The sequence below is a fragment of the Hypomesus transpacificus genome, chromosome 9 (genome assembly GCF_021917145.1).
Source record: "Hypomesus transpacificus isolate Combined female chromosome 9, fHypTra1, whole genome shotgun sequence".
Classification (NCBI taxonomy): Eukaryota; Metazoa; Chordata; class Actinopteri; order Osmeriformes; family Osmeridae; genus Hypomesus; species Hypomesus transpacificus.
The window spans coordinates 3,120,861-3,407,825 of record NC_061068.1 but is presented as its reverse complement, the minus strand read 5'-3'; the positions used below and the strand labels follow the sequence as shown (position 1 = coordinate 3,407,825).

Genomic DNA, 286,965 nt, shown 5'->3' with positions numbered 1-286,965 from the left:
CTACAGAGACAAGATCACGTCTTTTCACTGTCTTCATTGACATTTGGTTTGTGAACTAATTCAATTTAGTATGTTTCTTTAAATTGTGTGCATTGATGATGGCATCCCACTTTTTCTTGAGCATTTTTCTGAAGTCCGCTGTTTCGTTTTGGGTTTCTGGAGGAAAAACAAAGATGCTAGTTCTTAATTTGGCTGACTCTAACAGAGGTTCAAATGCACATATGGCGAAAGGCAGATAAAGCCTCCATTCTGTCGAGACAGTTTTCTTATTTGCTCACCAACCTTTTTGCTTGTTTTTCTTGAAACCAACTGAAAAAGAAGAACACATTTTGTTGGTTGTGGGTGATTTATGTGGTGGCTGTTGGCTACGGCAACATTTCTGCCAGAGACTCACCCACATCTAGGCAACACACGTCTGTAAACTAGGATTCTCATAATTTTCAACAATCTGCTTCTCTCACCTTCAATAATATTCAAAGTGGCAGTGCTAACTGCCTGTCCATATTCATTTGTTGCAAAACATTTGTAGGTGTCAGCTTGTTCTGCTGTGACATTAGGCATCTGAGACGAGAGAGAAGAGACGTGAAAGCATGGAGGATTTTGACAGTATGACAAGTTTTTATTGTTAGTTTCATTGACAATGCTGCATAAATTGCTTACCTCAAGAAAGTACTCTTTATTCCTGTCATCGTATCTGCAAATGTACTTTTCTGTGTCTGTGAGATCTCCTTTGTTTCTTGTCCAGGTGACTGTAGGGGCAGGTTGTCCTTTCACCATGGCCTTGAAGAAGGCTAGTTTACCTGGGAGGAACCACACAGTGGCTGGTGAAAGGGGAATGGATGGACACCCAGTCTCTCCAGACTGTCTCACACAATGTGTCTGGTGGAGATGTTCTCAGCAGTACCTTCCTGGATGGTCAGAGCGATGGGCTTGCGTGTGAAGTCCGGGGTGGACATCCCAGCTGGAACTTCCTCCACATACTGGGAGATCATCACCCCAGGAACCCTGGACCTCCTCTTGATCAACACTAAGTCGAAGAAAATGTCTTAGAATCATGAAAACACTTGTGAGGGTTGCTAAAGGTGCGAGTTAACCAGGGGTCACAAATAAAAACAACTCCAAAACATCATGAGGATGTTTTGTGCATGTCAGTACAGTCTCTGTCTCACACCACTTAGCAAAATGTAAAAACATCTATATTATACAGAAGGGGGGACATTTGAAAATGCATTTTAGCCAACCTTCCATAAGAGGGCAGTATTTCCTTTCTGCAGAACAAAATGCACCCATGAACAATCTTTTAGATTCAACCAAATTAAGTCCCCATACCTAGTGCATAATATTGGATTATGATGTGTGTGAGGCAAACATTTTCCGTTATTAACCATTATCCTGGGTAGGAACATCAGTAAACAATATTTTGAATGCAAGTTATGGAAAACAATCATAATTATTGGCTCTTCAGGTCCCATTCGTTATCACCACAGAATTGAGGGGTATGCAGGACTAATTATGAGCACAAACTGTTCAACATTATTGGGACACACTGTTTTGATTAAACCCCTCTCCTGTGGTGATTCTCAACTCGAAATAATTCTTGTTAAATGTAGCCACGGTAGATCACTCTAATCATGCTTGTGGGGTTCAAAGTGCACTTCAAACCGTGTCCCTGCAGTGACCTCCCTACCTCCTCCAGGGGGCGCCATGTCATCTTCTGCTCTCACAGACACACAGGAAGCACACAAATCAAGACACCACAGATACCGACAGAGTACACTCTGTTTGGTAGCAGAGAAGGAAGGCTAGCCACATGTTATAAAACGCTGCATTTCATAGTGGGTTACATATAGGGAGGCAAACTGTACATCGAAATTGTGTTAGAGACTGCAACAGCAAAAGCAGACACCACAAATTCCAGAGTCTGATTTGATTCCACGCCTTTGGTGGAGGTGGGAATTTCTACCACAAGGGAAAGAGTCATTACATTCTGTGTGTAATATGAGCACGCACTATGCATTTGTTGGCTATAAATCAATGCTGCCAGATAGAGCCAAGATATGTTTGGTCTGAGGCGTCTGCAGGACAGGTTTAATGGATTGTGTTCACCCTGCGAAGCCCTCAGAGAGTTGGAGCTCAGAGTGACCAGAGCTGGAAGACAAATCCAGAAAAAAAAATCTCTTTCTTAGCACTTAATTCTGGGGTTTGTAGCTTTACATCATTGTGACATATGGCGAGAGCTTTCTGCAAGTGATTATTCTGGTCGTTATGATTTTACAAATGATTTTTTTTTTTCTTTATTTGACACTTAATGGTTTTCCTGTATAGGTAGAAAAGAGAAAAGGTAGAAAAGAGAAAAGGTAGAAAAGAGAAAAGGAAGATAAAAACGGAAGCTTCCGGCATGTCTATACTGTAGCAGAATGGACGTTTTGTTGCTGGAGTTGGGATGTGGAAATGGTTTTAGTCTTTAATAGTTTTTTTGAAAAGGCAGCTCAAGTCTGTTGAGGAGAAGATTAGTCACAGTCGGTTCACTGTTTGGTCAAGATTGCAGAGGCTGTGTATTCATCCACGTCACATTCACTGAAACGCTAAAAATATGGCTTATCATTCAATCCTGAAAAGCTATTCACTTCTACTCAAGGACAGACTCTATTGTCTGTGTTCTCCTAAGTAATAATGTGTGTGTAATTATATACAAGGGCAATCACAAGCATGTGTTTTCTTTCAGTTTAGTTTGAGTATGTCTGAGCGTAAAAAAAACTCTATTGAAATGGGAGGAACAGTGATCCAGGGCAGCGTGATCAGTATAGTGAGGTTACCTGGATCATTGCTACTGATGAAAGAACCTGTGTGGAGGGTTCTGATGGAAGGATGTGTGTGGAGGGTTCTGACAGAGGATGTGTGTGGAGGGTTCTGACAGAGGATGTGTGTGGAGGGTTCTGACAGAGGATGTGTGTGGAGGGTTCTGACAGAGGATGTGTGTGGAGGGTTTGCTGACTCACCCTGCCCAGGAGGGGCCTGGCCTGGGGGGGCCTGGCCTGGGGGGGCCTGGCTGGCAGCTGCCTTCTTCATCACACTGACGTCTTCGGTTAATGACCCGATGAAACTGTCTGCGTCTGAAACACCAGCGTTAGTATTAGTATCATCTTAAATGAGTGTGGATTAGTCAACTGTTTGAAGGTTGTTGCTTCGACAACTACAGGTTTGTGTTTTTTTGCACTCTGAGGCCATATTTGGAGCCAGATCTAGAGTTATCACACATCCCCACACCAGCCATAGGCCCAGGTCGGCCATGGTTACCAGGTGGCTCAGTGGTGACTGTGATGTCAACATGTTTGGGTCCGGGGGGGTTGCTGGGAGTGGCTGGGCTTGTGTGACAGGCTGGCGAGGCAGCTAGCGAGGAGATGCTAGCCTGGCATCGTAAAGAGCAACATGAGCCCCTGGTACAGCAGCACGCTGTAACTAGCTCTGGAGCCTGCCGGCTGTGCCAGACTTTAATGGCGTCAGACCGCCACTTGGGTGTGAGAAAGGCTTAGTACTTGATGTTTGGATATTTCTGCTAATCCTACGCAATCTACTGTAGCAATGAAAGTGTTTTGAGTCAAGCAATAGGATATAACCAATAAAAAGGTATTTTCATCTAAAAGCTTTAACTATAAAGTAGAAACCATGCCATGTTTACAATCCCACCCCCCCAACTAACAGAATGCATATTTATTGCTGGATATAAACAGAATAAGTGAAGATTTATAATAATAAATGTTTATTGTTCAGCAACAGTGTGTTACGTTCAGCTGTGAAGCATTAAGGAGCCGGTAGCCAGGCCTGGCGAGACAAGAAGCTGTCGTGTCACTTCAACACTCCTTCCCTCTCTGTTCCCCCTTCTATTTGACCTTAACAATCTGGACCCTAACCATTAAAGTTATATTAAGATTCAGATTTGATATGGATCACATCTGTCGTAATGCTAGACCGATAGTAAACCAATTTATGGGATTGTGTTAGGGTTTCATAGGGTCCCCCTCCATCCAGGAGGTAACCATGGGAGGCAGGGCCCTCTCTGCGTCTGATAGGACATGCTAACCATGGGAGGTAGGCCCTCTCTGCGTCTGATAGGTCACATGTCTCGTAAAACTATAGGTTGTCCGTAGCAACCCCTCTATTCATTTCAATCACTTAAGCAGGATCTTAAATAGGTATGATTTACGAAGGATGTTTAGAGTCCTTCGTGTGTGAGATGAATGTTTTCACGCCAAATTTAAAGGGGGACTATTTTGCCTACTTTAACTAGATGCTACAGTTGATTGAATAAGTAATTGTATACAGTACATATTAGTGTTTTATTACAAATCATCTTTTAGGTATAATTTCCTTAGTTTGCAATAAGTAACTAGCTGAAACTTTGAATTTACCAGCTATAGTTTTATTCATATCATGATTGTTTAAATAGGAAACATCTTCACAATCTTTACTGATGACAATCCCTCCAAAAGTCTTAGACACACAATATTTTTTACAGGAATATAATTTTAAACATTGATTTTTTCGGATTTTGCATTTGTCCTGCTGTATATATTTTTTTGTTTAGTCTTTTAATTTCTTTATCCTAAAGCATTTTTGCTTTACCTTCTTTATTTTTAAATGTTACATTTTTTGTGCCTAAGACTTTTGGACAGTACTTTCACATTTTCAGCCTGGTTTGTATCAGCACTAAACAGCACTCAGAGTGTGGACTGCATCTAACGAGGCCGCAAACACGAGCTACAGCACATGAACATCACTTCGTTCCAGTTGTAACATTTGTAGAAAGGTGTGCAAGTCCACATAAACGGAACATCTTTTCAGTTTCCTCCGTGTAAATCTTCTCAAACATGATTCTGTGCATATCTACATTTTATCTAAGTGTGAAAAAGAGGGTGAAAAAAGGTCAAACCAGTCCAGTCTAGCAGACACAAGTCCCAGATTGGCCCGTTCAGACTCACCTCCCAGTAGTCTTCTATCGTGGTCTCCTCTCCTTCAGATTCGACTCGTCTCTCTCCAACACCCCAGCGCTGACACTCCTTTTTGTTCGGTGATAAAACATTAGGAGAACACGCACAAACGCTTTATCCACTGACTGTAGGCCCCTGAGCAGTCACATGGATGATACGCGTTTGGTAAAAACCTTTATTGCCCCAGATGAGATGGAGGGCTGGGGGGTGGGGTGGTTTCCTGGTGTCTCTTACCCTCAGGCTCCATGAATATGTTAACATTGTGTTTACAGGACGATACGATGCGATCCTATCGGGCAAATGTTGTGTCGAGTGAACTAACGATATAATGGATGTTTTCCAATGGATCACTCTCACAGGACTCACGCAACACTGGAGCTGGGAGACTTGCTATGGCATTCCATCTGGATGATGCAAACAGAGATCTTCCATCAGTCTATGACAGATAATACGCCGTTTACTCACTGCTAAGTTCCCTTATAATTTATGCTTCCACAATAGGCATTTTATGACAAGCTGCATGCAGGGCCTAAGGATCTCCCGAGCGCAGGCTTTAGACTGGCTGTCTCACAGGATCTCCAGTAACTCAACCTCCCCAGTACACATATTATTGGTCTGTAAAAATGAACATGAGCCTTTTTATTTTAGAGGAAAAAAACACTTGCTCATTAGTCATACTAGAACTAGAACTGAGGCAGGGTTTCCCCTCCGACGACAATCGTCGCCTTGGATACTGCGAGGATTTCCAGGTGGTAGTAAACAGGTGTCGCCTCCCTTCAGGAACTCTTCCTGGTCCTTGTCTGGGCCTCGTTAACCACGCCTGGGTCTCGGTGCCCGGGTGCCCGGGTGCCTCCAGCTTGCCTGAGAGGGTTTGGTTTCACCCAGACAGGGTTTTACCAGGCGTGATGCTGCGGACAGCTTGCATAGCAACCATGGCTGCTCGGGCCTCGTAAATGGCTGGGCTGTGACCCGCCAGGGGGAAACACCAACAGCACTAGAGGAGCACAAACACGACTGTTACCTCCTGACCTGGTGAAGATACAGCCGGCTGGCTGGCTGGCCGCACCAACACCAACCTGACGACGATGTTATGCAATAAACTGAGGACTGAGGTGCAATAAACCGTGCAACGCCCAGTAGCACCGTATGGCAGTTTACTTTACTGTTATTTATGTTTTTGCTGTTATGTGTTTATTGCCATCCTTAGGAGTTGCTAAACTGTTTTTCATTGTTTCTTTTAAATAATGTCAGTAAATAAACATTCTGAGCCTCCCTTCCCAAACGGCATGGTGCCATCGTCAATACACTTCACATAGCACTTAGTGCCATCTCTAACATTGTAGATTCAATGTTTTCATATCACAGCTGTGTGAGCCGTAATGTAAACTCTGATACAAACAAACATCAATGTTTCCTTTCAGACTGGAGGTTGGACAAAATAAACATGTAGGCAAAGTAAATGTGAAAACCCTAATCACCTGCCAGTACTAAAATTAGTTGTCTTGATGTTTCTGTTGCATGTTAAAAGTAAATCAATAGTATTTATATAGTATACTGTATTTATTTATGGAAATTGCTAGGTTACCACACGTTGTTGAGCTGACTGTTGGCTTCTGTTAAGAGGCAGAATTTTCTCTGCATGAGGGTGTGAGTGTGTAACAATATTTTACACAACTCAAGATTTGAAGTGTTTTGCAGGTGGGTTAGCGAGCTTACAGATGTCGGTTCAGGTTAACTTGAATGGGGTTTGGGGGAACTTAAATCGAAAATAAAACCTAGATTTAGCAACCTAGTACCTGTGCAGTTTTCCTAATATGGTCATTCAACTGGAGAAGCAATATCGACTCATTCAATCCATGCTCAATTAGGGTGCTCTCTAGAACAATTTATTGGTAGGCTTAAGGGGGTATATTTGGAAATGCAATGAAAATGTACACTTGACACATAACGGTTGAACTTTGAGCTGTGGCATTCTGGGTGACATGGGCTGAGATGTCTGGTGTCACTGGACTCTGGCATAACTGGACCCACGCTGGGATAGGGCTATTCATATTGCAATATGAAACAATGCCACAGTGATCAGTAATAACGTCAATATCTCAAATAACACGATCTGGGGACCTTCCTGTCAGTTGGTGGAAGTATGTTCCTGTCACTCATGACAGTACAGCATGTACACTGTAAAAAAATATTTTTTACAGATATTTTCTCTTTTTCAATAAAACAATGATATGAGTGCGGAGTTACCGATATTTGCGGTAAAATAAATGTTACACCCTTAAAATAGTTTAACACCCTTTATTTAAGATGACATAGATATGATGTTTATTGAATAACAATTCATTATAATTGTACAGATTCAAATGTAATTCTACATGAAATGAAAGGTAATATTTTACAGATTTTTTCAGGTTAATAATAGGCTAATGAAGAAATGCATGTGAAATTTAAGAAATCAGTGGTCATTGTGTGTTGTTTTTTTATAGTGATTTTATGTTTTTAAAAGTAATTTATAGTATGTGTACAAACACAAAAGTAATTTTTGGTAAATTACTACAGAAAGATAATAGAAAAATATGATGATGATCAAGTTTACTATCGATGTCATGTATGTTGACGCAGAGCAATGCTGGGAATAAAGCAGCAAAAGGATGCACTCTTGCTTCCCCTGGCAGGACAGAAATATATATTTGGTCCATGTCTGTACAATTTTTTCGAACTGGGGGTTCAACAAGAAAGATGTCAGTGTGTGGCCCATTGTGTGACCAAAATGATTATGTTGGGGGATGGGATGGCTAGTGCCTCAGGGTTGTCAAGGAATTATTAAGTTCTCAAATGTATTTCCTAGGAGATTAGAAACAATAAGACTATTGTTATTAATGCTAGTAAACTATTGAGAACTCTGTAAAATCAACAATGAAAAGCATTATAATAATTGGACACAAAATATTTATCTGGGAGGCAACATTGAATGTTGATTTTTGAATGAGAGAGTTCACACACGTTGCTTCTCCCCAACTGTCACTGCGGCACCTGGCGCGAAAACGGAGAAGAATGGACTTTTCAATTGAGCTGCTCCTCCAGAGGTTAAAGGATTCAGGAATTATACTGACTGAAGAAGAGACACAGAGATTCAGAGGTAACGTTAATTGTTAAGCTGATATAGTACGTTATATGTTCTCAACAACATTTTTTTTGTCAAAACTAAATGGAATTTTACCAAACTGAAAGGCAAATTGCTAGCTGACGTTAACATTATTTAGAAAATTAGCTAGCAGCCAGGGGTTTAAGCTAGCTATCTAATGTCAGTTAATTAAATCAACCATTTGCCATCCCAAAATTTGGTTAACGTTATGGCCTGCATGACCATAATGGCTACTATAACGCTATGTTTATTCAAAAAAAAAAAAAATTCTCTTACCTCAGTATAAGGTTAGCTGCTAGCTACTTTAGGTCAGAAGGAAATATCTGCCAAACACCAAGGCGCTTGTCCAATAAATATAGCTATATATATTAATTCAAGTTTAGTGTTGTACATCGTTGGTAAAAGCATGTTAATTCATTAGATAATTTATTGTGGAGCTGGCAAAGTGCCGTTGTATAGAGAACTTTTTAAATATGAGTGTTTTGTTGAGTAATGTTGATTTAGGGGAATTCTATATAACCGTTTTGTTTGTAGGCTAACTTTAGTTTGGTTAAGTGAAGCCCTCGTGTGTGTTTTTCTGTTGCTGCAGATTTACATGTTCTCACACTCTACATTGTCACCTAGATTCAGCTCTGTAACGGTGGGCTCAAATTTTTGAGGTGAGTATTACATGAAGTTGCAATTGCCATTATTGTTGTGTGGACTGTTTAAGTCTAGACGGTTGATGGAGGTTCTTTCTGTCACAGACATTCACTTGCATGTATTTCAAAACACGACTTGCAAAATGTTTTTTCTTCAATGCATTCTGCTGAGAAGGGAGACTGGCGTTGGTCATGGTTTGGAATGGAAGGGAGTTTATTTTAATATATACATTTTATTTTTACGACGTAGTTAAGGCGGCAGGCGTGTGTTGCTTAGGCGGCCGCCTTAACTGAAAAGTGCTGCAGGAAAGCCTAATGTATTTCAGAACACGAAATTTACGGCAATGAAAAACAATCTAATCTAGGTATTCATGAGTTCGTAATTACGATGGTGTATTGTGTCTGTTGTTTTGACCATTTCGGCTCTTGAAGTGGTATTTTTATAGTAAAGTTATGTTATGTTACTGTTGCACAGTAAACCTGTACTAAAAAGAGACACTCACATAGCTTCAGTGTTCCTGTGCATACATGGGAGACTCTGACAGAACGCCATCTCTGTAGCACTCCATCCAGTCCAGAACCCGGGGTCCTGAAGTCTCGACTTTTAGGATACTCAAACGATGCGATGTTAATATACCTCTCTGATCTAACGAGTCTGACTAGTTGTCGTGACCTCTCAGGTGGGATTTGGCTACGATGGAGAGCTGGAGAGATGGTTGTTCTGCTAGGTTCTCCTGTCTCTGCACAGGAACTGCAGCTCTTTTGCACTGATCGTTAAGGAGCCTAATGAAGAATCATGGTCAGAATTAGGTTGATCCATGCTACACCCCTTCACCAAGTTTCATACAAATCCAGTTCACACACATACAGACCGACTTTCAAACACATTACCTTCTGCCCTGCTGCGGCTTTGCCTGGGTCGGAGGTCATAAACAGTTGGGCATCTGATATGGTTTGTCGGATATGGTTTGTCCTTACTGAAGGTAGAAATTATTAAACAATATAGAACAGTAATAAACTGCAATTTAATTCATTTTGACGGTAGACCGTGCTCTGTATTTTTACAGCTTATTACAAGTAATTTTGTGGTACGGTTATTTACTGTAATTTTACAGAATAGGTCTGGAAACTTTGCTGCTTTCTCCGTTTTTTTACCAGATTTGTTTTACAGTGTAGAAAATGGATTAAATCATAAAGGTTGAAAATGAGGAGTTACACCAAAATCCCAGTTAGATTTGAAGGTTTTATTGCAGTTCTGAATACAATACATACTTACTGAAAGAAACAGACATGCATGGAACACTGATTCAAGATGAATAACCCAGTGTTTCCCACAGATTAGAGAGCAATTTGTGGTGGTGGGGGGGGTTCGTTACAAAGAACGTTACACATAACATTTTTTTATATTAAATATATATGTATTATGTTGTATGATATCGTCCTCTCCTACTCTTTCTTCAGTGCCTAACAAATCTATCTCTTTCTCTCCCTGACCCTGTCTTTCTGCTTGAGCAGCACTGGTTGAAGCCTGAAAATATTGTAAACAATTTTTGCATATAACGCTAGTGCTAAATAACTAGGTGGTTGGCTCCATGACCCCGGGTAAATAGGGCTTGTGAGACAGCTCACCAAAAGAACAATAGGGAACCCACTTGTCTAGCAGATTAAGACATGTTCGTAAGTACCTAGCGAAAAGTAACCTCGACTTTCCAAGACTTTTAGCTACGGTACTGAAGGTGCTGAAGGCTCGCTGATATCGCATAGTGTCGTTGCTAACGTGTGCTGACGTTGTGACTGTATGTGAGAGACGCGTGAGTGACAGAGAGACGGAGGGAGAGCATGGAAAGGAAATGCTGCTGAACGAATATCGTTAACGTATATCGTTAAAAAAGTAATAACGAAATGCAATATGTGGCGGCCGGTGTTGATTCTGTGGCGCACCGGCACAAATTAGTCAATGTGTGGGAAACACTGTAACCAAATGCGAAAACAAAACCAATGCAGTGTAAAAGCAGAGAATGTGTCTCCTACACTGAACAGCACATTGGACTAAAAACAGTCAACTCTTAATTCATTTCAAACCAAGGAGATCTATCCCTTAAATACATCTAAAGAAAGTTTGTGCACGAAACAAACCTTCAAGCTGCTTCAGGAGGTTTACTATATTTTTGCTTATCATAGATATAATCTATGTTCTGTGTAATTATATGTTATGTTATGCCAGGTTGCTTTGCGTGGTCTTGTCCTAAGAATTTCAGTGCCCAGTCTGACCCTGTGTTGTTCTGTGCATCTGACAAGAAAAAAACTTGAACTTGAACTTCAGTCTGTAAGAAAAAAAAGAGAGTATTTCAGTGTCACCGCCAGTAGCGTGAAAAACAACAGTCGGCATCGATCCAACGCGTTGTGTTGGATCTGCAGAGCCTCACCTTTAACCAGGAGTTTGGACGAGCACTCGGCCCGGCCGAAGGAGTTGACTGCCACCACCCTGTACTCGCCGCTGTCCTTGGTCCGGACGCGGAGGATGGACATGGAGCACACGCCGTAGGAGTTGGTGATGTAGTAGTTGTTGTCGTGGTTGATGCAGATGTCGTTGAGGTACCAGGTGACGCTGGGGGTGGGGCAGCCCCGGATGGCACAGGTCATGTAGAGCTGGTAGCCCTTCGGAGGGGTGTGGACCTTCAGGGGCACCAGGATGGATGGAGGCCTCTCAAAGCTGATCTCCGTAGGCATGCTGGTCGTCACAGCAACTAGGTTGACACAAATGGAAAAAAGGTTGAAAGGTGTATATGTGTATATATATGCAATCATAATTTTTTTTTTTTTTTACAATCAGACAATTGGGGGGAGGGGGGGGGGCAAACCCCCTTGTGGCTACACCCCTGGTAGCCATGGTTTCTCACTTCTGTTGCTGTTGATGCCCCAGGTGGGCGACTGGGAGGGCTCTGAGGGGCCCATGTCGTTCTTGGCAAACACGCGGAAGTGGTACTCTCGCCCGGGCTGGATGTTGTTGGCCGTGTACGTGTTACAGAACAGCCGGTCGACCACCGTGTGCCACATCCGGGTGTTGGAGTCGTGCTCCGCCACCATGTAGTGCAGGCGGTCATCCACTTCCTGGTCCGGGGATGGGGCCCAGGTCACCAACAACCTGCCGTGGACGGTCTGCTCCAGAGCCACCGGCCCCGGACACTTCGGTTCATCTGGAAGCACAGTAGGGGGTAGTACAGGGCCGTACAACTGAAAGGCTCTACTGATAGATTGGATTTGAGTTGGGACACTGAGGCAGACGTACTGTACTCTGCAAAAGTCTCGGGCACAAATGTTTTTTTTAAGTAAAGTTTAAACACTTTTAAGTCATAATGATGAGAAGAGATAAGACTAAACAAGAATTTTCTCAACATTGTAGTAAAAATACATGTATTTAAACGATGCTCATGTTTAGCCTTTGATAGACTATGTTATGGTTGATGGAGTCCTAATTTTACCTGTAAAAAATAAATACAAAATGGCCACAACTAGAGTGCAGACAATAGCTGGAAATCAAAACGTTTCCTCACCTGTGACTCTGACCTCGATGTCAAACGAAGCCTCGCCACTCGAGTTCTTGGCCTTGATGGTGAAGATCCCTGAGTCGGAGCGCTTGGAAGAGGGTATGACCAGCTGGGACATCCCGTCTGTGTTGATGACGTTGATCCAGGGAGAGATCGGCTCGTCGTCCTTCAGCCAGGAGATGCTCGGTGGGGGCTCGGCCTGAAGATACACCCACAGAGATGGTCAACGACGACCCCAAATTATCCCCTTTACACATACAAAAGAGCTGGTCTCATTCTGCTTTTTCTGGTACGACCGCTCTGACAAAACACAAACTGGTTAAATCATTGAGCACAAATCCTGAACTGTACTGTATGCCATCACATGTTATCATACCTCATACAGGATTTTGATCCTCACTGAATTTCCTGCCCTGATCACAATGAAGTCCTCCGGGTCTTTGAAATGTGGCCGCACTAAACACCAGAACACAGAACAGTCACGGTGAGGCTGGGGCTGAATGATCACTTCTACTGAGTCTACACGGTATGTTCTGACGGATGTGAAGGTGGATCGTTCTGAAGACTTACTGTTGGGATTCTTTGCACACACCATGGCAGAGGGAGGACTAGGCTCTCCTGCTCCAGACTCATTAATGGCCGACACCCTGAATTCATACTCACACCCTTCCGTCACATCTTTCACTGCATACTTATCTCCTGAAGGCAGAGCAGAGGACAGCTAACAGCCAGAGCAGGTTAACAGTAGGAGACCCCTTTCGTTATTAAAGGCTGAGCCTGCAGTCAAATGGAGTCAGCCCAAAACCACAAAATAATATAGATATTTTCACATTGAATTGTATTTTTAATACGAGGATGTTCCACTACGCTACACTGTGTCTTTATTCTAAAAGCATCATGTCCATTTATATTATCAGGAGCAAACCTTCGATGGGCTCGCTGACAGGGTTCAAGGCGATCCACTGAACTGTGTCTTTCTTCCTCTTCTCCAGCTGGTAGCCGACCATCGTCCCAAACGTCTCCACCGGAGGGGTCCACGTCAGGTGGATGCAAGTCTTGGATGCACTCACCACCTTGGGCGCACCAGGCGGACCAGGGAACACTGAGGGACAGAAGGCACTATAAACACGAGGTCATGGATTATTATTTAGTGTAGTATAAAGTGTCCTAAAGGCTGGATTTCCCCCGCAGGAGAGGGGAAGCAGCTTACCCAAAGTGCCCGCCATGATGTCTTCTGTCTGGAGAGGGTCACTGAGGCCCTCAGAGTTCTCGGCGTATATCCGGTAGATGTACTTCTTGCCCAGGACCACGTTCCGGTCCCGGTAGACCGTCTTGTCGGCGGTGACGTCGCCCAGCTTCTTCCAGAGGTTCTGGCCCAGCTGCTGGCGCTCCAGGATGTAGTGTGTGACGGGGGAGCCTCCATCGTCCTGAGGAGGGTTCCACTTCAGCTCTACCACCGAGGCACTGCTGTCCAGGACCTCCACTGGGCCCTCCGGGGGGCCGGACTTGTCTACAGCACAGGAGAGTTAAGATATACATTATATAATGCTATATGTTTTATATTCTTTTTTAATTATAAAAATACATTTGAAATGATTATATATTTGTTATATATATATTAGTGCTGTCAAACGATTAAAATATTTAATCGCGATTAATCGCATTAATGTCATAGTTAACTCGCGATTAATCACAATTAATCGCACATTTCTATTTCTATCTATTCTAAATGTCCCTTGATTTCTTTTTGTCCCATTCTTTTTTCAAATTTTAATGCTCTTATCAACATGGAAAAGTGGTTCGGATTGCTTCGTGCAAATATTTTTTGTTATTGAAAACAACATTGCAATCGCCTGGCTTTGACGAGGGGGCGGAGAATTTGCATCATCTGTGTGCTTGGCCATCAAGTGGTATTTCAGACTGGACGTGCTGCAATGATAGCTCATTTTACAAAGACAAAACACACAGATCACTTTGGTCTTGTCAATGGAACCATTTGGCAACTTTTTAAAAGTAAACTTTCCATTCAGAATCTTATTGGCATCCATTTCGGCGTCTCGCGCTCGCCATCCACTCAAAACGTAAAGTTAACCTACCACCAGAGAATGTCTCATATCCGTAAACGGGCTCTGCTACTACGCTTTAGCCGGATCGCAAGCCAAACAAGTGTGTGGCGTGCCTGTTGTTTTGTGTCCGGTCTAGCTAGATCCGGTGTGGTGTTGTAGTTTTTCTAACTTCGGTAGTTGTTGCAACAGCATGTGAAAAAAAACTACAAAGTTTGCTAGGCCAAAAAGAGCGTTAATCGCGCGATAAAAAAATTGACGCCGTTAATTTGGGTTTGCGTTAACGCCGTTAATAACGCGTTAAACTGACAGCACTAATATATATATATATTTTTTTAACATAAATCAAGTTTTTTGGGAGGTGGGGGAATGGAATAACACATATTTAATAATGGAATAGGATGCCTACAGCTTTCGCGTGGTCGTCTTACCAAGGACGATGAGCCGAGATTTGGCCTCCACAGAGCCGTACGGACTCTTCAGCTGGATGGTGATGTCTCCAGTGTCAGAGCGCAGGCAGTCCCTGAACATCAACCGGCTGTGGTTCGCCTCCTTAACCATCTTCACGCCCCCACCGTCCTTCAGCTCCACGCCGTCCTTGAACCAGCGCACCTCCAGGGACTCCTGTGGAGTGAATGGCATCTTGAAGCTGCCGTTCTGACCCACCTTTACGATCACCGGCTTGGAGAACTTGTGGAGGTCGTCGGGGTCAAACTCGGGTACGTCTGAGAGGCAGAGGAGCAGATAGTTTACAGGGATACTCTGTTGGTCGTTCCCAGATGGGTTTTATGAACTATTATTTTAATGCTAAAAGTTCATTAACTAAACATACCTGATGCCCACCTCATCGTAAAGTGTTACCCAAAAGGATGAATCTGTCCATGCAAATAATCCATTCATGGTTATTTAGGTTGAGTTTTACTGTACCTCCAACACAGAGATTTGCCTCAGTTTTGCAATCGTCTGCTTCAAAGCGATACAGTCCAACATCTTCCTCCTTGCTGGTCTTAATGGTCAGTTTGTGGCTGTTTCCATCCTTGGTTAAAGCTAAACCAGCTTTGGAGGACAGCTAAAAATAATAATATATGATATCATATTATAAAGACATAATGTGAGATCCATTTCTATGAAAAAGTTGTCATAGTCCCATCAATTCAGAATGTAACCATATCAATTAATATAGTTAGTGATTAGAGGATTTCCATAACAAATCCATACCTTCATATATAAGTAGTAATAACAGTATTTCACATGCGTACCTTCTCTCCAGCTTTCAGCCAGGCTCCATCACAGTCGCTGCTCATCTTCACCACCAGTTCGGCAGGTTTACCACGAACAGCATACACGTCAGATAATCCACTCACGATGTGCAGAGCTGCCCACCACAACAACCACAATTACCTTCTGATTACACAGCTGCCACAGACGCACATACAACTGGGGTAACGTTAGGTTGTTTTAGATGTTAGACATGGGCTCTGTCACAGGACGGCATGCATGCTGCATGTGCGTGGCCACATGGATGCTTTCATGATGAACTGCAGGACAGGAAACCCCAAACTGATCTGTCATGCCTTAGACAACAGAATGTTACACTGAGATTAATTTTACCTGAAGAGAACCATTTTGGGATATTGTCTAAAGTCAAAATTGCTTGAAGGTACACTATCACACTGTAAATATCAAATATTTACAATAGTTGTTGTCAGTGCATGTTTCAAATCTTCTCTGAGGCCAGTGTGATCTGGATCTGAGGTGTTCTATGATGATTCTAGCAGCAAACAAGCACACTGAATGACACGCACATAAAATGCAATGAACTAGAGAGGTGTGCTCGCTTGGGTCGGTTGCAGGTGGGTCGTCTCCTTAAGTTTTTCCCATCTAGTGATATTTTCAAGCATTTAGCCTACTCAAGAACCCCCTTTGAAACAAGCAAACCCCCTTTGAAACAAGCTACTGTAACAACGTTGTCGCCGGCAGTATTTTAGATGGAATCGCGATTTAAACAGTACCGTCTGCTAACTGAAAATATGCCCCCAAAAACTAGGGGGAAATGGCTAATTCAAATGAAGTTTGCTACGAGCAAGCTAGCTGCTGTTGCTAGCCAAACGTCACTGAGGGGATTGTTTGAAAGAGCCAGAAATGAGAATGTTTCTTTTGACATAAAGTTTAGGCTGTGGCATTGAAGACAGCGACTCAGCACACAAGCTTGAGTTGAAATACATTATTTAATGTGACATTACTTACTGTACATGCAAGTCTTGATTTGCTTAAATGTACATGTGCTGCTAGTACACCACGGCACGATACTCGCTGTGCAACAGCACATTAATCCATGCGTCGTTGTTAACGTGTGCTGACGTGGTGACGTAGCTAGCACTGAGTACCCTTTGTTGATTAAAGGCACTTTTTGCCACAAAAACGTTGTAACCTCCTAAAACGTGCAACGGAACGTAAATAAAAATACAAGCAACGCAATTGAGACCAAGACAAACATTTTGTCACAGGCGTTGTCTATGTAGTACGAATATTGACTGATCCTTAGGGGGCGAAAATAAACAATAATAATAATATATGTGAGAGAACAATGGTTTTGCTCGCCGAAGGCGTGAGCACACCCAATTACCCAAATGAATGTATGCTGTTTTATTCTCATTAGCTTCCACTTACTGGTTATGGACATAACACAAGTTTTGTTATAAGAGATTGATATGATTTAATAAGGTTTTATAAGAATTTCTTAGAAACCATTAAACAAATCTTGTCTTGCAGTGGGCAATTAACTTATTGGATAGATCATAAATGAGTAAAATCTCAGAAACACTTAGTAATATTACTGCACTCATTTGATGATCAGAGATGGCTAAAGTACACTTTTTCACTCAAGTTAAAGTAAAGAGGTGTGGGCTCTGACATATACTTAAGTAAAAAGTTGCCATTGTTGAACTTTTTGTTGAATGGATTTTTTCAACCCTTCAACTTTGTATAAAAAAAAAAACTTTCAACCTGCCAAAAAAACAGGCAAAATATTATTTTTTTGACTTTTGTTTACGTTTTTGTTGAAATAATTTTTTCAACCTGCCAAAAAATAAGTTTGCGATTTTTCCCCCCACAGGCGCAGTGACAATAAATAATATTGATCATGCCACTAAAAACAGTAACAAGTAACAAGCCTGGCTTGAAAACACAATTCAAAAAACACAATCAAGTAGAAATGTACAGATATATTGTGTAAACATTTTAAGGAGTGAAAGTAAAAAGTAAAGTAAAGGAATGATACCAGAAAAATATACTTAAGTATAGTTGATGTACTGTTGATACTTAAAATAACGTCTTACCAGCATCTGCAGTCTGAGGAGTGGTTCCTGTTCCATCACTGTTAGACTGGACTGACGGCCACATGAACAGTGCACAGGATTGTCAAAACCTTATTTGTTAATGTTACGAATGTATTGATCTATGCAAACATAATTCTTAGGTATATTTATTAGTTAAATAAATTAATTTAATATATTCACTAGTTATGAACATATTATGTATACATTAAGTTAATATTATAACTAATACAACTTTTAACAAAAGCTGTTAATTGTTCGAAAAGTTGATTAGAGGAAGAAAATACGTCTGGATTTGTCATTGGCAGTGTTACAAACATAATGTATGTAAGTATAGTTACTTGAAATGAATGTTTAGTCACAGATATATGAATTGTTATGATGCACACAAAACTATTAAACATATTCAGTATTATTTTATTGATTTTGGTGACCTAAAGGTCATTGGTGATGCTATGACAAACATGTACAGCTAAATCATGATAAAATAACGCACCACACAGTAGTATAAGAATTATGCAAATGTGACTGTTCATGTTTTACGGCACAGTGATAATGCACATATTCAGTTTTTTTCTCGCAAGAGATTGATACGTTTTAATAAGATTTAATGGAAAACATCACACAAGTCCTTGCAGTGTGCCGTGTTACTTTTAGACACATTCAAGATGAGTTTAAGAAAGTCTAGTAGTTTAACTGCAGTCGTTTGATGCTGCAGATCTGTCTTACCAGCGTCTTCAGCTTGGGGGATGCCTGCTCCATCGTTTACACCCTGTCCTGGGACCCACCACATAACACTCACTACTCACTCTTTCACCAATACACTGACTTTATTGACTTAAGTGAATTAAGGATTATTTGATCAATATTCAAATAACACACTGCAGTCATGACACTGTGTTTTACTAGTCAAATTTACGTCTTGTTAGACTTTTATTGTAGATGCAGCAAATTAATAAGATAAAACCACTCCACTATACAAATAATTTCCTGAACTAAATGTATTGATGCAGGGATGTTTAGCTGCACTAAAGTTATAGGGTTAGATGCAGACAAAGTAAGAAATCTCCTTTATTCTGGTGACACAGCTTTACCGTATTGTATGTCACACTTGGTGAACAAATAGATACCGAAACAAATAATTAAAATGTTGTCTTAGTACTGTTATTGAGGAAGCAGTACTTTGTCTTTCTCTTACCACTTCCTGAATCCCCAGTGTTCAATCCTGCTCCTTCATTAGCTCCTCCTTAATTAATCACAATTAATTAATTACTTTTCTGAATAACAAGTCTGGCGTCCCTGCTATTACTAGAAAGTCTTGATGATTATATAAGATTCCTCACTGGTGCTTGTCACCATCAAAGACAGATATCTTCTACATGACTTGAAACCGTATTTTAATGAGAAGTATTTTTGCTTCCTGCAATGGCTTACAGATGCTGGCATCTTATTTCACAGTCCCTTCACGTGTGCTCGGGGTATTGCTTTTTAAGCAGACTGAAGCTAGAAGTTAGAATACGACATTCTACATCCTAAATCCCTAACACCCAAAATGTTAGTTTGGTACTGTACATGTAATGGGATTAAATCATTATTAAATAAACATGATTATTATAACACGAGAAGCAGGAAGCACAAGACACATTGACGTGTTATGTAAGTATACTGTATGCTGCTGTTGGGAGTTCCTGACCCAGCCAGCCCCTGGCCATGCTGAGGAGACGGCTAACATCACAGAAGACTGGAGAGAGCTGATAAGCCGGCAACACAAAACGTTAGCGCAAAAGAAAAAAACACGAGACAAGCAATCACACTGAAGGAATCACACTATAATGTATAGTGTAAATAAAGAGACAGCTCTCAACGGACATCAACAAAAGTAGTTCAGTAGATGATCATTCATTATAACGTTATATAACGTTATAACGTCTAGCCTATCAACCACGGTTAACTTCTCAGTGGAGAGAAAAGTATTATAGATAAACACACAGACCGTCAAAGCCATTGTTTTTCAAATGGCTTCCGTATTCAACATGGCGTCCATGCATAGGTAAACACACCCCTTGTTGTCTCTTACCAACAACATTATTCTCCATGGCAACAGCCTGGGTCTGTGGACCTATACTCACTGCTGCTGCTTCCTGATCTGACCGTCCTATCGATCATCACAACCAATCAGTGACTGCCACTTAAACTATGGACAGTAACAGGATCATTTCATACCAAATATAATATGTGGTAGTATAGATATGTTTACAATAATAAAAAAAAAGATTGGTAAAACTAAATGTGAAAGACAATAACCGTATAATACTGTTCATGGACTGTATTACACACATCCAGTGGTGAAAGAAAAGATCGAGGACATTTGCATCCCAATAAATGTTTAACCGGCAGAAGTTAACCCTAGTTTGAAAATTTAAAATATTAACATGAAACGGGATAATCACAAGCTACATGAAAGGTAGGTTGATTATTAAAACATCAGTAACGTCCATTCACCCAGAGTGGAATGACTTTCTAAACACATCAGTTCAGTAGTCAATCTCTCCAGAGTGGAATGACAACCACTGTATCAAAACATCAGTAAGTAAAATACATACATTTACACGTTGTTTACATACGTTGTAAACATGCCGGTTGTGTGTGCCGGTCAGGGCCCTTGTTCTACCTGGTTTGGTGGGAGGACCCTCGGCAGGTTTGACCTCCTGGCTGGGAGGTGTGGTGGTGGGCCCTGCCTCAGGCGCCGCAGCCATCTCAGCCTTGGCTGTCTTCACCTGCTCCAGACGCTCCTCACGATCCTTCACAAGCTTCTGCTGCTGCTCCTGGGCGATCTTCTCCAGGTCCAGCCCCGCCCCTCCAGCCCTGGTTGTCTTCCTGGCTGCCTTCTTCCCTCCTTGGCTGCTCTTGTCGGCTGGACGGAGAGAAGGTGTGTTCAGAGAGGCTTGAGCATGAGGCCTGGGGCCTGATTGTGACGACTGAGGGGTTTAGGTCTGTTTAGGTGCAGTTCCATGGATGTATGTGAAGCTCTCTGTGACACTGCTTGTAAAAAGGGCTGTACGAATACATTTGTTTTTATTTTAATGTGGTGACTCTAACACAGTAGTTTCAGACAGGAGAAGCTACGTAAGCCATTATGAAAGATTAGCTTGTTTAGGAAGGTTGATCCTGGGTAATTGTTTGTGAATGTGTTATTTACAAAAACAAATTGTGACAATTTAATGCTTTGAGTAATTAATCGTGTAGACATCAGCCCTATGTGACCATGCTCAGACCCATTTCTGGAGCTCCCCTCTCTATGATGCTTTTAAAGGTTTTGCTTTCAACCTGAACATTTGGACCCAAACACAATTTATCATCTGCAGCCTTGAAGCCATCTCTCCCTCTATTCATAAAAATCTGACCTTCCCGTCTTTTTGATCGAAGAGATTTCAACAACTCACGCTCAACAACAAGCCAGGCGTTGCAGGACTTGATCCCTGCGATGGCAGCGTAGATGCCCTTGTCCACCACCATGCAGTCCTTGACCACCAGCCGGTGGATGAGCTTGTCCTCTGAGGCTTCAATGTCGTACTTGTCGCCCTGCTCCAGGGGCAGGTTCTTTCCCACCCACATGATCTTGGAGAATGGGTTGGACAGCACGCACTCGAACACAGCGTCTTCTCTCTCCGTCGCCTTCACTTCCTGGATCTTGACGAGGAAGTCGATTACGGGAACTGCGAAAAAATGATGTGAGGAAGGAAAATAAGGGCGGAACATGTTGTATTAATGTTGTACTATAATGATGTTGTATGCTTACTTTTGAAGTCAGTGGAAAACATGTTGACACCCTCCACATCCAGCTGATACAAGCCAGCATCGTCAGGAAGCAGATCCTTAATGCTGAAGACGTATTTTCTCCCAATTTGTTTGAGGCTGTGTTTGTCTCCCAGCTCCTTGGTGTAAGGAACCATCTCTCCATCCTGAGAGGAAATATGCAAAAACTCCTCACCTTGAGGGAATCACTGTGCTGATTGTCAAGAGAAATTAAACTCCAGCGTTATTAGTGTCGTCATGCATTTTACAGTGGCAAATTGTACAATGACTTTCCTGAAACACTGGGCATTCAATCTAACCTTGTAGATGAAGATCCTACTGCTAGGGTCGATCATATCCATGTCGATCTCAAAGGACGCAGAGCAATCAGGGTTCACTTCGATTGGCTTCAGATTTGAGATGCTTTTGATGAACTGGATGAAAGTAAAATTGAGTTTGTGTGAAATGGAGTTGACAGTGAGAGGAACATTTGTTAAGAATGTGAATTAAAGTCTGTAAAGGAAACCTTAAGATATTAACAGCCGTAATTTATTTCCATTGATAATTTTTTTGTAGATAACAGCTCAGTAGTGAAGTATAGATCCCGAGAGGTCCCCTCAGTATCGTAGTCAATATTGGTTTGATGCGGCCAGATTCATAATGGAATTTTCAGTTGTCTTACTACAAATGGAAATTCTGATGTCTTCAGATTTGTTTATGAATCACACCTTAGAACACTGTTTCACACCGTCTTGCGATGTGTTTGTGGACAAACCTGGGCCTGTTCCTCCTCTCTCTCCTTCTTCATCTCATTCAGTTTTTTCAGCATCCAACGGAAGTCTGTAATTCCAAACTCAGTACAGATGCGCTCGTAGTCTTTCTTATCAGCGCTCAACAACAGCTCCCAGAACTTTGGGTCTACCTCTCCATCTTTCCTTTCAGTTTGCTCAGATTTGGGACGGATTTTACTGGAACGGACAAAGAACAATTCAGCATTCTCTAAACACAAAAAACACAGTTCCACAATTTTTTTGTTGTTGTTGTCAATATACCTCTTTCTCTTCAATACAGTCTTAAAATCTCCTACTTCATTTGCCGCTGGTTTGGGGTCCTTTTTAAATCCAACTGAAAAATGAGAAGAGGTAGAAAAAGACCAGTGAGAAAAAAATCTTCCTATAGGGTCGTTCAACAAACAAATATTCCGTTGCCTAGTAGCAGATAAATAAAAACTAATCTTGATTACCACCAGAACCACCACCTCACCTTGAATGACATTCAGGACCACAGTGACTACGGCTTTCCCATATTCATTTGTGGCAAAGCATTTGTAAGTGTCAGCCTGGTCAGGTTTGACATTGGCCATCTGGTAATGAAACAGCATGTTGGTTACTGGTTTACAGGGCATGCAGATGAAAATGTGCCGGTCTGGATAAATCTGACACATTTATATGAGGGACCTGAGTGCTCATGGCACATGTATTTTACATGAATTTCTTCCTTAACCCTTGTAATATCTTCAGGGTCATTGTGAACCTCCCCACACGTGTTGTGACAACTTTACCTCATACATAAATAAAGAGAAGCATTTTCTTTTAACTCATACCCCCCACAGTGCGAAGGTTAAAGGAAAATGCTTTTTATTTGTTTTTGTATAAGGCAAAGTTTTCACAGCACAACAATGGGTCATTGTGACCCGAAGGCAGCACAAGGGTTCAAGTAAAATAAACATAAAACAAGAACAGTTTCAGCAGGAATATTACATGTTTAATAACATGCTTTGCAAAAAGGGTTTGAATGTAGAAAGGTACAGTGCCTGTCAAAAGTTTGGAAACACCTAGGGCCCTATCTTGCACCCAGCACAATTGACTTTGTCAACGACGCAAGTATAATTCCTAGTTTGCACTCAACGCAAAGTGGACTTTTCCCTCCACAGACGCACGTCGGTAAATTAGGGAATGACTTTGAGCGGGCAATTTAGTGCACTGAGAAAACTGCTCTGCCTTTCCCACTCAACATTATTTCTCTATCTGTTACGGCCCTAACTTGAAAGTCGGTCTCCTCGGCTGTGAACCGCTCCTGGCGTGCGCCTGGCAAATCCGCCGTTATAATAGCAATCCGCCATGGAACAAGCGCTGCTCTTAAAGGGAATGTCAGATGAGGCTCTGATTGGTTTATTGCACGTTATGCCCAAACCACACCCATTAGTAATGTAGCTACTTCGGACCAACCCATTTTAAATTTGCGCCAGGTGCAAAGTCATTTATCCCGCCGGCAAAATGGCAACTGCGCCGGAGCTCCGCCCACAAAGTTACTTGCGCTTTGCGTTTTGATACTTGCGTTTCAGATAGTTAAAATAGGGCCCCTAACCTTTTATCATTGTTGCATACTGCAACATACAGTCATCGTTTTAAGTCGGAACACGCAAATTGTATACAGTTAATAATCGTAACAAGGGAAAAAAAAGGGGGGGAGTGTCATGACTTGCCTCGAAGATGTGCTCGTTAGCAACTGGGTCATACTTGGTTTGGTATCTGGACGTGTCAGACACGTCTCCGTTATTCCTGGCCCAGGTGACGGTGGGCTGCGGTTCTCCAATAACGATGGCCTTGAAGAACGCAAACTTCCCTGCGGGGTCAGAGGGTCAGTGTTGAGGGTCAAAATGATTCTAAAATCATGCTTTGGGCACTTGAGTGGACTGGGACATCTTGGAGGTCACCAGCAGATACGAGAACATACTGCTAGCAGGTTGTGTTTGTGTGTGTGTGTGTGTTTGCATGTGTGGTACAGTGTGCAAATGATTATCATTAAGTCATGAACTATCATGCACAACACTTATTCATTGATGACAGCTACTTCAGTGTGTGAGTAGTGATGAGTTCCGTAGTTGCTCACCCTCCTGGATGGTGAGAGCGATGGGCTTGCGGGTGAAGTCAGGGTGGCTCTTCCCTTCTGGGATCTCCTCCACAAACTGGGTGATCATCACCCCGGGGACTTTAGACTTCTTCTTTATTCCCACTGGTGACAGTGGATCAGACAATGTTAAGGTAGCTTGTAGGGAATTCATAGAGCAGCAACCATTATAATCTTGATCAGTCTTTAATAACCTGGTATGTGGTTGTAATATTGTATGAGAATAGATGTTTATAAACCAGACCCAGCATGCCAAACACAATATATTCATTCTAATATATAGTATTAGAATGTTTCATGTTATTAATGCATTGTCCTTATAAAACCTTATACTTTTTCACATTCTTAACTTTCATCCTAACAGGCATTAGAAGTCTGCACCTCGTGCATCCATGCCCTGAACTTTTCGCAGCCAGAACTGTGTGAACAGATATGTTGCAAGACATATCCTCGCACATGAAAATGTACGTTGCTGTATCGATCAAGACCCAGTTATCAATATCAGTCCTTCATGCCTCAGAAGCGGGGTGAGACGTGAAGACAAGGAGGTGAATCACGTGTAACGGTTCCTCCAGCCTACCTTCAGCACTATCCAACCTTCCAGCATCAGGACCTGCTCATGGACAGTTTCAAGGGAACATTCAGACACATATAGCAGACATGGGCGGGAGTGGGGGGGAAGCTTGTGGAGCGAAAGGAGTGGGTGGGGATCATTGTTAGGATGAAACAGGAAGTAACTAACGTAAACACACATGGTGAACGTGAGGTAGGAACCGAAGCCGTAGAAACAAGCAGGAGCTAGATCCCCAAAGGAAATCTTGGCGATACTAAACAAACTGAAGAGAGATGTCGTGACTAGCTCTGAGGTGGAGATGATGTGGTGTCTGGTGCTGTCGCTGCACCTGCACAATGATGTAGCTCTCTCCTGAAGTGTGTGACCCAGTTATGTTCAGTACTGTTTATGCTGATGTAGCAAGGAAGCCCGGCCAATTGTGGATCCTTAATGCGTGGTTCTGTTCTTTATTCCACAACTGACACATCATATCTGCCCGTAAACAGATTATTTTGTTTGGGATTAATTGTAATTCTACCATGAGACTGTTTTACTGTTCTATAGGACCTCACACTGTGAGCCCTCTGCTGTTAACACGTGTACCTAGTGAAATTGCAGACACACATGATAGAATACTTGGCTGACTGATTTGGACAAGCTCATTTGCATAAAGCCCATTTTTGTCCCCTGCTGTACAGACGGATGAACATGAAGGTGTGACGCTCTCACCTTGCCCAGCTGCCGTCTGATCCCCCACTTTAGATTTTTTCCACATTTTGGCAGTTTTGGTTTCTGGATGAGCACTGTTTCTGGAGCTGTAACCAATAAAAGAATCACACAGATTGGTGTTTATTTAGAGGGTTGACGTACCAAGAAATTGAACAGCACACCATCATCACACATCACAATGCCTGAATGTTCTGCCAAGCGAATCTATAATCCAGTATAAACCCTGCCAGCCTCTACCAGAACCCTGCTGAGATCTGACGTTGATTAATGCTCAAATCTTACTTTTTGGAATACGTGTAGGAATACGTGTATGTTGCGTCCTGTCTTTGACTGGAATTTAGCTGGAGGTTTTGTGTGTGGTGAGGACATGAAACAGGATCGTTTCAAACGGCATGTCATCCTGCAGCCATGAATCATCGCTGTTTGCTGTTCATCTTCTGGTGTTTTAACGGTTGAATTTCCACGGTGGAGAAAACCTGTCAACTGTCGCAGAACTGAACCTTGTGTTGTGCTTCAACAACTAGAGGAAGACGCAGCATCAGATGGACTCATTAAGACCATCGGTTTGGCACCCTGCATAAATTTCTTTCTATCACAGTTTTTATGGATACATTTAAAGAGAAAATGTTAATGGAGGTTAACACGTTTCCAGCCCTAAACTGGAAACGTGTTCCAGTTTAGGGCTGCGTGTTTAAAATAAAGTTGATTCCCTTTGGGAAAAATGTGCTCAAACTGTTGAGAAACATTTAAACACATTATGTAAGTTACACACCAAGTTGCAATACACACTGCACAGCAGATGTCACTAATAGCACACTCCCAAATGGTTTTCTAACTTGAGACTAAAGACTTCACTAAAATAAATGCTGTACAGAGGATATGTGAAGACATCAGCATCATCATACTCCTAGAGGCCTACATGAGATAAAGTAAACAGCTGGAAGCCCACTGTGTGTTATTGACTAAAGGAATATATTAAAATGTTATAATAAGTCTTCTGAAAACAGTCTGACTACAGCCAGAATGTGGCGGTGCGTGTGAGACAGTGAAGGACTGTGGCGTGAAAGCGACAACACGTCAACATTTGGCCCCTCAGTTTAGAACCAGCTGGCTTTCTGTGTGAAAACTTATCTTACGGTCCTCGACTCAGAAAAGCTTTGCACGAGCCGTGCGTCTTTTGGCTGCAACATCTGATTGCGAGCAGTACGTCTGGGCTGGGAATGTGATGTTGACACGGTTTGAGTTGTGTCCGATACTTGTTGAGGTCGCCACTAAATCTTGGGTTTGAATAGATGGAAGCGCTTAAGAGTGACTGGGGCAGGGCCTTCTTGTTGAGGATTAAAAGGAAAGGATTGACAGCCAGAGACATTCTCTGTGTTCAAACGTTAAATAATCGGACATGACTTGAAAGCCCACCAGTGCACCAGCTGTTTACCAAGGTTGTTGGCCCGCATTGGTGCATTTGATTTGATTCATAAAATTACCTGGTTCTGTCAGTAGCCTACGGTTAAGAAAGATTTGGGCAATTGAAATCATTTTCAATTGTGAAAGCTGTCGTTTTATATTCATTTAAATTCAATGATTATCTACTACTTTGATTGTAGATCATCAAGATAAAAAATCCACATTCATATTGTAGTAAATCCTTTCTGAGGAAGAAAGCCTAACCCTTGTGTTAGCTGTACCAGAACTGTTAACATATTTGGAAATGACCGGGGAGGGATGTCTGCCATGTTAAATAAAGATATATAAAGATTTTGATTTAATTACCCTTGCATCTCACGGAATCCAACACCACTCCTTATACATGTATGACATTCTAGGGTTCCCTATCAGGGCCAGTGGAACAGGAGAACACAGTGTCGTCATGCAATAGGTCACATGGTAGCCTACATAAAAGTGATCATCCAATCACAAATGGTCATGATATGCAAGTAAATCACTGCAAGGATGACGGGCAAGCCTCACCGCAGGGAGACCAAAATAGCCACCTCGTCCAATTTCAATAAAATAAATTATAAATACAAATTCGAGGCAACTTCATTCCGATATTAGATAGGGTTTGGAAATGAGAAAGAATGAAATGTGAATTTAACTTTGAATGGTGTGTTTGTTAATTGCAAATCAACTTTTCGTCGCTGTCCCACCATTGAAATGCGTTCTACAAGTTATAAACGGATTCAAGTTAACTGAATACGTCTCCCATTCCAAGGCTATAACTGTCAAACTAAGGGACTTTGAGTTGGCCTACAGTTCTACGTTAAGGCCGCATCGCATGAATGAAGTGTTAATCTGTTAACTGTTAAAGCACGGCATTGTGCAAGCCTTGTTAATATGAGGTTTGATTTCCCAAATGTCTTTCTGTCCCAGCCACTCTTGGCTCAGATGAAGCTGAAGATGATCACAAGCCACTTGGCTCCTGACAGGACACTTAGTAAAGTGCTCCCGAGCCCAGCAAGGGGTCGAGTTTTATGACACCATGTGGTTTCGCACCACACGCTAGCGTCAAAGCAACCCCCCTGCCCACGTGACCCAGGATGCAGAAGTGAGAACCTGGTTCGCTCACCGCTGGGTGACCCAGCCATCATTAAGAGGCTATCAAATGCACTGTGTATGCCCTGGGAAGGGTTTAAAAAGCCCTTGAAGACACAATGACGACAAGAGTCTTAAATTAAACTCTGTGTGTAAGAGTCAGAGCCCCTGTCATGAAACTGAGAGCCCAGAATCCCACAATACATCAATTAAATCTGAAATTATTTCAGTTTTGTGAGATACTAGTTTGTGACTGACTAGCATTAAACTGTAGAATTGTGTTATTAGTCCTGGTTAAGATTTCCCAGAACTAGAATATCCTCATGCTGTAGAGGAACAGAATACATTATACGTAGTTGTACACGTCCCTTACAAGGATACACAAGACACTTCTTTCTGGTATAATGTGGCTTTTGATCTTCTGGTGACACATTGCACATGATATCACACTGCCGTTTAACTACTGCACATCTAACTACCTACTGCTACTCCTGCTGTACCTAACGATACAGGTCTTTTATGACTCTAATCCTAGAGCCACAGCCCAGGCGGCTGTTGTGAAACAAAGACCCATATCTGACACCTCAGACAAAGCCTGGGGTTGTCAGGGATGGAAACTGGACTTACCTCAGGAGCAATCGTCTCTGTCTGCTGCCGCTGCTGCTGACTCTAATACTGGACTGCCTCTCCTCAGGTCTGCTGCTGCTGGCTCTAATACTGGACTGCCTCTCCTCAGGTCTGCCTGCTAATAAATCCCTCTAGGAATGGCAGAGATACTACGACAAGCTCCCTGGTTCAGGCTGCCTGTAGGGAGAGAGGATTGCTTATTAGTTTTTGGCTTAACAGGCAACTCGGGAAGGGGGGGGGGGGGGGGGCATGGTGTGTTGGTTCGGCCGTTGACCTGAGGAGGAATTCATAACTTTTCAGAGGGGATGATCTCAGCCAGGGGCAACAGCAGGATGGCAGAGAAGCACTTCATGCGATCGAGTGGCGTTTCCTATCTACAGCCGTGTGCTGTGTGAGTCTCCATGGTTGTTAAATCTGTCTGGGAACCTATATCTGAACAGGTCAGCCTACCTGAGACAAGGAATCACTTGTAAGACACAGACTGTACAAGACGCAAGAAGAGCTAAAAGGTGATTCACATAAACATCTAACCGCATTTTACTCAAAGTACACATATTCCGTTGAAATACACGTACTCTCACACAGTCACACACACACCGACAGACAAAATGCATTCAGAGACAGTAGAAGACAGACAGAAAAGAAATACCTTGTAAACGTGATTTACTGTTCAGTACCAAGCAGTCTCCCCAGCCAAAGCCCTGGTCTGCTCCTCACCCAGTAATCCTGAACAAAACCAGACCTTCCAAGAGGACGTTCCACGACAGTGGAGAGTGTCTCGCACCATCTGCAGCTGCGAGGTGTGTGTCGACAGGTGCCAGAGAGGTTAGCGCTGTAAAACTCAAGGTTGCACGGCAATTTAACTACCACATTGCTTTGAATTGTGTTATTTATCACCACATCACACCGCTTAAGCTATGCTCTTAATTGTCTCCCAGTGAACAGTATGTGATAAGAGGCCGCAAATGAAGGAAATGTGATGTCAGTTCATATGATAGTTGTAGTGTTTCAAAACAAGACACAGGCAGGGCATCTGTATCGACACGCTGAAACAAACGATAGCTCTCCTAAGGAGTGCTGTGAGGCTGAAACCTAGATGGTCATTTGATCACAGAGTAGTGCACCTGGTTCTTCTCATGTATTTTCTTGTCCGAAGGTCCTATAGCCTCTCCAAGGATCAAATAAAAAGGTTTGATAAGCTTGAAGGTAAGCCGTATTATGCAGGTGCAGTGTTGTACAGTTTATGAGATGACAAGAAAGCAAGAGGCGAGGAAACGTGTTGAACTGGAACACTCGATTTCAACACAGTGGCAGGTTTCATCCTCTCAAATCAACTGAAGCTGAACATGATTGCAACCGTATGGGTGATCCAGGTTTCTTGTCAGTTTCCTTGTGTGTTTTTGTTCTTGTTTTGATGTGAAGACTGAGCCACAAGCATCTGCTTGGTGACATGTGGAAATTAGAGGAAACATCCTCACAGGAGAACGTTAGAATCCTAGAGCTGCCAAGGGGCTGCATGCTGGAATGAAGAATTGCCTGGAAAACATCACACTTTAGGGATCGATGAATCAGAAGTTTGTGATGTGCTTCTTTGGTCAAGGACAAGGTTAGTCAATTATCTATGCCATTTATTTTATTGATTGAAAATGAGAATAATTGTGGATGAATAGTACTATAATGATTTATACAGTATGATAACAGTTACTATTGGTATTGTTTTTATCAGTAAGCCCAAGAGTAGAAAATATTAGTAGTAGAAGTAGTAAAACAAATAACATCATTATTACAAATGTTACTTATTGACTGAGCTGCTTGCAAGGAGAATAAACTACACATTAGGTTAGTGCTTCAGAATGTTATGTCTGTGTGGTGAGAAGCCAGGAACACACAGAAGGCCGCAGCTTGCTGGGCGGGCCCTTAAATGGCTGCTGCTCTCACAGCTCCCAGCCCTCTGGATCGTTAAACCAGGGGTCAGGCTCATTGTATTCCTTTAAACGCACAGTCATGCTAGGTCTGAGCACGATTGATTGTGCGTTGTGGGTATTTCGGGAAATGCAATAAAAGTTAACGCCTGCCTTCCGGAATGCTGAGGGAACACAGGCATGGGAGCTTGAGAGTGAGACTCTTGATGTTCTTGAAGGTATTTATTACATGGGTCACCAAGTTCAAGAGCTATGAATATGACTGTGCATCACAATGCTCAACAACCGACATACACAACGTATTTCACACAAGCCCCGATTCACTCTTTCCAATTGTTAACAGGTTGTTATCGGACTAGTACCACAAGTGATGTCATTTCCTTTTGATATCTATGTAAATGCACGCCCAAAATAGTAACCGAGTAACCAAGCACATGACCAATATCTGAGTACAAAATTGGCATATTTACACTGCTTTATCCAGAACTTAGATATAGTGTCTTATAGTTGAAGTTATTCGGATCGTTGCTGCTTCACTGTGGCACTAACTATTTTTACAGAGGACTTTCCTCTGCGTGTGACAGAGAAAGTGAAGATGGGTCTTCTCAGACAGTTATTGGCTTTTAAACGTCAGTGTGTCGTGCACAGATGCCCTAATAAACACTTGTTGTTTCCTGTGTCAATAACCAGAAGGAAACCCTGCACTCTTACTCACAATGTTAGCATTTCTCCAGACGTAGAACTTGGAGAAATAACTGTATGTTTACAAGGTCACGCATGTGAATTTCAAATCATTTATGACTTTCCATGTATTTATGACGTTTCCAATTTTAACTCACAATATCCCCTGAAAGAACATAACTGCATGCTCGCAGTAAAAAGAGAAATGTGAAGCCTTGTGACAGTTGGCAAAACAAAAGCAAAGCTAGTGTGACAACAGCACACGACAAGTTTCTGAGGCTGGTTAGCGTCCTCGAGGGCTTTAGTTTGCCTGTCTTACTATAGCAGCCTTAGACCAAGCAAATTCATGTATGTTTATATTGGTTTTGGGGATGTAACTTTGCAACCATTTGGCCCTTTGATTTTATATATTGTGTCCAATTGAGAGGATTAGTTAAGGAAGTCATATATTGTGTTACTAACTACAACAAACCAAAAAAACTATGTTTGGCATATATGGTAACTTGACATTTGATTTTCCTTAAAATATGTTTATTTGACTTACAATACTTGTACTGTATATACAAGTATATACACCTATGTTTGACAGAGATTGCTGATTTGCTGAAAAGTCACAAAGGATATTCACAGCTTCTGGTCATGAACCCAAGTTGTCACACCATCTACTGAAATAATATTTAACAGATAATCAACAAAACATTTATCTTAACTACAACATGATGTCAACTACAGTTTATTGCACATTTTTTTAAACACTTCAGGAAACAAGCACCAGATATGGGTCCAACACAGAAAGCAACACATCACCTAACCTCGAATCTCTCACAGAAGCTACTGTGTTGTATCTTGCCTATAACTCTCATGTAGACGTCTTGATCAGGTTAGCAGGACAGATGTCAGGATGGAAGACTATCTACCTACATCAGTCTGAAATACAAAAGAAGATAAAATTCAAATTCAAGTACAACTGTCAAAACGCAAAAGGATTTATGCTCTAGTAGATTAGCTGAGAGGTTTTATTGGACATGGCCTGTTACCTTTCACTGTGAGTTTAGTGGCGCACTCTGCCCTTCCCAGGGAGTTCTCAGCGATGATCTTGTACTCTCCGGTGTCTTTGGGTCCGACCCTCAGGATGGTCATAGAACAAACCCCACAGGTGTTGGAGATGTAGTAGTTGGTGTTGGTGTTGAGGCTGATGTTGTTCCTGTACCATGTGACGTGGGGCGTGGGGTCCCCTCTCACAGCACAGCTCATGAAGCACTCGTAACTCTCAGGACTGTTGTGCATTTTCAAAGGAACCAGGAAGGATGGTGCGACTTCCAAGGTCACAGTTTTGGACGTGGGTAAACTCAGAGTGAACTTCTCTGCAGGAAGCAGGAGATAATAGGGAAGTAACCGATTAGCCATCATCAGTCATTATGTCAAGCAGGTGAAGTGGCTAATGAGACTTGGATGAAAAATGTGTTCAATCAATGGGGTCATCTGTCCTCTTATTCACTTCAATCATGTCATGTAGCCTATTTGACATTTCCCCTATGTAAACAATCTGTCTGTACACGGTACACACGACTTTATGCTGGATTGCTATTGTGACTGTACACTGACTTTGTTGGAGTTCAAGCAAGCAATTGAAGGACTGATAAATTCTTTATGTACTGTTCTCTCTACGTGTTGTGCTTCCTAGCGTCAACGTAGATTCAACAGCGAGCCAAACTCCTATGGGCAGAACACTTTACAATACAAATTATAAAAAATAAATGTTACAAAAAGTGCCAAGCGTTCCAAAAAAGTGCCAAGCGAAAAAAGTCTGGTACCTTTGCCCAATTTAGTATCAATCCGCGTTTGTTAGCCTAAAAAACTACGACAGTAAGCTGGCTCTAGCTAGCTAGCGGGCTTACACACAAAGTTTGCTAACTAATTTATTTGAAAGACTTTAGGTAAACTTTGACCTACGATTATTAACTATCTAACAAACAAAGTTAGCTATGTAACTAAGTGCCAAATAATGAAGTCAATAACGCCAGCCTGTAGTGGTGCTACTAGCAGTAGTGTGTGCGTTGCGTTGCGTTGGAACGGCTTCACACTAATGTCATTATGTGTGCAGCCAGGACTCGGGCCTGTTTTATTCTAAACATGAGCCCGTAGGTCTATTATTTAAAACTTTAAATTGGAGTGTCTATTGGATTGAACAACGTCCCTCATTAACTGTGATAATGATTTTTGTATAAACCCGAGACAAATTGCTCTGATAATAAGCCTATAACACGCCATTTCGTGAGCTGTTGCTTTAATATTTTAGTTCAATCGTAGTTGTTCTGCTGCCGATTCAAATGACAAACACGGCTGTCTTGAATACTTACCTTTTATTTTCATCTCCCCCCATGTTGATGAATTAGATGGAGCGGAGAGGCCCATGTCGTTTTTGGCATAGACCCGGAAGCTATACTCCCTCCCGGCCATGATGTTGATGGCCGTGAAGTTGTTGTTGAAGAGGCGGTCGGCCACAGTCTGCCAGGTGCGCTTGATGGAGTCTCTCCTGGATACCATGTAGTGCAGTCGGTCGTCTCTCTTCTCGTCTGGGGAAGGAGTCCAGGACACGGTCACGGTTCCAGGGACGTTCTGCTCCAACTCCACCGGGCCTGGAGGCTTGGGGTCGTCTGGAAGAAGGTCAGAGACATCACCACTCGTTGGGTTACAACGTACTACCAATCAGTCGCGATTTTAGACTCTTTTTAGGGGTGCTCAAGCACACCTAAATTTCATCTCAACACCCCTAAAAATGATCATAAAACATTGAATTATTATGAATTATTATTATTTTAAATAAGTTTTAGTGCTCTAACCAAAGAGTTTGCAAACGTGTCTGTTAGTGGCAGATGACAAACAATTACAATTAAATTACAGGTTCAAAGGGCTTTTTAATATCCAGTGTCGCCATACACCTTTAGTGCTGGTAGTCTGCCAGTAAAACCAAAGGAGAAGAAGTAGGTAATTTCATGGCGCAGATTAAGAACACAAGTCACATTCTCATTGGGGGCCGAGCACCCCTGAAGGTCTGATCGTAGAATCGCCCATGCTACAAATATAAACAACGATTAGCTTCGTAAGTGCAGACCACTTCACCTCCTAAAAAAACACTTGTGTATGACTCTTATGGGGGCGGGTTTGTTTCTTACAGCCTAGGCCTAAATGCATAGTGTCGTTATAGTTGTTTGTAGTTAATTAATTTTTTTGCAACTGCGCACCTACTTTTTGTGGTTATTTAAAAGTGCAAAAAAATTACTTTTCAAAATCGGTCTCACCCACATTTTAAAACAAACCTACGCCCGTTTGTGATCAGGTGGCTTGTTTCAGTGTACCTGTGACTCGAATCTCAACACTGAAGGTGTCCTGTCCAACGATGTTCTTGACCACGATGGTGTAGATGCCTGTGTCAGAGCGCTCGGACGAGGGGATGAGCATCTGGGATGTGGTGTCTGCGTTGCTGACGGTGACGCGCTTCGACACGGGAACGCCATCCTTCAGCCAAGTGATGTTTGGCATCGGAGAGGCCTGCAATAAAACACACGGGGCAGCGCTAGGGTCAGTCTCTGTTTCTCTTGATGAAAATCACAACATGCACACCCCTTATACACACTTTTTAGTGTGGATTTGGTCTTATTCTTGCTATTTCACACATAAGCAATGGGACTACTAGCATCCAGCATATGTGACTTTGATGAAAAGGCCGACAGACATGACATGTTTGCCAGACTGTGGCCTCTGCTGTGCATCAGCACTGGAAAGATGTATTTAAATGTTTTCCATGCTTGAGATTTTGCATGATTGATTTCACAGAACCTCAAAGTTGATGTTGACTCTTGCAGAGTTCCCAGCTCTCACTACCATGAAGCTCTTCAACTTAGCGTCAGTGAACTGTGGTCTCACTGGGAGAAAGCACAAGTTAGCATGTTAGCATGGGGCTTAGTTAGCATGGGGCTTGGTGATTGGTTTAGCATTAGGATTAATGATAATGATATGACACAACACAGGGTTTTTTGTAACTTGAACTCTGGACATGTTTTACACACAGTAGCATAGCCATATTTACTTTGTGAGGTCTGTTGCTATCACTCACCAGGAGGAGGCATGGCCAGGATGTAGTTGTCCAGTTCCTGGGGTTGTCCTTCCCCTCCATCGTTGGTGGCGATCACCCTCACCCAGTACATGGCCATGGACTTCAGACCCTTCACCGTGAAGGACGTCATGGTGATGGCGTTGGAGTTACAGCGATCCCATTCAGGGTTCTCTGCTGGTCTGATCTCCACAAAGTAGCCCTTGGCCTCGTCCTCCACCCCTTCGATGTCCTTGGGCTTCGTCCAGGAGAGACACAAAGTGGTGTAGGTGGAGTCTGTCACCTTCAGGTCGATCACTTTACCGGGGGGCTCTGAACAATAACAGAACAGTATGTGATCTGAACCGTGGCACCGACGTTTTTATTCACAGAAAGTGAAAGGGCTTGTGTGCTACGGGATCACACACAGTAAATATGTGCTGTGTCTTCAAACATTTATTTATTTATTACATTTATTTGGTTGTCACCGTAACTTACTCTTTGGGTCTCTCGCGATTACAAATTCAGACGGTGTACTTGGCTCTCCTGCTCCTGAAATGTTAATGGCTGAGACACGAAACTCATACTCCATTCCCTCAACAACGTCTTTTACTGCGCACTTCTTCTCTGTGGGCATGACAACACGATAGGGAAGGCTCAAAACACACTCATTTCTCTGGGTGTTCAGCATGCCTAGAGTATGGCTGAAAAACATAATTAGAGGGGCAACAACAAACCTTCAAACGGTTTCTGATTATGCCGCCGGATTGAACGCATTCACATAAATACGCTTCACATTTCACGCTCGGGAACATGCTAATTAGGCGTAACATTGAAACGGACACACCTTTGATAGGCTCGTCTGGTGGGTTAACAGCCCCCCACAGATTGCTGCCCTTCTTGCGTTTCTCCAAGTTGTACCCCAGGATGTTGGTGCCTCCAGTGTTGGAGGGAGGAGACCAGGCCAGGTTGATGCAGTCCTTGAAGGCGCTGACCACTTTAGGAGCAGAGGGGGATCCGGGATACGCTACACGACAATAACACAACTACATCTGACACCCAGCCAAATCTACAGAAATAAATTCAGCAGATATGGAAGTTGACCTCGGGTCACTTACACCAAGGAATCCAATATAGCCTTGATTTATACCTCTGAAGCACCCGGACACAACACAGACAGAGTAGCGAAGCATTTCATGTGGAATGAGACGAGAAACGAGTGACCCACCTTTAGTTCCGGCCTGGAGATCGTCCGTCTCCATCATCTCACTGATGCCCTCCTCCGTCACGGCTCGGATGTGGTAACAGTACTTCCTGCCGTGGTCCACGTCCGTGTCCCTGTACTTGGGCTCTCCCAGGATCTGCCCCAGCTTCTTCCAGCTGTTTCTCCCCAGCTGCTGCCGCTCCAGGAGGTAGTTGGTGATCGGGGAGCCGCCGTCGTCCTTGGGGGGCCTCCACTTGAACTCCACAGCAGACGAGGAGCTCTCGATGATGTCCACAGGGGCCAGGGGAGGGGTGGGTCTGTCTGGGGGCCAAAACATTGTGGGAAAACAATAGTAACCGAAGCATGTTCTTATTTATTGATCTTGTTATTGGAGGTCTTTATATATGAGATATTAAATAAGATGTTTATTTTATTAAAGATGTATCTTTATCTATCATCTTTCTCTTGTCAGGAATGGCATGTGGTGTTAGGTTTTATTTTGGTATTGATTAAATGTGCGCTGCTTACCCAGTACAATAAGCCTGGATAAGGCCTCGATAGTTCCACTCTCGTTCTTGATCTTGATCTTGATTTCCCCGCTGCTTTTGCGTGGGCACTTGCTGAGCAGAAGGCGACTCTGATAAGACGACTTCTCGATCTTGATGTTGGAGTCTTCCAGAAGCTCCTCGCCCTCGTTGTACCACTGGATCTTCATGGGCTCGCGGCCCGTGAAGGGCAGCTTGAAGGTGGCGTTCTGGCCCATCCTGATGATGACGGGCTCCGAGAACTTTGCCAGGTCATCGAGGTTGATCCTGGGAGGGTCTGAAACAGGCAAGTGCCATATGTGAAATATTAGAGACATAGATATTATAGAGACTCATGTGTCTGTACACTAAATACAGTACATATAAATAGATAGACAAAGAGACTCTTACCTTCCACAGTCAACATGGCCTCTGTTTTGCGCCCGTCTGCCTCAAAGCGGTATTTCCCTGTGTCATCTTCCTGGCAGCTCTTAACTATGAGTTTGTGATAGGCCCCATCTTTAACCAGGGAGATTTCATCTGATGCTGTAATCTGGAATGGGACACAAAATAAATAATTACAACCTTAAAGAGATTACTGCACCGTTTCAGTTTCATTAAGGTACATTTGTCTCTCTCTCCCTCTCATGGATTTATCAAGCTATACAGTAGCTACGGCGTTCAGCGTATTTTCACTCCATCTTCCTCCTCACCTCTTCTCCATCCTTGTACCAGACGCCATCGCAGTCCTCGCTGCTCAGCTTGCACACCAGCTCTGCAGACGTGCCGATGACAGCGGTGATGTCCGACAGCCCTGTGGTGAAGTGGACTCCTGGATCTGGAGAACAGGGGGGTCAGGACCAGGGAGGAACAATCCCTGTGTCAATATCGGGTATCATGGTAGTTCACAGGGTGTCCCACTATACTGGGATGGATTGATTGATAGATTGATATAAAATTAGACAGATGGATAGATGGACACTTAGACACAGACAGACATAGAGAGACAAACAGACAGATCAGTCTACTCTCACCTATGACCGTGTCTGGGATCAAGGGTCCAGTTCTCACTCTCTTCTTCTTCTCCGTGGGCGGTTCTTCCTCCTCCGGAGGTTCCTCCACCTTTGGCTCTCCCACAGCCTCAGGTTTAGGTTCTGCTGGTTCTGCTGCTGGTTCTGGTTCTGCTGCTGGTTCTGGTTCAGGTTGTTCTTCAGCTGCGGCCGCCTTCTCCGCCTGGGCCTGCTTCACCACCTCTATCATCTCCTCTCTCTCCTTCTGCAGCTTGCCCTGCTGCTCCTGGGCGACCTTGGCCAGGTCTGCTCCCCCGCCCGCCTGGGTCGTCTTACGGACGGCCTTTTTTCCCCGATTGTTAGGGTCCTTATCAGCTGTTTAAGGACCATAACATGAGCAGCTTTAGTATGTTATGATAATACACAGTGTGGTATTTAGGGTAGGACATCCGCAGAACTTACTGAGTAGTATTTTAGTTAAGTACAATATAGTATAGTTTAGTATTGTTGCATGCATGCATGGTGGCATTAAGCATTTTTGAATGTAATCTTACCTTCAACAACAAGCCAAGCATTGCAAGACTTTATCCCTGCCACTGCAGCGTAGATGCCCTTGTCCAGCTGCAGGCAGTCTTTGATGACCAGTCTGTGAATGAGCATATCCTCTGACACTGTGATGTCATATTTCTCTCCTTGCTCCAAGGGAACAGTCTTCCCCATCCATTGGATCCTGGCCATGGGATGATCGAGCACACACTCAAACACGGCGTCCTCTCTCTCCGTGGCCTTCACTTCCTGGATCTTGACCAGGAAGTCGACGGTAGGAACTGGATGATACACAGACACATGGACAGGTGTGGAATGTGCAGTGCACAAACACCATGCATCATATTCAGGGACATATGTTTTTGAATGTAAGTAGGATTTTATATTTTTATATAACTAAGGATGCAGCCGATAAATATAATTTTCTTGATGAAAATGGGAGGGGGGGGGTCTTATTTTCAATATTCAATAAGCGGATGGGACATGTCTAATAAATACCCTTGTCAGAATCAGAGAATCAGAATCAGTTTAATGTGGCCGGAAGGTGCAAACAATAAACATACGGATCAATAAACATGTATGGATCAATGTATGATCGAACATACGCCCCTGATCATGTTAACGAGGGGACAGACTCGTCAGAGAGTTATCTTACTTTTGAAGTCAGTTGAGAAGATGTTCACCCCCTCTACCATGACTTGGTACAAGCCAGCATCCTCAGGGTTCAGGTTGTTGATGTTGAACATGTATTTCTTGCCAACTTTCTTTAAATTATGCTTTACTTCCGTGTCGCAATCAAACGCAACCATCACTCCATCCTGTACGACGGCATTTGATTAGGCTTTACATTTGACAGAATAATATCATAAATCCATATGATAGACTGTATATACTGTATATATAAATACCACATACATTATTCAAGCTTACCTTGAACAAGAAGAGTTTGCTGTTTGGGTCTTTGAGCGTCATTTCAAATTCAAACTGCGCACCCCCTCCAGGTTTAATTTCAATGGGCTTCAAGTTACTGAGTTGTTCAATGAACTGTTGGAGAACATTACTCATTTTCAGAGTACACAGAGCACGTTGTAGTCTATCTTACGTTCTTGTCGCTGTTGTCTGAGGCGTAAACATTTATCTTGAAAATGATTACTGACTGTCAGTACGGGGTCTTGATAATATAAGGAGATCCAACACCAACCTTAGCCTGCTCCTCTTCTCTCTCCTTCTTCTTCTCGTTCAGTTTCTTCAACATCCAGCGGAAGTCAGTGACTCCGTACTCAGAGCAGATACTTTCAAAATCTTTCTTATCGGCGCTCAACAGAAGATCCCAGAAACTGTCATCAATCACTTTCTTTTTCTCTACTGGTCCATCGGTCCTGGAACACATATAAGCAAGCCAGGTGTTAACTTAAAGGCTCTTAACAAGATAGTCATATTTCATGACATCTACCTGCCTTGTTCTTACCTTGCCTTTAAGGTCTTTTTGAAATCTTCAGGCACTTCTCTAACAGCTGGGTTGGGATTCATTCATCTTGTTAGACTGCACTTAAAGATGCACTTACAATGCATGCACTAGTTGTATGTCACTTTGGTGAAAGCGTCAGCTGAATGAATAAAAAGTCTGTTTTAATGGAATGGCCATGTAAAAAATAAAAACAAACCTGTTCTTGTTTCTTGCATAGCCCGACTTTTCTTATAACCAACTTGAAGGAAAATCATTAGATTAAAGACACATCGATAAAGAATCATTGAAACATGCTTGGATATAACAATATAATACAGTACAGAATATATAGTTTAGCATTTAGCATGCTCTTTTGAGACCTTTTTTTAAGGTATAATTACTGTTAAAAACAAAAATAATGATAGTAATCTTACCTTCAATCACATTGAGGGCAGCAGTGACCACAGCTCGTCCGTAATCGTTAGTGGCAAAGCATTTATACGTGTCTGCTTGATCGGGAGCCACATCTGGCATCTGAGAGGGCATGAGAGATGGTTTTCACACAGTGCTAGGTTAGAGTTAGGTCTCTGGGTCGTGTACCCCCCCCACACACACACACACACACACAATTATACTTTTTAATTTTTTTTATACGTTTTGCCCTCTGCCCAAGACCTCTTGTCAGTACTGTACATCGTTTAGCAGACGTTTGTTTTGGTGTTTGTTTCCACACCTGCAGCGTGTGCTCCCCGGAGGCTTCGTCGTGAACAGACTGGTACCGGTCAGGGTCCGTCACCTCGCCGTTGTTCCTTGCCCAAGTCACAGAGGGAGTAGGGTCTCCAGTCACAATTGCCTTGAAAATCGCTAGTTTACCTTAAGTAGCGGAAGAAATGCGGTGATCTAAATGTGCTGCTTGAGTATCAGTATCAACATCTGTTCTTTGTGCGTCTGTATGTAACATATGACTTAGAGTGGATGAACTGTACCCTCCTGGATGGTGAGAGCGATGGGCTTGCGGGTAAAGTCAGGGTGGCTCTTCCCCTCTGGGATCTCCTCCACATACTGGGTGATCATCACCCCGGGCACCCTGGACCTCTTTTTGATGGCCACTGGAACAGAGAGAGAGAGAACCCTGGTTTAACAATCCAGCACTGTCCTCCACAATACACCAACAAGGAGATGTACAGGGCTTGATATTAGGTTATGACACACCTATACGAGGATATATTAATGTGTTGATTTGATGATGATATTGCTTGTTTTGAGGAAGGTGAGTGTGGCTCACCCTGCCCAGGAGCCGTGGGCTCAGGATCCTTCGTCTTCCTAAACCTGGACATCTTCGACATCTTGTTTTCACGTCAAACACAACAGCTTTTCTGACTGGGCTTTCTCTTTCTGGAGGAATAGCACGGTTCAGATTAGATGCAGACAGCGAGAGAGAGGCAGGTGAGGGAGCAGAGCCGTCACCATAATGTCTCCCTGCTCAGACAGGAGCTGGGGTTCGGTAAGATAGATGGGGGAGATTCATTTGCTGTGAGCTAACATGAACACTAATTGCTGCAACACAATTCATAGTGTGGTTCCGTGGCACAATTAAGTATTCATTCCACCGGTTCAACTGCACTCCATCATCAGGGATCCTGCTGTATTTGGGCGATCCCAGGAAGTCTGCCTTGTTTATGGAGAAGGAAACACGGACAGGGAGTGAGCCCGGAGCAGAAGGTGCTGGTGGACAGCTATAAGTAACAGTTAGAAACCTCATCTCTCTGACGCACAGTTAATCATCTTCAGATGGTCCTAGTCAGCAACAGGTGTCGTTTCCCTCAGCTTCAACCACTGGATTCTGGCAATATGTCTGCCACAGGAATCTAATGTTGACACATTTTGTGTAAACCCCACTCTTGTTGAAGACTATATTAGAATGTTAGATAATGTGAGTTATTACTTATGACTTCACTGTCCTATCTATCCTAGGTTAGAACTCTTGCTGGGAGGTTTTGTTGACTTTTAAAATACTTGCATTGTTTCTACAGTGCTATGAACGTGTCGGTGTCTCAAAATGATGTATGTGGTTGTACAGAGGAAGTCTTTGGTATTATAACAATTTAATTTCACCTTGAAGATGGTTAGAATCACCACAGTTCCGAATCATCTGAATAGCATTGAATTTAGCTTGAATTTAGGAGACTTGACTTTTGCACATGCAACTTTTTCTATTAAGTAGTGTGTATGTTTCTTTTGGTAAGATCACTATATTAGTCATGAAGTGGTTCTCTAATTCTAGAGAAGTTGTGAATGCAAGAATTCCTGTGACCACAGAATGCTTAGCATGCCCTTACTAGGCAGTAGTGCATCACCTGCCTAATTCTGCTTGCAGTAGGTCACGTAGCTCATAAAACTATCTATCAAACACCAAAATGTGACATGAGTCGCATGCTGTAAAGGATAGCTGCAAGCTAGGTTAACTCCCTCATATCCACAGGAGTTAACCACATCCAAGCAAAATCACAAAAAAAGAAGTAATCATTCGGAGGGTTTTTGCAACTGTAATGTAAGAATCCTGTTAATCGATCTACTTATTTGTTTACAAATCAGAGTTTACAGTTTATTCCCCACAGACTACTAAGTAGGCGTAATGAATGTATAGAATATCTGTAGATTTGTTGTGAAGTGTTGCATTTACTGCACACATGCTAACAACATTTTGAAATTGTCACTGTCCGTTCAACAATGACCCCTTCTTCCTTTCAGTCCTGTGGATTTAATTGGTTCAAATGTACCATGTATATATTTCCCATGGATAAATAGTGGAAAGGTGTTGTAGTGGCTCTCTGAGCATTCTGTGTAACGCACAGTACCGCACACCCTGAGATCCTGTGTAACGCACAGTACCGCACACCCTGAGATCCTGTGTAACGCACAGTACCGCACACCCTGAGATCCTGTGTAACAAACAGTACATTTCACATTCATATGTAGTCATTTAGCAGACGCTCTTATCCAGAGCGACTTACAGTAAGTACAGGGACATTCCCCCGAGTCAAGTAGGGTGAAGTGCCTTGCCCAAGGACACAACGTCACCTGGCACGGCTGGGAATCGAACTGGCAACCTTCTGATTACAAGCCCGCTTCCCTAACCGCTCAGCCACCTGACTCCCTACAGTACCGCAGACCCTGAGATGAAGTGAGTTATACAAGAGCTGCCATCTGGGTGCGCTGAGTTGAATGTCTTTGCCTAGTCAGGCATCAGGACTTCCATATTAGTATGGCATGAAAAACAGCCATGCCCAGCAACTGTGTGGGGGGATTGATTTATAAATAAAGGGTATGAGACAGGTCAGTGTCCCAGGCCACTGGTCTCCGTCTAGTGGTGGTCGGGTCTCCTCTTACAGGCCTGGCATGCTCACTGTGATGGCCTGGCATGCTCACTGTGATGGGTTTATGTGGGTGTCGTGCTGTCGAGCATCACTTGAAATGCTAGGGTTGGTCTGATACTTGCACATGACGTTTTGGGTGATATGATGTTGCATTTCTGTCGGAGCTTGGATTCTACTTTAGTCCAGTGGTACTGTCATGTGCTTGCTTGAAACTGGACAATTACTGAATGTAAAGCAGTTGGAATAAAATGTAAAGAGTTTACTTAAGTTTTTAATGTTTTCTCAGTTACAGTTAGTTTTGAACATCTTCATTGAGCCACTTGGGATGGTCATTTCAGATGGACACTATCTCCTTATTCCTGTTCAGCAGCATAGCTTCTGTTGCTGAGTTAGAGCAGATCTCCGCTGGCACTGAACATTCATGACATGCTTCTCATCCTCCAGGAGCAGATGTTGTAGCCTGCCCTGTTCGGCCCCTCTGATCCACACGTTACCATCCACACAACAAACGCTAGGTGTTCACACCTTCCATCACATACTGTTTCCACCGCATCTCCGTGCTGTATCACCTCAGCTTTAGTTTGACTATTAAACACTGTGGGAAGCCTATGATGATATACCACAGAATCTATCAGAAGTACACCAATACAATCTAAGAAATGTCAGTAGTTATTCAAGTTTTTTAACACTCACATTTTTGTACGCGTTCGGTCTTCTCGTCACAGCTCCCTGGAACTTCCTACAGATACTGGAGTCTTGGGTGTGTGTGAGGAGATCAAGCCTACATGAGATGCAGAGTTCACGCTGTGCTTGGCCCTGTCACAGTGACTGGCAGGGATAGGCTTACTGTCATGTATTTGGGACAAGTGTTGCAGTTCTTGAAAAGGAGGCACAGCAGCCTGGAAGGCAGCATCCTGGCTCCTCCCTCTCAATTCATGTTCAGCTTCAATATGTGGCTGAGGGCTCTTATAGATCCCATTTTTAACACAAAGTCAGTGAAGAGCTGGGGTGAGGTGCTGTGCCACGCGCTGAACATAACATGGCAGTTGTTCTTTTTTACATCTGGCTGGTAAGATTCAATTTTGTGTATTATATTATGTACGCATGTAGGACTACTTGTGATGTAATTGTTTTAATAGATTTGTGCATATTACGTTATTCTTTGATTATGGTTGTAAATAAGTAATGATTTGCTACACTTTTATTTGTCAAACTGGAAAACATTTAATGCACAAAAATATATACAAAAAATCCACAGGTTGATAGGGTTATTGTGATTCAAATTGTGTGTTTTGCGTCATTACAAAGTATTATGTTGTTTAGTGAAACTGAAAACTTTAATTTTCCTGACCCTGTGAAGCTCCTTCTGCTCTTAAGTGGCTCTAATCTTGGACTAACGTCTGACCCGAAGAAATATGTCCTGAGAGGTAACACAAGGAGAGAGGACATAAATCACCTGAATACAGCTCACATAAAGGTTTATGTCACAAAATAGTTCACAAGTTGTACGAGGAGTCAAATTTTGAACGTAAATGACCTTGATGAAATGTAATTACAGTATATATTACCTATTAAATATACATCAAAGCAATTATTTAGGTCATATTATACTACCATTTCACTCCAAGTGTTGTATGTAGTTCAACTCAAGATTGTTCATTTGTGCTTAATGTATGTTTATGAACTGACTTGGGGATTCAAATATGAGCTTGAAATATTTATTTACAACAAGCTCCCTCAAAGTAGTCAGCATCATATAAATATATCTACATTACAGCGCATTCACATTCTCATATGTTTTAGTTCAATTTTTTTTGTTTGAGTTCATAACTGATGTTGCAACATTGTAAATTCTAAATTGAAGAACAAAAGCTAAATAAATCAAAACAAACAATAATAGAAACCCTATACAACAAAACTACATTCTTAAAAGAAGAATAAACTCCATACAAAACCCATTCTATCATCTATCAATCTTATCATTTAATGATATAGCATCTTTGCAGCTAGTGAATCACTACCACACATCTGCCAATTTATCCTGTGAGCAATCATCCCCATCTGACCACTCAGTTTAGTTTAAATGTAACTGTTTTTCAAATTGCTTAAGGGCCACTAAAAACAAGAAGCAGTGAACATGCATAATTCAAAATGCCAACAATGCAGCTTTCCTATGTTGATACAGCACTTAAAATGCAATCCCTGCTATCAGCCAAAACAAACAAGACAGGAGTAAAGGAATTCTTCAAAGCTGCTGATGCTAATAGAACCCTAAGAGGCTGTTCCCATCCCTGTTGTTGATTCAGTCTGAAAAACAAGAACAGAAAGAAAAAATACAATATATCAGTGACACTTGTTAATTCCTTAGCACTAGCCGATCTAAACATTGCAGTTTGATTTAGAAAACGTTGAGTTTTAACATGTACCTCTGACTGTGAGTTTAGTAGCGCACTCTGCCCTTCCCAGAGGGTTCTCAGCGATGATCTTGTACTCTCCGGTGTCTTTGGGTCCGACCCTCAGGATGAGCATGGAACAAACCCCACAGGTGTTGGAGATGTAGTAGTTGGTGTTGGTGTTGAGGCTGATGTTGTTCCTGTACCATGTGACGTGGGGCGTGGGGTCCCCTCTCACAGCACAGCTCATGTAGCACTCGTACCCTTCAGGAGCCGTGTGCTTTTTCAGTGGGACAAGAAACTTTGGAGGTCGCTCCAGATTGCAAGTCTTGGACTCCGGCATGTTCAGCAAAAACTTTTCTGGAAACAATAAATTAAAAAGCAGGTTTAAATCAATGAGTGAGTACTTTAATGTGACGTTTAACTTTATATAGATATACAGTACCAGTCAAAAGTTTGGACACATTTTCCCATTAAATTTCACTGGTACTGTACATACATAGTATAATCACTACAAACATGAGCGTTACAGGTGAGGGGATATTCAGATTTACAGGAATTTAGGAATAAAAGAGATCTGTACTTTAATCTACTAGAATACTTTCAACATACCTTTTTTGCCGGTGATTGACCACTTAGGTGACTCTGAGGGTTTGGAAGAACCCATGTCGTTCTTGGCGTAAACACGGAACTGGTAGTCTCTGCCTGGCATGATGTTGCAGGCAGTGAACTTGTTGTTGAAGATGTGGTCTGCCACCGTGTTCCACTGCCTCTTGTTGGAGTCTCTCTTGGACACCATGTAGTGAAGTCTGTCGTCTCTCTTCTCGTCTGGGGAGGGAGTCCAGGACACGGTCACGGTTCCAGGGACGTTCTCCTCAACCTCCACCGGGCCTGGAGGCTTCGGCTCATCTGCAAACCGTCACAAACACGTTCAAACCAACTGTCAGGATGTTCGAATAATTGTTACTTTGTTTACTGAATGACCAGAATAATTGTTACTTTGTTTACTGAATGACCGGCTATAAAAAATAACAAATTCAAAGCAACTTCCCGAAATGTGCATGCAGGAAGTACAGCTCCTAACATTCCGTTGATCCAACCTGTGACTCTGATCTCAATGCTGAAGGTCTCTTGGCCGACGATGTTCTTGACCATGATGGTGTAGATTCCTGTGTCGCAGCGCTCAGCGGAGGGGATTAGCAGCTGAGAAGCACCTTCAGCGTTGCTGATAGTCACCCGCTTGGAGACTGGACCACTGTCCTTCAGCCAGGTGACCTCAGGCCAAGGAGAAGCCTGTGGAGAATATTTCATTTATCTATTTAGCTAACATTTTTATCCAAAGTTATCCAAAGGTGTTTGAACCTGCAGCCTCTTTATCTGCATTCAAACGCTCTAACCACTGAGCTATACTAATCTCTGAAGAATCTGCGCAAGGTGCTGAAATGAAAACGGCACCCGCAGTCAAGACGTTTATTTCAGCATGTGTGGTAAATGAACGGGAAAAGAGTGAATCTTATTTCCATGTGTTTTAACACCTACGCGGCTCTGACAGACTGGCTCGAAAGCACGAAGCCGTCAAACCTTACCTCAAAGTTTATGTTGAAGCGAGCTGAATTCCCAGCTCTCACCACCATGAAGCTCTTGATTTTGGCGTCAGTAAACCTTGGCCTGACTGGATTTGTAAAATGAAAAAAAATAACATGATTTTGGGACAGAGCACACAGTATTCATGTTTCCTTATCTTAAGAGTGATCAGATGAGTGATCAGATGAGACACAACAGGGCGTGATGACTCACCAGGAGGAGGCATGGCCAGGATGTAGTTGTCCAGTTCTTGGGGTTGTCCTTCCCCTCCATCGTTGGTGGCGATCAACCTCACCCAGTACATGGCCATGGACTTCAGACCCTTCACTGTGAAGGACGTCATGGTGATGGCGTTGGAGTTACAGCGATCCCATTCAGGGTTCTCTGCTGGTCTGATCTCCACAAAGTAGCCCTTGGCCTCGTCCTCCACCTTTTCGATGTCCTTGGGCTTCGTCCAGGAGAGACACAAGGTGGTGTAGGTGGAGTCTGTCACCTTCAGGTCGATCACTTTACCAGGGGGCTCTGTAAAGATGCATATCACAGGCATTGGTAGTTGGCATCTTTGTTTTGAAGACACTCCTTACAGAGAGTTGTACGAAGTCAGTTGATTTGATAACAGTAAGATGAGAAAACTGTAAAACAAAATAGTTTGGTATACCAATGACTGCAACCTACTTTTGGGGTCCCTGGCGAAAACAAACTCTGATGGGGTGCTGAATTCACCCGCTCCTGAGTTGTTGATGGCTGACACACGGAACTCATACTCCATGCCCTCAATCACGTCTTTCACACCAAAGGTCTTTCCTGTTAACAGACAGGGGGAAAGGACCAACTTGCAACAATTGTAAAAAAAAAAATATATAACAGTGCCACTAGTGTGTATGCAAGTATATATAGTTGCAGAGTAGATACAGGAGTATTGATATTGTTAATAACCTTTGATAGGCTCGTCTGGTGGGTTAACAGGCCCCCACAGATTGCTGCCCTTCTTGCGTTTCTCCATGTTGTACCCCAGGATGTTGGTGCCTCCAGTGTTGGAGGGAGGAGACCAGGCCAGGTTGATGCAGTCCTTGAAGGCGCTGACCACTTTGGGAACCGAAGGGGCTCCGGGGTAGGCTGACAACACAGAGTTGAGAGGTTTTTTAACATTAGTTTGACTTCTATTTCCCTTTTCCCCTTAAACCAGCGTTACAGAGGGCCTCTCTACGAGAATGGCACCAAAACCAACCTGAACCCTTCAAGTCTTTGCGTTTTACCTTTCGTGCCCGCCTGAACGTCCTCTGTCTCCATTAACTCGCTGGTGCCAATCTCGGTTTCGACTCGGATGCGATAGCAGTACCTCCGGCCGTGGTCCACGTCGCTGTCCTTGTAGTGGGCCTCTGCCCCTATCAGCCCCAGCTTCTTCCAGGTGTTGCGTCCGACTTGTTGGCGCTCCATAATGTAGTTGTCAATCTTACAGCCACCGGAGTCCTTCGGTCCTCTCCACTTGATGTCGATGCAGTTCTGAGAAGCCTCGATGATCTCCAGAGGCCCCATGGGAGGCGTGGGCTTGTCTTGAGGAAATACATTTTTATCACTATATACAGCTATATATATATATATAACTATATACTATATACTGTGCAAAGGTCCAAGTCTTAGGTTGACAATGGACATTGGAAACGGATCAGTACAATAAACCAACATAAAAGAAAAGGGCTTCTCTTTTCCCTGCGAATAATAGTACATTTTTCTTGGGAATAATACTAACCTTTCCCTGAGAATAACACTATAATTTTCCTGTGAATAACACTCACCAAGTACAATGAGCTGGGTGACAGCTTCTGTGGTGCCAAATTCATTCTTGATTTTGATCTTGACTTCTCCGCTGTCTTTGCGCTGCAGCTTGTTGAGGAGCAGACGGCTATGGCCTTCGGTGTGCTCAATCCTGATGTTCGACTCATCCGAAAGCTCCTCGCCCTCCAGGTACCACTGGATCTTTACTGGGTCGCGGCCCCCAAAAGGCATCTTAAAGGTAGCTTTGTGACCCTTTTTCACAGTGATTGGAACTACAAATTCCTTCAGTCCTTCAGAGTCAAATCTAGGTGGGTCTATGAAGAGAAACAGAACTTAACTAAGTTACTACATGTTTTACCATGAGACAACTGAAACCACAGCAGTGGAAAGTGAGAAATTGGTAACATTACACTGAAGGATGAAAATGTACATTACAGAACATTTTTGATACGTCCAGCTGGTTTTATATCATATATGTGGATTGTATGCAAATTTAAACAGAGGTTGTGACCTTCAACAACAATTGTTGATTCAGTCTTCCTTCCGTCTGCCTCAAAACGGTATGTCCCTGCATATTCCCCTGTCACGTTATGAATTTTCAGCTTATGGTAGGTTCCATCTTTGGAAATGGTAATTCCATCCGACGATTTGATCTACGACATAAACAGCATACATAACAACATGACACAAGCACATTCAAGTCTGGTATTTTAACATGCATCAAGACAGTGTAAACAGAACTGGGAAGTTGGTAGAAGTAAACATGTTGTAAGTAACTCTATTTTGAGTTACCTGTAGACCATTTGACGCTCACACCGTCAAGAAGCAATACAATTTCTACGACCACTCTGCTGCTATTTAACAACTTTTTAAGGATAGGATTTGCTGAAAGTACCTCTGATTTGATGTACTGTTTGTTCATAGTTTATCAAGTATGTATCATATACCGATGGAATCTGCCAGTGTTACCCAGTGAGGTAGTCATCCTCACCTCTTCTCCGTCTTTGTACCAGACCCCCTCGCAGTCCTCACTGCTCAGCTTGCACACCAGCTCTGCTGGCTCACCCACGTTGGCGCTGCAGTCCTCCAGACCACTGTGGAAGTGGACTCCAGGGTCTAGGAGGTTCACAAGACACACATTATAAGGTCCACTTCGTTCGGACGTCAGTGATGAACGCAGCATTTAAGGTATTCAAATATTTGCTGAAGACTTGAGTTGTAAATAAACATAAAAATATATATTTTCCACCCAGTCCATGCATGCATGTATGCGAGGCATACGATGCATGCTTGTAAATGTTTACGCCAACTTACCTTCGTTTTGGCCACTCAGACATTTGGTTGATGGCATGTATTTAGGAAAAAAAACGTTAAATACATGCTCAAATGTGAAGAGTGTTAGAAACGCATTGTGTGAGTAATAGGCTGAAGCAAAAAATAATAATCGGCAGAAGACTTCGGTGTTGACAAATAATCTTCCTCTTTGTCAGTCCATGTTTTGGTTTGGCAATAAATAGTTATTCCGTTTTTTTGTTGTCTATAAGCTTTTCTGGTGGTAACCGTTTCTGTCACTTGGACAATGTCTTTGGATGACAATAATAGCCGTACAGAACACATCTTCAGGAACTGAAAGTCCTGATGATGTTGGTGTTGTCACCAGGTGGTCTAAAAGCCGGCAAATGTGACATATCCCACATTTACAATGACCAGTAGGTTACATCTTCAAAGTTTACCTGTCCAAATGTTTCTATTTCCATCCTGCAAACGTTGATGCTCCGTTAGTTATTTGTAACCTTCACTTCTTTGAAGAATGTGACTTCTTTATTTAGTATTCTATTTTTACCATTTTCACTACCAAACTGTCATTATCCAGTGTTTCTCAAGATTCTGTAAGGAAATTGATGTTGAAAGGTTGTGTGTGAGTCCAAAGGTTTGCCAGGTGTTGCACACTGTCAACAGAGTGAAAGGGTCACTTTTCATCACAGCCTAATGTCTTCCTCAGAGATTTGGTCTGTAAAAAGACTTGCCTGGGAAAAAAAACATATCTGATTTGACTAAAGTAGCAAAAGGCTTAACTTTGACTTGACTTGTTCAGAGAAAATAACATTTTTGTGTCAAAGTAACTTGAAGACTTGAAAAACTTGACTTGATTTCTTCGTTCCTGTGGACTGGGACTGGAGGCATGTGACTTGTAAGACTCTGACTTGGTCTTTCCTTCAAATTGCGTCAAGATGTCACCATGATTCAGCTTTTATTTATTTAATTTTTATTAAATAAATAAAAGCTTTTTTTTTGACAAAGCATGATGTTTTGCCTCTTCGTGTGTCTTCCAAATAGTTCCACAAGCACTGGCAGTGGTTCCTTACATTGAATACGATAGATTTCGGAACTTGTTTGCTAATATTTTGGTATGATTTTGACTTTAACAGGTAAGCAGGTTGACAAGACAAACAAGAGCACAAATGCACACAAACACATGTTTAACAAACAACAAGGAGCAACAAAAGACACTTCTAACTGTCATTTGATCCTCAACCTGCTGTAGCTGTACAGTGACTTACAGGATATACAGTACTGTGCAAAAGTCTTGGGCACAAAAAATATATATATATATACTAAAAGGTTAAGCAAATATATTTTAAGACATAATGAAATTAAAGGCCTAAACCAAAAAATGATCAACATTGCACTTTCATACTGCAGCACACAAAGAACATTTTTTTATTTATTATTCTTAGGTGCCTAAGACTTTTGCACAGTACTGTACAAGTTCTGGAGCTTCCTACGAAGTTTCATCCAAAGTTTAAACACCTAATATTCTCAATCTTTCACCCTTTAAAAGTGAATATCTAACATTTGGGCTCTACCATTATGATTAATGTTATTAAAAGATATGGCTCTTGTTAGTTAGTATACAGTTAAGATAACGTACCTACCTAGTCAAGATACCTAAAAGATTAACAAAAAGGTGAGCTACTTTGGGCTTAAATTAAACATTCTGTAAAGTGATCACATGATCACAAGCCCTTCCCCCCCACTCTCTCTCCCCCTCAAACCACTGGAAAAAGCCATTTCTTTCATCAAATGACTTTTCTCCTTGGCCGTGCATCCCATGCAGCAGTCGATGCAGTATCCATTATCTTACCAACAAGCTTGTCCGGGAGCAAAGGGCCTTGCCTTGTTCGGCCTGAACGCTTGCCAGCTCCCGCTGCCTCAGCTGGGGGCTCTGCTGACATAACGCTGCCTGCTGGTCCAGCCAAACCAACACCCTGTTCCCTTTTTCTGATACACGCGCTTGAATTTGTGGGGTTTTCTTCTGTATTTGTTTTTCCTAGTGATGGTTTTCATAAGAACCATCGGTTATCAAACATCAAAACCTTATTGGTGAATGTTGGATAAGCCTTTCAAAGGACAGTCATTGAAACGCTAAACAATGTTGGTGACAGTACCAACACCTGCGATGGCAACAGGAACAAGAGAAATCAAGGATTTCACAAACAACAGTTTGAACACAAAAGGGGTGGTCAAGGGATTGTCAAGCTGTAACCAACTCAAGTATTGTGAAGATTTACAGTTGATAGCTTACATGTAATTAAAAACTAAACAATACGTGGTGAGCTAAAGTCTGTGAAAGTAAAGTACACACTAATTACCACCACAAGCCCTTTTCATCAAGGTTCTTCCAGCACAAAGCTTTCACATACTTGAATAAGTTTGCTAGCCAATACCTATAACCATGGTTGTGGCAACTCCCCTCTTTCAACAAACATTCACACGTGTGAAAACACAAGGCATGAGCACGTGAAGTCTGTTGACACACATGAAGGCACACACGTGTGAAAACAAGGCAAGATCACGTGAAGTCTGTTGACACACATGAAGGCACACACGTGTGAAAACAAGGCAAGATCACGTGAAGTCTGTTGACACACATGAAAGCACACACACGCTCCATACAAAACACAAATACAAAACCATATTTGTATTTCAAAGAGTGGCTGTCATGTTATGTACATGCTACGTACTGTACTTTACGTTAAGATTTTCTCAAATGGCTATAACTATGTACACATTATTTTGTTATTGTATATTAATATGTCAAGTTCTACTATTCTTTTAGTCCAACTGACAGTTAATCTAATCACAAACAAAAAACGATATGTAGGCCTGCATACTACATGTATGAATGTAAACGGGAGTGGTTAACTTTTTAAGGGGCTGGGATGACATAATGTAAATATTTCAAGTATTTTAAGTGCAGTTTTAGTTCGTCTGAATAAGGAGGACACTGCTTCCAAAAAGTGCACAAAATATTACTTTGATCAGTATCTTTTGGGTTTTTGCCCAAAGTCATTTCTTGTCAAATGACTTTAAAAAAAACAAACCTTTTTTCTCTCTTTTTTTCACCATGCACGTTCATCCAAGGAAACATTTGCGATCTCTTACCAACTGTCTCTTCCTTTAGCAGTGGACCCTCCTTTTTACGACGTGAAGATTTCCCCTTTTTCTCATTTACATCTTCGGATGTTTCGTCATCATCATAATTAGATTCTCCTATTGGTGATATTCATATCATATTGATATCAGACAAAAAGCAGTCGTTTTCACCTTCTGTATTCTCATTCACTTGAATGAGGGCACAGATAAATGTGAGTTTTTAGAGTGTCCAAAGGGTGTCAAAGGCTGTGATTTATGTATATGGAGGAATTTTGTGGACTTATTTGTCTTAGTGCAACGCCCAATCTGGAATTGCTGAACATGACCAGTAGCATTGCATCCCGCCTCAGTGGGGTGTCTGACTAAATAACCGACACACAAGTGGTTAGCTACTGGGAAAGATTCATCAACTTCAGGTTGGGCTACAGAGGAGCATGTGTTTGGAACATTGAGTTTTAAGGGAACAAAAAAAGACATTGGCAATGATGTAGGAAACAACATTGACAAAAGTTGCAGACTGTTAAAAGCAAGAAAACAGAAATGATCGTTTTGGCGGCTGCACACCGAGAGACTGTACGCAGAGCGGTATAATGGACACACATTAAGGACTTAATCAGCTAGTATTAAGTGTAATTACTAGATGACATTATATCACAACATTTAGAACAATATCAGTGAACCAACAGTAACATATGTGTTTGACAGTAGATTAAATGCGGTATTCACTGACCCAGATGAGTAATGAATATTGCAGATAAAGTACTGTATTTTCTGTTTTGTTCCAAGTCTTGTGTGAATTGAAAAATCAACAGTTTGGGTACTTATTAGTCTACAAATTAAACTAGTTTCCCACTATTTTAGGTTGTGTTACAAATGTTAACTTAGATTGCCAAAAATGGAAAAAGGGATTTAAAACCTCAATATTTTAACTCCTACTAGATAAATGATCATGTAAACAACGTCTTTACTAAACACATTTCTTACCTACGACGGTGTCAGGGATGAGAGGACCGTCCCTCACTCGCTTCTTTTTCCCCACAACCACTTCCTCTTCTTCGTCATCTTCCTCTACCTCCACCTCCACCTCTACTTCCACCATCCCATCAGCTCCAGCCTGCCCTGCAGCTCCGCCCTCAGCTGCTCCATCTGCACCTGCACTTCCATCTGCGGCTGGGGCAACCATCTTCTTCACCACCTTCTTGGTCGTTTTCTTTTTCTTTGGTGCCGCGTCAGCAGAGGCATCCCCGGCCCCAGCCCCGGCCCTAGCTGCATCTTTAGCAGCTTTAGCAGCAGCTCTGGCTGCCTCTGCCTCCGCGTCTGCGGCTGCCTCAGCTGCCTCCCTGTCGGCCTGGGCCTTCTTAGCTGCCAGCATGGCTGCCTCCATGTCCTTCTTGTACTTTTCCTGTTGCTCCTGGGCGATCTTCTCCAGATCCAGGTCACTCGCTCCCGCCATTGTCGTTTTGCGTTCCTTTTTTTTGCCTTTCGTTTCAGGGTTTTTGTCGGCTGAGGAGTGGGAGGAGAATTGTGAAATTGAAGCAGTTTCACACTAATGGGCTTTGGTATTTTGAATAGAAAACATAAATATTTGACTTAGGCCACATTCAAAGGACCAGAGTGCTCCATCATCTTATTTTCCCCCTCACTCACCTTCAACAATAAGCCAGGCATTGCACGACTTGATGCCTGCCACAGCTGCATAGATACCAGAGTCCAAAGGCAAGCAATCCTTCACCAGCAGTTTGTGAATCAGCTTGTCCTCAGAAACAGTGATTTCAAACTTGTCATCGTTCTGCAGAGGGCAGTTTTTCCCCATCCACGTAATTTCGTTCAACGGTACGGTCAGAACGCACTGGAAGAGAGCGTCTTGCCTCTCCTCCGCCTTCACTTCCTGTATTTTGACAGCAAACTCAACAGGGGGAACTGAAAAGTGGATGAGAATGTGGGAAAATACAGATTTATTAGCTCAACTCTAGTTATCTCATTGTCATTAAAAGTACCATCTTCCTTAAACGTTACTCCACACACACACATGCACACAATTCAGTATTGTTGACTTTGACTAGATCTAGCCCTCGATGGTCCTCACTTTTGAAGTCAGTAGAGAAGACAGGGACTCCCTCCACGTCCACCTGGTAAAGACCTGCATCCTTTGGGTCCAGATTCTTGATTGTAAAGATGAATTTCTTGCCAACTTGTTTCAAGTTGTGTTTCTGCTCCAGATCCAGTTCTTTGGTGTAAGGAACCATGACACCGTCCTAAAGGGACATTTACATTTAGTCATTTTAGCAGACGCTCTTATCCAGAGCGACTTACAGTAAGTACAGGGACATTCCCCCCGAAGCAAGTAGGGTGAAGTGCCATGCCCAAGGACACAACGTCATTGGTCATTTGGAATCGAACTGGCAACCTTCAGATTACTAGCCTGATTCCCTAACCGCTCAGCCATCTGTTTCAGTCTGTGGGACAGAGACTAACATGATCAGATACGTTTTGTTGTGCTTGGTCATGACACATTTAGCTGTCAAAATGAACCTGTACAAAGATAATACTGAAGACAGCATATGATCAGTGTTTTGTGAGTAGGGGGGTTGAGATCAGGGTTACAGGAATGGTTTGACGGGGTCAGTTTGTGTCTCCTCACTTTGTAAAGAAAGATCCTGCTGCTTGGATCTTTCAGGTCCATGTCGATCTCAAAGGATGCAGAATCTTCAGCCGAGACTGTAATGGGTTTCAGCTTACCGATCTTTTCAACAAACTAAAATATAAAATAAAGTACACATACATAAATGCAATAAAACACCTGCGTAACGTTTCAAAAAGTAAGAAGATTTAGATTGGGCTGTACACTAGTCACGTATCCAGGTGTGATTTTGTATTGTGAAAACCAAACACTCTAATTACACTATACAACTATAGAAAGAGTTCTGAATGCATTTTTAATTGACTACATCAGAACTTTCCACGCACTAAACTCCAGGCAAATTCGATACCCTAAAAAGGTTTGTCTGCATCATGTACCTGCGCTATCTCCTCCTCTCTCTCTTTTTTCATCTGCTTCAGTCTCTTCAACATGCCACGGAAGTCAGTGATGCCGTATTCAGCACAGATGCTCTCGTAGTCTTTCTTGTCTGCGCTGAGCAGAATCTCCCAGACCTTCTCTTCTGACTCCATCGGTTTCTCCTCACGAGTTCCATCCCTGCAGGTTGCAAACACACCTGATGACAATGTGCCCGCCTTGCCAGTGATTGTAATGGCACCACTGGAATATATTTTCCATTTTGTGGCTGAGAAAGCACTTTGTGGTGCAGCCTTCTGTGGAGTACTTTGTGTCACAGTGACAGATAAATGACTTCTATGTTATTCACTTCTGAATGACTAGTGGTTCCTACCGTTTCTTCAAAATTTTCCTGAACTCTACAGGCTCCGCAGAACCTGGTGGAAAGTAACATCAAGCTGAAGAAACGTTGGTTTCTCTTTAAAGTTATTACTACACAGGTTCATTAAGAACATATTTATATTGATATTAACGTCCTGGCAGGATACATTTTTTTTCTTGATTTGGACAAACACAATACCTTCTTCTGTCTTTTTCATTTCCTTCTTTTTTTTGAATCCAACTGCAAAAAAAGGTATGTATCAGTTTCAGTGTAAAACAATTTGATTCATTTCTTCATCTCGCTTGGTTTAAAAGTGCTGCATCATTCATTCGGACCCACCTTCAATAATATTCAAGACGACGGTACAAACAGCTTTTCCATATTCATTCGTAGCAAAGCATTTATATGTATCTGCTTCGTCTGAAGTGACATTAGGGATCTACACACAACAAGTAGCAGAATACACATCCATTAGTCCCGCCCTGAACAGTGCATATTGATTAAAATCTTCCTCCCTAGTCCGTCCAATCAGGGTCCCTCATCCTTTTGACTTCCTGTTATCTGTGTTTACCTCAAGCGTGTGTTCATGGGACACATCATCATATTTGTTCTGGAACTTCTCCTTGTCTGTAATTTCTCCGTTAGCTCTGCTCCATGTCACCTCTGGTTGAGGGTCCCCGATCACGATAGCTTTGAAGATAGCTAATTTACCTGGGGTGGGAGGAGAGATCGTGCTTGTATGCAATGCGTGGAGAACAAGACGTTGTGTATATTAGTTGACGTGTTAGATTTAATAATATATAGTACATTAGAACATTAGAACCAGGGCAAGACTGTGGTGTTTATTTATAATACAACTTCATGATTGAATAGAGTCTCATCCTTTATATATTCCTCAGCATGTCATTGTGCTCCAAAACTGTCATAAAGAAAGCCTACCTGTGGCATACTTTTTGACAAGACTGTGACTTTCATGATGGCATCAAAGTTGGCCTGCTTTAATTCGGCAGCGCAGGAGCTAGCGCACGTGAAAAGAACACTTAATCTAATCTAAGAACTAGTTTCTTCCCATTTCAGGAAGTTATTTTTTTCCTTGGTTCATATAAGGACTTGGAAGGCACATGGGCGTGGTGTGGTCGGTCTTCATAATCGTAAATTATGTAGTCCTGCTCTTAACATCCATGACATGTGGAAGGCGATATGAACCATCTGGAAGGTTTACATTTCCCATCCTTCAGGCCAGCTGTCACGTGTACAGCTCAGGGGCCAGAGCCGTGAACTTGAAAAGGCATCAATCACCTGGCAGGGGCGTGAAGCCAGCCTGTCTGTCTGCCTTTTCCTCCACAGCCTGTCTGTCTGCCTTTTCCTTCACAGCATGTCTGTCTGCCTTTTCCTTCACAGCCTGTCTGTCTGCCTTTTCCTCCATTGTCTATAACCTCTGCCCTCAGCAGGTGTGCTACCCCGGTGTGGGACTGGGTGTCGTGTCGCACCAATGGGGCCCACGCTCTGTCATTTTAAGCAACTTAAAACTCACACAATTACTGTGCAAAAGTCTTAGGCACTCAAGAGTTTTTCATTAATTTGTTTCAGATATATATATTTTTGTCCCCTGTATTTGTGTAAAAGCTGAGTGTTTAGAATTTTGGTCTCTTAAGTCTTTGTCTTGTAATTTAACTGAATTTGTTTCTACCGCATTTTTTGCAGATTTTTTCCGTGTTTCTATGTGACCTTTGCACAGTACTGTAACGCCTCTCTGAGTTGCGGTAGGACACTCGCGCAGAGAGAGCTAACAAAAAACTAAACAAAAAGTGGAGTCTCTGGAAGATAGGAACTGTATAGGAACTGTGCTGCGTATGTGTTTAATTTCTTTGTTTATTAGTTGATTTATTGATGTGGAGATGGGGTGGTGATAAGACTGTGGTCGCGGTGCTGCTCTCACCCTCCTGGATGGTGAGAGCGATGGGCTTGCGGGTGAAGTCAGGGTGGCTCTTCCCCTCTGGGATCTCCTCCACAAACTGGGTGATCATCACCCCGGGGACTTTGGACCTCTTTTTGATTCCTGGTTTGACAAAAAAACTAAATGAAACAGTACAGAGTACAGTGATGTTTGTTCATGCATAATTATGTTTTTTTATGATATTTGATTTATTTATTGGTTTTGAGGTTATACTATTCTAACCTGATATTGGTAAAATATATATTTTTACTAAAATACTAGTTAAATTCCAATGGTTTAAAATACAGCACCACTTAGAATGCAGTCAGAAAAGCTCATAGTTTTACCTGTTCATCTTCAGATTGGAATGAAACCACACAATCATAAATATAGCATGACTTAATTTAACAATAACTCTTACTTTTTAAATTGTATTTAAAAAGTATATTGTATCTTCTCGGTTTTATGCGATTCTAAATTAACACTTCAGGACTCATACTGGTAGAAATCCTACTGCTGTCCCAAAAGTCTAATCACTATTTCTAATTTGTGTTTCTGTTGCTTAGTCGACCAACTGAACACGTAAGAAAATAAGGTGTCAGGTTGTACGTTGAACAGTAACACCCTGCTCATAGAGGGCCTGGTCTCTCATCTCTTTAACATCTGGAAGAAATGGACTCACGCAACGAAACAATGGTAAAACAAACAATTAACACAAACATATTTAACGATGAGCACTTCCTAGTTTTATAGTCAGGGCCCTCCAGAAACGGGTGTACTTCGTTTGGAAAAAAAAGCACTTCCAACGTCACAACCCTGCGCATTCGTTGTGGCGTCGCAAGTGTATCCGTCCAACTGTACAACCTGACCGGACCGAAGACAGACACATGCAAGGAGGGAAACCATGAAGCATGCTTGGGTTCAACCACCGTACCGACGAGGACATGGACAGTAACAATGACAGTTAAGTTGCTGATGTTGCTTCTCTTTCTTCTGAAATACTGTACCTTTCTCTTCGGTCAGCCCCCCCTCTGCACCTCCTACTATGTAAGCAGCATGACAGTGGGAAAGGGAACAGCACAGGAGAAGGTTAATCCTGACAGAAGTACCACAGGGTCTGAGGAACTTTGAGGGGATTGTGGACTAAACACATCTAACACACAGACAGGGGAGATAACACACAACCTGGGTAGAGCCAACATTCAAAGAGGTTTCAGAAGATTACTTCAATGGGATTACTTGGAGAAATGCAATGATTTGTGACGTTTTTACACCAGACTGGAGTCTGCACTTAGTCTTGATCTTGATCTTGATGTTGTCTTCATGTTCCCACAGCGTAGACAGACCAAGTGTTTAGGGTTCTTCGTTTTAAAGTGTTCACCAGAAGCAGATCTAAAGAGACAATTTTTCCTTTTCCTTCACTGTTGAAAATCACCAGTTACTCTTTATGTTCTTGACGTTCCTGGATGATTTGTGTTCTTCTGCTTATTGACCTTGGTTTATAGACTTGTGATTCTCTTAAATCCTCGCATGTGATCATTCTGTCCTTCAGTCTTCGGCCTCTTGTGTTGATCCGTTTCTTTTGCACAAACACATTCTGTTGACGTACTGCTCATTGTAAAGTTGATTGGATGATCTCGAGTGCGTGCATTTCCGATTCAGTCTCAATCGATGGTGGTGTTTCGAGATTCCTTCTATCGTGGGCGGCTGCAATGTGACCTGAGGAGAAAATGCGTCACACTGTTTGCTACAGGACTTACCCCCCTGCCCAGAGGCAGTCTGATCGGTGACCTTCGACTTCTTCCACATCCTGGATGGGTCTCAAGCTCTCTAGATTCAGATCTGCAACGGCAGAAACAGACATCAGTAAGCTACCGAGAGAATAACTTATTAACGACTTTTGAATTTTAAGGACACTAAAGAATTACTCACTGACCTTGTTTTATTTTGTTATCATGATCAAATATTGCTCAACCATATATTGCTTATATATGCTTATATATTAACTTATAGACTCCTTAAGAGATGCTGGTTCATATACTGAAGGACATGTAAACAGTTAATGTCACTAGACAGTCACCTTAACCTTAATTTCTTTATTTATGTCATATTATATTGAATTATAATGAAGATTTCTTCATCACATCGCCAGGAGTTGCTCACCTCAGTGCTTCAGCTGCTACTAAGCTTAATGATGCTGTGAATTACAACCCAACTGTCTGGTGTTGGTACCCACACAACCTAATTAGTGTCCTTGTGTCCAGTAGCTTAATGTCTACCCAGTAATGGGGGTTCTGAATGTGTTGCTTTAGTCAGATACATGTTGAGGTCCGTTCCGGACTGAGTTGCGTGTTATCGAGTGGTGGTGAGTGTAGACACACCATCCATAATCACGCAGTTCCCTCTCATCCAGAGGTTTTGCCTGTTACTGAAGGTACATTAACTCAAGGTACGTTTGGATTCAGATATTTTTTCACATAACAGCAATAAGCTAAAGGTAAATTTAGTTTCCCTTTGGACTGATTTGGATGTATCACATGGATGTAATGATCTGAATGTATATTTGGATTTATTTTCACATGAGGGTAATGTACACTGTGATTGTAAAGTTAGGATTCCCAGGGGTCATAAGATACTTGCTGTGCTCCTACATGTGTGCTGGCTCCCAGACCCATGTGATAGGTCACGCCCTCCTGCTAATGTGTTTTATATTTTCTTTGTGTCGTAAAATGTGACCTCTTGGCTGATCTGCAGTTTCTGATTGGTCGGAGGAACGCTAAGGGCGGAGACGGGGCAGATTCTTATCCACTACTTTACAAAGTGAGTTTCAGAAACTTCAGACTCGGTGTAAAGAAAAGACTTGAGGTGAGTTCTGTTGGCGCTTTTCCCTGTGTCTGGTCGAGTTTTTTTTCGCTTGTCCTTGTATCTTGTCGCGGTGTTGGCTTGGTGCATGTTTGTGTTGTATCGCTTTAAGACACACCAGATATTCAGTTGCTAGCGACTGGACAATGCACACGGTTTTCATGACTGCAGAATGGGAAGGGTGTAGTTAAGGGTGTAGTTAATCATCCTTTCACCCACCACCGTTGTGTTGTCTTTAGAACATGTTGCAGTCATGTTGCCTCTCACACCAATCTGCACATTGAATATCATGTGGACCTCATTTGCTCATCCCATCACCTGAAGACTGTAGTTGTTGCTTGCAGTATTTATTTTCTTATATCCTAGTGAATACAGATGATGGAATTGTTATGATACTGTAGTGTTTTTATTGATTGAGTAATACGAACTCCAAGACCAACAACTTTTTCACTTCAAGGGAGTTTACTACATTAAGGTTTGGGACCTTAAGAAACTTCAGAGTTTGACTGAATATACTTGAGATCGTCTTGACTAGTTCAGGTTTGATGGCCTAGTTTGTCCTTGGAGTCGGCCCACCCGCAGCTAAACCCACAACCAACAACCATCACTTCTGGGATTGAGCTCTTTATTTGTAGTCCTGTGCAGACCTGCTGTAGCCCTCACCACCAGACTGGGAAGGAGCCGGGACGTGGACCGCACTCTTGACTCTTAATTTAGAGAGCAGCTTCTGTGTCCGGATCACTGTGTGTTGCCTGGGGTTGGGTGCAAACTGACTGTTGATGGAAGCCTGTATGTATGCCGTGTGCTGTCCTAATGGCTGGTCCTCACCTGTTTCTCTGATAAGTGTTGCAGAAAACGAACCGTTCTCTGTCGCGGTGGGGCATGCAAGCCATGCGTGAAGTTTCACAACGTTGTGACATGCTGGCAGCAGTTGGCAAACATACCAGCACCTCAACTGACACTCTTTACACCTGCATGCTGGCAGGACTACCATGGTACACATCCTCATCAAGATATCATTATTAATACTGTTATGAATGTTCTGCTTTTGTTATTTTGTTATGTTGTATTGTGATGTTCATTTTATATATAAAAAGATATGAAAGCCCTTTGAGGATAGGCTGGCTCTACAGTGTCGTCCACAGTTTCCTGAGTGTGAGAGGCTTGAGAAAGCTGAGTGTTAACAAAGACCTCCAGGGTCCAGTTACAGTGTCCCAGAAACCCAGCGAAGGACCATCCGTTTGAGGTGCGGAGATCAGCTCCATGATCAATCAGCCAGCTTGACAGTGTGCTGAATTCACTCTGAGAGTTCTCTCACAGGGCCAAACAGCCCACACACACACTCACAATAGTCAAAGACAGGTCGGAGAGATTGAACCATCTACCACTATGGACGAATGTGCCAATGACTGTGTAATCTTAAAATGGCATCTGGTGGCTTCTCAGATGTCTGTCACTGAGATTTGTCATACCTACCCTGGTCACAGCTGTGAACTGGGTGGAACACTGGCTGCAACTTCAGATGTATAACTCACACAAAGCTGTCCATGATGACAAGGGCTTTTGGTGTCAAACGAGCGCTAAGACCTCTGGTTGAAATGCCTCGTGGATTTGTCCATTCTTCTCAATTAAGATGCTGACATGTCGATGCCTCCACAAAAAATGGGGAACATGCTTTACCTACCACATGAACTGTAATGTTAAGGGGCATCAGTTTTCTTTATTATTTACACAGTGGGTATTTATTTGTCTTTGACCTTACCCGTGTTAGGGTAGTATGTCTGTACTGCTTCTAAGTCATAACTTCAAACCTTAGCATTCTTGTTGTCTTCTATGTTATTTTGGACACACACAGCCCACACATGCATACTATACATACACAAAAAATGAAACGATTTCACCCAAACAACAATAGCAACAACCACAATGCCCACACAACCTGAAGTACGTGTAATGGACTCGTTTTCTGGGAAAGCAGTCCACACCCGCTGTGTTCTCCCCTAAATCTTGGGCTGCATATTGATCTGACACCTTCATCTATAGTTAGCTTTCACCCTGCAACCTCTCAACTCAGACCCCAGGACTGTGTCCTGCTACACAGATTCCAAACGGTGAAATTCTAACTGAGAACACGCATGCTTACCAAAATGATTATACACACCACCACCACCACCAAATCAGCTATGCTTCCATGTAACATAAACCCGTTAAAAACTTACTGAATGCAAGCCACGCATGCAAGTCCAGAGCAAACTTAATATGGTATTCTGAAACCCGAGTGGATGAAATAGCAGGACATGTAAAAGTTTAGGATCAGAAAAAGAAAAGCGATTTTTAGGATCCCTGGCTTCTGTTGACAAACCAGGAAAAACAAATCAAATGTTTCCCCTGTGTCTTTGTATTTCAATAACCACACTAAACCCAGTGGCCTCTCAAGCAGCTGATAGGAATCGTTCACAGCAACATAATTACAACGCTTCCAAGACCCAATAATGGGATCCTGGAATGTCCACAATGTTATGACCTTGCCTCAGTCACACAACAGAATATCAATACTGACACAATAGAACAGCATATGTGGTTTATGGTTTCTTCACCGTCACTGTATCTTGTGTGGGTCCCCTGTGAGAGAAGAGAGAACCTACCTGGTCTGTCAGTCCTCCTGGTTCTCAGCCCTGATCCTTCCAAGGACGTCTGGGGATACGTGCAGATATTTGAGTGGGCGCTCCACAGTGTGCTGGGTAATAAATCCCCTTAGCGAAGCGCTCGTCTTTCTGCTCCACTGCTGCCCAGACGCTGAGACTGCCAAAAGCACTCTAGACTCTCTTTGTATTTGGGTTGAGGAGCAAGTCCAAAGACCCCTTGGTTGGTTGGTTGGGGAGAGGGGGGGGACACACACACGCTGTGTCAGGAAAGGGGTCTTAACTATTTATTTTTCCCCTCTTGATATGTGTTCTTATGATCCCTCAGGTTGACATGAATGTGTTTGATGGGAAAGGGGGCTTATTTATATTTTATCTTGCACCATGAAAATGTAAAATGGCAGCACTGTGGGATGATTTGTCACATCCTCAAAGCTTTCCTCGGTTTATTATGAGAATGTGTTGCTTCTGATGATTCATCTGGATAGTTGGTGTGCCATCAATAACAAGCTACTTGGAAACACCCTTTGAAATCCTTTCAAGAAAGATGTTCATTTCAGTAAAACACAATGAATGAAAAACAGAAGTGTTTGACTTTTTTTTATCACATCAAAGTCTGATGTTTGAAAAGATCACAGCATGTTCAGACAAGATACATTACAGAAAGTAAATTGCACTTCACTATGTACTCGGTCTAACACAACACTCAAATTTGTACACATCCATTTGACTTTGAACACATTACATTTCACACACAGTAATGTCTTATGTGCTAGTTTTTATGGGTAACATAAGTTGTACATAAGTTTTGATGGAAAAGGGGTCATAAATCGGACTCGTAAGTCTGACCTATGCCAATAAAATTTAGTGCAGACTGTAACTTGTGTCTTTAAACGCTGACAGGTGTGAGGGTTAGAAGAATGTTGGTTTTATTCTCGTTTACAGATCATTCAAATCACAAATCATTTCAGAGGTAATTAAAAAAAATATAGGAAACTGTTTCCAGTGTTATCTGAAGAAGTTGCCCTGGATGTGCCTGTATGGGTAGAGTTGTTAGAGGGATAAAAATTACCTGTAGATTGTCATGCCATTATAATGTTATCATATTGCTATCTGCTAGTGATGAGCTATTACTTACTTACTTACTTACTGTGAGTCGCTCTGGATAAGAGTGTCTGCTAAATGACCAGATGTAACCATTAAACAGCTGTACATAACCTGGACATTTTGATATAGATGAGTATGAAATAGATAAGTGGATTGTTCAAAGAAAAAAATCTGCAGGCCGTGACACAACACACACATAAACACACACATTCTGGAAGTATCTTCACATTACTGCCTCGCTCAGGGCACATTACTGCCTCGCTCAGGGCACATTACTGCCTCGCTCAGGGCACATTACTGCCTCGCTCAAGGCACATTACTGCCTCGCTCAAGGCACATTACTGCCTCGCTCAGGGCACATTACTGCCTCGCTCAGGGCACATTACTGCCTCGTTCAAGGCACATTACTGCCTCGCTCACGGCACATTACTGCCTCGCTCAAGGCACATTACTGCCTCGCTCACGGCACATTACTGCCTCGCTCAAGGCACATTACTGCCTCGCTCAAGGCAACAGTTGACACCTTGAGGAGTCTCAGTGATGTCATCTCACAAGCTGGCAGAACAAAACTCCCCCCACACCCTAGGAAATAAAACCACCAATCAGCTCCCAGAACCCAGACCACCAATCAGCTTCCTGAACCCGGACCACCAATCAGCTCCCTGCAACTAGAAAACATTTGTAAGAAATTCTCCAAAGAGCTCAGTGTGCAGCACAGGAGGTGAATTGAATTAACAAATGACATTAATATCTATCTATTTTATTTTGGTTGTTCACAATATGTGCTTCTTGTTTTGGCTACTCGCAATGTTTTGGGGCTATCTTGTTATTTTCAGTGACCTATGCACTTTATAAAGCTCTCTCCTGGAAGACGCTTTGGATTAAAGCATCTGCTAAATGAGTAAATGTCAATGTAATATCGGTGTACTTCAAATGATAACAGCAAGTATTGCGTAGCACTGTAGCTTTCACGTTCCACAAGACTGGAAGAGGTGACAACAGCAGACAAACTCTTCGAGAATGTCTGACTTTGTCCCGCCGACCGCTAAGCGGCAGTGGGAGTTACTAGGTTACAGTAGATATTTTAAGTTGGGTATTCCAATAAATGTGTAACGCCTGCCTGTCGGACCCTGACTCAGAAGTGTGAAGCCTTCCTTCCCACAGTCCTCTGAAGCAGACCACATGGTCCAACACCTTTGTTGTCCATACAAACGTGTAACTTGACTAAAAGGATTAAGACGTGTTCACGACTCCCCCCCCCTCTCCCCCCCCTACAAACATGCACACACTAACACACATATACATGCACATACTAACACACACACACACACATGTACATGCACACACTAACACACACACATATGTACATGCACACACTAACACACACACACACACATATGCATGCACATACTAACACACACATATACAAGCACATACTAACACACACACACACATATACATGCACACACTAACACACACACTAACAAACACACTGACACCTGCGCACAACATCTATTTCCAAGTGCACAGTTGACTATATCAGTTAGTGTCTATGATAGTGGCCTTGGTGTGATGGTATTACAGTATTGTCACATCCACAGCAGCCTCACTGACATCAACCTTCCTACCAGATACGACACATATGGGACAGTAGCGAAATAATTAAAAACACTAAGATCAACTGTAATCAAACGGGCACCAAACTAGGAATGAGGTCTCTCTATGCATGCAGTTACTGTAAATATTTGCATCATATTATACACGAGACACATGTACATCTGTTCATGTGTGTTAGTAACCGTTGGTAAGCGCTCCTTTAGCCTCAGCTAGGTAAGTGGGGACAGCTCGTAGATAGTACAGAACTGGGTAAGATCAACTCTTTAAGCTCGGGAGTATACTGCATTGTTACAGACGTGGAAGTAACACCAGCCAGAGGCCATTATGATACACACTCCTAACTGGAGAGACTTTCAGAAGACAGGCTGATCTGAGGGGGGGTTTGGACTGGGGGTCGCTGGTGTACGATGCAGGAGAATGTTATTTACCTTGCATATCAGACAAACACTTTACATTTGTGATTTTCCACACACGTATATTATAACGATTATAACGACAGCGCTGAGATCTGTGATGGGGTAAGCAGGTGTCTTACCTCGTGACAAACTGGAGCACGTCTGTATGCCACATCCAAAACCTAGAGATCATTGAGCATCAGCAAATCTCCTGCCAGGTCGATTTCATCTCCATTGATGGATGTTCTCATCACAGTTCCAGTAGGACATCGAATATCTGACCCTACGTTTAGAATAAACAAGTTATTCTCAAGATGAGAAGTGCCTGAAATTTGCCGATATTATGCTGATTGATCTCTCATGGCATTTTCCCTTCTTCATCATCCGTTGCCTTCGCCCACACCTGTGTGAGATTCTCATCAAGTCTCAGCTGAAGGACTCACTCCTGAGCAACGACTGTTGTTCTCTGAACATGAGGAGCCCTGCAGGTTTCCTACAATAGTCTCAGTTTTCCCCTAAATTCCTAGTCCCAAGTGTCTACAACTTGGCCTCTTGTAACTGCCTGCATCTGTTTCTGATGCCGTGCCTCATAATTTCCTCTCTGCCTCCCTGTCGTCACCCTGTCGTCAGCACTGCTCATCTGTCCATTATTTGATAGCCCTCCCTTTCTTCTTCATGCTGGTAGCTACATCACAGGTTGTATCTATGACTCATCGGGAATGCTGGGAGGACAACTATAGCTGCAGCTTCCAGAAAGGCAACAGCCAACTGCCGTTCAAAGATCCGTTTAAAATGCTGTACACTGATTAAATGCAAATCTACGCACATTTTCAAGAATTAAAAAATATCTACATCTGTCCTGCCACTTTTTTTCTCTGAGAACTGCCTTTTTTCATGTTTTTATTTGTAGAAAGTTAAAACATTTAGAACATACATCTTGATACTGGGGATCCTACATTCAGTGACCAGATAACACGATGTTCATGTAATGTAGGGTACGGTCAAATATCACTGAATCAAACACAAAATAACAGCACACATCATCGTAGGCCAGCCCTTCTATCTAGGTTGACTGTCGAGCAAATTCCTGTCAGGATCAGAGAGTCGTTTCAGAAACAATTCTCTGAGGAATGTTCGAATCAACATGACGTAAACAAGTATCCAAGTGATTTAACCGGACTGGCAGGATAGTATTTGAGCACATTTCATGTTCTGGAAAGCTAATGCCCCAAGTCCACATACAAATCATGTGTTCCATGAAGTCAGGGTGCTATCTAACTTTGATTTACTACTCTGTCAGACTTGCTATGCTCAAAGAGCCTACACAGAACACAATCCATGACAGCATGTAAATCAAGTGATATTTTTGAGTCTGTGATCGTTAAAGAACTGGTCAAAGTGAGGCCATTGAAAGGTTGAAAGAGTTTATGACTTTGTCACCATTGAATGTATAACTTCGTCAGTAATAGACCATCAAAAGGCGCTTTCTTGAGCTGAATTTTCACATCAAAGAGGTTTCATCAAACTTCCCAGTAGTCTTCTTTCATGTTGGTTTGTTGTAGTTATTTGAATATGCGATATATTAAGCCTTCTCTACTTCCAATTGTCAGTTTATCATTTGATCACAAGTTGATAACCCTGAACTTGGCTCCATCTCCTATTCAGCCTATCAGAGCCCGAAGGAGCCTGGAGTCCCTGTGTCCCAGCCTGAATCAGGTGACAGCAGGAGAAGTGACGCATTCATGAAGCCACGTGTCCAGGAGAGGGGTTGTAAAAGCCAGCATTTGTTCTGTCTGATTATGGCCTTTAAAGCATTGCTTCACTGTCTGTTTTCATCGTATGAAAAGTGTTAATATCACAAAATTATAGATTTATGAATAACTGAAGCAGATCGAGCTGTTTTTTCAACATGCTGATTATAAAGTGAGTTTGTAGGTGATGATCTCACAGACTGAGGTACGGGGAAGTAGGAGGAAAGTGTGCAAAATCTAAAAGGATAGATTTATTCAAATATAAATCTGTTATTACTAATGTGACATTATGTAGATGTGATTATCCCAGGTGATTTAAGTGTTAAGGACCATACAGCGTTTATTAATGTGTGAAATAATGGAAAAATATGACATAGTTGCACATAGCTAAACATTCATTCAGTAATATTCTGTTTCCTGGACGTGCATAAGATCATGAATTAAACCTCATGTCTGTATAACTGGATTGATGTAAGCACAGGGTATTAAAGATGGATTTCATGAGGATAGTCATATGGTTTCTTAGAATAAACACGTCATAATTCCAGTCAAGTTACATGTGGCAAACATATCTCTGGATTCAAATAAAACTTTACTCATTTAGGGGGACACATTTTTCAAAGCGACTCACAAATAGTGCACATAGTGAATGCTGCAGTCGAGGACAACATAAAGTTCCACACCAGTGAGACAAGAGTTTGTGACTTTCAAGACCAATCAAACCACATGACGACTGACTCAAATGACATGACAAACTCACATGATATCGTCGGTTTTTCAGATGCTAATACGAGCACGCAGTGGGGGGGTGTAGCTCTATAAATACTCGGGCAGGCTCTGGCTGTGGTATGTAGCAGGTTAGCAGATGATCCCCAAGTGTGTGGTGGAAGGCTAAAAAAGACGATCCCAACTGCAAACATGTTCATTAAGAATTTAGCAGAAATGTGAAATGTTCCCTGACTGCCAGTCTGTCATGACTATGTGTAGGAAGGGAGGTCCAGTTCTGTCGGGGGTCCAGTCGGCTGAACAAAGTTTCTCATGCACTTTCCAAATCCAGTTTTAGATATTTGTTACATGTTATTTATTCATTAGCAAGATCCGAAGTTCTTCCGTCAATAGTTTTTGCTAGACATAAACAAATCAGGTCAAAACACCAGTGAAAACCTCCAATGAGTGCAGTTTATTGATTAAGTGCTGAGATGATGACTTTATACTTTATGGAGGATATGAACATTGTGGATGCTGAGCTGCAGAAGGCAGCATAACTGTGATCAGGAGCGCTCCTCGTATGCTTGTGTGGGGACGGCAGCGGGGACCTTTCAAGGCCTGGAGGGCTGTGCCCCCCCTACCTCTTTCTCCCCCCCTCTCATGGGGGGGAGGGGGGGGGGGCTGGGAACACGAGTAGACTGCCAGGGTTCAGGAGCAACACTGTTTTAGTCCCATATGGGTTTATAGAAACTCCACGTGCTTATGGGTGGAGATCTGGTCTGGATTGCTTTAGGTGGTCCTCCTAGCAGGAGGTGTGATCACAGGAGCGACTCCTAGGTCACACGCCCCCCCCCCTCCCCCCCCAGACATGTCCTGCTCGTCACATGGTCATCCCCCCCCCCCCCCCTCCCGACTTGTCACATGGTCACAGAGAGAGAACATCTCTATTTCTAGCCATGAAGACGATCTGGGTCTTTTTTTGCAGCTCCATGCCTGATATCCACACTCCCGTCTGGCTGACATGGTGCTTCCTGCTCATGTGTCACTCCCCTCACCTAAGTTCCCTTCAGATGGGACTCCACAGGCAGTCCGCAGTGTCTCACGCTCTGCCCTCCAATCCCCGCACGCACACACACACACACGCACACACACACAGACTCTTTCTGGCACTCCTTGACCACAGAGGACGGCTGTGTGTCTGAATCACACTGGAGGCCTCACACTTGGGACCACCTGTTGGCGTTTGAATGCCGGAGTGCTGTCGTCGTGGATACTGCGAACATGGCACTCCTCAGTTGACTTGACCTCCCAGAAATCCATTTACCGGTGACATGTGTCCAATTAATGCCAGTCCATCCCGTGCTAATACAGGAGAGATAAAAACAGGAAAAGGTGAAGGAGGGAACGCTGGGGGCTTGGCTGCTAGTCAGACAGGGATCAGCACCTTATCTCTTTTGCAGACTAGGAGCAGAGCTGCTGCCGTCCTGAAGCGTCTCTGACACATCCTCTCAGTCCCCCGGCTTCCTCCACCAGATCCACAAGCTCACAGTGGAGCAGTAGCGCTGTAGGCATGGGCGAACCGGGCATTCGCCTGGGGCGCCATGAAGAGGGGGGCGGCAATTTCCCAAGTTCATCAAATGATATAAACCCTCCCGCTACACTTGAGTTTCAAACGCACTACCAGTAGACAGCGCCAACCACAACAAGCCATGTAACAACAGTTCATCAACAGTGTAATAATAACATAACAGTGTAGAAAAAACATTATAACGTGTACTAACAGTGTAATAACAGTGTAACAACATTGTATTAATAACATTACAACAGTGTAATAACAGTGAAAGTAGAAAGTACAGATATTTAAAAGATTTAAGGAGTGCAAGTAAAACGTTGTCATCAAATTCTACTTAAGTACAGTACCAAAGTATTTGTACTTATTTACTTCCCATCTCTGTTGTAGACTCAAATCCATTTCTGGGTGTGGCTTTGGATAAAAGTGTAAAAGAGTACAGATGCTGAAATTCTGTTTCTGCTGCATCATCCCTTTTGTTTGCGGTGAGGAACTTAAATTCCACCTTGAATTCTGCCTAATAACTGTGAAATATCCACAGCCTGGACATCATTACAGCTCAGAGAGGCTTACTTTTACATCCTGAGAATCTGCTGACACATAGAAGACAGATGTTAAACTGAAGCAGACACGGAACTGACAGCTCTTTATTAATGTGCAGCAGTCCTCTGGCAAACAGCCAGCTGCAGCTGTGGTTCCAACATCAGATATGGGAACCCTGCTCCTTGCCTGCTGTCTGTAAACACGTCAGCCATTCCTGCATTCAGTAATCAGCAGTGTTAAATACGGAACGTTTCGTCCATATAAATCATCATGACGATAAAGCCACCATGAAACATTCCCTCCAGCTTCATTATCCAGTCATGAGTCATTCTGGGACCTTGGGGGGGGGCAGCCCCCAGTGACACACTGATGAATGTCCGGGACCCGAACATGTTACGCTGGAAATGACGAATGACTCAACTGCTCCGATCATGTAGTGATGCTGTGCTTTGTAAATATGCCATCCATCATGTGTATTCAGCTCATCTAGGTGCACCGGTTGTGGGGAACTATTAGTTCTGTTGACTGTTGGATTAAGACTCCAAGCAAACTGAGCTCGATATGTGACCATCATATCTGCAGTCGTGCCTTACGTATTGGCAGTGGCACATTTTGTGTTTTGCGAAGCCTGCTGGTTCAGTATTTGTAGATTATTTTTTTCCACGTTTCTATGGTATACTGGAAAACAACAATACGCATTGAATACGTTTTAAAGGCTTTTGTGGGCAAAAACATAAGTATATGCAAAGAGTCCCTCCTTTTATAGCAATCAGTCTGCACAATCAGAATGATGGAGTGATTTCACCTGACTAGAACGTGTTCACACTTTCCCACGGCGGACGAATTGAAGCTTTTATTTCAAATGCGTCTGATCACTCTTCACAATCATCGAGAAACCACATGAATCAACACCACAACGACTGAAGCAGAACACTTGGTACAAAATGCTACACAAAATCGATAACTGCAAATACTTTTGGCCATGATCGTACCACAGTAGTCGAGTGCTGGCCTTCATAACACCACATTAGTGTGGTTCACAGCTGCACTAACAAGGGTGGAGGGATGTTCTATTGATCTGAAATATTGAATGTTTTGATGAAACAACCTTCAGCTGCCAATTTGCCATCTCTGCTTACTGCATCTCTACTTACTGCATCTCTACATACTGCATCTCTACCTACTGCATCTCTACATACTGCATCTCTACTTACTGCATCTCTACTTACTGCATTCTACCTACTGCATCTCTACTTACTGCATCTCTACTTACTGCATCTCTACTTACTGCATCTCTACCTACTGCATCTCTACATACTGCATCTCTACGAACTGCATCTCTACGAACTGCATCTCTACTTACTGCATCTCTACGTACTGCATCTCTACTTACTGCATCTCTACTTACTGCATCTCTACGTACTGCATCTCTACGAACTGCATCTCTACTTACTGCATCTCTACTTACTGCATCTCTACCTACTGCATCTCTACTTACTGCATCTCTACGAACTGCATCTCTACTTACTGCATCTCTACGTACTGCATCTCTACTTACTGCATCTCTACCTACTGCATCTCTACTTACTGCATCTCTACATACTGCATCTCTACTTACTGTATCTCTACTTACTGCATTCTACCTACTGCATCTCTACTTACTGCATTCTACCTACTGCATCTCTACTTACTGCATCTCTACTTACTGCATTCTACCTACTGCATCTCTACTTACTGCATTCTACCTACTGCATCTCTACTTACTGCATCTCTACTTACTGCATCTCTACAGACTGCATCTCTACGAACTGCATCTCTACTTACTGCATCTCTACGTACTGCATCTCTACTTACTGCATCTCTACGAACTGCATCTCTACTTACTGCACCTCTACGTACTGCATCTCTACTTACTGCATCTCTACGTACTGCATCTCTACGAACTGCATCTCTACTTACTGCACCTCTACGTGCTGCATCTCTACTTACTGCATCTCTACGTACTGCATCTCTACTTACTGCATCTCTACTTACTGCATCTCTACCTACTGCATCTCTACTTACTGCATCTCTACGAACTGCATCTCTACTTACTGCATCTCTACGTACTGCATCTCTACTTACTGCATCTCTACGTACTGCATCTCTACGTACTGAATCTCTACTTACTGCATCTCTACCTACTGCATCTCTACTTACTGCATCTCTACGTACTGCATCTTTACTTACTGCATCTCTACGTACTGCATCTCTACTTACTGCATCTCTACTTACTGCATCTCTACGAACTGCATCTCTACTTACTGAATCTCTACGTACTGCATCTCTACTTACTGCATCTCTACCTACTGCATCTCTACTTACTGCATCTCTACCTCTGCATCTCTACTTACTGCATCTCTACCTACTGCATCTCTACTTACTGCATCTCTACTTACTGCATCTCTACTTACTGCATTCTACCTACTGCATCTCTACTTACTGCATTCTACCTACTGCATCTCTACTTACTGCATCTCTACTTACTGCATCTCTACAGACTGCATCTCTACGAACTGCATCTCTACTTACTGCATCTCTACTTACTGCACCTCTACGTACTGCATCTCTATTTACTGCATCTCTACGTACTGCATCTCTACGAACTGCATCTCTACTTACTGCACCTCTACGTACTGCATCTCTACTTACTGCATCTCTACGTACTGCATCTCTACTTACTGCATCTCTACTTACTGCATCTCTACCTACTGCATCTCTACTTACTGCATCTCTACGAACTGCATCTCTACTTACTGCATCTCTACGTACTGCATCTCTACTTACTGCATCTCTACGTACTGCATCTCTACGTACTGAATCTCTACGTACTGCATCTCTACTTACTGCATCTCTACCTACTGCATCTCTACTTACTGCATCTCTACCTCTGCATCTCTACTTACTGCATCTCTACCTACTGCATCTCTACTTACTGCATCTCTACTTACTGCATCTCTACTTACTGCATTCTACCTACTGCATCTCTACTTACTGCATTCTACCTACTGCATCTCTACTTACTGCATCTCTACTTACTGCATCTCTACAGACTGCATCTCTACGAACTGCATCTCTACTTACTGCATCTCTACGTACTGCATCTCTACTTACTGCATCTCTACGAACTGCATCTCTACTTACTGCACCTCTACGTACTGCATCTCTACTTACTGCATCTCTACGTACTGCATCTCTACGAACTGCATCTCTACTTACTGCACCTCTACGTACTGCATCTCTACTTACTGCATCTCTACGTACTGCATCTCTACTTACTGCATCTCTACTTACTGCATCTCTACCTACTGCATCTCTACTTACTGCATCTCTACGAACTGCATCTCTACTTACTGCATCTCTACGTACTGCATCTCTACTTACTGCATCTCTACGTACTGCATCTCTACGTACTGAATCTCTACTTACTGCATCTCTACCTACTGCATCTCTACTTACTGCATCTCTACGTATTGCATCTTTACTTACTGCATCTCTACGTACTGCATCTCTACTTACTGCATCTCTACTTACTGCATCTCTACGAACTGCATCTCTACTTACTGAATCTCTACGTACTGCATCTCTACTTACTGCATCTCTACCTACTGCATCTCTACTTACTGCATCTCTACCTCTGCATCTCTACTTACTGCATCTCTACCTACTGCATCTCTACTTACTGCATCTCTACTTACTGCATCTCTACGTACTGCATCTCTACTTACTGCATCTCTACTTACTGCATCTCTACGTACTGCATCTCTACTTACTGCATCTCTACGAACTGCATCTCTACTTACTGAATCTCTACGTACTGCATCTCTACTTACTGCATCTCTACCTACTGCATCTCTACTTACTGCATCTCTACGTACTGCATCTCTACGTACTGCATCTCTACGTACTGATTGAGAAGCCCCTTATTCTCCTCCATATGTTTAATACGTTAGATTCCTATATAGAACAGGCTTGAACTGACATCCTTAAAATAATTGGGTTGCTTATTGTGCAAACTAGTTCCCGATGCTGTGTGGAGGACCAAAATGAAATTGACTGTGAAGTTACAATTACATTTATAGTGACTTTTACTGTGAAGTTGCAGTGACATTTATAGTGACTTTTACTGTGAAGCCTACAAAAATGATTACCCTGACGTTTACATGAAAGTCGGGTGAAGACTGTCTGGACATACAGAAAAGAGCAAAGCCCAGTTCAGGCATGGTACTCGGGCAGCGCACGTCATTACACTCATTAACTAAACCTGTGTTAGCCTGCTTCAAGCCCATTGGTCCACGTCCGATAAGGCGGCAATATAATGCAGCACGGATACTCATACTCTCATTCCTGGTTTGGTTATCTGTGCTGCCTCCCCCCCTCTAGCTGCTCCCTGCCTCATATTCTATTAATGTAGCTCAGAGGCTGGGAGTGCTTCTTCTAGATACATCCTCTCTGCCAAAGTCAAACCTATTTACATGTCTATGGTTATCCATAAATGCTCAAATCACGTCTTGACTGAACTACATGCATCTGTGGAGCTAGGGTTGCGGCTGCCATTTAGTTTTCCTTTTCACAAACACTGACAATGTAAAAAAGTAAAAAAAGGGTTTTATTTAAATCAAAGTTCAGAAATGTAGTGTGGCTGTATGATGCCGTGGATACCCAGCCGGTGTGTAGCCCACTGACTGAGGAGTCTGGAGTGGTGTGAGAAGATCTCTCCTCTGATGGTGTCCCCCCCCCCCCCCCTCACACGCTTTCAGTAAAACTACAGTGATTAAAATGTTTTCTCTGTCCTGGTCCTGGACCGTGCGTCTGTCAGCAGACTCTCCGGGGGAGCGGCGTGATGGATGGAGGGGGCAGCGTTTCGGAGCGGGCTACAACCCGACCCCACGCTGATGAGAGACGGAGGCTCCAGGCACTGCCTCCTCCTTCCTCTGCCTCTATTCCTCCTGCTGTAGCTGGAGACACTCTCACACACGGCCTCCTCCTTCCTCTGCCTCTAATCCTCCTGCTGTAGCTGGAGACACTCTCACACACTGCCTCCTCCTTCCTCTGCCTATAATCCTCCTGCTGTAGCTGGAGACACTCTGACACACTGCCTCCTCCTTCCTCTGCCTCTAATCCTCCTGCTGTAGCTGGAGACACTCTCACACACTGCCTCCTCCTTCCTCTGCCTCTAATCCTCCTGCTGTGCCTGGAGACACTCTGACACACTGCCTCCTCCTTCCTCTGCCTCTAATCCTCCTGCTGTAGCTGGAGACACTCTCACACACTGCCTCCTCCTTCCTCTGCCTCTAATCCTCCTGCTGTAGCTGGAGACACTCACACACTGCCTCCTCCTTCCTCTGCCTCTAATCCTCCTGCTCTAGTGGGGAAATGCACCCCAGGGATCAATAAAGTGTTACTCTACTCTACTTTCTGTCAGCCATTTTGTTTCGGATGCCAGCAGCGTTAAGTTACTCCAAGTAGGTTTTCTCCCTCGTGTTTAAATCGTACTTCTTTTCTTTTTCCCTCCATCTTATAATGATCTTCATAGAGCAGAGCTGAGATCTCACCTAAGGTGTGAGCTGTGTGTGTGTGTGTGAGTGAGTGTGTGTGTGTGTGTGTGTGAGTGTGTCAGTGAGTGAGGGAGGGAGTGAGTGTGTGTGTGAGCTGTGTGTGTGTGTGTGTGAGCTGTGTGTGTGTGTGAGTGAGTGAGTGAGTGTGTGTGTGTGTGACAGTGTGTGTGTGAGAGTTAACACATTCCATTGTGTAAAAATCTTTATCAGAACCCAGGTGCTTTTACAGGTTTTGCTGCTTAATTATACAAGACACAATTATACCAGAAGAAGTGTATAACCAAAACCATACAGTGTGTGTTGGTGTTGTGTCTGTGTTGGGAGTGGATATGTGATGTGTGTATGTGTGTGGAAGGCCTATGTCTGTGTGTGTGTCTGTGTGTGTGTGCGCGTCTGTCTGTCTGTCTGTCTGTCTGTCTGTCTGTCTGTGCGTGTAAACATGATGATATTCATATTATTCCCTCAGTTTTTTATTTTATAGATCCTCATCCATCACTTAGGAAACCCTTTTAATAATACTGTCCTCCCTCAACGAAGTCCTGCCCTTCTCAATAGGACCTCGGAACCCTCCGAAGCGGTTTCCATGGCTACGTGACCCAGAGAGACATGCGGGTATGAGAGAAGCTTTCTCTTTCAGACCTATGCCTGTAAGGGTCTTCTAACGATTAAGACATTATTTTTGTTCACTCATTATATACATGATGTAGCGCTGCGTGAGAATCTGTGCCGATGTGAAGCATCCTTATTTGTTTCAAATCTTTTTTCAGCATCTGAAAATTTATTTATACTTGTTATTTATTCAGAGTGTACACTTCTGTCAAATTAATTATTCACAGATGGTTGTGTTTTAATAGTGTCATTTGTTTTCTGCAACACCAAAACATATGGTCTTGAAGCTGATACTTCAAGTACAGTTGTTTTGTTTAGTTAAATAATGATAAACGGCACACATTTAAACTGGATTTTAATTATACATCTGAATTCAATTAATCAACGTGACGACGAGATCAGAGACTGCAGAGTTAAGTCCCTTCCCAGGGACGTCAGGACTGGAGAAGGGAAACACAACCGCCAAACACAACCACCAAACACGACCGCCAAACACGACCGCCAAACACGACTGCCAAACACGACCGCCAAACACGACCGCCAAACACGACCGCCAAACACGACCGCCAAACACGACCGCCAAACACGACCGCCAAACACGACCGCCAAACACGACCGCCAAACACGACCGCCAAACACAACCGCCAAACACAACCGCCAAACACAACCGCCAAACACAACCGCCAAACACAACCGCCAAACACAACCGCCAAACACAACCGCCAAACACAACCGCGACCACCAAACACGACCACCAAACACAACCGCCAAACACAACCGCCAAACACAACCGCCAAACACAACCGCCAAACACAACCACCAAACACAACCGCCAAACACAACCGCCAAACACAACCGCCAAACACAACCACCAAACACAACCACCAAACACAACCGCCAAACACAACCACCAAACACAACCAACAAACGTTGTGTGTCAATGTTCTGTGTTGAAAAACCGAGGCACGAGTTTGAGCTTACTCTGACTGTTGCAAAGGAGAGAGAACTTTGGCCAGCCATTTCCTTGTGTGTTTATGTGTGTGTATGAATGTGTGTGAGTGCATGCACGTGTGTGAGTATCTGTGTGAGTGTGTGTATATGTATGTGTGAGTGTGTATATGTATGTGTGTGTGTGTATATGTATGTGAGTGTGTGTATATGTATGTGAGTGTGTGTATGTATGTATGTGTGTGTGTGTATATGTATGTGAGTGTGTGTATGTATGTGTGTGTGTGTATATGTATGTGAGTGTGTGTATGTGTGTGTGTGTATATGTATGTGTGTGTGTGTATATGTATGTGAGTGTGTGTATGTATGTGTGTGTGAGTATCTGTGTGAGTGTGTGTATATGTATGTGTGAGTGTGTATATGTATGTGTGTGTGTGTATATGTATGTGAGTGTGTGTATATGTATGTGAGTGTGTGTATGTATGTGTGTGTGTGTATATGTATGTGTGTGTGTGTACATGTATGTGAGTGTGTGTATGTATGTATGTGTGTGTGTGTATATGTATGTGAGTGTGTGTATGTATGTGTGTGTGTGTATATGTATGTGAGTGTGTGTATGTGTGTGTGTGTATATGTATGTGTGTGTGTGTATATGTATGTGAGTGTGTGTATGTATGTGTGTGTGAGTATCTGTGTGAGTGTGTGTATATGTATGTGTGAGTGTGTATATGTATGTGAGTGTGTGTATGTATGTATGTGTGTGTGTGTATATGTATGTGAGTGTGTGTATGTATGTGTGTGTGTGTATATGTATGTGTGTGTGTATATGTATGTGAGTGTGTGTATATGTATGTGAGTGTGTGTATGTATGTGTGTGTGTGTATATGTATGTGAGTGTGTGTATATGTATGTGAGTGTGTGTATGTATGTGTGTGTGTGTATATGTATGTGTCCTGTAGACTGCAGATGTCTGCAGGGGGTTTAAAATAGGTCCAGTGAAACTGATCAGCATTGCTGAGCATCTGTGAAAAGCAAGCAGGTCAAGTTCCAGCTCGTTACTAGAATGGAGCCAACATGCGCATGCAGAATGTGGACAATGTTATAGAAAGCATGTGTCCGGTGTGGAGGTGGTTCCACATGAGTAGATCACCAGGAACACACTACAGGAAACAGACCACATAACCACATGGACTGAGTTTTTAGTCCTAGTGAAATATTGCTCGCTCGCCACAGGGTGACACTGTTATGCCTTTTGGGAGTCAAACGCTACGTGTCTCTTCTCTGGGGTAGTGGTAAGCATACATGGTGACAGCAGAGCGATCTTATTCAGCTTATTAAAAGCTGCTTCTACTGTAATTGTGTCTGGAGTTGTTTACTGACTTGACTGGATAGAGTCCCTGAAGGAATGCATGCAAAAGTGAACAAAAAAGCACTTTGAAAACTGTTAAATAATTTCAATCATGCTTCTGTCTTCCCAACAGAGAGCAGAATAATTTGTCATGGTTATAATATGGGCCTATTTTCTTAAGGCAGGGGTGGCCTGCTAAAGTATGGATTGATTTGAAGTTGCTTTTGATGAAAATGGCCAAAGATCATTTGAGCGACCATGCAGTTCCTCGCCTCTGACATGATTGATCCAGCGTGCTTACCCAGTAATCACATCCAAAATAGCTTTCCTCATTAAAAATACAGATTAATAACTATAATATGCATCTGGCTCGAAATGTACTTAAAAGTTCAATTTTTCCGACCAGTACAGTTATGTAAATGCATCAATAACAAAGGTCTCAGATCCATTAGTGAGAACAGTTTCAGATCCATTAGTGAGAACAGTACAAAAGTAACCTATTGGGGCTGTGAGATTTCAAACTGCTGCATGTGGAAACAAATTTTCCTGAGCAAACGTCACATTTGCAGTATCAGATAACTCGACCAATCCACCTTCTTATATCTACCAAAATAAAGGAAATCTATGTAATTTACAAGGACACTAATCATATTGACTCTGACATCAATACAAGTCAACATGTAGTGAATCATCCCAAGATCCTATGATTCTGAATCTTCGACGGACCTAAACATGGTCTGCTCACCAGTACACCAGTACACCTGCACACCAGTAACCTAACCCTAACTCGGTGACATGGTCAAACCGCCTTAATCATCCTCAGCTCTCCCCTCCTCGATGTCCATCCTGCTTGTCTAGGACGTCTACTGACCAACTGACTCAGAACATTCTCAAACTAGACCGCTGTTGTACGGCGTATCTAGGCTATCTATCCCTGAGTACCTGTAAACAAACCCAGGTGAAGCAACGCCTCATCAGGTGACGTCTGGCTGTGTGTCTGTATCTGGGACGCTGGCTTCTGCATGCTGTCTAAGCGCTGCTGAGGGAGTCGGGAGCCAGAAGTACAGGAGGAGGCCGTGCATGATGGACGGCCTGCTCTGGTAGGAACAGGCTCTTAATGAAACAGCCAGGCCCCGTCTCCCTGGAGGCAGGGGGGCAGGGAGAATCAGGGACTAGAGCACGTTGGACGGGTTCAGTTGAGAAAAACACACGCTGTTCAATTTGCTGCGTGGAGTCACCCAGGCGATGTAATCTATCCATCGTGTTTGGGCTTGCCTCTGCCTGGAGGAACACAGAATACTGCTACTGTAGTCTACAACTATGGTACTGTAGTCTACAACTATGCTACTGTAGTCTACAACTATGGTACTGTAGTCTACAACCATGGTACTGTAGTCTACAACTATGGTACTGTAGTCTACAACTATGCTACTGTAGTCTACAACTATGGTACTGTAGTCTACAACCATGCTAATGTAGTCTACAACTATGGTACTGTAGTCTACAACTATGCTACTGTAGTCTACAACTATGGTACTGTAGTCTACAACTATGCTACTGTAGTCTACAACTATGGTACTGTAGTCTACAACTATGCTACTGTAGTCTACAACTATGGTACTGTAGTCTACAACCATGGTACTGTAGTCTACAACTATGGTACTGTAGTCTACAACTATGCTACTGTAGTCTACAACTATGGTACTGTAGTCTACAACCATGCTACTGTAGTCTACAACTATGGTACTGTAGTCTACAACTATGGTACTGTAGTCTACAACCATGCTACTGTAGTCTACAACTATGGTACTGTAGTCTATAACTATGCTACTGTAGTCTACAACTATGGTACTGTAGTCTACAACTATGCTACTGTAGTCTACAACTATGGTACTGTAGTCTACAACTATGCTACTGTAGTCTACAACTATGCTACTGTAGTCTATAACTATGGTACTGTAGTCTACAACTATGCTACTGTAGTCTACAACTATTGTACTGTAGTCTACAACTATGCTACTGTAGTCTACAACTATGGTACTGTAGTCTACAACCATGGTACTGTAGTCTACAACTATGGTACTGTAGTCTACAACTATGCTACTGTAGTCTACAACTATGCTACTGTAGTCTATAACTATGGTACTGTAGTCTACAACTATGCTACTGTAGTCTACAACTATGGTACTGTAGTCTATAAGGAACCATGGACAGTAGTTCTAGTGAAAGGCTGGTGGAGGAACTTGAATCCTCCTTCCAGACCTGGAACCCTCAGTGAATGAAGACAGATGTTAAGTGCCCCATCTAGTCTATGCAGAGAGGGTCACTTGTTAACGCTTTGGTCATCATGTCACCCAGAAAATCCTCCTGTTCTTCCTAACTGTCCTTCTAGCCTTCAGAGTCTTACTACCATCCACTTATAATGCGTGATCGAGGTGTTCTAGAAATGTGAGCCCTCTCATCTCAGTAAATCATGATCTTTTCCTAATGTATCCAAGACCATCACTCCCTCACTTAGCACAAGTCATGGTGAACGACCTTCTCTGCTTGTGGAAATGATGGTCATCATTTAGGCTAACATCTTTAAGTGGCCATCTTTGGCTTCGCTTGAGCTGAACTGAATCCCATTCATCCTGGGCTGGTCTGATGAGCTGTCTGGTATGGGTGGTGGTAATGGTCTTCTAAGGCACTTCTGCTCTCCGCTCCCAGCTAGAGGGACCCTGGAGGAAAGGCCAACTGAATCTGGATGAAGAATTGAACAAACATTTGAAGCTTGAACTGTGTCCTCCATAAGTCACAGGCTGTGTGGTGTTGTTGGGATATATACAATGTCTCTGGACTTGTGTAGAAGCTCTACAGTAGCCTGGTTTAAGAGAAATAAATCTGTTTCTATAGCGATGACCCTCACATTTGGTGTGTGATTGTGTTTACATGCAAATATGCAGATCATCTATTATCATTTGGGTGATTGTCCTTTCCCTCTCATGTTACACGAAAGAAGCATCCCATTTCTGCGGGAGAACAGCCAGTGTAGGGGGGAGGTGATTGTGTGACAGAGTTCTGAAACACCTTCATTCAGGGTCACTGGGTGCACCTTCCTGGGGCAGTCACAACTTCCTAAAACATGATGGATTGCCAGTTTTGGAGATAAATGATCATTCTGGGAGCAATAAAGAAGGGAAAAAATTGGCTTGTGCAATCTAAGGCTTGTTTGGAATGAGATTGTGCACTCATTTAACGTTTCGCTTCCAACCAGGTTGTGGCCGGCCTTCGACAAGGTAGTGTGGAGTAGAAAGCCCATATGTTTGTGCCATCCATCACCTCCCATCATAACAACCATCCATCGTAGGGACCAAACGCTGCTCTCCTGTCCTGCCAGACGTCTCGGCGGAGCGAAAGAAAAGTCACGACGCGGCAATACAAGGAAGAAAAGAAATGATCTTCCATTACATGTTTCTGTGATTTGCTCACAGAAATAAATACCAAAACGCCTGACAATCTTATTCGCACCGTGCTGTGTGAGCATGTTCACAGTGAACATGAGAGTGACGAGCGTGTGAAGTGTGAATGTGTTTGTATTCTACAGCAGTAAGATGCTGAACTCTTCAGGGGTGTTTCAGCTGGAATGATCTCCAGCTTCGTACGCCTTCCAAGCTCTTCCTGCGGAATCCAACTTGATCCCCTTCAAAGCGTGACTACAATAAAGAAAATATCGGGGATTAATCCGTGCTTTCAACTCGGATTTTACACGTTTGATGTCTTGCTGCAGGGCCACTTTCCCTCCTGAATGGATGTGATGGATGTGTTTTCTGATGAATGACTTAACAATTGGTGCTAATGCTAGAAGTGTTTCTCAGCATACAGAATGGCCACAACCAAACACTCCACTAAATGCTCTCACCTCAGGAGTGGAAGCTTACGTTGGCTTCTCATAAAACGGGGAGCCATTTATTTGTGCTAAAGAGCAATTTGAGGCAATGTTTCCAAGTTGTTTTAGCTGGCCTGCTCTTTCGTGTCATCCTGTAGTTAGGGACCAGCCAAACTACTGCTGATCTCAGCACACAGCAATTTACAACACAGAATATATAATCTTTCATCCTTTAGTGCGACTAACTTCACATTAGATGCCTTTTCAACGAGCCTTTGAGTTCCCCTTTCTCAGCACTTGACCCCCTCCTGCCAAAACACAAACCTCGGTGCAGCAAGGTTTGCGCGCTGTTAGGGATCGTAGTCGTTTGAAAAACACACCCAGCAGGTTGGCTCCTTGAATAGCTGAAAGGCATCTAATTAGCCAGCCACCTGCAGTCTACTCAGAGGAGGAGGGGCTCTAAACTCTGATGCGCTTCACTGGGGAAGCATCTTCCACTGAAGGACATCAGATTTTGCAGTCATGGAAATGACACACCGTCCAGTGACCGTCCTGTACGATACTCACTCTGCTTCCTTTTTTTGTTGGTACATTTTAGGGGCATTTCTGCCTTTATTATTGTTTGTAGAGACAGTGTAGATGAGACAGGAAATGCAGGGAAAGAATAAAAGGAATGACATGCAGCAAAAGGGCCCAGCCCGGATTTGAACCCAGGCCGCTGCAGTGAGGCCTCAGCCTCCATGGCACGGTGAGGCCTCAGCCTACATGGCACGCAGTGAGGCCTCAGCTTACATGGCACGCAGTGAGGCCTCAGCCTACATGGCACGCAGTGAGGCCTCAGCCTACATGACACGCAGTGAGGCTTCAGCCTACATGGCACGCAGTGAGGCCTCAGCCTACATGGCACGCAGTGAGGCCTCAGCCTACATGGCACGCAGTGAGGCCTCAGCCTACATGGCACGCACACTTATCTGGTGAGCTTCCAGGGCGCCCCAGACTCTCTCTGCTTTTAATCAGAGGAGGAAGCCATGTTGAACATATCATATCCAAATGTAAGGAAGACTATGGTTGCTTGTAGACTTCCTGTTTAGATTATTACAGAGTTTACTATGGTCAGAAACCTTGAACACTTCCTGTTTGAAATATTATACTGTTTAGTGATATAGGAAAACTGTTCACAGTCATATAGTTTGCAATTGTGAAAGGTGCTGGTATTTTAGAGCGCATGATCATGGTCATTTTTCAGTTTCATATAGATTATTGAAGTAAGCTTTCAAATGATCATAAAGTGACTATAGCAGAGAAAATCCCCTTGAAACATTTACTGTAGTGTGGTCTAGTATCAGTTTACCCAGCCCCTCTCCTCCCCTTGTGTCACTGCTCAGGTTATAACGGGCGTCTGGGAAGATCTGTTGGGCATTCAGTACAGCGTCTTCTTGAGGGAGTCAGCATCTCCCTGCCCCAGCCCTGAGTACGGCCACTCAGTGACTGGGACCTGGTATGGTCAAAATCTCCCTGCCCCAGCCCTGAGTACGGCCACTCAGTGACTGGGACCTGGTATGGTCAGCATCTCCCTGCTCCAGCCCTGAGTACGGCCACTCAGTGACTGGGACCTGGCTTGGTCAGCATCTCACTCAGTCATAGTTAAATGAATACACTCTTAACCCAGATGGGGGTCAACACTGTGGAAATAAATTCCATCAAACTATTTTGGCAATTTAATCTCTTATAAAAAATTGCTTTAAAATAAAGTATGAATTGAATCACTTAATGAATTGTGTAAATTATTGTTTCCTTTAAAGAAATAGCTTAGATTACTTAAATGGATTGATGTAATCGGTTTTACAAATGTTATGAGTGTTGTTAATTTACAGTGCAGGGTCTGCAGAGTTTTACATTTCTAGATGATCAGAAACTGTTGGAGCAAGAATGAAGAAGCTTCTCACATCCCACTCTTCCTCAGGTAGGGCTGACTCTAAATAAACAAACACAGGAAACCACTTAGTCATTAATCTGTGTGAAGTTGTAGTTAGCAAGTTGTGAAACACACAGACTGACAGGGCCATTTGTTGGCAATCACTTCACCCCCCTCAACGGCCTCATGTCCCTGCTCCCACACACACACGCACACACATACACACACACACACTCCACCCCCCCTGTTCAGTAGCAGTTGTCTCTGATGTATCCAGTTGACCCCCGGCCAGTGTGGAGGTGTTGGGGCTGAGAGGTGCGGTATATCACCGGCATGCTGGCCAGGTATCAGTCATCATGGAGGAATAAGTGTTCTTTAATGGATGGCTCTCTCCCTGGCATCTGTCCCAAGGCCTGAACAAGCTGAAGGAGACAGGAACACCATCTGCTGTCTCCGTGTCCGACCCCAGACCAAAGATCAGCACCATTTCTTAAAAAATCTATCTGTTCCCTGTCGCGAGGCGACCGAGCTGAAACCCTTTGACCTGAAAATGCTCCATTTGAGGAAGACTTTGTTCATGCACGGTGTTGGCAGCGTCGTAGCTCGTCACAGTCCAAACAGCCAGATGGAAGAGCAGATGAGCAATTATTTAAGCATGCATTAAACATCCACAAAAATGAACCCGAAGCCTCTGTTAGGTCTGGGTTAACATGGATATATTAGCACCCCTCGCAACACTGCAAAAATAAATCAGCCTTCGTTTACTGATCCACAGTAACTCTTTGGCATTTTCTCTTCCTAGTGTTTCTTGGTGAATTGAACAAACAGCCTAAATAGAGCAGTGAAGGCACAGCAAGAATAAGATGTTTTTGAGAGCAGACTGTGAGGAGTGCTGGCAGGCAGTGAAACCCTGGCAGTGCTGCACTCTGTGCATCTCCTCCACGCTCTCTGTCACGCTGGCCTACTTTCATGGCTAAACTCGAACCCACCTCCACAATCCTCTCTCTGGCTTCATGTCTCCCTGAGGGCCCCAAGATAGCAGTGTCCTTACCTAGCGATCTCTCCCTCTCTCTTCCTCCATGTCTTTCACCCTTCTTTGCTCTTCCTCTCTCTGTCCCTCTCCATCTCTCTCTCCATCTCTCTCTCCCTCTCCATCTCCCTCTCTCTCTCCCTCTCCATCTCTCTCTCCCTCTCTCTCTCCTTCTATTTCTTATCTCCTCTCTTTTCCTTTTCCCTTGGGTTCAATTAGGCATGGTGTTCAGTAGACTTTACTGTAGGGATGTGAGTCTTGTTTGACTTGTGTATTACAGTCTGTGTATAAACTGTAGTGTTTTTAGAGCACTCTATCTGTAATACTGCTACTGTACACTGAGGTGAGGAGGCCAATCATTTGGAGGCCAATAAGTCCCCCCCCAGTGGTCTTAAATGTTCTCTATAATAAGTACAACATACTTCCCAATTGTACGACACAAAACAAGACGTGGTACAATAGGGCCGGAATGAATTGAATTCCCCGTTTTTCAGACATGCCTTGTAATTATCTCTGCATGGGTTCTGTGTTATTATATCTGGTCATGTTTCTCAGAGTGTGGTATAAAATTAAGTCAACTCTTTTAGCAATCACTGAACAGTTCGGTTGAAGTCCAGCAAGCAGTCGTATTATGCTCTGTTACCAAGCAACAGACTGGGAAACTGCCTTGTATGTGTAAAATACGTATGTATGTGTGACTCGTACATACACAGTTCCTTGACTATGCACACTTCTGATCTCTTGCTGTACCTGCTCTCTAAGTCTCTTTGGATAGAATAATGAATCAAACGTAACACGTACTGTATTTCATACATCCCAACCAGAGAGCTCCTCAGTCTTCTCTTGGTTAGAGGATGAATTCAATATTAGTAGGATGAAACCTTATTGGAACCAGAGTCAGAGATCCTGTCAGTGTAGCTCTGGTCAGAAGAACCCAGCATGTGTGACAGCTATATCCATGTCACACCTCAAACCGTCCTGACAACAACTAAAACACTGAAACAAAAGTACCTGTTTCCTAGGCAAAGCCTTGTGGTACTTTTAACCTTTTACAAGTAATACATATGCAGTTGTTCATTATACATTAAAATACAGTCAAATTATTATTTCCACTTACATATTAATCAACTATAAAATAAATCATAGTTAAACATATTAAGTCACCAAATGCAGACAGCAGGGATAGTGAGCTGGGTGTATTTGGGTACATTATGGGATGTATCAAAACACAGAGTTGTGTTGGCTCAGTGCTGGGAAGACCTCAAAGGCTGACATCATGTGTAGTCCCTGTGTGTTACTGGTGAGTCCCTGTGTGTTACTGGTGAGTCCCTGTGTGTTACTGGTGAGTCCCTGTGTGTGTTACTGGTGTGTCCCTGTGTGTTACTGGTGAGTCCCTGTGTGTTACTAGTGAGTTCCTGTGTGTTCCTGGTGAGTCCCTGTGTGTTACTGGTGAGTACCTGTGTGTGTTACTGGTGAGTCCCTGTGTGTTACTGGTGAGTCCCTGTGTGTGTTACTGGTGCGTCCCTGTGTGTTACTGGTGAGTCCCTGTGTGTTACTGGTGAGTCCCTGTGTGTTACTGGTGAGTACCTGTGTGTGTTACTGGTGAGTCCCTGTGTGTTACTGGTGAGTCCCTGTGTGTGTTACTGGTGAGTACCTGTGTGTGTTACTGGTGAGTCCCTGTGTGTTACTGGTGAGTCCCTGTGTGTGTTACTGGTGAGTCCCTGTGTGTTACTGGTGAATCCCTGTGTGTGTTACTGGTGAGTACCTGTGTGTGTTACTGGTGAGTCCCTGTGTGTGTTACTGGTGAGTCCCTGTGTGTGTTACAGGTGAGTACCTGTGTGTGTTACTGGTGAGTCCCTGTGTGTGTTACTGGTGAGTCCCTGTGTGTGTTACTGGTGCGTCCCTGTGTGTTACTGGTGAGTCCCTGTGTGTTACTGGTGAGTCCCTGTGTGTTACTGGTGAGTACCTGTGTGTGTTACTGGTGAGTCCCTGTGTGTTACTGGTGAGTACCTGTGTGTGTTACTGGTGAGTCCCTGTGTGTTACTGGTGAGTACCTGTGTGTGTTACTGGTGAGTCCCTGTGTGTGTTACTGGTGAGTCCCTGTGTGTGTTACTGGTGAGTCCCTGTGTGTGTTACTGGTGAGTACCTGTGTGTGTTACTGGTGAGTACCTGTGTGTGTTACTGGTGAGTCCCTGTGTGTGTTACTGGTGAGTACCTGTGTGTGTTACTGGTGAGTACCTGTGTGTGTTACTGGTGAGTCCCTGTGTGTTACTGGTGAGTCCCTGTGTGTGTTAGCAGTGCATGTTGCCCGAGTCTCTGGGGAAATTAGGTGAACACTGTCCTCTTCTGACTTATCAGGATTATACAACACTGAACAAGACAGCCGCACTGCACATTTAAAATGAGGTAGAGGAAGGGGGGGGGGGGTTCTTTAGGCATTCAACTAGTATGTGTACAGTATCAAATCTAATTTTCATCTGGATAAAAAGGTTAAGTTTCTGTAATAGGCTGCGGCTTGTTTTCCACACGGAGACGTCTTGAGGGTGAAAACTAAACAGCTGTTGTGGTAATAACTGGAGCTCTCACCCTCTCTGGGCCCGAAGCTACAATGAAAGGTCTTTTAGTGACCCAAGGAATGTTGTGCCCCCTGTACGACACGCCCAGGAGCATCTCCATTACCTGGTTGTGTGTGTCCTGAAATGTTATTGTGCAAATAATGCACACATATGAATATCTCATGTTTATAATGAGTGTTTACTCTATGTGGGTCTGTACTAGTTGTTGTTTTAAGAGGATGACGTGTTCCAGTCAGAGCTCAGTGTGCAAGAACAGTCAGAGTTTACTGCATTTTGAAGACACCCGACAGCAAAGTTCCACTTCTTGTTCTGGGGGTGTCAGACACAGCCCTGTCACAGAGGTAGCAGCACTCCACCACTCTGAAGGTAGACGGCGTCATTTGGGGTTTATGTTTGGAAAGAAAGGAACAAGATTTTGGTGACGCTGGTATCGGTGGTGTGGTTCCTAAGGGGTCCCAAATGATGAAGCAACGTTCCATTGCTCGCTGTCTGAAACTGAGAAACATACCGATGCTCTCAGTTCACCCTGCTGTTTGAGGAATGACATATGGTTCTGCACAATGAGTTCAAAAACAATTTTGAGGGGGCAGACACGGAGGCTCGCTCCAAACCGTTAATTTGAAATAATTTCATGTTTCCCACCATCAATTGTCTCTCCTTGAGGTGCTATTATCTAAACAATGATGTCAGCTCGTGCACACTGAAAGTGGCAGTTGTTGTCCTCTGTGGTCAATTTAATGTTCGTACTTGTCTTAACTTGGATGTTAAACTAACATGTACAGTCTCAAACACACACCACCACCTACTCACACATGCACCTACACACTACAAACACACACCACCACAAACATACACCTACACACCTCAAACACACACTACCACAAACATACACCTACACACTAAAAACACACATTCTGACAAAACTCACTGAGGCGGCGAGTGAAAGCAGAGAAATATAAAATGTAGTATTCTTTCTGTCACAATGATTCAAGTCCTACATGTCGGAGCAGATGAAGTGTAAAAAATAATTATAGTAATTTAGGCAAACAATCTTGAAGGATCACATGCTTGATTTAAACTTCATAGTGTAAAAGAAGGGTGAATACAACTATTTACCTGCCAGCTAACAATTGTAAACCAGAAGTACAGTGGCTGTTCTCTGCAGTCCAATCAGCCTCTGTCAAACCAGTGTGAACACATCAGCAGATTACAAACTAAACGGTTCTCCCTCCCGGGTCAGACAAGCTTCTTATGCAGAGTGAAGTGCATGTCTGTTAGCAGAGAACAGAGCGCTGCGTGATGAAGGGATGGACGAGAAGCGTTTGAGAAGCTCTGTGGTCATGGGACCTTCTCCAAGCTGCTTCTTCACCGCAGTCACCATGTTCAGGTCTGATTCAGTCTTTTCTCTACTTCCTGTTTGGGTCTGATGGGAGACTTCCTGTTTCCTGTTGACAAGACATGATGATCATAATAAATCTGGGCGAGGAAAACCTGGAATTTTCAAAACGTTTTTATTAGAAATAATATTTTTTGGTATAAAAACTGGACATGCTCCACAAGACTTCATCATTTTTCATGAAATTTTACAAATACTCAGATAGTCAGGCACTGCTTCTTTTAGATTACTTTTTCAGTTTTTTTTTATGGACGTATAAGCAGACATCATCAATCTATTTAATAACATACATTAACTTGCCAATTAATTTGGTCAGCACTTACATATTTTTATTCTGCAACACAAATGGCATTGAAAGTAATACAAAAGAGGAGGGGGGAGTGAGTGAGGGGAGGGGGGTTGAGTGAGGGGGGGGGGGGGGGGGCATTGGTTAAAAGCAGCAGTGAGTCCACAACACAAACGTTTCCCTGAACACAGGTGGGAGGCCTCCACTCTGCAGCCCTCTCATGGACCCAAGCAGCCAGACGAAGGTGAATGGCACACATCCCCCCCCCCCTCACCTGTAAATGAAGTCAAATACCTTCACGACACATTCATGATCCTATTATAATAGTCCTGTTTTCTGCAATTAGCCGGTGTGGATTAATTAATCAACTAATTAATCAACGTTCAATCGTTCCTGTAGGCGACCAGGGTGAGAACAGTATGACATACCCTGGATGGAGCACGTCTACTGGAGTATAGATGAGCTGTGTGACCCTGTCTGCTGTAGACAGGGGAGAGGTTGTTGGCAGTGAGGGAGAGTCCATGAGGACAGATGGTTGTTGGGCTACGAAAAGAATAAAACCCTCTAAGGCTTCCAGCTGTGGCCCACAAGATGAAAGCACAGATGCAGAGGTCAGTAACAGGCTTTGCTTGCTGGTCATAATGGGGCCGTACTCGAGCACAAATAAACAAATATCACTCACTAGACCATCACCAGGTCGATTTTTACGTACAACAGAATCTGGGCCAAACAGCTGCAACGACACAGAGTTTGAACGCATTCCAAAGATTATTTTTTTCTTTTAACAACACAACACATGATGTTCAAACTGGCATGCTTAAAATCAAGAATGACCAATCTTCCTAGTTGCCATCTTCATTTTTGTCAACTCAATAAAGACATTAAGAGGGGAAAAGAACGAAACAAATCATGGAATCATTCAGTTTTCCAACATTTTATGAAAAGTTTTCTTAGTGATTATATTTTTTCTCTCTCTCTGAACATGTTTAGAAACTAACATCCGCCAGTCATCCTTCTCAATAGAATCCAGATGTGTCCTTCTGCTGCACCTGCCACGTCTCTGCGAAGCTTTGAGAACAACATTTATCACACATCACAAAACCAGCGTTTCGTCCCACCTGAACACATACTGGCGTTGGTGGCTTGTCGCTGCATTACGCCCAGGTACGGACGTCATGGCGACAAAGCGTAGCTCCAAGGTAACCCACATAAAGAGCCCAGCCTCCCAACAAACCAGCGTTGGTGTTCCGTGTTGGCTGATGGAAGATGGACATTCAGGATTATTCATGATCTGGTCCTGAGAGGTCTTCTGCTGGTTCATCAGTTCTGTTTGATCTGTCTACTGTGGTCTGTGTAGCAAACACCTCTGTCATCGTCATCGCTGCTTACTCTCTTTCTCTCTTTCATAACAGTCCATAGTGAGGTGCCAATCCTGCAGGAAAATAATGATGGCGTCTCCTAGATAGCATGGTTGCTATAGCTGATGTAGGTTTGCTTTGAGGCAAAGGCTGAAAGAGAAGCAGGACATCCAGGAAAATCAAATCAAGATTGGGTCAAGGTTATTTCTTCTGAAAAACATGAAAGCATTTTCATTTCAGCCTGTTCAACATTCAAGTGTTAGTCTCAATACCTCCTACCTTCACCTCCTACTTCTCCCCTCCACTCTTCCTCTCCCCTATCCTGTTGCTTCTACCCTCCCCTCCTCTCTCCCCTATTCTGTTGCTTCTCCCCTCCTCACCCCTCCCCTCCTCTCCTCTCCTCTCCTCACCCCTCCCCTCCTCCCCTCCCCTCCTCACCCCTCCCCTCCTCACCCCTCCTCACCCCTCCCCTCCTCACCCCTCCCCTCCTCACCCCTCCCCTCCTCACCCCTTCCCTCCCCTCCTCTCCTCTCCTCACCCCTCCCCTCCCCTATCCTGTTTCTTCTCCAGGCTGGGGGCTCTGTTCTGCTGGAGAGGAGCAGGTAAACCCTGACATCCTGCTATTGGACAGAGCTGCAGCAGGAGCAGCAGCCCAGACAGGGATTTCTCAATTCCATCAATCAACGTGTCTGCGATGACAAAGACAATGACAAATGCTGCTTTATTCAGATAGCCCTGCGTTGCCGGATTCTGGACATCCTGTTAGCACCATTAGGAGGAGCAAGCGACAGGGACCAGATCCTCTCCATCTCCTGTCGAGCCACTTGTGGCTGTTTCGAGTTCTGGGTTCTCCCTGATGTGGCAGAACCCCCCCCCCCCATCCTTCCTCACAATGCACAGCATCGGATCAGCATTTCTCCAAACATTAGTGCCCTCTCCATTTCAACACCACAGTTGTTTTACACGTCTGTGTGTGAAAGGGACAATGCTTTTCCTCTGTCGGCGAAAAGAGGCTAGAGAGAATGAAACAGTGTGTTCTGCATGCGTCAGTACGCCCGACTGCAAACAGACAGGGGGGTGCGTCTCTGCGACAGAGCGTCGTGAGAAGGTCCCGGAGTGCACGGTGGACCGGTCGTCACCTGAGCGCTTTCTGCTGAGTCAATAGCGAGGAAGACATTATTTAGGGGTACCTCTGTTGTGTAAAACGCAGGTCTTTGTCCTTGCGACTGCAGTATGGAACGTTTGTATTGGTATTGAAATGAGGCAGGGCGGGGGGTTCTGGGTTGGCTGGCTCGCAGACTAAGCTAATCTGCTTCTCAATTATTTACTCCTCCATTTTACTCAGCGCTTCAGAACAGTCTGCACGTCAAACGGCAGAGGAAAGTACATTCAAATAGATCGTCCAAGGAGCTAGCGAGCATGCTGTGAAATGCAACTGTTGATGTTACTGTGAGATGAGAGAGGAAAGGAAGGTGGATGTATCGGGCGTGATTGAAATGCTCTCCGCGTTCACCTCAACCTTCTAGACTGCTATTACAGCGCGCACACACATGATTGGTTGTTTAGTTGGCACAGAGCTGGCTTTCCTGCCCAGTCCCACCTTAGCACACGTAAAGCACCACACTGGTTTCATGGATTCCTAATGAGCACACTGCAGCTATTCACTCTTACACCCTTTGGTGAAGGAATATTATGAAGCCATGACAGAGAGATGGAATATACTCAAACTAGAGAGGGTATAATTTCTGGGGAAATTGTGGGGTGTGCTTGCATCCGTTGCAGATGGGTCCGATTTTTAACAATTGATATTTCTGTATATTTTAGATAAAAATGCATACTTATTATTTATGCAGATTGCAGCTCATTTAAAATTCAAAATACTAAGAGTGAATGAAGCGGTTGTTTTCTTATTTCTTATTTCTCTTATTGTAAGTTATGCACTTTACCCAGCCTCACCCCCAGCCTTGCTACCCAGCCTCACCTTGAGTCTCGGGCCCCACCCTTAGCCTTGCTACCCAGCCTCACCCCCAACCTTGTTACCCAGCCTCACCTTGAGTCTCCAGCCTCACCCCCAGCCTTGCTACCCAGCCTCACCTTGAGTCTCGGGCCCCACCCCCAGCCTTGTTACCCAGCCTCACCCCCAACCTTGTTACCCAGCCTCACCCCCAACCTTGTTACCCAGCCTCACCCCCAACCTTGTTACCCAGCCTCACCCCCAACCTTGTTACCCAGCCTCACCTTGAGTCTCCAGCCTCACCCCCAGCCTTGCTACCCAGTCTCACCCCCAACCTTGTTACCCAGCCTCACCCCCAACCTTGTTACCCAGCCTCACCCCCAACCTTGTTACCCAGCCTCACCTTGAGTCTCCAGCCTCACCCCCAGCCTTGCTACCCAGCCTCAACCCCAACCTTGTTACCCAGCCTCACCCCCAACCTTGTTACCCAGCCTCACCTTGAGTCTCCAGCCTCACCCCCAGTCTTGCTACCCAGCCTCACCTTGAGTCTCCAGCCTCACCCCCAGCCTTGCTACCCAGCCTCACTCCCAACCTTGTTACCCAGCCTCACTCCCAACCTTGTTACCCAGCCTCACTCCCAACCTTGTTACCCAGCCTCACCTTGAGTCTCCAGCCTCACCCCCAGCCTTGCTACCCAGCCTCACCTTGAGTCTCGGGCCCCACCCCCAGCCTTGCTACCCAGCCACACCCCCAACCTTGTTACCCAGCCTCACCTTGAGTCTCCAGCCTCACCCCCAGCCTTGCTACCCAGCCTCACCCTGAGTCTCGGGCCCCACCCCCAGCCTTGCTACCCAACCTCACCCCCAACCTTGTTACCCAGCCTCACCCCCAACCTTGTTACCCAGCCTCACCTTGAGTCTCCAGCCTCACCCCCAGCCTTGCTACCCAGCCTCACCCTCAACCTTGTTACCCAGCCTCACCCCCAACCTTGTTACCCAGCCTCACCCCCAACCTTGTTACCCAGCCTCACCTTGAGTCTCCAGCCTCACCCCCAGCCTTGCTACCCAGCCTCACCCCCAACCTTGTTACCCAGCCTCACCCCCAACCTTGTTACCCAGCCTCACCTTGAGTCTCCAGCCTCACCCCCAGTCTTGCTACCCAGCCTCACCTTGAGTCTCCAGCCTCACCCCCAGCCTTGCTACCCAGCCTCACTCCCAACCTTGTTACCCAGCCTCACTCCCAACCTTGTTACCCAGCCTCACTCCCAACCTTGTTACCCAGCCTCACCTTGAGTCTCCAGCCTCACCCCCAGCCTTGCTACCCAGCCTCACCTTGAGTCTCGGGCCCCACCCCCAGCCTTGCTACCCAGCCTCACCCCCAACCTTGTTACCCAGCCTCACCTTGAGTCTCCAGCCTCACCCCCAGCCTTGCTACCCAGCCTCACCTTGAGTCTCGGGCCCCACCCCCAGCCTTGCTACCCAACCTCACCTTGAGTCTCCAGCCTCACCCCCAGCCTTGTTACCCAGCCTCACCCCCAGCCTTGTTACCCAGCCTCACCTTGAGTCTCCAGCCTCACCCCCAGCCTTGCTACCCAGCCTCACCTTGAGTCTCCAGCCTCACCCCCAGCCTTGCTACCCAGCCTCACCTTGAGTCTCCAGCCTCACCCCCCGCCCATATCCTCATCCTACCCAACCCAGCTCCCAGCCTCACTCCCAGCCTCACCTTGGGTCTCCAGACTCTCACACAGCTCTGTCTTGGCCTCTCCGTTGGGGCGGAGGCTGGCCTTGGGGTTGAACTTGTTGGACATGGTTGCTGCGGTGACCACGGCCTTGAGGCTCCTGGTGCGCTTGGGTACGTTCTGCTCGGGGTGCAGGAGGACCACGTACACCTTGGGCAGGTAGAGCATGCCCAGAGACACAGACGCACTCAGGCTTACGGAGATGGTCAAGGTGGTGGTCTGGATGTACATCTGGAGGAGGCACACACAAACACAGACACAGACACACACACAGACATATACACACACACACACACACACAGACATATACACACACACAGACATATACACACACACACGGACACACACACACAGAAGCATAATGACAGAAGTTAGATTGGATTAGAGAGAGCAATACAACAGCCTGCTAGAGCAGCACACCAGCCTGCTCATCACCAGGATAGAGGCGTAGGTTTTGCTGGGATAACATGAAAACACATCCAGTCCTCAGTCACACTGCTGAAGGTGGGCTTGCAGGTGATTCAACGACCAAGGTTGTATTTCTGGAGGATATCACTTCATCCACGTGTTTACAAGGTTTGTTTCCAAACAGATGCAGTCTGTACAGCTCCAAGAAGACACGTTTTGCTGCGGAGGTTTGAAACCATCAGGTGAATGTCTGTGAGTACAGAGAGAAAAGGGACTCATTCTGTTTTCATTCCCAATCAACGCCTCATAAGCTCTTACAGTGGCGGCCGAGCCAACCTTGTTTGTTTGAACGTTCTGCAGTGCTAGCTTTAATACGGCCTTCCCGTCTGCTCTCAAATTAATTTCACCACGAGTCGATAGCGTCCAATTCTGATCCGATACAAGGTGCCCCATAAAACGAAACAACCTCATGAAAATGTTATACTAGGCTGAACATTGTGGATGGCGAGGGAGGGACCTTGGTGAATATCCGTGTCCGTTGCTCCGTTCACAGTGTTTGCGGTGCGGCGGTGCGTTAATAAGAGGCTTTAATGACAACATCCAACATCCAACATCCAACAGGCCTGTCTAGGGGGGACGATGTCAGCTGCGGAACACGTTGATCACCTGATCGCTCCTTCGTCAGCAGGATTAAAGAGCAGGCAGCGCAAAACATAAAACAACAGGCTTCCACAATCCTCGGCGGCTAAACCTAGATCGTCAGAATGAGCGGAAAAACCCCGGATGAATAAACCACCACTGTTTAATTAGGAGTGTGGCTTTGTCACACCTGCCTGCTGGTGACCGCCACTCACCGGCCGTCACCATCACTGGAACCAATCAAACTCAATCCCACTGACACCTTCACCCTCCCCCCTAACCAATCAGACGATTGATTCCCTGTGTTTGGCAGTGCTGTGTGGTGTTACCTGGGTGTGGATGGGTAATGGACACCTGTCCCTCCTGCGGAGCCACATCTATAGGGCTCCTGCTGGTGAAACAGCTTCACACTTTAACTCTGTGTGGGTCAGGCCTGCCTGGGGAGATGGGTTGGTTTTTGTATCTGTGACTGGCTCTGTGCTGCTTCGTATATACCCACACCTCTCCCTCTTCCCCTCCTCTCCCTCCCTCCTCCTCTCCCTCCCTCCCTCCTCCTCTCCCTCCCTCCCTCCCTCCCTCCCTCGCTCCCTCCCTCCCTCCCTCCCTCCCTCCCTCCCTCCCTCCCTCCCTCCCTCCCTCCCTCCTCCTGTCCCTCCCTCCCTCCTCCTGTCCCTCCCTCCCTCCTCCTGTCCCTCCCTCCATCCTCCCTCCATCCTCCTCTCCCTCCCTCCCTCCATCCTCCCTCCCTCCATCCTCCTCTCCCTCCCTCCCTCCATCCTCCCTTCCCTCCATCCTCCCCTCCTCCCCTACTTCCTTCTCTCCCCTCCGTGTGCACACACCTCATCATCCAGTCATCAATAGCACCAGCCCCGGGCCATGCATACATAGTTGCGTCAATGCAGCATTAATGAGTGAGATGGAGCTATGTAGAAGATATAAGAGATCCTGGAGGGCTGTCTGGGTGTCTGCTCTTCTACACAGCTACCAGGACCCTGCCTGCTCCTCTACACAGCTACCAGGACCCTGCCTGATGCTCTACACAGCTACCAGGACCCTGCCTGCTCCTCTACACAGCTACCAGGACCCTGCCTGCTCCTCTACACAGCTACCAGGACCCTGCCTGCTCCTCTACACAGCTACCAGGACCCTGCCTGCTCCTCTACACAGCTACCAGGACCCTGCCTGATGCTCTACACAGCTACCAGGACCCTGCCTGCTCCTCTACACAGCTACCAGGACCCTGCCTGCTCCTCTACACAGCTATCAGGACCCTGCCTGATGCTCTACACAGCTACCAGGACCCTGCTTGATGCTCTACACAGCAGGATTTACTCTCTCTGCTTCCTTTCTCGTTCATTGTCTCCCTCTCTCTCCTCCCTCTTTCTCCCCCTCTCTTTGTCTTTTCCTTTCTCTCGCCTCCCTCATCTCTCTCGATCTCCTCCCTCTTTGTCTCTCTCTTCCTCAGCAGGACAAAGACAAACGTTTTCATCACCCTGCTGTCACTGGCAGCGATATGACGGTAACTTCATGAGGATATAAACAACACCCACTCAGTCACTCAATCACCCGTGCAGGGACTGTAATGGCAGGGTTCTCCATTTGGGATGATTGCATTTCAATTGAGTCCATTGTGGAGAGAAACCTTTCCCCAGAACTCTATTGTGAAGCGTTCGTTCACGCCTGTCACCCCCCCACCTGCCCACCGCCCCCCCCCCCCCCACCCCACCTGTCTGTCAGCCCATGATAGAGAGTGTGTCACAGGTGAGCTGTCCCATCATCACTAACATCAGGATCTGTGATCACACTCTATAGATAGACCAGCTGTCTTCTTATCCACACGCCCCCTCCACACACACACACACACAACTCTCCCCAAGCACATCCACACACACACACACACACACACACAGCTCTCCCCAAGCACACACACACAACTCTCCCCAAGCACATCCACACACACACACACACACACACACACACACAGCTGTCCCCAAGCACACACACACACACACACACACACACACACACACACACACACACACACACACATGATGTGCTCCCCTCCTCCCCCCAACAAACATACACACAGAACACTCCTGCCACGCAAGGACAGATCCATGAGCGTGCTGCTATACCAGCCCAACAGGGTGATGGGCACCAGCCCAACAGGGTGATGGGCACCTGCCCAACAGGGTGATGGGCACCTGCCCAACAGGGTGATGGGCACCTGCCCAACAGGGTGACGGGCACCTGCCCAACAGGGTGATGGGCACCTGCCCAACAGGGTGACGGGCACCTGCCCAACAGGGTGATGGGCACCTGCCCAACAGGGTGATGGGCACCTGCCCAACAGGGTGATGGGCACCTGCCCAACAGGGTGATGGGCACCTGCCCAACAGGGTGACGGGCACCTGCCCAGGATGGCGATCGGGCGGGCGAGCAGACGGACACACAAGCTAAACCACAGCCTGGGTGGGATGGGGAGTATTTAATTGCTTTGGGAGACGTCACACTGCCCTGCCTGCCTTTGTTTGGCCTGTCACTCGCTGTGATTAGGAGCTGCTGCTGTTGTGACATGCTCCTTTCTTAAAGAGGAACATTATTTACGAGTCGGAGCCGGAAGGGCTGTCACTGCTGTCTTCTGCTTGATCTGGAAATGAAGCGTTTTAGTTTGAGTCACACTCACTGATGCGATTCTGGATGCTGTCATGGAGGCTGAAACGCCCTGGGGATCCTCGATAGAGGAGATCCTCTATAGGGGCCTGGACATCCTCTATAGCAGGGGTGGTCAATTAGAAACCAAAAAGGTCCACTCACCAAATTTCCATTCAGTTCAGGGTCCGGAACAGTGATGGTTTATTAATCTGGCCCTTACCTCAGAGTTCTGGCCTGGGGGTAATTTTGTTCAAAATGTCGATGCTTTGTTTCATAGTGACGTTTCACATTATCACTTTTGACAAGGGCAACCGTCTCATTGCAACACATCGGTGTTGTGCTCCCCGTCTCATTGCATGTTAAACACATCGGTGTTGTGCTCCCCACCGGCAGTACAAATGCATACTTGTCAGTCCACTCTGTCTGAAATTTGCGATTTTCTGAATCAACTTTTTGCTTTTTGTCGGGTTTGGTCACGCCATGACTTTCGCTATGGAAGAAACAGGTACCGTTAGCAAGTCGATTAGCCTGCTTTGTTGCGAATCACAGACACAAGCTGTGTGACCCACAGAGGTTGCAGCCAACGTTGAGTGAGTGAGTTGTCATGGGGATTACAGTTATTACAGCTCCTGATTGGACCTTTGGATTGGACACGGAAGACAGAAACCACGTAGGAAAAAAATATGGCTACAGTGCAAAGTCACGCACCAATGAAAACTCACTTGGATCATGACTTATACTAGAATGTTGATTTTGGCTTTGGTCCAAATAGTATTGTGTCCGACAACCCTTTAATTTGAAACAGGTGAACTTAGGTCTCATGCTCACTTCCTGTCTGACGGCACAGGATGCAAACAGCCTGGCGTTGTTCAGATCAGGCCTGGTGGGGTGAACGTACAGCCACATGTCCATGTTCATGAAGACCCTGTTTTCCACGTCTGGTCTCACCTTCCTCTACCGGCCCCAGAGACCAAACCCTCGTCTGCTGTGAAGGAGCAGGAAGTCTATCTGGCAGCTTTCAGCCGGAAACACTCATTAATTAATGGGCTAATAACATTTGGGAGAAGAAAGGGCTCTTATCGTAAGCCTTGGTGAGAGAACTTATTCCAGGTTTTCAAATTGAATTTGTTTTTCCTGGTCTGAGCGCATCACAGAAACTAAAGAGTCTCAGAGTGTGTCTTATTCTTCTCTCCCTCCTTCACCCAGTCCTCTGCTCAAAGCCAGGCTGGTTAATGGATTGCCTCATCTTCAGAAAAGCTGATGCTGAATATCACTATGATTTCACAATTCTCTTTCACCTTTCTAGGTCAGAGACAGGCAGCATAAACTAAGAAGTCGTTTATAAATATAAATCCATCGTCCTATATATGCAGCCGTTAGAGAAGCGGGGGTGTAGCGAGCACACATGCTGGGCCTGTAGCACGGCTCATCCAGACTGCTATTAGTGTGAGTTAATACAACCAACTAGAACCATGATATCTGCTGTAGACAGTACACACAAAAATGTTTATGTAGGGAGGGAGGGAGAGAGAGACAGAGAGAGAGAGAGAGAGAGAGAGTGAGAGACAGAGTGAGAGAGAGACACATTGAGAGAGAGAGATTGAGGGCCAGAGAGAGAGATAAAAGTGATGATGTTAGTTGACCGGTTTAAAGAGGAAACCCATATGCTGACTAATCAGGGTGAGTGTTAAGAGGTGCTGGTCCCCTGGGCTCTGTTCTGGGGGAGGTGAACTCTCCCCATGTAGGTCGTGGTCCAACAACACATTCGACAGAGAGAGAAGAGCTGTCTCAGACTTGATGTGTGATTAATGTGACACGGCAGAACAAGAGTAGAGCAGCGTAAAGTAGAGCAAAGCAGGGTAGAGCAGAGCAGAGTAGAGCAGAGTAGAGCAGAATAAAGCAGGGGCAGAGTAGAGCAGAGCAGAATAGAGCAGAGCAGAGTAGGGCAGAGCAGAGCAGAGCAGAGTAGGGCAGAGCAGGGCAGAGCAGAGCAGAGCAGAGCAGAGTAGGGCAGAGCAGGGCAGAGTAGAGCAGAATAAAGCAGGGCAGAGTAGAGCAGAGCAGAATAGAGCAAAACTCTTGAGAGTTGTAATTTTTGGGTCCCAAGAGTGACAAGGGTATCATTTGTCTCAGGCCCCCGGAGAAGTGTCTAAAGTCCCTTAAACGGGTTCCCACCCAGACAGATAGAAGACATGAAACTGGACAAATTGCGTTTGTAATTCCTCTCACCATCATCATAAAACCAACGGCTGCAGGGACCCATTTTCGCAAGACCCACTATCGCAGAGCTGCTTGTTCAGCATCATTCTCTCTGGCCCCTCTGCCAGCTTCATGTCCAGTCATGTCCACCTCCTCACTCAGAGAGGGGGGAGGAGGAGGTGAAGGAAGAGGAGGAGGAGAGAGGGGGCAGGATGTCTTGCCAGACCACAGAGAACACTGAGCAGAACAGAGTCCTAAATCCTCTAATCACAGCTACTAGATCAGCTTCGGTTCACCAACAAACACCACCCCAACAGAGAAGCACAGAGAAGAACAAAGCAGAGCAGAACAGAGCAGAGAAGAGTACAGCAGAGTAGAGCAGAACACAGCAGAGAAGAATACAGCAGAGTAGAGCAGAACACAGCAGAGAAGAATACAGCAGAGTAGAGCAGAACACAGCAGAGAAGAGTACAGCAGAGTAGAGCAGAGTAGAGCAGAACACAGCAGAGATAAGTAGAGCAGAGCAGAGTAGAGCAGTGCAGAACAGAGTAGAGCAGAGTAGAGCAGAGTAGAGTAGTACAACACATCAACAAATAACCCCCCCCCCCAAAACAACAAGTCTTGTTTACCTTCTCGGTGGACTGCGAGGTGCCAAAGAAGATGGGGATGAAGGCCAGCCAGATGATGCAGGTGGTGTACATGGTGAAACCGATGGGCTTGGCCTCGTTGAAGGTCTCAGGGACGCCGCGGGTCTTGATGGCGTAGACGGTGCAGGTCACCATGAGCAACATGCTGTAGCCCAGCAGGCAGATGAGCGACAGGTCGGAGATGTCGCACTTCAGCACGCCGCGAGCCTGCTCCGGGTTGGACGTCCGCTGGTCCTCGTAGTCGATGATGGCCTGGGAGGGATCCACGCCGAACCAGATGACCACGCCCAGCAGCTGCACCGAGGTCAGGCTGAAGGTGATGACCAGCTGGGAGGCGGGGGAGATGAAGCGTGGGGCGCTGACCAACATGCTGCCCTGCTCGAAGATGCGGTAGATGCGGTTGGTCTTGGTGAGCAGCGCGGCGTAGCTGATGCTCATGCCCAGCCCCAGGAAGATCCTGCGCAGCGAGCAGATGCCCACGTCAGGGGCGGAGATCATGAGGAAGGTGGTGGCGTAGCACAGGAATATCCCCGTCAGGAGGACGTAGCTCAGCTCACGGCCGGACGCCTTGACGATGGGCGTGTCGTTGTAGCGTACGAAGGTGACCACCACGAAGACGGTGGCTAGGATCCCCACAACGGCGATGAGCAGGGGCACCACAGCCCAGGGAGAGCTCCACTCCAGCTTAACGATGGGGATGGACACGCAGGCGGTGTGGTTGGGGTTGGGCCGCAGGTCGTAGCGGCACAGCTTGCAGGTGAAGGTGTCGGCCTGGTACTGGTAACCGTCGCAGCGCTCGCAGTGCCAGCAGCAGGGGATGCCCTTCACTGTCTTCTTCCTCTCGCCCGCCTGGCATGGCTGGCTGCAGGTGGACGAGGGCACCTGCTGGACCCTACCTGGCCAGTGCATGGCCCGGACCTGGGGAGGGAGGGAGGGAGGGAGGGAGGGAGGGAGGGAGGGAGGGAGGGAGGGAAGGAAGGAGGGAGGGAGGGAGGGAGGGAGGGAGAGAGGGAGGGAGGGAGGGAGGGAGAGGGAGAGAGAGAGAGAGAGAGAGAGAGAGAGAGAGAGAGAGAGAGAGAGAGAGAGAGAGAGAGAGGGAGGGAGGGAGGGAGGGAGGGAGTGATGGTAGGAGTAGAGCGAGACACAGGAAGAGAGAGAAGCTCTGCGTGAATTGCTTGCATCTTTAACTACTGTCTGTCTGCTAATAACCATTTCAGTTTCTTAAAAAAAGAAAGATAAACAGTATTTTGTAATTTCAAAGGAGTATATTTAGCATTTTCATTTTTGTTATTAACTCAGAATTTTTCTTCAATGGCTGTTTAAATTCTTAGCGGGCACATCCCTTAATGTGCATTTAATTAACAGCTCAAAGGATCCTTAATAGGAAAAGACTTGTTTGGAGTCAGGAACACTAACACACCCAGCAGGAGTCTGGAGTCACCAGGACGAGAGCAAACACTCGCTGCACACGCAGCTTTGAAGAAGGTAAAAAGCCACTAAAGTCCACTTTGTAGCAACAGGATTTATTTTCTTCTCCTCTCACTTGTTATTGTTTCCCAAGGCCCTCTTCTCTTCATGCTGTCCAAGTGTCGTGTGCAGCAACATATCATTCAGTGTTATAGCCCACACTCTATGTCCAGGTACCTGCTTCTCTCAGGCAGGAATCATCGTCTAAGACCGTATGGAATGAGTCTCCCTTCCTCCATCTTGCCTCCCCACCCTCCCTACCCCCCCTCCCTCTCTGTTTCCCTGTATTTATTTCTCATCACAGTTCCCATGTTAATGGTTAAGCCAGCCTGTGGTTATTCCCACCTGTGATGAGGACAGGACTAAGTGCTGGCTGCTTTAGGAAGACTTACGATGCAGAACTAATCTGCTCCGAGGAGAGCTATTACACGACCTGGGAACAAACAGGTGTTGAGGGACAGCCAATAGAGGCCACCAGTTGTAGTGGAGGTCGTTTGAAACCCTCAGCTCTGGGAACCTGGTTAATACCTTCTCGTGCTACGAATATTCAGACGCTTCGGGCACAGAACCCATCGCTATGATGACGCCGGCCTCTAGATAACCTAATAATTTTAGCTAGAGTTTGAAAGGATTCAAACCACAATATTCCCTCCCTTAAAAGCCACTCCTCTAAAACACATGAACTGATTACTGCCAGGGGGCAGGTAGACTGACAAGCAGCCAGTAGTCCAATCATCCAATCAATGCATTGGGTCCGAATGCCGTCCAATCATTTGAGCCTGTCAGACCTTAATGATTGCTTGTGTTTGTTACAGTTAGGGGTTATGTTTATTGTTATGGTTAGAGTTTGGGTTGTGATTTGAGTTTGGGTTATGATAAGGGATATGGTTATGACGACCTTATGGGTCAAAAACTGACATAGTAAGTTTTGGGTTATGGGTTTGGGTTAAGTTTTGGGTTACAGTGATGCTCAGAGTTCCTCCCAGGAAGTCAAACAGACTCCTGTAGAGTGAGACCTGGCTCACCTAGGTTAATGGCGGCCATTTTTATTACCTGCTGATTTTAATACTGAGTCAAACCCCAGAGATGTTCTCAAGAGTGGATTTATCAGTTCGATTTGATCCATTTTATATTTGTGAGCACATAATCTCCTGAATATGATTACCATGTTAATGCAACAGGGAAATTATAACAAGTTAAAAACTACATAATTAACAAGTAGGCCTTAGCAGTCATAGTAATGCCCCTCTCCACTTCAGCAGTAGTTGTGTATGTGTGTGTGTGTTTGACTCAGCAGGTGAGGGACAAAGAGACAGAAATACTTCCTCTACTTTTAAATGAGGGGGCGACTACTATTGATGCATGCGTCATGGGTAAATCGACTTAAAATTAGGAATTTGCAAGTCACTATTCATCGCTGGAGGGAATCAATTCATTTATCCAAAGAGACATGCAGTGGAGGGATTTGAACTTAAGCCCTTCTGATCTGCAAGTCATATGCTCTACTACATCACTGTGTCAGTACGACATTCAGTCATTTTAGCAGACGCTCTTATCCAGAGGACAGAAGGAGGAGAGGAGGAAGAGAGGGGGGGGAGAGGAGAGGAGGAGAGGGGGCGAGAGGAGGGGCAGGAGGAGGAAGAGAGGAGAGGAGGAGAGGGGGCGAGAGGAGGGTCAGGAGGAGGAAGAGGAGCTCACGTTGAGGTGGAGCTGGTCAGTCCAGTGTCCGATGATCTTGTACTCTGCTGTCTGGTTCCTTATCTGAAACTGGTAGATCTCGTAGCGACCTGGAGCATCTCCATTCTCATTGAAGAACACAGGGTTTCCAGCGATGCCTGGAGCCCAGACCGCAAAGGAGGGAGACAAGATGATTAATGAGGGATCTTTTTGATCCAATTTCTCTCTCTATAGGCTATATATAAAATACATATACATCCATATATATATACATATATATACTTGACCCTCTATACACATCAGTGTAAGTGTGGCTTCTTAGCACTGCCTTTCACACATTGGCTCCTCCTGACTAAGCTGAGCACAGTCACTTCCTAGGACTTGACACGCTCCACACTTCACTTCTCAGAGGGTGCTTGTTGTGACGGTTTTGTTGCCGAGTCACACTGCTCCTCATGGGGTGCACATGCAGGGTCATTCCTTCTCTACTGCACCGCACAGCTCAAGCCTCACAAACATCTGTCTGGCTTCCATCCACACCCCTGATGAAAAGGCCTGAACACTGGCTCTCCCCCCGTTGTGACTGGGCTTATTATTAAACCCCCCCTCTGACCTACACTGGTGGGGCACGGTGCCACCGGGTAGGGGCAGTTAGATGGATACTGCTGCTAGATGTCAGATTCAGATCCTTCTCAGGCCTCGTTGCTCAGGCAGTGGGAGACGTGACTCCCTAATCCACATCTCGATGACTCAGTCTCTGGATTAAAGCATTACGGGGCGCTCAGACGCAGAGCCAGAGCGACAATGCAGCATGCATCACAAAGGCAGAAGCCCGCGAACAGAGGGATTACCGGGATTTTACAGAGAAATAAGGAGATGTGTGTTTCTGAGTGTATGTGTGTGTGTGTGGAGAGTGTGTGTGTGGAGTGTGTGTGGAGTGTGTGTGTGGAGTGTATGTGTGTGTGGAGTGTGTGTGTGGAGTGTGTGTATGGAGTGTGTGTGTGGAGTGTATGTGTGTGTGGAGTGTGTGTGTGGAGTGTATGTGTGTGTGGAGTGTATGTGTGGAGTGTGTGTGTGTGGAGTGGGGACGGGGGACATGTTTATACAAACACACTCCTGAACTGGAGTGCTATATTTTTGCTTTGTGTTTTTATTATCACAGTCAACATTCTTTTTCTCTAGTGTTTGATCTGTTTTTTCCCTCCCTCCCTCCCTCCCTCCCTCCCTCCCTCCCTCCCTCCCTCCCTCCCTCCCTCCCTCCCTCCCTCCCTCCCTCCCTCCCTCCCTCCCTCCCCTCTCACCCTCCCTCCCTCCATCCATCCCTCCTTCCGTCCCTCCCCCCTCAACAGTTTCTGAAAGTACCAGAATCCCCATGATCAGCGTGCAGTCCACCCCGGCTCAGTGGGAGCTGTGTTGGGAGACAGGCAGTGTGCTGTGGCAGCTCCATGCTGACACTTCCAGAGAGAATGGATCCTGAACACCACTATGGTGCTTTCACAGGCTAATGCAGCAACACATTCTGTCTCTGCTGATATAATTAGATGTAACAGTTTACAGACTCTCGGTCATGCTTGCTGCTCATACTGAGGTCTGTCCAGAGATTATCGGCAGTTTCCTTCCTCTGGCTGTGAGATGAAGAGAGCTGTCTAAGCACAGTGTCGTTAGATACCAGACATATCGGCACATTAAAGCATCTGGCTTTTGAAAACTTAAGCTTAAGATAAATTATGTGATAGTTTAAGACAAGATGTTCTGAACCTGTGCAGTGTGGGCTCTGTGCACTTCAAATGTTTTGTGTTTATTTAAATCTTGTGTCAGGAAAGGGAATACACTGGAAGAAAATTACTTGTAATTTTCGGTTACACAATTTTACTTTTTTAACTGTTCATTTTTTTTTACTTCAAGTGTATTCAAAACATGATCAAGGTGTAATCTCAAAAATGCAGCCTTTTTTCAGGCATTGAAATTTAATTGAGTTAACTGTGTTGCCATTGTTTGGACTATCTCTTCCAGCCGAGAAATTTCCATCTTCTTCTCTAGAGGCAGGCTGGTAAGCATGAGTTTAGCTAGCACACTCAGTCCTGGTACACACTCAGTCCTGGTACACACCCCCTCCCCGATACAATCCCCTCTCCGCGTCTGTCTGTCCTGCCCGTACCGTCTGGAATTAGCGCCAGTGGCATGGAAACGCTGGAATTCATGGCACATATTCATTCTTCCCACGGGCGGTTTTACTATGAGCTTCGCTAGGCAACTGCCTGGGGCCTCGGGAATTTGTGTTTCCGTTGGGTATCCATTTTTTGGTATCTAACTCTATAGCCCTAGCTACATCCCCCTAACTTTTTTGTCACTCCCCAAAAAAACTAGCTACTGCAATATCCACTGAGCTGTCCTCTTCCGGACAAATGTTAAAGGTCCCATGACATGATATGTTCACTTTAGGAGGTTATTTAACATTAATATGAGTTCCCCTAGCCTGCCTTTGGTCCCCTGGTGGCTAGAAATTTTGATAGTTGTAAACCAAGCCCTGGGTATTAATCTCTGCATTTGAGAAAATCGGTTTTGAAAATGCTGGTTTTATGAAGTCATAAAACCGAAGGTTACCTCCCCTTTCTCTGCTTTGCACCCACAGATAATTTGGCCCACCAATGAGAAAATGAGCTACGGCTGTACAAGCGTGATATTGGTTTTTCCTAGAGACATCATGGCTTGCAAACGACCGAAGCATGGCAGTTAGCACCGCCTCATTCTTCCTCATAGCATTTAAAGCAGAGCCATAGAAAAAGAGAGTTGCGACACGCTTTGATCTCGCCGACACGTGATCACGTGGTTCATGTAGCTCGCTGTAGTTCCAAAAAGCCCCACTGCTGTCAACTTTTTTGAATGGTTTTCAATGGAGCTGGCCAACGGAAGTCGCTTTCTCAGGCAAATTACGAATGAAACAGGCTCAGTTGAAGAAATCCGATATTCTGGCTATCTTCAGCTGACTCTTATCTACATTAGGCAGTCCTCGCTGACGTTTTTGGTGAACAATGGAGTGAACTACAACATGTGTGAACACTCACTGCCAGTGAAATGCAGGAAAAAAGCTAGAGCTTTTTTGTCACGTGGTTCCGGTAGCTCGCTGTAGTTAAATGAAAACCCACTGCTGTCAACGTGTTTGAATGGTTTTCGGCGGGACCGACAGCAGCACCATCTCGATTCACGGATATTTTCGGTATATTAACACAATATCAATTGGTTACTGGTGTGTTGTATCATGTATGTATGCTACTTTATTAACATGTATGTATAACATTAACTTATAATGCATAACGCAATATTGTGAAGCAGAGCTGGAAATGGCTATGCTAGCCTACATTGTTCCACTTAACGTTTAACCTTCGACTGTTGAAGTAAATGGGATTTGTTCAACTTTTTTTTTCTTCATCAGCTCACTTACAATTTACCACATTAACAACACGTTTGTACTTGATGCAAGTTGAATCTAACCATGATCACCGGCAACTGTTCAATAGAAAAAAATTGAACAGAATATACAAGGCAACCAACTGCAATTCAATAAAACATTTTATTGTACAATATGTCCAGTGTTCTTCCACTCCTTTTGTTTGTAGTGAGCAGGTGATCTTAATGTCTGCTTTTCACAAAACTTAGACCGCAGTAGTAGATGCATCTAGTTGAGCTAACTAACTAGCTAGCTATTGAGTGGACCTGAAATTCCTGCCGAGCGTTGCTGGACGATAGGGGACCCAAGGCTTTAATCTGCAATTCATTGTTGCTAGCTTTAATCAGATGTACTATAGGCTAATAAGAGCAGATTCTGTAAACTGTGTATGCCAAAGAACACCAATAACTTGAACTAATTTGACAGACTATAAACCAACGAACTTCTGGTTGATACACATGCTCTTTAGCTAGCTACAGTAAAAGTGTTGCATAGCTTTACTATAGTCTAGCGCAAACTGCATTTAGAATCTAACAAGCTATAATCTAACAAGCCATAATCTTACAATACATTTTCTCTACAGTTGGCTATATGAAATACTACTAATAACAATTGATATGTGGTGGTTGAAATATGAAAAAATGCAGGATTTTCATCAATTTACCAGCTCACTTGCTTCGGACCCCATAAGCCATATATGGCTCTAACAGCTCTAACTGCATTTAGAATCTAACAAGCTATAATCTTACGAAAATGTTTATCTTAAGTTGGCCATATGAAATACTACTCATAACAATTGATATGTGGTGGTTGAAACATGAAAAAATGCATGATTTTCATCAATTTACCAGCTAACTTACTTCGTAGACACTGAAAATGAATGGGGTTCAACGGTGGAAAATACAATGTTTGGAACTATAGGTTGCATGAGACACGCTTAACTTCCGCATTCCTCGATAACAATGGGAGTCTATGGAAGTGTCGCAACTCTCTTTTTCTATGGCTCTGATTTAAAGCTACAGACACAGAAACGGCACGTCCTGAGGAAAGCTCATTGTGGGACTGCTCGTAGTGGCTGTAATTCTGCACCAAGGCTGAGTTTCGGGAAAGAAACTTCAGATATAGTATAAGGGGAACACTAAGGCCTATATAAAAGCATCCAAAAACAGCATGTCATGGGATCTTTAAATGTAATCACCAAAAGCACCAGCTTCACCAAAACCTACATTGAAATATTCTCATTAACAGTGCAGTGATACAAAGAAAAGTGAGATACTATAATGTTGTTCAGTTAGAGCTACAGTACTGTTGTACTTTAATGTACAACACAATATTCATTCCAATTTGCTTACTTTCGGAAACAGTAGGATAGCTTTTTCACTGTAGCTAGCATTACATGAGCCGAATTAGCCCGTTGAACTTTTACGACAGCGGTCTGTGAGAAAGCCCACAACCGTCTTCCATTGCTTCAATCATAAACATGTGCCACTTATAACTGTTGATTTTAGGATTTCATGAGAAAATATATTACCAGGAAATGATTCGAATTAAACTGCAAGAGATTCCACGACAGAGGAGCAACAAGTAGCTAGCTGACAATGTTACAACACCTGTTGTTAGCCGATGAAGCTGAGCTAGCTCACATTAGCATCCACCCTTATTAGCTACTGCATGTTATGCACTCACCACTATTTCTTCTAGCCTTACTGCCTCTGCTGGTTGTGGTAAACTTTCCCCCCACAGTGTGGGAGGAAAGTGTCCAAGTCTAGAGGTAAAGGACAGACAGACACATTTAGCTGTGACAGACTGAAGGTAATTTGACGTTCTTCATAGAACAGGTAGAATTCTCATTTTGGTCTGTGCTTTACTGCTGTGGCTTTGAGCAGCCTCCAAATCGTTTTCGTTCATTAGTCACCAGTGATTGCGGTAATCAAAATGGAAAATGGGCTCACATCGCTCTTTTAAATCACTAACCTCGCCTGATCACTCCTAGCTATCTCACCCCCATCTCAATGACGTATAGACATTGTCTGCATTTGATGCAGCTAAAACAAATGATGTTGAACTGAAGAATGTTATATCAATGTTTTTATTCTGTAGGTTTGGGTCAGGGGCGTAGCCAGAATAATCCTTTTGGGTAGGCCTATAGAAAAATATGAATAGGCATCTTTTCAGTTTTTTTACTTATTTTGAACTGACAAGTGCGGGGCGCTGGGTGCTGAGTGCGGGGTGCTGAGTGTGGGGCGTGGGGCGCTGGGCGTGGGGTGCGGGGTGCTGAGTGTGGGGCGCTGGGTGCTGAGCGTGGGGCGCTGGGCGCTGGGTGCTGGGCGCTGAGCGCGGGGCGCTGAGCGTGGGGTGCTGGGCGCTGACTGTGCAAGCCGTGGACACCTTGACTGACAGCTCTGGTCGTCATCCGTTCCACTGGTCATTAGCGCTTAATGAACTGTACACGGACCATGTGCACACAATTTGCTCTCAGTCGCTGCGGCGCCTACGACACTGTTGTGTGTGTTATCGTATGTGTGTGTTTTGCGTGTGTGTAAGTCGCTCTGGATAACTGTCTGCTAAATGAATAAATGTGGCTATTTGTTCATCTTTGTCAGTTCATTTCCCACTTTCTGCATGATTACTTAATTTCACAAAATGGACCTTTGCTGTCAAATCCAGTTCAACAGTTCAACACTTCAAGGTAGGAGAGTATTTATTGGCTGTGTAATGTATTTTTGAGCACATAATCTACTGTCTTTGACAAGTGGCTTTAGAAGCAGCAGGTGCATTTTAAAACGGTACTATGATTGTCGGGTGTCCCTTTCAGTCATTTTAGTGGTTGAATACTGGAGCAGCACAGCATCAAAACATGAAGACTGAAAATTAGACTGTTCTTTTGTGCTTTCAGCTATAAGGAGGTTGGAGTTTTCTATACACAACATAGGCTCTGACAGAATTGAACAGTGTTGTGTTTGCTTAAAATAGCATTTCCTTCTGATAAAATGTCAACGTGTTTTTGTTTTTGCTAAAAGAAATCGTCACAGATGTCATCTGGCAGCATCAATAGGCATAACAACAAGAGTTGTTGAGAGAGTATAAGATGAAACAGCCGCTTGTGTAAACATCCAAAGCTCACCCTTTATCCAAAGTCATGACTGCAAGGCATGTCAAAGACCCTAATATTACATTGTAGGATTATTATTTTTGCACACCATACATTAACAAAATTAGTTTGGCTTGTTAATCTGTAACAGTTTCACTGTCCTATTCTTTACTGTTTACTCTGGGCCTGGTAGCTGAGATGTGGTTACATGCACTCTCATTCACCTCTCTCTCTCCCTCTTACTCTCTGTCTCTCACTCTCTTCCCTTCATCCCTCTCCATCTCTCTCACACTTCCCTCCGTCTCTCTCTCCCTGTCTCACTCTTTACCTCTCTTTTCCCTCCATCTCTCCCCGCACGCCCCCCTCTCCCGGACATGACAGGTGCAGACACAGCTACTCTGATGGGTAACAGTGCTCAATCTGCGGCCATTGAAGTGTTCTGCTGCTCAGTGACTCTTCAAAGGCAGAGGTGGGCAGGGAGGCAGGAGGTGCTGGGGGCTCTCTGACTCTGGCCTCCACCTTTGATAACCTGTTTGGTATGCGTGATTCACCCCAGCTGAGCGAGGCAGGGAGGGGAGGCAGGGAGGGGAGGCAGGAAGGGGAGGCAGGGAGGGGAGGCAGGGAGGGGAGGACGCTGAGAACAGCCCAACGGGATGCCGAGAAGGGAGAAGTTAAGCTCCAGATTATAAGCTTAGTGATGTCTTTATATAAAATAAATCAACATCCCTGATATGAATAATACATTTGGAATGGATTTTATGAAAATGGTCAACACGTCAAAATCTCATACAAATGTCTTTGTGATGTGTTATATTATTTGTGGATCAAGTATGAAATACCAAAACATGAAAATAAATCAATTTGCCAAGTGACGAGGACAAAGTAAAAACATAGTGACAGATTCTCCACCGCCCACACAAACACAAACAACTCTAGTTAGCCTCACGATTAGAAATGACAAAGTTCATTATATCCCTTTAGCAATCTGCCGAAAAACCCCATAAATATCCATGTTCAGCTGAGATGTGTTATTCAGTCATGAGGAGGGGATGAATGTTGCGTTTGAAGAACGACCCTGCAGTTGTGTCTGCTGGTCCTGTGTATGTAGTGTGTGTGTTGTGTGTGTGTGTTGTGTGTGTTTTGTGGGTGTGTTGTGTGTGTGTGTTGTGTGTGATGCAGCTGATGCAACACACCCCAGTTTTGTGTAAGTATGAGGTTCCCGGGTGCAGTAGCGTGAATGCTGCAGCATCTCTTATCAGTCTCAGGAACCAGTTAGCTCACCGTGCCTGCTAGCTCACCGCGCCTGCTAGCTCACCGCGCCTGCTAGCTCACCGTGCCTGCTAGCTCACTACGCCTGCTAGCTCACCGTGCCTGCTAGCTCACCGCGCCTGCTAGCTCACCGCGCCTGCTAGCTCACCGCGCCTGCTAGCTCACCGCGCCTGCTAGCGCACTGCACCTGTTAGCGCACCGCGCCTGCTAGCGCACCGCGCCTCCTAGCGCACCGCACCTGTTAGCGCACCGCGCCTGCTAGCTCACCACGCCTACTAGCTCACCACGCCTGCTTGCTCACCGCGCCTGCTAGCGCACCGCACCTGTTAGCGCACCGCGCCTGCTAGCGCACCGCGCCTCCTAGCGCACCACGCCTGCTAGCTCACCACGCCTCCTTGCGCACCACGCCTGCTAGCTCACCACGCCTCCTTGTGCACCACGCCTGCTAGCGCACCGCGCCTCCTAGCGCACCGTGCCTGCTAGCTCACCACGCCTCCTAGCGCACCGCGCCTGCTAGCGCAGATGTGTTTACTCTGCCATGTGGCTAGTAAACATACACTGCTCCTTGACTCTGACCACCAAAACACTTAACACGCTGATCCTTCATCTTCTGCTGTACTTTCCACATGCAGTATCCCCTCTCAGATTTCATCTTGTCACAGTTTTGGAAGAACAAATAAATGTGCAATAACTGAACAGATGTTTCCGACTCTTCAGACTCCGATTATTTTGTCATATTTCATTAGACCTGTTCCTACTTGTGGGGATATTAAAACCTTGTCCTTCCGGTCTCTCTTCAGAGGTAGGTAGGTAAACACACCATCTTCCTTAAACAATTTTATTAAGATCACAAAACAGAGAACACAAAATCAATTCTGTGTCTTATTATAGAGAAATGTGTATGAATGTGTGCCTGTGAGTCTGTCAGTGTGTGTGTGTTTGTGCAAGCTCACCTGTGTGTGTGTATGTGCCTGTATGTCTGTGTATGGGTGTTATATCTGTGTGTGTGTGGCTGTGCCTGTATTTACATTTACATTTACATTTAGTCATTTAGCAGACGCTCTTTTCCAGAGCGACTTACAGTAAGTACAGGGACATTCCCCCCGAGGCAAGTAGGGTGAAGTGCCTTGCCCAAGGACACAACATCATGTGGCACGGCGGGGAATCGATCCAGCAACCTTCTGATTACTAGCCCGACTCCCTCACCGCTCAGCCATCTGACTCCCTATTTGTCTGTCAGTGTGTGTGTGTGAATGTGTGAATGAGTGTGTGTGTGAGTAAAAAAAACCACTGGGGCGGTGCTCACTGACCTGCGAAGTTGAGGCGTCTGATGTGTTTGAGGAGCAGGGTCCCGTTGATTGGGTCCATCCTGGGGCAGAGCCCCACCGCTCCCGGACACAGCTCCAGGTGCATGTTGTGGAGGGCGTGGGCCATGGAGTACACCGCGTCAATCACAAACTGCACCTTCCCCTCCTGCTCGTACGACGAGTTCTTCCCTATCCGCTCCTGGTCTGCAGGGCGCGCACACACACACACACACACGCACATTAGCCACATGCACACACACACAAAGATGAGGGCTGAACTGTGTGGAATACAAGTTCCTGATTTCACCCACTGTCAAGATGCCACTTTATAGGATTAAATTAAATCCTTCAGACCATCCTACAGTTTGTTATTGTTATGGATCCGTACACTAGACAACTGTACATTATTTTGTTGTGAATGTAGTCTAGAATCCAGAAATGGTTTTTAAATGATTAATTCACAGGTCACACCTTTCATTGTAATTGAAACTAGCAAGCATGGTTGTGTGTATTGTTGTGCAGCTACTGCTCGCAGTGTCTCTTTCTCAGTTCATGATCCAGATGTGTAAGGCTGCAGTATAATGGCTGCATCTCATCACATCACCTCAGGGAATGATTTATCAAACACAAGACTGTTACATTGGCAACCTGCAAAGATTTTACATTCCATAATTATAGCGGAGGACAAAAAGCGTTGAGTTTGTTTCCCCGCTCCCGTTGTTCCGTGATGAACAGAACTACTCTTTTCATGTGTAGAGTTGAACTTGCAAATCATGGAAATTACGGTTCAGTTCAATGGAGCTATTGTTATCAGCCTTGTCAAGCACCATCATCCAGCGCTGTATCAGTTCTGGGGCCAAATTAGTTCAGTTTGAATTGGATTTTAACAAGCATCTGTGAATCACTCATCAATCCTCCCCACCATATGATTAGTAATTTCTGACCCTGCAGCGGGCCAATCAGATTGAGTGTCCACTTGAGAGGTTTAAAGTGGAGGGAAAAAGGGATCTTACAATTATCTACTCGAGACCCTTCCTCTGCTTCCTGGCCATGACCCCATGACCCCGTGACCCTGTGACCCCCCGGAGCTGACAGCAGCATGCTGGTCGTATCCTCCAGGCCGCGGCGACAGGATGTTACATCGACAACGAGAAGCACCAAACACCACGAAGAAGAAAGAATCTCCACGAGTACGATCACGAAGACATCCGAACGGTTCCCTATATTCTCCAGACGTTGGGCGGTTCCCCCCCCCCCCGCACTTGTCCGTCTGAAACTAGCGCTACCCTCGGTGTGTAAAGCAGTTTAATGGATTCCACTAAGTTGGACAAGGTAGTGCCGCTTGAGCCATTAAAGAACAAAGGTCCTTCTAATGGAGAAGCCAGAGCCAAAACTCACAGAGCTAGAAACTGCAGGCCTCACTAGGCGGGGGATGAGAGCTAGAAACTGCAGGCCTCACTAGGCGGGGGATGAGAGCTAGAAACTGCAGGCCTCACTAGGCGGGGGATGAGAGCTACAAACTGCAGGACTCACTAGGCTGGGGATGAGAGTGACCACAGGGTGCTGCCTCCAACAATTAGCCGCAAGGTAAACATCCAGACCTCTGCAGTGGAGCAAATCGATGCCAATATCTGGAGCGTGAGGTTTCCTCCACGGAGAAATCCAATTAGTCAAAAACAAAAGCCTTTTCTTGTCTCGCTCTAGGAAAACACATGGAATGTTTTTCTCTGTTTTTTCTCTCCTCTGCGTTTTTGTAAACATTTTCGGTTCCGTCGTCGGAACGGTGTCTCTCTCCCCCCGCACACAAGCTGCATGTGAACGTTACATTCCTGCGTTTGAAACTGCGTTTGATGTGACGGGAAAGACAAGCTGTCCGTTTGTTGTTTTAAACATGTATTTTCTCCTGCAGGACTGCACAACAGCAAAAGCTCCGCAGGAGATAACAGGACACAAACGTAGCTATTCGACGAGGCAAGAATAATCTGGTCACCCCGTAAATGTAATCATTTATGATAGGTGTTGATTAGTTCTGGCCCAGGTTGTTCCTCCAGTTTAAGCAAGTGTTAATTGTTGTCAGGCATTAGGGTGTGAGGGAAGAGATACAACATGCCAATCCAAACTCCTAGCTGTCTTCTCACTGGAAGTCTTTCCGTCCTAAATATGTCTTCATCGAAAGAGGTGCCGCATGTGGAGGTGAGATAAAGAACACGAGGCTGTGTTCAATTTAGATGAACAATAGAATCATTATCAGGGACAAGCTAATGACACAGTTTTACATTATTTATTCAGATTATTTATTCACCTGCTGAATTCAATTAAGCGTCGCTAGTTGTAAAGTTTGAGGAGAAAGGGGGGTTTGCAAGTTTGAAGAGAGAAACGTTTTTGAATAACTGTCCAAAAGCTTACAGTTTTTTATGATCGTTATGACAATTTTTTCAATACATCCAACAAGTTTCCTAAACTCTTAACGCACCAGCACACCTACAACACACAATTGGCAAAATGGTTAATTTCATGCTCAAAATCACACATTGTAAACTAAACTCAAACACTATTGTCATAACAGAAATACACTAAACATGTCTTAACATGTCAACCAAAACACTAACACATGTTCTCTTTCAACAGGAACATTTAGTCATAGCACAATGTCATAAAAAACACCAACATCAGATGGAATTACTGAAACTGCGTTATTTTATATATGTGTCAGGTCTCTTGTCCTGGTACTTGTCTTCCTCTCCCTCGTGCAGGCATTATTCTTACTTTCTTTGTGTTGCTCTAAATTGTTCTTTTTCCACAGAAGATCAGCCCAAAGAGGTCCTTTTTATATACCATATAGTCATGCGATTGAAATAACCTCAACACCTGAGTGTTTCCTATTTGGGAATCAGCTGTGATTTATAGTATTTGCATAACTTCAACCAGCTGTTTCTCAGTAGTAACGGAATGAAATAGGGATATATTTGTGTTTCAATTCACAATATGAACATCTGTTCACTTTGACTTTGGCCAATAAGTTAGGTTTTGAAAATGATGTTATCTGTTCTGACACAGTATGAAAGCATTGGTAAATTGGGCAGTACAAATCAATAGTTTTGGTCTTGGTTGAGCTTGTGTGTAAAAGAAGTTCAAGGATTTTCAATTTGTGTTTTCACGATGCATTTTGTGTCAAAGCTACAAGAAATGTGTTCATTGTATTGCAAACACATATGGATGTTGTGCTAACTCGGTCAAGAGTTTAGGAAACTTGTTACTGTTATATTAGAACAAATTGTCATAGCGATTGTAAAATATTGTAAAAACTGCTCTGTCTCTCTTGGTTATGGGACGTTGAGTTTTTATAGCTGGTTGTTCTAATTCGCTTTCTGGGGGAGAAGGTCCGATTTTACCGAGAGATAACCAGTTTTCTCCAGACAGAAATCAGAAGCATGTTCTTTCACCAAAGACACCGATCTTCACCTCATACTGTGAAGAAGAGGCCCTTGCTCAACACTGTGGGCGTGGAACGACTGATCCTGTGATCCTGCAGTGTTGGAGTACCGCTGTGCCCAAGCCCAGATGGTTCCCTTATCTCAACAGAACCACTGTGGGTTCAGAACACAGCTTTAAGCGCCTGACAGTATGTCTCTTTCACTCATCTTGCATCTGCTGTGGTAGAAACGTGTTTCCCACAGCAAACCAAAAGCGATTTAACGTTCCGGATAAGCCAGTGAGTCTGACCCGCATGAATTAACGAGGGAGGTTACAGTTCCGTAATTGCGCTCCACAGGTGTTCTGATGGCCAGAAATACCAATCTGGATGCCTAAAATACCAGACTGTATATTATCACAGTTTGGCCGATACGTTTAGGGGCAATCAGGGAGGGAGAGAGGAAGTGATGTCACTCTCTCTCCCTCCCAGAGGGGGGGGATCAGAAGACCACACACACCCAAACTAGCTGATGCCTCACCCAGACCTCTCTCTATCTGTCTTCGTCTGTATCTCTCTCTCTATCTCCATGTGTCTCTCTTCATTTCTCCCCCTCCCTCTGTCTCTGTCTCTGTCAGCGTGAGTGTCTCTCTCTCTCTCTCTCTCTCTCTCTCTCTCTCCATCTGTCTCTCTCTCTCCATCTCCCCCTCCATCTGTCTCTGTCTCTGTCAGCGTGAGTGTCTCTCTCTCTCTCTCTCTCTCTCTCTCCATGTGTCACTCTCTCTCCCTCCCAGAGGGGGGGGATCAGAAGACCACACACACCCAAACTAGCTGATGCCTCACCCAGACCTCTCTCTATCTGTCTTCGTCTGTATCTCTCTCTCTATCTCCATGTGTCTCTCTTCATTTCTCCCCCTCCCTCTGTCTCTGTCTCTGTCAGCGTAAGTGTCTCTCTCTCTTTCCATGTGTCTCTCTCTCTCCATCTCCCCCTCCCTCTGTCTCTGTCAGTGTGAGTGTCTCTCTCTCTCTCCCCCTCCCTCTGTCTCTGTCAGTGTGTCTCTCTCTCTCTCCATCTTTCCCTCCCCCCTCCCTCTTTCTCCATCTGTCTCCAGGTCCCTCTCTATCTTCCCTCATCGCCGAGTCAATTCACACCCACATGCTTCCCAGCCAGCCTCCCTGCCTTCAGAGAAATCTATTTAGATTAGCAGCAGCCGGACACCCAGGTGCCTCCCGGGGTGCGGTGACAGGGCCTCTCCCCGAGGCCTCCTCCCCGAGGCCGCGCAGCCTTCACCCTGAACACTAGCTCTGCTGTTTCTCTCGCCTCCACAAAAGAATGTAGATGTCTGGGCAGAGAGAGAGAGAGACGCAGAGAGAGATAGGCAGAGAGAGAGAGAGAGGCAGAGAGAGATAGGCAGAGAGAGTGAGAGAGTGTGTGAGAGAGAGAGAGAGAGAGAGAGAGAGAGAGAGAGAGAGAGAGAGAGAGAGAGAGAGAGAGAGAGAGAAAAAGAGAGAGAAAAAGAGAGAGAAAAAGAGAGAGAAAAAGAGAAAGAGAGAGAGGCAGAGAGAGAGAGAGGCAGAGAGAGGCAGAGAGAGAGAGGGAGAGAGAGAGAGGCAGAGAGAGATAGGAAGAGAGGCGGAGAGAGATAGGCAGAGAGAGGAAGAGAGAGAGGCAGAGAGAGAGAGGCAGTTGGATGGCAGGACATCTTGTCAAGAGCCACATGAGATAAAAGCACCCAGCTGTCATCAGTAAGACTACAGTCAGAACTGTTGTTCCTGAAACTGACCCTGCCTGTAACAGACTGAAACTGACCCTGCCTGGAACAGACTGAAACTGACCCTGCCTGTAACAGACTGAAACTGACCCTGCCTGGAACAGACTGAAACTGACCCTGCCTGGAACAGACTGAAACTGACCCTGCCTGGAACAGACTGAAACTGACCCTGCCTGGAACAGACTGAAACTGACCCTGCCTGGAACAGACTGAAACTGACCCTGCCTGGAACAGACTGAAACTGACCCTGCCTGGAACAGACTGAAACTGACCCTGCCTGTAACAGACTGAAACTGACCCTGCCTGTAACACACTGAAACTGACCCTGCCTGGAACAGACTGAAACTGACCCTGCCTGGAACAGACTGAAACTGACCCTGCCTGGAACAGACTGAAACTGACCCTGCCTGGAACAGACTGAAACTGACCCTGCCTGGAACAGACTGAAACTGACCCTGCCTGGAACAGACTGAAACTGACCCTGCCTGGAACAGACTGAAACTGACCCTGCCTGTAGCAGACTGAAACTGACCCTGCCTGGAACAGACTGAAACTGACCCTGCCTGTAGCAGACTGAAACTGACCCTGCCTGGAACAGACTGAAACTGACCCTGCCTGTAACAGACTGAAACTGACCCTGCCTGGAACAGACTGAAACTGACCCTGCCTGTAACAGCCTGAAACTGACCCTGCCTGTAACAGACTGGCCTTTCAGAGTATCAATCAGTAGCCTGGCTTACTATGCACTTTTTTAAGGGACAGAACTTGTGCTTAAGAGTAAAAAATGTTTCATTTTTGCCTATTGCACCACAAACGGTGTCTGTCATCTCCTGTCGAGATATGACAGCCAAGTCTGCTGTGTCACTCACAAGGACGATTATGTCTTTAAGTCATTTCTAGCGATCTGAGACCAGATATCAGACAGGTTGTCAGATAGCCAGTCTCCTTTTATGGGATTCCACTTCACTGGAGTCTTGATTATTTGGAACTGGAACTGTTTTGTAAATGACAGTAGAAGTTCCTAGTTCCCAAGCTGCTGAAATCTGACGGTTAGTCCTGCTGTACTGTCTATTAAGATCCTAGGAATAACCACTCATATGGGTGGTAGAAATGTTAACATACATATACATACACACTTACATACAGTACATAACAATATCAATGCAGACATACATGTTTTACATGTAGTATATGCAAATACCGCACATACATATGCTTAATTACATGTGTACATACACCTACATATTTATATACATACTGTATATACATCCAGACTGTACACACACATACATGCATGCATCCAGAGAAAGTGAAGGTTGTGTCTGTTGCTGTGTGTGCTGGAACAGTTTTCTCCTTTATTCATCAGCCAGAAGAACCCTACCCCCAGAGACAAGGTCTCTCCCCCCCCCCCTGCTCTCCTCCCCCTCAATCAATATCCATCCTCCATCTCCTTCATTCACAGATAAAAGACAAGTATCTCTCCCTCCCTCTCTATTTCTCTCTTCCCCTCCCTCTCTCTCTCTTCCTCTCTCTCCCCTTCTGTATCTCTCTATTCATCTCTCTCCCCATCCCTCCATCTCTCTCTTCCTCTCTCTCCCCATCCCTCCTTCTCTCTCTCTCTCCCCGTGTGTTTGATCAGACAGAGCCTCAGTCCTGTCAGAACATTGATTATTCCTCCTCTGTTCCCTCGCTCCTCCGCTCTCAGCCTTGAGTGTCTGTCTGTCCTTGCTACCCTGGCCCTCTGGCCCTCCCCCCTAGCCCTCCCCCCTGGCCCTCCCCCCTGGCCCCCTGGCCCACCCACCTGGCCCCCTGGCCCTCCCCCCTGGCCCTCCCCCCTGGGGGTCCACCAGGTACCGTTGGTGATGTCTCAGCTGGCGGATGAAGCATGGCATGGTGGTGTCATGAAGATGTTTGTGTGTGTGTGTGTGTGTGTGGGGGTGGGTGCTCGTGCCTGCTGGCGTTCCTACACCTTCTCCAAGGCTCTGACAGAGGACAGAGCTCAGAGCAGCGGAAGGCTGTAGAATATTCAAAGGCAGTCGCCAGCTACATGATGTGCTTTCAAACAAAAGCATGGCCTTTCTGTCTGTCCTCAAGCGGAACACTACGAAAGAATTATGCTTCACAAAGGAAAACAGAGCTTTTTTTTTCAACTCCAGTCCTCACCTTTGTGTTTCCACCTGTACAGTCTGTTCTATGCAGACAGGCCTTTTATCTAAAGCAACAGATTTCCTATTTTTCTGGACTTATGGAAGTCCTTCACCTTGTAAGCATCGTGTTCAACCAGCCGTGCTCTAACTGTTTGGCTCATTTCCATACTGCCCACAGTTTCACATCGTGCTTTTCTACCTGGTAGTCTCTATTTCTTTTTTTACAACAAAAGTGTACAGAGGATAATGTAATATTGTAGTTACACTGGGTGTAAGTTAGGACTGTAACTTACACTGTGTTATTTATTACACCATAGGGACTGTCACAGTTTTATGTTTGTAGAACATTTTTGAATAATCTAATGAGATGAAGTAGTTATCCTCAGCAGAGTAACATGACCCACAGCCCAGGACCTTAGTCTCACTTCATCCTTCATTCATCTGGTACCAGGTGGGTACACCTTCATCTGGTTCCAGGTGGGTACACCTTCATCTGGTACCAGGTGGGTACACCTTCATCTGGTACCAAGCCCTGGATGTGGTATGTAAACACAGCCCTGGGTGTGGTGTTTAAACACAGCCCTGGATGTGGTGTGTAAACACAGCCCTGGATGTGGTATGTAAACACAGCCCTGGGTGTGGTGTGTAAACACAGCCCTGGATGTGGTATGTAAACACAGCCCTGGATGTGGTGTGTAAACACAGCCCTGGATGTGTCTCTTACTGGTGCACTTCTTCAGCCCCGAGCCCTTCTTCACCGCGTGCCTGCTGAGCTTGCAGCTGAAGTTGTTCTCCCAGAACTCGGCAAACCAGATGTTCCTCCTGTTGTTCTCCAGCGTCCTGCTGATGAAGTAACGATCGAACCCTGCGGAGACGGAACAGGTCGCTGTCACCAGAGCCTCACCGGCGCGGGAGCAGACAGCATTACTGACAGGTCCGGGACATCCCAGGAACATGCTGTGTGTGTGGGAACACGCTGAACATGGCTCTCTGACACATGGATGGTTGTGTGTGTTGTTGTTGTGACGACGTGTGTGTGTGTTTGAGGATGTGTCTCCCTCTAGACTCGTACACAGTGTCTGCTGTCTGTGTGTGTGTCTGTGGTGTTGTGTGTTGCTATGTGTGTGTTGCTGTGAGGATATTGTCTGCTGTGTGTGTCTGTGGTGTTGTGTGTGTGTTGTGTGTGTGTTGTGTGTGTGTTGTGTGTGTGTGTTGTGTGTTGTGTGTGTGTTGTGTGTGTGTTGTGCGTGTGGTGTTGTGTGTGCGTTGTGTGTGTGTTGTGTTTGTGTTGTGTTTGTGTTGTGTTTGTGTTGTGTGTGTGTTGTGTGTGTGTTGTGTGTGTGTTGTGTTTGTGTTGTGTGTGTGTTGTGTGTGTGTTGTGTTTGTGTTGTGTGTTGTTTTGAGGAGTTTCTCCCTCCGTGGGGTGTGACTGGCTGGTCATCAGGTGGACTGAGATGACAGGAAGCTGTCATCAGGTGGACTGAGATGACAGGAAGCTGTCACCACGTGGACTGAGATGACAGGAAGCTGTCATCAGGTGGACTGAGATGACAGGAAGCTGTCACCACGTGGACTGAGATGACAGGAAGCTGTCATCAGGTGGACTGAGATGACAGGAAGCTGTCACCACGTGGACTGAGATGACAGGAAGCTGTCATCAGGTGGACTGAGATGACAGGAAGCTGTCACCACGTGGACTGAGATGACAGGAAGCTGTCATCAGGTGGACTGAGATGACAGGAAGCTGTCACCACGTGGACTGAGATGACAGGAAGCTGTCATCAGGTGGACTGAGATGACAGGAAGCTGTCACCAGGGACAGCTGTCTCTGCCTGATGATGTTGGCATGGTTACAGATCCATTATCAAGTTCACTCAGAAACGTTGAAGCTACATGCACCCTTACTGAACTTTTCGACTTTCTGCTGTGTGGGACTCTCATTCCTCTGTGCCGGAAATTCAATCTAAAGCAACGTCAGTTACATCAGTACGCTCTCATTCCTTTGTCTAAAGCTACATCAGTACCTCTGCCTGTAGTGTGCAAATACGAGTCCCTGTAAGACAGACACTATTGATGGAGTTCTCCTTTCCAATATCATCCCAACGCTTACATTTCTCCATTCCCTGTCCTCCCTCCTCCCCCCTCCCTCCTGCTCCCTCCCCCCCCCCCCCTCCCTCCCATCTCCCCTCCTTCACCTCTGATGGACTGGCGTTTGGGCAGGATGGTGACAGCTCCCTCTGCCATCTCCTCCTGGTTCAGCACGGGGGAGATCTTGGAGCCCCAGCTGTCCGACCCCACCCAGATGAAGTGACCCGTCTGGTTCGCCTTCTTGGCTGCATGCAGTAGTCTCCTGCAGGGGTGAAGCACCAAAACCAGGTGAACATAGAACAACGACTACATACCCAGGAGAGCATGACTGTCCTGGACAGCATGACTGTTCTGGACAGGATGACTGTCCTGGACAGCTTCTGTCCGGCTGCCTCCTGCAGGACCAGGTACTATAAACATCTCAGCATGGAACATACAGGTAGGGTCAGGTAGACAACCAGGTAAACATGGCGAGCAACCACAGCTCCTGGTAAACATGGCTAGCAACCACAGCTAAGGCCAGCTGAACTCACCCACTCTTTCTGTAAAAAACACTGAAGGGGAAACGTGATCAGTTTCTGAAAGTGATAACAAGGAACTTTATGGAGAAGTCGAAGAAAATACAGATGGTTTCTTCACCTGATGTCATCCTCGTTGGCGAATATGATGACCACCCTGGCGTTGGGGTTTTCTCTGAGACGACGAATGACCTTGTCGAATTCTCCTGCCTTCGGCTCGCGTGGGATCTTGACGGACTGAGAGATGCAGACACCACCTGAGGAAGGAGAGGGATGGAGGGAGGGAGGGAGGGAGGGATGGAGGGAGGGAGGAACAAAAAGAGAAATAAGGACAGAGATGAAACCCCTCTAATCTGGGCGTGGAGGACAGTTTAGCAGAACATGGTGTACCTCAGTGTGTGCAGGTCCTGAGGTGCTGGGAAGCAGGACCTCACTGCATGAAGCATGATCGCAGCACAGCAAGCTGACAACCCACTGGGGTCAGACACGGTGTGTGTGAGTGTGTGTGGAGTTTTTCAGGGTGTGTGTGAGGGTATTTGTGGTGTGTGGGGCAGTTCAGGAGTCTGACATCACTTGAGTCCTGTTCATTTTAAAGATGCTCTTTCCTGATCAAGAACAGCTTTCATTATGACACTTCAGATGCAGAAACAAACAAGCGGAGCTGGTTCAGGCAGGGGACGCAAGACATATAGCGCGTCACTAGCAACGCGTCATATCACGCTGCAGGGCACCCCCTCCTAATAGGGCAGGGTATATAGCAGGGTATCCTGGCATATGCATTGCTAGTGCGACACAGACGTCAGTCATCCTGCTGCCTCCGGGCCTCCACCCTGGGTGCTGTTTCCTGTCGTAGGGGGAATGTATCGCTGCTCTCTGCCCGGAGGTCGACACGGTGTCTCAGTTGGGCGCGGCAGGGAGCCGCTGCGAGGAGAACTATATGCCAAATCAAGTATTACAATCATGTATTTACATGTATGTACGATCATGTATATCGTGTGCAATACAGTATCAAGTAATTCCATACTGAGTCCTCCTGCCTAAACCTTTCAATACTTTTTTTTCCACACATTTTTTTCGAAACTTTTGTTTGTACTGTTGTCTGAGTGTACCGAAACAGTACAAATATGTATGAAAAAAGTAAGCCTACACTGATTTTACAAAATGAGAAATGGTTCATTCTCCAGAGTCATTGTCATTCATATGGTGTGTTCCATTTGTTTTCAATTTTGCACCTTAGTGTGCTGTAAATGCTTGATAGTGTGCAGCAACAGATTTGATGGCAGAGTCCTCTTGCAAAGGAAGTGTCAGGTTTAGCATTTTGTGTGTGAGGTTTTCAGTTTTGTGTGTGCAGTTTTGAGAAAGAAACGTGTGTTAACAATTGTGAAAAACTGTAAAGCAGCACAGCTTAGACACACATTTTTATAGAAGGCTCAAGGCCTTCAGTCTATCACAACAATCAAACCTATTCATATGGAGTTCATGCGCAATCAGTTTGAAAATCTGATGGCTTTAGCCCTGAAAACACAATGTGTTATTTGAGTGCTTCACTGGTTACCATTATTGAACATTGTACCTTGTATTATGGAGGCTAAGCATGTGTCTTTATGTGTTTGATAGGTCCTGAATTCAACAGGGCAAATAATTGACTCTGGGAACACAATCTCGATTCCAGACCCTTTATACCCATTCCAGAAACTATCATATGTTCATTCTCTCTATCATTTAAAGCGTTGTGATATCACCTGAGGGTCATGTGCACTATACGCCCTTGAATTGTTCTTCTGCTCTTTCCTGTAGTCAATCTGGGCACCGCAATATGATCTGAAGATCGTTTTAATTACTAATAGGTGATTAAAGACACGGATACTTCCCTCAGTGATGGCTGGAGCCTGGCAGGGAGAGAGTGAGGGAGAGAAGGAGGAAGGGAGGGAGAGAGGGAGGGAGGGAGAGAGAGAAGGAGGGAGGGAGGGAGAGAAGGAGGGAGGGAGGGAGAGAGGGAGGGAGGGAGAGAAGGAGGGAGAGAAGGAGGGAGAGAAGGAGGGAGAGTAGGAGGGAGAGAAGGAGGGAGGGAGGGAGGGAGAGAAGGAGGGAGGGAGGGAGGGAGGGAGGGAGGGAGAGAAGGAGGGAGGGAGGGAGGGAGAGAAGGATGGAGAGAAGGAGGGAGGGAAGGAGGGAGGGAGGGAGAGAAGGAGGGAGGGAGGTAGGGAGGTTGGGGGAGGAATGTAGGAAGGGAGGGGAAAGAGACAGAAAGGGGGGGAGGGGGCAAGGAGAGAGAGGGAGGGAGGAGGGAAGGAGAGAGAAAGGGGGGGAAGGGAGGAGAAGAAAGGGAGAAGAGGGAAGGAGGGAGAGAGAGGGAAGGAGATCTCAGTGGCTCCTTTTAACTCACCAGTGTATAAGATAGCAGATCTTAACAAATGAACTGTCTGTTCCTTCGCTTTCAGCCCAGTGTGAGATTTCCACCCCAAAATAACCGTCTCCATCGAGACTCAGGCAGCGCTTCTATCTGGGCTCAGTGTCACAAACGCTCTCAGTCTCTCAGGGTGTGGGGAGAGATGGGGAGAGAGATGAAGAGAGATGGAGAGAGATGAGGAGAGATGGAGAGAGATGGGGAGAGATGGAGAGAGATCGGGAGATATGAGGAGATGAGGAGAGAAAGGAAAGAGATATAAAAGAGAGATGAAAATAGATATGAAAACGAGATAGGCAAATGAGATAGAAAAAGAGAGAAAAAAAAGAGAGAAAAAAGAGAGAAAGAAAGAAATAGAGATATAGGAAGTAAAAGTTAAAGGTCCCATGGCATGAAAATGTCACTTTATGAGGTTATTTAACATTGATATTAGTTCCCCTAGCCTGCCTTTGGCCACCCAGTGACTAGAAATGTTGATAAGTATAAACCAAGCCCTGGGTATCTTCTCCGCCTTTGAGAAAATGAGAGCTCAAACAGTCCGATCTGGAACCTTTCCCCTTATGTCGTCATAAGGGGAAAGGTTACCTCCCCTTTCTCTGCTTTGGCCCGCCAATGAGAAAATTAGCTACGACCGTGAGAGCGTGATGTTGTTTTTTCCTCGAGAGACATCATGGCTTGCAAACGACCAAAGCATGGCAGTTAGCCTCGCCTCTCTCCTCCTCATAGCATTTAAAGCTACAGAAACTGCACGTCCTGGGGAAAGCTCATTGTGGGACTGCTCGTAGTGGCTGTAATTCTGCACTAAGGCTGAATTTTGGGAAATATTTTTTTTCTAATACAGTATTAGGAGACCACTAAGGCCTACTGTATATAAAAGCATCCCAAAACAGCATGCCATGGGACCTTTAAAGAAGTGTTAAACTGTTACTGGCTGGTAAGGTTTGTGGTGTTGGATAGACTTCAGATAGTGTTCAGAATTTAAGTTCTGAAAGGTCATAGTGCGTTGGTTTATGAACTGACGTACTGACCGCGCATGTTAAGGTGAATTGCATGCTTGACTTTGATATTGATACAGAAAACTATCAAACGGATCTTACAGTTTGTTTTCATCATTACATCTAACACCCCCATGTACTCGCACTTGTTACAAGTGGCAAACAGATCTTGTGCTTGATCTGGAGAGCTTGCATGTGGTTTGGCAGCAGCAACTGCTGTGAGGTTGTTCAGAGGTTCCCTGAGTTTTAACATGAACACACTTCCCCTGCAGGACTGGGGCGGAGATCCAGCCAATCAAAACAGCTGACCTTCTCCTTCGTCCCTGTGACAATCCTGCCAAGCCGCGCTAGGCTGGGGCTGGGACTGGGGCTAGGCTGGGGCTAGGCTGGGGCTGGGACTGGGGCTAGGCTGGGGCTAGGACTGGGGCTAGGCTGGGGCTGGGACTGGGGCTAGGCTGGGGCTGGGACTGGGGCTGGTGCTGGGGGAAGGCTGGGGCTAGGCTGGGGCTGGGGCTGGGGCTGGGGCTGGGGCTGGGGGAAGGCTGGGGCTGGGGCTGGCAGCAGCCAAATGCCGGCTGTGTGTTCTTCTTTCTATCCAGCACTACACCAACTCACACTATGTTTTAGACTGTAATATGTTCTAGACTACCGTGTGTGCAATCAGGAGTTTCTTTTGTTCTATGACACCCGAGACTCAAACTGAAATCAGGGCCTTACAGAATGACACCGAAACAGACAGTATTCATTTAGCAGAAGATTTGATCCAAAGTGACACACAGTGCAGGGGAGATTTTAACCTGCAATCTTGTCTGCAGTCAGGTGTTGTATCGTCTGAGCTAAAGCATACCCTCCTTGTCGCACTTCATGATGCAGCATTTTTTTTATTGTGAATGTGTTGGGAATATAAATATGAGACACCTGAGGAAGAGATCCTCGTCTCCTTGTTAAGGTGCTGGTTTGTTTATCCTCCCTGAAGGAAGGAGCAGAACAAAGTCAACACGTCACTTTTCTAGGATGGATCTCAGGGTTCCTGTGAGGTGAGAGCTTTAACACCTCACACAACCTCCAGTCTGACTCAGCTTCACTGCATGTCTGCTTGTGTCCAGTCTGACTCAGCTTCACTGCATGTCTGCTTGTGTTACCGTCGAGAACACAGTCCAGAACCAGTCTGACTCAGCTTCACTGCATGTCTGCTTGTGTCCAGTCTGACTCAGCTTCACTGCATGTCTGCTTGTGTTACCGTAGAGAACACAGTCCAGAACCAGTCTGACTCAGCTTCACTGCATGTCTGCTTGTGTCCAGTCTGACTCAGCTTCACTGCATGTCTGCTTGTGTTGCCGTAGAGAACACAGTCCAGAACCAGTCTGACTCAGCTTCACTGCATGTCTGCTTGTGTCCAGTCTGACTCAGCTTCACTGCATGTCTGCTTGTGTCCAGTCTGACTCAGCTTCACTGCATGTCTGCTTGTGTCCAGTCTGACTCAGCTTCACTGCATGTCTGCTTGTGTCCTGTCTGACTCAGCTTCACTGCATGTCTGCTTGTGTCCTCTCTGACTCAGCTTCACTGCATGTCTGCTTGTCTCCAGTCTGACTCAGCTTCACTGCATGTCTGCTTGTGTTACCGTAGAGAACACAGTCCAGAACCAGTCTGACTCAACTTCACTGCATGTCTGCTTGTGTCCAGTCTGACTCAGCTTCACTGCATGTCTGCTTGTGTCTAGTCTGACTCAGCTTCACTGCATGTCTGCTTGTGTTACCGTAGAGGACACAGTCCAGAACCAATAGACTCATGGCGTGGACGAGAGGCAGTCACATGGGGCGGTTCTGTCCTGCTCACGGCCGGGCCCCAGCCTAAGTGCCTGGTTTCCCCTGCTCTGCTCTAAAGCTTTCTGTCTTCCAGGGGGTGTGTTCTGGTCCTGTTCCGGTCTCCCTCTCCTGCCGTGTTCTTCTGTTTGGACGAGTCAAGGTTTTGTTCTCTCTGCTCCGGCCTGCTTGTCTCCTCCACCCCTTGCGCTCACCCCCAACACATTCCTTCAGACGAGGCCTTTCACTATCCTCATCGCCAGACGGCTAGTCCCCATGCGTGAGAAGGTTTTTAAGGAAACAGCCATCATTACAAAAAACTCCCAGAAATAAATCCTGGGATCTTTCTGTTTTTAACCTCCAAACCGACACGCTAGAGAGGTTATTCCCCACCAATAGGAGAGAAGTGTTGTCAAGGAACGCTCCGGGTTCCCACCAATCAGAGTCGAGCCTCTGGGATCACCGCAGGATGCCTAAGAAATTCCATGTGTGGAAGTCTGGTCAAGTAAAACAAGCAGACCCTTTGTAGCCCTTCATTGCACCGGGCAGGAGGAAGGCTTAACAACACTCTGGTACATAATGAACTCACTGTCTCGGGAGCAAAAAGCAGCAAAGCTCTTGTGATGAAAATAGTGAAAGCCGACAATGATGGATGTGTTTCGTCGTTTGTGCGTGTGTGTTGTATGTGTCTTGAGAGGAGAAGAGAGTTTTTAGGTTTTCTAAGATGCTATAAAAACTTTGGTGAAAGATCATTAAGTCAAATTCCTGATTAGTTTTATACATTCTTTTTTGAAAAGGACATAATAGCCACTCATCTTTCAAATACGTTTGATATGTTACTGAAAAAGATCAAACTGCTGCTCTTCACCTCAGATTATAAATGTCAGACACTGTTTTCTTTTACCAAGGAAAATATTCTGCCAAGTCTTTGATGTTTTTAAAGGTAAAGTTGTGTCCCCTGTAAAAGTGTTGAGTAAGCTAATGAGGCCCTCTGAGAGTTGTTTAGCAACACAGACAGCTCTGTGCCAGTGGAATGTCAATTTTGAGTTTTGGAGCGGCCAACTAATTTCCACCAATTATGTTCCAACAATCCTGTTCCAGCCAATTATGTACCCGCAATCCTGTTCCAGCCAATTATGTTCACGCAATCCTGTTCCAGCCAATCGCCTTCCACGAGGCGGGCCTTCCTCCTTGGTTTATGGTGTGAAACGGCTGTCAATCAAACTCGAGCTGGAGGAAAGTTAATTTGAATTATTTCCAGCTTAAAGGCGCATACTATGTGGTCATCAATGACCAATTGTAGCCCAGCGTGGGGTCACACGGCTTCTTGTGTAACGGCGGTCTGGACAGGCCAGATAAACAGCAGGATGGAGAATGCCTCTCGTTCCTCATCCTCTCCTCCTGAGACAGCAAGAGACATCTCACGTTGTTTGTAATCTTCTTTTTTTGTGAAGGAAAATATTCCACCTCCTCTGTGATGTTTTAAGTGCTGCGCTGTACCAAACCAATTTGGCATCAAAGAAACTAAAGATGAAAAGAATTCAGAGGGACAATAAATCTGTTCCGGAAACGAATGTGGCTATTTTCATTAAGAATGCACTATCCTAGGCTCCTTGCTTTTCACAGATATGCTTCTGCTACGTGAGACGTTGCTTTATAAAAGTAAACACACAGTATTTGATCTTTGCTGGGCTTCTCTTCTCATTAACTGCTATAGTCTCCTGGAACGAGAGAGGGATAGGATGAAGGGATAAATGGATGGGCCCATAAATGGATAATGAAACAGCACGTTGTGTTATGCAGAGTGTTTCCCAGAACAACTGGAGAGTTTGGCTCATGGTCCAAGGCTCTGACAGTGAGATGGGTTGGGCTTGTGAGAGAAAAATAGTTGGTGTGTACTCAAATTAAAATTAATACATAAAATGTCAGTGAATGAAATCATAAACATAAAAGATAGCTCTACACATGACAAATGAGAGGATATTCATAATACACAGCTCTATAAGACAGTCCAACTCAAAAGGTACCATATACTACTGAAAATACTATGTACACCTATTTAAAATTTGGAAACATTTTGTTTTGTACAACTGCACGAAGGGAATGACAGTTGGGAAAGTGGAGAGACTCAAAGGAGTTCTGGAGGAAGACGAAGCTGCTGTCAGCTGCTGTCCTCGCGTTCCCCTCGACTCCAGGAGAGCTCAGGGGAAGACTCATAAAAGACCCAACACATTGTTCATCTCTCCTGCTCGACAGTAAAGAGCGCCTGGCAGGGGGCTCCAGGCTAGCCAGAACACGGACAACAAACGACTCTGTGGCATCTCAGGCTACAACCTCACACTCTCAACGTTGCAGCTGTGATCTGCAACACACCCTGGTCCAACCTGCCTCTCTCTCTGCAATGTACAGATGATCTCTCTGCAATGTACAGAAGATCTTCCTTGAGAGTCATTAAATATGAAGGAGTAGTGGATGGTGAGCTCATCCCTGAACACTTCACAACGTTGGTTGTGGCTATGCCAACAGTGCCACGCGACACACACCCCAGACACACAGACATGGAGCGCTGTGTTTGCAGAACCGGTTTCAGAGGTGGACGTGGAAATGGAAGTGATAAAATATGGTGCAGAGAGACAGAGAGGGCGAGAGAGAGACAGAGAGTATGAGTGAGAGAGAGAGCAAACAGGGGAAGAGACAAGGGAATCAGGGAGAAACCAGAAATAGAGAGATGGAGGGAAAGAAATTAGAGAAAAAGATAACAGGAGAGAGTGAGGAAGAGAAACAGAAATTAGAAAGAGAGAGAGGGAGACAGTCAGACAGGGAGATCGATGACAGCTCCTTGGGATACCAGTCATGCCAAGTCTCCAAACAGAGTCATCCAGGATCACGCTCTCCTCCACCATGTAGTAGACCAAGCGCTCGCCGCCCTCCGCCCCCCCTGACCCGGAGGAGCTGCGCTAACAGCAGGCTAATCCCTGGTGGTGTGGAGAGCGACATGTCGGGGCCCCAGCACCGTGTCATCTGTCCGCTTCTCAACACCACTAAAGCCTTTACAGAAGCCAGAGATAACACAGAGAGCTCCAGATGTATCAGTGTGTGTCTGTGTGGCTGGCTATACATCACCTGTTCCAGGGTCTAGATGGACACAAGTAAAGGGTGATGGGATGCTTTTCATCCTTTCTGTCAAACTAGTTCAGCCCATAATACGATCCCTTTGTTGGAAAGAATTGCCATCTACAGATGTAAACGGTTAATGTTGCCATTGTGAATGTTTCAATTAACATATAATGTATACTGTAAATGATCTACTAGCATGATATGGCTTTCACATGCATTACAGGGCGTGAACTGCTATAGTATGCATGGAGATTACTTAGCAAATTTAAAATTGCAAAAACTGTGCTGAATGATTTATGTAAATCTAATAACTGATTCTGCAAGAACCCTGATAAAAGGAATATAGGACCAAGCAACATCAAGCTCTGCCTGGATGCTAAACATCCCCGACATTTTCACTCAACTTCACTCTCCAACTAGCATTCAGAGCAGTGTGTGTTTTTCTGCTGTGTAGTGGTAGCTCTCCTTCAGAGTAGCATGGGGGAAGGTGGGGGAGGGCGGGGGAAGGCTGGGGGAGGCCGGGGAAGGGTGGGGGGAGGCCGGGGGAGGGTGGGGGAGGGTAAGTGATGCAGGGCTGGTCTCGTAAAAAACCCACTAAAATGCCGTTAATCAGTAAAGCAGCCAGCTGCAGTACAGGATGTTACACAGGAGTGTCCTGGTCACGCTGCTGCCAGATCTGCCACACTGGCCCTCGATGAATCATATGTCTACCCTGGCAGCCATGTTGCATATCTGATACCGCTCAGTAATTAATTGGAAGCTTTTGTTATTTTGAGAGCCGATGTGAAGTGGCTGGATCTCTATCTGAACAGGGTGGATGGAGATGATCTCTGTCTGAACAGGGTGGGTGGAGATGATCTCTATCTGAACAGGGTGGATGGAGATGATCTCTATCTGAACAGGGTGGGTGGAGATGATCTCTGTCTGAACAGGGTGGATGGAGATGATCTCTATCTGAACAGGGTGGATGGAGATGATCTCTGACTGAACAGGGTGGGTGGAGATTATCTCTGTCTGAACAGGGTGGGTGGAGATGATCTCTATCTGAACAGGGTGGATGGAGATGATCTCTATCTGAACAGGGTGGGTGGAGATGATCTCTATCTGAACAGGGTGGATGGAGATGATCTCTATCTGAACAGGGTGGATGGAGATGATCTCTGACTGAACAGGGTGGCTGGAGATGATCTCTATCTGAACAGGGTGGATGGAGATGATCTCTATCTGAACAGGGTGGATGGAGATGATCTCTATCTGAACAGGGTGGATGGAGATGATCTCTGACTGAACAGGGTGGGTGGAGATGATCTCTATCTGAACAGGGTGGATGGAGATGATCTCTGACTGAACAGGGGGGATGGAGATGATCTCTATCTGAACAGGGTGGATGGAGATGATCTCTATCTGAACAGGGGGGATGGAGATGATCTCTGACTGAACAGGGGGGATGGAGATGATCTCTGACTGAACAGGGTGGATGGAGATGATCTCTGACTGAAGAGGGTGGGTGGAGATGATTTCTATCTGAACAGGGTGGATGGAGATGATCTCTATCTGAACAGGGTGGATGGAGATGATCTCTGACTGAACAGGGTGGGTGGAGATGATCTCTATCTGAACAGGGTGGATGGAGATGATCTCTATCTGAACAGGGTGGATGGAGATGATCTCTGACTGAACAGGGTGGGTGGAGATGATCTCTATCTGAACAGGGTGGATGGAGATGATCTCTATCTGAACAGGGTGGATGGAGATGATCTCTGACTGAACAGGGTGGATGGAGATGATCTCTGACTGAACAGGGTGGGTGGAGATGATCTCTATCTGAACAGGGGGGATGGAGATGATCTCTGACTGAACAGGGTGGGTGGAGATGATCTCTATCTGAACAGGGTGGATGGAGATGATCTCTATCTGAACAGGGTGGATGGAGATGATCTCTGACTGAACAGGGTGGATGGAGATGATCTCTGACTGAACAGGGTGGGTGGAGATGATCTCTATCTGAACAGGGTGGATGGAGATGATCTCTGACTGAACAGGGTGGATGGAGATGATCTCTGACTGAACAGGGGGGATGGAGATGATCTCTGACTGAACAGGGTGGGTGGAGATGATCTCTGACTGAACAGGGTGGATGGAGATGATCTCTATCTGAACAGGGTGGATGGAGATGATCTCTATCTGAACAGGGGGGATGGAGATGATCTCTGACTGAACAGGGGGGATGGAGATGATCTCTATCTGAACAGGGTGGATGGAGATGATCTCTATCTGAACAGGGTGGATGGAGTTGATCTCTGACTGAACAGGGGGGATGGAGATGATCTCTGACTGAACAGGGTGGATGGAGATGATTTCTGACTGAACAGGGTGGATGGAGATGATCTCTGACTGAACAGGGTGGGTGGAGATGATCTCTATCTGAACAGGGGGGATGGAGATGATCTCTATCTGAACAGGGGGGATGGAGATGATTGATGGGAAGGGAGATACCACAGAGCTGGAGTACAGCCTAAACAGGAGCACTGCTTTCCTGGCTCCCCTGCCTCCCCCTGCCTCCTCCCCTGCCTCTTCCCCTGCCTCCTCCCCTGCCTCTTCCCCTGCCTCCTCCCCTGCCTCTTCCCCTGCCTCTTCCCCTGCCCCTGCCTCTTCCTCTGCCCCAGACTTGGAGCTGTCACGCCAAAGACTGTCTTGACAGCACGCGTCTGACCTGGCCTATCAGCTCTCCTGGTCAGGTAGCCAATGCCAACAAACCCACTGTTTGACACTGGGCGATACAACAATACCGATATGTATTGTGATAAGACACTTCATTGGTAGCAATCAGGAAAATAAAACAGTTCGATACAATGTTCGATAGTTTCACTGAGGTTGAGATGACATCACATCTCAATAGCAACATCGTAAGAAGATTTATAGATGCCAATTTCTCCACAATGCTTGACGAAAGATAGTTTGATAAATTCCAAACCAACCACAGCAGTAACAGCATTGATGCCTCAAGTCTCTGATTTTCATCGCTGGCCAAAACAATGTAATCTGATATTGTATCGACTAAGGGCATTAATTAAACAAAATGAGAAACACATTTAGTTTAGTTTACTTTTTCTTTCCTTGGCACCAAGCGCCCTCCACCTCCCCCAGTCATCTCCCATCCTCTCCCTCTGCCGCCACTTCTATCCTTCTGTCTCTTCATTTCAGCAAACTCTGCTAAGCACATTATCATTTCTAATGGAAATGACACGCGCTGAGAAAAAGTGATATTATGTCAGAATGTCATCCAATGATTCCTGCTAGACTCCATCACTCTGGCCATGTGCCTCATTAACAATCAAATTGGAAACTCTTAGCCTCTATAACTTCAGACAGACTCCAGCGTAATGTTTCCAATAACAATTTTGGTTCTGGAACTCCGATTAATGGTTTTACTGAGTAACCTACTAGGCTTCTTACTTCTTGAGTGAGTTTTCATCCTGCCGCTGGAGAAAATGGGACTCCCTCCAATTTCTAAAAGACGACAAACACACAGATTGGTAGCTTGATCTCAGCACCCACTGAAACAGCTCTGCATCTCTTCATGCTTTCTTATAGCTTGTCTGCAAAAGCCACTTTCTTGATGCTCTTTCTTGAACACTCGATAGGAACAAGAGCAACCAGAGGTCGGCAGTTATTCTGTTGTTTTAGTTTCATTTCGATACAGCTGAAATGATTCTGGGTGAATCTAATTTAGTTTGTTTGTTTTTTTCCCAGAAGGAGGAGGGAGTTTGTGTCTTAGGGAAAAGCAGAACCACCAGGATACACAAGGACGCCTCTCCTAGACCCTGTCGGGAGGAGAACATGGGACTCGATGGAACAAATTCCACCAGGAATGGAATTTCCCTGCTTTGTTTACGAGGCAGATTAGAACTCTGTCAGATCTGTCAGTGGGCTGTCTGACACGTTAGACCGCTAGCAGTATCTGCTTATTGCCACGTAACATGGCAGTAGGACACATGTAGATTCATGCTGATGAACGTGTCGGTTGCGAAGGGGTGTAAGACTGTGGTAAACAGAAAACCCTGTTTCTGCTTCCTTCTATTCCATCAAGTCTCAGGCCCCGGGCCCAGCCGTCAGCTTGACTTCATCAACACTAATAGGCCAATTGGAATCCTATTTGTATCTTGGTGTGCAGCCTATTACCTTATGGAAATTGTATTCATGAAATTGCATTAAGCGCCAAGGTTTTTCCCAATCCAGTCTCTGCAGCAGTCAAGGTTCGACTAGCTTCAGCGTGCTGTGCCGTGAGATTGGTCGTGTTACCAGGTCCTGGTTCTAGGTGATTGTTCTTGTTGAGTTTTTTTTACCGGAACCCTACGTCAGTACAGTGGTACATAAACAACCCCATGCACACACACAAACCTCTTCAACACCACCCCTCCTCCTTGGGTCACGGGGACAGGAGTCTCTCCTCCTTGACAGCAGGTGTGTGTGTGTGTCTGTGTGTGTGTGTGTCTGTGTGTGTGTGTGTCTGAGTGTGTGTGTGCGTGTGTGTGAGCATGTGAGGAGGAGGGCTTCCACACACCCATTTCAAAAATTGACCCTTCAAGGACTTTTTGTAGAAATGAAATTACATTTGTAGCCCCATTACTTGAAGCCTGGGGATTTGGGGTACTGTGAAGCTGTCTCACAGTAGTGAACGCTGCACAGAACTTTAATAGAATTATTATGGAAATTAGCATAAAGGTCGCTTTCCATTGTTGCACAGGGCCAAGGACTCTCGTCAGGGACTCTTTGTGGGAGTTAAAACCATCTGCATGTCACAACATCACAGATGCCATTGCTTTCCACATACCTTCCAAACCACAAAGGCTTTCAGGTGCTCCCATTCATCTGTAGCACATCACACAGGATACCTCGGTTATGCTCTGCTGTTTACAACGCTTTTTTTTTTTTTTAACCCATAGATTTCACATGGAGAGGTGGATGTGTGTTGCCAAGGGGGAGTTCTCTTAGCGGTTAGTAACGAGCGATTTACTACATAAATGTTCCTGTTCTAGCACCTGAATAAACACTCTTGTGTTACCTGTTGGCACCTGTTGTCGGTTCAAGTGCAGAGGCTTGTTTGTGTCCTCACTGTAGCATGAGTGAGTGTGGAGATGGAAGATTAAGGAGGCTGTCCACAAATGGAAAAGACAGAGAGGTCGACCTGAGATAATGACCGAGCGAATAGGTTTGTTTTTCCCACTCTGTCGTGTAAAGACGGACCGTTCCTTTCCTCCGGAGCACTCGAACACTGACAGGACTCTGCACTTCGGATTCTTGACCCGAGCGCCTCAGCATCTGAGTTAGTGTTGGATGTGTCAGGAGAGAGAAGGTCTGCATTGGCAGACCTGTGGAGGAGGTTCTGACTGGCACAGCGGTACAGCTATGCACTGACCTCACATCGTAGCTATGCACTGACCTCACATTGCAGCCTCTGGGAAAACTATATTGCCGTCAATACTGCAACATCTAGCAATATCTCTGAAATGAACTCTTGAGTATCAGAAACAGGTTAAGCCAGAAATGATCTCTCCAACTGGGGCTGGTTCAATGCAGTGCATGTCTGGCAAAAGCCGTTTGCCGACAGAGGGTATTTTTGCAAAGTGTCAAAATATTAGACGGCGAGCAGAATGAAGAAGCCTGAGTGCAAACCAGCACCATCTGATCCCACTTACTGCTGGGAAGTCAAATCAATTAGTGCTAAAGAGGGAAGATGGTGGAATTAGAAGACAGTGAGTCCTAATCCTAACCCTAACCCTTACCCTAACACCTAACCCTAAATTTTACCCTAATCCGGATTATCTGCATGAATGAGCATATTTGCATAATCTTTAGATGCATAAAAACAATGGTGTTGTGTTCGGTCGCTGGTGATACTGTCATGGGAAGCCCTCCTTCACCTAACCCTGGTATCCTGGGGGAGGGTTAGGGTTAGGATGAAGGTTAGGGTTAAGGCAGTGGTACTCAATTAGAAACCCAAAAGGTCCACTCACCAAATGTCCATTCAGTCCAGGGTCCGGAACAATGATGGTTTATGTTTTGGCCCTCAGAGTTCTTGGGGTAATTTTGTTCAAAGTGTCCATGCTTTGTGTCATTGTGACGTTTCACATTACAACTTTTGACAAGGGCAACCGTCTCATTGCAGGTTAAACACATCGGTGTTGTGCTCCCCGTCTCATTGCATGTTAAACACATCGGTGTTGTGCTCCCCACCGGCAGTACAAATGCATACTTGTCAGTCCACTCTGTCTGAAATTTGCGATTTTCTGAATCAACTTTTCGCTTTTTGTTGGGTTTAGAGCACGCCATGATTTTTGCTTAGGAAGAAACAGGTACCGTTAGCAAATCGATTAGCCTGCGTTGTTGCGAATGACACACACAACCTGCGTGACCCACAGAGGTTGCAGCCAACGTTGAGTGAGTGAGTTGTCATGGTGATTACAGTTATTACAGCTCCTGATTGGGCCTTTGGATTGGGCACTGAAGATATAAACCACATCTAGTAGGAACAAAATATAGGCTATAGAGCAAAATCACCCACCAATGAAAACTCGTTTGGATCACATGACTAAGTAAGAATGTTGATTTTGGCTTCGGTCCAAATTGTATTGTGTCCGGGTCCGGATCCGGACCGGAGTCCGCCTATTGAGTACGCCCAGGTTAGGGTAAGGATGAAGTTAACTGTAAGAAAAAGACTAAATGCAGGTGAATAAATAAGTGATGCAGAATTGTTCTCCCCCCAAACAGCTATTTTTCCTGGAAGAGACTCTCCTAATTGGTTTAAAAGATCATATTGTTCATGACCTTAACAGACATATTGCTATTTCATGCTTGAATTGTGCAATTGTCTGTTAAATTTCCTCTGCTCAAATTTGTTTCAATTCCGGGTGTTTCGATATTTCCTCCGGTTCAAATTGATTGTCTCTCGTGTTGACAGATGCAATTTGATATCCACAAATGGATTTGAAACCCTCTTCTCGGATACACACGAGAGCAGGTGACAAGTTATTGGAAGGCTTTTCTTTGCTGTTCTACCCGCTTGCGTCAGCCTATTTTAAGGTCTATATTACCCAAGCAATTATATTTGTGTATTCGTTTAGCGGACGCTAATCTTATCTATTGCAATTCTCATCTCGTTTTGTGGCCAATTTGTACATCCTCCAACGGGTAATTTAGGATGGATTAAACATCCAGCGCTCCACACACACACACACACACACACACACACACACACACAGTCAAAGAAACACACAGACACACACAGTCAAAGAAACACACACACACACACAGTCAAAGAAACACACAGACACACACACACACACACACACCTTCATTACTTTATTCCTCCATCTCCTCATCCTTCCCCTCATTTCATTTGCTTATCATTTGTTTCCTTAACTAACATTTGACTTCCTGCCTCGACACACGTGATAATGATTGCATCAGGTCCGACCCATGCTGGTTTCTCCTCCTTCAGCTCTCCAGTACCCAGAGTACCCTACCAGTATGATACTACATACTATAGTAGTATGGTATACACTGCATACATACACTATGGTAATATGGGAAATAATCTATCCATACATCCTGTATAACAGTATAGTTGATACTATATCCATACATCCTGTATAACAGTATAGTTGATACTATATCCATACATCCTGTATAGCAGTATAGTTGATACTATATCCATACATCCTGTATAGCAGTATAGTTGATACTATATCCATACATCCTGTATAACAGTATAGTTGATACTATATCCATACATCCTGTATAACAGTATAGTTGTTACTATATCCATACATCCTGTATAACAGTATAGTTGATACTATATCCATACATCCTGTATAGCAGTATAGTTGATACTATATCCATACATCCTGTATAGCAGTATAGTTGATACTATATCCATACATCCTGTATAGCATATTATGATAATATATAGTATGATGGATACTATAAAGCAGCGGTCTCAAGGGCTGTCCCTGGACAGCTACCTGCCTGTAGGTTTTTGCTCCAACTACACTTATTTGACCTGATTTGACACTAGTTACCTGATCAACCAGCTCATTATTAGCATCAGGTGTGACAGATTAGAGTTGGATGGGAGGGGGGGCGTAAGGGACACACCCTTTCCAAAACTTGTAAAGGCGTAATCATTTGTGAAAGACCCAGAGAAACACAAATACCCGACAAGGCAAAATCTCTGACAATTTTGGAATCCCTGCCAGACGCATTTTTTAGGTCTCGAAAAGAGGATATGTCGGGGTAAAAGAGGACGTCTGGTCACCCTATCTACATACATTTTGGAAACTGTTGGAATTGGTGATGCAGATGACCGTACTGTAGTCAGATTGTAGAAAGTAAATGTGGGAAGAATGATTACTCGTAATATTTATAGATTTTGTTTTCCTCACACGTTTTTTTCCACTTGATTTCATCATTACCACGAAGTTTAAATCCAGCAGTGTTATTTGCGCTTGTACTGAGTGATAATTGTTACATAAACACCTTGTACAATCCAACTCAAATTCAAATCAAAATTCTGCGCTGTCCCATCCGATTGTTTACTACGGGAGTGTAGGAGGGGGAGGTGCATGGAATACAGGATAACATCACATATCCTACCTTTAGATAACTGCAGAACACATTGTATAACTCAACATATTTCTTTAATACTGTGCATATATTATCAAATGTCAAAAACTGGAAATACAGTTGCTAAGCTCCCACGCAATTGCTACACTCTACATCCTCGTTATCAGTCCAGACTTTAATAAATTACTGTTCATAACAAAACACTTCTGTTTTCAAATTGTATCTCGACTCGCGGTATCACTGGCACAGTTGACGCCACTCGCACTGTTTTTTTAATTGGTGATCTACCGGCCACCAAATAATGTGGTTTTATGGGGGAGTCAGGTGGCTGAACCGTGAGGGAATCGGGCTGGTAATCTGAAGGTCGCCAGTTCGATTGCCGGCCGAGCCAAATGACGTTGTGTCTTTGGACAAGGCACTTCCCCCTACTTGCCTCGGGGGAAATGTCCCTGTAGTTACTGTAAGTCGCTCTGGATAAGAGCGTCTGCTAAATGACTAAATGTAATGTAATGTTTTCGGACCTCTTCTTCAACGGTGTCTGAGAAGTTGTCATGCGCCATGATTCACCGTAAAGAACAATCGCAAGCCAGGGTCATTAATATACTGGATTAGCATTCATGAGGTGCTTTGCATTGACCATTTATGGTTAAAAATGGGTGTGTTCAGGGCGGGATGAAATGCTGATTCACTTACGCACACTTGTGGGTAATCTGTGATTTATAAAGGGAACATTGCTTACAGATGTGCGTACGCACGGTTTTATAAATCAGATTTTTGGGGGGCACAAGCCATTTTAGGCTTTTGGGCGAACGTACACTTTTAGTAAGAATCCTACGCACATTTTCATAAATGAGACCCCTGAGCTGTGAAAAATAACGCATAGGGCCCTCACTAAGTCTGCCTGGGATAAATTGACTAGCACAGTAGCCAAATGGATTGCAAAAAGCTGTACATTCATATTGTTGAGGACGAGGGGTTCACCAAAGTTTTGCGAGTGGCAGCGGGGGACTCGAGCATCAAAGCACCGCAAAGACGCACAATATACACATATACCGAGAAAATCTGTACTATGTGATTAATCATGATTAATCCACAGAAACCTGTGATTATTTTGATTCACATTTATAATCATTTCACAGCCCTAATAAAGACACATACTATATAGTAGTATGGTAGATACTATATACACCAGGGTCAAAGTCCTTCGTTAACTGGCTTCTCTTTGGCTTGTACTGTTCAGAAGGTCCAGCTGATCCCGGCATCACATCAGCCCTGCCTCAGGGAAGGAGAACAAGATGGATGGGCCATGATTACCCCGGCACGCGTACGGCTCAATTAAGGCAAGTAGTGTAATTGTGTGATCCAATCACAACAGAACACAGCTTGGTCATTAGGTTGCTGTCCGACCCTCAGGTCATACACGAGTGAGAGAAGAGGGACAGATTAGAGGGCTGTACAGAGAGATGGAGGGTGTCCCGTCTTGTTTCCCAGACCCTTGTCTAGCAGGTGACTGTTTATCGGGCCCCACAACTTCAAATACCTTCAACAAAAAGGTGGGTTTGGGTGAGGTTAGAATTAGTATTACGATTACATTAAGGGTTAGGATAGTTAAACCAACCTGTGTGTGTCTCAGGTCGTGTGTGTATATGTATAAGGGGCTCGTCTGTGTGTGTGTGTTAGGGAGACCCCAAAGTCCTCGCAGATATGATACCCCCACAAAATAGATGTGTGGATTGTGTGCGTACGTGGCCTTGACTCACACACAACACACACATGCAAACACTACACACACATACACACCTGCACACACACCACACACATACATATAGCCAACATATCTATTTTGTGGGGGTTTCATATCTCTGAGGATTTCCTTTGTGGCCTCCTTCACACAGACAGGGCCTCTGTTAGTGGAGGTCCACTGCTGATGGGAGACAGCCCGGTGTTTATCAGGCACTCTCATTAGGGCCCTCATTGACAGTGCGTTTCATTAACTTGATTAATGGCATCTCTTAGGCAATGCAACGCGGTAATCAACATCTCTCTATTGAAGAGGGGTATCTACAGTCAAAGGCAATTCTCAGCAGGTCATTTGCCCATTACCCTGCACTTAACTACTCTGGGCTGCTCTGCTCTGGCTTGGCGGGGCGGGGGCTGGGTAGGGCTGGTCTGGAAAGGGAGGGGGAAGTGGGGAGAGGGGTGGGAAGGGAGGACGGGAGGAGAGGAAGGAGGAGGGGAAGGGAGGAATGGAAAAGGAGGAGGATAGGGAGGAGCAGGGGGTTGCAGGAGGTAGTGGAGGGGGAGGAGGGGGGAGAGGTGGAGGGGGAGGAGGGGGGAGAGGTGGAGGGGGGAGAGGTGGAGGGGGAAGAGGGTGGTGGAGAGATCTAACACCCAGCTTCACACCCTGACCAGGGGCATGCAGCAACAGCAGCCCAGACCATCAGCTCCACCTGGCTCCCACTTCCAACACTCTCTCCTCCTCTACACTCCTGCACTAGGCCCCTCTCTCCTCCTCCTCTACACTCCTACACTAGGCCCCTCTCTCCTCCTCCTCTACACTCCTGCACTAGGCCCCTCTCTCCTCCTCCTCTACACTCCTACACTAGGCCCCTCTCTCCTCCTCCTTTACACTCCTACACTAGGCCCCTCTCTCCTCCTCCTCTACACTCCTACACTAGGCCCCTCTCTCCTCCTCCTCTACACTCCTGCACTAGGCCCCTCTCTCCTCCTCCTCTACACTCCTGCACTAGGCCCCTCTCTCCTCCTCCTCTACACTCCTACACAAGGCCCCTCTCTCCTCCTCCTCTACACTCCTACACTAGGCCCCTCTCTCCTCCTCCTCTACACTCCTACACTAGGCCCCTCTCTCCTCCTCCTCTACACTCCTACACTAGGCCCCTCTCCTCCTCCTCCTCCTCACTACCCCTCTCTCCTCCTCCTCTACTCCTACACTAGGCCCCTCTCTCTCTCCTCCTCCTCTACACTCCTACACTAGGCCCCTCTCTCCTCCTCCTCTACACTCCTACACTAGGCCCCTCTCTCCTCCTCCTCTACACTCCTGCACTAGGCCCCTCTCTCCTCCTCCTCTACACTCCTGCACTAGGCCCCTCTCTCCTCCTCCTCTACACTCCTACACTAGGCCCCTCTCTCCTCCTCCTCTACACTCCTGCACTAGGCCCCTCTCTCCTCCTCCTCTACACTCCTACACTAGGCCCCTCTCTCCTCCTCCTCTACACTCCTACACTAGGCCCCTCTCTCCTCCTCCTCTACACTCCTACACTAGGCCCCTCTCTCCTCCTCCTCTACACTCCTACACTAGGCCCCTCTCTCCTCCTCCTCTACACTCCTACACTAGGCCCCTCTCTCCTCCTCCTCTACACTCCTGCACTAGGCCCCTCTCTCCTCCTCCTCTACACTCCTGCACTAGGCCCCTCTCTCCTCCTCCTCTACACTCCTACACTAGGCCCCTCTCTCCTCCTCCTCTACACTCCTGCACTAGGCCCCTCTCTCCTCCTCCTCTACACTCCTGCACTAGGCCCCTCTCTCCTCCTCCTCTACACTCCTACACTAGGCCCCTCTCTCCTCCTCCTCTACACTCCTACACTAGGCCCCTCTCTCCTCCTCCTCTACACTCCTACACTAGGCCCCTCTCTCCTCCTCCTCTACACTCCTACACTAGGCCCCTCTCTCCTCCTCCTCTACACTCCTACACTAGGCCCCTCTCTCCTCCTCCTCTACACTCCTACACTAGGCCCCTCTCTCCTCCTCCTCTACACTCCTGCACTAGGCCCCTCTCTCCTCCTCCTCTACACTCCTACACTAGGCCCCTCTCTCCTCCTCCTCTACACTCCTGCACTAGGCCCCTCTCTCCTCCTCCTCTACACTCCTACACTAGGCCCCTCTCTCCTCCTCCTCTACACTCCTACACTAGGCCCCTCTCTCCTCCTCCTCTACACTCCTACACTAGGCCCCTCTCTCCTCCTCCTCTACACTCCTGCACTAGGCCCCTCTCTCCTCCTCCTCTACACTCCTACACTAGGCCCCTCTCTCCTCCTCCTCTACACTCCTGCACTAGGCCCCTCTCTCCTCCTCCTCTACACTCCTACACTAGGCCCCTCTCTCCTCCTCCTCTACACTCCTGCACTAGGCCCCTCTCTCCTCCTCCTCTACACTCCTGCACTAGGCCCCTCTCTCCTCCTCCTCTACATTCCTACACTGTAGGCCTTCAGTCTGGTCCCTGCTGTCCTTTCTCCACACACCATTTTTACATAGCACATTTCAAAGTGTTAAACATTTAACACCAGAACTGTTCATTTTGCTCGTTAAGTGCTTATACACATCAGATGGAACTGTGCGGATGCGCAGAGACAGCAGGAATGACACAGCCACTGTCCAGAAGGTAGAATGGGAACATTGATGCTTCCAGAGTGTGTTTTGCTAGGCACGGCGCTGCCACATCTCAGGCACAAGGCGCAGTGCCACAGTAACAATATCTTACCTGCTGTGCAACGATAACCACATCTCAGCTATCCAAGAGCATCTCAACAAAAACCACATCTCACCTATACAGCAACTCAACAATAACAATGCCCTATCTACAGGGCAGTGGGAGGGGAGGGGTCAACCCTGCTCTGCCCTGGACCAGAGCAGGTCTGAGGGGTTACAGGGAGAGAGAGAGAGAGAGAGAGAGAGAGGGAGAGAGAGAGAGAGAGAGAGAGAGAGAGAGAGAGAGAGAGAGAGAGAGAGAGAGAGAAAGAGAGAGAGAGAGAAAGAGGGAGAGAGATAAATCAATCTGAAAGAGAGAGCGTAAGACTGAGAGAGAGTTCTTAACCGATGTAACATTTTTTTGTTTGTTTTCTTTAACAGAAAGTTGTGTTAAAAACACACACGACACCAGCTATTGCTTTTCTGAAGTTGTCTTGTGGATCACTGGCTCGGTTTCTCAACCCGATTCTGTGGAACAGGGTGAAACCAGAGTGAACTAATTCTGAGGCTCGCTTGACAGAGATAGATGGCTGAGGGGGTTTCAACACCAAACCCAATCAATCACACTGCTCAATAGTGCTCACACAAACCTATGATTTTTTAAAGCATTTTCTTTGGACTGGAAACCAAACAAAGTACATTGCTGCCTGTTTGAAACAACTGTTTGACTTTGGGTAGTGTGGTTTTGTGGAGGAAAGTCTTTACACTGGATGGACGCAATGTGAACGCACACGGATCCTCATATAGCTGCATTCATTATGCATGACCTGCGCACATGCTACTGCATGGCCTACTTGTCTTTGATTGTGGTTTAATGAAGAGGTTCTTCTGAATGAATACATTTACATGTAAGGACACTGTTCACATTCATCTTGGCCAGATTTCTAGATGTTCCCATTGCTGGTAATACACTGTGCAAGGTCACTTAGTCGAAAAGAGCTGTGATTGGTCAGGGGAGCCCGGGTGTCTCTATGTCATCAGGGGCCATCTTGGTTCTAGTTAGGCTCAGGGTGGTGATGTACGTTGTGTGTGTGTGTAATGTACGGTGTGTGCGATGTATGGTGTGTGTGTGTGTGTGGGTGTGTGTGTGAGATGTTGCCTCACCGTCCTCCCGGGACTTCTGGATGAAGGCGTCCACTCCGCTCTCGCCGTAGTTGCCCTCGGACGCCACGGTGGAGACGTAGTTCCAGCGCATGGCCTTGACGATGTCCACCATGGCCTGGGCCTGGTACGTGTCTGGAGGGACCACGCGGGAGAAAAAGTCGTAGCGAGTGTTGTCACTCAGCTCTGGAGCTGTGGAAGCATAGCTCACCTGAGGGATCTGGGGAGGGGGGAAAGAGAGGGGGAGGAGAGGGAGAGGGGGAGAGGGGGAGGGGGGAGGAGAAAGGTGAGCCTAGATACAATTATCCAACAACATTAGAAGAGAAGGTGAATGTTGGGGGATGTGGTAGTGAGAAGAGAGAGGAATGAGGGGAGAGAAGAGAGGAGAAACAGACAGGAGAGTAAATGCGTTCTGACAGAGAGGACTGTTGGAGTCATGTGGACTGCCTGCCCTTCCCCACTGGAGCCAGAGCCAGTGTCCCTGCTGCCTCCCACTGCCCTCCTCTACAGGCCACTGTGGGGGGCCTCCTGGCTGGGGGACAGGGAACGGTAGGGGGCCTGGCTGGGGGGAGGCAGGGATAGATAGAAAGGTGAGGTTGAGGGGGGTCCTAGATGGAGGGTCCAGAGAAGGGGGGCAGGGGAGATGGGGGGGCTCCTCCTGGGTGGGGGGGAGCAGGGATAGCTGGAGGGGGTGGAAGAGGGGGGTGCCCAATGACTGGGAGCGATTACTAGTGTGTCCAAGCACCCAGCGGCCTGGACCAGTGCAGCAATACGTGGACACAGCGAGGAGCTGGGTGGGACTGCCTGGAGGACTGCCTGGAGGACTGCCTGGAGGACTGCCTGGAGGACTGTCTGGAGGACTGCCTGGAGGACTGCCTGGAGGACTGCCTGGAGGACTGCCTGGAGGACTGCCTGGAAGACTGCCTAGAGGACTGTCTGGAGGACTGCCTGGAGGACTGCCTGGAGGACTGCCTGGAAGACTGCCTGCCCGGAGGACTGCCTGGAGGACTGCCTGGAAGACTGCCTGGAGGACTGCCTGGAGGACTGCCTGGAGGACTGTCTGCCTGGAGGACTGCCTGGAGGACTGTCTGGAGGACTGCCTAGAGGACTGCCTGGAGGACTGCCTGGAGGACTGCCTGGAGGACTGCCTGGTGGACTGCCTGGAGGACTGCCTGGAGGACTGCCTGGAGGACTGCCTGGAGGACTGCCTGGTGGACTGCCTGGAGGACTGCCTGGAGGACTGCCTGGAGGACTGTCTAGAGGACTGCCTGGAGGACTGCCTGGAGGACTACCTGGAGGACTGCCTGGAGGACTGCCTGGAGGACTGCCTGGAGGACTGTCTGGAGGACTGCCTGGAGGACTGCCTGGAGGACTGCCTGGAGGACTGCCTGGAGGACTGGGACACAGGCCTCCCTCCAGGACAGTCTTCTCTCTAACAGGTTAACACCATTTTCATGTCATCATTTTTAAGTCGTCCCCAAGAAAAAAGTGTCTGATTGGTTACGCAGCAGGTGAACTGTGTTGACATGACCACATTCCTTCTCCTCGTTCTGACTCAGCTTATAGGGAAACAACAACTTCTATAAAAATGAATGAACTAAACAATAACAAACTGTTACATTACCTGCTAATTATTAGCAATTACAAGTCATGTTTACCTTCACTGTTTCATAATTTGAACAGTGACCCATGCAGAGATGTTGGTGAGTAGGTGAGTTATTATCTCTACATGCACCACATGTCGCTTTGGATAAAGGGTGTCTGCCAAATGAATAAAATATGTATGAATTGCAAATACACAAGCATGCAACCACACGTTGATCAAGTTTGTTGATATTTCCACATTAGCCAGTAGCAGACTTGGCCGTTGTTTTTGGTTAAGGGCTATTAACCAAATCAGACAAGAAATTGTCCAACAACAAATGTGCATTCTGTTGCACACAGCAAAACACGAAATGAAACAGACTTGTTTCCTTCTGTATCATTTGGCACAGAATATTTTGTTTGTGACCGCTCTGTGGCCTACCATGGCGCTAGCCTGGGGTACAGCAGTACTGTGTCCTACTGTAGCACTTGCCTGGGGTACAGTAGCACTGTGTCCTACTGTAGAGCTAGCCTGGGGTACAGTAGCACTGTGTCCTACTGTAGGGCTAGCCTGGGGTACAGCAGTACTGTGTCCTACTGTAGCACTAGCCTGGGGTACAGTAGCACTCTGTCCTACTGTAGAGCTAGCCTGGGGTACAGTAGCACTGTGTCCTACTGTTGAGCTAGCCTGTGGTACAGTAGCACTGTGTCCTACTGTAGGGCTAGCCTGGGGTACAGGAGCACTGTGTCCTACTGTAAAGCTAGCCTGTGGTACAGTAGCACTGTGTCCTACTGTAGAGCTAGCCTGGGGTACAGTAGCACTGTGTCCTACTGTAGAGCTAGCCTGGGGTACAGCAACACTGTGTCCTATTGTAGAGCTAGCCTGGGGTACAGCAACACTGTGTCCTATTGTAGAGCTAGCCTGTGGTACAGCAGCACTGTGTCCTACTGTAGAGCTAGCCTGTGGTACAGCAGCACTGTGGCCTCGCTGGCCCCTGGTTTGAGACGGATCCAGACAGACAGATTTGAGGAGCGGGTCCCTTAAGTGCCTCAGACTTCAGAGTGCTTCGTTTTCCCTGATGCGTCACTGCGATGGAAACATTATCATATGGAGCAAATATACAATAATGGACCAGAGCAGCTGTCGGTCTGTGTCCGACAAGAGTGCATTCACATCCTAGGCAAATCCACTCTGGACACTTAAGATGCAGAAACGCGGGAAAAAAAAGCATAATGCTCATTCAGGGCCACATTTACTAACAGGATTGCGCCCATTTCAGGCGTGAAATAGCGGGTATAGACATAACACTGTATTTACAAAGGCAGCACACTGGAGTAAAAACGCAGATTACCGCTGCTGGGAGGGTACAAAGGAGTCCTTTGGTGTGTATATTTCTAGCTCCTGTTCGCTGAACTTTTTTTTTCTTTCCTCGAATCACCCATGGTGGCAGTAACATGCAGGCGATTTTTCCAGTGTTTTAACGGCGCACTATTTAACAATAATGGGTGCTTATTGTCCGACGAGGATCTGGTTTGAGAAATACCACGCAAAATGTGGAAATACACCGTGCGCTATGTGCGGTTGGGCAAAGGCGCAGATTAAGCTGCGGTCGTAATGTTAGTAACTGAGGCCCTCCGTGTTAAGTTTGTGTGAGTCCAACACGGACATTTCAGAGTTGTCTTTCTCAGCTCACCTCCCGCTTTACTGCACCCCCCCCCCCCCCACCTCCCGCTTCACTGCACCCCCCCCCCCACCTCCCACTTCACTGCACCCCCCCCCACTTCACTGCACCCCCCCCCCCCACCTCCCACTTCACTGCACCCCCCCCCCACCTCCCGCTTCACTGCACCCCCCCCCCCACCTCCCACTTCACTGCACCCCCCCCCCCCACCTCCCGCTTCACTGCACCCCCCCCACCTCCCACTTCACTGCACCCCCCCCCCACCTCCCGCTTCACTGCACCCCCCCCACCTCCCGCTTCACTGCACCCCCCCCCCCACCTCCCACTTCACTGCACCCCCCCCCCCCACCTCCCGCTTCACTGCACCCCCCCCACCTCCCACTTCACTGCACCCCCCCCCCACCTCCCACTTCACTGCACTCCCCCTCCCACCCCACCCCACCCCCAGACTATTTTCAGCGCAATGTATTTACAGTGTAGTTGTTCGTGGGTGCCGCGTGTATGTTTAGCTGAATTCCCTAACCACCAGAGGCTGTGTTGTGATCCAAGCTGCGTTCAAGCGATCCCTTTTTAAAGATCCCTAATGCTTTAATCAGTAGAATTAACCTTGCATTAGCAGGGCGTCTATGAGAGCTGGCATTGCGAACAGAAGAGGGCCGCTAATTAGCATTTGCACCAGTTTCTCCGTGTCGAGAGGAGCCAGCTGAGGTGGCCCGGGCATCTGATCAGGATGCCTCCTGGACGCCTCCCTGGTGAGGTGTTCTGGGCACGTCCCTCTGGGAAGAGGTCCCGGGGAAGACCCAGGACACACTGGAGGGACTATGTCTCTCGGCTGGCCTGGGAACGCCTCGGGGTCCCCCAGGAAGAGCTGGTGGAAGTGGCCGGGGAGAGGGAAGTCTGGGCCTCCCTGCTTAGGTTGCTACCTCCGCGACCCGACCCCCGGACAAGCGGCAGATAACGAACGAACAAGTTTCTCCTGCAAAGCTGGGGGAGAGGAAATGACCTGACCAGTTCTACCTCTGGTTCCACCCTGCAGAACACAGAGCAGAGAACAGCTAAGTGAAGTTACGGGAAGAAGGCTGCAGCATTTGTGCAGATCTACACAGGTGGCAAATGGCTGAGAGGTTAGGGAATCGGGCTACCAATCAGAAGGTTGCCGGTTCAATTCCCAGCAGCAAAATGAAGTTGTGTCCCTGGGCAAGGCACTTCCCCTCCTTGCCTCGGGGGAATGTCCCTGTAGTTACTGTACGTCGCTCTGGATAAGAGCGTCTGCTAAATGTAACTGTACACAGTACTGTAAGCATGTGGGATATTGTGTGGGAAGTTGAATGTTTAGAGCATTTGACTACAGATCGAAAGGTTGCAGGTTTTAAAAACCTTTATTGTATTTTTTTGGTGACAGTACTGTATCGTTCTACGCAGTTATGTACTCTAAGCATACTTATTATTAATGTTATTATTATTATTGCAGGAGAATTTTGTTCCATACAGTTATACATGAGCTGGTTACAGCTCAGTGGTGGAGCACAAGAGGTTGCAGGTTCAAATCCCCCTGGATGTTGCATTGGACAAAAGCATCTGCTGAATGACCATGTTTTATTAAGCTGGTATACAGTAGGTAGTGCACTAGGCAGTGCACTAGGCAGAGCTGGTATACAGTATGTAGTGTGGAGTACAGTTAGTTCCAGCCACACTAGGCCTCCTGGGTTCCTAGCAGAAGAGAGAAGCCTGTTAGGTGATTCGATGTGCTGGGTAAGGACTCACCACACACACACTCACCACACACACACACACACCACACACACACACACACCACCGACTCACAAACACCACACAGACTCACACACCAAGCATATACACCACACAACACACAGACGACCACACCAAGAACACACACTATGAAGACACACACTTACACACAGACATACACACCATGCATGCACACCACACAGACCAACAAACCACACTGACACACACAGATCAACGCACACCACACACTGCCCCACTCTGGGATCCAGGCCAGGGATTCTCACAGTTAAAACTTTTTAGTCAGGTCCCCCTTTGAAGATGAAGAAAATGTCAGCCCCCCCCCCCAAGCACACACATACACACAGACACACACACACACACCACCACCCCCCCCCAAGCACACACACACACACCACTGCTACCCCTGAAAATTATTCTATCCTTTTTCTATAACGATTTTCCTCTCCTTGAATCCCAACACACTCCTCCCCCCATCCCCCTCCCCCAACAGACTGGATGGTGCTGCCTCTACAGGCTGGGTGGTGCTGCCTCTACAGACTGGGTGGTGCTGCCTCTACAGGCTGGGTGGTGCTGCCTCTACAGGCTGGGTGGTGCTGCCTCTACAGGCTGGATGGTGCTGCCTCTACAAGCTGGGTGGTGCTGCCTCTATAGGCTGGGTGGTGCTGCCTCTACAGACTAGGTGGTGCAGCCTCTACAGGCTGGGTGGTGCTGCCTCTTCAGGCTGTGTGGTGCTGCCTGTGGTTGAGTGATGGGTGCAGGATGTGCTGTTCTACATAACGTGTGAAGACAAACATATGGACTCCGACGCAAATAGAATTTGTGAGCCAAGCTGTTTAATCACTGTGACTGTGGAGCCTAAATGTTAAAAAATCTGATTTGTGTAGGATGACTCACTTTTGTCATATCAAGAGCAAATGTGTTATTAAAATCCCTTTTTATTATTATTAAATTGAAATTGTTGCTATCTTTTTTTGATCAGTATCATTCTGTCTGTGTTGATTGTGGCATCTTTGACTTGTGAAAGGATGCTCTTTTTCATCTCTTGAATCCTGTTTTTTCAATTTTTATTCTGAACGATTAAAGCTTTGTTTCCACTTAGAATTGCTGTAGTTCAATTGACTGTTTCAGAATTGTTCTAGCTCAACTTCCTGTTTTAACAGTTTGTAGTTGTGGAAGAAAAGTCATAAAGAACCATTACTTGAGGCAGTTTGAGATAAAATGACATAACAACTGTTATATTAAAACAAAAGACAGTTTGATTACCAGAGATGGGAAGTCATGAATAAATACTTTGTTACTGTACTTAAGTTCTGGTATCAGTACTTCACAATTTATTTTTCTGACAACTTTCTACTTTCACTCCTGAATTGTTTTACACAAATATCTGTACTTTCTACTTCTTACATTTTAAAGCCAGACTGGTTACTTTGGTTTTAATCTGTATTTGGTGGCATGATCGATATTATTTCTTGTCATTAGGCGCCTTTTTTCATTTCCATATGAATCTACCATGGAGCAAGGAAAAAGGCAACAAGGAGAATGTTTTCCCCAAAAAGTTACAAATAAAAAAGTTTGCATCATCGATGAGTACTTAATGAAGACTCTATTATACTCTACTGTATTCTAATGTACTCTGCTCTGCTTTACTCTACTCTGTTTTAGGCTTCTCTGTTCTCCTCCCTTTTCCTCCTCTCTCCTCTCCTTTCACTGCCTGTGTGAAAAAATACTTTTGAAAAAAGCTTTGACAAGTTAGAATTTATTTTCTTCGAAAAAACGTTTTGAAGGATTGAAAAAAAAAAATAAGGGCTTGGAAAAAAGTTTAAACAGTTCGATCATTTATTTGAGAAAAAAAAACGTTTGGAAAAAGCTTTCAAAAGGTTGATAAAATAATTTTAAAAAAAAGTTGTGAAAAGAATGTTATAAAAGTTTTTTTTTTTTTTACATTTTATTACAAAAAGTTTTGAAAGGTTGAAGAAATGTTTGCGAAAAAATTTTCAAATAGTTTTTTTTGTGACTTGAATAGAAACATTTCTGATCCCCCACGGTTATATCTGAGGGAGATTTTTGAAATGAGTCAGCGTCAAAAAGGATTCCTGGCGAATGCAGTGCATTTTTGTATTGATATGATGTGAGGTCCAGTTACACTAAAACAGGTCATGTCTACTTTTCACTTAAATATATGTCAGAGCCCACACTTACTTTAATTTGAGTGAAAAAGTGTAGTTAGTACTTAAACTTTGACCAGTCTTTTTAAACATGAGTATCTGTACTTGTACTTGAGAGCAGGATGTCTGTTGATGAATTCCTTCCTGTGTGTTGTTTCTATAGCTCTCTCTGTCGGTTAGAGGTCCCCATGGATACGATGCGCGTATTCAGTCGCAGTAAATACGAATTTGCGCTTGTTCAATATCAGGTTCAATAAACATTGAAGCCTCAATACCTCGTATGAATGTGTTGTCACACAAATCTTAATTTTCGCGGATAACTGATTGAATCCTGTCTTTGGGGGACAAACGCTGGTATATTTAGGTCCTCATTATCACACTTTCACACACATATCACATGTGATCTGTCTCTCAAAGTGACATCTCCTTCTCCAAATGTCTCATTTACAATTCAGATGTTGCCCTATGCCATTAAGACATTTAACCAAAGCATCAGAAATACGCCCCCAGATTAAACTAGATAGAAACAGAGAGCAGGCTACGACCGTGTGGACGCAGAAAAACTTCAATTACATGTTCTCTCTCTTTCTACCTCGTCATTATAAATGATTGGTGCCATATTTCCCATGAGGTCTGAATGTTCTCCTGTTTGCAGGCTAGTCTGAGTGCTCCTGGTCAGATGCTTGTTGAGACAGTGAATGGTTCAAATCAAGGTGAATGCAGTATGTTTCCGTCTGCAAATTATGATGATAGCATGCATACATTTGCCTACATTAGCCTCTCTAATATACCTTCTGAATAAGTTGCATGACAGAAAAAAGGGAAAGATAGATCCAAAATGGGGTCAGGCCACACAGTTGGGTGTGTCAGTGCTTCTGCATCTGCAGTATTTCGCATGCTAAAGGACTAAGGAGCCCCACGGCTAATATCTAGAGCACTCTCATCCTCTCCAAAACATTCAGCTGTACAGAGAGGAGAGGATGGAGCCTGAAGAGAGACAACCTACCACACAACTCTCCTCTCTACGGACGTCACAATCAAAGACATCCATAGCAGTAAAATCCCCAGAATAAAAGGAAACATCTAATGATGTTAGACCAAGAGTAAGGGAGTAAGGCTGAGGAAAAATCAAGTTCTAACTTTAATGCTAAATCAATCCTTCTGATCCTGCATTCTTCATTGAGGACCTTTCACATACCGTACACCTTCTAGAAGAGTTCTCTCAAAACTGATTACATCAAACTATTAAAGTAATCCAATCTCTTAAGTAAATAAGAAAAAAAACGATTACAGCAATTGATTCAATTACTGTAATAAATCGTATTAAATATTATTTGCTTAAAGAAATTGCTTAGAATACTTAAATAGTTTGATGTAATCAGATTCCACGAAAAGGTTTGACTTCTGAATTTATTGGGTTTCCATTGAAGAACACAAAACGTTCAGTCAGGTACAACAGTCAGGGAGCCAATCAAAGCTCACCAAGTCAGGGAGCCAATCAAAGCTCACCAAGTCAGGGAGCCAATCAAAGCTCATGTTTTTCTGCTCTTGCAGATGGGCCTGGTCACCCTCCAATTCAAACTGATTTCCCTCCAGCATTGACAAGTGCCAGGCCAATAACAACCGTTCAACTGACATGGGGCGGTTTTAATGCGATGACTGTACATAGGGACAGGCATGTTCGTAAACAGCCAAGATTATGTTTTGTTGCTCAGATTGGTTGTAGCTATCCAGTTCTATCCAATTGTGTCCAGAGATGTGTCTTTTTGGTCTGTACCCGTTGATAACTCCCCTTGGAATCGAAAATAAACTGAGAGGTTCCAGACTAATACGCATTTGCAAAATGGTCTGGTGATGCCAGGATAACACACAACTTATTCTGTAGTTACAGTGGATTTCACACTATCTTTAATGAACAATTCTCAATCACAGCTATACTCTAACAGATTACAAATGATACTGGGGGTTATTAAACATGTACGATGCTGATCAGCCAACCTGTAGTATTTCACCCCTCCTCACTCGTACAAGCCACTGTTTACACTGAGAGCAGATGCAAATGTGACATTGTTTCTGTCAAGCTAAGTGCAGCAGCACATAAGTGAGCCTGAAGACAGGCAGGCGTGTCCTGCATGATGAGGAATCTATCCCGCCGGAGGATGGCCAGCGAGCGTTACAGTAAGTGGATATGGAGCGACTCCAGTCCAAGTTTCAGGCTTGCCACACAACGCGATGAATTTCAATTCGTTGTCATTTCCCCCATTTAAAAAAAATAAATGTACCTTTTTTCGTTGTTGGCGCTCGCATCTTATCTGTTTGTTTACGTTGACGCCTCTGACTAATCATACAGGCGAAACCCATTTTTGCCACAGCTGTATAACTGTCAACGCTCAATTTAAGATTGATTAGGAGATTGAGCTTTCAAACTTTTGCAGGCTAATCTATTTTGCTCTCAGATAAAGCAGTTGGGTATGGCTGTCTGGCCAGTATAACGCTCTCTCCTCAGAGAGTGATAACATCTCAAAGCGTCCGTTAGACCTTTTCATAATACTTCCATCTCTCAAATGTGACCTTTAGAAAGTCGTGCAGCTCTGTTGCATTGTGGGAGCTGTGGAAGCACAGCCAATAAGGTTCAGAAAATAATTGATTGGCACCCCCATGGTCCAATCATGCGGACCATCCAGGGGAACGGAGCCTCTCTTATTGGCTCAGTCAAAGTAAAAGGTTGCAGTCGTCCCAAGTTTGGAGATGAAGTGAAGTGATTAGGAGATGAACCAGTACGCTGTTACCAGACAAACAAGACATCATTTTTGCATGATTTACAGTCTCAGACCAACCCACATCATCAAGATAGTCGGTTTTGAACCACCTCTGCTACAGTCACCGCCAGTCCAAGAGGCTAGTATACCTTTAAGTTAGCTATGAGATGGTAGTTCGGTTTCTGACTGGCCCCAGATCCTCCCCCCCCCCCCCACACACCAAACACACACTCATCCCCTCTGACTCTGCTCATCATCCCTCTGACTCTGCTCATCATCCCTCTGACCCTGCTGATCATCCCTCTGACTCTGCTCATCCCTCTGACTCTGCTCATCATCCCTCTGACTCTGCTCATCATCCCTCTGACCCTGCTCATCATCCCTCTGACCCTGCTCATCATCCCTCTGACTCTGCTCATCATCCCTCTGACTCTGCTCATCATCCCTCTGACCCTGCTCATCCCTCTGACTCTGCTCATCATCCCTCTGACTCTGCTCATCATCCCTCTGACCCTGCTCATCCCTCTGACTCTGCTCATCATCCCTCTGACTCTGCTCATCCCTCTGACTCTGCTCATCATCCCTCTGACTCTGCTCATCATCCCTCTGACTCTGCTCATCCCTCTGACTCTGCTCATCCCTCTGACTCTGCTCATCATCCCTCTGACTCTGCTCATCCCTCTGACTCTGCTCATCATCCCTCTGACTCTGCTCATCATCCCTCTGACCCTGCTCATCATCCCTCTGACCCTGCTCATCCCTCTGACTCTGCTCATCATCCCTCTGACTCTGCTCATCATCCCTCTGACCCTGCTCATCCCTCTGACTCTGCTCATCATCCCTCTGACTCTGCTCATCCCTCTGACTCTGCTCATCATCCCTCTGACTCTGCTCATCATCCCTCTGACTCTGCTCATCCCTCTGACTGCTCATCCCTCTGACTCTGCTCATCATCCCTCTGACTCTGCTCATCATCCCTCTGACTCTGCTCATCCCTCTGACTCTGCTCATCCCTCTGACTCTGCTCATCATCCCTCTGACTCTGCTCATCCCTCTGACTCTGCTCATCCCTCTGACCCTGCTCATCATCCCTCTGACTCTGCTCATCATCCCTTTGACTCTGCTCATCATCCCTCTGACTCTGCTCATCATCCCTCTGACCCTGCTCATCATCCCTCTGACTCTGCTCATCATCCCTCTGACTCTGCTCATCATCCCTCTGACTCTGCTCATTATCCCTCTGACTCTGCTCATCCCTCTGACTCTGCTCATCCCTCTGACTCTGCTCATCATCCCTCTGACTCTGCTCATCCCTCTGACTCTGCTCATCCCTCTGACTCTGCTCATCATCCTTCTGACTCTGCTCATCATCCCTCTGACTCTGCTCATCATCCCTCTGACTCTGCTCATCCCTCTGACTCTGCTCATCATCCCTCTGACTCTGCTCATCCCTCTGACTCTGCTCATCATCCCTCTGACTCTGCTCATCCCTCTGACTCTGCTCATCATCCCTCTGACTCTGCTCATCATCCCTCTGACTCTGCTCATCCCTCTGACTCTGCTCATCATCCCTCTGACTCTGCTCATCATCCCCCTGACTCCGCTCATCATCCCTTTGACTCTGCTCATCATCCCTCTGACCCTGCTCATCATCCCTCTGACCCTGCTCATCATCCCTCTGACCCTGCTCATCCCTCTGACTCTGCTCATCATCCCTCTGACTCTGCTCATCATCCCTCTGACTCTGCTCATCATCCCTCTGACCCTGCTCATCATCCCTCTGACTCTGCTCATCCCTCTGACTCTGCTCATCATCCCTCTGACTCTGCTCATCCCTCTGACTCTGCTCATCATCCCTCTGACTCTGCTCATCCCTCTGACTCTGCTCATCATCCCTCTGACTCTGCTCATCCCTCTGACTCTGCTCATCATCCCTCTGACTCTGCTCATCATCCCTCTGACTCTGCTTATCATCCCTCTGACTCTGCTCATCCCTCTGACTCTGCTCATCATCCCTCTGACTCTGCTCATCATCCCTCTGACTCTGCTCATCCCTCTGACTCTGCTCATCATCCCTCTGACTCTGCTCATCATCCCTCTGACTCTGCTCATCATCCCCCTGACTCCGCTCATCATCCCTTTGACTCTGCTCATCATCCCTCTGACCCTGCTCATCATCCCTCTGACCCTGCTCATCATCCCTCTGACCCTGCTCATCCCTCTGACTCTGCTCATCATCCCTCTGACTCTGCTCATCATCCCTCTGACTCTGCTCATCATCCCTCTGACCCTGCTCATCATCCCTCTGACTCTGCTCATCCCTCTGACCCTGCTCATCATCCCTCTGACCCTGCTCATCCCTCTGACTCTGCTCATCATCCCTCTGACTCTGCTCATCATCCCTCTGACTCTGCTCATCATCCCTCTGACCCTGCTCATCCCTCTGACTCTGCTCATCATTCCTCTGACTCTGCTCATCATCCCTCTGACTCTGCTCATCATCCCTCTGACTCTGCTCATCCTCACCATGAGAGGGTCAGAGTGGGTTCTGCTGTGGCATGCTGGGATATTCGATAAAGCGTGTGTGTTTGTGTGTGTATGAGTGTGTTTGTTTTTGTGTGTGTGTGAGATTGAATGTGAGAGTGTGAGTGAGTATGTGTGTGTGTATATATGTTAGTGTGTCTGTGAGAGAGTGAGTGTGTGTGTGTGATTGTTTGTGTGTGTGATTTTGTGTGTGTGAGTGTGTATGTGTGTGTCCCAATAGAGAGCTGTTCCAGCTATTGATTTGTTTGTTACACAACCCTCCTCTCAGTCTGTCTCTGATTCGTTGCTGTGACCTGGAGAGTGACAAGCACACCATCGCTGAGCCTCAGTAAAGATCATGTGATCCAGTCCTTAAGACACCTGGGGATCAACAGTGGATTTACACAGGAGGAGGGGAGCACAAAATGGGAAAACGCAGGTTTTTGTCAAACAGGCAAATCTGGCGTTTGTTTGACAAATTGCAACTGCAGGTATTTCAGGAAAGGGGATGTTGATGAAATATGAATGGAGGCGTCCTGGCTTTGTTTGATCTTGTCAGACAGGATGCTGATGACAGCAGGGTGGTGTTTGCTCACAGACCCAGGGGATCCTCAGCTGGGCTGGGCGGAGCTACGACAGACAGGCTGGGCTGGGCGGAGCTACGACAGACAGGCTGGGCTGGGTGGAGCTATGACAGACAGGCTGGGCTGGGCGGAGCTAGGCAGGGTGGGTGGAGCTATGACAGACAGGCTGGGCGGAGCTAGGCAGGGTGGGTGGAGCTATGACAGACAGGCTGGGCTGGGCGGAGCTAGGCAGGGTGGGTGGAGCTATGACAGACAGGCCGGGCTGGGATTTCCTCGCAGGTATTTGGTGTATTTTTTGTATTTTTTCAACGTCATTATCAAAAGGTTTGAGATCGTCGCCATTTCTGCAGAGAGCTCCACTCCTCTCCACTTGGTGATGTGATCCAGAGTGCTTTTAAAGATTTACAGGGATTACAAATGATGACACGTCGATATTACTAACCGCCATAAGGGGGCGGGATGCTGAGCACTCGAAAAGTTTGTCCATGTTTATAGTCGATTTTTTAAGGTGACTTTTCCCCAACCAAGAACAAAGTTGGAGAGGCTTCATTAATGGATCCCCCCTGTTGTTTCTCCTCTGTTGTTTAATGAATAAAGACTAAATTATTGACAATCTCGAGGACCGTTAATTTTTAAAACGGGCCTGTGGTTGACAGCAGTTCTTTGGCTAATGTGGGTGATATATTTGCAGGGAGAAACACCTCCTGCTTAATTGTGGTGATTAGCATCAGGCGTCCCTTGATTTACCTTCAGCGCCCCGGTTCTGATGTTAGAGGAAGAACTGAGGGGAGGGGAGGGGAGGGGGGGGGAAGGGGAGGGGAGCCAGGGACTCCATGCCCCACACTCATCATCCTATAGAACTATAGGAAACCATAGGTATCTGTCATGGGATATTCAAAACATGGATGAAGCCAGAAAAAATGTGTAAGTGGATAAAGCCCCTCTCCAGTGCCTCAGCTAGTGTGTGTGTGTGTGTGTGATGGTTCCTCCTTGTTAGAGCAGGCCAAGCTCTCCAGGAGCCTTCTGTTTTCCACCACTACTCAACCAGTCCTGGGTGTCCATTATTCAGTGGGTTTGACTACCGTGAGCACTACAACTTCCATTAGACCCAGCAGCTATGACAGGTAATAAGATTGTGTGATGCACGGTAACAATGCTGAATCTCTCCCAGGTAGGCTATGTTACAGTATATTGGGACAACTCTGCAGAAGTTGACAGAATGGAGCCAGCTACCACTAGGCAATACAGACAGTAGTGAAGTTACCCTCCACGATCAGGGAACACCTGCCATGGAGGTTTAGATTGATCATGCTGTTAATGTTGGGATTGGAATCGACCCTCTTTGAGCTTTGTCACCCGAGGCCTTGGAGGCTGCAGCCTCTGGGACACACCTGGCTGCCGTACAGAGGGGAGCGGGCTGGGTCCTTACACCCTGCAAGACCATGCTTAGAATGATTCAGACATTTAGGGGGGCCACAAGGGGGTCCAAGCTTGTTGTTACAGGGGCACTTGTCTCCCCTCCCCCAGAAGTGCCCCTGCTCTGCCCCTCTCCTGTCTTTAAAGAGCAGGGTGTGTAAAACATAACATAAACAGGAGGGCAAGCTGCTGGGCGGCCATCTGCATTATTAAAAGGGTACCATAGGCTACTACTGTACAAACAAGCCTGGTCTTCAGGACTTGTCTCTGATCACTCTGTGGGGGCGAGTCGGGCGTGGGGGGGGATTCCAGGTGTTTGATTCCTTCACCCTCCTGCTTCTCACAGATGGGATTGAGGGACACAAAAATACGAAAACCTGACCTTGCATTTTAGCAGCTTTATGTTTGCTTTCTCACATGGCGGAGAGGGGGAGGGAGGGGAGGAGGGGGGAGGGGAGGATAAGGGAGGAGGGGGGAGGAGGGAGGGGAGGATAAGGGAGGAGGGAGGGGAGGAGGGGGGAGGGGAGGATAAGAAAGGAGGGGGGAGGGGAGGATAAGGGAGGAGGGGGGAGGGGAGGATAAGGGAGGAGGGGGGAGGGGAGGATAAGGGAGGAGGGGGGGGGAGGATAAGGGAGGAGGGGGGAGGGGAGGATAAGGGAGGAGGGGAGGATAAGGGAGGAGGGGGGAGGGGAGGATAAGGGAGGAGGGGGGAGGGGAGGAGGGGGGAGGGGAGGATAAGGGAGGAGGGGGGAGGAGGGAGGGGAGGATAAGGGAGGGGAGGAGGGGGGAGGGGAGGATAAGGGCGGAGGGGAGGATAAGGGAGGAGGGAGGGGATGATAAGGGAGGAGGGGGGAGGAGGGAGGAGGGGGGAGGGGAGGATAAGGGAGGAGGGGGGAGGAGGGAGGGGAGGATAAGGGAGGAGGGGGGAGGGGAGGTTAAGGAAGGAGGGGAGGATAAGGGAGGAGGGAGGGGATGATAAGGGAGGAGGGGAGGATGGGGGAGTAAAAGAAGAGAATAGGAAGTGTAAATGATGGTGGAGTCGAGGCAGAAGCACGGAGCCTACTGCCGCATGGTTACGGTAGATAAGCTGGATCCCATTGACAGCCCCTGCTCTTTTTACAGTGGCGGGCAACGTGTTATTGGCAAGTCTGTAAATAGTCTTCCCACCCTGCTGAATGAGCTGGAGAACTGCTCCAGCTGGAGACAATGCCATTGGTCACAGCATGTGGTTGGGAAATGGAAAGGGTTTGAGCAGTTTGCTTCCACCATGAAATGTTCCTTTTCCCTTTGAGGAAGGTGCACATCTTTCTAATGAGACCCCTCTATCACAGCTCCTGTCAGGACTCACACTGTAATTACCACGTGACTCAGATCATCTTTGTTGTGCAACCGCTGGGAATTCTAATGTTGCGTGTGCGCCCTGCATTTGAAGTGTGTGGGTCTTTAAATATCTCCTCAGAGGAGTCCCATCTGATCCGTCATGCTGCTCCTGTGTTAATGTGGCTGAGGAGGGAGGCAGGTCAGGTGACTAACGATGTCACCACAGGTGGATGAAGGGAGGGAGGGAGGGAGGGAGAAATGAGGAGAGGGAGAGGTGGGTGAGGAAGAGAGGAGGAGGGGGGGAGGGAGGGAGGGAGGGAGGGAGGGAGGGAGGGAGGGAGGGAGGGAGGGAGGGAAGGAAGGAAGGAAGGAAGGAAGGAAGGAAGGAAGGAAGGAGGGGGTGCTGGTTTGATGCTTCCGAGGCTGACACAGGGTAGCACCACCAGAAGAGCTACTCCTTCTGCAGCAGAACCAGATCCTCTGATATCCTCTCTTAATTAGCCATGACAGGCAGTCAGACAGCAGTTCCAATTTCATCTATTCACAATTATGACAGTGGGATGAATATTGAATCTGGCACATTGCAGAAGGACCTGACACATCTAGGAAACGCAGGAAAACTAGTTCACACACGTAATGTCCTTTTAATTAGACTGAGAATGTTTTTGTTGTTTGGTTAATGGGGTCGTTTTCAGCAAACATGTTTGTGGCAGTGTGAAAAAACTTAAATCCCCTTTGATGAGGGTAAAACATTTGTGAATTCTAAACTTTCAGAAAACTTGATCTTTCGAGTCCAGTAATGTTCTATTGTTGTTGTTCTGTTTAAAAAAAACTAAATTATTAATGCGCTTTCTTTCTGTCTCTTTTCCCTCTATCCCTCTACCTCCCTCTGTCTCTCTTTCTCTCATTATCCACCTCTCTGTCTCTGTCTCTCTATGTCTCTCTCTCTGTCTCTCTCTCTGTCTCTCTCTGTCTCTATCTGTCTCTCTCTCAGTGTCTCTCTCTCTCTCTGTGTCTCTCTCTCAGTGTCTCTCTGTCTCTCTCTCTCTGTCTCTCTCTGTCTCTCTCTGTCTCTGTCTCTCTCTCTCTCTGTCTCTCTCTCAGTGTCTCTCTGTCTCTCTCTCAGTGTCTCTCTGCCTTTCTCTCTGTCTCTCTCTGTGTCTCTCTCTCTGTCTCTCTCTCTGTCTATCTCAGTGTCTCTTCATCTCTCTGTCTCCAAGAGATTACAAAGAAAAGTATAAAAATCATGCAAACGGGAAATGTATCTGAGCATTTCATTTCAAATCATAGTTCAACTCTGGCTTCATTCATTAAGTAGTGAAAGCCCTTCCCGCTAGGAACTTAGGATTTCCATAAGCTCATTAGTGATCATATTGCTCCACAGAACATTGGGCTTGAGCAAGCAATCATTATGCCACTACTGTATAAGGCAGCACAAACAGAAATATGTTAATTAATAATGCCTTTGTGAGTAAGCTGATTCAAATTCCAAGAGGATAACAATGTGCTAAATCCAGTTATACATTTCAGAATTAATGCAAATAGATCAGAATGTCCTCCACCCACCCACAGTTAAGAGGACAGATTTTCCAGTTGAGTCTTTATGAAAATGAACGTTTTTCTTTGTTGGCAGTAAAGCAGTGAAATCCCAATCAGGCTGTGAGTCCCTGAGGAAGGCTATGAATTAGACACCCCGTGGGAGGAACTGGAGAGCAAATCAAACATCCCCAGTGTCCAGTCTCCAGACCTGTGGGTTCAGTCACCACATCAGCCCTACAGGTGATCATCAGAACATCTCGATCACATCAGCCCTACAGGTGATCATCAGAACATCTAGATCACAGCTTTTGTCGCAGGTCATTCCAATCCCCTCTCATCTCATTTGTGTGAGTCAAACATGGCTATATCCTATTTCCAAACATAGCTTTCCCAAATACATCCATTATTCCTTTACCAAACACAGCTATAATTCCATTACCAAACACTGCCTTTAACCCTTCCAGAACATGGCTGTAGCCTATTTTCAAACATGACTATTTACCATTTCCAAACATGGCTCTATATCCCATTCTAAAACTGGTTGTTCCCATCCTTGATTGTGATTGTCGATATATCGCATTCCATGCCGTTGTAAAATCCAGCATAACCTCACAGTTTGTCCTCATAACATTTTTTTACATTCTATATTACTGCGCATCGAATATTTCTAATTGAAAAAGATGGCAAAGATGTCCATCTGGCTGTTGCGTGGCAACGATTTATGTAAGAACTATACTTTGTAGTAGCGGAAGAATGACGGTTTATTATTAAACTATTTTGTTTCTAATAGTTTTTATTTATGAAACCATATCAAATATTTGTAGTAACAGTTTTAGAAAAGCAATAAGCCCCGCAAGTCCGTGGTTTACGCTGACTTTAGAACAGGTAAGGGGGTTTTCTAACAACTCCCCTTACCTGTTCTAAAATCAGCGTAAACCACGGCCTCTTGGGGCTTATTGCTTAATTTCCAAACATGGCTATAATTAGTTTCCCAAACATAGCCTTTAACCATTCCAGAACATGGTTAGATTTCATTCCAAGCATGTCTGTTTGTCATGTAGGTCAGACGTGGCTCATGATGACCTGCGCTTCCTGTCTCTCCATTACAGTAATCCACCTTTCATGACAAACAGGAAGTGGGCTGCCTCTTGGTCAGCTGCATGTCCTCTCAAGGCCACCGTAGGTTCTCAATCTGTTCTTTTTTACAGGAACTGATCCTTGGGGAGGAGACAGGGGTGTGGAGGGGGGGGGGGTAGTGGATCCGGTGACAGCAAGAACCTCAAACTGACCTCACCAAGGTTTCATGGTGGTTAGAAGTTTTATGACAGTGCAGGTGACGACCACATAACCCCCCCCCCCTACAGGGGTTCACCTGTCTCACCTGCGAAGCCCTGTCTCAAGGACAACTGTTGGATTTAAGCTTCAAACTGTGCAGATTTTTTTTTTTTTGGAATGCTTGCCCTTGCTTTCACAGGCGGTGCATCTGAACACTCTCTCTCCTTCATCTGCTTCAGATCTCTCACATTAAAAGCTGTGATTTTGCTCTGCCAACCCTTCAGAGATTTGAAAGCATAAACTTTTCATGAGATACAGTCGACTACCTCAAACCAACCAAGGAGGTGAACTGCAGGTTTATTTATTGTAAAATAAAAAAACTACATGGCAACCAAATATATAACCAATATTACAGCAGCACAGATAATTATGATTCACACTTCTTCGAGTGATTGTTGCTGAATGTCCTCGTTTGAGACAGCGGTTTCGGACCTGTTTTTAGAACAGTTAAGACTTGAACGTGTGTTTGTTACATACTGAAGTCAACTACTGGAAACATGAGTCCTGCAGGCTGGCCCTGTGCTGTGAGCATCACTGATCACATGACTGTCTGGTCTCCAGGCTGATCACATGACTGTCTGGTCTCCAGGCTGATCACATGACTGTCTGGGCTCCAGGCTGATCACATGACTGTCTGGGCTCCAGGCTGATCACATGACTGTCTGGGCTCCAGGCTGATCACATGACTGTCTGGGCTCCAGGCTGCAACCATGTACATGTATGCATTTAGCAGACGCTTTTATCCAAAGCGACTTCCAAAAGAGAGTTTTACAAAAGTGCAAAGGTCAATGATCATAACAACGAGATAGCCCCAAACATTGTGGGTGGTCCCACCTCTCAAGACCGCCCGGTCCCAGCACAAGCTCTTCTCCTGCCTGGCACCCCAGTGGTGGAATCAGAGACACGGACTGTCACTCCACCTTCAAGAAAAGGCTCAAGACGCACTTGTTCCGGGAGTACAATGGTACTTAGGAATGGTTTGCTGAACCCAACGCTAGTTTCCTCAAGGATCACAATGACTCTTGCTTAGACTGTTGCTCTTGTTGGTTAGTGGTAGCTGATTTAAACAGTTGTATTCTATTTTAGTTAATCCTATTTTTATTGCTTTCCTACAGGTACACCTGCACTTTGAGATTAATGTTGTGTAATTTTAACTTGTTTAACTACATGCTCTTATGGTTTCTTCCCTTTAGCACTGTTTTTTGGTTGTTCACAATATGTACTTCTTGTTTTTGACTACCCGCAATGCTGTGGGGCTATCTTGTTGTTATTATCAGTGACCTATGCACTTTGTAAAGCTCTCTCTTGGAAGTCGCTTTGGATAAAAGCGTCTGCTAAATGAATAAATGTAAATGTAAATGTAGCCAAAACATGAAGCATAAATTGTGAAAACTAAATAAGTCCCAAAGGGAAAAACCACAAGAACATGTAGTTGAACAAGTTACAATTAAACAATTTAAAAACATGAACCTCAAAAGTGCAAGGGGGTACCTGTGGGGAAAAAAGCAAACCACAAAAACATATTACACAGGAAGTACAATAGTTTTAAGTCAGTTAAAACTAACCAACAAGGGGCTGTAACCAGGCTGTAACCAGGCAGTAACCAGGCTTTAACCAGGCTGTAACCAGGCTGTAAGCAGGCAGTAACCAGGCTGTAACCAGGCTGTAACCAGGCTGTAACCAGGCAGTAACCAGGCTGTAACCAGGCTGTAACCAGGCTGTAACCAGGCAGTAACCAGGCTGTAACCAGGCTGTAACCAGGCTGTAACCAGGCAGTAACCAGGCTTTAACCAGGCTGTAACCAGGCTGTAAGCAGGCAGTAACCAGGCTGTAACCAGGCTGTAACCAGGCAGTAACCAGGCTTTAACCAGGCTGTAACCAGGCTGTAAGCAGGCAGTAACCAGGCTGTAACCAGGCTGTAACCAGGCTGTAACCAGGCTGTAACCAGGCAGTAACCAGGCAGTAACCAGGCTGTAACCAGGCTGTAAGCAGGCAGTAACCAGGCTGTAACCAGGCTGTAACCAGGCTGTAACCAGGCTGTAAGCAGGCAGTAACCAGGCTGTAACCAGGCTGTAACCAGGCTGTCTGGTTATGACTGTGAGGAGACACACCTTCCTTCTCCATCCTTCTCTCTCCGTTCTTATGTATCTATGTATCTGTCGATCTGTCGATCTGTCGATCTGTCGATCTGTCGATCTGTCGATCTGTCGATCTGTCGATCTGTCGATCTATCCATCTATCATCCCTCCTCCCTCTCTTGCTCTCTACCTGTCTCCCTCCTGCCTTTGACTGTCTCCATCCACTCTCTCTCTTTCTCTTTCTCTCCTTCTGTCTCTCTCCATATCCCTCTCTCCTTCACTCAGTCAAGTATCGTATGTCACACAAGGATAGCCATCTGTTCCGGAGTGGTTGTGCTCTCATGTTGAGTGTGACCAAACAGAATTAGAGCTTCTCAAGTCTCTCTTAGTGATGTATGGAACATTATATGGAGCGCTGGATGTCAGGTACCAGACATGCATTAGGAGGAGTCCAGAACCATAATCACGTTAAAAATCAAACCTAAATGTTAAAAGCCCCATGAAGCGTGTAAAATCCACTTTTTCTATTTCTTATAAATGATGTTCAAGACAATATTTATATTTAAATGATCTCTAAGTCCTCTGCTTAATTAGCTTCATGTCTCCACCAGTCCACATGTCCTGCCTTCAGGCCTACATGCATTGTGATTGTATTCATGTTCTGTTGTTGTCATAAGTACAGCCTGAGATACTGTAGGTGACTGTTACTGTCAACAAATGAGAGTTGTTCAGTAACCTATTTTAGTTTTTTGCTTTGGTATCGAGTACTGTAAAATGTCACTGGTATTGGTACCGACTACTGAAATGTTGGTACCGTGACAACACTAGTATCTACACTTGCGATTGTGTTTAAAAATATAAAAAAGAATGAAAATGTGTTAAGCTCTCGTTTAAGGCATTTCAATATACTTTTCCCACAGGTTCACCGGCTGGCCCAAGTCAGATCAGTTTTGATCTGTTCCAGGAAATGGTGGAGATCCAGTTTGTGTTAAAGCAGAATCCCAGAGCAGAAGTCATCTGCGAGAATGTGTGTTTTTTCCTGTTTCAGCCGGTTCCTGTCCAGCCAGTGAGCCGAGCAGGGAAGCACCATCGACCCATGGCTGAGTGAAAGAGTTATCAAATTGTATGAAATCTAATAATACACCCCTCGCAAGGGTGGCTTTTTACACCAGTATAATCATCGATTGCCTTCTCAAGTTGCCGTTTCAATTAGACAGCTCTTGTCAATGGGCTCTCGCTGTGGGGCGGCAGGGGCCACAGAGATGGCTGCCTTCCATGCGTTGTTCAATATTACAATATGTCAGTAGAAGCCCAGCCTGGGGAGCTGTGAGGCAGTGTTCCTGTAGCTGTGAGGCAGTGTTCCTGTAGCTGTGAGGCAGTGTTCCTGTAGCTGTGAGGCAGTGTTCCTGTGTGCTATGCTGTTAGATAGTGTTCCTGTGAGCTGTGAGGCAGTGTTCCTGTGTGCTGTGCTATGAGGCAGTGTTCCTGTGTGCTGTGAGGCAGTGTTCCTGTGTGCTATGCTGTGAGGCAGTGTTCCTGTGTGCTATGAGGCAGTGTTCCTGTGTGCTGTGAGGCAGTGTTCCTGTGTGCTATGCTGTGAGGCAGTGTTCCTGTGTGCTGTGAGGCAGTGTTCCTGTGTGCTGTGAGGCAGTGTTCCTGTGTGCTGTGAGGCAGTGTTCCTGTAGCTGTGAGGCAGTGTTCCTGTAGCTGTGAGGCAGTGTTCCTGTGTGCTGTGAGGCAGTGTTCCTGTGTGCTGTTAGATAGTGTTCCTGTGTGCTATTCTGTGAGGCAGTGTTCCTGTGTGCTATGAGGCAGTGTTCCTGTGTGCTGTGAGGCAGTATTCCTGTGTGCTATGAGGCAGTGTTCCTGTGTGCTGTGAGGCAGTGTTCCTGTGTGCTATTCTGTGAGGCAGTGTTCCTGTGTGCTGTGAGGCAGTGTTCCTGTGTGCTGTGAGGCAGTATTCCTGTGTGCTATGAGGCAGTGTTCCTGTAGCTGTGCTGTGAGGCAGTGTTCCTGTGTGCTATGCTGTGAGGCAGTGTTCCTGTGTGCTGTGAGGCAGTGTTCCTGTGTGCTGTGAGGCAGCATTCCTGTGTGCTATGAGGCAGTGTTCCTGTAGCTGTGCTGTGAGGCAGTGTTCCTGTGTGCTGTGAGGCAGTGTTCCTGTGTGCTATGCTGTGAGGCAGTGTTCCTGTGTGCTGTGAGGCAGTGTTCCTGTGTGCTATGAGGCAGTGTTCCTGTAGCTGTGCTGTGAGGCAGTGTTCCTGTGTGCTATGCTGTGAGGCAGTGTTCCTTTGAGCTGTTAGATAGTGTTCCTGTGAGCTGTGAGGCAGTGTTCCTGTAGCTGTGCTGTGAGGCAGTGTTCCTGTAGCTGTGCTGTGAGGCAGTGTTCCTGTGTGCTGTGAGGCAGTGTTCCTGTGTGCTGTGAGGCAGTGTTCCTGTGTGCTGTGAGGCAGTGTTCCTGTGTGCTGTGAGGCAGTGTTCCTGTAGCTGTGCTGTGAGGCAGTGTTCCTGTGTGCTATGCTGTGAGACAGAGGCGCACCCAAGAGGACAAGAGAATACTTAAATAAATAAATGTCTTCAATGAGAGCTTAATGCAATTTTTTGCTCAATTTCAGCTCAGGCCATTTCTGTCTCCCCTACGTTTTCTTTCTGTTCTCTGTCTCTGCCCAAAGAATAAACCTGACCTGACAAAAATAAAGTGAAGTATTTCCTTTTAACCATTGCGCTTTCTCAGACCCCCCACAGCGCGAAGGTTAAAAAAAAATGCTTCACTTTATTTTTGTATGAGGTAAAGTTGTCGCAACACGACGATGGGTCACAATGACCCGAAGGTAGCACAAGGGTTAAGAGACTGAAATCTGAAAATCTTTCAGAGTGAATATTTGCTTTCAACTGTGCGTGTGCCATGCCTAAGAGGCTGCTTTTAGTACCTGAGTTAGTTCCCGAACAACACAAAAACGAAAGAATAACCTTCCATTGTGGAATTGCTCATATAACCCTGACTGGGTTTAAAATGTCGCCATGTTGTTTACATTTGTTCGGCAAATATGTTGAAAATACGTCATTTCAAATATGTATGTTTTTTAATTAAACCACAGCAGCGTCCATGATGCAGTCAGTGAGTGAGAAGTTTATGAGAAATAACTGGCAAATACGAACATGTTGTGCAGCCTTTTCTATCGTCATGGCGTTCTGAGACTAAAGAGGCCACTGATTGGCTGAGTGATTTGCAAGATGGCTTAATTACAAGGGGCTGCAAGTGAAAGTGAGAATGTAATTGAGGGGTGTCGTGGATGGAAGAACTATGTATAGAGGTGCCATGAGGATGAAAGGTTTGAGATCCACTGGTGGAGAAGACCAAGCCAGGCATCACCTACACTCCTTGTTCAAATATAGGCTTCTGGCCAAAGGGATGCTGGGAATTTTACAGCAAGGATATTTTTACATGCAAATGAGTTTTGTAGCAAACTTCAGCTGTATTTTTGGCAAACTGTTCCTGTGAATCTCTAGTGAACACTGGTGATAAAACGAGGCTAAAAGTGGTGGGAGATTTAGCATTACTGCAGGGAACTGGCACATTGCCTCACCTGTCACATGATCAACCCCTGGTGGCAGAACAACAATTTCCTCCTTTCTGGTGAAGACAAGACGAAACAGCCACACGTTTTCTGCAAATGTCCTGTAAACCCTCGTCAAGAGCAGGTGAAGTGTTAGGAAGGACCTGCTGTGACTCTGCCAGCCCTTAACAGATGAGATTCCCTCCGTCCATCAGACAGTGACAGCATCTGTCCACAGCTACACAACACGTTGTCAGCTGTGACAGAGGTCTGCAACACAAACACAACATCTATCTGACATCTCACATCTATCTACCAACACATTCTGATCCCTTCTTGTACAGATTTGGAGAGACAGTTTACTTTCATCTTAATAGGTAGCAGGGATGGCCGGCTCTCTGGCAGGGGTGTTTTATTGAGATAATAATCCTGTTTTCAGGCCCATGCCTGGATAAGAACCTTTCCCCTGTGAGTTCTGACAGCTGCAGGAGAAAGGGACCTGTGATTTCCTTGGGCTCCAGCTTTGCGGTCTATATTGAATTTTGGCAAAAGGGGCAAAGTGGCTTTGATATTCTGTTATACAGGGAAGGACTAGGACAGGCCTGGTGTTTGTGGAAACCCCCTTTTAATGTGACCTTCTCTTGCTTCATTGGGAGAAGGATGAGTCACAGGCAGAGCAGCTTAAAACCCATTATCCAGCAGGCTTTGGGCAGAAACTAAATAGGAACGGCTAGCAATCCTCTACCCAACAGGATCCAAAAGTAATTGGTTTGATTTGAAATTACAGAATGCTAAAAGGAAGACCCGCCTTGATGTTTGAATAAAGGTCTTTGCGAGTTAGTACATTTTACATTTGTCAAAATACTTTTACAAGCATTTTGAGAGAGAGAGCACCCTTATCAAATACAATAATGATCTGGCTGTTGTGTAGTAGTATAGTACAGTACATTTGTTTTTGAGAAATGTTTTCACGTACTCTAAGGGGTGAAATTCAACACTTATCTTTTAGGACTTGAATCCTACTAGATACTGAATACCACGAGAAGAAGCATGAATCTGCTCTCATGTCTCAGAACAGCCTGGTTTCCAAACCTCGGCTCTGTTGATGCAGCCTTCCTTCCACCAGCAGACGTTCATGGGGTGTGAGGGGGGGGGTTATCGTCCCAGCGAAGGCAGCTTAATGCCAACCATGACTATCAGAACAGTAGGAGGGAATACCCTGAGACTGTCACTTCCTGTCTTGTGATGTGAGCCATGCCTTATCATCCGACCTGCCATGTTGTCGTGGCGATAACCGTGTCTGCGAGTCGATGTTGCAAGGAAACAGGCCCAGGGGGCGAGGAGGAAGGGGGTGAGGGGGTTGGTCGTTCGGAAGTCCCCTCATCCCGCAGTCTCTCGTGTGGTTGTAGTAAAAGTCAAGGGTCAGGGGGGGGTCAAGTGTAGCGAGGCAGTGTGAGGCGGAGATAATTGCGGGTTAATTATTAGGGTTGAGTGAGAGGAGTCGAAGCCAACATGCACTTCTCTGGGTGATTAAATCATCGTAGCAAACGAGTCGCTGCCTCCCTCTCTCTCCCACCCTCCCTCTCCCAGCCTCCCTCTCCCAGCCTCTCTCTCCCAACCTCTCTCTCCCAGCCTCTCTCTCCCAGCCTCTCTATCCCAGCCTCCCTCTCCCAGCCTCCCTCTCCCAGCCTCCCTCTCCCAGCCTCTCTCTCCCACCCTCCCTCTCCCAGCCTCCCCCTCCCAGCCTCTCTTTCCCAGCCTCTCTCTCCCACCCTCCCTCTCTCTCCCAGCCTCTCTCTCCCACCCTCCCTCTCCCAGCCTCCCTCTCCCAGCCTCCCTCTCACAGCCTCCCTCTCCCACCCTCCCTCTCCCACCCTCCCTCTCCCAGCCTCTCTCTCCCAGCCACCCTCTCCCACCCACCCTCTCCCAGCCTCTCTCTCCCAGCCTCCCTCTCCCAGCCTCCCTCTCCCAGCCTCCCTCTCCCAGCCTCTCTCTCCCAGCCTCCCTCCCAGAGACTATAAACACGCACCACAGCACTGGGCCCGCGAGCTGGGAAACCAGGCTAGCCTTGAGGTGTACAGTATGTTTTCTAAATGATAAACACCAGAGAGATGAACCACCAGGCCAGCCCTGGGGGGAACCGATGCACTGTATAGAGCTTCAGAACTGCCTCATAATGAAAAATGGACACCAACTCAGTCGTTCACATGGAGACATGTTATAAATAAATAACGTGTTCATTTATCAGATGCTTTTATAAAACACGACAGACAGTACTGGGGGATTTGAACCTGTGAACTCTACCCTTTATGTGTATTCACACAGCTATCCAATCCGGCCATTGTATAGTATTGGTTAGAATTATTTAGATACTGTAAATATTCTACATTTTATATTTAAAACTCTTATATACTGTCGTAAAATCCTTGTTTGTGCAAAATTGCTTGGGAATAAAACTGATTCTGAGTCTTGATTCTATAACTAAAGATTAACCACTTCTAAGCACTGTTTGTGGTTCTGCCAGGTTCCTGGTCTACCAGGGTTCTGTTCTACCAGGGCTTTACCAGGTTCCTGGTCTACCAGGGTTCTGTTCTACCAGGGCTTTACCAGGTTCCTGGTCTACCAGGGTTCTGTTCTACCAGGGCTTTACCAGGTTCCTGGTCTACCAGGGTTCTGTTCTACCAGGGCTTTACCAGGTTCCTGGTCTACCAGGGTTCTGTTCTACCAGGGTTCTGTTCTACCAGGGCTTTACCAGGTTCCTGGTCTACCAGGGTTCTGTTCTACCAGGGCTTTACCAGGTTCCTGGTCTACCAGGGTTCTGTTCTACCAGGGCTTTAACAGGTTCTGTTCTACCAGGGTTCTGTTCTACCAGGGCTTTACCAGGTTCCTGGTCTACCAGGGTTCTGTTCTACCAGGGCTTTACCAGGTTCCTGGTCTACCAGGGTTCTGTTCTACCAGGGTTCTGTTCTACCAGGGCTTTACCAGGTTCCTGGTCTACCAGGGTTCTGTTCTACCAGGGCTTTACCAGGTTCCTGGTCTACCAGGGTTCTGTTCTACCAGGGCTTTACCAGGTTCCTGGTCTACCAGGGTTCTGTTCTACCAGGGCTTTACCAGGTTCCTGTTCTACCAGGGTTCTGTTCTACCAGGGCTTTACCAGGTTCCTGGTCTACCAGGGTTCTGTTCTACCAGGGCTTTACCAGGTTCCTGGTCTACCAGGGTTCTGTTCTACCAGGGCTTTACCAGGTTCCTGGTCTACCAGGGTTCTGTTCTACCAGGGCTTTACCAGGTTCCTGGTCTACCAGGGTTCTGTTCTACCAGGGTTCTGTTCTACCAGGGCTTTACCAGGTTCCTGGTCTACCAGGGTTCTGTTCTACCAGGGCTTTACCAGGTTCCTGGTCTACCAGGGTTCTGTTCTACCAGGGCTTTACCAGGTTCCTGGTCTACCAGGGTTCTGTTCTACCAGGGCTTTACCAGGTTCCTGGTCTACCAGGGTTCTGTTCTACCAGGGCTTTAACAGGTTCTGTTCTACCAGGGTTCTGTTCTACCAGGGCTTTACCAGGTTCCTGGTCTACCAGGGTTCTGTTCTACCAGGGCTTTACCAGGTTCCTGGTCTACCAGGGTTCTGTTCTACCAGGGCTTTACCAGGTTCCTGGTCTACCAGGGTTCTGTTCTACCAGGGCTTTACCAGGTTCCTGGTCTACCAGGGTTCTGTTCTACCAGGGCTTTACCAGGTTCCTGTTCTACCAGGGTTCTGTTCTACCAGGGCTTTACCAGGTTCCTGGTCTACCAGGGTTCTGTTCTACCAGGGCTTTACCAGGTTCCTGGTCTACCAGGGTTCTGTTCTACCAAGGTTCTGTTCTACCAGGGCTTTACCAGGTTCCTGGTCTACCAGGGTTCTGTTCTACCAGGGCTTTACCAGGTTCCTGGTCTACCAGGGTTCTGTTCTACCAGGGCTTTACCAGGTTCCTGGTCTACCAGGGTTCTGTTCTACCAGGGCTTTACCAGGTTCCTGTACTAAGGTGAAGAACATTTACCGATGGAGATGTCCAACTTAAGACAGCGTCTGCAGCAAGGCCCCCTGGGAAATCCCAGTTTGGTCCAATCAGCAGCGGCTGGCCGTGTAGCTGTTTTAACATGGGAGCCCTGGCATCTGTCTTCCTGTTTGTCCTTTTCCCCGCCTCAGCACCAAGCTGCGTCCACTGCAGTCCATGCTCATGCATATTACATGGAGACCCAAGGGAAAAGCTTTGAAAGACCAGAGTCTCCAGTCTTTATCAGAGATGCCTTTTCTACGCCTGTGATATGTGGCCTGCGGAAGAAAATGGTGTTGCCTTCCTGATAAGACTGCCAGATGAATAGGCATATCTGGAAGCCTTTCAAGTAGGCCAGGACTCGTTTAAAACAGGCCCTCATGCTCTGCTATGTTACACTCCACAATAAAAGAGAGATTGTCAGTGTAGCATGGAATTATCAGTACATTTCCTTATTCTAATAGTTTTTTTCTCCTCCATCTTCCCTGACTCATCGTCCTCTCTCCCCCCTGCCCCCTCCATCTCCTCCTTCTCCCTCCCCCTCCCCCTCCCCTGGCTCTCTCATCTCTCTCACCTCCTCCCTCTCCCCTGCCTCTTACTTCCTCTACCCTGCCTCCCCCTTCTCCCTCCTCCCCCCCCTCCCCTGCCCCCATCCTCCTTCCCTCCTGCCTCCTCCTTCCCCCTCTCCCTTGCCTCCTCCTGCCCTGCCCTGCCTCCACCTCCTCCCCCACCTCCTTCTCTTCCTCCTCTTCAAGTTCCCGCTGGAGTGGGAGTATGTGCGCCACACTGAGCTGCAGTGTGTTGAGTGATGTGGTAGTTCACCACAGGCTATCCATCTGAGAGAGGTGCAGGTCTGACTGTGATCCCTGCTCCAGGGCCGCTCCCTGGAGACCACCGGCAGTGTCAAGCAGGCTCCCTCAGCAGCGCAGACAAGCAGCAAGGACACGTGTGTGGAGAGAGGTGAGTGTGTGTGTGTGTGTGTGTGGCTACAGGAGCAGCCTCGTAGCCTCTTCTTTTGTCCTGGTGCTTGCCAGGGCTGGGGAACAACCTTGCCCCCAGCAGCGACACGAGGACAAGAATGCTGATTAACTTTATCGTGTTCTTCTCTCTGGGGTCTATTTTCAAAGTGAGCTTTTCTAGATAAACATCAGAAACCTAATTACATAGTACACTTACTTTCTGACATTTTAATTATCACCAGACATAAAAATGTCATCTTTTCCAACGGTAAAAAAGATCTCAAATGGATAGATAACAGTAGAACCTAACTCGGTTCTTCACTAAATAACCATTTTCACCCCTTTCAGCAGTTGGACAGAAGTGAATCCCCAGTGGGAATTCTACTTTACTCTGATCTGATCTACTGTGCTCTACTCTACTCTGATCTACTGTGCTCTACTCTACTCTGCTCTGATCTGATCTACTGTGCTCTACTCTACTCTGCTCTGATCTGATCTTCTGTGCTCTACCCTACTCTGCTCTGATCTGATCTACTGTGCTCTACTCTACTCTGCTCTGATCTACTCTACTCTACTCTGCTCTGCTCTGCTCTGATCTGATCTACTGTGCTCTACTCTACTCTGCTGTGCTCTGATCTGATCTGATCTACTCTACTCTGTTCTGATCTACTCTACTCTACTCTGCTCTGATCTGATCTACTGTGCTCTACTCTACTCTGCTCTGATCTACTGTGCTCTACTCTACTCTGATCTGATCTACTGTGCTCTACTCTACTCTGCTCTGATCTGATCTACTGTGCTCTACTCTACCCTGCTCTGATCTGATCTACTGTGCTCTACTCTACTCTACTCTGATCTGATCTACTGTGCTCTACTCTACTCTGATCTGATCTGATCTACTGTGCTCTACTCTACTTTACTCTGCTCTGATCTGATCTACTGTGCTCTACTCTACTTTACTCTGCTCTGATCTACTGTGCTCTACTCTACTCTGCTCTGATCTACTGTGCTCTACTCTACTCTGCTCTGATCTACTCTAAAACCTGTAGAACAGGTCTTGTTTGGAAGGGGAGAGTGAGAGAGGATGTCCATGTTGTCAAAGTCTAGAGTCAGAATACATTCTGATGCACGTATCAAGATTCATCATCGTGTCATTTCCTGCTCTTCCAACCTGAAACAGACATGCTGGTCCATCCAGTCAGAGTTCAGGCCAAGCAGACATTCTATTGTGTGTGCAGACGCATGAGTGTGTGTGTCTGTGTGTGTGTGTGTGTGTGCGCGAGCATGCGTGTGCTAAATAAGCAGTGTGTGGGCTGTGGTCTGTATCGACTACATGGGACGCTGTCACCAGACGTCTGAGACGTCTTCATCCGAGAGCCAGGCGTGTGTAACACTCTCCTCTCCATCACCAGACACTGGGATAGGGGTGTGTGTGTGTGTGTGTAACAATCTTTCCTCCATCACCAGATAGCTGCTGTAGCCAGCCCAGGGAAAACTCACACAGAATCAGACATGTTTTGGCCACTAGGGTACTGCCACAGATTCCAGAAAAGGTCTGCTGGCCTTTACACTCACTCACACAAACACAGACTCACTCACACACACACACACACACACACACACACACAATCTCTCTCTCTCTCTCTCTCTCTCTCTCTCTCACACACACACACACACACACACACACACACACACAGACACACACACACACACACACACACACGCACACTGCAGCCCAAACATAAACACATTTTCTATCTGAGTGCAATTGTGTGGGACTGTATTTGTCTCTATCTGGCTTGGAAAGATAAAACACTTCACTGCCCAGTTGTAAAACAAGCTCTAGCATTGCTTGTCTGACAGCACAATAGCTCCAATAATAAAATACATCTTGCAGTATCATTTCAGCCATCCATACTCCTCCCCTGTATCCTGTATCTTACAGAAGCACCATCTAGTCTGGCGTCCACCTCGGGGATATCTACAGCTCGGGTTTGGAAAACAGAAGCTCTCTCTGACGAGCATGAGGACATCCGTCCACCTCGACACACTGACACCACCGCTCCCTCCCAGACCATCCATCCATGTGCTCCTTGAGGGTTTAGGTTGGTTGAGGGGTAGTTCTATGGGCGCATGTGAAGCCCTCTGTGACATGCTTGCGTGTAAAAAGGGCTATACAAATAAATTTGATTTGATTTGCTCCCACGAGCGAGGGCCAGCCACTCTGAAGCCTCTCAGACAGGTGATTACCTGGAGACGAGCCCAGACACGCCTGCTCTTACATCACTGCACGACCAGCACACAGCTGTGATCACCTGTCTAGCTGACCAACACACAGCTGTGATCACCTGTCTAGCTGACCAGCACACAGCTGTGATCACCTGTCTAGCTGAGGACGGCCAACCTACATGGGGGGTCAGATGGCTGAGCGGTTAGGGAGTCGGGCTGTTGATCAGAAGGGTGTTGGTTCGATTCCCGGCTGTGCAAAATAACGTTGTGTCCTTGGGCAAGGCACTTCACCCATACTTGCCTCGAGGAGAATGTCCCTGTACTTACTGTAAGTCGCTCTGGATAAGAGCGTCTGCTAAATGACTACATGTACATCGCGTCCAGTACATCGACCTCTTTATTGTCTGTGTACTGCAGAAGTGGACGTCACATATAGTCAGTGTCAGCTGTAATGTCAAGTTCTGCTATGATCCAGAAACGAATTGTACTGGATCATTTGGCTTTGTCCACACCCACAAAATGTGTTTATTATTATATTTCATTACGTTTGCAACTATATCCATGCACACAATAGGAAAACAGACTGCCCCTGATGTTGAGTTTGAATACCAACACGATTGATCAGTCACATCACACAATTAACCAGTTCACTGGTCTGTGAAAGCAGTCGCCATGTTTAATGAGGCCTGTCTGACATTTTGGCGTTGACACTTTCTACCACCCAGACAGTTCACCCAGACACCATCACCCCGCTCCACCCCGACACGGCTGCCTTCTCTAGAGGCAGCCCGACACAGCTGCCTTTTCTAGAGGCAGCCCGACACAGCTGCCTTCTTCTTGAACCTCTTAAAACCGCTGACAAGAATCTGTGATGTCATTGCCGGCTGTTTGATTAGACCTGGGGAGTCACACACCCTCTCTTCAGACAGTAAAGGTGAGTTGTAGATACACAACATTTTGAGAGTTTGGCTAATTCCGATACAACAAACCATTTTGACAATGGTACGTCTGACAGTTAACACATTCCCTATAAAAATGTTTTTTGGTGTGTGTTATTCTGAAGATTGTTCTTAGTGTCTCTATTTTATTATTAATTTATGTGCCTCTTGTCTTGGCTTTCCACGTGTCTAATCATTTTATGAATCTGCGTTTTGTGTTTTCGTACATGGAGAAATCACAAAACGAATTTGATGAACAACAACCAGACAGCTAAGATAAGTGTGGCCACAGGCACTGTGTTAGCATACTTTGAACATTTCAATTCTACAGCAACAACACCACATCTATCACAGCAGAGCACTGCACGCTGGCTTGTTTACTTGCTCAGGCACCAGGAAGGACTGTGTCAAACCCTGTTGGAAGCTCAGAGCTACGATGCATCCTCCTCTCTCTCCATCCGACCATCCTGCTGCCTAATCGTCTCTAAAAGACTGTGATCTTTCTCCAGGCTTCACTGGCCTGTCTCTTTAAACGTGGAGGGAGTGATGGACAGTGGGAGGCCATGCCAGGGCTGTCTTCACAGCCATAAAACCATCACTAAGTGTATTAAAGCCGTCCTGTGGTGAAGTGTGCCGTGCGTGTGAGCTGTTTTCTAACTGAGGAACAGGACGACCTCATGCCTGGAGGACGCCTGCCTCTGAGGGCTGGCAGTTTGAAAAGCAGATGCTGTTGGAGTGGCGTGGTTTTGGACTTGATGGCTCTTAGATTTGAGAAGAAAAAAGGGGTGTTTTTGATTGCGCAATAACCTCAACTAAGGCTGAACTATAAGAATGCAATATATTATAATTTTGTACACACACACAGGAGTACATTCAAGCACTTCATGAAACAGAGACAACAGCAAGCTTGTCTCATGGTGCCTTAGATACAAAATCACTAAAAACCTGAAGAGGGTTTTTTCTACCACTATCATCACTTGTGGTGAACAAAACATCTGACTCAACATACCTGAAATAACCAACAACATAGTGTTGGAACTGTGCCCTTCTGATAACAACATAGTGTTGGAACTGTGCCCTTCTGATAACAACATAGTGTTGGAACTGTGCCCTTCTGATAACAACATAGTGTTGGAACTCTGCACTTCTGATCCTTGACCTTCTGCGGGACTTCATACATGCAATATTGGGATATCAATTGGAATGCATGAATACATTGTCAAATGTAGACTCAGGACACCCAATCTGGCCCCCATCTGTTTCGATGCTGATCTGTTGGTTTTAATTTTTTTATTTCACCTTTATTGGTGTTCATGTTAAAACCAATCACATGGTGAGGAGAGATCTATCATGATGAAAACACCAGGAACAAAAAAGGAAACTTGCTTCTGCATGCTGACAAGTCTCTCCCGGACAAAACCATCTGCTGTTCAGAGTTGATCTAAATGATCACAGAGACTTAAAACTGGAAAGGTATAGTTTGTTTTGAGTCTTATGTAAGAGTAACAAAGTCTGCTCTTTGTCTCGGCTTGAGCAACAAAAATGTGAAGCCCGATGAAGATATAGGTTCTGAACCTTTGGAGTTATAAAAATGATTGAATCTGCAGATTGGGACTGTGCACACTGTGCAGACTGTGCAGACTGTGCAGACTGCCTGTTCCAACTCCAGATCCTCTCGCTGTCCAGACAACATGAAGGCACCAAAGTTATTCTAGGTTTTTCACACCCTCATTTAATCTAAATGTGTTTTTTTATGGCTGTAGTCACAGAAGACTGGCAGCCTTCAAAGTGTATGTGGTCTAGCAGAGTGAGTCAGCATGAATCAGCTATTCCATGAGAAGTATACACAGCGATTTACTGGCTATTGTCTGGAAAAAAATATGTTTTCGAAACAGTTGGGGAAAAGTGTTTGAATCTGCTTCTGTGTACAGAATGTATTTGATAAGAATACCTGTAGAACTGGAAGCAACTCAAAGCTTCATGTTGGATTTCCGTATCACTGAGGTTTGCAAAAAGTCTGTAGTTCCTGTGTAGCTCTGATTGCCCTATGTAGCTGTGTCCTATGTAGCTGTGTGCTATGTAGCTGTGTCCTATGTAGCTGTGTGCTATGTAGCTGTGTGCTATGTAGCTATGCTGTATGTAGCTGTCTTTAGTGTACTATGTAGCTGTGTCCAATGTAGGTGTGTTCTATGTAGCTGTGTGCTATGTAGCTGTGTCCTATGTAGCTATGTTAGGACACAGCCTGTGTCCTATGTAGCTGTGTGCTATGTAGCTGTCTATTGTGTGCTATGTAGCTGCGTCCTATATAGCTGTGTGCTATGTAGTTGTGTGCTATGTAGCTGAGTGCTATGTAGTGGTGTGCTATGTAGCTGAGTGCTATGTAGCTGTGTCCTATGTAGCTGTGCTCTGGTAGGAAACAGTCTGGATACAGACAGCTGCCCAGTCACGATGGGCTGGCTTCTTAAGGGTTGTAGTTCATCTTGATCCAACTGCCATTTCTTAAATGAACTGATAAATCCTCAGAGACAAGCCTGCCCTTCCCTGCATGGGACCCTGGGCTGGATGGAAGACAAGCCTGACCTGCATGGGACCCTGGGCTGGATGGAAGACAAGCCTGCCCTGCATGGGACCCTGGGCTGGATGGAAGACAAGCCTGCCCTGCCCTGCATGGGACCCTGGGCTGGATGGAAGACAAGCCTGCCCTGCATGGGACCCTGGGCTGGATGGAAGACAAGCCTGCCCTGCATGGGACCCTGGGCTGGATGGAAGACAAGCCTGCCCTGCATGGGACCCTGGGCTGGATGGAAGACAAGCCTGCCTTGCCCTGCATGGGACCCTGGGCTGGCTGGAAGACAAGCCTGCCCTGCATGGGACCCTGGGCTGGATGGAAGACAAGCCTGACCTGCATGGGACCCTGGGCTGGATGGAAGACAAGCCTGCCCTGCATGGGACCCTGGGCTGGATGGAAGACAAGCCTTCCCTGCATGGGACCCTGGGCTGGCTGGAAGACAAGCCTGCCCTGCATGGGACCCTGGGCTGGCTGGAAGACAAGCCTGCCCTGCATGGGACCCTGGGCTGGCTGGAAGACAAGCCTTCCCTGCATGGGACCCTGGGCTGGATGGAAGACAAGCCTACCCTGCATGGGACCCTGGGCTGGATGGAAGACAAGCCTGCCCAAACACAAAAACAAAACTTTTGAAAGGTTGCAAAAATATTTTTACAAACAAGTTCTGAATTTTTTGGGGGAAAGGTTTGGAATATTAGCGATTTATTTAAAAAAAAAAGTTTGCATCATTGATGAGTACTTGATGAGGACTACTAAATTCTACTGTAATCTATTGAACTCTCCTCCTCTCTCATCTCCTTTCAAAACAGGTAATAGTAATGGCTACTTTTGTGAAAAGGTGTCATCTACTTTAGTGAAGGATGTGTGTACTTTTGCCATCTCTGTGGAGAGCAATGCTTCTGATACAGGGAGGGTTAGGGTGTGTGCTACAGTTCAGGTTTGTCAACTACTCTACTATCTCTAGATCTCTACAGATCCCAGTCTTCAGGGACGGTGAACTAACACCGACTCGAGGCTTCTGACACGACACAGACTGCAGAGCCATCAGTATCTTAGAAAGGTCAATTTAGCACCATCACACCTTTTTTTTATTTTGGCACCTGAGATTGAATTACTAACTGTTTTGAGATGAAAAAGGGAAATCTAATTTCCTTTAAAAAGGAAATCTCATTTCCTGCCGCCCCAGCTGTTGAAATCTCAAACCCAGTGGCAAGGTGAGAGATGAAGGGGAAGGGTATTGATACAATAAGGATGGAAAATACAATAGCATGAAGAGCTTCAACAGAAACGCTGTAGAAAGACTGATTTCGACAAACAAAGCAGATCTTTCTTTGAGGTACATTTAGCTTTACAGAACATAAATCATGCAAAAGTTGTCATTACGGATTCTAGTTTTTTTATCCCAAACTTCTGCAGGCATATATATCTGTTGTTTTTCCAAACAGCCCAGTTTTAAAACTGTATAATAACTGTCAACTTCACAACTGTGATTTTTAGAAACTTTCAGGAAGACAATGCTGCCATAATCATGATTTGATCTGAACACTAGCTGAAAGCAGTAATTTTCTTACGGGATTTTTTTTTTTTTTAACCAGACAACAGCAGTACATGAAGCCTGCAGCAGTTCTGTGCAGAACATACTGTCCATTAAGAAATTACTAAACCCAAAATAAAATGCTAATGCATAGCTCCTGGTCACTGAAGTAACATTTCCATTACGTTGGTTAAATAAGGAGCTTTTTTTTCATTTTGCAAATGTTTACTTAGCTGTCACTTGAATTTGTAATTTCGCAGATAACAGTGAGAATTGCTTGTGTGCGAGAGACGCCATGGGGAAGGTGAACGACGAAGAGATGATCGAGTCTTGCTCACCAGAAGCACGTACAGGAGGGAGTCTAACCCTTCTAGCCTGATGATATCACTTCCTGCTGTCATGTTTGTCAGGACTTGGAGACAACTGGAGGAAGGTGAGCCAGCCTGTAAAACGATGTTACATCCACCAGAAATTCATTTTTACTCATGGGGGTGTAGCTTAAATAGATTTGATACATGTTCCAACCCACTGAGGCCTCCAGGTGAAGGTATGTTCTTCAGAAAACACTGGCCTTCCTCCATGCCCCCAGGGGTGTACGTCATGTGACCCCCAGGGGTGTACGTCATGTGACCCCCAGGGGTGTACGTCATGTGACCCCCAGGGGTGTACAGAATGTGGATTACACTGTGGCTCCTATGACAGACTAGCAGAAAATTCAAACTAATTCATACCAGCACAATTCTCTTTCCCTTTCTCTCCATGCCTCTCTTTCTTTACCTCCATCTCTCTCTCCCTTCCTCTCTCACTAGCTCTCCCTCTCTATTTCCCCCTTTCTCCTTCCCCCTCTGTCCTTCTCTCCTCCCCCCTCTCTCTCTCTCTCTCTCTCTCTCGCTGGTGGATGTGATGGATGATTGGACGGCTGAGTCTTAGCTCAACTCCAGGCTTCTTCTGTCCTGACCTGTCCGCTTGTCAGCTTCTTGTCAGGTGACCTTTAAGGGAAGTGAAGGTACAGCACCAGAGCAGCTGTAAAGGAGATGCCTGTCTGGATCTGTCAGGTCACACAACGTCCATCTGCTGTCACCACACAACTGTCACAGTCAGCACATCAACACAGCCTTTATTTATTTATTATCTATGTACTTTTCCTATTTGTTTGTTTGATAGTTTTGATGTACTTTAGGTTTTCAGTCATGCGTAGTCTAAATAATGAGAACTGTAGACCATATTCTGCTTCAGCATGTTAACTGTTTGCTGAGTTTGACATGTAGGCAGTTGAGAAAGGTTAAACTCTTCAAGGCGTACGTGTGTTTTAAATCAACAAGAACACAGAGCATTAAAACTCCTGCACACTAGCCTATTGGCGTGGGTCACAAAACAATCTGGAACACGCCCACCACGTCCTGATAGGTCCGTCAAAATATGCTGTAGTGAGACCCTGGCACTAGTCTTAGTTACAACTTAAATACCCCCCCTCCCCCCTAAATAACATAGTTCTATGTTGCTTCAGTTTGAAAGCTGAGGCATGTCATTCTTCCTGACAGACTAGAAGTCCTGCTACTGCTGTCGCCTGATCGACCAACAACACACAACGCAAGTTCAGCTCCAACCAATCATCATCTCTTAACCCTTCTGTCTCCCTCTGTGGTCTCTCTACAGTGGGGGAAGATGGTCTGCTGCTGTCTGGAAGGTTGAACATCTGGCCTCACCTCACCGACACATCAGAGGAAGACTGACCGCACATCGCCTGTCTTCGGCTGGATGGCCATATGGACACATCAATATCACACGTGCTGAGCCAGCTACAATGCTGCTTCACTGGAGGACATCACATCTCACGCTTGGCCATGGGTCATTCATCACGGTGGATGCTCCTTCTGTATGGAACTTTACGTCACAGTTCTACGGCTTAAATATCTATATTCCATGAGTTAGTCTTGTTACAGTGTCACAGATTCAGGCGTGCTTTGTTTCGGACCCCAGGGTGGCCCCTCCGGCTGTGCCAGGTAAGTGCTGGAGGGAGGGGCTGGTGACAGCTGCCTCACTGTGTCTTCAGGTGAACCCCCCTCTGCTCAGCTGCCTGACTGTGTCTCCAGGTGAACCCCCCTCTGCTCCCCTGCCTCACTGTGTCTCTCGCACTCTGAGGAGGGTTCTCCCTTTCCCTCCCTCCTCTTCTCTCCGTTACTCTCTCTCTCTCTCTCCCTTTCTCCCTCCGTCCTTCTCTCTCCCCTCCCTTCCTCCTTCAGTAGTTAAATATTCATGGGGAGGTTCTAGACCTGATCTGTATGCAGGGGCATTGCTGAGGGAACACTTTTTTCAAGCCTGCTAACTACGGGCGGGTGGTTGCTGGGCTGCGTGCAGAATGTGCCTGATTGTGTGTGTCTACTTTTGTCTCAGCCTGTGCACGTCTGTGTGTGTGCCGCTGTGTCTATACAGACGTGTGTGAGTGCATTGTTGCTTCCAGCAGCAGACACACTCAGGTCTGTTGTTTCTGCAGGCTCCATCAGGCAGGTGATGAGGCCAGACTGGCTCCCGTCCAGGAGAGCCACCCCCTCTGCCCCTCACCCTCTCACACCCTGATATCCCATATGTTCATCATCATTCCTTTTTTTCTTGACATTGAATGATTTTAAGGGTATTTTAAGTGTTCTTGTGCTGCTCATTAGTTACAATCAAGTGTATGTTACAGTGTTACAGGTTGTTTAATGACTTTAATAAATAAATCGTAGTCTTTCAACAGGCAGGAAACCTGCTTGTGCAGACTCTGACCTAGTTTAACACTTCACAGAAGACACATGAACCTGCATGAGCAGTGGAAGCCAAAGATGATGTCCTTGGTCTGATGGAAGACTAGTCACCAGGAAACCCAGGGTGTGAGGGCCTCACCTGACAGGCAGGCCGGGTGGAGGACGGCTGGCGGGGGTCTGGAGAGGTGTCACACGGAGGGAAGGTGAGGGAAGGCAGGGTGGAAGGGAAACGCAGCGGAGATCAGAGAGAGTCGGATGTGGAATATATCGCATCCGTTCCGTGTGGTTTGATGATGAGGAAATGAGAGCTAATGACGCAGGGTCGGAGGCGTGAAAGAGAGAGAGACGGAGAGAGACGGAGAGGGAGAGAGAAAGAGAGAGATGGGGAGAGAGAGAGATAGGGAGAGAGAGAGAGAGAGAGAGAGAGAGAGAGAGAGAGAGAGAGAGAGGGAAGGGGATCAGAGAGCGCAGCAGGAGACTCATTACCGAGCTTTCCTCGTGTGTGTGTGTGCATAGATACAGTACATACTGTACATGCCAGAGCAATGGAAGCTGTGTGTGGGTGGGTGTGCGTGCGTTATCTGTGTCTCTGTGTGTGTGTAAGAGCCAGTGTGTGTGAGTACGGCGAGTGTGTGTGTGTGTGTACCATAAGTGTGTGTGAATGTGTGTATCCAGGGTGCTGGGATCTCCCAGGGCCATGCTGGAGGGCAGGCCGGACCCGCCCCCGGGGCCCTACAGACCCCCCCTACAGCCCCCCCCTGCGGCCCCCCCTGCGGCCCCTCCTGCGGCCCCCCCTACAGCCCCCCCTGCGGCCCCCCCTGCGGCCCCTCCTGCGGCCCTGCTCCCTGACAGGAGCCCCTTTCATCACAGCAGCCTGCCCCACCACACCAGGGGCTCTGCCTGGATAAACACTCATTCATCACCCAGCTACTGGGGAGGCGAGGACCGCTGGTGCAGAGAGCCAACCCAGCCAGCTGGGGGGCAGGGGAATTCTCAAATGGATCTGTACTCAATCGTGTTTTTAGTTAACGTTATCGAAACATCATTAAAACATGTAGCAATTTATTCATACTTTATTCATACATATTTTTCTTAATGATATCAAACTGTGGAATCCAACCTAATTGGCCCTTTAGTAAGTGTATGCTTGAATGAACACTCGCTTACACAAAAAACATGTCTTCTCAAAGGAAAACCCCTCGATGACGCGGATAGGATCCGATGAGGATGTGTTCATCGTAAACTAGGTTAGGACCCGATGAGGATGTGTTCATCGTAAACTAGGTTAGGACCCGATGAGGATGTGTTCATCGTAAACTAGGCTGTTTCCGTCTTTACGACCTGCGTTTGTCCACTCAATAAATCAACAATTCCATACAGTGCGGTCGCCGACACAAACAACGTGTTACTTTGCACAGCGACGAGGAAAACAATGAATGTGCTGTGACAAAACAATGTGGTGAGATCAGTTAAGAGCAGAGATGCACCTTCACTCATGCATCCTTCACTCAAGTAGAAGTACAAATAATCTATTTAAAGATCAGTTTAAAAAGACTGGTAAGAGTTGAAGTACTGACTACACTTTTTCACTTAAGTTAAAGTCCTAATCAGGTACTCAATTGAGCTAACTTTTTTTAGAAAATATTATTTTAACCTTGAACCTTTTTTTCAGAAACTTTATTTCGAAAATATTTGTTCTCCTTAGCTGTTAGAAAACTGATTGTTTAATTGACTAAATTGCAGTCTTTCCGTAGTCTTTCAACAGGCAGGAAACATTCCCAGCTTGTGCAGACTCTGACCTAGTTTAACACTTCACATAAGACACATGAACCTGCATGAGCAGTGGAAGCCAAAGATGATGTCCTTGGTCTGATGGAAGACTAGTCACCAGGAAACCCAGGGTGTGAGGGCCTCACCTGACAGGCAGGCTGGGTGGAGGACGGCTGGTGGGGGTCTGGAGAGGTGTCACACGGAGGGAAGGTGAGGGAAGGCAGGGTGGGTGGAGGACGGCTGGCGGGGGTTTGGTAGTCCACACTCAACAAGTAGGCTACTCATGCACATTTTTTAATTTCTTTAATTTGTTATATATTTTAATTTAAACCTTTCGGAAATAAAATTGAATGTTTTTGAAAAATATATTTCTTCGACCTTTAGAAACTTTTTTCACACAATAAAAGGAGAGGAGAACAGAGAAGCCTAAAACTGAGTACTGAAAGCAGAGCAGAATAGAGTACTCATCAAGTACTCATCAATGATGCAAACATTTTTTGAGAATTTTTTTTTTTTCAACCTTTAGAAACTTGGAGGAGTAATATTCTTGTTGCCTTCTGCCTTGCTCTATGGTAGCTTTGTAGACTATCTTACGTTTGTTTTGCGTAATTGCCAGGAAATTAAAAATAGGCGCCTAATGACAAGAAATAATTTTGATCATGCCACCAAATACAGATTAATACCGAGCCTGGTTTGAAAATGTTGTGAAAGTTAAAAGTTGTCTCAAAAATCAACAGTGAAGTAAGGTACTGATAACAGAAAAATCTACTTACAGTAAGCTGGATGGAAAACAATGTGGTCGTTGAAATCACCACTTCAACAGATTCAGCCTCTCACCAGATTCCCCACTTCACCAGATTCAGCTCTTAGACAGATTCAGCTCTTCACCAGATTCATCCTCTCAACAGATTCACCACATCACCGAATTACCAGTTTCTCCCTTTCCCCGTATTCAACTCATCCCCTCATCACCCCATCTCCAGAACCACCACCTCAACTCATCACCACATCCATCAGGGAATCCCTCTCCTAACCATCAGCTGGCAGGCACAGCCCCCCCCCCCAGCCCCCCACCCCCCAACTCTCACCTTGAACAGCCGCAGGATGTTGGCCACCATGATGGACACGGAGCTGGAAGAGGCTCCGACCACGCCCACCACCCTCTCAGGCTTGGTGATGAGGGGCGCCCCCCCGCCCACACACTTCACCTCCGTCCCGTCCTTCTCGATCAGCGCCTGGACGAAGGTGAGCGACTGCTCCAGCGCGTGGGTGTCCCTGGAGCAGGTGTCCAAGATGCGCGCCCCCAACGTGATGTTGGGGAGCAGGAAGTTGTCGTTGTTGATGCGGTCCAGGGCGAACAGCATGGCCTCCAGGCGGTGGATCCCCTTCTCCTTCTTCAGCTCCCCGCAGGCCTTGCCCTCGTTGCCCCGGGCGTGCACGGGGAACAGCCCTCCCAGGGAGATGTCCCCGTCGATGCGAATGGAGTTGAGGTGCGTGTGTCCAGGGCCCTTGGGCCGGGCTGCCTGGGTGGAGGTCAGAGAGCTGCAGAGGAGAAGCAGCAGGGGGAACAGACTGGAGAAACACCCTGGGAGAACACACAGAGCCATGGCCTCAGCTCAACAAGGATCCCCTCTCAAGCCTGGCAAGATCTGGGGGCACCGCCCAGCTGCTCCTGGGTGTGTCCAGACGGGGGTGTTAGTGGCTCCTGAAGCTGGAGGAGCAAGGGGGTGCCATGTCTTCTCCTGGGAGCGGCCGGTTAAATCAGAATACGAGCTTGGCTCCTGCACAGGCTAATTTATCTGTCGTTGTTTTGTTGTCTCCACCTCTCTCTTTCTCTCTCACTGTCTCTGTCCCTCTCTCTGTCTCTCTCTCTCACCACCTCTCTCCTTCCCTCACTCCATCCTCTCACCAGCGTGGTAGTTATCTCCTCTCTCCTCCTCCTGTTGTCGTTTACCCTCGGTGGCTGTGCAGATCTCTGTCAGAGGGCCTCAGGTAGGACAGACCTCCGTCCCTCTGCGATCAGGAGGTTGGAGTGTGCTCCCGGGGGGAAGGTCTGGGTGGTGTCAGTGGCAGCAGGCCCGTTCAGGGCTGAAGGGTTGGGGTGATCTCCTGGAAGAGAGACCACACGCATGAGAATCAGCCGCAGACAGAACAGAGCGGAGAGATTTCTTGATTCATTATTTATTCACTCATTTTAACCTCTCTGGCACTGCAGCCTTGTTTGGAATCATGTGCCTGACTCACATTGTCTCATGTGTTCTCACCAGCGCCCCCCCCCCCCCCACACACACACACACACACACTGACTCCCCCCCTACACACATCTCCAGCTTTCATTTGAATGGTTGCCAGGGACTCCCAAGGTTGGAAGACATAAAAGTTTCCTCCCACACGTCTCTTTCAAACATGTTGAATGAGACGATGCAACACTTCTCCGGCAGCTCCTCCCAGTACAGAACACAGTCAGGGCCTCATGCTTTTGCACCCACTTCAGGAGTATTTGTTTCGCAACGTGGGTGTAAAAGCATGGCGAGGTATGTACATACATGCTGCACTGAGGTAAAAGCACAGACTGCCTGTCGCAGGAACTGAAAATGCCAAATTGCGCTTTTCCGTGTCATGCATATGCATTCACGGGAGGGATCAGGGGAAAGTGGGAGTTTCCCATAAAGAGATGGGAGGGGATACGCAAAGTGCGCCTAATTACGTATTCCGCGGTGTGTACAAAAAACTATATTTTGCGGTGAAAATTCTGAGCCTTTTACGTAAAAACAGGTGTAAACCAGGATGCGGGTTCCCTCGTAAATGCCTCCTGGTGAAATGGCAGCAGTATGCCAAGCAAGATGAAGACATATGCCAAGGAGATGAGCTGAAAGGATTTGTGCCACAAGGATCACACTTTTTCAGTTGAGTGAACACAAAATCATTACGCGTTACAGATTAAGCAGCCATGCAATATTACAGTTACTGGAATTTGTAATTTCGATCCAGATGGCATTTTTGTGTGTAGGTGTGGAATTTCGGCCTTATATTTAAATTCGCTGTTACCTGAACAAGCACATAAATTTTGTTATCACAAAATCTTTGTTTTCGCTGTTTTGACTTTGGTGGCTGATCCATGATAGAAAGAGAGAAGGAGGCCCATTCAAATGCACGTTTAAATGTTCGCAATGTACGGTATAGTGGGTGGAGAAAGGCGCTGATTACCCGATGAACTGCAGGTTTGGTAAATACGACGTAAACGGAAGTATCACAGCGTGCGCAATCTGCGGGTCGGCCATGGTGCTGATAACGCAAAGTTTGCAATTTGCTCTGATCATGACCATATATATGCCTTGAAAGGTTCCTGAGATTAACACAATTGATACTGCAAGACTTTGTATTCATTCGACATTGAAAGGACGAGTTCTGAAAACCTCCCAGTCTGACTGTCTTCAGTTGAAAACAGACTGTTCTCTGTGGAAACTGTTAACATGCCTGTTTCAGTTTGGCAGCAGTCGATGAAGCAGTCAGTCCTTTTGAGTCATTTTCTCTTTTCACCAGTCATCCTCCCTTTTCTATTCTCTCTCTCTTCCTCTGTCGTGCTCTCTCTCCCTCTCTCTCTCCCCCTTTATGTCACACTCTCTGTCTCTTTCCCTCCTTCTGCTACAGAGCTCTCCAATCTGCCAGTGCCCCTTGGACACGCTGAGGAGAATCTGTGAAACGCTAATAACCATATTACTACTGAGGGAGAGACACACTTTGATTCCAGGAGAAGGTAAGAGTGAGCTGGTCCTCAGGGGATATAGCAAAGTCTGTGTAATACCTACAGAGACTTGCCAGATTATGAAGACTCCCTTCCCCTCCACCACTTAGTGGAGGCAGAGAGGGTGTCTGAGGATGTCTACTTCCTGCAGATTCAGGGTTGGATGTGAGGGTGCCAGGTGAGACCCCCAGCCAGGACACCACATTATCTCAGAGCCTAAACATGGACAGAGAGATGTGTTGATATCTTCTGTCTAAATGTTTATCCTCTGAGATAATCAGGTGGTCTTCCTGACTGTGACCCAGAGACGCTATGAGCATGACATAGCTGGTTAATCCATGTTTTAGATTACGTTAGCATGTGAACCACAAGAACTGAACACAAGTATATGTAAACACATACAATATTTTCTTTATATAATATATAATAACATATTATACGCTTCTACGAGACACGTATTACGTGAACTCCTACAAACTGTTGAACAAACAGATGCCTTCTATTTGCTAAGCTTGTGAAGAGAGATTATTCATGTTCAAATAAAACAACAATTTGCTTGTTTGAAGACGAGGGAACCCTTCAAAGGCTGAAAGAGCTCCTGCCTCCCAAGTCAGAACACTATCATGCGTTTTTATCCTCAAGAAAACCATCACGACTCTTTCAATGAGCTCTAATACTACAATCTAATCTATGACGACAGCACCATTCAAATCTACTGTTCCCACAGTATCCCACAGTCCAGGATGTTTACCAAACTTTGGTAATTGTGCTCTCTAGAAGCGTCTGTACCCAAAGCACAGTCTGTTACCTCACCTGCACCTGCCTCACCTACCTCACCTGCCGCAACTGCCGCACCTGTCTCACCTGCACCTGCCGCACCTGCACCTGCCTCACCTGCCGCACCTGCCTCATCTGCACCTGCCTCACCTGCCTCACCTGCCTCACCTGCCTCACCTGCACCTGCCGCACCTGCCTCACCTGCCTCATCTGCACCTGCCGCACCTGCCTCATCTGCACCTGCCTCACCTGACTCACCTGACTCACCAGGCCACAGGTAAGCCCCCACAGCTGTTTTCTGACTGCCCGACTAAAAATGTCATTCCCATGACAAGTCATACCTTGTTTATGGTGTGTACATTTCCACAGTATCCCTTTGTTTATGGTGTGTACATTTCCACAGTATCCCTTCCCTGTGTAGGAGGGTTAGTGCTGAGGGTTAGGGCACGATGATGCTGTGGGGGGGGTCAGACAGCTGATGTGTTTTCATCATGCCTTCCCAATGTTTCTACATGGTTTGGTGCATCGTCTCAGCGCAGCCCGCAGAGGCATCAGACACGCATCTTAAACATCCTGCTGGGGATGGAATGCGCATTATTTACTGTACATAATCAACTCAATATGGAGAGATTTATAGTACATATCGTATTTACATCATATACGCCGACGCACTGAGTGAGGTGTTCCCCCCCCCCCCCCACACACACATACACACACCAACCCTTATCTGGTGTAATCAGTTATCAGCTCTCAGGTCGCATCCCCATTCTTATCTGGTGTAATCAGTTATCAGCTCTCAGGTCGCATCCCCATTCTTATCTGGTGTAATCAGTTATCAGCTCTCAGGTCGCATCCCCTTGCCTCCATTCTTATCTGGTGTATGGTGACATGAGCTCCCTGCTGTTGAGGAAAACTATCCCAGGACCAGCTAATATATGAAACCACTGGGACACAGATTCCACCTTTATCAGACTTGAAAAGATCATGTTGTTTAAGTCTATTTCATCCTAATTCGTAGCGTTTTTTTCATCCCCAGCAGCTTCTTACAGCAGGTCTCCTGTCTGGTCTGTAGCTGAAACCTCTTCATCCCCTGCCCAGTAACAGACTCTGATGGGCCAATCTTCTGGGCTCGGCCAGGCCCAGGGGACCAGGCTGGAGGCCTGGGGGGTTTCTGAAAGAGGAGGGTCGTTCACTGGTGTCCACAAGAGCCGAGAGTCATTGTGAGCACATTGTAAGTGACAAGGTCCTTTGAATACACCCAACCATCTCGTTGCGAAGGAGAAGTCATTTCTCACAGTTGATTCACTGCAGGGCCATTTTAACAGCTGACAGCAGGGGGGAACAGGGATTCTAAACCACATCAGACCCTGACACACACACTCTCTCTCACGCGTGCACACACACACACACACATCCACTCACACATCCTGACAGAAGCTGGCAAACCTATCAAACCCTGTATCTGAAGCAACAGTATAATAGATATTCAGAGCTGCTCCAAAACAGGGCAGGTTTCTGTAATATATTCATGGATCTGAGCTTGAACGATCCATGTAGGAGCCACATAATGACTGCAGTCCTGTAGCGAGGCTGCAGATAGCGTTACCACACACCCTGTTGGAGTCAGCAACCATGCTTCTCTCAAACCCTCGTGGGATTATAGAACTGAGATACACTGCTGATCATCTGCAATTAGAAAAATGAATCCTTTTTCATCTGATATAAGCTCTGATGTGGTAAACATGTTCATGACCAAGTTACATCCCCTGGGTTACTTTAGTTCTGCTCTGGAATCATAAGCATGAACCCAGATTCCCACTAACAAAGTTGTATATCTGATAGTTTGAGGAGAATATCACCGTAGAATCCCTGTTCCTCAGAGACTCAGAGATTCCATCATTTCAATGGTTATGAATTGTCCTTGGTGATTTGGCCTGGCCTTGTCACCTGATTCTTCCAACAATTGTCCATAGAGACCTGAACAACTCCCATTTCAATCAGACTCCAGGGTCACCACGGGTCATTGCTACTCTGAATTCTAATATCCGACGGACAATGTGATTCAGAGTACAAAAAGAATAAAATGTGTTCAAAAATTAATTGTGTTCTGTCCCAGCTGAATTCTTCAGATTCGGAATGTTATTCACTGCATGCATTATCTGAGTATGTAATGATATTCAGAGATAAATAATATTAAGATAAAATGCCTTGAATCTCATACCCTCTTCATCTGGGTCACAGTATTGTTTCAGAAGCAGAACTCTGCAGAAACAAGACACACACAGAACCACGTCCTTATGGACGAGCACAGATGTGTGTACTTATACACCACATGAAATATATCTTTATAAACGGTCAATATTCTGAGTGCAATAATAGATAGATGCATTTCAGAGAGAATGTCGGGCAGCTCCAAGGGAGATTCAGAAACAGAAAACCACCTTTTCCCAGAGTCACAAGAAAACGTGTTTTATGATCGAGAATGTCGTGGCGGGCTGATTATTGTGTGGCAGGGTATTAAGGATAGATGGAGTGACCTTTAACCTATGTTAGGAGAAGGCCTGTTTGAGCAGGATGGAATGTAACTGCAGACATTATGTCTGCCTTGGAAGGCAGGAGGGGGGCTGAGAGTGTGAGGCTGGGCTGTTTAATACAGGGGGGATTTCTTCTGTGTGTGTATCTTGTTATGAAGAACATTGCTGAAAGTTTTGTTTGGACCAAGAAGAGACAAGGGAGCAGGGGTTGCTATGGTTGCTGAGAGTTTCCAGCTGTTCTCAGTAGAAACTAAGGAGCTACTAACTCCCAAGGGTGGAAGCAGGATGAGAGCATGTCAGAGTGACTTCAAGTGAGGAGGGGGCTGAGTAAAGAAAGGAAGGTCTGAGTGAGAACAACATGGTTGGGGTCGAGGAGAGTGGAGATTTTGGTAACATGCTACTTCAGGACACTGTGTTAGAGGTGAACGGTAGCCCCTAAGCCAAGGCTGAGGCTGCGTGCGCAGTAACGGATGGGTGACTTCATCTTCCAGAAGCTTCTAGAAGGTTCCGTATTGCACAATCTTATATCTTGGTCTTGGGACAGGGGGTGTTTTGGGTTATTGGGGTTTTTTTTTGTTCCGTACCAGTGTGTTGCCTGTACTTGCCTATCAGCCGGAATAAAGACCATCAAGCCACTTCTCTTGACTTGAGAACAAGACTTGACCGACTTTTTTGATCCACTCCTACCTAAAGAACTTCTGAGCTTTCCACTTCAAGAACACACGCCCTCTCTAACTGCCACTCAGAACACTTCTGATTCTAGTTATGTACATGGCAGAGACAACACCACCTCAGACGTCACATGATCAACGACACCAAGAAACTCTCCGGCTACAGATCAGCTGGATGTGTTTAAACAAACTTCTATCGAACGCTCCAGTGGATATGGATTATGAATAAATATCTTTATAGGGATGGGTTTTCTGCATTATTTATGTATGTATACAGTCACCCTACAGAGTCATGTATTGATCTCACTGGCTCGGATAGTCACTGCTGGTTCTGAACAGCCTGTTTATCTGAGCTGTGGTAGACGTCCTGTGTAGGAGAGACTTTGTGTAGGAGAAAGACTTCCTGTGTCCTGAAAGCATCTTTCTGCTCAGTGTCCTTAAGGCTAGCTGCTAGCAGACCATCAGTGTGTCCTTAAGGCTAGCTGCTAGCAGACCCTCAGTGTCCTTAAGGCTAGCTGCTAGCAGACCATCAGTGTGTCCTTAAGGCTAGCTGCTAGCAGACCATCAGTGTGTCCTTAAGGCTAGCTGCTAGCAGACCATCAGTGTCCTTAAGGCTAGCTGCTAGCAGACCCTCAGTGTCCTTAAGGCTAGCTGCTAGCAGACCATCAGTGTCCTTAAGGCTAGCTGCTAGCAGACCATCAGTGTGTCCTTAAGGCTAGCTGCTAGCAGACCATCAGTGTCCTTAAGGCTAGCTGCTAGCAGACCCTCAGTGTCCTTAAGGCTAGCTGCTAGCAGACCATCAGTGTCCTTAAGGCTAGCTGCTAGCAGACCATCAGTGTCCTTAAGGCTAGCTGCTAGCAGACCATCAGTGTGTCCTTAAGGCTAGCTGCTAGCAGACTCATTTCACTTCAGAATAGCTACATGTGTTTTCCTTTGACGTCATTTCAGTATATCCTCTCTTCTACTTTCTATTAAAACAATGAATGGCCTCATAGCTGTTCCCTCTTCAAGTCTGTGATCTGGTCCGTGATGTTGTCCAAACAGTCTGTGATCTGGTCTGTGATCTGGTCCAAACAGTCTGTGATCTGGTCGAAACAGTCTGTAATTTGGTCCAAACAGTCTGTGATCTGGTCTGTGATTTGGTCTGTGATCTGGTCCAAACAGTCTGTGATCTGGTCGAAACAGTCTGTGATCTGGTCGAAACAGGCTGTGATCTGGCTAGTAGTACAGCAACATCATGTGGAATTCACATGAAGCAAATCTGTATTTTTGGCATGTTCTTCACCCCCACATCTCCCCATGTCCCTCCCTCCCTCTCTTTCTGTCTCTCTCTCTCTTGCTCTCTCTCATTCTGTCTCTTTTTTTCTCCCTGTCTCTCCCTGCTTTTCTTTCTCTCTCTTTCTCTCTCTCTCTCTTTCTCTCTCTTTCTCTCTCTTTCTCTCTTTCTCTCTCTTTCTCTCTCTCTCTCTTTCTCTCTCTCCCCCTTGACCTCTCTCCTTTCCCCTCTTCCCTCTAAGTGGTGTTGTGCTCTGGGGCAGTGTGTGGGGCAGTGTGTGGGGCAGAGTGTGGGGCAGAGTGCTGGGTAGAGTGTGGGGCAGTGCGGGGCTCAGAGCAGATCCACAGCAGTTCTCTAATTTACACCAGGTTGGTGCTCTACAGCAGATCCATGGGAAGGTGCAGGTGAGGCACAGCCCAGAGGAGACTCAATGGATTTAGGACAGCGGCTCAGGACTTCAAGCTGGTAGCTACAGTACAGCATAGGATCTGGAGACCCCCACACCAGCTGCAAGGCTGAACTTTCAGTTTGTTTGTTCGTATTACGTAAAAGGGTGGTTGAGTTGACTTGGAACTGTCAGTTGGCTATGAAAATTTATATTCCAATCTGGAGACATCAATTCCAAATGTAAGACAGATGTTTGTTTTATTTATGTATATATTTTTTTACATGATGGTGTTGTTCAGTTAGAACATTGGTTATGAAGTCGATGTTGCATCTGAGTATTTGTTTATCAAACTGTTAACTGGCCATGGGTGTGTGTTCCAGCGGGCTAGCAGTGGCCATACACCTTAGCAGACAGGTGGTTGCCTGAGCAGACAAGTGGGTTCCTGGGCTGCAGGCTGGTTGACCAGGCCGACTGAGAGAGACTGAGAAACCGATCCCCTACACTATCCCGGTCCATTTCCTGTCTGTCCCCGCGGCTCTAAAGCACGCAGAGCCGAGCAGAACAGCGAATACAGTGACAGATAAGATTTATTTTAAATCGGAGAAATGTGTTGAACTTGGGGAAGAAGGGAAAAAAAACACATAATATTATGCATCAGCTGACGCTCTCTTCGTTCGTTTGAGATCCAAGTCGAACACCCTGAGGAACATCTGGCATCATTTATCTCTTGAAATATCATCGTCCCGACAACCACACCGAGAGAACCGCTCCAATTTGGTGGCGACGTGTGAACGTTTTTTACATAAAAACATAGTGTACGCTACATAGACTACAACTCTCAATATGATACATGGATATAATATACATGCCTTAATAGTCTGTTCTGGAGATGGCTCTTCAGGAAAAGAGGTACGAGGCGATAGGAGAAATAGAGGCACAAGCCCTGCATAAATTGTGTTTACTGCCATAGAATTGCGTTGTGTGCAGACTAATGGAGGGTAGGACCACTGCGATGTAGCCAGTAGAAGATGAATGGGCTGAAATGGACTAGCCCAGATACCAGAGCAAAGAATGAGACCTGTTAGCCTAGCTGCATTAAGAGGAGAGCAGGAAATGGAAAGGAGCTTACTGTAAGTGACCCTCTAGCACGCTGTGCAAACAACTCCCAGATGTAGGCTTGTAGAAAGACACGATAACTTGGGGTAGAGGAATTAAAAACCTCTAGATTCAGAAAATTGCAGAAAAAAAATAAAAATTGAAACAAAAAACGTGATCAAATGTAAACTATTTAATTTGTGTCATTTTAGGTAGGCTACTTTACTGCGAAACATGCGTGAATTATGCATTCCTCTCTACAAAAATACATTTCCAGTTTCCAGTCCACAAATCCAACTTTTTATCAGTACTCTCAACCTGCTCCTACTAACCTTTACCTTGACAGAAGCTAAACTGAAGGAGCTCTTTCACATTCTGAGCGGCCATCTTTCCTAACCCCCTCACTCTACCCGTTGTCACTGTGACATCACGCACCTGTGGGCTTAGCTCAAAACCCGTCTGTTCCATAAAATATTAATGTTCATGGTGTTTGGATTGGTGTTCCAGGGCTCAATGTGTCTCTGAGACCTGATGTTCTGGTGAGCAGCCCTGGCTTGTTGCTCCCCCAGCAGCACGAGACAGCTCCCATGTCCGTGTTTGATGTTGCACTTAAGATATCATCGTTGATCAAGCTGCTACACCGCTCTCACATGCCAAAGAGGGTCTCTCAAAGCCACGACGCAGAAGGAAAAACCCATGTATCTGTTACTCAAACACCATCAATTCCACTTTTGCAGCAGCATTGATCATACATGCATGTTCCTTCGTTCAACCCTCACAACCTGTGAGTGAATGTGTGAGACTGGCTGGGTGGATGGAACATGCTATGATGATACAAGCTCTGCAGAACCTTCTAGAAAGCGGCCAGGCCATCAGTACAGCCGACTACATCCTCTCAGAATCATTGATTTCCTGCAGACCAGACAGACCAGACAGACCAGACATGGCTGCCTGTCAGGGTGAGGGGATTTATAGCTTCTCAAACACGCTGGTGGGGGCGTGGCTCCAGGACTGAGGACCAGGACTGAGGACCAGGACTGAGGAACAGGACTGAGGAACAGGACTGAGGACCAGGACTGAAGACCAGGACTGAGGAACAGGACTGGGGACCAGGACTGAGGACCAGGACTGAGGACCAGGACTGAGGACCAGGACTGAAGACCAGGACTGAGGAACAGGACTGAGGAAAAGGACTGAGGACCAGGACTGAAGACCAGGACTGAGGACCAGGACTGAGGAACAGGACTGAGGAACAGGACTGGGGACCAGGACTGAGGACCAGGACTAGGGACCAGGACTGAGGACCAGGATTGAGGACCAGGACTGAGGACCAGGACTGAAGACCAGGACTGAGGACCAGGACTGAGGAACAGGACTGGGGACCAGGACTGAGGACCAGGACTAGGGACCAGGACTGAGGACCAGGATTGAGGACCAGGACTGAACACCAGGACTAGGGACCAGGACTGAGGACCAGGACTGAGGACCAGGACTGAGGACCAGGACTGAAGACCAGGACTGAGGAACAGGACCATGACTGGAGACCAGGACTGAGGAACAGGACTGAAGACCAGGACTGAGGACCATAACTGGAGACCAGGACTGAAGACCAGGACTGGAGACCAGGACTGGAGACCAGAACTGGGGACAAGGAGACCAACAGAAGCAGAACTGAGAGCCCCAACATCAGACTTTGGGGCATGGACGGGGGGGGGGGGGGGGGGGGCATAGCAAACAAACAAACCCAAACTCAAAGCAGAGGGGACTTAGTTTAATTCAGATGTCTAAAACCCTTCAGATACCATCCTTGAAGAAATACAACCAACTTTCCTCTGAGTGTCCACCCCATCACCAGGATTGAAAAGAAGATAATTGCCATGTGATCCTTAAAGGACAAGCATGCTGATACAATCAGAAGAGAGGCTATCCTCACAAAGACAGAGAACAATTTCTTCTTCTGGTGAGAATACATGTTCCCTATTTTATCCTCCCACTCCGAATGATGGAATCGACAATTTCACAGAAAGCTAAGCTTGACTCCTAATGAGGGCTTCAATTTTCCGCTGGTAGAGAAAGTAACAACTCATTTCCCTCACGACAATCATCTCCTCCAGAAAGAAGAACATGACAAAGGGCCTTTTTTAAGACAAGCAAAGTCATCTTAGGCATGTAGACACACAAATATGCAAAGCTATCGCCCTCGTTATTACTCATCCCAATGCTGAGACCTGTCTGCATTTTCGAACACCCATCTAATGAGGTTTGAGCGATATTATTATTATTAGTTTATGGATGTGAACATGTTTAGACTGCTAAATGTAAATGTAAGACTGTAGTTACCAACAGGAAATAATTGTGCCGCATGACCTTGGGATAGGTATAGCTTGGTGGTTTGAGCATTTGCCTGTAAATCAAGTAGTCCAAGGTTCAAATCCCTCCGTTTGTCACTTCGGATTAAAGTGTCTGCTAAGTGAATATATTATCAATAATACGTTCTCACCTCTTATCAGGCATCACCAACAAAGACAGTCTGGAGTCTACTGACACTGAGGGCCTTATTTACGTACATTCTCAAACATAGCGTTATTAGCGCCATGGCCAACCCACAATTTGCGCACACTGTGATACTTCAGTTTACGTCCTATTTACGAAACATGCAGGTCATCGGATAATCAGCGCCTTTCTCCGCCCACTAAACCGTACATTGTGAGCATTTAAAGTAAAAGCTCATTTGAATGGGCATCCTTCTCTCTTTCTATCATGGATCAGCCACCAAAGTTGAAACAGAAATGATCCTGATGCCAATATAATGTTGCGAGGAGTTTAACAACTGCTGGAATGGAATGTGAATGCCGAGTCGGAGATTCGATGCAATCTTTGATTTCTTCCAGTAACTGTAATATTGCATGGCTGCTTAATCTGTAACGCGCATGGGCGTATCTAGCCCTATTTTGGGGGGGCTGGAGCCCCCCCCCCAAAGGTTTTGTTAGCCCCCCCCCCCCAAAAAAAATATATTTAAAAATGAAACCTATTTTTTTTCTTTCTTTCATATTTTAAATCAAAATGTGTTAATTTCTCTTTATAAAACCCACTAGAGGACACTATTTAAAAGGATATTTTCTAAAAATTTCTTCTGGGGGAACATGCCCCCAGACCCCCCTATAGTTTTGCTGGGTCACAGGAAAAATAATGGGTTTTATCTAGGGGCTTAGGCACCACTTGCCCTCCTGTGGGTGTGTGTGTGTGGGTTTGTGTGTATGTGTGAGCCCATCCTGTGTGTGTGTGTGGGTTTGTGTGTATGTGTGAGCCCATCCTGTTATCTCTTCACCCTGGCTGGCAGGACCACAGTCATGAGACCCGTCCACGACATGAATAAACGGTCTAACCTCTTGTCTCCAGAGACAAGATGGCTGACAGCCGTATGGTTCCAGCCTCCTTCCCTGCCAGCCTCCTGCAGCCTCCATCCCTGCCAGCCTCCTGCAGCCTCCGTCCCTGCCAGCCTCCTGCAGCCTCCGTCCCTGCCAGCCTCCTGCAGCCTCCATCCCTGCCAGCCTCCGTCCCTGCCAGCCTCCTGCAGCCTCCGTCCCTGCCAGCCTCCTGCAGCCTCCGTCCCTGCCAGCTTCATGCAGCCTCCATCCCACCCCTGAGTCTCAGCAGATCTCTTGATGGACTACACTGTCTCCAGCTCAACGATCCGGTAATTGGGAGATAATTAAGCGGAGCTGGTTCATGCGGGGGACTCAGAGACCTAGCGCGTCTCTAGCAACTCGTCATATCACGCGTCAGGGCACACCTCCCTAATAGGGCGGGTATATAGCAGGGATCCCAGCTCCTGCATTGCTGGTGAGACACAGACGCTCTCGTCCTCCTGCTGCCTCTACCCTCCCAGCCTCCACCCTTTGTCTGGTTCTTCTTTTTTCTTCTTTTGCAGGTGGAATCAGATGGAGTCAGATGGCTGAGCGGTGAGGGAGTTGGACTAGTAATCAGAAGGTTACCAGATCCTTGGGCAAGGCACTTCACCCTACTTGCCTCGGGGGGAATGTCCCTGTAACTTACTGTAAGTCGCTCTGATAAGAGCTTCTGCTAAATGACTAAATGTAAATGCTGTAGCTGCTCTCTGCCCGGGTGTCGAGACGTGTCTCAAGTGAAATTAGGACTTAGTACGGGTGTAACGATACACTCAGCTCACGATTTGATATGTATCACATTACTGGGTGTACAATACAATACGTATCACAATATTTTGAACATTTTAAATGAAACTGAAATTCAATTAACAGATTTATTTCCAAAACATTAAACATTTTCAATAATTGTCTTTGTTGTACATACAATTTAGTTATTTCGTTTTAATTTTTTGTGAATGTAATGAATGCACGCATGACACAGGTGCAGAGTAGGTTGCACGCTGGTAGCTCAACCAATAGGATCCAATGGATGTCATATTGTAAAAATATTGCCATAACTCTACGATACATATTGTAAACATTTAGTATTGCGATATAATGTTACACCCCTAGTACTTAGGTTTGAACGTTCGAAACAGACCTGAAGATCAATGGTGTACTTTTAGGTGACCAACTGAAAGGGCTCTGAAATTACTCTTCATCTTTGAAAACAACAAATAAAGACAGGAAAATTGTGAATAAAAGTATGTTTTGAGAGAGGTAGCTTGCTCACGTTCTAAGCTTTCAGTTGCCATGGAGATAGCAACTGCCGGACTTGTCAGGGTTTGATTTGCCCGGTGACCTATAATGATTGGTCCATGGAAGGGGTGTGTGAGAGCAGAGGCCCATTTGAAGTTGTGAAGGTGGGGAAAGAGGAGGAAGGAGAGGGGGGAGGAGAGGAGGAGGAGTGGGGGAGGAGGAGAGGGGGAGGAGAGGAGGAGTGGGGGAGGAGGAGAGGGGGAGGAGGAAAGGGGGGAGGGGGAGGAGATGGGGGGAGGGGGAGGAGAGGGGAGAGAGGAGAACAGGGGGGAGGAAGGAACAGCAGTCCACACAGCAGTAGTTGCCCAGACAGCAATCTAGCTCCTTGATGGCTCCTCTCAAGATATAACTTTAATTAGTGTTGAGCCCACAGTGGTATCCTAAGCACCGAGTCAACAGAACTGGTTTGGAATCCAGTCAGGGTCATCTCCTTTCCTCTGGAGAGGACCCTGCCCGCACACGTTTGTTTTTGATGAATGTTTAGACTGATGAGTAAACAGCATGTTGGACATGTGGGGCTCCTGGCAATCAGGAAGCAGATCTGGGTCTGGAACACAGAATCAACAAACTGGGTCTGGAATCCAGGCCGCCCACACATCACCCCAGTCTGCCACCACATCCAGACGTCATCTTTTTGCATCCTGGCAACAGATCTCGGTGGCGATCGTCTGACTTTCAAGTCTCATCAGGAAAGCCTGGTTTCAAAACAACCCCGGCTTTCCAAAGCCAGCTCCAAAACACACCATCTGACACACTTACACTTAAGCCATTGAGACATTCAGTCCAGTGGATGAGCTTTTGTGATTTTAATAGGAAGTGAGTGGCAGGATTGGAACTTAGGATGAAGCTGCTTCAAGGGCAATGTTGCATCTTCTTCACTGATTCCTACCATTAGTCATGTGCTCGTCGGAGCATGTGGACCCTGACATACAGAGTCACATGGAGACACTCCCCAGGGCCCCAGAGCCCTCCAGGTTCCACACCAGGTCCTCGGGCATTCAGACCAAAGTCCAGGCTCCTTCCAGAGTCAGGCTGGCTCTCTAATGAAAGGTGTTCATCACTCTGCTGTTGGGGGGGGGGGGGGGGGTGACCACCCCACGTCAGGGGTCCCTGTGCTGTCAGGGAACATCTGCAGCACTGCCCTTTGACAGAAAGCAAACGTCCCAAACCTGGAGAGGGCGGTGGAAGAGCAGGGGGTGCGTGGGTCTGGATGCTGTGTTTGGAAGGAACGAGCGGACGAAGTGTGTCTCCGTGGGTCGTTTGCGTTTTGTGGTTGAAGTCGTTGTCCGTGTTTACTGTGGATGAAGTAGTGTTGCTGTGAGCGTCACCCAGCAGGCTCACCCACACAGGGGCTGTTCCTCCAGACCACGGACACCCTGAAGGTCAGGGTGGAGAAGATGACTGGCTGCCAACCTTCTCCTCCCCAGGCAGCGCTGTTAAATCTCCTCTTTCTTATTCGCTCTCCATTTCTCTATCTTTCTCTCTCCATAAATATCTGTATCTCCATCTCTTTCTTTTCACCACTCTCTCCATCTATCTCTCTCCCTATATAAATGTTTTCATAATCCACCTCTTTCATAATATCTTTCTCCACCTCGCTCTCCTTAAATGTATATTTTTCTCCACATTTGGTCATTTAGCAGAGGCTCTTATCCACAGCGACTTACAGTAAGTGCAGGGACATTCCCCCTATATATATATATTTTTTTTAGTCATTTAGCAGACGCTCTTATCCAGAGCGACTAACAGTAAGTACAGGGACATTCCCCCCGAGGTAAGTAGGGTGAAGTGCCTTGCCCAAGGACACAACATCATTTGGCGGGGCGGGGAATCGATCCGGCAACCTTCGGATTACTAGCCCGACTCCCTCACCGCTCAGCCATCTGACTCCATGTATCTTTCCATCTCTTTTCACCTCTCTCTGTCTCTCAATATACAGTATATCTCTCTTCATCTCTGTCTCTCCCTATATACAGTATATCTATCTCCAACTCTCTCCACCTCTTTCTCTCTCTCCCACTCCCTCTCCGGGCTTTGCCCCAGTTCGTCTGCATGGCTGGCTCCTGATCTGGCCCCGGCGTCTGGGGGTAACGATGGTAATGCCTGCTGACATCCTGAGCAGTGCTGATTGCTCAGAGGGCTTTGTGGGCGGCCGGGTGGGAAGGTGGGCAGAAGGGGTGGGGGGGGGGGGGCAGGGTTTGGGACACTGTTTTACAAGGACCATAACAGGCTTTTAAAAGCCCAGAAAGAGTCTGTCTGATTGCAGGCACTTGCTGGAAAAATGGCTGACGGGGCAAATGGACAGGCAAACGGGGGGGGGGGGGGGGGGGGGCAGGGGGCAGAGCGCTAGTTCCTGGAAAGCCGCTGACTTAATCACATAGTCCAGAGTCCTGCGATCCCCGCCGATCGAGACACTGGGCGTCCCGATGGCACCAACATGTCCACTGTGTAATTACAACCGTTTGGACCAAATCAATAATTCACCAGAAGGCTGCCTCTAAAATAACACCCAGCTCCAATGGAACTGCTCTCCTGTGAGCTTTAGAACTGAGGCACGTTCTGATCCTCCATCTCCGCCTGCTCCGCCACCCCGCCCTCTGTCTGTAACATCTCTGAAGACAAGCTCAGCTCTGGTCCATCCAGCCGACAGCACACCAGCTGGCACTGGGTCACGTTCCCTCACAGCCTCCAGCAACACTGAATTCAATCGAAACGAAACAACATGAAAGTTGTTTTTTCATTCTCGTCGCGGGTCATTCCCCAACCTCTCTGTTCTATCTCCTCCATCTACTGGCGACTGTCAGAACTAGAGCCGATCTGGAGACCGAGGACAAGGCCGGGTTCTCGATCGGGGAGGCCAGGAGGGGGTGGTGGAGAAGGATATCACAGCGGTGGTGGGGAGCGCATCAGACAACACTGCTCTAGGCCAACACAAGTCAACACAGTCTAATGTGCGCCCCTGGTAACGCACTACGGTAAATAGATGGTGAAAATGCTCTTTTTATGACCAAGATGGAGCTTTTCATTAATCCTGGAGATGAACCTGCCTCTGCAGAACAACACGAGCATGCCTCGCGGGGAGGACACCCACGGAGAGGGAGAGAGATCTGACGAGAGCTTTCAAACAGCACTCTATCTCCATCACGTATCCACCCCCTAATATGCTTGTGTGTGTGTACGTGCGTGCGTGCGTTTTAACGTGGGAGCGTTCGTGTATGTTTGGGTGGAAGCATGTATTTGTGCATGCACGCCTGTGTGTTTGTGTGTGTATGCGTTTGTGTCTGTGTGTGTGTGTGTGTGCTTGTTGCAGTGTGGGAGGCTGTGGTTGAAACAGATATTATCACCCCTCTAATCATATCTGGCTTTCATCTGCATGAACGGGTGGTTCTTCCAATTAATATTATGTAACATGTTATATTATGACACCCACATTAATTTTAAGGGATAAAAAATACAGCATTGTTGTGTGTTGCCTTCGTTTTGGGTCATATCCACACTGAGACAATTTACGTTCTATTATTAGATGGGCCAATTAGAAAAAAGGAAGCTTGATACTAGTAATATCAGGGTTTCCCGCAGAAAATGTCTTAGTTAAGGTGGTAGGGTGGGGTTTGCTGTCAGACCGGGAGGGGGGAGAGAGTGTAGTTTGTGCGATAGACTAATGCGTTTTGCAGAGAAAGGAGACTGGAGTTGGTCATGGTTAGGAATGGAAGGGAGAAAACAGGACAACGGCAGATATCTCTATTTAAAAAAAAGTAGTTAAGGCGGCAGGCGTATGCTGCTTAGGCAGCTGCCTTAACTGAAAAGTGCTGCGGGAAACCCTGAATATTAGTGATCTCAATGAGATTTTGACTTCAGTCTCTCTGCTTAATGCTGTAATGTCTAAATGGACAAACTGTTGAGTGGATATTAGGCTCCGCAGCTGTTGGAAAAAAGGAAGTAAAAAATTTCAAACCAGTTCCATGTTCCCCTTAGATCTCATCCAAGACCGTGTTCATGCTACCAACCAGTGTAGAACAACACCGCTAGAGGCCAATTCACACACACGATAAACCTCTTCAGCTCTCTGTGTCAGCATATGTAGTATTTTGCATCTAGCATCATATTGCATTTCATTAATAAAGAACCCCCTTTGAAACAAGAAGATTCAAACGACGTTGTCACTCTCTGGCAGGAGGATCTTAGCTGGATCGTGATTTTAAAATGTTTTTAAAAATATGCCCCCCAAAACGTAAAAGACAAAGTGCCGGCCCACCTCTACAAATACACGACTGCTGCTTCAGAACTCGAATATCGCAAATAACAATTGTATTAATCTGTGGAGCTGAATGCTCCATGACTTCAAACAAGTGGTATCTCTCTGAGTGGTCTTTGCCGCTCTCTCTCCACTTGGAGGATGAGCAACTGAACAGTGACAGGACGTCAATCACTCAAAGTCATGACAACTTACCTCTAATAAACAACAGCGACAGTACAGTATACAGAGCATCTTCTCTGAGCAGTGTTGCCAACTTAGCGACTTTCTCGCTATATCTGGCGACTTTCTAAACTCTCCTGGCGACTTTTATTGTCAAAAGCGACAAATCTAGCGACTTTGTTGTTGACTTGCTGGTAGGGCTGGGCGATATATCGAATATTAGCGATATCGCAATAATTTTGACGATTATGTAAAATTTAAAATATCGTGAATATCGATTTAATTTTTTGCTGGTCCTTGTGTTGTTTGTGTTTTAAGATCACCATCTGGCTCCTCTGTGTTCACACACACACTAACAAACACCGTTTGTGCACATGCTGACAAAGAGCATGTGCACAAACTGAAAAATTGCATGCACACAGGCACTCTCTTCTGCTCTCTTATTGTCCTGTCACATAAGGACCTCTGCATGAATTGTTCATTGTGAGGCCCATTTTGACAAGTTGCAAGTACCATGTTTGGGCAACTGTAGTATCTAACGTAAGCAACACTTTTACTATAGCTAGCTAGGGAGTACGTGTATCATAGCCAGAAGATCAACGGATCACTACAAACAAAAGGAGTGGAAGAACCCTGGACATATTGTACAACAAAATGTGTTATTGAATGCAGTTGGTTGCCTTGTTTGTTCTGTTTTATTTACCAAACTCCTTTCTTGTCTTAAATTGAGCAGTTGCTGGTGATAATGGTTAGATTCAACTTGCATCAAGTGCTACAAATATAAGTGTTGTTAATGTGGTAAATTGTAAGTGGGCTGATGAATAAAAAAACTTTTAACAAGTCCCATTTACTTCAACAGTCGAAGGTTAAACGTTATGTGGAACAATATAGTCCTCATTAGGCTACTGTTTGGTATGTACAGTATGGTAGCTAGCATAGCCATTTCCAGCTCTGCTTCACAATATTGCGTTATAAATGATAAGTTCATGTAATACATACATGTTAATAAAGTATCAGACATACATGATACAACACACCAGTAACCAATTGACATTGTGTGAATACGGAACCAATACGGAAATTATCCGGGAATTGAGATGGTGCTGCTGTCTGTCCCACTGAAAACCATTCAAACAGGTTGACAGCAGTGGGGGGTTTTACTACAGCGAGTTACCGGAACCACGTGACAAAACATCTTTAGCTTCTATCCTGTTTCACTGGCAGTGAGTGTTCACAATGTTGTATTTCACTCCATTCTACACCAAAAACGTCATATAACGTATACAAAAGGACTGCCTTTTGTATACACGAGTCTGCTGAAGTCTGCTGGAGTCTGCTGAAGATAGGCAGAGTTTCGGTTTTCTTTAACCGAGCCTGTTTCATTCGTTATTTGCCTGAGAAAGCGACTTCCGTTGGCAAGCTTCATTGAAAACCATTCAAACCGGTTGACAGCAGTGGGGTTTTTTGGAACTACAGCGAGTTACATGAACCACGTGATCACGTGTTGGCGAGTTCAAAACGTGTCGCCACTCTTTTTCTATGGCTCTGGTTTCAGTTGTCCTTTTTCTTATGTCTGTCTGTGTTCTTGGCTAAGAAAGGCTAAGAGAGAGTATATATTCCACACACTGAAACGGAAAATAAAGTCCCTAAAAGGATTTCAGCGTCCTGTAATCAGTGCACCGGAACACAACGCAGTAGTGGGCAAAGTGCAGACCACGCCGGCGACACTAGCTATCTCCCGGAAGCTAACTATCTACCCCCATGTACTATGTAGGTAAAAGAAAAAAATGAAAGAAAAAAAAAAAAATAGGCTATACTGTAAGTAAATGTGTCTAGGTTTGTGACGTTGTTACGTTAGTGACTAGTGTATGGCTATCTAGTTAGCTACGGTTAACGGCACTTTTTGCCACAAAAACAAAAAACTTAAAAAACTGTGCAACGGACTTTCGCGGAAGTAATAACAACGCATTTTGGAATGAGGCGCATATATTGACACCGGTCATGTTGGCTATGTAATGCAAAAACTGAGGAAGGAGTAAAAAAATTATATGTGAGATAATAATAATAGTACTCACACACAATCGTGGAATCAACTCCCCACCTTCAAGAAAAGGCTCAAGACGCACTTAGGAATGATTGGCTGGACCTGATGTTAGTTTCCTCCAGGATCACAATGACTCTTATTGAGACATTTGTTGCTCTTATTAGTTAAACTGTTTTTAAATTATTGTACTCGCTGTGAAATATATTATGGTTGCTTGCTTTTCCACACATACACTCTTGCACTTTTGAGGTTATTGCTGTTTAATTGCAACTTGTCTAACTACATGCTGTTATTGCATAAATGCCTAAATGGAAATGTATTGTTTTTCTTTGGGACTTATTTGGTTTCACAATGTATGCTTCATGTTTGGCTACCTGTAATGTTTGGGGCTATCTCCCCCCCTCCCCCCCAGAGGTCTGCAACCCCCACACACACACACACACACCTTTCACTTGTGTTCGCGTCTATGTTGCTTACCTAGTAACGAACGTACGGTCACCAAAAAAATTCACTTGTGCGGCCAATGAATACAACGTTAGCAGGACAGCTTGGCTGCCATTGCCTTCTCAGCGTGAGAAATGCTCGGTGTGGCGTGTGAAGGGGCTGAAATGCGTGTGTCTCACGGTCAATGCGTGAGGCTTGAGAACCCTGGTCCTTGCCAATAGAGGAAGCACACCTACTAAAAATACTGTATTCACGTAAACATTTGATCCAAAACTACGTTAAAAGGGATTAGAACCTGCGAGGTCTAGAATCTGCCGTCAGTATGTTTGTCTGTTTTCTGGTTGTGTGCGTGCTCATGGTGCAGCATGGTGTGGGTCCTGGCTCATTCTGAAGCTGTCAGCCTGCCGTCCGTGGTGAGGATGAAAGGAAGACAATCTAATCAGCGCTAACATAGTTCAATAAGTCATGAAGGTGTAGATGGCGGCAGGCGCGCGGGGACGCAGGCTATTTCATATCAGGAACTGTGTCTCTCACCTCCTCCCTTCACCCCTCACCCTTTTCCTCCTTCTGCAGATGAGGTGAATGCAGATCTACTGTCAGATGATGTGAATGTTGGAAGACTGCTGACATGTCCAAGACCAACAGTAGGTCCCCGGTTAAAGCAGGTGCATTACGCACGTGCAGTTAAAGAGGCTCTGAGTGCATCCTTTACACTCACGTCGTTTTCAGCATGGCTCTGAGAGTAGGCCTTTTTCTTCCAATTACAGACTCATAAAAACAAAATGCCAATAGGTCAACGTGTTCTCGGCCACAAACAGATTATGGCACAGGCATCGTCTATGCACCAGGAAGATGCTCACATCTTGAAGAAAATCAATAGAGTCCACATGACACAGGCTACACACAGTCTGCACGCACACACACACAGACAAATGCACATACACACACAGTTCTCATTTCAGGTTCTGTTTACCACCAGTAGATTAATTCCTCCTCTGACAGTACGCTGGGCTACATTTGAAGGATCCAGTTTGTTTCCTGCAGACTGTGGTGACATGCTGTGTACTGTAAGTTGCCATGAAGAAAGGATCGATGGCTTGTTTCACATGTGAAAGCAGGTGCTTTCGATTTTCTCCCCCTCCCCTTACCAGGGTTAGCTCAGCGTAATGAGATAATGTAAGGCTTTATGGTTTCATGTCAGCGCAATAAAGTCTTCTCATCACATCCGTTGAAGAAAATGGATGCTGGTGTTGGTGTTATTTTACAGGGAGGGGTTGAACAGGAATGGGTGGGTGGGGGGGGGGGGGGTTCCCGTAACCTTGCGTAATATGAATAATCCACTGGCGGGATGTTAAGTGCACTCATTTCACAGTCCATTTCACAGCCGGCAGCTCTCTGAGGAATCTTTGTGTATTCTGACGGAGGAGATATTCAACAGCGCTCTGGAGTTTCTCTGCTCTGCTCCTTGTCTTGCTTGATGAGAAAAGCACAGCTCAAAAACTGAACTTCTTTTCTTCGTGACTGGCAACTTCTGAAGGACTCTGAGCGTGTTCTGTTATCAGACGCTGCACTGACTGTCAAAATATTATCTTTTCTGCTTCTATGGCGTGTCGCAGAAGGTACACGGGCAGTATGAACATAACTGGTAGGGCAGAGCCGTTGCTTTCCAGCTCGTTCATGCACTCATCTGAAGATCAGAAAGAATTGTTCAGTCGAAAACAATATCAATCAGTTATAAAGTAGATTAAATTGATTGATTATTCATGACTGCAGTATTTCTCAAATACTCCTACTGTCATGAAATAGATTGAGTATATTTTCATCCATCTATCCATTCATATATCCATCCATGTATTCATCTACTAATCCATTCATTTATTTATCTGTTTATCCATCCACCCCTCCATCCATACACCCACCCACCTATCCATCCAGCCACCTATCCATCCACCCACCCACCTCTCCATCCATACAGAGCCCTGAGGCCTTGAGTCTCATCCTACTGGTCCCGGCCAGGAGCTGTGGTCTGGATGGGCTCCTCGTAGGGCAGATGGCGTCCGCCCAGAGGGGCTGTGGTCTGGATGGGCTCCTCGTAGGGCAGATAGCGTCTGCCCAGAGGGGCTGGGGTCTGGATGGGCTCCTCGTAGGGCAGATGACGTCTGCCCAGAGGGGCTGGGGTCTGGATGGGCTCCTCGTAGGGCAGATGGCGTCCGCCCAGAGAGGCTGGGGACTGGATCTGTGCTGCTGGAAGACTGCTCCGTCTGGCTCCACACGGAGGTCTGTTCCCAGCACGTCTCTGACCCAGGAACAGCAGGACCCCAGAGACAGTCCCGGGTCTGACTTGGGGAAACCCACGCATTTGTTTTGGATCATCTTTTCGGTTTCTCCTGCGCACCCCTGTCAGCGCCGCCTTAGCAAACACGCATTTGATATCAAACTAGATGCAACCTCGAAGGAACACATCTGTCTTCTCGATGGCCTGGTTTGATTTCTCCCACTTCAAATGAACACCATCGGTCCATCCGATGACACTTCACGCCAGATTGAAATGTTAAACATCCATTTCGGAGCAAGTAATTCGTGTTAAGCTAGTCTTCATACATTATTAACTGCGTGCTTGCTGGTGCTATCTGCTCAGCACAGCTTACATTCTGCCCCATGACATATTAAAGGCGCTTGGAAGAAATGGGCCATCCTTGGTGTTTTTGCTGACATAGCAGGGCCCAAACCTATGGAGGGTGTAAGATAAGATAAGCAGAGCAGGGTTGAGTGAATCTAACAGAGGCTGATTGGAATGTGGCTGTACAGGACTCCTTGGGCAGCCACCTTGCTCAGCCAGGAGTCAGCACCTGCACGTCACAGGGGTTTAACCCACACGTACTCTGTGGCCACATCTACACTGCCCTCGCGAACACAGGCATCTGCGTCCGTGAAGGAAATCTCCGACATGGAATCCATGTGATGGGAAGATCAGACAAGGGACTGAAATTTAAATTAAATCTCCTTCCCTCTATCAGTTTTTTGGGTGCTCAGTCAGTTTCTTTAACACAATTAACCCGGCAATTTGAGAAGTTGTTCCGCTCCCGGCAGTGCGGTTCGTTTCAAGGGAAACTTGCAGAAAGGTGCAGATTTTGGCAGGAATCATTTGGGTTCTCATGCATGACGGGCTCAGACTGGAAGATGATACCATGCTTATCTCCGGACCCACACGAGAGCCGGGGGAGGAGACAGGGATGGAAGCACCATCAGCGACAGCGCTGGCTCTTCCTGGCCCGTTATCCAAACCCAACCGGATCCCGGTTCTGTACTGGAAAATGTGCACAGTCTCAAGCCTGATGTGGCTTCAAACGTATTCTCCTGACACAATTGTGTCAGAGCAACTTCAAAAGTTTGTGATTTAGGGCACAGAGTGAAAGTGTCACTTCATTTCTACTTAGTCGATGCTCCTTGGAGGCAGTGCGTCTAGAACGCGCGCTGACGGACGGAAGGTTCTGTCTCACTCCGTCTCCTCGTGCGTCATCGAAGTTGTAGGCAGTCTGAATGTGATGTCGATATCAGTGCAAAATCTGAATAATAATTGGGGGTGCGGGACTGCGGGGGCCGCGCGGGGTGGGGTTTCTAGATTCTCTCGCTTTCAACTGTCTCAACTGAATTGCCGGGATTGCCCATTCAATGCCATCGTGCGGAACAAATAGGTTACACATTTTGACCCCCTGCATTAGTACGGATATCGATCAATCATCAGGGCTAAATCAATGAGTCAATTAATCAATACTGCTTTCCAGATATCGCATATTTGTTTATCCTTGGGTGTCTCGGAGTATGCAGCATCATTTCTTCATAGCCTACACGTTCTGCTGGCACAGACGTGTATACACAACACTGCGCCTTCGCATAAAACAATCAATGCACCTATACAGCGTAGCCCGTAGTGTATTATTCTGGGTTGAGCCTATATAGTTTTTGTGAAAAAAGAAGAAAATAAAAAAACTACCGTTTTTAGGAGGATGTTTTGTCACGAGCGCTTTTGCCGACAGAATAATCAAAAATTAGGACATAACAAAAAACAATCTATGGTGATGATACAGAAAGACTCGCATTCTTAAAGGCTACGATGTAATATGTAAAAAGAAACGTAGCCTACATTTGGGGTAAAATTCACAGTTTTCTAAAGTGTATTTTTATGTCAAAGTTGACCCATTTAAAGGCTGGGGTAGGCTACTCACCGTGTTATCCTGCATGTGAAGAATACTCTTTTGATGAATTGAATCATATCCAGTGCAAAAACTATCTCGATGGGGAGGCAAATTATTGTTCCCGTCGATGCGTGGTGATGGATTGGACTTGTGGAATGTAGTCCACGTGTATAAAACTGAACGACGTTTAAAATATCCAAAAGAAATCCATTCCTTCCGTGCAAGCTACGTCGATACCCAAACCACTGGAGCGCTGTACAGTGACAAGAGGTTATGAAAGTCTAAACTCCTAACTTTCGCTGCATGTTACTGTCACATAGCCATAATCTAACTGATACACAAATCATGTATTAGCTATTAGTTAAGAGGTGTAGCCTTTCCTACAGATTTGGTGATGAAAAGAACACGTGAAAATATCTCATCCCACGCCCGAACAATGGAGACAGCGCTACCCAATCAATGGAGAAAAAAAGCGCCCACTGAATGTTTTTGATCGCAACGCAAAGGACTATACTACGACGCAATCAGATAACGGGATCAGATGTCAAACATGTTGGCTAGCTTGTCAGCCATCCTCTGGACGTTCTGTTGCACTTCTTTCGAGCTATTTGAGATTCGACCACCTGCTACATTCCACCTATAGCTTGGTTACGGCTAAGCCTGTTTGGCTCCAGACCAGAAGCACATGCAGAATAACTTGATAATGAAAGAAAAATGCGGTGTAGACATATTTGGAATGTTCAGAGCTGTGATGCGGTTCTTTAGATTTGTTGAATAGTCAGTTTTTTTCCAAAAGCCTTCCACAACTCTCCATTGCGTAAATCAGGTTTTCTTCCAAAAGTCCATCACTTGGGGCAGCCGTAGCGTTCAGATTTGGCAAATAAAATACCTTTGTTTTCTAAGGGGTGGGGAGTGTTTGTGTGTATGTGTGCGTGGGGTTTGATGTTTTCAAATGTTATGCCTTACAGTTTATTTAAACATGTACTGTGCTATACCGTTGTTCAATTTCAACATAACCAAAGTATTCGACTATAGGCTACCACAACAAATTCACATTCGTGAATTTCATATTAGCTCTCATTTTTTTTCCCCGGTTTGACTTGGAAAAGAGGATTTCTCTAGAAATCTGAGAAAATGAAAAAAAAAACACTTCCTTCTCATTATTCCCAATCTCCACCGTATAATGTAGTGTATCAGGGCCGTCACGGGTTTAAAAGACCATCACGTTGTTCTTACCTATATATGCCCAGCCTTTTACGGCAAGGAGGAAGTTCCATCTATCAATATAATTAATAACAAATGGCTTATAGTGCCTATCAGGCATGCCACTGAGAGATTTCACTCCCGAGGCAATTCGTTCTCTACACGTTCAGATGGATGGTGATGAAAGGGTGAACTACCCAGGCTGACCGTGAACACAGCTTGAGTAAAGCTCTCTCCTTCTCTCTACTGCTCTCTTCTCTCAATATTTTTCTCTTTCTCTATCACTTGCTCAACCTTTTGCTCTCTCCCTCCCTCCTCTCTCTCTCCGTCTGTCCCTCTCACTTGCTCTCCCTTTCTCTCCCTTTCTCTCCCTTTCTCTCTCTCTCTCTCTCTCTCTCTCTCTCTCTCTCTCTCTCTCTCTCTCTCTCTCTCTCTCTCTCTCTCTCTCTCTCTCTCTCTCTCCTCTACCCCACTGTATCATAGGTAGACGCTATACCTGGAGCATCCTCCGTCGACACTAGTTGAGCGCTGGACGCTCGCCATCTCCCTGCAGCGCTGCTCTGGACCGCAAAGGCCTCTAGGTCACTGAATATTCAGACAGGGTTCGGTGGGCGGAAAGTCAGGCCAAATCAGGTCAAGCCAAGGTGAGCTTGGAAGCTGGTTCATCATGGGTTACCATATGTTGCAGTAAACCAATACTAGCCAGCGCTAACCACACATGTGGAATCTATGAGTTGTACACATTTAGGTTACATTAATTTATGAAACTGAGTTTAACACAATCTTATGACTCACAGATACAGCTCACTCACCCCCCTAACAGCTGTCCTCTGTTTCTGTAGCGCAAGCTCTTTTGATTAATAAGTGAGGGGTAGACTAATTGAATTTTAAGGATGAATGAGAAGAGTTGTCCGGATCCCTGCCGGCAGAGCTTAAAGCGCTGCAGCTTTTAAGAGGTTTAGGTTCAGGCCAGGGAGCTTTCCTACCCCGGTTCCTGTGTCCTCTGTGAGGATATCATGTTTGGGGGACTGTAAACACCGTACCCTGCAACCCCTCAGAGGTGGGAAGACTCCACAGATTACACGTTTCAATTAGCCGTGGGGCGGAGAAAAATTTAAACCATGCTAATTCCGGTCCCCAGTGTAATCCCGGAGAAAGAGTCGAAGCGAGAGGCACAATCGTCAGCCCCAGCCGTCGACTATTTCATGGATGCATTATAGAAATAATTCACACACCTCAGTGGTTTAGGGTTGGAATTTTGGGGGGAACAATGTTTCAGAGGTAGTTTTTCTCGAGACGAATTTCTGAGCTTGTGAGCAATTTCAGCGGTTTGCTCTTTAGGCTACACTTTTACTGTGCTACTTCACACCTAGAGTACATATTGGAAACCTTAAAACACACTCTCACTCACAACATTGAAGTGATACGACAAACTTGAGTGCGGAAAGTCATTGGCTCATCATCTCCGAACATCATTCAACCTGACAGAGTAGCCTGTAGATAGACCTACCTGATATACCAATTTAAACAAGTATCAGGGATCAAGGGATCAGATGGCTGAGCGGTTAGGGAGTCAGACTATTAACCAGAAGGTTGTTGGTTCGATTCCCGGGCCAAATAGGTTGTGTCCTTGGGCAAGGCACTTCACCCTACTTGCCTCGGGGGGGGGGGGGGGGATGTCCCTGTATACTTTACATAGCTAAATGACTAAATGTAAATGTAATGTAAGTAGCCCGTTCGGTAGTCTATGATGGACCGCACGCTACAGGTAGGGCAGCTTTCAGAAGATGATACATCTGCAGCGATCTGATCGGTCTCAAAATAATATGATGATTGATCAATAGCCTAATCAACAACAAAGTATTGTTGAGACTAATCATTATATCATTATATCACAGCTTAGTTTGCGTGTTGGTGTGTAGTGCACTTGGTAGTCCTTCCCAAGTGCATATGAATCTAATTTGTGCTTACTTTGCCCTTACACCTAATTTGTTCTCTAATAGCTACACTGATCAAAGCGGATCACAACCCCTTTGGCGTTGGTTGGCTGTGCTGAATGACAATATATAGCCTACAAAATCAACAGAAAAACATACAGTGCCTTAGAGGAGATGCTCTGTGTGACGTTGTGGGAAGTGTGACGAAGAGGAATGACTGAACTCAATCTAGTGGGTTTACGAGGCCGTGCGGTGAGCGGCCTCTACTGGAAAGAAGCGGTACTGTCGCTCCGCTGACGAGCGTGTTGTGTTTCTTTCCGGAGACGTCCGAAGAAAGTAAATGTGTTGCCTTGGTAACTGCAGATGGTCAGAGTTCAGTGCCTCTTCGGTGTTGCATGAGACCGACACACGCGTGTGATGCTGGAGTCAAACATCTTAACGATCGTAAGAAGAAAAAAGAACGTGGCCTATAGGCTACAAAATGAATGAATTAAAGGAGTAACGGTTGTGTAGAGTGAGATGAAACAGGCCTTTCAGATATAGCACTCGCTGTGTGGATGTAGGCCTACTGTAACGGAGTTGCAGGCCTAGGCTACTTTGTTAAAAATTAATAAAATGCAAATATACATTTATTTTGGTTCATATCCCACGTTGGGCTGGGGTCAAAGGTGTGTAACTCAATCACTGTGTGCAAATGACTTCTTGTTGTGTGATCTCTCAAAACAGCAGAAGTCTGTAGGCCTATGTCTTTAATGACATCGTCAGGGAGAGGATTGAAGATGGGGTGAGACCGTGGGAGGAAGAGAGTAGTGGATGGAGGTGGACGTGTCCCCCACGAAGATGGAAGATGGAAACGGAGGAGACTGTCAGCTGACTACCCAAACGCACTAGACATCGGAACGTCCTGTTCGAAAATAGCCTACAGCTCCCATAGGGGGTGTTCACATGTCTATTGGGGTGTTGATGATGAGGGATGTAAGTGTAAATGAAAAGATAGGTGCAATAGTGTAATCTAGTCTCAAGTAGTGGGCATACTGTTCATTTAATAACTTAGCTCCCCTCCTCCCTGCGCCATTCAATGTCCGTGCACAGACGACCTGGTAATGGAACCAGACTTATAGTAGGCAGCCTACCGTTCTCAGTGACTGTACAAGAAAAAATAGTCCTACTTTGTTTTCTTGTATCTGGTGTGTATAGCCTACCTTAGTTTTTGTTTGGTCGTTTTTTTTAGTTTAGTTTTTACCGTGTCTTGTAGCTGTCATTTGATTATGTGCACTGTGCTTGATAAACCGTTCCTTGACTATGACCACAAAACAGTGGCGATTTTAGACCCTTTTTAGGGGTGCTTGTGCACCCTTAAATTTCATCTCAGCACCCCTAAAAGTAATTTAAAAATATATATATATATATTATTGATTTTTATAATTTGATTCTGGTATGAAGAAAGGGACAACCTTAGTTTTTTCATTCATTCAAAATTTTGTATAATAATACATAAATGTAGTAATTGTTATCAAGTGAAATTAGGGATTTATATTAGCAAGGGGGTTTAGCACTTTTGCCAGGCACTGTATTCATGTCACATTCTCATTGGGGGCTGAGAACCTCTAAAGGTCTGATCCTAAAATCGCCCCTGCCACAGAATAAGACTATACTGAGAACAATGCACTTCCTACATGTTCTGCTGTACGATACTTTCAATGTGCAGTAGTCTAGGCGACTTGTATGTCGCTTTGGAGAAAAGCAGCTGCTCGATAAATCTCATGTAAATGTAAAAACATAAATATAGTGCTCAACTGAAAAAAATAGACCATGCAGGAGGCATTTTAATGGACGTTCAACATAACCTATATTTAATTTAAATAGCAACAATTCATATAACTTGATTTGCATGCATTTTCATCACCTTTGTTATCAGTTAATTATTGTTACTTTCCCCTCCATACCAACATATTGCGAGGGACAGTCAAAATAACATGTAGGCCAGAGTAAAATTATTTTTGTGATTTTGTATGAAATTATAACACATTAGGCTGAAGGCTACTTTTGTATTGGCCGGCGGCGGGGCCTACTGTGTTTTTTGGTGTGTTTTTTACATCCGATGGCTCAATTCTTCAAAGCGAGATAAGGTAAATTCTAAAGGTTCACTCCCTATGAAAGGCTACGTTACGGTTTTGGAGTAGCGGTAATTCGTAATGGCGACCGTGCCGGAGATGTGCCTAGGTTTGGGAAAATGAAGCGAAGAAGAAGTTATTTCTATTAAGAAAACACCGGGGTTCCCCAAAGGAGGAATTAACGTCGAAAACAACGGCTTTCTTAGGGTTTAAGTTATAGCTACTTTTGAACCTTTGTACCCCGAAATGATGAAGCTCAAGTCAAACCAAACCCGGACATACGACGGGGATGGCTACAAGAAACGGGCCGCCTGTCTCTGCTTCAGGAGCGAGAGTGAAGAGGAGGTAAGCCCGAGGATGAGAGGGTGTAGTGTGGGCCTCACTATCATTTTTATTACTGGACGCTAGCTAGAACATAACGTCTGCTTGATACATGTTTAGTTTGAAATACTTATTTTTGCTGGCATTACATAGTGTTATCACATGGACAAACAAGTTGCCAGTTTGACTTCAATGTAAGCAAGTGTTTGTTTTGTGTAGCCAGCTAGCCTGCCAGTTGCCTACGTACGCTAGTGATTATTAGAGAGCTAGCTTAATAGCTGTAAACTGGCTTTCGGAAAGAATAGTTAGCCAACCTGCTTAGTGGGACAGTTTACGACTACATTGATGGAGTTTTTGTGGCAACTGGTCACAACGAGGAGTGTATGCTAACGAGGCTATTAGTACTGTCCAGCTAGCAGAATAGCTAACTAGCTAATAACATAGGCATCATCTGATAATGACAGCCAATCTCTGACATGCCATTATGATAGTGCTGAGAAGGTTGCCAAGTCTCTTGTTGTCATTCCATTATCTGCCAATGTCCCCTTGTTGTTTTTACTAGCATTACCAAGCTACTTTTGTTTGTTAAAATGACCAAATTGGGAAAGAGGGCTGGTGCGATACATGATCAACTCTGACTCCTCCTGTTCAGGTGCTGCTGGTGAGTAGTAGCCGGCATCCAGATAAGTGGATTGTCCCCGGTGGGGGAATGGAGCCAGAGGAAGAGCCCAATGTTGCTGCAGCGCGGGAAGTTTGTGAAGAGGTCGGTTGTGTCTCTGTGTGTTTGTAGCTGGGAATGTGATAGTCTACATTACTGGGTTGCCTGAAAGCTCAATCACTATGAATATGCTGGAGTTGCTCTCTCTTGCTGTTGCGTAGAAAACAAGATTACAAGCGTCCAGGGATTACCTCACCCAGCGCTGCCTGAAAGGCCAACATGAGTAGCAGTATTCCACATGGGTGAAACACATCCACTTTAAACTCCCCATTCCTGCATCCCTTGCCCAGTTTGGCACAGCAGTCATCCTGTTTACACAGACTGAGAAAGCAGTGCGCCATCTAAGCAACCCGTGAATCCAAGTATCATGTTACACCAGAGTGTTAAAGTGCCAACCGGCGTCACTCTGCCCTTTACATGATGCTGTAGCTGCCCTCCACAAGTATCCTCCATTACTACCACTCTGCTCTGTACTCTCAGTATTACACCTCCCACTACTCTGATAATTGTTGTTTGCTGTTTAACACCACACACCCTGTTGGGAACTACTGTCTACTAGTTTGTAGGGTGTATTTAAGTTGGTGGACAAACATACTTTTAACGTTACTTAAACATGGTGCAGATCACTGGCTTAAATCTCTCATCCTTAAATCACAATGTGAGTCAGGGATAGGACAGATGTTGGACATAGTAAAAGAGAACCTTTAAAAATCTCTGTGACAACCCAAATAGTTGAAAGCTTTTTGTTGGCTTGCTTCTCCCCCTGGCACTTTCTAATTTAAAGTTCAGGTACAACAGAAGACGACAGAGGATGCTTCCCATGAAGCCTGCTTAGCGTGCTGGCAGAAGCCTCGAGGACAGCGTGCCGGGGGGTGTTGAAGGGTACGAGAGAGAACGTCCAGGACAGCCAGGGCGTTGAATTACATCCCCCCTGACAGATCGACTGCCTTTAGAGGGGGGTTGTTGTGTAAAGACTATACCCTTTCTGTGATCCATCACATTGTGTGCTGATATCATCTCTTATTCTGGTTGGTGTGATCAGTAGGAAGGGCATCTGCCCTTCCTGGCTTGCATGTATATTTTCCGCTGGGAGAGCGCTGGTGGAGGAGGAGTCGGCTTGAAGGCCTACGAAGCCTGTTTGGGTCCCGAGAAATCAACAAGTGTCTGACTGCCCAGTCAGTTGGTCTGTGACGGAGAGTTCCCTGCCCAACATGGCCCCAGTGCGGGCTGTAAGCCTCTTACTGCATGGGGTTGTAGCAGGTCCTAAACCCTGCTGGCTGATTCTGATGGTCATATGAGAGAGGGCTGGGGAGAGAGGTGCTTATGCTCGTTGGTGCAGACTCATGCCAGAGATGACAGAAACACAATGTCAAAGTTCACTACAGGCTCATGTCGTTGGGTGTCCACAGCCCTCCCCCAGCGAGGGCTGTGTTGTCTGGGGTCAGGAGGAGAACGCTGGGTCCACCAGGCTGAGAGAGAAGCAGGAGACGGCAACACTCAGCTATGACTTGGCGTATTGTATCAGCTGAGTTTGGATCTTTAGAAAGTGAACGTAAAGGCTGGGCCTGTGTCAGTGTAATGTGTTAGCATTAGCAGCACCTGGCCTGTGTCAGTGTAATGTGTTAGCATTAGCAGCACCTGGGCTGTGTCAGTGTAATGTGTTAGCATTAGCAGCACCTGGGCTGTGTCAGTGTAGTGTGTTAGCATTAGCAGCACCTGGCCTGTGTCAGTGTAATGTGTTAGCATTAGCAGCACCTGGCCTGTGTCAGTGTAATGTGTTAGCATTAGCAGCACCTGGCCTGTGTCAGTGTAATGTGTTAGCATTAGCAGCACCTGGCCTGTGTCAGTGTAGTGTGTTAGCATTAGCAGCACCTGGCCTGTGTCAGTGTAATGTGTTAGCATTAGCAGCACCTGGCCTGTGTCAGTGTAGTGTGTTAGCATTAGCAGCACCTGGGCTGTGTCAGTGTAATGTGTTAGCATTAGCAGCACCTGGCCTGTGTCAGTGTAATGTGTTAGCATTAGCAGCACCTGGGCTGTGTCAGTGTAATGTGTTAGCATTAGCAGCACCTGGCCTGTGTCAGTGTAATGTGTTAGCATTAGCAGCACCTGGCCTGTGTCAGTGTAATGTGTTAGCATTAGCAGCACCTGGGCTGTGTCAGTGTAATGTGTTAGCATTAGCAGCACCTGGCCTGTGTCAGTGTAATGTGTTAGCATTAGCAGCACCTGGCCTGTGTCAGTGTAATGTGTTAGCATTAGCAGCACCTGGCCTGTGTCAGTGTAATGTGTTAGCATTAGCAGCACCTGGGCTGTGTCAGTGTAGTGTGTTAGCATTAGCAGCACCTGGGCTGTGTCAGTGTAATGTGTTAGCATTAGCAGCACCTGGGCTGTGTCAGTGTAGTGTGTTAGCATTAACAGGAGAGCTAACACACTACACGTGTGGTTGGGGTCTAAGGCTGGTTCTGAGGCTGGGTCTGTGTCCATGGAGGAGGAGGTGGTATTAATAGATGAAACTTGAAGCAGGCTGTTTCAGTCTAAACCTGGCCTGCAAAACATCTCACATTCCCAGGAGGAGAGCTACGCCCTGATCCATACTAGACCCCTCAACCCTCCCATTGACTAGACTTGTAAACGCTAGCAGGATGAGTAATAAACTGATGTTATCAGAAGATTTCAGGGCGGTTCAGTGTGGAAGCAGAATGGTGCATGGGTCATAACAGGCTTATACTCATACTGAATCATCTGTACAGTTTGACCACATTTCAAGGATATTCTTACGGCTTGTGATTGTACAATAAGTTCTGAAAACTCAATACTGGTCTTCAGCCAGTGACTCTGTCAATGTAACCGGTCATATCTAGATTAACTGAGATGTCAAAGATGCAGGAGATGACTGTCATTTTTTCCATCTTATATTATGCCTTTTACTTAAAGTACTTGGCAACAAACCTGATTGTGTTTTATTTGTGAGGCGTGCCCTGAGCTGTGTGGTTTGTGAACGTTCCAGGCAGGTGTGAAGGGGACTCTGGGACGCCTGGTGGGGATGTTTGAGGTGAGTAATCTAGTCCTTTTGGCTCAACATTTCTGAGTATCACAATTGCATCTCAGAGGATATTTTTAAGTTTTCTACTACACATTAAAGCTATATGAGAAACAGCTCCCCCAATTCCTGTCTGAACTACCGTAACTTCCTGCAGCTAGAGCAGAGTTTCAGGAGGAAGGCCCGCCTTTTAAAAGTTGATTGGCTGGAACGGGATTGCTGGAACATAATTATCTGGAAAGTAGTGGGCCATTCAAAATTGGAAATGGACATGTATCTGGCACTGAGCTATCTGTGTTGCTGAACAACACTCAGAGGGCCTCATTAGCTTACACAACACATTTACAGGGGACCAAACTTTTCTTTTTAATTACCAAACTAATCTTACCGTAAGTGACGAGCAGTGTTTTGGAGTTTTTCCAAGTGAGTGAGTGAACCCCTTGTACCCAACAGAACCGGGAGAGGAAACACAGAACGTTTGTGTACGTGCTGGTGGTGACAGAGGTGCTGGAAGACTGGGAGGACTCGGTCAACATCGGTGAGTATCTAGAGGTCACCTCGACCCCTCCAGCCTCGTTCCCCATCACACTGTTCCTCAACCCTGTCTCCTTCCTCTCAACAGGGAGGAAAAGGGAATGGTTTAAAATAGACGATGCCATCCAGGTGCTGCGGTGTCACAAGCCTGTGCAGGCCACCTACTTTGATGCTCTTCAGCAGGGCTGTCTGACCAGCAACGGGACGCCCCTGGTCACCTCCATAGGAGGAGACCTGTCCCCCACCTATAACATCAATCAAAGCTCTGTGTCGGGTATCAGATAACTACAACATCACACCCTGGAGCCCCACGGCCTGGAGCCCCCCTCCCCCTTCTCTCTCTCTCGCTCCTACCTGTATGGTTTTCTGTTTCTTCTTCGTTGTCTCCATGGTTACATGGTTTGCCTTGCCAACTCCTTTGTGCCAGAATTGTGGCACAGACTTGATGACAAGTGTTGGGTGAAGATTCTGAAACACTTTGTAAATGTACATGTAACCTTTCAACCCCATCCCCTGTTCTTTTTCTTTCTTTTTATTGACAACTGCATGAATTGTTCCTCACTTCCTCTCCTCTTTCTCCCTCTCCTCCACTCCTTCCTCCTCTCTCCTCTTCCTCCTCTTCTCCCTCTTGTAACACGCCCTTAGCGTGGTGGTTATTGAATGCAAGAACTACTTTTTACTGTTGTAATGTAAAAGTGTATACTTAGTGCTTAAGCTGAAGGCTTTCAGTGGTCTTTTTAATGTCTCATCTTTTTGGTTCTTTTCTGTGAATGAATGTTGCCCATGAGTGTATTGTTTCCCTCTTGTACGGACAGGATATGTTCTCTGTGTCTGAATGGACAGACTTGTTGAAAGTGACTTCTTTTGCATGAGCACTGTTTATGGTTTTGGTCTCACACATTCTGGCGACCTGATTGTGAAACGGACAGTCTTTTGTGGTAAGGTCTTTGAAATCCTCTTCATTTTGCTCCTCATTGTGGTTTTTGATGTCAAGATCTCATTCTTTATCTGAAGGAAAGGGGCGGCACAAAGTTTCAAGTCGACACTTGCTAAGTCTTCTTTGATTTAGCCAATCACTGAATCAAAAAAAGAGAAGAATGTTCCCTATATAACTATAAAATGTAAGAATAGACCGGATAATCTCTCCTCAGAGAACCAGTTTTTCTTACTCCAAATTATTCCCTTCTTATTTGGTCCTTTAGTGGGTTGTAACTTTGGGGTTCAGGGGTGTGGATGACGAAGTTGTCCTTCATGTCTTAAGATCTGAGCGTTCCTGAGGAGAACAGCGAAGACTGTCAGGACACCCAGCACATATCAGCTTGCAGCAAATCAGACTTTCTCTGCTCCTCCATCTGGTTTCAGTTGAATAGTGGTTGTTTACATTACGTTCATAACAGGTAGGCCCTAGACAGGTATTTTTAAGGTGAGTTTTTAGAGGGCACTTTTCAGTAAGGTGAAGTTGTTTTATTTTCTAAACCTTCATTCTTTAGTATTTAATCTGCATCCCCAAAAACACTAAAAAAAACACCTGATTGACATTGAGAAAAGTATTGGAATATAAAAGGATGTCTTTGGCAAGATGCAGAACAAACAAGCCTTGTACAGTTTGAGACCTCGTTTTTAACCGTGTAAAATGCTTTTGGATACTAGTTTTATTTTATTTTTCTCTTTGACGTCAGGCAGAAGTGTCTTTAGTCCCGCTGTGTTCTGCCTTGATATCTGGCATGGAGCGCTCGGCTCAATACTGTGAAGCTGAAGGCGCTGGAGGTGGCATGTACGTTTGTCTTGTAAAGTGTTTATTTCTGTAAAGATCAAAGGTGAGAGAATGCAAATGACAAAACTCTTTTCCTGCCACGTGTAGAGGAGTAGTCCACAGCTGCGCGCTGGGGCGGGAGGCCTAGTCACACGGGGTGAACACAGGGCTTTGACGTGGGTAAATAACTTCACTGGGGTAACAGACTGTACATCTGAGGCTTGTGATGCAGACTCTGTATGGTGTTAGGGGCCTATTCAACACTCACCACCGAAACCCTCTTCCAAATTCCTTGTCCAAACATTAGCCTGCCAAGGTAGAAATGCTTATTGCAGACACAAAATGTAGATTTTATCTTCTAGGTTTGCTGCTACAGAATGATAACTACCAAAGTGCAGTCATGTCAGACCACGGAGCTGTTATTTCAGCCTCCTGTCAGCAGGCCGCCCCATCAGAGGTGTTAACCAGGCCCTCCCGTCACCCCTGCTGCCCATAGCTCTACTCGCTATGGCTTTCCAGAAAAACACCCCCTACTAGCCTCGTTTCTAATAATTTATTTTGACCTGTGTTTCACCTAATTTCATCGCCCATCTGTTCCTGAGTTGATGGAGTCACGGTAGAATCAAGCCCTGCCGTGACCATGGCTGCAGACTACAAGCCCTGCCGTAACCATGGCTCCAGACTACAAGCCCTGCCGTAACCACGGCTGCAGACTACAAACCCTGCCGTAACCACGGCTGCAGACTACAAGCCCTGCCGTAACCACGGCTGCAGACTTTGAACGTGCTTTTACTGCTTTTTATTGGTCTCGTTAGGTGTGGAGGGCGAAGTCTTAGTTTGCGTTTCCTGGCGCTGATGTCTAGCGGAGGTTTCATATTAGCCCCTTTCTGGGCCAGCATGTGTAAGATGTGTGAAGGTCAGCCAGCAGCCCTGAACAGCCGTGTTGGATTGTCCAGAGGAGTCTCAGTCTGTTCCAGGCTGGGGAGACGGAGGCAGACACACTGTCAAAACGAATGTGACACAACTCACGAGAAACAGCCGATGTCTGAACAACTATCACCACTTCCTCCCAGACCTGTCGTTTCCTTGTTTGTACTTTGTGTATCTCTACTTGTTATTGACAAGATGATGTATTGTACTCTGGAAGGTCAAAGGCCGTCTCTTAAAAAGCTTTTGGCTTCAGTCTGAGACGGTTAGATCTGTCTCACCCGTGTGACCTAACATGCCATGCAGCCAAGGCCTCTCCACAAACGGGCTCTGGAAAATGAAGTAAACATTGAGGTTTCAATGACTGAGTGTTTGAAAGGTCTACTGGGGGAACAATTTAGAAACACACCTTTTGCTATGTTTTCTGACAGGATAGAACCAGTCGAGATATAGTTTCAGACCCAAGACATCCTCCAATAAGAAAGGGACTATATTAAGGATTGACACAAGCTGAGGTAGTCCTAAACAGCAGCTGTTAAGTGATGATGGCAATAACTTTGGTGGCAGTATTGAACACATGACCATAAAAGAATGTTTGGCACCATCTAGTGGTCATTAAATGTATGGGGCATCAAACCACATCACTAAACCCAAATGAAATGTTGCGAATTGTAGCATTTCAAGCTGTTAAAGGCCTCTATCAAATATTGACAGAATTTTCTTAAAAAACTTTCAGATTGTGCTACAAATTTCATAATTGTGCCTGATGTGGGAGAAACAACTTTTGGGCAAATTATGTTTCGAAGAGAATGATCTGGCGTGGAGCCTGGCTTAACCTGGGAGTTCATGTGGTCATAGTTTTCTCCAGGGTGTTCGTGTGGCTGACAATTTATTTTCCTTTTTGTCATTTGGGACTGTGGAATACTCTAGCGTGAGAAGACAGAAGATTGTAATATAAATGTGCCAACAAGTAAACACCAGTATTTCACATTATGGGTCTGTTGTCTTTTTATGTTCACCTCCACCTAGTGAGTTTCTCCATCAGTGAGCGTTCAGTAGTTACATATTTGCTTATTTCCCCCTACGTACGCTCTGTAGCAGAGAACAGGGCAACCAGCCCGATCATCTGACACCATATGCTGAATACACAGTATTTGTATTATGATTATCAAATTATAATATGCACTTGATGGTGCACTGTGCGCCATGTGGCTTGTTACAAAGCAACTTAACACCCCACAGTCAGACATTTAATTGATTACAGCTTTGCAGCCACGCAATAAAGCCATATATGTAGTTCCACTGCTACCGATTCCTCTATGTTCCGGGTCATTACAGGAGCATGCTCCAGCATCAGAGAGGCATGTGCAGATGGCAGAAGGGTACGATCAAAGATGACAAGAAGTTGTGTTTTGTCTTTATTGTACAGAAATTGATCCAGAGTTTTACTGTGGAGGCTGCTGTCCCCGGCCACGCCCGAACCCGCCCCTCTGTGGAGAGAAACAGGATGTCAACGCTCACGATACTGGAAATAGGATGATTTTGAACAATTAAGACCTGTGAAATGAGTCTTGGAAGATTTGAAAACAAGCCTGTCCACTACCATGTAGATTAAACCCTGGCAATGTATGTAACATCTCCAGTGGTCCTAAGAGACACCCTGCCTGTCCTGAGACACACCCTGCCTGTCCTGAGACACCTGGAGATACTGAGACACCCTGCCTGTCCTGAGACACCTGGAGATACTGAGACACCCTGCCTGTCCTGAGACACCTGGAGATACTGAGACACCCTGCCTGTCCTGAGACACCTGGAGATACTGAGACACCCTGCCTGTCCTGAGACACCTGGAGATACTGAGACACCTGGAGATACTGAGACACCTGGGGATACTTACGAACTGGAACTCTGTCGCAGCTCCTGCACCTGCCTCGGCCTTCTTATCGGCACCAGCTGAAAAGAGAAACCATCTTAATTACACTTCAAATAAGAGACTTCACACTGTACACTTCAATCTAGGTCTGTTACATCCAGATGTACAGGTACAACTGAAGTTAAAAACAAAATTAAAAACCACAATGTCATAGTCACAGCACAGTTGAAACCAGGACTAATCAGATGGCTACATAAACCCCAGTGGCGTGAGAAGCAGTCTGCTTGTGTCAGAGGTACGTACGGGGGGCAGCGGTCCTCCTGTAGGTGTCTCTGTCTGCCTCACCACGGTTCAGACGAGCTGGTCTCTCTCCCTCCATACCTGGACACACAGGAAGAGGAGCAGGAACAACCCATCAGCTCATCCAGACAGGAAGTTACACACAGGAAGAGGAGCAGGAACAACCCATCTGCTCACAGCATCCAGACACACGACACACACAGGAAGTCACACACCTAGGTTCCATCCAACGCCTAACCAATCCAAACAGCGAATACCAATTCTTGAGACAACAAATGACCCGTCTCCAGTAACTCAGTGGTTTACATGCACGACAGACTAAATAAGAGTGCTACTCGTCCTCTCCCCTCGGGCTGAGCCCAGGGCCCCAGGTGGGAGACCTACCCTTGGGTCTGGGTCTGGCAGTCTCTGGCCTAGTCTGGCGACGGAGGGTGGCAGGGACGATCTCAGGAGGAAGATGGAGGAAGTCTCTCAGGTACTGGATCCCTTCATTGGTGAGGTACCAGTAAAAATGGCGCCAGGCAAATTGCTCTTTGACATACCCACACGACTTCAAAGACTGTAGAGGCAAACATGCACAGAACACATGCATTTTTTCACCCACATAAAACAAATAACAGAAACACAGCATGAGCAGATCTGAATTCAATCGCAAAACATGAACACATGGTGACATCAACTGACAAGGCCCTAAACCACCATTACTACAGTAATCATCATGTAGTCAATGCAACGCAAACAGACGAATCCCCATCAAGGGCAACTCAATAGACGCTGTTCAAACTCAACATCCTTTACAAACGCTAACTGTGGTCATCCACTGACAGAGCTTAGTCGTCCCAACATCTGCCTAAACAGCATCCTGGATATGAAATATACTTAGTTCCGACAGATGCTTAGTCGCTACCGTTTCCCTCCTCTCACCTGCATCGCTTTCATCACATGCAGGTTGGGCACGTTCTTGTCGGCAAGCTCGGGGTGTTTGGGCAGATGAACATCTTTCTTTGCCACCATGACACCCTCTTTGAAGAGGAGCTCATAGATGGCAATACGGTTTTTCTTGGGCATCAGCATCTGAAGAGAAAGTATATTTAAGCGGGAGTGAACACCGACCGTTAACAACTCATGTTGCTATAAGCAGGTCTGAAGCAGTCAAGTCTTATACGAGCGACGTTTGATAACTACAGCTAGCTTTGCTGTATTGAACATAAGCTATATGCTTAGTTAGCATATTGCTTACTGTAGATATTAGTAACCCACTGACCAAATGTAATCCACTTTGTAACAATTTAATTGAAATGTTTATATCCATTGATAATATAATTCGTTAAGATTTTGCATTAGCGAGCTCGGCACTCATTTTGTATTAGACGCTTTGTCGTGAGTTGCCGCTAATAGCTAAGACCAACCGAGCTAGCTCGGCAGTCATTCGAGGACATCAGTGCTTGAGCCTGGGTCCATCATTGCGGATCTGGATAAATTGGCGTCTCTTTCTACATTAATATGTCAACGAATTGATGACTAACAGTACCATTATACAAAAAAGTAACGTAAACGTTTAAAAACTAATACGATGTCGAAGATTTATATAGATTGATACGCCGGGTTTTTTCCTTACCTTTCCACTTGGTAAGTGACCGGAGCCGGAAGGACAGACCTTCGGTTGCTGAAGAAGATTTAAGGCAGAACGTTGGACTCAGTCGCTTTACCGCCATCTCCTGGTCTGGGGGATAGGGGGAAACGTGTAACAAACGAAATTCACAATCGGATTAAAATAAAATTGCTAACATTTTCTCTTATAACTTTCAAAATACACATGCACATTTTGCGTGAGTAGTTCTCTTGGGATCATTTTGTTTTGTGCAGAATAACTATTGTTCTCGGATTCAACCGGCTTGTTTTACAAGAGCGACAGTAGTCTTTTGGACCATCCCCCCTTCTGGCGCCCAATCGCCCCCTTTTATGTGATCATCACCAGTCACCACAAGCGTCAGGTCTGTTGACTAGGCAAAGGGCTCTAGCTGGGTTGTGTTATCCGGGAAGACTACAGAAAAAAATAACCCCGAAACTCTTCATCATAGTCGGAAGGCATTTGTTCGAGGGTGAGTTACTTGCATGCGTGGCTTATAACTGCAACACATTGTAAAGGGTTATTGGTTAAGAGTCTTACATGAAGGGGATTCCATACGGATTACATTCACACATTCTATTGTTCCCATAGCAGTTTTATTTAGTCATACAACTTCAAGTTCGTCTCAGGGGGTGCGTTTATAATAGTGTTAAGGTCATATTGGACTTGAATCGAGCACGTTCAGTAACCGTTGGTTGCTCTCATACAAGCAACTATTTTATTCTAGTCATCCAGTTATCTGCGATCAGGTGTCTGTGACTAAATTAGAGATGTGCAACGTTATCTTAGGCACACCTGAAACATTGCCCCAAAACTCCTTCAGTTACATCAAAATCTTTTAGCAGACTCGGGCTTTTACTAACTTTGTAACAGTCTATGGGCCTAAAATATATATTTTAGTTTTCCTGCACAACCGCATTCTTGTAAACCTACGGCATTTGCCAACAGCGGTCGTCAACGCATCTACCTGTATTGTGCAATAGGCTAGTCGTGGTAGTTGAGTTGGTCTTAGTGTCAAATACGTTTCACGTTTCATAAAAACGATTCGGAGTCACATGTAAGTCAATGGGAACTCCTTACATCTAGTGCATATCTGGTTCTGGACAGCACATCAGCTTCCATAAACCGTATTGATTTATTGCTCGAGTGTAGCTGTTACTCACCCCCAACTAAATTCGGACTCGTGGACACCTGCTGATGTGAGTTTATCAGAGAACTGTCCAGGGTGCTGAACCATGAACCCCAAACTCCTAAATAAACATCTCTCTCGCAGCAGGCCCCCTGTCCTAGACGTGACCCCACGTACCGCTACCACTCCACGTACCGTGACCCCACGTACCGCCACCACTCAGCATTAGCTTAACACCATCTGAAACTTTCCAACGGCCATGAGATCACAGCTCGGCTGAGTAAAAGAGAAGCACATTCATTATGTCATGGTGTTTATTTGTTCCTGTTTGTATCAAAATGTATGCTTGTTTTATTTTTTGTGCTGTTTGGGTTAGAGTTAGACCAGAGTACATCTGGTCTTTGAGACAATCCCTCTGTGATGTAGGAGTTTGCCTTGACGCTGCTGGTGTGATAGAGAGATGAGGGAACAACAGAGCTACTGACAGTGTCCAGGCTGTTCACTAGAAGCTCTGCATTGCAGTAAACACAGACATGCTTTAATAAGGGCCCTGGGCCTAACCGCCACCCCACGACTCAGCTGGCCGTGCAGCCCATGGAGTTATGGCAGCATCAGGACTCAGACAATCCTGTTCTCTCTCATCTCTACTGTGTTCAGGTCTGCATCTACGGCGGGTGACAACCATCTGTTGTTTTGGAGATCAATTCAAAAATCTCCTCATTGATATTTTCTGTTATCAAAGCCTGGGATAGTTCCCAAATGGATGCAACACATTTTTTTTCCTTCTGTTGAATGTTAGCCCACGTTATCTCTCGTGAGTAATGACTTCCGGGAGGTTTTGTAGTGGCTGCTAGCTGGTGTTTATTTTCTGCTGAATGAGAGGGATGTTTTACTGGCATGGCAGACCAGATAACTGACACAGGTCCTTTAGTGTATCTAGAGAGTGTGTGTGATGCACGTGTGTGTGTGTCTGCAGTTCTGTGTGTGTGTGTGTGACTAAGTGTACACATCTGAGTTTCCTTGTCTGGGTTAGGGTCTAATTTGATGACTTCATGTGATGAATAGGAAGACCTCATCTGATTTGTGGACCTCCTCTACTCAAACACAACAGACGAGATGTAATGTAATTAAGTAGCCCTGATCAGAAGTTGTTTTCTGCCCCCCCAAAAATATCAATCTGTCAGCGTATTCCCAGGAGAGCAGGGCATTGTCTGCTTGCTGTTCTCATGTGTTCGTAAAAGTCTGCTTCAGTGCACACAAGGATTCTCACCATTCCCTTTCAGACGCTAGATGACAAAAGGAAATGTTATTGAGTAAATTGGAACCCTTTACTCAGTAATCCTTTGTATGATTGTGTGTAATACTCTCTAGAATTCTGATCAATGTAAGTATATTCAGCATAATGAATTAATGAAAACACATGACAGTATAATTATCTATTATAATTCTCAAGGGAAAAGGGTGATATTGATTCATTTGAAACATAAATAACCCCTCCTGGTTCCAGAATCCTTTTGAGCTTCGTTCAAATGATTCTTCAAAACCCTAAACTGTTCTTTCTGACATGAAAACAGTTCTATCTGTCAGACCTGAAAAGTGTTACGCCTCAAACACGTATTTACATTTACATTTAGTCATTTAGCAGACGCTCTTATCCAGAGCGACTTACAGTAAGTACAGGGACATTCCCTCCGAGGCAAGTAGGGTGAATTGCCTTGCCCAAGGACATCATATTAGCCTGATTCCCTAACCGCTCAGCCATCACACTTCCTTTCATATTTATTTTCATTCCCAGGGTATCAGTCTTTTGTCATTGGGGCTGTGATGTGGTAATCTTTTGATGCCTGTGCCTGTATTTACAGTACTGGATGGAAGTGGGATTGATCCTCTTAATGCTTCCTGGATCGAGCCCTGTGCTGATTGTTTCTTCGGGGGGGGGCGGGGTGAGCTGTTAAGTAATTGGATATTGTGATAGGATCTCCTGTGAGGACCACAGGGTTGTGACTGGCTGGCTGCTGTCCTTAAAGGACCAGGCTATCCTTTTCCTACTAATACATCTACTTTATTGCTCATGTCATCTACCTCAGAAGATGATCAGGGACACTGTCTAGAAGTAGCCAATCCCCTCATAGATAGTTGCCTGGAAGTAACCAATCCTCTGGCAGATAGCTGACTACCAACAGCCAATCCTCTTGTAGATAGATGTCTGGAAGTAGCCAATCGCCTGGTGGATATTTGTAATCCATATTGAGTATCAACTCATCATAACCCTTTACTAGATACTCAGTCAGTCAGATGTCAGTCTCATATTAGATCCTTACATTGCACACTTTCCTAGTTATCTCTGCTGCTGCTATCTTCTCCCAAGACAAGGAGACACGCACGCAGACAGACAGACATCAGCATATCAGAGATCAGTCTGGTCCCTGTAGAGGTTAAAAACTAATTAGAGAAGGAACCTCTAAAACTGGATTTCGCTCTTGTCTGGCAAAGAGGACAAGACCTTCTCTAACTTGTTTGATTTGTCTTTGATGTGCTGGAGTCCTAAACCAGCTGAAACCCTGTTCTTTCACGTACAACTATGGAAGCACCAGCTGGCCATATCTCTCCTGCTGTTCCTCTCTCATTGTCAGGCCAGTTTCTCTCTCAGAAAGAAGACCGTAAAGAGAGGTGTTTAGCGTTCCCATCAAGCTCAGGAGTTCTAAAATATGAAATAATTCAAATCTATCCTGTTCCAACACTGCAGGTTTTCATTTTAAAAGCAATCCTGGAAAGGTCTTGGTCGGGGAACAGCTGACTGCAGATTGCCTTGTCAGCACTGTTGTTTACCTGTGTGTGCCTCACAGACTGTCCTCTGAGTGTAAACAGACAGATACTTCATTCATAGAACCTCCATTGGCATCTGTGAGTGGTTGCTCGTAGCTGTGAGCCGATGCAGTGTCTGTTGCCTGTGTGTGTGTGCGTGGATTTATGCGTGTGTGTGTGAGAGAGTGAGTCATACAGCGCCTAGTTGGCATCACAGTCTGACTCCGTCTGCCTGGCGGTCTCCCAGAATCCTCTGCTGTGAGGCGGCGTCGTTCCTCCTCCCTCTTTGATCAGAACGTGGTGAGGAACGCCCCCCCCTGGGCGGGCCATGACGGGTTCTTAAACACATCCTGGGGGGAGACGCGGGGGGAGAAGCGGAGGGAGACGCGGAGGGAGACGCGGGGGGAGACGCGGGGGGAGACGCGGAGGGAGACGCGGGGGGAGACGCGGGGGGAGACGCGGAGGGAGACGCGGGGGGAGACGCGGGGGGAGACGCGGGGGGAGACGCGGAGGAAGACGCGGGGGGAGACGCGGGGGGAGACGCGGGGGGAGACGCGGGGGGAGACGCGGAGGGAGACGCGGAGGGAAGCAGCCACCCTCACACCAGCTCAAGATTACTGATCTGTTACCCTGGAGGCTGAGGAATCAGCCCCGCCCAGGGTGGCCTTAGACCAGACCTCAGACCAGGCCTCAGACCAGACCTCAGACCAGGCCTCAGACCAGACCAGACCTCAGACCAGACCAGACCTCAGACCAGGCCTCAGACCAGGCCTCAGACCAGACCTCAGACCAGGCCTCAGACCAGACCTCAGACCAGGCCTCAGACCCGACCAGGCCTCAGACCAGACCTCAGACCAGACCAGACCTCAGACCAGACCTCAGACCAGGCCTCAGACCAGGCCTCAGACCAGACCTCAGACCAAGCCTCAGACCAGACCTCAGACCAGACCTCAGACCAGACCAGGCCTCAGACCAGACCTCAGACCAGGCCTCAGACCAGGCCTCAGACCAGACCAGGCCTCAGACCAGACCAGACCAGACCTCAGACCAGGCCTCAGACCAGGCCTCAGACCAGACCAGGCCTCAGACCATACCAGGCCTCAGACCAGACCTCAGACCAGGCCTCAGACCAGGCCTTAGACCAGACCAGGCCTCAGACCAGACCAGGCCTCAGACCAGGCCTCAGACCAGACCAGGCCTCAGACCAGACCTCAGACCAGACTTCAGACCAGACCCTGACCTCAGACCAGACCCAGGCCTCAGACATGCTAACATTGTCATGTAATGACATTGCAAGAAACTGCTGTGACGCCTTCAGTGTGACACACACCGCTCTTCATCCCTCTCCTCTCTCTCCTCCGTCACTTCCTCCCTCGTTCACGTCTCCGTGGTAACGCTCGTTGTTTTGTCAGCTGTCCCAAGACAGGCTGAGCCCTCCACTCTCCTGCTGGCTAATTATTGATGGTCTGGTGAGTCTTCTAGAGGACGTGTCAAAGTCCAGTCTTACAGCTAAAGGCATGTGTGTGTGTGTGTGCGGGTTCCTGTGTGTTGTGTGTGTGTGTGTGTGTGCGTGTGTTTGACGACATGGGTGGTGCAGTAAGCAAGGTGTGCCCGTTCCTAGTGTCCGGGCATGTTGTAGTGCTGTCTCTCACCATACAACGGGACACCCACACGGACCACACACACCTGCCACCAGCCTCAGCCTGTACCCACACACACCTTCCACTGAACAGGTAAATATGCACCTGAAGCCTACTGCTAGCCTGTCTTCAGACTAGGACATCCCTGAGGATGGGATTCTGTCATTCCGTGTTGCAGGACTTTAGTTAGGAGACATTGCTTGTTTGTTGGATTCTAAACGAATTGTTTACATTCAAGATCTTAGTTTAAACGGTAAGGACACAAAAGAAAATGCTCACATTCAAATGTGTTTTTCTGTTTAGGAACAGTGTTATTTAGGGTTAGGGTTAATGTGTTATTTAGGAACAGTGTTATTTACAAGATGTACGGGTACATTCAAATTCATGGCCTGATTCTCTTGACTGATATGGATATTCATAAAAGGACCTGAAAAGCTCTTTGCTGAAGTGCTCTTTACTGAGTAGTGTATAATGACTACCCTGTCTGTGTATACATGTGTCTGACTGAATAGTGTTAATGTATATGTTTTAAACAGATAGCTAAAGTAACTGCTGCATTATAGAAATATGTTCATCTACAGTTGTCTTTCAGCTATCCAACTATGGCTACTTTTCTTAATGTCCATGTCCTCTCTCTGTCTCTCTCTCTTTCTGTTCACCTCATGCTCACCTATAGACTGACTGACTGACATGTGACATGACACCCTAACCCTATTCCCAGCCTCACCCCTAGCCCCAGCCCTCTCTCCAGCCTCACCCCTAGCCCCAGCCCTCTCTCCGGCCTCACCCCTAGCCCCAGCCCTAGCCCCAGCCCTCTCTCCAGCCTCACCCCTAGTCCCAGCCCTCTCTCCGGCCTCACCCCTAGACCCAGCCCTCTCTCCAGCCTCACCCCTAGCCTCTGCCCTCTCTCCAGCCTCACTCCTAGCCCCAGCCTCACCCCTAGCCCCAGCCCTCTCTCCAGCCTCACTCCTAGCCCCAGCCCTCTCTCCGGCCTCACTCCTAGCCCCAGCCTCACCCCTGGCCCCAGCCTCACTCCCAGCCCCAGCCTCACCCCTGGCCCCAGCCTCACCCCTGGCCCCAGCCTCACCCCTGGCCCCAGCCTCACTCCTAGCCCCAGCCTCACCCCTGGCCCCAGCCTCGCCCCTGGCCCCAGCAGCATCCTGACAGTGAGGTCATCAGCTACATTGCTCCTCAGGGATGGACAGGCCTATCCTGTCATTGTTTCAACGCAGCGTCATATCGCTGTTGATGTTTTACCAGGGTGTGGTGTAATGGGTTCTCTGTGCACATTCAAAGGCTAACTGTGCTTGATGTCAAGGTTCTGTGTATTAAAGTATAGAGAACAGTCACTGTGAGGAGTTAAGATAAGATAGCCGGTTGGTGGACGTTGTTCCAGGTTTATTGAGTGCTGAGGTATGCAGGGGAGGATTCAGTGTCTGTGTGTTGCACATGGTGTGTTGTCATTCATTAGGTTCCCCATTACCTTAGTGTGTTGTTGTTCACTAGCTACCCTGTTGCCTAGTTACTTCAGTATGCTGTAGTTCACAATATACCTGGTTACCTTTAGTGTAGTAAATAATCCAATAATCCAGAATAGCCACATACAGAAGATGTACCTCCTCCCCTGCTCCTCCTCCCCTGCTCCCTCCCCCTCCTCACAGCCTTCCTCCTCCTCCCCCTCCTCCTCCCCCTCCTGCTCCCCCTCCTCCTGCTCCCCCTCCTCCTGCTCCCCCTCCTCCTCCCCCTCCTCCTCCCCCTCCTCCTGCTCCCCCTCCTCCTCCTCCCCCTCCTGCTCCTCCTCCCCCTCCTCCTGCTCCCCCTCCTCCTCCCCCTCCCCCTCCTCCTCCTCTCCCTCCTCCTCCTCCTGCTCCCCCTCCTCCTCCTCCCCCTCCTCCCCCTCCTGCTCCTCCTCCCCCTCCTCCTGCTCCCCCTCCTCCTCCCCCTCCCCCTCCTCCTCCTCCCCCTCCTCCTCCTCCTGCTCCCCCTCCTCCTGCTCCCCCTCCTCCTCCCCCTCCTCCTGCTCCCCCTCCTCCTCCCCCCCCTCCTCCTCCCCCTCCTCCCCCTCCTCCCCCTCCTCCTCCTCCCCCTCCTCCTCGCCCCCCAGTGATGTAGGAGCCTCCAGGTGACTGGGGTTTGTCTCCTATCTGTTTACACTCAGCCTGTGAATAATTGATGACTCTGGGCTCTATATATAGAGTGGATGTGATGAGGGCAGCAGCATTGGTCCTGTCCTCTGGGAGATCCTGGTGCTGCATCTGAGCCACGGTGCCAACATCCCCTCCCCTGTCCAGCACAGGTACCATAGCAGGGGGCTGGGCCTGGGGGGTGTGTGTGTGTTCAGGTACATTTAGTTGCGATCACATTGTCTCACCTCGTCAGTGACAAGTAAGCCCGAGTTCAAATACCTTCCTGATCTCCTCTCATAGTTCACCTTAGCTGAGGAGGTAACCTCAACAACCAGATGCATAACAATCAACCTTACCTTACCTGACCACCATCAACCTTACCTTACCAGGGGGGGTACTCTTTGTCGTGTTTGTCTCTAGCTTTATTTCTCATTCTATTAGACGGTTATAATGAAAATTCTGCCATTAGTTTTTTTCCAGTTGGATTGGTTAGTTGACAGTCTCCTTCACATTTCTTAGATAAGGTTTGAAAATGCAAAGTTAGCTCGGTTTGCAGCCTGTATCTGTCCATCTGTCTGTCCATCAATCGTTCGCACAGTATCAAGTACCTACTCTCACTGGTGCTGACTCTGGTCTCCCAGAGGGCCACAGTACAGATCAGGGCCAGAGCAGACCATCATTCAGTTACCCCCCCCCCCATCGCCATGGAGATCCCACAACCCATAAGTACTTGGTAGAAGAGGATGGATGGAAGTGGATGGAGAAATCAAATGTTCTCTGGTGACCAAGTGAAGGATCGGAGCGTTCACAGCCTGATGGACAGTCTGCCAGGAAGGCTCGCTGTGTTTGAGTTTTGAAAACACTTCTCAGTACGTTGAAACTGCCAGGCAAAGTAGTCTTTTCTCACCCCCCTCCCCGAGTCATGGCTGTATTTTTGGTTCTTACATATAACGTCATTGTACTTCAAGGTCTGGAGTGTTCTGCAAGCTATAATCACTCATTTATGGTTGTCTTATCACAGCAGTGGAACTCTTGAATATTCAAAGCAGACCAGGTTGGTCCTAGCAGCCTGTGTATTACTACCTAACCAGTGGCTAACACTCCGTAACCAGGCAGGGATGGCTGACTGGACTCTGACCCTGAAGGCCAATAAACCAAGTGTAGCTGAAGCATGCTCTTTTACAAACTCTACACACTGGAGCATGAAGCAATACCCTCTTTCTTCCAACCATGTCTCTTTCTCTCTCCTCTCCTTTTCCCTCCTTATCTCCTCTCCTCCCCCCTTCTCTTCTGTCTGCAGTTCATCCTCCTCTCTGCCTTCCTGAAGTGCTGATGTACAGCCTCAGTATATATGTATATCATTATATAGCCCGAGTGGCTGTTAACAACCCCTCTCATCTTTATCCATCCCTCCTTTCCTCTCAGTCGCTCTCTGCCCCCCCTCTTCCCCTCCCCCTCTCTCTTAACCCCCCCCCCCTCTCTGTTTCTTGCTGTCGGCCCTCTCTCTCCCTCAGTCTTTAACCCTTTCCTGGACAGGTCAGAGAGCAGCCATCTCATTTCATTGGCCCTCACACAATTCCCTGTGTCTCCCAGTCATCTTTCAATCACTCTGGATCCACCAATCACCACACAGTACCTCGCCCCAGTGATGGTCGGTAAAGACCCCCCAGCCCCCCTCTCTGTCTTCTACATTCTGAGCCATTCAAGCAAAGCACTCCAGGATTATCTTCCAGCTATTCAGAAACACACACGTTCACACACACACATTCACACTGATTTATACATGGGGGCACACACGCACACACACACAACAATAAATGAGATGAAGAAGGGAGGAGGGGGAGCGAGGGAGGGAGGGAAGGGGGAGCGAGGGAGGGGAGGGGGAGGAGAATCCCACATGTCCGTAGCTGTAGCCAGTGCTGTGCTATGCGGTAGCATCGTGGTAACAAGACAGGGGGTAAGATCTTCTTTTGTTATTATGGCGGAAGAGGTCTCGCTCTCTCTCTCTCTCTCTCTATCTGTTTCTCTCTTCCTCTCCCTCTCTTGCTCTTTCTTTCATGGGGAACACCCCACCCTTTGTCTGGGAGCTCATTCATTCGCTGTGTGAGTGAGGACAGGCTCTGTGTAGGCTAGGGGTACCCAGGGGTGTTTGGGGGTGTGTGGAGAGGCTGGGGGTGTGTGGGTGGTGGGGGTGTGTGGAGAGGCTGGGAGGCTGGCTGGCTGCTGCTGAAGGACCCTGGCTGTGATGTTGCGCTGGTCTTGTTGACTGCGTAGTAGCTCAGAGAGTTGTGTTGATGATCCTGGTGTGTGTATGGTTCCTGCTGTGAGTCTTTATGGGGACTACTAACTATTGTTTACGGTTTTTTTCTTTCCTTTTTCTATGTTGTTGCTGAGTTGTTTGCGTTAACACAACTTGGTATATTTTTGGGATTATCACGGAAGCATTGTTTCGTGAATGTGCCTCCCTCTCCATGTAGTAGGAGGAAAGACACAGCACTCACAACAACAGCTCCCTCACTTCCTCTCACCCTGTCCACTAAGCAGGCATCTTGGACTCTTGCCTAGCACTGCGAGCCCTACACACTTGTCATCCAAGCCGCCCAGACCCAGCCCCACTCCTAGCCCAGACCCAGCCCCACCCCTAGCCCAGACCCAGCCCCACTCCTAGCCCAGACCCAGCCCCACCCCTAGCCCAGACCCAGCCCCACCCCTAGCCCAGACCCAGCCCCACTCCTAGCCCAGACCCAGCCCCACCCCTAGCCCAGCCCCACCCCTAGCCCAGACCCAGCCCCACTCCTAGCCCAGACCCAGCCCCACCCCTAGCCCAGACCCAGCCCCACTCCTAGCCCAGCCCCACCCCTAGCCCAGACCCAGCCCCACCCCTAGCCCAGACCCAGCCCCACTCCTAGCCCAGACCCAGCCCCACTCCTAGCCCAGACCCAGCCCCACTCCTAGCCCCAGCCCCACTCCTAGCCCAGACCCAGCCCCACTCCTAGCCCAGACCCAGCCCCACTCCTAGCCCAGACCCAGCCCCACCCCTAGCCCAGACCCAGCCCCACCCCTAGCCCAGACCCAGCCCCACTCCTAGCCCAGACCCAGCCCCACTCCTAGCCCAGACCCAGCCCCACTCCTAGCCCAGACCCAGCCCCACCCCTAGCCCAGACCCAGCCCCACTCCTAGCCCAGACCCAGCCCCACTCCTAGCCCAGACCCAGCCCCACCCCTAGCCCAGACCCAGCCCCACTCCTAGCCCAGACCCAGCCCCACTCCTAGCCCAGACCCAGCCCCACTCCTAGCCCAGACCCAGCCCCACCCCTAGCCCAGACCCAGCCCCACTCCTAGCCCAGACCCAGCCCCACCCCTAGCCCAGACCCAGCCCCACTCCTAGCCCCAGCCCCACCCCCTGCATCGCTGCCAGGCTGTGGGGAGATTGGATGTGGTCTCTTTCCCCTCCCTCTAACCTCTATTGTCAGATGTAGAGCTTCTGTCATTGGGTTAGGCTTGACCCAAATACTCATGTAGCAGTTTGCGCCCCTCCCCCCTACCACCACTCCCAGCACCTCTCTCGAATTCTCTCTCTCCCTCTTTCATCCCCCTTTCTCTCCCTCTTTCATCCCCCCTCTCTTACTTCCTCTTTCTCCCCCCTCCCTCTCTCTTGCTTTCTCTCAAGTCTCATGTCGATCTCTGATATTGGGTCCATTCCGTGAGAACATCTTTCCCACCAGACTAAGATGTTTCTAGGGCAGTTTGTTAATAAAGCAGGGAAATAATGAGGCTTTAATGGTGTGTTAGCCTACACACATGCTAACTAGCTTAGCACACCTATACACATGCTAACTGCCTTATCACACCTACACACATGCTAACTAGCTTAGCACACCTTCACACATGCTAACTAGCTTATCACACCTACACACATGCTAACTAGCTTATCACACCTACACACATGCTAACTAGCCTAGCATGTGAGAGAAAGAAAGACAAAGAGAGAGAGAGAGGGAAAGACAGAGCGATAGAGAGAGCTGTACTGTGGACTCGTCTGCAGAAGCAGCATCAGAATGCTTGTTCACACTCGCTCTGTCTGGCTCTCTCCATCACGCCCCCACTGCTCCCTGTCACAGAGAGAGCAAGACCAAAGCAACCCACTGCTGAGAAATAGAAATGGGAAATGGTAACTGCTCGGGCTCTCTTGATCTGGGCGCACTGGCACCCTGAGCTGTGTGTCATGATGATGTGGAGACAGGAGCAGGCAGTGATGAACAGGACTGATTACTCTGCTATTAGCATCCAGCTGCGCGGTCGAGGCCAGGAAATCGATGAGCAGTTATCCAAGCTGCACACCAGCACGTCTCCGCGGTCAGCCAAGAAACCTTGCTCTGCAGACAGATCAAGAAAACTGACTGGAGTCTCTCTTTTGGTGTGCGTGTGTGTGTGCGTGCGTGCGTGTGTGCATGTGTGTGTGCGTGCATGAGTGTCTGTGTGTGTGCATGTGTGTAAGAGGAAGGCCTACTGAACAAGATTGAAGGCCTAATTACTTTGTCAACTTTGTCTTCCCATCAGAGTGAGGTCCAATCAGAGAGTGTCTCTGAGTTGCTGCTCTCTACAGAGCCTTGCGTAACAGCTCTGAACCAGATCAGGACAGTTAGCAGGATGTTGGTCTCTCTAGAGGAGGTTGTGTCTCTCTGGGACAGTAGTAGGATGTTGGTCTCTCTAGAGGAGGTTGTGTCTCTCTGGGACAGTAGCAGGATGTTGGTCTCTCTAGAGGAGGTTGTGTCTCTCTGGGACAGTAGCAGGATGTTGGTCTCTCTAGAGGAGGTTGTGTCTCTCTGGGACAGTAGCAGGATGTTGGTCTCTCTAGAGGAGGTTGTGTCTCTCTGGGACAGTAGCAGGATGTTGGTCTCTCTAGAGGAGGTTGTGTCTCTCTGGGACAGTAGCAGGATGTTGGTCTCTCTAGAGGAGGTTGTGTCTCTCTGGGACAGTAGCAGGATGTTGGGTCTCTGCTTCCTCTTCAGAAGTGTTTGTCTCGTAACATTCTCCCCCTCTTGCTTCTCTCCCTCTACCTAACCCTCAATCTTAATCTGACATCAACACCAACCTTTACGTTTCTAATGCTGCCCCATCTGGGTGTGTCCCCCTCCTTGTTTTTGTCTCCTCAGTGCATGAGGATCGTCTCCCTGGCACAGACAGACAGGTCACCTTACAGACAGACAGGTAGAGGGACAGACAGACAGACAGACATACAGCATGTCTGGAACCTACGACGAGAGCTCCAGTCTGGAGGAAACCACCGACAGCTTCTGGGAGGTGAGAATGGCGGCCTGGCCCTCTCTCTCTTTCAAATGTTGTACCTCTGTATTAACGTTCTCTTCCTCTCTCCCTCTCCTCTCCCTCTGGTATCCCTTCCTCCCTCCATCTCCCTGCCAGGTGGGCCAGTACAAGCGTACGGTGAAACGCATCGATGACGGCCACCGCCTCTGTAATGACCTGATGAACTGCATTCAGGAGCGGGCCAAGATCGAGAAGGCCTACGCCCAGCAGCTGACCGACTGGTCCAAGAGATGGAGGCAGCTGGTGGATAAAGGTGAGGACAGGACACTGTGGACACAGCAACAAAAACTGGATGTCAAAGTTTCTCTCTCTCTTTGGCAGATTTTTCTTTGATCTCATTTTATATTTTGCTTCAATTCCCTACCTCTGTCATTTTCTGTTACTCTTCCTCTCTCTCACTCTCTACCTCCACCTCTCTCTCTCCTTATCTCCCTCTGGTTTTTCCTCTTTCTCACTCTCTAACGCCCCCCCTCTCTCCTTATCTCCTTCCCTCCATCCCCATCCTCCCCTCCCTCCCTCCCTCCCTCCCTCCCTCCCTCCCTCCCTCCCTCCCTCCCTCCCTCCCTCCCTCCTTCCCCGCCCTCCCTCTCCCTCTCCCTCCCTCTCCCTCCGTCCTTCCCCGCCCTCCCTCCCTCTCCCTCTCCCTCCCTCCCTCTCCCTCTGTCCTTCCCCGCCTTCCCAGGCCCCCAGTACGGGACGGTGGAGCGTGCCTGGGCGGCTGTGATGACGGAAGCGGAGAAGGTGAGCGAGCTGCACCAGGAGATGAAGAACAACCTGGTCAATGAGGACTTTGAGAAGGTCAGGAACTGGCAGAAGGACTCGTACCACAAGCAGATGATGGGGAGCTTCAAGGAGACCAAGGAGGCTGAGGAGGGCTTCAAGAAGGCCCAGAAACCCTGGGCCAAGAAGCTGAAGGAGGTGAGAAGGAGAAGGAGAAGGAGGATGGAGAGAGAGATGGGCAGAGAGAGATACAGTATATAGAGAAATAAATGGATGGAGAGGCAGAGAGAGAGAATGAGAGAGAGATGGAGAGATAAAGCAAGAGAGATAGATTTAACGAGAGTCAGAGACTAATATACAGCATGTTGAACCAGTCTGGAGTTAACATTGCAGTCAGCTCCAGGCACACACAGCATGCCTCCTAAACATCAGCTTCCAGGAGGAGCCTCATTTATCAGTATTTGATTGTGTCTCTTCTCTCCCCTCATGTCTCTTCCCCCCCCCCCCCTTCCCCCCCCAGCTGGATGCTGCCAGGAAGTTGTACCACCTGACGTGTAAGGAAGAGAAGCTGGCTTTGACCCGCGAGGCCAACAGCAAGGCAGAGCCCGCTGTCGCTGCAGAGCAGCAGAAGAAGCTGCATGAGAAGGTGGACAAGTGCAAACAGGACTCCCAGAAGGTGAGGGTACCCAGGACAACTCCTCCTCACCCTCCTCCTGCTCCTCATCAAGCCTTAATCCTCCTACTCCTCCTGTATAAGAAATAAGAAAGTTCTGTGTCAAAAAAATGAAAAGTTTGTTGAATGGACATTAAATGGATGAATGACCTTTGACCTCTCGACCCTGTGGTTGTGCTTCCGTGGCCAGGCCAAGGAGAAGTATGAGAAGGTGGTGGAGGAGCTGGGGAAATGCACCCCTCAGTACATGGAGAACATGGAGCAGGTGTTCGACACGTGTCAGCAGTTTGAAGAGAAGAGACTGAGCTTCCTGAGGGAGGTGTTACTGGACGTCAAACGCCACCTCAACCTCACTGAGAACCAGAGGTACACACACACACTCACACAGCACACACACACACACACAGCACACACACACACCTCAACCTCACAAGAACCAGAGGTGTGACACACACACTCACACAGCACACACACACACACCTCAACCTCACCGAGAACCAGAGGTGTGACACACACACACATCCACTTCTGCTTTAACTGCCTGTCTGTTTCTCTGCCTGTCTGTCTCCCTGCCTGTCTCTCTGTCTGTCTGTCTGTGTGTGTGTGTGCAGCTATGCCTCTGTGTACCGGGATCTGGAGCACACCATTGTGTCTGCCAGCGCTCAGGAGGACCTGAAGTGGTTCAGCAACACTCATGGACCTGGCATGCACATGAACTGGCCCCAGTTTGAGGTACCACAGTGTTTATAACAGTATATATAAGTGTGTATAACAGTGTGTATAACTCTGTGTATAACACTGTGTATAGCAGTGTGTATAACAGTGTAACAGTGTGTATAGCAGTGTGTATAACAGTGTGTATAGCAGTGTGTATAACAGTCCCTCTATATCCTGCAGGAGTATAACCCAGAGCTGTCCCACATGATCAGTAAGAGGGAGAAGGTGAAGAAGCCCAGCGATGGCGTCATGCTGACCCACGTGACAGCCGCCGTAGACCACGCCCCCGCCAGCGACCGGGGCAGGTACGCAGCTCTCTGACCACTTCCTGACTGAGGGAGGTGGGGTGACTGTGGATCGGAAGTACCTCAGTATGAGCTTGACTTTGACAATATGTGCCCCTCTCCCCCCCCTCTACCCCCTCCCCCCCTCAACCCCCTCGCCCCCTCAACCCCCTCGCCCCCTCAACTCCCTCGCCCCCTCAACTCCCTCGCCCCCTCCCCCCCTCAACCCCCTCTACCCCCTCCCCCAGTGTGAGCAGCTATGAGAAGACCCAGGCCTACACCCAGGAGTGGTCTGATGAGGACCACACCGCCCCCCAGCCCGCCCCCTCCTCCTCGGGCAGTGACACCAATGGTGGCTCCAACCCCTTTGAGGACGTCTCGGGGACGGGGGTCCGGGTCCGAGCCCTGTACGACTACGATGGGCAGGAGCAGGACGAACTCACCTTTAAAGCAGGTGAGGAGCCCTGACCCCTGACCCCTGACCCCTGACCCAGAAACATAAAGAGCTTTGTATCTTCTGCATTAGGGTTTCAGTAGAAACAAATGCTTATAGTGGGCTGTTTTAATTTAATTCTTTCTTACTTTCTTGATTAAGGTTTTTGCCTAAGACTATATCCCAAAAGTGATTACCAGAGATATTTTGATAGATCGATAAAATATTAGTTAACCATGTACCTATTGGTCATCCTGATGTGTCTGTGGTTCACCATATACCTGCTAGTCACCCTGATGTGTCTGTGGTTCACCATATACCTGCTAGTCACCCTGATGTGTCTGTGGTTTACTATATACGTGCTTCTTGGCCGAAGATAACAATTTTGATGTCTTCCAGTCCGGTTTTCGTCAGCACCACAGTACTGAAACTGCTCTTGTTAGGGTCTTCAACGACATCCACTTAAACACAGACAGTGGCAGAACTTCAGTTTGAGTACTACTGGATCTTAGTGCTATTCGACACGGTCGATCATGACATACTACTAGACAGACTAAATGTCTGGGTAGGACTCTGGTGCAGCACTCAACTGGTTTGAATTTTACTTGAAGGACCGACAATACTTAGTGTCTGTAGCTAATTCCAGATCAGAGCTGACAGGATGACATGTGGTGTTCCCCAAGGTTCAATACTGGGGCCTCTTCTGTTCAACATCTACATGCTTCCACTGGCTTAGATTATGAAAAACCAACAAAGTGTGTTATCATATTTATTCAGACGACACACAAAACGACATAACTTTATCACCTGGGGACTATAATCCCATACAAGGGCTAGGTAAATGCAGAAACCAACAACTGGATGTGCCTGAATCTTCTTCAATTAAATAAAGATGAAACAGAAGTAATTGTTTTTGGTCCCAAGGACGAATGATTGAAAGTCAGCGCTCAGCTTCAATAACTGATGTTAAAAACCACAAACCAAGCCAGAAATCTTGGTGTAGTTATGGATTCAGACCTCAACCTGAACAGCCATATGAAGACAATTACAAAACCAGCCTACTATCACCTGAAGAATGCATCAAGGGTTAAAGGACTTATTTCTCAACAGGATTTGGAGAAACTTGTCCATGCGTTTATCTTCAGTAGACTCGACTACTGTAACGGTGTGTTCACAGGTCTCTGTAAAAAGTCAATCAGAAAACTGCAGCTGATTCAGAACGCTGCAGCTCGAGTCCTCACTAAGACCCAGAAAGTGGATCACTCCAGTACTGAGGTCTGCATTGGTTTCCTGTCAAACTAATAATTGACTTAATGACCTAAATACATTTGTGATCTGCTGCTACCTTATGAACCTTCCTGATCCCTCAAGTCATCTGGGACTGGTGTACTTTGTGTTCCAAGTCAGAACTAAACATGGAGAAGCAGCGTTCAGTTTTTCTGCTCCACATATCTGGAACAAGTTTCCTGAAAGCTGCAGGTCTGCTGAGACCCTCAGCTCCTTTAAATCCAGATTGAAGACTTTACTGTTTGCTGTTGCCAGATTCAAGAATATCAATTTCTGCATCTCACTCCTGCATTTTATTTCTTAAACTGCACTGCAACTTTAATTTTATTTCTTGATTTTTTACTGTTTTTAATGTCTTATTGAATGGTAATAATTGTTTTTAAATGTTGTTTTCTTTTGCATTATGTTTTGATGCTTTTAATGGTTTTATGTGAAGCACTTTGAATCGCCTTGTTGTTAAAATGTGCTATACAAATAAACTTGCCTTGCCTTGTCATCCTGTTGTGTCTGTGGTTCACCATATACCTGCTAGTCACCCTGATGTGTCTGTGGTTCACCATATACCTGCTAGTCACCCTGATGTGTCTGTGGTTCACCATATACCTGCTAGTCACCCTGATGTGTCTGTGGTGTTCCTCTCTCCCAGGCGAGGAACTGATCATGCTGGAGGGGGAGGATGAGCAGGGCTGGTGTAAAGGTCGTCTGGACAGCGGGCAGCTGGGTCTGTACCCGGCCAATTACGTGGAGGCGATCTAGCCCATTGCCACGGAGGACACTGCCCCGTTGGTGGGCTGACAGACTGAACCGACCAATCCGACTGCACATTGCTAGACTTGAAAGCAATGCTACCCCGCTGCAAGGCCAAGCAGCCTCCATCTTCACTCATCACCTCATCACAACACAGGATGGGATGGATCAGTTCCCGTGGTGACTAGGGACCACAGCCTTGTGTGTCTGTGACCCCATGTGACCCCAGCTGAAGAGGGAAGACCCATTCCCTCTTCTCCATTTTATTTGTGTAGTTGTGTTCTATATTTCGATTCTTTGTGTAGCTGAAATGCCATTCGCGTTCTCACTATGATATTGATGTGGTATAATCTGTAGTGCCTGCATAGCAAGAATGAGCTATGCAATGTGCGTTGTATATATTGATTATATTATTTTTGTTTTGTTTCGTTTTTTATATTCTGAATGCTTGTACGGTTCTTCTGTGGGATGATATGGAGGTTTCTTTAGTTATCAGCTTTTCTACCTTCTTTTATTTCAGCGAGGCAGTGGTCATGTTCTCCTGAGTTTCACCTGCACAGCAGCATGTGCTAGCACTCTGTCTCCTCCTGAACACACACAGAGACAGCAGACACAGCCTGTGTCCTCCTGAACACACACAGAGACACCAGACACAGCCCCCCTCCCCCTGAACACACACAGAGACACCAGACACAGCCGTCTCCTCCTGAACACACACAGAGACAACAGACACAGCCACCCAAACACCTTCAAAAACTCTTGAGTAATGAAACAAACTATTCTGGGAAACACAACCAGGATTGTTAGCCGTGCGTGACTATGAACCACGGCGGTTTAACCAACAAGAAAAAAAGGTTTTGGTGTTTTTTTACTCTTTGAGAGCACACAGATGACTGTTCTGGAGTGTCGCTCCATTTATTTGTTTTCCTGCTGAATCTGTGTTCCTAGCTTGACTTGTTCCTCCTTCTCAAAATACTTTGGAGGACTTGGTGGGAGGAAGCAGATTGTTTAGTGAGGAAAATAAGTGAGGAAGAAAGAAGCAACAGGTGGAGTTTAGATCCTAACCATCCTCAGGCTGTTTGATAGGCGTCCTCTGAGCAGCTCCAACCACTTCCTGTACACCTACACACCTATAGGCTTAGTTTGACACCTTATGTCACCTTATGTATTTTATTTACTTGTTTGGCTGTTGTTCCCTGTGAATGAGGTGCTTCGATGCACCTGAATGTGCAGTTTGTGAACGCCCATATCACCTTGAGATGTCTGCTGTAATCAGAAGTTATTTTTGAAGAGCCCAAGGATGACAGAATGGCTATGTTTTTAATATTTTTCCGGAATTTTTGATACAGTTCGATACAGTTTTAACTTATCTTGGTAAATCTAAGTGAACTGGCAAAACCTTAACAGTATTTGAAATATTTGATGGTATGAACCAAACATCTGTACCTTTAGAACAATGTATTAAAACAACATTATCAGAGCAAACGGATAACTAGGATTTAGCAGAATGTGATCACCTGTTATCCTCCCACCTGTGTGCTGCCCTTCACACCTGCCTGCTCATCACCCCCTCCTGTCTTTCTGCCTGTCTCTCACCCTGTCTTCCTATCGCCCCTCCCTCCTCCCTGCCTGGCTGCGGGCCAGGAGAGCAGGTGAACGCTACACCCTAACTGGCCTGGTGTTCCCTTACTGACGCAGAAACGGACACAACCAGAGAGGCAGAAAGATGATCCTTCTGTAAAATATTGATGAGAAAACTGCCGGCAGAAGAGCGTTCGAAGAACACACAGGCCTTTGGACCAGTATTCAGACTTGATTTGAGATTGTCTTGAACTCCTCAAGTCCTGTGTCTAATTTGAAAATGTCTGCTGGGCCTGAATTTCGTTCTCTCACACCTACCCCGCCACACACCGACAGAGAAGGAAGGAAAACTTCAGAAACTGACTCTTGGCTTTAGGCTCGCATTACAGTATAGGAAGACACAACCGTTGACATATAACGTGTGCATTTTCTCATTGGTCGCCGCCCAGATAAGATTATGCGATGTAATTTAACAACATAAAAACTTTATTTAAAACGTTAGTATGTTTACATGTGTGCGGTAAAACGTGTTACCGAACTTGTGTACAATGACGTAAGCCTAACGTCCACTGTGAACCGATGCTGCAACAATGGTGTCTGTTATGAAAAACCAATGTGAAGACGTAATGGATGGCGAATATTTAAATACCCTATCTTTCCTTCTGTAACTAATGTAAGGGAACATCGGTTGGCAATGTTCTGGAAAATAATATTAGTCTGTTTAGAGTCGCGTGTCTCCGACTGTAATCCCTCTACTGCAGTGCCTGTTCATCTGCAACATACAGAAATAAAAGACTTAATCAAAAAATGATCACTCAATGTTGGCGTTGTTGGGCTGTGGGTTTAGCAGGGTGCGGCTTGTTACAGATGCGATCTAATTGTCATAGGTAGGGCTTGAGTTAATCACCATCGCACATTATTGTGCACTGTTCAGGATTGTGCAATCCTGTAATCCTGTGAATCGACCAGTAGAGGTCCCTGGTGAACAGACAACTGTCGGTTCCGTGCGTAGACTGTGAAAAGAATGGACGGTACAACCATAGAGTTGGGTACAACAGCTCTGAAAAGCGAAGCCAAAACACCTCGATCGCCACCTTGTGGCTGGCTGCAGTATAGGTCATAAGTCCAGTCCTCTATGTTAGCGGATGGGACATGAGCCAAACAAAAAAATGCACGTCAAAAGAGTTTTCTCCAAAGATGGCCTCTGTCATTTTAGGTAGTTCTCATCACGCTGATGTTTGCTCATGTACTAGTTTTTATGATCAGTTCGTTTTTAATTGGTTATTTGACAATATAACAGATCTAACAGGCCGGTCTCAGGTCAGATCTAACAAGCTGGTCTCAGGTCAGATCTAACAAGCTGGTCTCAGGTCAGATCTAAAAGGCTGGTGTCAGGTCAGATCTAACAAGCTGGTCTCAGGTCAGATCTAACAAGCTGGTCTCAGGTCAGATCTAACAGGCTGGTCTAACAGGCTGGTTTCAGGTCAGATTTAACAGGCTGGTCTCAGGTCAGCTCTAACAGGCTTTCAACCTTTCAAAACATTTTTCTTAAAACTTTTTTTCAAAAAATAATTTGTTCACACACAGTGAAAGGAAAGGAGAACAGAAAAGCCTAAAACAGATTAAAGCAGAGCAGAGTACAATAGAGTACAGGAGAGTTTGGGAGAGTCCTCATGAAGTACCTTTTTGTTTTTAAAGTTTTTTTTGTTGCCTTCTTCCTTGCCCCATGGTAGGTTTGTAGACTAGCTTACGTTTGTTGCGTGATAGCCAGGAAATGAAAAAAGGCAGCAATGACAAGGAATAATATTGTTACATCATGCCACCAAATATAGATTAAAACCAAGGTAACGAGGCTGGCTTAATGTAAAAAGTATACAGTACAGATATTTGTGTAAAAGATTTAAGGAGTGAAAGTGAAAAGTTGTCAGAAAAATAAATAGTAAAGTACTGAAACCAGAAAAATCTACTAACTACGGTCATCTCTGTTAATCAGTTTAGCAAATATTTGATGTTCCTCGGAACCCAATGGATTGATTTACTGCTGTCTCCAACTGAAGATTTCCATGTTGTCATAATTTTACTTTGTTGTGTTTCGATGCATTTATTGATGCGCTGAGGTAAAATTAGATTGTTGCTCCCTGGGTAACTGCCAGCTTTGTGGACTTTGGTAGGCTATTTCGGTAAACTGTAATGCCCTAAAAGGTTGTATTTTTATTTTTTTAATAGTAAGTGATAATGCTAAACAAAATCCCATTCAAGTTCATGGCATTTTAAAGTTTTACTTAACTTTTATTTAACCTTTATTTAGGGCATCTGGTAACGTTATCTGTAAGCTTACATTCTCTCATGCTGCCTGGAATACAGCTAGCCTGACGTTGTCATACTCATAATTCTAGTCAGAATATGAGTCTGAGAACTCTCCGTTGGGCTTTGACTACAGGGCGTGTTTCAAACGAGCCTGGAAAACAAATGCCTCTTCGCTCAATTGGATAGATCTACAACCAATCAGAGCAACAGAGTATGTGACGTATGTTAAGCACCGCATAGTTGTTGTCAACAGAACTAAACTACAAGCAGACTTGAAGTATGCTTGAAGAATGAATACAAACGATTTTTGCCGGTGTTGTAAAATTAATTTAAGGGTAGGGAGAGTACTTGTTCACACGGTCAACCTTTTTGAGCGAAACAATAAAGGGCAATGCATATACGAAGTTCTCCGTTTAGGATTACAACTCCATCGGGGCCAGCTGATAAATTAAACTTTTACCGAATCCCGTAGGAAGGACGGCAAAAACATATTTTCCATCGACAAATGCCTTGATTGCGTCTCTCTGTTCCTCTTTCAAAATTAATGCGCTGTCGATGTCTTCTAAAACAGACTCGATGGCAGAATCACAACATCCCAGATCTCCAGCGGTAGCCATGTTTGTTCAAAACGAATTCAACTTAAGCGCTCTTTTGTTACGTAGGTGATTACGTTACTGTTGATCATCTGTCCATCATCGTATAAAGCCCGCACTGGCAATTTCATTGGTTCGCCCAGATTCTGGTTTTCTGTAGTTGGTCCCCAATACGAGACCCTCCAGACCCAATTTCCCGAACAAATTTCTTTTGGGCGGGGAGAAGTTGGGCTGGCAGCCAGGCTAGAATACAGCAGGTGTAAGCTGAATTATGACAACGTTAGACAGGCTCCGCACCAACATCAGAGCATGCAGAATGTTGACACTTGATGTGATCAGAACGTAACACAACACTAGGCCAGTAGTTTCTCCCCACGCTCTTAAAAGTGGGTCACATGACAGAGCAGTTCTTCACACCTCCACATCAGCGTCTCACCGCTCACTCCATTGTGTTGAGTAGTAAAACATTAATGATTTAACTAGGTGTTGTTCCTTCATTCATTGTCTGCTGGTCATTGTAGGTTTGCAGTCTCTCAATGCACCGTGTGGCACAAAAAACATCATGTGTCATTACATTTTTTAGATAAGGTTTTTTGATAATTGACAAGTATGTTATGTGGGTTACTGTGGAAACATACCCAGGGGATAATGGTTAGACCTCTGAGGGGATAATGGTTAGACCTCTGAGGGGATAATGGTTAGACCTCTGAGGGGATAATGGTTAGACCTCTCCTCTGTCTGTTTAAACACTTTCTCTTCGTTCACGTAGCGCCCAGGGTGTAGCTTTAGTCTTTATTTCAGTGCTAAACTTCTCGGTCTGCATTGTTGCCGCGCGGAGATCAGAAGTGTGTGATGAATGACTGTTTGCCTCGCTGGTAGAAAGCCAAAGCCAAACCCAGGGTGAAGCCTGAAGATCCAAACACTCAGACACACACACACGCAAACACACACACACGCAAACACACACTTTTGACATTGTTTTGGCAAACAATGTATACTGTAAAATGAAGATAAATGGTTTAGGCTAAGAAAAACATCCACACACATAAAAATGCACACAAAAACATATGTTCATTAAGATACACTAACCTTTTGGCTTTATGACAAACGAAAATAAGATAAGATCATTACATATGACATGACAGACAAGGACAGGCAGAGCGTGCTAACAGTAAAAGGCAGTTCAGTTTCTCTTGAATTTGTATGTTGTTGAAAAGTCAACGCCTGTTGTTGAAAAGTCAACGCCTGTTGTTGAAAAGTCAACGCCTGTTGTTGAAAAGTCAACGCCTCAACGCAATTCTGTTTTGAACGTCCTCCACCTTCTTCGCTGAGCGTGAGCGGGGCGACCTGTTGGTGATCCTGAGACAGCTGTCTGACAGAGGGATACCTCCTATCCCTGCTCTCTGCAGGCTGTAAGGGGAGATACCTCCTAGCCCTGCTAGCTGCAGGCGGTAAGGGGAGGTTGTTTGCACGGGGGATGGTCAGTGCACTTGGTTCAGTCTGGTCTCTTTTCCCTTCCAACCTCGTCCTTCTCACTGCAGCATGGGCGTTCAGCTACCTCTCATCTCCAACACAGGCATCTCTATCTTTCCCTTTCTTCCTCCACACCAGGTATGAAGGGATCTCTCTCTCCTCCTCCTCCTCCTCCTACTCCTCCAGGTATGAAGGGATCTCTCTCTCCTCCTCCTTCTCCTCCTCCAGGTATGAAGGGATCTCCTCCTCTACACCGGGTGGACGAACTGGTAAACGAGCCTCTGGGAGACATCTGGCTTGCGGATGATGCCCTTCTTGTAGTACTGTCGTATGGAGCGGCTCAGCTTGTCATAGTTCATGGCCGGACGATTCTTCCTCAGGCCCCACAGCCGGGCCACGTGGGCAGAGTCCTCGATCTTGAAGATGCCTGGATGAGGAAGGAGAAGGGCAGAGAAAACACAGGGACTTACGGAACTTCTTCAAGAGAGGAAATAACAGCGCTTCCTCTACCTCTACCCTGTTGCTAACAGTGCTACCTCTACCCTGTTGCTAACAGCGCTACCTCTACCCTGTTGCTAACAGCGCTACATCTACCCTGTTGCTAACAGCGCTACCTCTACCCTGTTGCTAACAGCGCTACCTCTACCCTGTTGCTAACAGCGCTACCTCTACCCTGTTGCTAACAGCGCTACCTCTACCCTGTTGCTAACAGCGCTACCTCTACCCTGTTGCTAGCAGCGCTACCTCTACCCTGTTGCTAACAGCGCTACCTCTACCCTGTTGCTAGCAGCGCTACCTCTACCCTGTTGCTAGCAGTGCTACCTTTCTCCTTGTTGACCCAGCGGATGCAGCGTCCATAGTTGTGGGGCTTGAGCAGCAGCTCTCGGAGGAACTGCCACAGGTGGATGGGCTGTCCCGTACAGGAGGAATCAGCCTCGGACCACAGGTCTTCGCCGCCTACACACACACGCATGCACACACACACACACACACAGGGACACAAACAAAGGGCGACAGCTGTGGTTGAGGGATTCAGCTCGGTGGACATGAGAATGGAGAGTAAAAAAAAAGTGAAAGTCCTACTGGTCAGTTTGGCTTCTCCTACTGAACACCGCTCCTTCATCCAAGCAGCTGGAGATCGTCAGAGAAATAAAAGGTGGAGAGACAGAGAGAGACAAAGGGTGGAGAGACAGAGAGAGACAGAGAGAGAGAGACAGAGAGAGAGAGACAGAGAGAGACAGAGAGAGACAGAGAGAGACAGAGAGAGACAGAGAGAGACAGGGAAAAAAGAAAAAGAGAAAAAAGAATTCAGCAATCATAGAGAGTTCAGCAATCATATTTCTAACAGACGACAGACACATCTGAAACTCCACCCAGCCCAAACAGAAGGAGCCTCACCTGATTTCCAGATGTCCAGGTGGGCGTGGAGGGTGTCCCCACACAGGGGCGAGCGCTGACGGAAGTCCTCCTCACTCATGGCACACAGGTCCCTTCCCGTGAGCTCCTGGAAGGCCCTGCCAGCCTGAGGGAGTCTGTACAGGTGCTCTGTCCACAGGAGCCACTTCTGCACGTTCCCACTGTTCCACTCTGCGGGGTCTGGAGGGCCGAAAGGAAGGACCACATCAACCACACGTACACACACATACACACACGTGCACACACATACACACACACGGGTGTGCACAAACATCATGTGCACAAACATACACCTGCGCATACCCATGTAGAGACACATACACATGCATACACACTTGCATGTACACACACACAAACGCACACACAAGTGCAGAGCTACACACACCCACACTGGGATACACACACCTTCACCCAATATGTGCTCTGTAGCTGTTCAAGCAAAGACAAAATTCAGTTTCTTCGGAAGCCAAAAGATTCCATCTTAGTGGATTTTTGTAACGTTGGTGTTTGGTTAAGCTAACAGATGTGACCTTTTTGGAAAAATGATGAGTTTGCTTAAGGTGTGTGTGACAGTGTGTGTGTACAGTCAGTTCTCCCAGTATAACCCCCCCCCCCCCCCCCCCCCCCCCCCCCCCCCCCCCCAGCCTGCTCTGACTCGGTGAGTTCAGACGAGCATGGAGGAGAGATTGAGTGACAGTGGCATCGTGACAGCACACACACATGTTCTGTTTGCCAGTTCTGCCAACCTCGCCCTAACACTGTGTGCATTAGGCAGGCTCCATCCCCCTCTCTCCCAGTCCAGAGGAAATGGATTAAACAGATCCTGGAGAGGGTAAACATAACCTGCGTCAGCGACCATCAGTCACACAGCTGTCACTCACACTATCTGGACAGGTATCTGTTGTTTTTACAGATCCCAGGAGTAACGCACACCGTCGCTGATAAGTAAGTATAAGTATGCAAGATAAACACGCAGGTATAACCGATGTGCCAAATGTTTCAGTGTTTCCTGGTGTCGAGAGGTGTAGGGTGTCGGAGATTCTGAGATGTCTGTCATTTCTGATGTCGTACATGAATTGAGCTGGTTATTGTTGTACGGCAGTTGAATTGTTTTTGCGCAATAGTTGAGATAGTTATTGTTTCACAGTAGTGATATTTCACGCCTGCTAAATTAGACAGCTGTGCATTTCTGATCCTTGATATTCTGCTGTACTTTGCAGGCACCAATTATACAGAGTCTGCTAAATGAATAAAATGTCAAAATGTGATGAAAATGTGAATGAATTAATTTTTTGTCTTTGGTTTTCCTGGAGTGATGATGAACAATTTGCGGTAGATTTACCTGGAATGATGTTGAGCAGTTTGAGGTATTTACCTGGGGTAATATTGAGCAGTTTGAGGTATTTACCTGGGGTAATATTGAGCAGTTTGCATGCCGTCTCCACATCCTTCAGCACCTCCCCGACCACCAGACTCTGCACCTGCTCCAGGGAGCGCTCCTCCTCTGGCCCCTGCAGGGCCTCCATCCCGGGGGACAACCCCAGGCCCTGGCTGTCAATGACTGGGCACTGCTCCGGCTCCCCCCTGGCCTCCCCCCTGGCCTCCCCCCTGCTCAGGGGGACAGCCAGTGTGGGGGCAGCCTCGCTGACCTTCACCAGCCAGGCGGAGTCTTCGGTGAGGAGCATGTCGATGCAGGAGAGGTAGAGGCCGGGGAGGGCGGGGAGGCCACGGTCCAGGGCCTCCATGCAGGGCTTGGTGTCCTCAGCCTCCCAGGCCTCTCCTCCAGCTGGAAGGGGGCTCTCGGACACGGGCACGCCCAGGCGGGGTGGGGGGTAGGCTGGGCTCCCTGGGTGTTCTCTCCCTGGCTGAGACATGGCTGGGTCCTGGAAGGACCAGACACATCGGTTACAACCTGCTGGAACTCTACAATCTTTTATGAAAGGGTGAAGGATTACACTGTTGAATGTGATGAGCGTAGAAGTGATGTTACATTTACGTTACGGGTTCACGTTAGTACTTTAGTTTTCTCGTCTTTTTTTTCCAAACTGATCTCAGTGTTAATCCTGGTGAGGGTCTCTAAACACTTACACAACTTAAACACACGGGACTATAACAGATCCTCTAGGTCTGGTGGACTAGCTCTGTCACAATAAAACCACTGAGCCTGGGATTAAGATAATTATTTGTAAAAATTAAAAACCTTTGTAAACTTTTAAAAACTTTAAAAAAAACAGGATAATTTCTCAAAATGTACAGCTTATGTCTTCTTGTTCATTAACATCTGTGTAACCACAACAACAGTTTCACAACACTTACAAAAAAACAACAAGATGTTCCTCTGCAGCGATCTAAACAGCGATACCTTCGAAAACCTCGTCCTGCCAGCTAAACCTGCGTCCTCGACATCGCAGTTACAACCTCCACGAGCGAGAGATGTCTCGTCTGAGTCCTGACAGAGAGTCGCTCTGAGAACACTGTGTGGGTCTGAGGTGAGAAGCTGTTTACTGAGGCTCTTTAAATGAGCCCTGAGCCCTGAGCCTGGAGAAGCTTCCAGAAGGACGAGGAGAGCCTCACCACACTGGGGCAGCAAACTGGATTTGACTGAGTCTCTTACTTGTGGGTCAGTGGGCCAGAATGGCCGTGCGTCTGGGGGTGCGAGGGCTGAGCGGAGGCCTGGAGAAGACAGGCGCCTGCCTGGCCTTTCAGCCGGCCGCCTCCACCCCCCTCCGTCTCCACACCCAGCAGGAGATTTTAATCAAATGGAAGTCAGGAGAACGGGAGATACCCTGACAGAGTGGCGACAACACGTCGTCGTTCTTTAACCATAAGAAACTTTTTGATCTCAGTTTCTGCGGCCGGTCGAATGTTTGTCACTTGGTGTTCAGCTCTGGTGGGTTTAATGCTTGGGTGCACGTCTGCGTGCTGGAGCAATCATTATGTGTCAATATTATATAGATGTCAGCTGATTCTCAGGTGCTGTAATCTCACTGATGTTGCACACGCACCCATAGCTATTTCCATTTTCTATCCATCTACCAGCTGTGGCAACGTGTGTGTGTGTGTACGCGTGTGTGTGTGTGTATGTGAGTGTGTGTGTGTGGGCATGACCATCCCACATAAGGGTTATCAGTGTCTGGGCTGGTGCCATGCTGCTGTAAAACATTCTCTCATACTGCACATGTTCCCAGGGGTGACAGGGAGGGCCAGAGAGCGGATCTCCGTTCATAAAGCCACCAGAACAGCACCACACCCAAACAACCTCCGATGTTTCAGGAAACACCTCGTTGTCAGGTAGCACACTGACGTGGGAGGTTTGAGGGTCTAAACAGGGCTGTGTAGGTAGAAACACCCCACAGGTAGACTGTGGCAGATCAGACTCAGTCACACAATGATCCCCAATGGAAAATAAGTTGTATAAGTCCTCTAACTCTATCACTCCACCCACCCACCCTCCCTCCCCTCGCCCTCCCCCTCTCCCTCCCTCCCTCCCCCTCTCTCCCTCACCTAGAACATTCCCCATCCCTCACTCCTTCTTTCATCTCCCAACTTCCCGCAAAGGCTCCTGGGATGTGTCAGTGTCCCTCCTGTCTTCAACGGGAGTCCGATTAAAACCCTCCTACCCCCTGCAGTGGGTGCACTCTGCCCTGTAACAGCTTGCACTAAGCCCATTACACCAGCAAATGTAGCCATATTAGCTCTCTCCAAAAGGGGAAAGGGACAGAGGAAAGCGGGGCAAACACAGGCCCCAGGGGTAGAGGAGAGCGGGGCAAACACAGGCCCCAGGGACAGGATTAAGGCTTTGACTGATCTCTAAATGAGTTTGGTGAAGAGACTGATATTCATTTCAGAAGAATTAGAGTTTGCTCCATTTACTGGCAAGGCAGCTTTTGACACCACAGTCAAAAGAGACCCCCAAACTGCCTCATCCTGCTCTATCCTGCCTCAAACTGCCTCACCCAGCCTCAAACTGCCTCACCCAGCCCCAAACCGCCCGTCCTGTTGCTGTACCTGGTCCCCCCCTCCAGCCTGCAGGCTCGGTGTCTCTGCACAGCGTCAAGGCTGCCTCTGAAGGCGGTCCCCCTGGAGGCATGTTTGGAGCTGGTGGTGTATAGGGTTTCACATCTGAGTTGAGGTTGTGGAGGTTCTAGCCATTTTGTAAAGGGACAGTTCACCCAAATACCAGAAACGTCCAAGTAAATTTTTTGTGTGTGTTTGTTTCTTGGATGCACTCCACTCCTTTCTTCCTCAACCTCTCCTTCGCTTCCTCCCTCCTTTCCACTCCAAGCTTGGCCTCCCTCCCTCCTCTCCCTCCTCCCCTCCCTCCTCTCCCTCTGTCTAGGTCTCTTGTTTGATTGTGGAGTTTAAGGAGTGTATATAACCAGGCGTGACTGTTTGCTCTATGTGCAACTGCGTGCGGTTTAAAGGAGAGATTTGGAGCCAAAGGGATTCTTTGTTATTGTTTCTCATGGGAAACACAGCTTAAAGAGTGAAAGAACTGATCTCCAGGACTCAAGGAGGGGAGTCTGGAGGAGGGTGTGGGGTATCAGTGGTGGTTCCCCTGGCCTGGCCTGGCCCGGCCGTGCTGAGGAGATAGACCCAACAAGTGAGCGGACACCGGGAAATGTAGAAACGATTACAGCCCCTTTACAGATTATAACTTTCACTAAACCCTCTTTGAAACAAGCCCAGGATGGCCAGGTGTCAAATATGAGCTCTATTCACACAGTCAAGACCGCTGTTAGGAATAGTTTACTCATTTTACAATGTGTGCTCGAAGGAGAGCAACTCCAGTGAAGAGTGAGAGTGGTCTCTGTTAGTTTGACTTATTGACCCCTAGTCTTTAAAGAAAAACAAACGGGTTTTCATTAGTATGAACAGAATACTCAATTGCATAATTTTCTAGATGCAAAACATTGTATGTTTTATCTTATAGTTTTGAATAAATTAATATTAATACATTTTTGTTGTTCCAATTGGCCCATTTCATGGCATCCACGACTTATGCCTTGAAATTGTATTTAGTCAGAATTCTACTGTACCAGAATATTTCTGGGTGAGAACCTTTGACCAAAAAAACTAAATGAAGAGAAAAGGTTTTCCTGGAATCTACCCCCTGATCAGGACCCTGAGCCCAAGGTTGGAAAAGGTCTCCACACATTCATCTTGTGTGCTGTAGACAATTCTTTGATGAGAATTGTCAAATCACTGATAAATCTGCCTGTTAGAACGTTGTTGGTTTACATCAGTGTATACAGTTTAAACGTATTAAAACTGTTTTTTTAAACCGTTTTACAGACAGTAACTCTTAGAAGATGCTGCTCACAGTTATTGTGTTTCTAGACGGGACATAGTTCCAGTTCTCCCAAGCAGCAGAACCTCAAATCATCCCCCCTCTCCTTATCTCTGCTGCCCAGAGGCACAGAGGGCTGTGTTTCTGCAGCCGAGCATTGTGTTAAGCTTGGCCCGGAGCCACACCACACAGCCTTCCAGAGAAGCACAGCCTTCCTCCTGCACACCTGCACCCGCCTGGAACGCACCCTGGGGCGGCTGGAATAGGTGTGTTGCAGGATCGCTTAGCTCAGGACTGAGGTGTCTCAGAGAATTTGTGATTGTGTTCCCACACCAAGGGTTGATGGTTAAATCTGATAGGTGCTTTAATTGACTTTTAAGGACAGCTGCATGAACAGAACAAGTTGGACGAGGTTATAAAAAGATCTGCTGTTTGTGATGGAAGAGGAAGTGATATTTAGATCTAATGTCAATAAAACGAATCTTGAATTCCACCAGAAATATATATTTTTGGATAAGGTTATTTATACACTAAACAACTTTTTGATTTGGAGTAGACCTGCATATTATATAGTCAAACACAGATTAAAATATCCCAGAAAAAAAAAACCTTTGGGCCGTTTCTCACACTGTAACAACCCCTGTGATACCATCAGCTCCCAGTCCCTCTCCCAGTCTCCCAGTCCCTCTCCCAGTCCCTCTCTCAGTCCCTCTCCCAGTCCCTCTCCCAGTCCCCCAGTCCCTCTCCCAGTCCCTCTCCCAGTCCCCCAGTCCCTCTCCCAGTCTCCCAGTCCCTCTCCCAGTCCCTCTCCCAGTTGCCCAGTCCCTCTCCCAGTCCCTCTACCAGTCTCCCAGTCCCTCTACCAGTCCCTCTCCCAGTCCTTCTCCCAGTCTCCCAGTCCCTCTCCCAGTCCCTCTCCCAGTCCCTCTCCCAGTCTCCCAGTCCCTCTCCCAGTCCCTCTCCCAGTTGCCCAGTCCCTCTCCCAGTCCTCCAGTCCCTCTCCCAGTCTCCCAGTCCCTCTCCCAGTCCCTCTCCCAGTCTCCCAGTCCCTCTCCCAGTCTCCCAGTCCCTCTCCCAGTCCCTCTCCCAGTCTCCCAGTCCCTCTCCCAGTCCCCCAGTCCCTCTCCCAGTCTCCCAGTCCCTCTCCCAGTCTCTCTCCCAGTCTCCCAGTCCCTCTCCCAGTCTCCCAGTCCCTCTCCCAGTCCCTCTCCCAGTCTCCCAGTCCCTCTCCCAGTCTCCCAGTCCCTCTCCCAGTCCCCCAGTCCCTCTCCCAGTCTCCCAGTCCCTCTCCCAGTCCCTCTCCCAGTCCCCCAGTCCCTCTCCCAGTCTCCCAGTCCCTTTACCAGTCCCTCTCCCAGTCTACCAGTCCCAGCCCACTTGTTCTTACCTGGGCACTGGTGTCACTCCCTGGCAGGGGTGAGGAGATGACCTGGATGATGTTCCTCTGGTTCCAGGACAGGCAGGGTCCCTGGTGAACCCAGGTCCGGCTGCTGTCAGGTGGGGTTGATCTGCAGCCTGGTCCTGGTGTCTGCTGGAGATCCTGGTCCTTGTCCTGGAGATGGTTCAAGCAGCAGGCAGGGCAGGTGTCTGTCTCCCTGACAACAGAGAAATCCTTAGCCTGGGTCCTGAGGCAGATGGTCTCTCTCTCTGTTTCTCTCTCTCTCTGTCCCTGTCTCTCTCTCTGCCTGTGTCTCTCTCTGCCTGTCTCTCTCTTGCTGCCTCTATCTCTCTGTCTCTGTCCTGGCTCTGCCTCTCTCTCAGACGGTGGTACAGGTGTTGCTACCAGGGCTGGCAGGCACAGCTCAAACTCTCCAGCTCTCTCTGTGACAGGGCACCTGCCTAGGGTGTGGACTGAGGGAGTGAGTGAGCGTGAAGGAATTCCTGCTCCATTGACAACAGCTCATATTTATAGGGCAGCCCTCTTCCACTTGTGCACACAGTCTGTGTGTGTGAGGCATGACCTCGTTATAGGAGTTTGGCTTTCAGTGTCTTCCCTGCCCCCCTACTCCCCTGCCCCCCACCTCTTCTAAGGAAATGAGGAACCTTTTCAGCTCTGATGGTACAATACAAGAGGGGAAAACTTGGAACTGCTTCCTAGCATTGTTTAATAAAGTTCTAGTCATGGCTGTCAGACCTTTAAAATGAATCTGAATGTTTTTTCCAACACAATTAATTAATTAGTTTAATTGTTTGATACATTTTGAAAATAGTATAAGTTACTTACTACATGAAAAAAATTGAAATAGAAAAATAAAAAAGCCTAATTGGTATTTTGTCAAATGTGGTACAACCTTAATTTTTTTCGTTTTCAAAAGCGTAATTGACAACAGCACGAATGACAAATTATTCAGGCTGCGACATCTGTAACGTTATCAAATAATTTCACTGATGAGAAACATCGCCCTCAATTTTAGGTTACTTTATTTGTACCCGCAGGTAGATCTGGTTATTCCAACATGATTCATAATATATATGTTTATATATATTATATATATATATTATATATATATAATATATATATATTATATATTATATATATATATATGTTTATATATATTATATATAATAATTATATGTTTGATCTGTTTTGTCTGAACTTCCGTCTTATCCTCCGGTTTGAGGAGGACTGACAGCGGTTTCACAAAATAAGCCAAAGACGAAAAATAACTGTCGGGAAAGTAGCGGTCCAAAATTGGAAATGTACATTCCACTGGCACTGAGCTGTCTGTGTTGCTAAATAACTCTCAGGGGGCCTTAGCTGACACAACATGTTTATAGGGACAAAACATTTATTTTATTACTGAACATATCTTACCTGTTGTACCTTCAGCCCTCTTCAGTTCCTGTCTTCTAATCCTGTTTGGTTTGGTTTCTGATTGGTGGTTCACGTGAAGTGGCCAAAATATAACCTTTTGAAACATTATTTTGTAAACGTTTTATCATCCACACTGTGCGTGTGTGTTTGTGTGTCTGTGCGTGTGTTTGTGTGTCTGTGTTTTTGTCTGTGTACAGGTAGATAGCTGTCGAATAGGGGTGGTCCCTGTTATGCACGTCACCAACAGGTACATTCACAGCAGTCTCCAGATTTTTCTTCACATGTGGAAAGCCTTTCCTCATGACAACTGATAACCACAACAAAAAAACAGAAAAATATTTTTGTTTCCTTCTTCCTTGAACACAAGTAGCCTTATTCAACACCCTGTCTCTGCATTTTTGTCATCCTGTTTCTAATCTGTCATTTGAAGACACAAGGACAGTATATTATCCACAACTGTTTAAGCCACAACCCTTCAAAACACACACACAAGTGGTTTATCAATTACCCACAAGCACACCATGCATTTGGACTATGTACTTAAGAACCAGTATCAGTTTCAATACAACCAAACATTAATTACATCACACTTCTGTAGAGAATCAAAAGATATTGTTGCTTTCAGACCTGTACATAGTTTCAAAGCTCTATACATGCTAAGCCAGCGCTTTGAGGGAGATCTCAATGTTCGGGGCTTGAATGGAGTGATTGCGAGATGTGGACGAGGTGTGTTAAGCCTGCGTCAGAGCCACACAGGGACCTGTAATGGTAGAGCAGCATGGCGTTTGTTTGTTATAGACACACCAATACAAACGCACTCCATCACTGCCCTTTCACGCCTGCTACGTTTAAACAGTGTTTTAACTGTTTGTTTATCTGTGCGTGTGTGGTGTGTGTTATTTGTGTGTGTCTGCTGTCTGTGTGTGTCTGGTGTGTGTGTGTGTGTGCTGTGTGTTTGTTGTAGTGCTTATAGTAAAGGTGATGAGCTGTTGAAACAGTTATATATTATGTATTACACAGTTTAGATCCATTCACTAACTAATCCCAACCATCTATCAGTGCTATCAAAATACAGATCTCAGAGCTGAGCTTGAGTCATTTTCTTCATCTCCTATTTGCTTTCGGTTTTACACACATCCCATTCCCATTCATGTGGGAAATTTGCATGGCAGTTTATTCAGCTATGAACCCCTGATAGAGAGGTGGTGCTAATCTGACCTCTTAAGGGGTCTAGGGACGAGGCCCTATGAATGGCAGGTAGAAATCTGGTGTGACAGCATGCTGAGGGCCAGTATGACCCCTGCATGACGCCACCTGAGACTGATGTCCCTTATCACCTAAACATCTCTAACTGCTGAGCCTCCACAGTAAGCAGGTGGATGTGGGCTGGTCTCTGACTCACTCACAAACGCTTTTTCTTTTTTTCTGTTGTAGATGCTATCTCAGTCTTGGTTTGTAGTCAGATAAAGATCAATTGTTCTGTTATTCCTGCATCTAGAGGGTATTGTTTTGTCAAATATATGTAAGCAGGTGTCTTTCATATGAGTGACATCCTCAGTTGTAGATTATTGCACAATTTTTGACTCTGTTATTTTATATCTATTGTTTATTTTGTTAAACTGCCACAGTCTGACAGACACAACAGCATTCATAAGGATGACAGGACTGTGAGTCTTGACTTCTAATTAACGTGTTAGACGATGTCTATATTTAACCATAAAAAAAGTATTTTACAGAATTTATATGTGGAATTTGGAGTTTAGGGAACTCAATGTGCACAGTGTTATATACTCACGGCAAACTTGAACAAGTTTTGTCAATGAGGCTGAGCAGTTGACCACGAAGCCTTCCACGAATGGATTTTTTGTTGTTTCGATTTTTCCTTCAGAACCATTTTAATGACAGGGACTCACATTTGCAATGTGAACCACAGCATCGATGTGTCATGTGACAAGGCTTTTGTCCTAAAGCCACAAGAAGGAGTTTCAAGTTGGAAAATCACACTAACATCTCCGAGTGCCAAGTGCTTAGCATGTCACCACTAGACACAGGCTTCATGACACACAATACATATATCTTAGTATTTTTTTTATCAAGAATGTTGCATTTCCTGACGACAAAAAGCCCTCCACCTGAGCCTGTCTGCTATCTCGCTCTATTTACCTGATGTGGATCAGGGTTAGGCTCAGCCCAGCAGCTGCTGACTGTGTCAGGGTTAGGCTCAGCCCAGCAGCTGCTGACTGTGTCAGGGTTAGGCTCAGCCCAGCAGCTGCTGACTGTGTCAGGGTTAGGCTCAGCCCAGCAGCTGCTGACTGTGTCAGGGTTAGGCTCAGCCCAGCAGCTGCTGACTGTGTCAGGGTGACCAGGTCGGAAGTGAGCAGTATTACTCCTGCACACACACGCTGCAGTATTACTGCACATCCTGCACACACACACATGCTGCCCCGCAGCCTGCTGGCTCACCGCTCATTCAGGTGTTTAATGAAGGTGGCATCATGCAGATCACTATCAGAGAGTGGCATCATGCAGATCACTATCAGAGAGTGACATCATGCAGATCACTATCAGAGAGTGGCATCATGCAGATCACTATCAGAGAGTGACATCATGCAGATCACTATCAGAGAGTGACATCATGCAGATCACTATCAGAGAGTGACATCATGCAGATCACTATCAGAGTGACATCATGGCCATTCAGAGGACACATCCTGTAAATTATGATATACATTTTATTTACACTGAAATCTAATTGCGGTGGTCATACTGACCATTCTGAGGATCCCTGATAAAAGTGAATATCTGAAAGCATTTGTTATTGAAATTTGTACTTTCCTGTAAATAACATGTAAGTGTTGAGCAATATTTAAACACCACCACTTGGTTCAATCTTTCTGTAAATAATAGTAAACATTTTACATTCTTATTTTTTACTTTACACTGAAATGGCGAGCCTATATTTTCTTTCGTGATTTGCAGTGCTTTCATAGCTTTCAAACTTTATTGAGATTATTGTCTAGTGAACATCGTACAAAATGGTCCACAACTAAATGTTTTGATCATACCTTGGGTATTTTCCCAACTGTAGATGTGACAAATCACAAGTGTAGTTTGCACTGGCAGTAGAAACACTACATATTATTCAAGCTTTTATTCTGCTTTAACTGTTTGAATTAAATATGTGAGTCCATCACTTGTTTTAAGATCAAATCATTGGACTGAACTCAGTATTTAATATGTGTTGTTTATGATGATAATATTTGAGGAATTTGAATAATTTGGGTATTCATCAAGTATTTTATACATTTTACCCAGATTATTTTTTGAGTGATGCAATTTAAAGACTGGTGAGATTGGCTGTTTGATTTGGCGTTTGTCTACTTTTTTTAATTACAGGTTCCACAAAGTTTCACAATATACGGAAGAAAAGTCAATATTTGCCCGTATTTCTCAATTTACTGAAAGTCTGCACCAACCAATGAAATGAACACCTGCAAATACACATGATACACACACACACACACACACTGGCTCACGGATTCATGGCTGACATCATGCATCAAATATCAGACATTTCAACGGTGATCTGGTTAAGGAAGTCAGTCCTTTAAACTTCTGAAGAATCACTTAACTCAAAAGATGTCAACAAAGTCAACAAATGGAAGAAATAACGAGCAAAGTAAAACATAAAATCTCTCAACGTAACCCTGTTGCTACTTCCTGGTTTGCTGGAACCCAATAACCTAATGAGGCCAGACACCTGCGCAGGCCTTGGCCCGCGTGCAGTAGCCGCGAGGGCGGAGCGAGCAGAGCAAACTGCAGTAACCCCCGGGGCAGCTCGTACCTCGCGGCTGGTTTCACAGTAAATAACGGCCGCGCAGTAAACGTGAGAAGAAGCCCCGGTGTCACACAGCTGCTGAACGGCCTTTTCAATAACATCAACTATCAATTCAGGACGGTCCAGTGTCGAGTGAGGAGTTGTTTGGATGAGCGGTAGGCGACTAATGAATGTACATGTTAAAACCGTTCCCCACCATGTTGAGCTGCACAAAGCAATGGAGCACTGCATCGCGCTTAAAATAAATAGGCTAGACACATCCCAAAATTTTTGCCGCCAACGGGCACTGCATTAGTTCAAAATCAAATTAATTATGAATGCATTTGTATGTTGCTTTGAATCAAATCAATTCACTTTATTAATCCTGAACTTAATTCAATTGTATATTTGGTCTAACTGTGTGTGCACAATTAGGCCTACAGAATAATTAGGCCTCATCACACATACACACACGAAGATCAGGCAGGGTACTATCTTCTCAATACTAACACATTTGATTTAACTAATACTTTAACAATACTATATAAACACACAAACAATCCTTTGATTCTCCTATATAGCCTCTCTTCTATAGCCTGTACCAGAGTACCTATCCAGCACACAGGAGACAACTAAGATGAACCCTACCATTTTTATTTTACATTTAGTCTCTTTAGCAGACGCACTTATCCAGAGTGACTTACAGTGCATACAGGGACATTTTCCATGAGGCAAATAGGGTGAAGTGCCTTGCCCAAGGACACGTTCTTTGGCACGGCCGGGAAGCAAACTGGCAACCTTCAGATAACTAGCCCGATTCCCTAACCGCTCAGCCACCTGACTCCCCCACCCCCCTACCAGACACACCCCACCCTTATCTCCCCACAAAACACACACTTCTGGATTCCTTGTTTCAGTGTTAATTTATTCATACAAATGTTTTTTTTATACATACAGGAAAAAGGCTTAATTTTGTTGTTGTGTTCTCTTTTGATAAATGTGCTATCTTAGGACTGTTAACGCAAACTCTCACCCCATCCATTACCAGGCCATCCAGACCAAATCTATCCATCGACACTAATTGAAAGAAAACAAAAAAAGAAATAAAACAAAAAAAAAAGTACAGCAAAATTATATAATATCTGGTCTTTTACACACCGCCTAACACACACACACACACACACACACACACACACACACACACACACACACACACACACACACACACACACACACACACACAGCTGACAGTGATCCGTTGATGTGAAGTGAAAGTGATCAGAGAAGACAGGCCAGTGTGACCTATGTGGGCCGGCAGTCGTAGAAACAGACACTGGGAGGACCCTATGCTGCTTACACAGACCATAGTGACTGGGAGGAAACAGACACTGAGGGGACCCTATGCTGCTTACACAGACCATAGTGACTGGGAGGAAACAGACACTGAGGGGACCCTATGCTGCTTACACAGACCACTGGGAGGAAACAGACACTGGGGGGACCCTATGCTGCTTACACAGACCATAGTGACTGGGAGGAAACAGACACTGAGGGGACCCTATGCTGCTTACACAGACCACTGGGAGGAAACAGACACTGGGGGGACCCTATGCTGCTTACACAGACCATAGTGACTGGGAGGAAACAGACACTGAGGGGACCCTATGCTGCTTACACAGACCATAGTGACTGGGAGGAAACAGACACTGAGGGGACCCTATGCTGCTTACACAGACCATAGTGACTGGGAGGAAACAGACACTGAGGGGACCCTATGCTGCTTACACAGACCACTGGGAGGAAACAGACACTGGGGGGACCCTATGCTGCTTACACAGACCATAGTGACTGGGAGGAAACAGACACTGAGGGGACCCTATGCTGCTTACACAGACCACTGGGAGGAAACAGACACTGGGGGGACCCTATGCTGCTTACACAGACCATAGTGACTGGGAGGAAACAGACACTGAGGGGACCCTATGCTGCTTACACAGACCATAGTGACTGGGAGGAAACAGACACTGAGGGGACCCTATGCTGCTTACACAGACCATAGTGACTGGGAGGAAACAGACACTGAGGGGACCCTATGCTGCTTACACAGACCATAGTGACTGGGAGGAAACAGACACTGAGGGGACCCTATGCTGCTTACACAGACCATAGTGACTGGGAGGAAACAGACACTGAGGGGACCCTATGCTGCTTACACAGACCATAGTGACTGGGAGGAAACAGACACTGGGGGGACCCTATGCTGCTTACACAGACCATAGTGACTGGGAGGAAACAGACACTGAGGGGACCCTATGCTGCTTACACAGACCATAGTGACTGGGAGGAAACAGACACTGAGGGGACCCTATGCTGCTTACACAGACCACTGGGAGGTAACAGACACTGGGAGGACCCTATGCTGCTTACACAGACCATAGTGACTGGGAGGAAACAGACACTGAGGGGACCCTATGCTGCTTACACAGACCATAGTGACTGGGAGGAAACAGACACTGGGGGGACCCTATGCTGCTTACACAGACCATAGTGACTGGGAGGAAACAGACACTGAGGGGACCCTATGCTGCTTACAGACCACTCAGACTTCTGGGAAAAGCATTCCCTGAGGAAACCAATAGGTGAGTTCGACTTCATGCAGCGCCGGCAGCGCCGACAGCAGACTGCAGGCGGCTGACTTAAAGCTGAGAATGCCATTGGCTGCTTCGAGTCAGTCGGGCTGCAGGCGGCTGCAGACGACGCCGGCACTTTATGATGTCAAACTCACCTTTTGAAACCCACACATTTACTTCCTGGTTTCCTCTGGCCTGTAGTGACAATGAATCAGCTGTTGAAGTTGGACCATTGTGATTGGTTGGAAGAGAAGGTCTAAATGTGGCCTCAGCAACCAGACACGCTGTTACCTGTCAGTGTTGCTGATCCCTTGTACTTTGTGAACAATAATGAACTAAACACGCCCGCCGCATGGCTGCATCCTCCATCCTACATGTGGACATTCCACAGCAGGCAGAAATATCAGCACTTCATCACTTGTCATGTGCCCAGTCAAACCTCACTCGAAGCTGCACTGATCCCAAGGCATCACAGCAAGCATCCAGAAACCACGCCAGCATCATTCAGCCCCAGGTCACATGTCACATGATCAACTGAGAAGTCAGACAAGCTGGCAGAGCAGCTGTTTCAGGGGTGTGTGTGTTGAAGACGGACAGAATATTTAGACTACCTTCTCCGCACACATCAATGCAGCAGCAGTAGTGATGCAGCAGTAGTGATTCAGCAGCAGCAGCGATGCAGCAGGTGTAGCTGCAGGGTCGACACAGACACACAGCCGCCTGTCTGTCCCCCCCCCGGGACAAACACTTCATACATTATTATTTCATGAGCCAAAATATTACATCTAGAATATTGATTCAAAAATATTTCAAATAAGCATGATATAGTGTTAGCCCCCGGGGCTGTTTGGTGGAAGTGTGATTGAGTTGGACCTATAGCGCCATCTGGTGTCTTCAAAGGACAATGTTACTTGATTTGGGGACGACCTTGCATTGGTGGCATAGCCAAGACTGGACAGCACAAGCCTACAGACCTCAGAGACAAAACAAGACAGAATGTTATCTTGCCTACGAGGCGTGAATCCTTGTTGTGACTCATCAAGCACTACTGAAATAGTCATAAACAAATGTTGAAGTTGAGAGAAAAAATAAAGAATATTCGGTTTGATCAATTCAGTCGCCGCAACATCCATACCCAGACAGTATACACTGTTTAATGTTCAGTAAAATCCAAAAGAAAATCCAGCACACATGCCCACATACAGACTCGCACTGGCGTGCACACACAGATCCTGAATCTACACCCACTCACCAGGCAAACTAGATAATGATGGCTTCTTGTCTTTGTGTCATTCCCATGTTCCCGTGTGTCCCCTCCCACGAGCCCTGGGCCTCGTTCGCGTACCTGCTTCACGAGGTGCAGACGGCTCACAGAGAACTGATCAAGTTGTGTTTATAGCCTGTCTTTAGGGTGTAGAGCGATCTGTCCGCAGCATTCAGACATGTGGATCCACACGCTCTGGGGTCCTGGTCCCACAGCCAACGCTGACATCCCAGGCCCTCGCTGGGGTTCCTGTTTGTGGGACAAGCTGAGGGCTGGGGGTGGGGCAGAGATGGGGATAGGGCTGGGGATAGGGGTGGGGATAGGGGTAGGGCTGGGGATAGGGGTGGGGCTGGGGCAGAGATGGGGGCTGGGGCTGGGAATAGGGGTGTGGGCAGAGATGGGGGCTGGGCCGAGGATGGGGATAGGGGTGGGGCTGGGTTTGGGGCTACAGTTGGTGCTAGGGGCTGGAACCGGAGGCTGGGAAAGGGGCAGTGAATTGGGGGTTGGGGAGGGAGTAAGGGCTGGAGGCAGGGGTTGGAGGCAGGGTTGGAGGCAGGGCTGGAGGCAGGGCCAGGGAGAGGCTTATCAAGAGTCCATATGAAAGAAGTTTTCCTCTGGTCTCCAACCCCCTGCTTTCCAGGAGCTCCAGGACAGACCAGCAGCGTGTCTCCCCAGGACAGACCAGCAGCGTGTCTCCCCAGGACAGACCAGCAGCGTGTCTCCCCAGGACAGACCAGCAGCGTGTCTCCCCAGGACAGACCAGCAGCGTGTCTCCCCAGGACAGACCAGCAGCGTGTCTCCCCAGGACAGACCAGCAGCGTGTCTCCCCAGGACAGACCAGCAGCGTGTCTCCCCAGGACAGACCAGCAGCGTGTCTCCCCAGGACAGACCAGCAGCGTGTCTCCCCAGGACAGACCAGCAGCGTGTCTCTAGCTCTGTCCAAAAGGGTATGGCCCGTGGATCCCCTGGAGGAGGAGAAGGTAAGGGTTAACACACACTCTGTAAGGGTTAACACACTGGATCTGATTCAGCCTAGATCACCCTAACCCTAGATCACCATCCCCAGTAGTTACAGCAACACTGAATCTGAACCCACAAGTGACAGTAATAATATTAATAATAACAATAATGTAATGTTAATTGAGCTTTGATCCAAAGCAACAAACATCGGAGGTTCGAACCTGTGACCTCTTGATCTGCACTCACTGTACACTCCACTCTAAAACGTAGTAGTGGGACATGAGCACAGCTATGACAGTCCTTACTGACAGGTGCGTTTGCATATTACGGGAGTCAGATGGCTGAGCAGTGAGGGAGTCGGGCTAGTAATCAGAAGGTTGCCGGATCGATTCCCCGCTGTGCCAAATGACGTTGTGTCCTTGGGCAAGGCACTTCACCCTACTTGCCTCGGGGGGGAATGTCCCTGTACTTACTGTAAGTCGCTCTGGATAAGAGCGTCTGCTAAATGACTAAAAATATTACTATGTTTGTGTTCTGTCCTGACAAACTAGTACTCAAAGGTCCTTTCAATGTAAGGGCCAATATATAGACTAGAGGGGGAAGGATACATTGAGGTATAGTTAGTTATCTGTCCGCTGTGTATTCATCCAGAACAGCAGCCTATTTGTGTCCTGGACCAGAGGGATTCTAGATGTTCTGAACACCCAGAAGGACTCAACAACAACAGCTAACAATCACAATGTTACAACAGTACAGTTGTGTCAGACTACGAATACACCAGCTGACTTTTGAACCATGATGACGCGTCACCTTTGGTATACTAAAAGAAAGGTGTGGGCTGACCTGACCTATCAAATCATCCCAACCACCTCCCTGGGTTCACTGTTCCATATCGCTGGCTGGCTGCAGAGGGATCTGGCAGGTGAGGGTTCAGGGCATGACTATTGTAACTCTCCACAGGTTCACAGCCAGGCAGCAGTGGAAAGGCCTGGACACTGGTGGGCAATCTCTTTCACAACGACACAGAGACTGTACAATATGGGGAAAATCTGTGGATGCAAATTGGCTTGAAATTCTTTTTGGATTTGAATCCTCCCTGGTCTGACCGCATGAGCAGCTGACATCATCAAAAAAAAACCTGGACACGTCCACAGGCCAAACTCCGAAACAGGAAACAGGAAGCTCAAGGCGGTCAGGAGAGGCGTGAGCATGCTACCTGACTGTAAGCCACAACTGATAGGCTGGCCGCTCTGTTGACGGCATTGTGTGACAGGCCGTTCACGTCCTGGCCATCTGGCGAGCCTTCCCATGATCCTCCTGGGTCTTTGAGGAGGTCGCGGTCGGTGTCATGCTTGTTCCTCTGCGGGGAGGCGAAGGGGTTGAAGTCTCCCCCCTCGGGGTTGCGGTGAGGCTGCGTGTTGAATTCCGTCTGGAAGGACGACAGCTGCTGGGTTACACCCAGGAGACCCCCCACCTCCACACTCAGAATCACCCAGATGACATCTGAGGACAGAGGGAGGAGAGGAGAGAGAGAGAGAGAGAGAGAGAGAGAGAGAGAGAGAGAGAGAGAGAGAGAGAGAGAGAGAGAGAGAGAGAGAGAGAGAGAGAGAGGGGGAGGGAAAATATATAAAAATTAAGATAAAATGAGAGAAAGAATAAGAAAGAGAGAAATAAAGACAGAAAAAGGTGCTAAGCATTATATTCTGGTAATTGTATCAACACACTCCAGACCCATACCAGGCCATCCACTAAGCCAAACTGAGTTGGTCTAGAGTGTGGTATTGAGTGTTGGGTTAGTGGTGTAGTGTTAGGTTAGCGGTAAGGTGGTGAGGTGTAGTGTTAGGTTAGTGGTGAGGTGTAGTGTTGGGCTAGTGGTGAGGTGTAGTGTTAGGTTAGTGGTGAGGTGTAGTGTTGGGTTAGTGGTGAGGTGTAGTGTTGGGTTAGTGGTGAGGTGTAGTGTAGTGTTAGTGGTGAGGTGTAGTGTAGTGTTAGTGGTGAGGTGTAGTGTTGGGTTAGTGGTGAGGTGTAGTGTTGGGTTAGTGGTGAGGTGTAGTGTAGTGTTAGTGGTGAGGTGTAGTGTAGTGTTAGTGGTGAGGTGTAGTGTTAGGTTAGTGGTGAGGTGTAGTGTTGGGCTAGTGGTGAGGTGTAGTGTTGGGTTAGTGGTGAGGTGTAGTGTTGGGCTAGTGGTGAGGTGTAGTGTTAGGTTAGTGGTGAGGTGTAGTGTTGGGTTAGTGGTGAGGTGTAGTGTTGGGTTAGTGGTGAGGTGTAGTGTAGTGTTAGTGGTGAGGTGTAGTGTTGGGTTAGTGGTGAGGTGTAGTGTTAGGTTAGTGGTGAGGTGTGGTGTTGGGTTAGTGGTGAGGTGTAGTGTTGGGTTAGTGGTGAGGTGTAGTGTAGTGTTAGTGGTGAGGTGTAGTGTTGGGTTAGTGGTGAGGTGTAGTGTTAGGTTAGTGGTGAGGTGTAGTGTTGGGCTAGTGGTGAGGTGTAGTGTTAGGTTAGTGGTGAGGTGTAGTGTTGGGTTAGTGGTGAGGTGTAGTCTTGGGTTAGTGGTGAGGTGTAGTGTTGGGTTAGTGGTGAGGTGTAGTGTTGGGTTAGTGGTGAGGTGTAGTCTTGGGTTAGTGGTGAGGTGTAGTGTTGGGTTAGTGGTGAGGTGTAGTGTGGGGTTAGTGGTGAGGTGTAGTGTTGGGTTAGTGGTGAGGTGTAGTGTTGGGTTAGTGGTGAGGTGTAGTGTTAGGTTAGTGGTGAGGTGTGGTGTCTTACCTCCATAGAAGAGTCCGGTGGCGGTGCACATCCTCCACTGGCCCTGGTACATTCCCGGTGCGGCGGGGCTACACATCAGCACGCTCACATCAGAGATCTCCTGGGGGTCCAGGGAGCGCACCATCACCATGTTCACATGACCAAACTGGTCCCCACCGATGTACTTCAGACACACACCAGGAGGCCACGACTCTGCTCCTGCAACACACACACACACATCATTTAGTAATGTGGCAATTCCACACACACAATTTAGTAATGTGGCAATTCCACACAGAGATACACTGTCAATTCGAAACACACACACACATTACTGAACAACTCTCTTTCCAAATCTCTCAAATAAAACACACATTTACAGTCATTCACAGTCAGGCACACAACCTAATACACAAAATAACCATCTCTACTTCCACTATTACTGGCATGTTGGAACCTTCCAGAACACTCTGTGATATTGTGTATTCATCCTGTCCCCTCTGAATCCTCCGACCCACCTGTATTCTGGACCCTCCAGGTCTTGGTGAACTGTGTCTCTGGTGGGACCGACTCCCCCTCCCCGATCGTCACGTCCTCCACGAAGGACATGGACGGAGTATTGATGCTCGGGCTCTCAAAGTCATAATACGCACCTATAGCAGCTTGCAAGTTCCTGTTCCAAGAAACAAGGGGAGGACATTTTAACTTACATTTGGATAAGTGTGTCGTTGTCACTACAACGTATGTACAATAAAACAAGATCAAGCCCAAATATTCTTTATTTTCACTTTTAATGACATTGTCAATCCATTATAGATTAGGTGAAGGTCGTTCAGCAATAGTTTCTGTTAGATCTCATCCTGTCAGCGTTTTATTCAAACGCTAACCAACACTCACGACCCATTACGTCATTATCTACTCTGGCTGGCAAAGTTGTCTTGAGAAATACGAGCTAGCCTCTCAGGCTGTAGGACTCTGCAGTAGCTAACGAGTAGCTACTAGCCCACATTATCTACGTAAAGGAATGGATTTAAAGCAGATGTTTTAACAAATTTAACAGCAGTAAACCTTAACGTTAGACCGTAGCCTTGTGGTTTATTATTTAGTTAGCTACCTGGCTAGCTAACTAGCCTAGCTCATATAACTGTGGTACTAGGTAGCTAGCTGGCTAGTTGTAGTTTCTAATGCCATTGTTGGTAGCTCGTGCTAATCGTTTCAATCAATGCTGATAATGCCAGACACCCTTTCAAAACGACTCAAAAGCCTGAAGCGTTGGCCTTCTTTCAACCAACTATTTTCACATTCCTTTAGCATTGTGCAGGCTAATACGCTATCTAGCTAGGCCCCAAATCCCCGAGCTCACCAGTTGGTCATGTCGAGGAAGAAAGCGCAGCCTGCGGGGTTGAGTTGGAAGCCCAGCAGTCTTTGGAACTCAGAGATTAGGACGTCCTTGTCAGTGGTGCCCATGCAGCTGAACTTCTGCATGAGCTCTTGATCGAGATCTATGTCCATGCCCTCCATTGGCAGGTATCCCGTGGCGGAGACGGGGGTTCCTCTCCTAATTTACACCAAGGCCTTGTCCAGTCATAACAACCAGTTTATCAACAACAACCATGGTAGGGACCAGCGTTTGACGTTGCTACTATCGAACGTCATGCATCGTCACTAACATGGCTACGTCATCTGTTGCTATTCAAATGCATCATTTCATTGGCTAATCAATTAATGAACCAGATCGTAGGAAACTCCCAAGAATGAAGTACCAAAAACATTTTTTTACGTTAAATAAATCAAACTATCGAAAAAAGAAAGAAAGTATGCAATAATGCTGGCCATTTGTGTCGAGGTTACTGACAAACTAAATTGAACGGTAAAATACATTAAAAACATTTTAAAAACGTACACTTTATCACGTTTATTATTTTATTCTTATAAAGTTATGTATGTATTTATTGCCTGACCTTTTCTAGGTGGTCTGGCAGATTCTGAAAGCGTAATGACATTGCTGGAAGTGTACTTTTGCCCAAAATTAATTCAAATGATTTGAATCAAATCCATACAATTTCTGTCTTCTCACACAAAACATGCACTCAATCCCTTATTCGTGATCATTTAGTCAACCACTGACTAAAGACAAGGTATATAATAGCATTTGTTTCAGGTGGAACCGTGAGACCAAACCTTGCGTCTACGAATATTTATATCGAACACCAGGCAGGAAGTGACGAAATCACGGCGGCAGAGGGGCAGCGTTGCTTGAACAACATGCCGAAGTAAGTCTATTTTTCGATTACACAGTTAACTTGAAAGCATACTTCTCGTGGGTCCAATTATTTTAAACATGTTTATGAACAATCGTTTGAGCACGCTTGCTATGAAACATAAACATAAAAACGTGTTAGTAGCTAGCTCTTTTGGACGTTAGCTAGCTACAACATAGCTAGTGCTAGCTAGTAACGTTTGCTATGCTATCATCGCCGGCACTGTTGCCAGTGGATAATCTTTGCAACAGTTGACGTTACTATTATATTAATTGATCACTTAATATGTAAATTCACGTTGACTCTGAGAAAGTAAACGTAACTTTGTTAATCATATCAACGTATACTTTCTCGCTTTCTTAGAGGATGTAGTGATATTGGCTAAAATGCTTTGTTTGATGTTTAGACGAATTAGCTAGCTAGCTACAATGACCAAATCTCTTTAAATCCCGCAGATTTTACTGTGACTATTGCGATACGTACCTCACACATGACTCGGTAAGTGACTGAAGAATAATCATAAGATTTTGTGATGTAAAATACATTTCGTGAGGATGCAGTCAATAGTACTTTGTACTAAATACATACATTTCATGATGATGCAGTTATTAGTACTTTGATCTCATACAGCCGTCTGTGAGAAAGACCCACTGCAGTGGAAGAAAACACAAGGAGAATGTGAAGGACTACTACCAGAAGTGGATGGAGGAACAGGCGCAGAGCCTCATTGATAAAACAAGTAAGCAGACAGCGAACGTGGTGTCGGCACGTCGAAAGCCTTGTTCTCCGTGACTATCTGATTACCAAATTGACCCCGCGATTGGTGATGTGGTCGTGGGCAGTCACCGTGCTGCTGTTGGTGTGTCTGATGAGTGTTCTTCCTCCACAGCGGCTGCGTTCCAGCAGGGCAAGATTCCCAGCACCCCATTCCCTGGCGCCCCTCCCCCAGGTAAGACAGCATGGCCAAGCTGTGGATCAGAGATGATCTGATGCTTGCTGCTTCACATGTAGAAATTCTGTCAAACATACTTAGACCGGAGTGGACGGCACTTTGTTCCCCACTGCCATGAGTCCCCAGACAGGCTCTCTGTTCAGCTCCGCTGTACATCCACTGTTTCATCTACTAACAAAACTCAGGACCAACAAGTTGTTTCTTCAATATCTTTGTTCAGTGATTAATAACCTCTAATCTGTCAAATCTGAATAATCCTGTCTGTGTTGTGACCCCCAGGGGGCCCTCCGCGCCCCGGCATGCTTCCCACGCCCCCCATGGGAGGCCCCCCCATGATGCCTATGATGGGGCCCCCTCCTCATGGGATGATGCCAGGAGGACCAGGTAAGACTGGGACCCACAGCTCACTTTCAATTCAAATATAATACAACTTTATTGGTATAGCCCTTTTTACAAGCAATGTCAGAGGGCTTCACATACGCCCACAGAACTGCCCCTCAACCAACCTAAACCCTCAATTCACATTGTTCCTTGAATCTGACCACTGGACAAACAGTTAGAGCCATGTACCCCTAATGCATGATCCTCTGCCATACATTCTACATGCAGTATTCATACGTTGCATTAGATGAGTCTGCTAAATGAACAAAATGTCAATTTAAAATAAACATTGATCCTGAAATAAGTTAAAGGATATGACCAGATATTGAGAAAGTTTTGTTCGGTAACAGCTAATAAACAGTTGAACATATCACATAACATTAGTTTAAACGGCACTACATGTGTCAGACTTAATATGCAGTCATCAAATATGATCTGGTCTGTTTGTGAAGTCTGCCAAGATGTCTCCTTTAGGACAGGATTATTTATTCACCATACATGTCTGGCTGCTCCCCTCCATCTTACAACCCTCCAAGGACATGCGTCTGGGACTGAGTCCCCAACTATGTCATTTCAGGCCTGACCCGTCATGATGTGCTGACTGTGTTGTCATGGTGACCGGTGTCCAATCCTTCCTTTCCTGTCCTTCAGGTCCAGGAATGCGTCCACCAATGGGAGGCCATATGCAAATGATGCCAGGACCTCACATGATGCGTCCGCCTCGACCAATGATGATGCCGGTCCGTCCGGGCATGATGAGGCCAGACAGATAGGGCCCCCGGAGCTCCACAGGCCAGGAGGGAGCCCTCTGATTGGCTCCTTCATGAACATTCACTCTCTGACTCTGAAGGACTCTCGCTCTGCCACAGCAGTAGGTCGTTTTGAGTTTTTGGAGAAATTTGTGTTCCTGAACCGATCCTGGGAACCTATCCTGGGACTATCATCATTTTTAGAGTTAGACCCCCCCACACCCCCACCCCAACACACACACACCTGGTCATGGTGTTTGTTAGTGATGTCACACACAAGCAGATGTGTGATATTCCAACCTACAGGTCTTTTTGAAGCATGGTGTGTTTTTTTTAAGTTTCTGAATTAGATGCTCACTGTAAGACTTTACTTTCCAAGTCGACAGCTCCCTGATTTCTTTTTATTGTGCCATTGTTTTATAAAAATGTAGTCCAGTCTTCTCTTCGTGAAATAAAGTGTGTTGACTTGGAGTTGTGTTTGGGTTTGTGTGAGCTGTTAGCTGCCGTTGAAACAGCAGGTTGTGGAGGTCTGCAGAGGTTCTGCATGGTGACTTCCAGGTGGCGCTAGAGACTCACTGCAGCTCATCACAGAGACGGGGGGGCAGGTATGTGTGCAGGAGAGGAAGGAGAGGACAAGAGGAGGTGTGGGTCTGAGCTCTAGATCAGCAGTGGTATGTACTGTAATAGTAATGTCTTCGCTTTCAGGAAATTACTAAGTTATCCACAGATTTTCCAACATTCAATATGCCATAACCACAAGAAGAGATGCTTCAAACTACCTCTGATGTAGCAACTGATAACATGGATGCGTAGCTGTGCATAGTTAGCATCGATAGACAGTTCACAGCATCCATCAGGAATTCTTCAAAGCCGCGAGGTGCTAAAAATAAAATTCAGTGTCATCGCTTTTCTTAATATATTTAATTAAAGCATGATTGTAGGCAATCGCATGACTACTCTCAGGGATGGGATCCATTAAGGGCTCAATGAACATGCACTTTCCCCACGTCCTGCTGCCTGTGATGGCTGGCACTGCACTGAGATGGAAGACATGTTAATGTATATACTTCATATAGCTGCAGCATACGCCGATGTCCATGTGTCAGCTGGAATGGAAAGAGTTCTTTATGAATATTCAATTATCCCATAAAGAGGCGTTCAGGTCCCCTGGACCTGGGGGAGGGAGAGTGCAGTGGATGCGGTAGTTAAACATTGGAGCCTTTTAGACCATGGTTGCACTTTTTTGTGTTTTTTGGAAGAAAACAAGCTTTTTTTATTTACTTTTTCTTGGGTGAGTAGAATTCTGATTAGGTTTCCATGTGAGGGGCGGTTTAGATCAGTGGTTAGAGCAGCCTACTTCACTGCAGATGACGAGGTTGCCGGTTCAAAATCCTTACCGTAGGTTAATTTGCATAAAGGCGTCAGCTAATTTAGTGCATTGCAAAATTGCTCTGGAATGTTAACTTGTGAACAGGACAACCCAAAGTGTGTAGGACTTCGAAAATGACACCTAAATCTTTGAACATTTTCCGATTGTTCACGGACATTATCAAACCAGATGAGAGGAAGTGGCCTGGGGGATTAAAGCCAGCCCTGCTCTGATGCTCTGGTTGCTACTAGCTGGCGCGCATTTGATATTCCTATCGCGCAATCGCATGCATTAAATCGGTAGGATATTAACACTCAGAGCATGCAGGAGAAACTGCCATGTTGAGTTCTCCATTCAGTCCAGCAACCCCTCCTGTTCTGCAGACCACAAACAAAGACATTTATACACAAGATAAAGAGGCGTGAAAACAATGACAATTAGATTTATGCTTGGTTTAATTTAGTCTCGTTTCAATATAGCTAGCGTTTGGCAGTTCAAAGATTGTCATGCCAATAAAGCTCCTTTGATATCGTCCCTGTCTCAGCCAGGCGCTGGAGGATCTGTCCAGGCTTTCCATGCATGACCAGTCACAGAATTAAGTTAAATTCCAGTTGCAAGATTGACAGGGCAGACAGGGCTGGCTGCAGACAGGGCTGGCTGCAGACAGGGAGCCCATGGAACTGTACCTAAACCCTCAACCTAAAACCAAACTCAGTTATGGGTGAGAGTGGGTGAGGGAGTGGGCTGCCAATCAGAAATGAACGAATGGAATGACGGAAGCTTGGCAGAGTCCCTTCTCCTCACCCCCCGCTCACCCTCCCCTCACCCCTCCACTGCCCTGCCACCAACACCACTACTCTGTAATTTAATCCATTTAGTCATGGCTCTGAATCAATATCCATTTTCTGGAGCCTCAGGGAAAACTGCTCTCTCTCCTCTCTTTTCTCTTCTCTCTCCTCTTTCTCTCCCCTCTCTCCTCTTTCTCTCCCCTCTCTTCTCTCTTCTCTTCTCTCTTTCTGTCTGGATTATGCAGCAGGTCTTCTCTGGGGCTACATCTACACGTTAACATCAGAGGAAGAGTTTACACCTCACACGCTCCGTATCCCTCGGTAACAGTTAGCCCAGGTCCCTCACACCTGGTCACTATCACCTGGTCACTATCACCTGGTCCCTCACACCTGGTCCCTCACACCTGGTCACTATCACCTGGTCCCTCACACCTGGTCACTATCACCTGATCCCTCACACCTGGTCACTATCACCTGGTCACTATCACCTGGTCCCTCACACCTGGTCACTATCACCTGGTCCCTCACACCTGGTCACTATCACCTGGTCCCTCACACCTGGTCACTATCACCTGGTCACTATCACCTGGTCCCTCACACCTGGTCACTATCACCTGGTCACTATCACCTGGTCCCTCACACCTGGTCACTATCACCTGGTCCCTCACACCTGGTCACTATCACCTGGTCCCTCACACCTAGTCACTATCACCTGGTCCCTCACACCTGGTCACTATCACCTGGTTATTATCGCCTGGTCAATCACACCTGGTCACTATCACCTGGTCCTTCACACCTGGTCACTATCACCTGGTCACTATCACCTGGTCCCTCACACCTGGTCACTATCACCTGATCACTATCACCTGGTCACTATCACTTGATCACTATCACCTGGTCACTATCACCTGGTCCCTTACACCTGGTCACTATCACTTGATCACTATCACCTGGTCACTATCACCTGGTCCCTTACACCTGGTCACTATCACCTGGTCACTATCACCTGGTCACTACACTACACACACTGGTCTGTGTATGTAAGCCAGCTCATGCAGTATAATTGTTATTTTTCCTAGTTAACAACTTAAGTAGCTAATTAAAACAGCATTACTGTTGTGTTGTTTCTCCACATCATGGGAGGCCTACTGAAACATACTGCGGATTATAGTCTAACCTAGATTACTCTACTTCTGATTCATAACTTGCGCTAAACTTGAATTAAGTTAAATTCCAGTTGCAAGATTTAATTACTGGGCAATTACAAGTGAACCATGGAGGAAGGTGTCATGAAATGATGATTATAATTCCAACTCATCTCTTTCTCTCCTCAGCACTGTGATGGATTTAGTGTCAGGCAGTGTCTGACCAGCCAAGTGGAACTGATTTGGCCTGGTTGCCAGTGTAAAGGGTGGAACCTGAGAGATGTGGCACATTAGCAGAGTAAGGATTTATGTCTAATAAAACTGATTAATTATAAGTGATGATCCGACGTAAGTGTTTGTGTAGACTGAGGAAGGGTGCTGCACAGGGAGAAAGTATTTCTGTATATATGCCAGGAAATATTACATGGAAACAGAGTTTTCAGATGTAATGTCTTTATTTAACAGAGGTTGTGTCCAGCTTGAGACTTGAAACTGAAACAGAACAATTCTTCCTTCGGGGGTCACTGGCTGTGAGTGTTACACACACACACACATGTACACCCACATACACACACCCCCACCTAGCATCCATAGTAACCCTCCAAGACCTCTGCCACAATTCAACCTTGCCAATGACACAACATGCCTCTCTAGTCTCTGAAGGCGTCAACCTAATGGAGAGCCTGGAACGTTCCATTCTGCCACTCTGTTGTGCAGGATAGATCCAGCACACAGAGCTGTCCTGATCCAGCACACAGAGCTGTCCTGATCAAGCACACAGAGCTGTCCTGATCAAGCACACAGAGCTGTCCTGCACACAGAGCTGTCCTGATCAAGCACACAGAGCTGTCCTGATCAAGCACACAGAGCTGTCCTGATCAAGCACACAGAGCGCTGTCCTGATCCAGCACACAGAGCTGTCCTGATCCAGCACACACAGCTGTCCTGCACACAGAGCTGTCCTGATCCAGCACACAGAGCTGTCCTGACCCAGCACACAGTGTATTATAGACGTGTATTATTGTGTTTTGATTACTTTCTCGACAGTAAGTGCTTTCTGAGCTGATGTGTTGGAGGAGTTGAGGTCTGGAGCCGGACGGTTCAGGCTTCTGATCACAGCTAGGCTACCTGCTTCCCTGCCTCCTGCTTCCCTGCATCCTGCTTCCCTGCCTCCTGCTTCCCCGCCTCCTGCCTCCTGCTTCCCTGCCTCCTGCCTCCACATCTATTATAAATGCCTGCATGAAATATTCATTGTCAACATTTTAATTTGTAGAGGCAGTTTATAAAAGTCAGAAGGACAGAAACATTTGACCATAAAGCTCCAGAATGTCCTCCTCCTTGAAGTAATTCAGCAAGTTTGAAATGTGTTGCACACGATTATCTCTCCTCAAAGATTTTCTCAACTGCTTCTGTTGCGTTTGGGGCTAATGTTTTGCAGTGAAATATCATTTTGACATAAAAATGATACAGGGAGAATGATAAAGATGTTTGTGTATTTGAGTAAACTCCTTAAGAGTTGATTGTATTTCAGTTTTGGAAAGAGGCAGGTTTGAAGGTGACTAACTTAAACATGGAAGAGAAGAGCAGTCTTCTTCATGAAGGGTAAGTACCTTCCTATGGAACATACTACATAAGTGTTACAGCTGTTCACTTAAAAGTGTCTGTGTCATTTTGGAACAACTTAACCGGATGAATATTTAATTCAACCTCGCCTCATACAGAGGGATCTGAATTTTTCATCAAGGTCCTCATCTCATCGTAATATACAGTGCGGTGGTGCACCTCCACATTGCGGCCATCTTGAATTTTTAACTTCCTTTGAGGAAGAACGGGTCCCAGTGCATTCCACCCTGGCAAACTGTCAAGATACTTTGTCATACTTCTCTTTTGAGAGGCTCTCTGTCTGTCTGTCTGTCTGTCTGTCTGTCAGATACAGGGCTGGAACCTGAGATGCCGTGCTGGAACCTGAGATGCCGTGCTGGAACCTGAGATGCAGAGCTGGAACCTGAGATACAGAGCTGGAACCTGAGATACAGAGCTGGAACCTGAGATACAGAGCTGGAACCTGAGATGCAGAGCTGGAACCTGAGATGCCTACTGGAACCTGAGATGCCGTGCTGGAACCTGAGATGCCGTGCTGGAACCTGAGATGCCGTACTGGAACCTGAGATGCAGAACTGGAACCTGAGATGCCGTGCTGGAACCTGAGATGCCGTGCTGGAACCTGAGATGCAGAGCTGGAACCTGAGATGCAGGGCTGGAACCTGAGATGCCGTGCTGGAACCTGAGATACCGTGCTGGAACCTGAGATGCAGGGCTGGAACCTGAGATGCCGTGCTGGAACCTGAGATGCAGGGCTGGAACCTGAGATGCAGGGCTGGAACCTGAGATGCAGAGCTGGAACCTGAGATGCAGAGCTGGAACCTGAGATGCAGAGCTGGAACCTGAGATGCAGAGCTGGAACCTGAGATGCAGAGCTGGAACCTGAGAGGCAGGGCTGGAACCTGAGATGCGGCACATACACAGATGGAAAACCACTTCCACTTCACATTTTGTAATT

At 46.2% G+C, this 286,965-nt stretch overlaps 12 protein-coding genes and 1 long non-coding RNA gene across 17 annotated transcripts in view; 3 read left to right on the top strand and 10 right to left on the bottom strand.

The window, feature by feature from the left end:
- Positions 1–3,291, bottom strand: part of LOC124471894 (immunoglobulin-like and fibronectin type III domain-containing protein 1) — a 10,279-nt gene extending 6,988 nt beyond the window's left edge. Inside the window, exons 1-8 of the mRNA XM_047026556.1 lie at positions 3,258–3,291; positions 3,000–3,113; positions 1,688–1,714; positions 905–1,045; positions 661–800; positions 462–561; positions 283–309; positions 111–156 (exon numbers count right to left, since the gene is read on the bottom strand). Coding sequence (XP_046882512.1) covers positions 111–156; positions 283–309; positions 462–561; positions 661–800; positions 905–1,045; positions 1,688–1,714; positions 3,000–3,113; positions 3,258–3,291 — 629 coding nt within the window. The remainder of the gene's footprint in view (positions 1–110; positions 157–282; positions 310–461; positions 562–660; positions 801–904; positions 1,046–1,687; positions 1,715–2,999; positions 3,114–3,257) is intronic.
- A 7,215-nt stretch (positions 3,292–10,506) lies between these two features.
- On the bottom strand, positions 10,507–24,819 carry LOC124471893 (immunoglobulin-like and fibronectin type III domain-containing protein 1). Its single transcript, XM_047026555.1, has 21 exons — positions 24,807–24,819; positions 24,408–24,530; positions 24,001–24,140; positions 22,779–22,878; positions 22,568–22,640; positions 22,291–22,483; positions 21,836–21,949; positions 21,520–21,682; positions 21,164–21,436; positions 20,392–20,634; positions 15,645–15,760; positions 15,313–15,454; positions 14,817–15,110; positions 13,533–13,832; positions 13,248–13,424; positions 12,893–13,021; positions 12,699–12,778; positions 12,329–12,521; positions 11,675–11,971; positions 11,201–11,521; positions 10,507–11,098 (listed from the first exon to the last, which is right to left on the bottom strand). Exons 1-21 carry the CDS (start codon positions 24,817–24,819, stop codon positions 11,094–11,096), a joined length of 3,489 nt encoding a protein of 1,162 aa, XP_046882511.1. The 3' UTR covers positions 10,507–11,093.
- Positions 17,988–20,379, bottom strand: LOC124471917. Its single transcript, XR_006956571.1, has 3 exons — positions 19,798–20,379; positions 18,919–18,966; positions 17,988–18,497 (listed from the first exon to the last, which is right to left on the bottom strand). It is a non-coding gene; the product is annotated as an uncharacterized LOC124471917 (long non-coding RNA).
- Positions 24,820–32,186: 7,367 nt separating the features above from the next.
- igfn1.3 (immunoglobulin like and fibronectin type III domain containing 1, tandem duplicate 3) lies at positions 32,187–44,548 on the bottom strand. Its single transcript, XM_047026216.1, has 24 exons — positions 44,364–44,548; positions 41,579–41,688; positions 41,280–41,402; positions 41,027–41,166; positions 40,728–40,827; positions 40,511–40,552; positions 40,315–40,360; positions 40,048–40,225; positions 39,777–39,890; positions 39,502–39,664; positions 38,855–39,127; positions 38,325–38,675; positions 38,004–38,128; positions 37,702–37,843; positions 37,295–37,588; positions 36,791–37,087; positions 36,410–36,589; positions 36,061–36,189; positions 35,587–35,895; positions 35,310–35,395; positions 34,829–35,021; positions 33,830–34,126; positions 32,507–32,833; positions 32,187–32,396 (listed from the first exon to the last, which is right to left on the bottom strand). Exons 2-24 carry the CDS (start codon positions 41,637–41,639, stop codon positions 32,392–32,394), a joined length of 3,975 nt encoding a protein of 1,324 aa, XP_046882172.1. The 5' UTR covers positions 41,640–41,688; positions 44,364–44,548; the 3' UTR covers positions 32,187–32,391.
- A 1,374-nt stretch (positions 44,549–45,922) lies between these two features.
- Positions 45,923–64,833, bottom strand: LOC124471649 (immunoglobulin-like and fibronectin type III domain-containing protein 1). 3 transcript variants are annotated; one of them, XM_047026213.1, is made up of 26 exons: positions 64,681–64,833; positions 60,934–61,015; positions 60,181–60,216; positions 59,177–59,296; positions 57,809–57,948; positions 57,577–57,676; positions 57,436–57,477; positions 57,250–57,292; positions 56,879–57,056; positions 56,502–56,615; positions 55,947–56,115; positions 55,508–55,780; positions 54,845–55,363; positions 53,870–53,977; positions 50,415–50,539; positions 49,935–50,076; positions 49,444–49,737; positions 48,904–49,200; positions 48,584–48,763; positions 48,323–48,451; positions 47,861–48,169; positions 47,650–47,735; positions 47,164–47,356; positions 46,676–46,972; positions 46,097–46,423; positions 45,923–45,977 (listed from the first exon to the last, which is right to left on the bottom strand). In XM_047026213.1, the coding sequence occupies exons 2-26, from the start codon at positions 60,980–60,982 to the stop codon at positions 45,973–45,975; spliced, it is 4,275 nt and encodes a 1,424-aa protein (XP_046882169.1). In that variant the 5' UTR covers positions 60,983–61,015; positions 64,681–64,833; the 3' UTR covers positions 45,923–45,972. The 3 variants fall into 3 exon arrangements, with proteins under 3 accessions (XP_046882169.1, XP_046882170.1, XP_046882171.1); XM_047026214.1 differs by lacking the exon at positions 53,870–53,977; XM_047026215.1 differs by lacking the exon at positions 60,181–60,216.
- A 26,932-nt stretch (positions 64,834–91,765) lies between these two features.
- Positions 91,766–216,457, bottom strand: LOC124471417 (metabotropic glutamate receptor 4-like). The gene is made up of 11 exons (XM_047025895.1): positions 215,674–216,457; positions 190,439–191,459; positions 148,271–148,487; positions 125,857–125,992; positions 125,325–125,479; positions 123,854–123,994; positions 115,802–116,002; positions 106,705–106,841; positions 103,522–104,457; positions 96,976–97,222; positions 91,766–93,449 (listed from the first exon to the last, which is right to left on the bottom strand). The coding sequence occupies exons 2-11, from the start codon at positions 190,955–190,957 to the stop codon at positions 93,400–93,402; spliced, it is 2,739 nt and encodes a 912-aa protein (XP_046881851.1). The 5' UTR covers positions 190,958–191,459; positions 215,674–216,457; the 3' UTR covers positions 91,766–93,399.
- A 4,485-nt stretch (positions 216,458–220,942) lies between these two features.
- On the top strand, positions 220,943–229,175 carry nudt3b (nudix (nucleoside diphosphate linked moiety X)-type motif 3b). Of its 2 annotated transcripts, XM_047025017.1 has the most exons (5): positions 220,945–221,242; positions 221,871–221,981; positions 224,941–224,985; positions 225,427–225,511; positions 225,596–229,175. In XM_047025017.1, exons 1-5 carry the CDS (start codon positions 221,144–221,146, stop codon positions 225,790–225,792), a joined length of 537 nt encoding a protein of 178 aa, XP_046880973.1. In that variant the 5' UTR covers positions 220,945–221,143; the 3' UTR covers positions 225,793–229,175. The 2 variants fall into 2 exon arrangements, with proteins under 2 accessions (XP_046880972.1, XP_046880973.1); XM_047025016.1 differs by having other exon boundaries at positions 220,943–221,242; positions 225,427–229,175.
- A 417-nt stretch (positions 229,176–229,592) lies between these two features.
- On the bottom strand, positions 229,593–232,075 carry rps10 (ribosomal protein S10). The gene is made up of 6 exons (XM_047025018.1): positions 231,979–232,075; positions 231,285–231,434; positions 230,745–230,919; positions 230,364–230,441; positions 230,085–230,140; positions 229,593–229,677 (listed from the first exon to the last, which is right to left on the bottom strand). Exons 2-6 carry the CDS (start codon positions 231,432–231,434, stop codon positions 229,633–229,635), a joined length of 504 nt encoding a protein of 167 aa, XP_046880974.1. The 5' UTR covers positions 231,979–232,075; the 3' UTR covers positions 229,593–229,632.
- A 279-nt stretch (positions 232,076–232,354) lies between these two features.
- Positions 232,355–250,519, top strand: pacsin1b (protein kinase C and casein kinase substrate in neurons 1b). Its single transcript, XM_047025010.1, has 10 exons — positions 232,355–232,462; positions 244,846–244,993; positions 245,114–245,270; positions 245,700–245,935; positions 246,258–246,413; positions 246,601–246,776; positions 247,022–247,142; positions 247,308–247,432; positions 247,660–247,865; positions 249,778–250,519. The coding sequence occupies exons 2-10, from the start codon at positions 244,934–244,936 to the stop codon at positions 249,885–249,887; spliced, it is 1,347 nt and encodes a 448-aa protein (XP_046880966.1). The 5' UTR covers positions 232,355–232,462; positions 244,846–244,933; the 3' UTR covers positions 249,888–250,519.
- Positions 250,520–254,545: 4,026 nt separating this feature from the next.
- On the bottom strand, positions 254,546–264,465 carry LOC124470852 (SAM pointed domain-containing Ets transcription factor). Of its 2 annotated transcripts, none has more exons than XM_047025011.1 (6): positions 263,926–264,465; positions 258,624–259,131; positions 257,231–257,428; positions 256,916–256,963; positions 256,655–256,789; positions 254,546–256,259 (listed from the first exon to the last, which is right to left on the bottom strand). In XM_047025011.1, exons 2-6 carry the CDS (start codon positions 259,120–259,122, stop codon positions 256,081–256,083), a joined length of 1,059 nt encoding a protein of 352 aa, XP_046880967.1. In that variant the 5' UTR covers positions 259,123–259,131; positions 263,926–264,465; the 3' UTR covers positions 254,546–256,080. The 2 variants fall into 2 exon arrangements, with proteins under 2 accessions (XP_046880967.1, XP_046880969.1); XM_047025013.1 differs by having other exon boundaries at positions 258,657–259,131; positions 263,926–264,460.
- An 8,967-nt stretch (positions 264,466–273,432) lies between these two features.
- Positions 273,433–278,425, bottom strand: ilrun (inflammation and lipid regulator with UBA-like and NBR1-like domains). The gene is made up of 5 exons (XM_047025014.1): positions 278,124–278,425; positions 277,279–277,433; positions 276,782–276,979; positions 275,241–275,527; positions 273,433–274,029 (listed from the first exon to the last, which is right to left on the bottom strand). Exons 1-5 carry the CDS (start codon positions 278,279–278,281, stop codon positions 273,994–273,996), a joined length of 834 nt encoding a protein of 277 aa, XP_046880970.1. The 5' UTR covers positions 278,282–278,425; the 3' UTR covers positions 273,433–273,993.
- Positions 278,426–278,921: 496 nt separating this feature from the next.
- snrpc (small nuclear ribonucleoprotein polypeptide C) lies at positions 278,922–281,574 on the top strand. Its single transcript, XM_047025015.1, has 6 exons — positions 278,922–279,033; positions 279,477–279,519; positions 279,652–279,760; positions 279,911–279,970; positions 280,253–280,357; positions 281,006–281,574. Exons 1-6 carry the CDS (start codon positions 279,026–279,028, stop codon positions 281,125–281,127), a joined length of 447 nt encoding a protein of 148 aa, XP_046880971.1. The 5' UTR covers positions 278,922–279,025; the 3' UTR covers positions 281,128–281,574.
- A 4,692-nt stretch (positions 281,575–286,266) lies between these two features.
- Positions 286,267–286,965, bottom strand: part of LOC124471891 — a 970-nt gene continuing 271 nt past the window's right edge. The window contains exons 1-2 of the mRNA XM_047026554.1: positions 286,890–286,965; positions 286,267–286,849 (exon numbers count right to left, since the gene is read on the bottom strand). The exon at positions 286,890–286,965 is cut by the window's right edge and continues 271 nt beyond it. Coding sequence (XP_046882510.1) covers positions 286,267–286,849; positions 286,890–286,965 — 659 coding nt within the window. The remainder of the gene's footprint in view (positions 286,850–286,889) is intronic.

Bases quoted from the DNA above. Each gene is read 5' to 3' on its own strand.
- LOC124471893 (XM_047026555.1), bottom strand. The intron at 21,950-22,290 runs GTTTGTCCACAA...ACTTTCATCCAG, and splicing joins GAGAGGAGGAACAGGCCCAG to TTCATCAAAAGCATCTCAAA. The intron at 13,833-14,816 runs GTAAGACGACCA...CCTGTGCTGTAG, and splicing joins ATCTCGGCTCATCGTCCTTG to ACAAGTCCGGCCCCCCGGAG.
- igfn1.3 (XM_047026216.1), bottom strand. From the start codon at position 41,639: ATGTCGAAGATGTCCAGGTTTAGGAAGACGAAGGATCCTGAGCCCACG. The intron at 39,665-39,776 runs GTAAGCTTGAAT...GCCGTCGTACAG, and splicing joins GCAAACTCTTCTTGTTCAAG to GATGGAGTGATGGTTGCGTT. The intron at 37,589-37,701 runs GTAAGAGTCTCT...TGCCTGTTTCAG, and splicing joins GGCCATGTTGACTGTGGAAG to ACCCTCCCAGGATCAACCTC.
- LOC124471649 (XM_047026213.1), bottom strand. From the start codon at position 60,982: ATGTGGAAGAAGTCGAAGGTCACCGATCAGACTGCCTCTGGGCAGGGG. The intron at 60,217-60,933 runs GTAAGTCCTGTA...CTGCTTACATAG, and splicing joins GACTGCCTCTGGGCAGGGGG to TAGGAGGTGCAGAGGGGGGG. The intron at 49,738-49,934 runs GTCACAACCTCT...TTCTCTTCATAG, and splicing joins ATCAACAATTGTTGTTGAAG to ACCCACCTAGATTTGACTCT.
- LOC124471417 (XM_047025895.1), bottom strand. From the start codon at position 190,957: ATGGCTCTGTGTGTTCTCCCAGGGTGTTTCTCCAGTCTGTTCCCCCTG. The intron at 125,480-125,856 runs GTGAAGAAACCA...TCACCCCTGCAG, and splicing joins GCCAACGAGGATGACATCAG to GAGACTACTGCATGCAGCCA. The intron at 106,842-115,801 runs GTCAGTGAGCAC...TCTGGGCTCCAG, and splicing joins CAGACGCCTCAACTTCGCAG to GCATCGCTGGAAACCCTGTG.
- nudt3b (XM_047025016.1), top strand. From the start codon at position 221,144: ATGATGAAGCTCAAGTCAAACCAAACCCGGACATACGACGGGGATGGC. The intron at 221,243-221,870 runs GTAAGCCCGAGG...CCTCCTGTTCAG, and splicing joins GGAGCGAGAGTGAAGAGGAG to GTGCTGCTGGTGAGTAGTAG. The intron at 221,982-224,940 runs GTCGGTTGTGTC...TGAACGTTCCAG, and splicing joins CGCGGGAAGTTTGTGAAGAG to GCAGGTGTGAAGGGGACTCT.
- rps10 (XM_047025018.1), bottom strand. From the start codon at position 231,434: ATGCTGATGCCCAAGAAAAACCGTATTGCCATCTATGAGCTCCTCTTC. The intron at 230,920-231,284 runs GTGAGAGGAGGG...TTGCCTCTACAG, and splicing joins ATGTGATGAAAGCGATGCAG to TCTTTGAAGTCGTGTGGGTA. The intron at 230,141-230,363 runs GTACGTACCTCT...TTCTCTTTTCAG, and splicing joins CAGGAGGACCGCTGCCCCCC to CTGGTGCCGATAAGAAGGCC.
- pacsin1b (XM_047025010.1), top strand. From the start codon at position 244,934: ATGTCTGGAACCTACGACGAGAGCTCCAGTCTGGAGGAAACCACCGAC. The intron at 246,414-246,600 runs GTGAGGGTACCC...TTCCGTGGCCAG, and splicing joins GCAAACAGGACTCCCAGAAG to GCCAAGGAGAAGTATGAGAA. The intron at 247,866-249,777 runs GTGAGGAGCCCT...CCTCTCTCCCAG, and splicing joins CGAACTCACCTTTAAAGCAG to GCGAGGAACTGATCATGCTG.
- LOC124470852 (XM_047025011.1), bottom strand. From the start codon at position 259,122: ATGTCTCAGCCAGGGAGAGAACACCCAGGGAGCCCAGCCTACCCCCCA. The intron at 256,964-257,230 runs GTGAGGCTCCTT...GACGATCTCCAG, and splicing joins CCTGGACATCTGGAAATCAG to CTGCTTGGATGAAGGAGCGG. The intron at 256,790-256,915 runs GTAGGACTTTCA...GTGTGTGTGTAG, and splicing joins AGGAGAAGCCAAACTGACCA to GCGGCGAAGACCTGTGGTCC.
- ilrun (XM_047025014.1), bottom strand. From the start codon at position 278,281: ATGGAGGGCATGGACATAGATCTCGATCAAGAGCTCATGCAGAAGTTC. The intron at 277,434-278,123 runs GTGAGCTCGGGG...TTCTTGGAACAG, and splicing joins TTCCTCGACATGACCAACTG to GAACTTGCAAGCTGCTATAG. The intron at 275,528-276,781 runs GTAAGACACCAC...CTCTGTCCTCAG, and splicing joins CACCGGACTCTTCTATGGAG to ATGTCATCTGGGTGATTCTG.
- snrpc (XM_047025015.1), top strand. The intron at 279,971-280,252 runs GTAAGACAGCAT...TGTGACCCCCAG, and splicing joins CCCTGGCGCCCCTCCCCCAG to GGGGCCCTCCGCGCCCCGGC. The intron at 280,358-281,005 runs GTAAGACTGGGA...CCTGTCCTTCAG, and splicing joins GATGATGCCAGGAGGACCAG to GTCCAGGAATGCGTCCACCA.